Consider the following 288,358-nt stretch of genomic DNA (forward strand, 5'->3'; position numbering starts at 1 on the left):
CTTAAAGTAAATGGGTCGAAATTTAGCCATAACACCATAGATGTTACTATAGTTAATAATATTAAAATGAAAAAATAAATGAAACAAATGTATCTAAGATATGTGTTCTAATACCTCCCCGTAACAAGCTTTTATTTATTCATATGATTCTCTTGAGGCTCATTTTACCAGTTTTTAAAATTGAAATTAAGGGCTAAACTGACAAAAAAAAGGCCTAGAGTTCCCACAACAATAATATTAAAACAAATATTTTCATGGATAAGGAAGCCTAACAATGTAACCAAGAGATGAGAAACAAATTGGATGATGGATAATTGCTTTTAGTGTATTTTAGAGATAATTTAAAACACGGGTCAAAACCGACCCGTTAACATCGGAGATGGTAACAGAAAGCTAACACCAGACAAAGGTTAATACCCTAATTGTATATGCTGGTATAGTTTTGATGTAAGGTGTGGAATTAAAAGAAGACTCTGCGAAAGTTGTACCCTCTGTTATGGAAAGTTCATGTCACTCACTGTGGCATATTTATTGGTTCTTGATTTAAGATTTGGAAAATGATGAAGAGCTCTTATAGTGCCTGCTGGCCCTGTCTAATCGATTTCTGAACCACAACAATATGTGCTGTCAGTGCAACACTTGACTCCCTCCGTCCTCTGCCCACACACCCAGAGTGGGCCTGTGACCAATACACACTCTGATCAGTCTGTTGTCTGTCTTGTCTTGTGTTCTCCCCTCCTGAAACCGTCTGCCGGGTAGACCATATAGCGCTGATCATTGAGCTGCTGGGGAGTGTCCCACGCAAACTCATAATAAGTGGCAAATATTCCAAGGATTTTTTCACCAAGAAAGGTAAAAAATGTCCATGTCAAAATTGGAGTGTGAGTTTGTCTGTACTCTAGATAATGTCCCTTAGGCTGAAGTCAAGAGCTATATTTGGAAATGGTAAATACGATAAATATGAATTGTATGTTAGAATGGGTGTATGAAATGTTTTTGAAGGCAATTTTTTCTTTTAATCTCACATAGTGTCCTTGAATATGGCAAACACTTGAGCTCAGTAGCAGCATGGCTTTAGATATCAAACTCTGCTGAATTTGTCCGCAGGTGATTTGAAACACATCACCAAACTGAAGCCGTGGGGCCTGCTGGAGGTGCTGATGGACAAGTATGAGTGGCCCCGTGAGGAAGCGGAGTCCTTCACCGACTTCCTGATCCCCATGCTGGAGCTGATCCCTGAGAAAAGAGCCGCAGCTGCAGAGTGCTTGCGCCACCCCTGGCTGGCCCTCTAGTGGAGAACTCCAGCTGCTGTTCCTCCCCTCTTCCTCAAAAGACTGCAACAGATCACTTTCCACTTTGGGCATATCAAATTGATATTTATTTCTCTGTTTTGTTGTTTTTGTTTCTGGTTCCTTCCATTTTTTTGTTTTGTTATTGAGCTAATGCTTTTGTGTATGTTTACTTTGTATTTGTTGGTTCTTCTGTTGGTGTGACGACGTCGGCAATTCAGTGGTGGTTCTTTTTTTTCTTTTTTTTCATTTTGGCTTTGTTTATGTTGGCTTCAACTGCTGTGCTGTTTTCAACAACCCAACCAAACAAACCTGTCATTGTACTGCTAGTGATTCATCCTTGTTTGTTACACTCCTGCACTAAAACCCAAAACAAATCAAGGATATGTAGCCTTTTAACTTGTGTTCCCTTAAAAAGGACTGACTCTCACTTTCATTTTCATTTGTGCTGCCCGCCCCCCCCTTTTTTTTATATTTTATTTTATCTTATACAACACATGTAAGGTATACATTTTGTATTTGTAAAGTAGGCTTAGGAAGTTGCACACTGGGCTGACATTTACACTGACTGTAGTAACATAGCATTTCTCCAGGCAGGTTCTCTAGAGTCTTACTGACACTTTCTGACGAAGTAGGTCACATTTAGCTATATCAACTTCATTATCACCTGGTATTTAGTGGGTAGTAAATAATAAATGATATTGTTCATTCTCATGGGAGGCTGGTATTCTCATACACCTATTTCAATTCAGGTATATAGTGTTCAAAGCATTCAACATGACAAAATGTTAAAAAGCCCACCTTAAAGGAAAAAAAAGTGAAAATAAACTGTATATATCTGTACCAAAGAGTTTGCCTTTATGTATATTACAGTTATGTACAGTTTTTAACAAATCTTATATCTTAGCTAAGATTATTTAGCTGGGTAGCTGTTTTAATAAATTGTATGAACGATCACGTTTGAGCGCAGTTGTATGTATGGTCAACTGTTCAATAATGTCACTGTTTTTACCACGGAGATGGTAAGATCTGGGTCTTATGTGATGGTGTCGCAAACTGATCATATTAAAGTAACCTATGTTATCTGTTGAGACCTAAAAGTAAAAAGTAACTATTACATTAGTGTCACATTCAAGAGCATAGACTTTGTGTGAGCTGTTGTTTTACAAAGGTTGTACAACACACCATACAATAAAACAGATCTTCATACAGTACGTAATGACAATGTCAGTTTATTTTGGTGAAATGAAATACAGATGATAGAATGGCTAAATCTCAATCAAACGTCGCCAAAATGCAGCGCTGTTTAAATGTGTCTTCACCACACTTGGATCCTTAAGGCTCATGAGCTCATCAGGAATTATCTGTAAAGCAGGAAAAATGCTGTTAAAATGAATTTAGTCAACTTTTACCAAATTTTGCTTGAATTAACTTGTAAGAGCAGAAGCACTTTAGGAGCAATGATAAGAAAGAAATTGTCATTTTGGAATTCAAGGTTTTTTTTGTAAGTTCATAAAAGTAATCTGGTCCTTGCCAAGTCTGAAAATGAGGTATAGAAAACTCCAACAACAGTAATAACATGTCACACTGTGGTAGACAAAATGTAGAATCAGTGCATAAGTGGACAAACTAAGTGTGATCTTACTGTTTCCATGGGGATTAAAAGTGGAAGAAGCATCCAAGTGCCGGTACTGAAATTCATACTGATTTAACTGATCAGTAAGTGTGACCAACTCCATTAAAACGTAGCTTTAGACATGTTCCCTGTCAGGGTATTCAAGCATGTTCTAACCCAATGTCAAGGTGAAAGACACCAGCAATGATCTTAGAGACGTAATTGTTCCTGCCAATCAATCTGGGAAATGTTATAGCAATTGCAATCTGGATTCCATCGTTGCACAGCGAGAAAAGATTAGAGGGTCACTAGTAAGGAAGCATTCATGCCATTCATCAATCTTCCCAGGAATATTTAGGCACGTTTATCTTGCAATCAAACCTCGAAATGGTCAGACATAATGGGGAAAAAAAGACAAACGCAATCAACACAATCTCAGGCAGGACATGGCTACACAATTGAGATTTGGAAAGATGTTTTTAAACACATCTCAGCAGGCTTGTGGAACATTGTCCTTAGGATAAACGAAACCAATGTGGAGACATTTGGCTATGTTGTAATACATAGCCAAATAGGTGGAAACCAACCACAAAAATCGATTTTTTTAAACTATAAACTGTATAGAGGCAAAATATTTAAAAAATTTAACTCAGCAACATTTCAAAAAGTATGTGAAGACAAGGCCATCTTTAACTCTATTGCATCATTTCTTAACATCAACATGAACCGAAAATAAATTGCTTTAGTGTTGGAGTTTTGAAACTGAACCAAAAGTGATTGAATTTTCAATTTTGTCTGCTGCAGAATTTACCTTGATTAAACAGAATGGTATCTGTACAGCATCCATATTTAACATCTGTTAGTGTTTACTCAAAATTTACTCAAAATCCATGCAGATATGATATGAGAAAAATTTGGTATATTGTCCAGCTGAAAAAACATGATGCTCCCAGAAGACTGGGACTGAGATCTGGATAGTTTGAAAGACAATCCAACAGGTGTTTATTAATTGATTGCTTTATATTTTTTACAACATGATTTCTCGAGTCTTACATTGCTCCTGGACCAATAATTTAGCAATTTGTTGATGGCATAAAATTAAAAATGAGCACATTTTATTTTACAACAAACAATGAAATTTCTTAGTTTTTCTGACAACATGAGACTAGATATGAGGAAATGGAGTGAGGAAATATTTTATGTACCCTTAAGATAAGGAACTCCAAAGCAAAAGCTGACTGGACCTAATGGGCTGATTATATTTTTTCAAAAGTTATAATTCATTTTAATGTTCTAGAGCTTATTTTTTGTAATTATGAATAAAACAATAAGTGAAACAAAAATCTGAAATTATTGGCTTAGAGCAAGCTGTTAAGTCAGCACACAACAACAGAGCTCTACAGTGACTCAACTAAAGGGAAGAAAGAAATCGTCACCGTCATACCACAACTTTCCAGCTCTGACTCATACAAATATTTGAGATTGGAAGGATCTACTGAAAGCATTACTGTACACTGACTTCAGACTCCAACACTCACCTGCTCCCTCCACCTCAAAGTCCTCTGGCAGCAGTTTATCCTGGCGGTTGCCGAGGGTGAAGGACAGCAGCGCCAGCAGGAGGGCATCCAGAATGCTGATGATGGCTAGGATGTATGCCCAGCGCACTGTGCAGTTTCCCAGGCTGTACTTATCTGTCCTCTGGCCACACATCCTCTTCACCTCTGGAGCATCCCAGCCATCTGGGTAGATCATACAGCCCATCACCATTAACGCGGCTGCAGTGGGAGGAACACAAAGGTATTGGAGTTCTTGAGAGACAATGAAACTGCTTGGTCTGTCCCTTTTATTGCAACACAATTCACCATACATTCATTTGCATACACTTGAAAACATCATGCAAACACCAGATAAATCCCCACACTACACACACTGCACCCATCACTGTCTAGACTTTTTTATCTGTCATGTCCTTTCACACTTTAAGAAAACTAACATCTTCTGCAAGGTTAAAATGCATGATGAAAAAGGTTTTACCAAAGTATGGTACTCACCATTAATGTATATACAGACAGTTATGTTAGAAAAAAAGGTAAAAAATGCTTGGATATTTCTTACAAGTTAAATGCTTTACTTATGATAGAACAGATCATCAACTCTGTTGTCAGGCGACCTTCTGGCAACTTCGACTCCTCGCAAAAGTGAAGCCGTTCTCATAGCCGTAGTGACCTTGAGAAACCTGTAACTGCTTTCATTAGTTCCCGGCTTGATTATTGTAATGGCCTTTATTTTGGTATCAACCAAACTTTACTGCATCGTTTGCAGCTTGTCCAGAATGCTGCTGTTGGCTTGCTGATGAATACGCTGAAACACGACCACCTCCAACCTGTCTTCTATTCTTTACACTGGCTCCCCATTGAATTTAGGCTGTTTGTTTTTAGTGCGTTCAGCAGACCAGCTTTTATTAGAGGTTCCATGGACGAGGGTGAAAAAGTGGGGTGATCACTCCTTTGCAGTAGCAGGTCCTAAACTGTGGAACACGCTGCCCCTCGAGTTATGGTCCCTCACTAACCTGCCTCTGTACAGATCCAAACTAAAGACACATATTCAGTTCATAGTAGAATATTTTATTTATTAATTGACTGATTTCATACTTTTATTTCTTTTTTATTGGATTTCTACTTGAATGCGTTTATCATTCTAAGTCTCTATGTGTTTTACGATTATTTTGGTAGTCCATGTTTTTATTTGATTTTAACTCTAAAACACTTTCGTCAACAGTGGTTGTTTTAAAAGTGCTAAATGAAGATTGATTGATTGAGATTGATTGATACTTGTAAAAACAGTTAAGACATGGCAAAGTTATACAAACTTTTATCCTGACTAATTGCCTTTGTTCTGTGATGTTTTTTTTGCACAGTTTTGGATCAGTTAACAGGACAGCAACACCTGATCTTGTTTCTTGTTACATGTAACTAATCCACCATTAGAGGTGTCAGAGTCTGGTCTGACACCAGATCCCTTTGTGTCACACCTGAAACCACAGAGGTGTGAAGGCAGCTCAGGACAAGATGATTTCATCAACTTACAGTAGATATGAACTTCATCCAAGACAAAATAGAGTAAGGCTGTGCCCTGTTTTAAACATGTTCAGCAACAATTCCATGTGCTGTTATACTTATCAAAACCTGTACTTCATATGTTACATATTTTTTCAGTGAATCTGACCATTTATATTTACAGTAACTGTCAATTGTTGTAGAGTTAACATGAAAAAAACAAGACAATTGGAACTACTTGGACTAGTCTTTCTTGATCTACATAGAAATCGCATGCGAAAAAGTTGCCTTAATTTTTTTAAAGTAGATCAAGCAAGATATTTTTTAAGTGGTGTTCTACTTAAACAAATAAAGCATGTTTCATCGAAACGTTGGTCAATCTGCCCAATAGATTAAAATTGTTAAAGGAAAAGTAAATACAACAAGATCATTGCTTGTTATTTGTGTGTAAATGAAAAGATTGCCTGGGATTACAGAAATACTGCTTGACTGTTTAGGAAAAAATGCACAATGTCTTGTTTTTTGAACAAATGCAGATTAAGTTCAAAACTAGATGTATTCATGTAAAGCAACAAACTTCATTTTTAATTGTTAATATCACACATTTAAATATGTTATATTTACATGCGCTTAGATGTTTTTTTTTTCAGTGTATTCTTCCTGACCTGCGGCCAGTTGCATCCATGCACAAATCTTGTACACGTTTCCCGCGTTGCAGAAGAAGAACAAGCTGAAGCTGATCATGGTGCCCACCACCAGGAGCATGGACGTCCCGACGAAGAACATGGCAGTCCTGAAGGCTGGCGACGGGATGGAGCTGAAGTCCAGGACGCTGCCCTTGCAGATGAGCTCCGAGGTGAGCGCGTTGCCGATGCAGTAGTGAAAGAGACCGAAATAACCGGCCTGCGGGGTGTCCACGCTGTCCCCGATCCAGTAGGGCTGGATGAAAACCACCACGGTGATGATGACAAAGCAGATGGTGAACACGGCCCACATGACGCCGATGGCGCGAGAGTTTCTCACATAATTGGTGTGATAGATTTTGGCGGCCTCCTGGGCTGGAAGAAGGTCCATGTCAGCAACCAAAAAGAAAAAAAAAAAAGTTTTTGTTGGACTTTTATAACTTCTACAGACACAGTGAGTTGTTCCCAAAAACACCCTGGCTTTACTAGGTTTGTTAAAAAGTATTTCCCTTGTTCAGACGCGTCTAGGCGTCCACACCCGCATGTCTCTGCTTCTTTGTGCTGCCAGACCTGATCAGGTTCAGCACCCTGGACAGCGACTCCCTGCTCACTTACGTCGCGCTGATGTCACAGATTGTCCCTCTGGTGGTATTATGGTATTATATGGGCCATGAAAACACTGGCTGTTCAAGCCAAGAGAGGGCAAACATGACCTCAGAGGAACAGCAATGTTTGAGACAACAGCAGTGAAGACAAATACAAAGGGTAGATGTTTATCCGTTTTAGGAGTAAAACTGTGGAACTCATTAGAAAACGACCTTAAATTAGCAAATTCAATAAAAGCATACAAGATATTATTCAAAGCAAAGGTAATGGACTCATATATAGAAGCACAATAAGCAAACAAAGAAGAATGTACACATGCATGAGATGAAATGACAACCTAAATTGGTTTTGTCGGTTTCTGTTTTCAGAGCTATCATTATTATTATTATCATTATTATTAATTTTACTATTATTAGATTTATTACAGCTATTATTATTATTATTATTATTATTATTATTATTATTATTATTACTATTATTATTTTGTTGTGTAACCTCATGATACTTCATTTGTTCCTTTTGTATATTCTATTGTGTTAAAAGGTGGGCAAGATAAGCTTTATGCTTCAAGCCCAGACCTTTTCGGTCAAAATAATCACAATGTTGACCAGGGAAAAACCTGTGGATGCTTGTTATCTTGTTTGTTGATTTTTTTGTGATTGACCAAAATAAATACTAACTAACTAAACACTGCTGTAAGGATACAAAGCTGTCTGTACTGTAATGAGTTGTTGTGTACCTGTTTTTTCAACTCAACTCATTCATTTGGTGCAGGTAGAAACAACTAAAAAGCAACAATAATCAGGCAACTACCTCCATAAAATCTGCAGTTCTTTCTGCTTTTGACAAATATTTGATTTGAAAAGGGAGTGAAATTACAAATGACACACTTTACTAGGGCTCTTCTGCTGCAAATAAAATAATTCTCCATTTAACAGGTCTCTCAGAAAGTGGATTTTTTTTTTAATGAAAGATTTTCTTCTGGTAATCAGTATACAGTAAGTATATCATTATTACTCATGTACAAAAAATAGTTTTACTTTTGTTGACAGATCTGCTCAATGAAATATTTAGCATACAGCTCAACTATGATGATGATGTTTATGATTATTGTGGTTATAAGTGCTTCCAAAATCCAAGTGGTTCTTTCATTGAACATTTACAATACCATTAATTTTACTTCACTTGAGCATAAAGCAAGTGGTCATTTTTATTTATTTATAGCCGGGCAGGTCTGGGGAAGGGCAGAAGAAAATGTTCTGTTGCATTGTAAGTGCTCAAAAGCAGCTTTTATTATGTAGAAATGGATGACGTTTGAAACAGATGTCTTGGATCTGGTTTCCCTTTTCCCAGAACGATCAGTAACAAAGATTCAATCAATCAGGTAATCAACAAGTCAGGGGGTCACCTTTAAAAGCCTCCTGACTCCAACACTTATGCAGCAATTTATCAATCAGACTGAAGCTGTCTATGACTAAAAGGCACATTGTTAGTGCAGAGTCGGATATGGTGACTGCAGTATCAGCCTATGGAGATGTAGGGGAATAAAATAAAAAATACAATTATCCTGATGGAGAACCTTCTTTAGAGGATCTAAGAACTCAGGACTGAGCATAGCCTTACATTTCACACTAAAACCATGCTTTTGTTTCTGTTTAAACTATGTGAAAAACCATACAGATCTTGAAATGATAGAAAAATAGATTGTGCCTTTTTGTCAAAATAGTTTGTGCCTATTTCAAATTATCTTTAATTTTGAAATATAACACATTTAAGCCGAAACCAGTTACTCCCTAATGCTCAGACACTTAGGAGGCATATAACTAACACTGGTGGTTCCAGCTTTTTTGTGGGTATAATGCTTTATGTCGCTTATTGCTTTTCAGAGATCTGTCTTTCAATTTCCCCCTCTGCAGGAAGTCACCTTATTCAGTAATACAAAGAGGAAATCCTTTTTCCTGAGGTTTTATACTCTGATTTATCACTATGGGTACCATATTTAGTTTGAGATAATGACTTTGGCTGGAGGCTAACAGGAACAGCTGGACATGGCATGCAACCATCGGTGGTCTTCATCCTCCAGTCAGTGCTTTAGTCCTTTGTGAAAAGTAGCAGTATTCAGGGATCGTTGATGATTCCCTGCAGCTCAGGAGCTGCTAATGAGTGGTTACAGAGAGGAAAACACCAGCTCTGCCTGAGATTCAGACAAAAGGATGGGATGAACAGCAGATGCCGCAGTTTAGATAATAAAACAAATCAAACCAATTCTGAGGAGGAGAAATGTGGCCGGCTGTTCCTACACGCTACTCTTATGAGGTGTGATATCTGTGTCTGGGTAAGTAGGACCCAGATGCAGGAGATGGAGGTGGCAGGATTTCCCAGAGAAACGTGATTTATTCAAAAATAAGAAAAAGAACCCAAAAACTTGAAAAACCCAGGACTAACTACAACAAGAAACATGGAGGTCTGAACAATACGGATCGACAGGGAGCAAGGGAAAGACAAGACAAGATATACATAGAGGGCTCGACGAGACACAGTTGCAAATGATTAGGGCAGATGGGAACAAGGGAAGTCAAGACAAAACTTAAAGACAAGGACATGGGGTTTGGAAAATAAAACAGGAACCTAAATACAAAACTGTGATATAACTCAGAAATTGTGATAAAAACCCAAAACTGTGACAATCTGATCCATGTTATTTGGAGGCAGAGATGGAAATAAGGCTTGGTATTGGACTAAATCAAAGATAGGTATTTTGCTTTAGTTTTATGAGTTAAATTAGGCAGGGCTCTAAACAAACAACTACTGTAGAAAAAAATGAAGGTAAGGTAAGGAAAAATTGTCACAAGTTGGAGCAAAAAATTGATTTCTAAATCTATGCACGGAAAATGAAATATTTATTGTGTGATTGTATTTATCTACCACTTCTTGAATGAAACCAAACTGTTCTCTTAAAACTCATCAAAAACTTGTAAGCTGCAGATCTCAAGATAAAACCTCCAGCTGAGGAAAATATCAATTTGTTTTTGAGCTGATATACAAGTTGAAATAACAAAACCATAGGTTAGAAAGCAAATCAGCACAATGTTAGAGCTTTAGTGCTGCCTTTTGACCACTATATCCCTATTTCTAAAAATGGTGGGACGCTTTATACAATGTAAATAAAAACATTATACAATAATTCAAAATTCTCCCTTTAACCCTAACTAAACTTTTTACGCTTAAATTATAATAAGACAGATGTCATCGTTTTGAGATATTGCATCAAAATGTTGTTTCTTCGCTAAGAGCCTTGGTATCATGTTTGACAGTGCTTTTAAATTTTAAGATCTTCGCTGCAACGCCTGCAGCTGGTACAGAATGCTGCTGCTTGTTTGCTGACTGGCACAAAAAATGAGACTGCTGTCCTTTCTTCTCTGCACAAGCTTCCAGTCTCCTTTAGGATTGATTCCAAAATATCATTGCTTGTTTTTTAGGTCCTAAGTGGTGTTGCTCCTCCGCACCTCGCAGAATTTCTAAATGTCTACTTGTGGAGCTCTACGGTCAGTTGATCAGTTGCTTTTAGATGTACAGAGATGCAGGATAAAAACAAAAGGACAGCGTGCTTTTGCAATAGCTGCTCCCAAGTTGTGGAACAACAACAACAATTGTCCCACATTAGATTCTGCACAAGTTTGGGGACTTTTAAACCCACACTGAAAACCCACCTCTTTTCACTGGCTTTTAACAAAGTTTAATTTGACATCTATGTTCCATTTATTGTGTTTTTTTTTTATCTTAATGGATGCATTTTATCATAGTTTTATATAATCTTTTATGTTATCTTGTATCTTATTGTATTGTTGTTATGCACTTCTGTACGGCACTTTGGTCAACTGTTTTGTTTTTTAAATGTGTTTTATTTCAAGCCCTTGCACCTATATTGTAAGCTAGTAAAACACGAAAGAAAATGAAATAGCGCATGAATAACATGAAACAAAATGTGCTTCTCCATTCGTCTTTCACTTCATTTGACACTGTTGGTCGATTTCCTCTTTGAAGAGATGAGACCACGTCCACTATGATGGAGACATTTCAGATAAAAATATTTCAGTTTTAACATTTTGGGGCTTTCAAATTACATTTAAGAGATCAGTTACATGTGAAAGCCAGGCTATGATCTGCTTGGTTTGGTTATTATCTTTAGTTTTGGTATCATTTATTTGCTGAAGAGAACAATAGATTTGTTTAAAACGAAGAAAGGCTAAAATCCCCTGGAGTGACAGCAAGGGGACCATAAAGTCAATACAAACAATGTGCAATTTTCTCAATCAGTAAAAAATGCTGCATTCATTTAGTGACATGTCTGAAATTTAAGATTTTTAAGAGTGCAATTAAAGGTTTTTGTGCATATTCATCAAAGAAACCCCCAGTTTCACCATGTTCCTCTCATGACATGATGGTGTGTTCCTCTGTGTCCAGTTTGTTTGCTACATTTCATTGCAATCGATTACTCCTCTGAACATTTAAATTGTTATATGACATTTATCTAGTGACAGAGTAAGCTTTATTGACGATTACTGGTGTGTCTTGTGTTTCCGTTAAACTGACACTTGTTAATATATTTCTTACATTGACAATATGTATATTTGCCAGAACACAAAGGGACGTGGATAAAGTCGACTACCCACCTGTCATCTGTAAAGGTTATTCTGTGATCTGTACATGCTTCATGCAGGAAGTATTTGTCTGACATGTACAGACATCTGAACTGCAATAGCCTTTAAGGATGTCAAAGAATTTCCACAGGGCCAGGAGAAATGCTGCAGATTGTCATTGCCGCAGGAATTAATGTGTAAAAATGGTTTCAGTCACAAGCCATTAAACATCCACTGGTCCTTTGTAAACGGGCAAGCTCTGCTTCTTTACTTCATCATATTTCTCTGCGTAATCCAATATGAGGTGGGTGAGCTGCAATAAAATCGCCTGTGGCACTTCTAATAACTTTGTTAGGTTTATTACATTTACGGGCAACTTTCATAAAATGAGCGACATGCTTATTTCTTGATGTGATTAGAGTGTGCAGCAGAGAGACAGAGAGAAGAGAGCATCATCATGTTTTCTGGAAATTGGACAGATTTTCTGTTGCTCTTGTGTTCTTTTGTGCTGTACAGTTGTTCAGTGTTACACATCTCATCAGCGTTGCTGGAGGGGTGTGTGGAGTAGGGGACGTGTGTGTGTGTGTGTGTGTGGGGGGGGGGGTGATTCGTTTTTTTAACACATTCCAGTAGCTTTGCGTTCAGCTGCCAATTAGACATGAAGATGATTTCATCTGAATACTAGACAGTCTAAGGATTTTGCCTGTTGACAAGGCAAATTGTACAATTTAGTTGGTCCTCCACTTGCTGTGGCTCTAAATAATTATGTTTAATCGGTTTGCCGGAGCATGTTACAGAAGAGAGAACTGTCATTAAGAGTATTTCTCTCAGTTTTTAACCCCACTGGAGTTGTGCATTTTGTGATATTCCTCTAAATGCCTGTTTGTGTTGTATCAGTGATCGTGACCCTGCTGCACGGTGGCTTTGTCTCCCCTCAGCAGCAAAGTATGAATGAGCCATGCAGGTGATTTAACAGTTGCAGCTCAGCCAACGACGAATGATGAGCATCCACATGTTCACTTTTCCCTCACAGCAACAGTTTATGCTCATGAGGAACCACAGACGACCCTCCTCTCCCTGATGCCTGATCCTTCACTAATGTTGTCTCCCCTTCATTAAGTCAGGTCAGCTTCAACGGATTCTCGTCCAGCCAGTTCCGAAGCCAATTTTCTCTCATCCTGTCTCCGTTAGAAGCAGTCTTGTTTGGCAGCAGAAAGCTGAGTGTGTGGATCCAGATCCCAGCTGGGTGCATCTTGTTATTTCAGACAGAGAAAAGAGCAAAGAGATCAGGGTAGATGAAGCAGCATATATGTTTATTACTTGTGGAATGTCTGTTTGGACTCACAGTAACGAGAAACTGTGCTTTGTAAAAAAAAAAAAAAAAAAAGGAAGAAGAAATGTACATATATAGGATAAACTGAAATGAAAACGCCACTTCAAACTCGTTTTTTCTGACGAAATTATCTGTAATGATCCAAGATTATCCAACAGGGGGCAGTGTGTCATTTTACTGCACCGAGTCAGCTCTCTTATTACACTATATGCACAGTAAATTAAGCATTAGCGCCTTCTGTACCTCAACTCAACAAACAGCCGGACAAGGAACAGACTGTTTTCAGTCATTTGCATATTGTATTTGTAAAATGACTCATTTAGAAAAAAATAAAAAATTCACTCACATCTAAAAAGCATTGTGGAACACATTCCCTGACGGTCCTCTAGTGTTTCCACAGCAGTGTACTCCTGTGTTCATTTTTGATCTTAAAACAGACCCCAAGTGTATTTTACATAAGTCATATTGCATATGGTGCTACGTCCCCAAATCTGGTTATCAATGATACACACATTCTACAATCATTTCCACATCTATAAATCTACTTTAAAGCACATTCCCTCGTCACTACCTCTTTCACTGTCTGTCTTTCATTTGCCTCTGTGAACAGTGTGTTTATTCCCTGAACCTCATGCAGGTTCCCTCTTTGTTTCAAGAACTGAAGCTCAGTGTGTGAACAGGATATCAAGTGTGAGATTGGGTCATCATTCAAGCCTCCTGACAGACTGAATCCCTGTGAAAACACCGCATGACTCTCCAGGCATGGTTGCTATTGGTGCGACGGCGTCTCTGAGCTTACACACCCTGCATGAGATATCAGGTAGGGGTACAGTTATGCAAGTGCATGAGTGATAAGGAAGCACCTTTATCTCAGGGGTGAATATCATTGTTATTCTTTCCTCCCTCTCTCTCTCCCTCTCTCTCTCTCTCTCTGGTGTGAAAGCCCATTGCTCTAAACCTGGTGCGCATGTACTGTCACCTGTATATCAGAGGCTCTCCGATAACTAATGAAAATGCATGTATAATTTCGCTAGTATAATGTTTAGTGCCCTTTTGAAATGTCACCATCAATATCTTTGTCAATAATCTGAGCAGGGAACAGGGTAGCCAACATGCAGAAAAGAGTGTCCCCTTTCTGGGTGGCGCTCTTAAAATATACACAGCCCATATCAGAAAGTTAGGAACACATTGTATACTTTTTGCTTTTCCTGTGACTGTTGTTTCATTGCAGACATGCCATGTTTTTTTTTCATTTCATTTGTTACCATACCTCCATTCCTGCATTTCCGGCCTGCAACACATTCCAAAATAGTTGAGATGAAGAAAAAAATGGCAGGAAATTTTAATCATGACTGTGTACGAAAGCAAAAATGGGCAGAGGACATCCATATTTTTAACATGTGCTTAAGAAAATCATGGAGACCTTTAAGAATTTCAATGATTATCATGAAAAACTGGAAAGACTTTGCATTTTCACCTCTTCAGGAAGCATAGTACCATCCGAGATTCAAGGAATTTGACAGAAATTCTGAGTATAAAGGGCAAATACGTGCGTAAAATGAAGATTTGTGATCTTTGATCACTCAGGTAGCACTGGATCAAGAACATTAATTAATCAATGACAAATATAAACACATGAAAAGAGATTCTTGTTAAAAACATTTGTCAACATTGTATTTTTTGACACTGCAAAATCCGACACTTACAGCTGCTTTTATCTGGGAGAATATCAGTGGGTATTTCCAACTGATGTTCCAGTTGTTATGTAACTTTGTGGCAGAGTAATAGGCTGGTAGGTCCGCCTTCTACTATTAGAATTTGACAAGGCGGTGCTTTGAGAGCTGTTGGGGGAATTTTTGTTGTTAATTGAGCTGTAAGGGATTTTTCTGAAAATTCAGCCCACTCTTAATCCTCCCCTGCACTCACTCCTTTTTCCCCATAGATCCAGAAGGTGCTTAAATTTAAAGCCAAGATTCTTTTAATGTTGTTGTTGTTTTCCTACTGGATACAATGACTGTAATAAATATTCACAGTTTATAGGTTTTGCTGCCCTATACAGTCTTATTATCACATAATAGTAAAAACAAATGATCTAAGACGTGATAGACAAGTTCCTGAAGGAGTAATACAACACATCTGCTTCTTGTGAGTCAGACAGGAACATTGATATTGTTTTTAAGATTTTTCCATCTGTATGATGCTTGAGCCAACTGAGGATTACTTTGCTGTACCATGAGACTGGAAAGAGGGAAAAACAGCCAACATAGGTCTACATAACAGCAGAAAAATGTACCATATACCTCCCTAATCTACACTTTTAATCTAGTTTGATTCCATTTTTATTGCACTTTTTAAAATATTTTTGTGTAAGTAAGTATAGCCGTCTGGTTCTTCATCTGCATTTGATAAATTAAGCTTCCTCCCATGATGCACCTTAATTTCCTTTATATGTGTGTTACAGCATGTAACCTTTGTGGTTTTCATTTTGACAAGTGAAATTAAAAACATTTTGAACAGTTTGTCAGATAAAACTGTATTTTTTAAACGAGAGGCGATGTTTAATGTTCGGGTAAAGTGCTAAGGAATGTATTTTATCAATGCATGTTCTGACACAGACGGTCATACAGATGCCTGTGTTTATATGTGCGTGTGTATTTCTTTTACTAAGCGTCTCACATAAAGCATACATTTAGAAACTGTTGTAATTTTTCTTCTCCAAGATCCATCAACAAACACCCTACATATCTGCTATAGTGTTAGAACATTAGTGCAATATCTTTTAATGCTGCTCTTTTAGATCTTTGAACTTTTAGAAAAGATGATGATTGTGTGTAAGTATGTACAGTTATAGTCTTTTTTTCTATTATTTATTTCAGGCAAGCGAGGCAAAATGTAGTTGTACAATCTTATGCAATGACAAAAATTGAATTGAATATATACTGTAGTAATAGTCAAAAGTGGATCAAAAGCATACTGACATGTTACGCAAGAATATTTAACCATGGCTGTTCTTGTCTTAGGAAATCATTGGTGAACTGTCTTGATGCACCTCAATGTTTAATACTGTATATATTTGATGAACACAAGCTTTAACCACATGTGATGGATTTATATAATGTGTTGAAATGTTGCGCTGGCACCAGAGAAAGCAATAACGCTCTATGTCATCGCCATAGTTATCAGGGCCACAAATCCAGCTCCAACAAGCAGAGGAGATGACAGCACCGCCTCCTTCATCAATCACGTGGTTCCAAGTAGGACGAATATTTTTCGAGCAACATTGGGCCACAAACTTTTCCAAAACTGGACCAAATACTTTTGAAGCCTAAACCTTCCCAAACAGAATATGAACATTATTATTGCCTAATCATCAAATAACAATGTGGTTCTTTAAATTAATTCATAACAATGAAATAATTTTGTGCGTGTCTGGCCCAGCAAAGCTGCAAGGTTATTTTCTTTTTCATTATTTGTTCCATGCAGACAGAAAACCTTTACACTTTACGCCAGTGTGTAAATAGATTAAAGCAGTCTTTACCTATTTTTGTGAGATCAGATGAGTTTTAATGTGCTTGTAGTGTCTGAAAACCAGGAGGACATTTTGACATATTTCTTAACCTAGTATTTTGATCATGTGTAATAAACAAATAAACTCACTAACTAGCTGCTCTGACTAGTTTGATTTAATACAGAGACAGGAAAGTTGGTGATCTTTCTTACAAGCCCAGTTTACAAGGAATCAATATATTTTTGGTATTGCACTGTAGGCTAAATTAGCACTTTCTGTAACTAATTTTTATGTGCCTCAGTTGTGACTTTCTGTATCTTCGTGTACTTCTCTATGCTATACTGCCCTTTTACAGAACTCTTAGGAATGAAGTGGATTTAAAAGAGAGTTTAGTTTACTTCCAGTGTGAATATACACACACACACACACACACACACACACACACACACACACACACACACACACACACACACACACACACACACACACACACACACACACACACACACACACACACACACACACACACACACACACACGAACCCCTGTTGGCATGAATGTGTGGTGTGTAATGGGGCCGAATAGCATCTGTGTCCTGCTCCGTCTTCCTCACACGTTTTTTAAAAAGGTTGTTCAGGCAAATGTCATCACGCAAACATCATTTGCATCAACAGCTGATGAAACAGAGAGTGTGGATGATGCCAGGTCACGTAAACTGGTATGAATGGATTGGGCTTCAAAGGAAGATGCTGGAAGAAAATGTCTCATTCCCAGTTCTCGGCCCGAGTAGCTTTTGGAGCCGCTTTGCGTTCTTCATGTTTTTTCTGTCTGCAGCAGGTTTCGTTCCCCTTGGATTTATTGTTCGTATCAACTTTGTGAGCTGATTTATTACTGTAACTGTGGTGTTGGAAGAGAAAAACAACTTAGTACCACTTGTGGATTAACCATTAAGTGGTTTTCACATAAAGGGTAACTTAAAAACAACATGAATAAACAACAGAAACAGAAACACAAAGAGCTTTCAATTACAAACAGTCCCTGTGTAGATGTGAAACAACCAATAATGCATTCTGACACACTGTTTTCTTTACGGATGGTGTTCCTGAAAGGAAATGTTAAGCGTTTGACTGCACAAGATCTGCCTTATTAAGTAGTGATTCTCTCTCACATCATCTCCTCTTCACTGGCTTCATGGTACGATTCAGACAAATACGCTGATAGTTCTCTGGAAAAAGTTTATAGTGGCATCTGTAGGTGATGACGAATAGCTCAAAGGGCTAAAGACTGCTGGTGTCAACGGCGCTACAGCAGGTCTGTACTGATGCCTGCATCGTCCACTGATGAGGTTTATCAGCCAGCGATGACTTCCTCGGGCCTCGGTGAGCATGTGGGTGCCCATAAACCCTTAAAGTCACGCTGGTCCTGTAATGAGGGGAATCATGATGGCAAATCCTGCAGGGCATCTTCTGGCAGTGATGGCTGCACCAGAGGGCGCATGCATGGAGATGGTTTGGAGGGGAGGGTTCCAGCTGGCAGGCAGGATTTCCTCATTAACTAGCTGGGAGAGCCACAAGGGTCGACTTGCACAGAAGAAGTGGAGTCACATTAATCACGCTGTCATAAATGCACAGGTCCACTCCTGAGACAGGAGTTCATACCATCACAAGCTGCTGCATAAGACAAATAGCCATACAAATATTAAGGCATAGTGAAATTTCCTTTGTAGTTTTTTTTTTTTTTTTCATCTTAGGTGGCAATTTTTTTTCCTTTATAGTATTCAAGGGTGTGTGCTGTAATAAGCGGTACTCCTCCTGCACCTGCACTAAATCTCTGTGTGGGAGGAATCCTGCGATTTCCCCTCGCTGCTGGCCTCCAATGTCTTGCTGCAAGCCTCACCAAGCCAATGTATACTTTTCACTGGCTGTGCTTGTGTGCACAGGGGATAAATCCAATGATTTGCATTGATATAGCTTTGAAAAAAACAAAACAACAAAAACACTTATGAAATCCCTCCCACCAATAATGGGAACCAGGCTCGGTGAGAAATACATGCATGGCTCCCGGGATTGCAGGGGCGAAAGGCTAGGAGGCTCCAGTATTTAAGATCAGATCTAAGGCTTGTTAAACCAACAGATGAGGTCAAAATATATTTGTTCTTGCCTCAAGGATGTACAAACATCTCAGCTATGCTGCTGATGTCACTGCCACCAGGAGAGGCTTTTTATCAAGCAACAAAATCAGCTATTTCGTTAAAGATGAGAATTTTGAGCTCCATTCCACGCAAACCAAATTGTTTCAGGTGGAAACCTGAAGTTGAATGATTAGCGTATGCGGCGGCTGCTGCTGCAGGAAGAAGGTGAAATAGAAAAATTTAGATGATGCTGTACACGGGAATTCAGCAGATGAACAGATGATGCATTTTCTTTAGGCTCCCTGCTTCTGAGGCAACACAATTCATTTTCTTTTATTGATTGACATGGGACACCGTGACGTTTACGGTTCATGCACGCAGGCATCACTAATGAAAGAATTTCTTGCCATTCAGCTTGAGAAAATAAATAGCAGCTCAGCGGAAACTGACAAGCAGCGGCAAGTGTATATGTTTTATTGAACTGCTATCTTTGTGGAAACCTACCTGAGAAAGGGATTATTTTCGCTCACTATTTCTGGGTCATGTTTGAGAACTTGTTCGGTATGAGGTTTATTTATGTGACACACAGGCTGCTTCTAAAAGTCCAATATTGAAAAGGTGTTTGTGGTAATGTATGTCCATGACTGTGAGGATCAATCACTCTGACAGAAGCAAAGATTTTGGCAGGTCTTCACTTCTTCATCGGGCTGTTTTAGGTTTTTAGGGGTAAGATTATAAATAGTTTTAAGTCAAAGTAGCATGAAGTGATTTTAATTCGATCCGTCAGGCAGTTCAATAGACAGCGTCTTGTTTAAACACGCAAAAGCAAAATTGTCTGTCTTTCTGAGCATCCTCTGGGGGGTCGGGGGGATAAGCAACTAAGCAACTCAGTTGCTTATCAACTACTGTTAACTTTGTCTGTTGCCATTTAAAGCTGGGCAGGGATATACGAGAGAGCAGACAGCAAGCGGTTACTTGAGTGACGAGACTGAATCAATAGACTGTAAAACTGAATTAGAAATGTTTAGCGGCTCTGTGGAACGGACGAAAGCAAAGGTCTTAGTGCGTTCATGTGTATCAATAAACAACACTGGCCTCATTTGCACAGAAGTACAAAACCTGAGTTTCATAAGAGGTTTTCTTTCGAATCTTTTTTCTTCATGAGAACACAACAGGAGGCTGTCAATGCAGTGTTGGCTTTGTTTTCTTTGATATTTTAACTTTATGTAAGCGTTAGAGCCTTGTCTGTTTCTGGCAACCGTCAAGATGAAAGAACAAAGGCTCTCTCTCTCTCTCTCTCTCTGTCTCTCTCTCTCTCTCTCTTTCATCCCCCCACCGATATATCCCCCCCCCCAGCAAAGTGTTTTGACTTTTGGAGATAATTATATTTGTAATTGTTTCAATCCTCTTTGGAGCCATTCGAGCAGCGAGCTGCCTGAGCCAACTGACCGTCGAACCTGAGCGCAGGTGTTTCCCTCCCACTGTCTTCAGTTTATAGGACTGCTTCCTCAATTCTACTTGTCAAAATCAGTTTCCTGGAGTACAACACAGCTGGTGAAAAAGTTTATTGCAATTATCTGCCTGGCTTGTAAGGGGTTTTGTCAACTCTGAGAAAATGGCTCAGGATCCAAAAGATGTATCAGGCTGGGCTCACTGATGACTCATTTTGTGCTTAAATCCTGAGTTCAAGTATCAAATAGACATGTTGCACTTGAAAGACGTCAAGAAACACAATCATGATGGACATGTACATGTAATGTGGCATCAAGTGTTATTTCAAGCTGAACTTTGTTGTGGATTAAACTCAGGTTATTTATTGACCTTTTCTGCATACTATGCATACATAGTAAGAGGACAATAATGAGCCGGAGCTATGTAATGTAGAGTTTGTTGCAGAGTCTCATTTATTCATGACTTGATTGTGAGTTTTACAGACCCAGGCAAAAACAACAGTTTGATTTTTTTATGCCACCAACAGCCTGATGCAATCCACTGCTTCCATTGGACTGTACTGATATGAGCTGCCAATCTAATCAGACTACAATCATAACTATCTCTGCTACGTCATCTTTTTGCGGCTGGGCTGGTATTATTTTTCAAGCAATTCTCATAAACAACTCAGTCATTTCTTGACGGAAACGCAACGACGTGCATTTTCATTGGGGGGGTTATTTCTCAAGGGGAAGCCACTGCAAACTTCAATCAGCACATCAGTGTTATGTTTTTGCCTCTGAAACACCACTTTTACTGAGCAAGCAGTTTCAAGCACACTTAATGCGTTTACCAAACATAAAGTAACAGGATGAGATATTGTAAGAGCTCATCAAAATCCTTATTTTACATGTGATCCCATCCACGACAGATGGCAGCCAGCCTCGAACCTGTGTGGAAGTAACTACAGCAGAACACGGAGACAGAAACGTGTGACTGGCAAGGAAAGTGCAGCCCGATGAGCTGCCACCGGATGATAGCAACTAATTAGAGAATTTTCTCTTCTGCTCAAGGGGCTGTCTAATGATTAAGAGAGCCCGATGAATATGTATATGGTATGAGCACAGGGATGGCTGGATCTAGGTCAGGCTGCTGGTGGATGACAAGTTGCGTATGAAGTGAAGCAAGGAGATGCACAGCAACACCACACTAGTCAGAGTAGCTATCAAGAAGAACTCAGATGTGAGGGACCTTAACTTTTCCACTTTATGTCTCTAACAAGTTATGCATTCATGGGGTGGTGGGTCTTCCAGCTGAGGCCCTAAATGACCTCTCTGGGGCTCGTTTCTATCTGTTAAGGCCTGGCATTTGAATTGAACAACATTGAGCAGCACTGCATTGATTGGACTCTGCAAACAGAATGTTGAACAGACCTTTCAGCATAATGGTGGAGTCTTGTCAGTGTCACTTTTCAATGAATACATGCTAAACATTCAAAGTCCCAGCCGACAAACAAGTCGGAAACAGTGAGAAATAAAGATTCAAAGATTCGTCAAGTGTGACTCAGGTATCCCAGTGAATTATAAAGATGAATGATTAAGATAATGAATAAAGAAATAAAAAAATAAAAAGTCCGAACATATTAAGTCAAAAAGCAAAATATACCCCAAAAAATAAAATCAAAAGCTTAATTTATTTTTACATCATTATGTATTTCTTTTTATTTATGTGTGGCTATTATTCCATATATTAAAACAGCTGATTAGTTTTATAATTCATTGTTGGTAAAACTGATTGGGTTTACACAATCGACATTAATATCAAAACCTACCAGAAGTGGAATTAAAAGTCAAAATACAAAAACGTATAATTAAATTCAAAGATCGCTTTGTGTATGAAGTACAAGAAGGAAAAAATATCCGGCTGCCTCACAGCCATGTCCTTGTCCCTGCTGTCACAGATGTCTAACCAACACATCTGTCAGGGGATATGAGAAATGCCTCCTCCATTATTTTCTTTTATTAAAAATGTGCAAGCATTTCTTTCCATCACCCGCAATCACACTTGGGAATATTGAAACATTATACAATTCCTGCATCCATGACAGCTCTCAATAAATCTGGTGATTTGTTTCTATCCTTTATTTTCATTTTTTGGGGGGGACATTTGAAGCATTTGATGTGAAGGAATAACCTCGTAATCTCAGAATCGCAGAATTTAAAAGAGAAAGCACGGAAAACCAAACCAGAGGGCTTACATAACTATAACTGTACCTGTGATTGAAATTCCCAACCTGTAATCACAGGAGAATATCTAAGAATACAACAACAGAAAGGTTTTTGTGTGTGAATTCTTTCCACGGCTGCCAGAACATGCAGAGCAGGTCACAGGCAAGCTGAAGTATCTCAACTGTGCCCCAGAAAAAGGAGCGTCTCCGCTGGAAGTGATTGTGAATCTCTATCTCAATATAATGAACACCCTGACAGGGAAGTAAAACAAGGCTGTTTCCTGTCACTGCCACTGGAAAAAAAACCCCATTGTGCCGTAGTGATGGCAGGGGGGGGTGCTAGCTGCTGACTTTTCATTTATTGGTGCTTGAACAATGGAGCAGTTGTGTCCCTGCTACAGTGTTGTAGATACACGCATGCAACTTGCAGACACACTCATGGTGAAGCCATGGTATCATCCGTGGTGGTCACATCTCATCTTTTCTCTGATACAAGGAAGACAAATGAGCCAGAATCTGACACTCTTTCTCCCTACAGGCATGGTGACACCACCTCACATCAGTGCGGCTCAATTGGACAGTGCAGTGGTGCAGCGATGAACTAAACATCATTTCTCGGTTCAGTTCAGTTGTTCATTTGTTCTGTTATGTGTGACTAGATATCCACATGAGAACATCTTTGCGCTAGAGGGGTTTAATGTTTCCTCTTTTTCCTCTTTATAGAGGAGCCAAAGCGCTGACAAAGTGATCGGATTGTTTAAAAGGGTGGATGACGAATATGTTTTCAGTTTGGCACCAGGTGAAGTTGTGCGATGGAAGAATGAGAGACGCTTGCAGGAGAACAGTATCAGACTAAGGCTTCATACTAAATCATACTGTACCTGGGAGAGAATGTTCTTCTGTGAACACATATTGATATTTAGTTATCCCTTTTTCTCTAAATATATAAATCACCTTTACCGTTTCATGTTTGTTTCCTTAAAGGAGCTGTATGTAAGAGCAATAATAAAACGAATCATAAAATGACCCCGATATGTCAACAGACATTTGAAAATCATGTTCATTTCAAATACTTATGTCACTGACAACAGCACTCAAGCCAGGATATTCCAGTTTAAAAAGAGGAGTTGCAGCCCTCAACTGATGTTTATGTTGTCATTTTTTGTTTTGGCCTGAAGCTCCACCCTCCACCTATCTCCCAATCACCAAGTCAGTATTGTTTCGGCATCCGGGTTGCCAGCTCGGCTCTAATTATCGCCGCCATGGCAGCCTACGTTCCTGCTGCATTCTGCAGCCTACCTGGCAACCTCTGGTCGGGGGGAGGAGGGGGAGGGTACACGCCGCTCAACAATATTTTGAAAATGACTGCAGTACCAGTTTTGGCCATTTCTTACAGACGGCTCCTTTAATGCTGCAGTAACTGTTTTCTGTTTGATTCCTTATTGTGTTCCATGAAAGGATACCTATATTTAAGCAGCTGATGCATACGTAAATTTGGCTTATAATATCAATAGAAAGCAATACTCAAGGCTTTAAAACCTGTAACATTTTAAAAAAGACAAAGAGAGTCAAATTAAAAGAATCAAATGATGCAAATGAGACAAAAATATTACATTTATAGAGGTCTATGACCTTACATGTTTCTGACTGGCATGTGTTTGTAAATGTGTATGTAAATTCATGAAACAACATTTTTCCAGAAATGGTTGAATAGTCCTGCACACCAACGAGGAGGAACTCAGACCAATTCCTACCTGAAACTCTGGGATTTTGGTTGGTTTCCACACAGGAATGGCTGGCTTAAGGGGCTTCAAAAACATTTAATCGGTTTTCGGTCAAGATATGCCAACTTCAGTACATCAACTTTGATCTTCTTGAAGTATTTTTTGGCTTTAATGACTTATTTCCGGTATGCACTGCTCATCTCTTTAAATTCAGTTTGCAAAAAAACATCTTCATATCCTCAGAATTCACCTCGACTTCAGGAATCATTTTTCCGTAAGTGATGAAAAACTGCCCAGCCCGGTTGCAATATAACAGGTCAAAACCATCATACTACCACTACTATGTTATACCATACAAAAGGTTATTACGCTGGAATGCAGTGTATTTTTTTTCTACAAACATAAAGTTTATGATTTAACCAAGACAAACAAACAAACAAATTAATAAACAGATACATTGTTTGAGATACAGTAAAGCCAACAATAAATAAATAAATAAATCAAAATAAATAAAAAAACATATTTTTTTGATGATGTTCTTTTTTGAAAGCAGAGGATTTCTCCTTGCCGTCCTCCTATGCACATAGGTGTCCAATTTTCTCTTGATGTGTTCTGCATACACATTTGTTATAATTCTTTTACCAAAGTCTCAGCTCATGTTCTGAAAAGCTCGACATGTGTCAAGACTACCGTTTTCTTTCTTCTTTGAATAAAATACAGCTCACGTTCAAACCAAAGATGAATGAAAACATCTGACTCTAATTCCACCTACAACCTCACTGTAAATCTTAGAGGTTTGTATATTTTACCTCTCCCAGATATAAAATAGTGTGACATGTTTCTTGATGGATAAATGTTTTCTTTTATTTGATGTCTTGGTTATATATTGAAATAAAAACCACTTGCAACTTTGTATTTTTAACAATATCTAAAAAAATGTCCCCCTATTATTATGAACACATTAGGTAAATATACAGGTATGTATTTTTTTATTGTCTATATCTTTAATAGTTTTTGGGTTTGTATAAAACTTTTTCCACCCTTTTAAATAATGGGGTTTCAGAGGGCTCAGAAATTCCTGTATCAAATATTATACGTCTGGCATTATAGGGGCTGTCTTTCTTGTAACTAAAACAAGTCACATTCCATACTGATATTGTAATTTTAACATTTCTCCTATGGTATATTGTTTATGTTACTTTAAAACAGAATGGTGGACTGTTTCCAGACTGCACAATGAACAGATATTTAACTTCGTACAAAATAGGTATTGGACTTCCTCAACCTTTTCACAAAAACAGGAAATGCCAACACCACAGAAGCATTTTCTCTCCCATTCTCTTAAAATTATTCACAACTGAGTGGATGAACAAGTTACAGTACCGTTCTTAACTTAATTTAGCACTGCTAAGATAAATAATTACCAGATAGAAGCCCTGCCTTAAAATAACATGCTTAAAACAACATGTTTCACAGTTGTGGGAATCAAACAAGTGTGGAAAATGACCCACTAATGATTAATACACAAAAGCACACCACTCCTGCAGCTATGTGAAGTTTTTGAATCTCTCTTTGATCACTGTTTTGGCATATTTATGACATATCTGCATGTGCTCCTCCAGTCATCTGCTCTGTTTGGCTTAAAATCTCTGGAAAACCCAGTGAACACCAGTGAAGAGTTGGAGTTAAACATGAATGCATAGGTTATAGTTTTTTGGTAGCCAGAAGTGTATAACTGTATGAATGTTAATGCTGCTTTAACCCTGCAGAATATGTAAGCAGGCAACCGTTTGCTAATATGTGAGGAACCTGCAGCTTCATAGCAAACAAGATAGTTGTGAGGGATGTAACAGCAGGAATTGCTTGTCTGTTTATTCATTTTCTTTCATATTAAAATAAATTCACAGTTTGATAAAAACGTAAAGTGGAATTTGATTACACAGGCGGCTAACAACATCTGTCTATATGAGGAAACTCACCAAAATGTACATTTCCATCTTTATATGTTGAGATACCGTGAAAACTTGATTTACTAAAATCAATTATTTCAAATAGAACAGACACTTGAGGGGATTTTACTTTTATTTAATTTCATCTAAATGATAGTTACATTTTTAGATGGAGCACTTGTCAACGGAAATAAAATAGATTTGACTACCGACTCTAATGAAAATATATATAATTGAATATGGCCCATCGTTTTTTTCTTATTCAGCAAATGCTGACTGGCCAGAGTTTGAACAGAAAATGTTACATGCACAGTACTAGTGTCTGAAAACATTTTAAATTCAACAGAGTTTGCAAACCTTGTCCATACTGTATTCAATATTTTTTTTAATCACCCATAGATTTTCTGAAGAAAGGTTTTGAAGCCTTGTTTTCCTCGTACTGTGTGATACCATGTTGCAAGTGGCCATGATGAGCAGGCTGTAACACTATCTTATACACCACTCCTTCCCACCCTGCCACAGGAGATCCTTCCTGCCCACAGCAATAAATTACTCTTTGAAGAGATTTAAATCATGACTGCCAAAACAAATTATTTTCCTTTGGGGTTTAATAAAGTATTTTTTAATTTGAACTGAATTGAATTAAGTGAATCACACCCAGCCATTCTAGCTGGGTTGGCTATGCTTATGCTAACCTATAATGCCAATTATTACTTTACATTAATTCTTACCAAATCCGTCTAAACATCATATATTCAAGTGTAGCTACAGGATCGATATTTGAAACAAAGGCAGCCAAAGCTGACATGAAGACTGAATGATTATGCTCTACCATTGGCTCTACCTGCTGCCAATCAAAAGTCAATCCCCCTAATTATAGATAAATGTATTGTTTTATACAATTTTACCTGACGTGGTACAAAATCTTTAACACCGCACAATTGTTGTTGGTGTGAGATGTCAAGGATGTTGATCATTCGAAATATTTTTATGTGACAATACAAATCTTCTAACTTATTATTTGTGGTTACGTTATCAAGATGGAGCCTTTTTCAAGATTTAGCTTTAAGGTTTTAGAGATGTTTTTCTTTTCACTTCCAAACGTTAACGCAAATGATCACAGATTCGTTTCCTTGGAGTCTGTAAAAATAAAGGGGAAAAAAACCCTTTACAACATCAAGAGAAGTTAAAAACTACTCTGATGAAGAAGACGAATCACTGTGATCTACGATCAAGACTCACTGTCATGAATGTAAATACGTATTGTTTACAACAAGGTGTAAACCAATGGTAACCTTGGTTTACACAAAAGCCAGATTAGACTTTGCCAGAAAACGTCTAGAAAAAGTGTCCAGTGTTCTGGAATAAGATTTTTTGGAAACATGAAACCAAGACAAAATTGTATTTGACACATGAAGAGAAAAGTCGAGTGAAGGAGCAACTCATGATACCGCACATCTTGTGTCAAACATAGCGGTGGCATAGACAGGTATGGCTGCAGATGGAACAGTTGAAAAATGAATTTTGATGTGTATACTACTATCTGCTCACATTCAGCCAAATGCTATAAAATTGATGGGACAGCACTTCAGTGTAGATTGATAATGACCCGAAACATACTGTGAAAGCAACTCAATCCATTTTGAAGGTACAGCAAGGTAATACTCTTTAATGGTCAAGTCAGTCGCTGGATCTCAACCTAATCGAGCATGCTTCTCACTTACTGAGGACGAAGCTAAAGGCAGAAAGGCCCACAAAAAGCCATCAACTGAAGATATTTGCAGTGAAGACCTGACAAAGCATGTCTGGGGAAGAAACTTGAGATTTAGTTCTGTCCATGGACTCCAGGCTTTAGGCAGTGACTGAATGCCAAGGGTTTTCCTTCATGTATGAACAGAAAAAGTGATTATATTTACAAATATGTAACATTGTCAAAATATTTTAATTACAGTTCTGTCATTGTCCAAATATTTTTGAGCTAAATTGAGCAATTATGTATTCCGGCTTGCATCATATTTGATTGACAGCTATGAGAAATAAAAACACCAAACAAAAACTTGGTTTTAAGAGATTAACCTTAAATGTAATATGAAAAATCTCCAGCATGTAAAAGCTGACAGCTGAATTTATTGGAATAAAATGTTAAATATTAAACTTTGAAATGTTGAGTTACAAAGTTACAAAAACAAAATGTGAAAAAAGGGAAAATATAGGAGTGCTTAAAGTCAGAAATCAATTGTAATAACTTTCAGTGTCTCTTCTTGTTTCTGAAGACCAAACTAAAATTGCTGATGCTTGTACCCCTACATGTACCCCCACATGTCCCCCCAAGGCTGATGCAGACCAGGTGGGTAGTGAGACTGCATGTATGTCTCTCTCACTTTCTCTTTCTCTCTCACTTTCTCTTTCACACACACGTATTTGCACAATCCCTTCCGAGAGGGTTCATTTGGCCATAATTACACTCCTTCCACAGCTATAGGAAGCAGGGTGGCTGTGGGTGGTAATGGAGGAGAGCTGCTCAGCAGGCAGCATGGAACAGAGCGCTGAAGGGAGCTCAAAATCAGTCAACCAAGGGCCACCGCCAGGCATAATTACAGAGTGAACATGAACAATGATAAATCAGTGTGCTCTGTTAGTCAGAAATATACAGTCGGTCTAAGTCTGATTCAAATCCCCTACAATGACTCCCGCTCAAAATGACAATAGAAAAGTGATGGATAGCCACTAGGGTGGCACACATAGGTTTCTAAGGCTACATGAGTATATTTATATCTAACCGTACTGTTACATATAACTGTGAGGCTGTAGCATATGGGAAATATAATTTTCATTTGTGACATATTCAAGAAGCTGTGTGTAAATTGGTGATTTGTAAAATGTATTGTGTCACTGTTTTGTGAGTGATGAATGCATAAATAATTCCAGAGGATATGATGTCTGATTTAGAGTCATATCATAAAAAAAAACTCTTCTGGCATGATATCCTGGTAATTATCTGCACACGGGAACTAGTTGTTTAACAGGTTGCAGGTGTGATTTTCGAGGTTGCTGAATCAACAAGAAATAAAACTGAAAGGGAGTGCCTCTCAAGATTCACTGACCTTCAAACAGAAGAGTGGGATCCATTCATTCATTCGTTCATTTATGGCAAGATAACAGTAGGGTGGGATTGTAGCTACTAGAGCTTGAGGAGCTGTCCAAATGCTGAAAATGCGCCAGGCAGTTTCTCAGATAATTATAAGAGCTGGTAACTGGTGTAATTATGATAAAAGCTAAAAATAAACTGCCAGTCTGTTTTATGTAACCAAAAGGTTTTATTTGAAAATTTTACTGTGGCATTTAAGTGAAGTTGGTGATGGGGTGGGGTTCATTTCAAGCAAACTCTCCTGTATGTTTTTAAGCACAACTGGAAGTACAGAATATTAGAATCTTGATAACTGAGTCACAAGTATGAACCTCTTCGGAAATAACAAGCAATATAAATGCAGTATGTGTCTTTTCACGCCCCTCGGAGCAGAGCGCGTCTGTTTCTGCTATAGAGGCTCTTCAAACTAATTTGGACCACAATAACGATCCGCCCCGCCATATGATCAATAGCCTGGAACTACATGGAGAGCCAGTTACAGCTGCACATGTACAGTTGAAGAATGCGGACAGGAGGGGTGGAGTTCACTGCGTGCACTTTTCAAAGCTCCTCTGGCTCAGGCGAAACACGCTCATTCTTTGCCCAAAAACGTCGGCGTTTGCGTTGACGCGTCCTGGCACCAGATCCCACTTTGGTTAGGTCAAAGAATCACCTGCACCGCTGCAGCCTCAAAGTAAAGTTTATATGCTGTTTCTCGAGCAGCGGCCAACATTTAGGTGGTTTTGGTGGACTGTGGTCGCTCCTGCTGCGCTCCGGTTCTCCACCCTCAGCATCTCTCCGGGTTCAGAGGGATCTGCGCGGCCAGCCGGCCCGGCTCTCCCGCACACATGGAGGGGGACGTTATGGACAAGGTGGAGGCCACGGCCACGGTGTGTGACTTCGACCCCATGAGTGGGAGCATCCCGGCCACCAAAGTGGAGATCACCGTGTCCTGCAGGTGAGTCCACGCCGGGGTGTCGGTGCTGGGGCTGCATACGTCCGCGGCACACGCGCGTTATTTTGCAGAAAGGCACCTATAGATTGGACATCATGTACAAAGAGTTATATGCTAATTCATTTTGTCCGCGAAATCACATCTTAGATGTTTAATTTTAATGAATCAGTGTAAAAGAGAACGTTAAAGAAGATAAAAAAGGTACTGAGTGAAATCCCCACCCATACAAATGTACAAGAGCGCACGCGGCTTTGATGGGGAATCTGTTCAAAGAGTTAAGAAAAGAAGAAAAACACATCGTTTGGAACTGTGGAGTAAAAATTAGGCTACAATAAAAGCATCCAAGCAGCACTACTGCAGTGATGTCCACATTTTTCCAGATCGCAATGAGTGACCAACGTAAAATAAAGTCATGCTTAACTTTAGAGCTTGTTTGTTCCTCCACTAAATTGTAAATGGCTCTTTCGTGTCTGTTTCGTTCACCGTTGTGCTGATTTTGTGTAAAGCCTGAATTATGGTTCTGCGTTAAATCGACGCAGTCCCTACGCCGTAGGGTGCGGCGTAACTTACGGCGTAGGGTACGCGGCGACGCGCACCGTACGCCGTAGGCTCTGCGTAGGTGCAACGCGGAACCATAAATCAGCCTTAATACTTTTTGCGCGTCACGTCGAGTGGCACAGCAGATATCGATAGTCCCAGAGTTTACCCCGGAGGCAGCTTTTCAGCTGTTCCCCCTGCTGTCTTGGCTCAGCAAACGACACCAGTTTGTCTCGGGGATACACGAATTAAAGGTGGAACATTTCTCCTAATCAGCTTCAGATGAATCCCAAGAAGATCCACTTCAAGTGGGAGAAAATATGAGGAAGATCACAACTGGCTCAGTTGAGTAGGGTGGGGCAGCGCTGGCTGCAAGTACAGTGGGCTACAGCATGATGCTGAAACACATCAGGGCTTTCCTCCTACAGTAGCCTATATGTATACAGTATATGCACATTTTGTATCTACTACAGTATGTGCACTTTTGTTTTAATGTTTCACACAGAATGTGATCTTCATTTGTGTTTTAGACTACTGGGCTTTACAAATATGTCCGAGTAATCCATGATTCACAGTGTAATGCATCATGCCTGATAGAAACACAGTGTAGCTGTGAATGCAAATGAAGTAAGAAAAGTCACAAGGGAAAGATCTATAGATCAGACATTGCTGCATTATGGGTTTTCCTCACCCAGGTGTGAGGGAAGAAAATCCACTGAATGTCTTTTTTTTTTTATATGGTTTTGAATTTTACAGTGGTTTTGCAAACCCAATAAAGCTTCCAGCTATGTAGCTGACCTTATAAACCATTTTGTATATTAATTAGTCATTTAGAAGAAGACAGTTAACCTTTATGAGATGGGCAAGTTTGATAATTTTGCATCTATGGGGACTGCCCTTTATTGAGTATGATGATCAGCAGAAATTTCTGTATGAACTCTGTGTTAGATCATTTGTTTAGTTACAGAATACATTAAATCATACATTTTTGCTGAATGTGGAAAGCCTGATTAAGAATTTCACATGGCGGCATATACTGTATGTTTTTTATGAATTGTTGGGCATTTATTAAAAGCACCAGGTGGAAATCTGTTGTTTCCCTTTTGATATACAGTATTGTTTTTCCTTCCCCCAGAGCTTTATACTTAAAGCCAGGATCTGCGTCGATGCCCCCAGGTTCTGTTGATTTGAAGCTCCCTTGTCTGTCATTAATTTCCTTCCAAACAAAAAGTTGCCTCTGGACATAGTTTGATAGAGAGTAAAAAGTAATTCCTTCTTTCATTGGGTCTTGAAACACTGTCTGCTAAAGACTTGAGGTCCTGTCTGTTCATCATCATTCATGGATGCTGCTAATATCAGACCTCTTACTACTGCCTCAGAGATCTAGAGTGAGCTCAAAACCTGAACCCATGAAACACATACAGCCATGCATGCATGCAGCTACTCCAACTTATCAGGAAGTGTGTGTCTGTTTAATTGAGGCATACAGAAAAAAGTGGGTATTATGAGGGAGAGAGGCACAGGCTCCACAACCCTGTGTAATTGATTTAGTAAGCCTGAAAGCTCTGAGATTGCGGGGCACATGGAATTGAACTGTGCTGTACAGCCCTACAGGCATTCTCATAACCCTCTGCCAATATTGCAGCAAGCCCCCCTGACGAACTGGTGGGACTGAAGCCGACAGACGCTTATCAAAACAAGTGCATATCACGGTGATAGCACATTGTTCCCCGTCCACGGGTCTGATTGGTTTTGCGCACAGGTCAACCAGTGAGACATATGCTTCCAAACTGGAAGGGCTGCACTCCAGCTAAGCAAGAAGATGGCTCTTCACACTCAAGTGGCCTCTTGTCCTACATCTTTCTCACCCAAAACATTCCAGTGAATTCGGTTCAGAGGGTTAGGGCCAGTGGTTTTCTGGGCTTTTACAGCTACCTTTCATGAGGCAGACATTAAAACTGTCATTAGTTAATATTTAAGGAGCTGCAATGAATGTTTCATCAGTTGTTATATGGTCACATCATGCTCTAATTATTAGTAAAATAGTAAATGTGAATGTTGATGGACTGGAGTCTATGTCTATAGCCTCACTGTGAAACAGCCATTAATAGTTCAAGAAAACTGCACAGAATAAAACCATACATACCCTAAACCCTGTATTTTTCTACTGTTCCTCTTTGACTTGTCACAGTACAAACAGATGTAATGTGAGTAATGACTTTAAATATAGTCTTTGTCAGTGACCAGAACGAAAGAGGAGAATCACACTAATAAGTGTGGAAACCCAAAGAAAGGTTTGCAAGCCTTATTAGAATATTGTAAAGGGTGGTTAGGATGGCAGATGTTGCTTTGGAAAGATGACATTTTTTATCTCATTTTTCCTCCACAGTCGAGAAGAAAATTACACATTAATTGAAAAACTAAAAGACTTAGAGACATTGAATTATTGGTAATACGTGGGGCACATACTACCCAGCACAGTTTAACAAAGACACAGCTTGGCTCTTTATTTCACTTCCATTCAGCAAGAATTATAGGATTTTATTTGTCATTTTACTTGACTTTTCACTGCATGTATGCTGAGAAAAGTGACAGCAGCTGACAAAGCTGCCCTCCCTTGTACTGTGTTCAGCCTCCCACCATATGACCTTAAAATGAAATTTTATCAGCCCCCATTGCCAATTTCATCAGTATGAAGAATTGCATTTTTTCCATTCCCTGCTCATCTTTGGAGCTCCCAGTAAACCATGCGCTGTGTGCAATATATTGGTTAGACTGGCATTGTACTGAATCACTGCATTCCATAGATGAGGAAGATCTAACTCAGCCAGGCTAGTCAGCTCTCTAGAAATTCATTACCTTGGGAAACACACAAGAGGTCACACAGATGCTGAAATCCTGACACAAATGTATGCAGGGGAAGTCCTCTGGCCTATAGGGCCATTAATTATGCCCATCCAATGTCAAATGAAAACTTGCACCATGCTTTTTGATCTGATCTCTTCCTGAATCCTTCATTGCAACTGAGGGGGAGGCCTAATGAAATTATCTGGTTGATTAGGATGTGTGACATTGTGTGTCATAAACAATTGCTTGAGCAGGAAATTGGGATTTGAACTGTGCCACCAACATATCATTTACTCGAAGTTGTTGTTATGACTTCTAACTCTGCAGCAGTGGCTGTGTGAAAAGCTGCACAAGCTGTTGCTCTTACTCAGTCTTCTTGGCTATGCTTTCAGTCAAACCCTGTGACCTGTTTTTTCTTGTTGAAACATCCTTTTGTTTTGTACTGGCAGGCAGAAAGTTTTACTTAAACTAGTTCATATTGTGCAAGAGCATCAAATATTTACAAAAGACCTCCCTGAAAGAGATAGAAATATCAATTTGCAGACTGACCTGGGGTGAGTGCTCAGCTTTTATCTCACACACTGGTTTGTGTTTGTGAATGATGTGCCCCATCTGTTTTGAGGCTCAAGGCTCTGAGGCACAGGGGTCCCATAAGGAGGTAGATTTTTCCTCTTTTTTTGGTTCAAATTTTGGATTTTATAATTGAAAATGGCAGGTGGATAGTAACGAATGGACCCACGATGCAGTAAAATGAGTTTGAATTCCAGACACTTTTGTGGTTTTTGGACAATAAGCTCTTGACTGGGATGTTAGCATAGTTGGGATCCTGGGAATACAGTTGTGGGTGCATACAAGAGGTTAACATCGCTCCACTTGCCCCTGCGCTACGGTAAAGTGTTGATTGGAATGACAGGAAAAGCCGAGAGCGACGTGTAGTTGCAAGAAATCAAAGTCATCTCTTGGGGTTCAGAAATATGAAAAAAATGATTTTGCAACTGTTAAAAACAAAACAACAGCTAAAGGTTCAGCAGAGTATGTAAGAAAATGTTTGTGTTGTGGAGGATATTTGACCTAACATCACAGATTGTTTTGGAAATGTGGGAACTGTTAGTATATTTGTACACTTTATGGCTTGCTGTTCGCTGCGGTTTCACCATTCTGTTGCATTTGTTGAAAGCTTTTCAGTTGTTGACAGTTGTAGTTGATGGTCGAAACAAGCTGCTCCCTTTTAGTTTTATTACCATTTATCTAGACAAAATTTAGGAGCATTCTGTCGGGTACATTACACTGGATGTGTTATGCGGTAACCAAAATTATATTTCTGCCTGTGTGGATCAGAACATGTGTCTCTTTGCTTCATAGACATGTATGAACCTCGCTTTTCCTATGTTTTGCTGTTATTTTACAGAGTGAACCTCCAAACCGTAGACTGATAATTACAGCGATGCATAATACTTGACTTGCTGATTTGGTATTTTTATTTAACTCTAAACAAATTTCCATCCAAATTTATTTTCCTTCCCCAAACACTAAGTGTTTCCTGTTGTGGGATATCATTATACTTACTGCTGTCTTGATAACCCTGAAGCAGGCGTAAAAAATGCTTTTCACATGTGCCCATTAAGTAGGCAAAATAAGAAACTATCCCACATGTCATTCTTCTATTTGCAGCTATTATCACCCACAAATGCTTATACCAGTGCATATTAATCCCTTCAAAGACAATCAGTCTAATTTCAGTTTTCTTTTGGGGGTCTTCCTCTTATTTTTGTTAGATGCAAAGTGGTCAAACATCTAACTATGTATGAAGTCCTAGTACAATTTAGATGGCTGAGTTATGTAACAATGTTGCCACTGAACAGTTGTGTTAAACAGAAATGTGGTACAGATATCAATGTAATTTTTCTGTACAAGGTAGTAAAGTGTTTTTATATTTCTTATTTTATTGATTGATTGATTGATTGACTGAAAGTGATAAGATAATTTCATTTATTCATTCATTTGCAAAGCCACGCTTTTCTCTTCTTTTTTCGTTCCGACTAAAAGCAGTAATAATTGTACCGATCAACAGAGAATAAAGGCGTTTTAGACTAACACAAGAACGTTTTTTTTGATTGAACAGGAAACTGCATTTGCATTTAGAGGCTGGTGGGGTTTGGTAGGTTTGCTACATGCCGCTGTGACAACCTTCTCATCATGTAATATTTTCTGTTTCATTTTTTTGTGCTTTTATTTGCAATTTGATAGCATTCAGTGCAAAACAATACATTGTTAAAATAAGTGAGTGAGACAATAAGTGCGTCTGCCCAGGTTGGAAACTCAAATCTGCCTTAAAAAGTGATGCTTTAGCAATTGTGCTGGCTGGCATTAAAAGCAAAAAAAGCAAAAAAAAAGGAAATTGTCATGTGTGTAAATACAAAGTTTCTCGCTTCGTTACTATTTTATGTTTCGCTGTGAGCCCGGGTGTGCTAATCAGGTTTTCTTCCACCACCTACTGTGGGTTGTTTTCATCTACTGAGATGTAACAAAAAAATATGCCACCCGTTAGATAACCCTTTTTTCTTTGTTTCACACTAAAAGACAAACTTATCTTTCACCAATACTGATTACTTAGAGGAAATCCTTTGTACACTGTATTATGAAGTTCACTGCTGTAGCTGAGCATGTTCTTTTTGGTTTCATTTGTGGTATGTGAATGACCTTTTGCTATCATTTCATGTTAAATATATGTATGAGCTTAAGAACACTTCATTGTGCAAGATTTGGCTCCTAGTGTGCAGTTTAAGTTGTTTCGAAACTATTTCACCAGCATGCCAAGTGCATGGATGATGTCTATCTTCAAAGATATATTCAACTTGAGCTTTTTCAGATGGAACAGAGAGACAAAAGAAAATTGCTTTAAATTCACAGTAGACTGAGTACAGAGTGGTGTGCCAGGGTTACAAAAGCCATATAAAATCAGAGTGCGTGTTTCCCTCAGCTCCTTGTAAAAAGAAAAAAAAAAACCCTCAGTCTTAACCCGAGCTGTCACAGTGTGCAATTAGCAGCAATATTATTCCCTAGTCAGACATTAGTTGTGCACCAAAGTCGTTCCGAAATAGAGAGTCACTCTGTATGTGCATAGCCATTTATTATGGGAGCAGAAGAGCAGGTTTATGACTGAGATTCTGTCACTACCCGCGAGATAGCTGCCTGGGGAGAGCTCTGATGCAGGTATCGTCAACCTGGAGACGGCCCAGGTTGAAACTGAATAATAAAACAGATGGAGCAAAAGAAGACACCTGGCGCTATCACAGGGAAAGTCATGGGACTCTTACTAATAAAGGACCAGAATGTGCTCTGAATGTTACAGGGGGGGAGTTATTTGAGATACAGATGAAAACACTGTTCCTTTGTATCATTATGTGTTTTCAGCCTTATAGAAAGTCCTTCATAGATCATTTCCAGAATTGAAACATATTGTTTTTTTTTTCATGTCTTTGAGTTAATTTTAGAGTGATTCTTAAATGTATGTATATTTTGATCATGCCAGCATGATATATCCTACATTTTTTTAGGTTACAAAAGTTCTCTACAGGAAAACTGGATATTTTTGTCTAATGGGATTCTTTATATAGACCCAGCTGACCTCTGAGGCATTATATGCCTCCCCAGTTTGGTTCTTTGAGCTTCTGACCCTAAAACCGCTTGGGGGTGTATTAGACAAAAAGCAGACCACTGACCCTTGAAGTGTGAGGAGAAATACTTTGTCTTCAGTCAAAGGATAGAGGGCCATAGGGCAGAACGGAACGTGGAGTGCCAGAGTAAACCTCAAAATGAAAACCGTCCTTTACTTTGTCCCCCCAGCCATCTCCATCGTCTCTAACGTATCATAAAGAATCTTCCTTTTATAACTCAATCTTCTATTTGTGGTCTTCTTAAACACCAATACTTTTGCAGGTCAATGAAACATTTGATTAAAAAGCTAAGTAAAACTACCTTCCCCTGAACTAAATGGTTTCTTCAAGATGCCAATTATAATTTTGACAACTTTTAAGAAAGTTGGAGAATTGAGGAGCTCTTGCCAATGAGGCACCGTGGGGTACGGGAATCATTACCTGACGCTCTTCCGTTAATAACCAACAACATGCACCACTGATTTGCTAAATTGTCTGTAAGATCTAATTAAGAGGGAAATCTCTTCCTAATATATATTTTTTTCAGACATTATTCACTTTCGGTCTGCAGTAAAACTGTATCAATTTTTAAAGACATGCTAAATCCTTTATGTGAAACATTAATAAAGCTAGATAGATTTTGTAGATTTGGTTTAATAGTATGTACATCTGCTGCATTTACTGAATTTCCTGGCAGCACCTTATTTCAGTCTAGTATTAACTTTACTGTGCAAATCCAGTAACTGAGCTGTGCTAGGTGCTGAATAAACAAACATTACTTTGTTAGGGTCGATTACGCAGATTAAGAAAGTTATTAGAATATTTTTTTTCTCTCTCAAGTAAAATTGAATTGAATTTTAAGTGTTTTTGTTTGTTATGCATCTAATAGTGCACTTCAGACTGCCTCACCGGTAAAATAAAAAACAAAAACATATTAAATGCTGAAGTTAATTGAGGAGGTTAATGCACTCTTGTAACCATGAAGAAGAGGAAAAGCCATTTTTTTCTATTTTTATTTGGGATGAGATAGTCATAGCGATGACAAGAGTAGCATGACTTATAAGAAGTATGATACATGAAATAAAGTAGGAATCAGAAATTGCTTTATCTAATTACAGTCGTCCTACTTTTAAACTTATTTAAGTTTCAGGATAATGATCTTCTTTTATCCCACTGGGGATTGTACAGAAGAAGGGGTTTACTTTTGAAATATGCAACATTATTTTACTGAAATCAGATGGATTAGCTGAAATGTTAATACCCATTCTGGGTTGCAGATGTGTGTACTCTGCCGTGGTGTGCCATAAGAAAGTGGATTAATTTGTTTTCGTGCTCAAATTTTCCTGCTTGAAATGTATGTGTGGAATAAAGATGTCCTATTAGAATAAATTGCTGCTCAACAAAATGACTGTGAATAATGACATGCAAAAACTAAACTGGATACCACGTTTTCCCACTTTACTTTCCTACGAGTGACCCCCCCCGCTCTGCAGTGAGAAAAGGGACTAAGGTCGTGGTCAAGCAAGCTGTTGAACACTAACACCAGACAGTAACAGGTGGCTTAGAAAAACACATTTAGTCCTGGAAGGCTTTGGTTTCTTTGATGTTAATTGCTCCAACAGTTTTATAAGTGTTGTGAGGTCAGTGCAAGGTCAAAACCCCGTGAGACTGTATCTGTCATCTCCCTGTAACAGACCACCTTATGTCCAGGACCGCATTATTACATGAACTGTGCCACGTTGCATAAAATCTCATATATATTCATTGAAATACTGATATTGCCTGAAGGGATTATTTTCATCCATTATTGAGTTATTTATTGATAGTCAGAAACAAGAACCAAAAAATATCTAAATATATGCTTATGCATGCCAATGACATCCTTGAAACCATCAGGAAAAACATTTGATCTTAAATCTTGAATGAAATGATTGACGATGGCGCTGTCTCAAAGTGTAAAGGTAATCCACTTTAATAGATCCATTACAGTAAGATTAGAAAACATGATGGGTATTGGGTCTAGTCATTGGAAAAACTCAGACTTCTCATCCATTTAACAATAAATTACTGTGGAAAAATAAAAAAGGTTAAGACTAATATTAATGCAGACTGCACCTTTTCTTTTAATGAAGTCAAGTCGATGTTCTACTCGAGGAAGGGTTAGGGAATGATAAGTGTTGAACTCCTCCACTCTGGAGTCCCCAAGGCCTGGTTGTATTTACGTTTAGTCATTTAGCAGATGTTTTTATCCAGTGACTAACCAATGAGGACCGGCATTTATGTGTGAGTGCACAAGTCCTGGTGTGTAAGTGTAATCAGTTTAACTGACAGTCAGTAAACCATGGCTCAAAAGCGTAAAGTCAGTGCTCTTTCTTGTGTATTTGTTATGAAATGATGGTGGATGGTAGCAACTGAAATATTGATTAACCTTTTTACGCTTTCATGAGATGGTTTGTCCGACGTGTCGATAGTCCAGTTTAGCGCAAAAGTGTAATGGAAACACTTTTTTTGCGTTGCACATCTCCAACATCACTGGATGTGAGGTAGTGGGCCATATGACCACACCACATGACCAGAAGAAAGAAAGATAGCATGCTACTTGTGGACAGAGGAGACAGAGAATAATCTTCTGCTGTTTGTCTTCTATTTATTTTTACAACAGCGGCAGGGAGAGGTCAAAATAATTTGTCCAAAACTAAAGATGTTTCCATCCATCTTTTACGAAGTCAAGATCTGATCTTCTTCTTCGTTGTGACGAGACATCTAGGATGAGAAAGTTACGCTCGTAAAAAGTAGTCTTGCTGTTAAAGTCGGTTAAATACACCCCCCCCCTGCAGCAGTAGCTTGTCGCAATTTCAGAATTGTTGCTTTTGTTTTGCAAAAAGTGTAATAGAAACCCACCGTCTTCCATGTCCAGCTGGTTTTAAGGCTAAACACCATGGCATACTCCTTCAGTCCCCTCAGTTCTGTTAATTGCTGCTATTGAGGAAATGCCACACCAGCTTTAACTCTCATTTATCATTCTGCTTTTCTTGTCAAGACTGTAGCTGTCTTAAAAACATTTCTTTTTTAACTCAAACTGTTTATTTTAGGGTTGCCAGTGCATGTTGCTAGCGTTACCAAAGAACTTAAGGCATCTCTGCCTTTACCTGCTTGATCACAGCATCAGTGCATGCACCGAGTCAATTTGATATGAATGCACGAAACTACCATGGAAATGAGCACAAAGTCTTGCTGATAGGCAGAAAGGGCGGATGATTTCCCTAGTGCTGAGGTAAATCATTTTCTTATAGAGCCCCACCCCCTCAGATGACAGATTACCAAATCAACCTTTCATCACAGTTTTTTACTAAATGGTCTAAACGTTTTTTGTTTTTTTCTCATTTCAAATCACATTTGAGAAGCTGTCACCAAAAGCATGAGTCATTTTTTGGCTTTTAAAAACAACCTCAGTCAATTAATTGCGGTCATTACAAGGGTATACATTAATTACAGATCATTTTTATGTCAGTAGCTTAGCCTTCAACTGTAATTGGGTCCTGGTTGACCCGAGCTACTTCCTACACACACAACATGTAGAGAAATAAATCACAGATTCATCTTTAGTAAACTTTGTAAGTTCAATTACTTAGAATTGCTCCAATTGTGGCACAGCTCACTGAATAACTATTATTTTCTTCATTGTGTTACCATTCCTTCTTTTTTATAATTGTTTTATTAAGAACAATTTTGAATGTGACCATCTTTCAACAACAATTACACCAATTTTATGTAATTTAGTATGAATTGGTAGACAGCTTTTGTATGTCATGCACATCTTCCTTCACGAGTGGTGTCTTCTTCGTCTGGGTTTAATGTGCTTATTGTTTATTATACTTCTGACTTGGAAATTAAATCTGTAGGGCACAATGTGAAGCAAGTGTGATTGTGAACTTGTAAGTAATTACCCCCTACCACTGAAAACAGCATTATTTTGTGATTAAAATCTATATAAAAAGAAGTAGCTACATGAATGTAAAGATTGGTTTTCGCCACATTTTACGCCACAGATTTATTAGAGGGATAAAGACACATGAGTGACATGAGTGAGACTTTGACATCATTGTTTTTCCTTTCTTGCAGGAATCTTTTGGACAGAGACACTTTCTCCAAATCTGATCCATGTAAGTTCACGTTTTGTACAAAGATAATTGAAGTCTCATGTTCACCAAGAGCAGTGAAGCATCCTCTTCTTTTTACAATGCTTTTCTGTATTTTTTTTTGCTGAGTTTAACTTTGATTTGGTTTACTCTGCTCTTTCAGTGTTCCTTCAATAACTGCATATCATTTGCACAGTAATGTGACAACCTTTCCTCTGTGTGAGCTAAAGTACCATAATACATGCAGGCTATAAACACCAGCTCTTGAATACAAATGGATATCTTTTGGGGAGACGCATTGGAAAATGCCATGAATGCTTTTTTCTTTTTTGTTCTATTCTGTGCAGAAGAGGGAATGGAGACATTTTACATAATAGGGAGGAGGTTCAAGCCCTCTGTGTAAATCAGCTGCGGGAAAAAAAATATCACACTCACTGTTTTGTGAATGCCTGAAGCTGAGCCTTGGGGTATATGACAGGTCACGTGACCTTCACCCCGCCTCACCTTCATTTTTAGTTGCAAAATCAAGTGGGAATCTGGAGAATCCCACCATTACAAAATGGTGGGATTTGATGGCTTACAATAAATCTTGCTCCAGGAGCTCTCAGTCTTTTTTTTTTTTTTAATTTTATGTTTTCAGAGCGTTCCTCTCTGTACGTGCATGTCATGCCTAAGAGGATGGCACTTCATTACGCTGTCATGGTGTGAAAGGATAATTAATGATGAATGAGTGTCGGAAGATAATGAACAAAACAAATATTGTTTGTGGTGCGGGATGCTTGATTGGGATTGGGTGGAAACAGTGAATTCTTCTGATCTCCCTCTCTTTTTCTCTTTTCTTTACTCGATCCCTCACCGCCTCACTTCTCAGTGGTTGTGTTATACACCCAGGGTGTCGAGTCCAAACAGTGGAGAGAGGTAAGAAATCACTGCTGCTCCCTCTGTCAACACAACTCAATCAGCCCACCTCTTTTCCTCCGACCCCACCGCCCCCCCCCAGTAAACTCTCTCAAGGTAAATGCTGTTTGCCAATCATTTGTAAGTGATTGACCCTGTGAACACTGATGTGCTGGTCAGCACTGCTTTGGCTGTGACGGAGTGACTGATTGAGGTGGTACACATATCTTTAAAGATTCTCCTCGGTATCAGATGCCCTCTGGCTGTTGCAAATAAGACCTTAATTAGAGCAGAGAGGCTGCTGAAGCTGGCAGAGATTGCAAAAAGACAGAAGTATTTCTGGGATTATTATGCGCATTTCTGATCAAAATGTTTTAGTATTACTTTTTCTAAGGCTATCTAAATCTTCTGTGTGAACATGCTTTCAGATAAGGTTGTATTACTTCACACTGATTTGACAGGTTAGGGAAAGATTGTGCACCTTGCTCTTTAAATTTTGAACATTTTAAATGGTGCATCGCTGGAACACAAGGACAAATTATTTAGATGGTAACTAACAGCAAGTTCCTGCAGGCTTTATAAGGTTATTTTATGAAAGAGATTTAGCAAACTTAGATTATTTCAAAAGATTTTTTCTGTTACATTGGATTGAGCAGTTGGGTCAAAAAACTGGTTTGACTAATGAATAATTCACAAAAAGATTGCAAGCAATAGGCTACTGTAGGTTGTTATCAGGCTATTGGTTATTGTCTTTACCGTCTAGTTTCTAATTGTGCCAAATAGAATACCAGTGTTTTACCAATGTATGAATCACAAAGGGGCCAAATAAACTGTTTTAATCTGAAAACAAACAAAAATTAAAGCTGCAAGCAGCGATGAACGGGCCCTCGCACCCTTGTGCACGTTACACGTGCTGCAGTGGAAGCACTTGTATGACTTGCATGTAGATTCTTCAGGCCTGGACATTTAGCGGATGACACCTGCCACGACTCTATATGTCAAACCATTCAAAAGTTATAGCAGAAAATAGGGACTATCAAATATTGACCAATCAGAAGAAGGGGCGGGGCTAATTCATGCCAATGAAGGTCAAGTACTCAAAACCGAGTCAGATGACACCACCCACAACTCTCTATGTCAAACCATTCAAAAGTTATGGCAGAAAGTAGGAACTATGAAATATGGACCAATCAGATGAAGGGGGGGGGGCGCGCTTTTTGGTGTCTATCGTTGCCATGGTAACGCTTTTGACTGAGAAAAGTAATGCACATCGTCACAGGATCGAGACGCACATTTGGATGTATAACACACCTGGTGCAGGTTACGGTTCGGGCGAAGCAGCGGCCGAAGAAATGGCATAAATTGCGGCAACATTACACGATTAATTCAAAATGGCCGACTTCCTGTTCGGTTTCGGCCATGGCGCCAAGAGACTTTTCTTTAAGTTGCGACATGATACAGGTGTGTACCGATTTTCGTGCATGTACGTCAAACCGTATTCTGGGGCTTGAGGCACAAAGTTTTCTAGGGGGCGATGTTGAGCCGTTAGGCCACGCCCATTAATGCAAACCATGAAATATCAAAAAAACAAACAATTCCTACAGATACAATAGGGCCTTCGCACTGTCAGTGCTCGGGCCCTAAAAAGATAAGTATATATATATATATAAATATACTGTAGAGGTGCACTGATGCCAGATAAATATGAGCAGAGCTGCTGAATATAAACACTTCCAAACAGATCCCCTTAAATAACTAAATATCGTAGGGGTACATGACCACAGATACAGTTTTTATTAGGAAGTCCCAATCAGGTTTTTGATTTGATTTGATTTTGCAACAGTGTTATAAGTAAGGCGAGCAATGTGCTTTTTAGATTGTACTCTTACTTCTTACTGTCCTTTGCTGGCTTAAAGAATAAAATGTTTGTGTTTGAAGTTAGCTACAATCTTCCTCACGGTAGCCAGGGCGTCTATCACGCTGTGTTTAGAAAGTCATGCAAAGCACGCAAAATCGGCAACAATGTGCGACAGTCTGTGACAGTCTGAACGCTCACCGTAAGAAGACGACACAGACGCCAGCTTCGTTCGGTTTTCAATCACCATTGTAACTTAACTTTTATTTATTTGTCTCCGCTGTAATGCTGCTATGCGCATGCGCAGATCACCACAAACAACTTGTTGTTGTTTAGCATTTTTTCCATAGTCTGTTCGATGCGCTAGTCAAAATAATGAGAATAAAATATATATCCGATCCCTGATCGGGATGCAACGTCCAATTTCGATCAATTCTGAAACAACATGATCAGGCCCAATTTCCGATCACGTGATCAGATCGGGACATGCTTAGTTTTTATGATAATTTTTTTTCCTGTCTAACATAGGACTATAGAGGTCACTGTTTTGGAGTAAATTACCCTGCATTGACAACTGAACATTAACTGAAAAGGATCCTGCCTGTTGTGTTTCACAATTTCGAGAAAACATGACTGATGTCTGCTACAGGTTATTGTAGACCTGTATTGGTTGTTTGCACAAAGGAGACCAGTATTTATTAGGTTGAAAAAAACAAGCCTGCCAACTCAGAGAAGGAGGAAAGCAACCAAATTCTGCAGTGTCTGTACAGCGGGCGGTTTGTGGCTTCTACGAGCCGTTCAGATTCTGCCCCCTTTTGTTACGTAACCAAAATGCAATTTGCATAGGTTGGCCTCCGATGCGTGAAACCACGCCCACAACTAACTCCGGCCGGAGCTTCCGCCATTTTTTTGTAGCGGTGTATCGCGTCATTCAGGCAGCCAATCAGCACAGAGCCTCATTATCATAGCCGCCCCCCCACTCAGAATCCCGCATAGAGAATGACGTTAGAGACTGGGATGATAAAGACATGGTTTAGAGGCTAAATTTCTAATTTATTTAGCAAAAAAAATCAAAAGCTTGTTTTTAAGACATTCAAGGCCTGTTTAAAATAGGTATTAAATGCCATAATAGGTCCCCTTTAATGTTCTTAAAAAGATAATAAAAACAAATAACTACTATGCCCAAAAGCCCCCAAATGCATTGAAATAAGGCATTCATTTTTTTAAACTATAAAAGATCACATTTGGTCCCTAAAATAATTAGTTATGCCCCTGCGCATGCGCATGACGGACCTCCTGTGTGGATGAGAGGACGCGGCGGCAGTGGAGAGAGAGCTGGCAAACTTGTTGGTTAAATAAGCTTCCACAGCCCACAGGTGATATTTTCACTTACTTTTAATTTCAATTCAGTTAAATTTATTAACTTATAATTTATTATTACCAAGTTACATTTCAACCAGGAACTATTAAATACGTCTGTTAATTGCTAGTCAAAACGGGCTGTTATGAATTGTTGGTGTAGCGCAAGGCTCTTAATCAGTCTCACGCACTGAGCTTGAGACACACGCATTTCAATGTGTTTACACATGGCCTTTCTCATACTGAGAAATCATTAACTTCGCCACACAGAAAGTCCAACAGCCCATCTTACAAACGAGTCCAAGGCAGACCACGCTGCGGTGCGATGGGCTCACAGAGAGCAGCTGTCTCCAGTTACCAACCTGTCGGCCAATCAGAAAAGAGATGTTTTTTGTTGCCAAGTAAGGTCTAAGTTTCAGCCTCAAGCGCTTCATCCCCTGTAAGACAACATTTGAAAACAGAAATATTTCAAGTTATTTTAGCAAAAAAGGAAAGTGCAACCAGGAGAAGCAAGCGAAAAAAAGGGGATATATAAATGAAGAAGAGAGAATGGAGAAGAATTTGGGAGGGCCTGTAGGGGATGAACAAAGCAACAAGAAAGTGAGGAAGAAGACACTGGTGTGAGGGATGAAGACAAGAGGATATCAGGTTCAGAAAAGGCTTTTTCAACCCCCACCCAGTGCATGGGTGCTGTGGACATGGGGAAGTAAACGCGACCCTCGACACCCGAAGGTGAGAATTGAACCCAGGTCCTTCTAGCTGTGAAGCAGCTGCAGCACCATCACTGTTTAAATTTTCCAGACATATCAAAATGCAAAGACGATGTAAGGAAGAGTATCAGGACCACTGAAGGGGAAAAAAAATGCAATTCTTTGTAAAAAAAAGTCAGAATTCTGACTTTTTTTCTCAGAATTATATTTTTTTCTTCAGTGGTCCTGATACTCTCCCATGGGGATGCACCAGTACAACCTAATTTAAAGACGTTCCTCAAAACCCTCCAAGGAGCAGCAAAAAGAAGTTTAGATAAACATTGGAATTTCTTCTTATTACGCTGATGTTATCCCACGCCACCCTTTGCCCCCCATGTAAAATAGTGTAGATCTTTTTCCACTTTTTCCTGGTCTTTCACGCACCCCCCCCATCTCAGTCCTCTTTGACAGAATAGTTGTTTCTTTTTCTTCTAGGGATCAATAACATATGGACAAACTGTCAAGAAGGCTAGTGAAGGAAAAACACTCACATACACCTTGCACACAAAAAAACCCTCTGTTGCAAGATTAATATATACGCAGACGGGGGCAGGGATCTCCTCAGATATGATAATATCAAATGAGTTAGTTCACAAAACTTTTGAATAGAGAATACAGTCGCAGAGGCAAAGGAGAGAGTCATATGGCCAAAAATATTCATAGATCCAAAGCATACCTGGCTGTTACAATATATATATATATATATATATATATATATATATATATATATATATATATATATATATATATATGAATGACCTTCTTACAGCCCTGACCTAAATCTCACGGAGCTCATAAAAATGCCACAGAGACAGGAGTGTCTGCTTGTTAACGCTCTAGTACAGACGGCACACAAGTCTGATAGCTCCAGTTTCACAATGTTCTCAACCTCTTCTACAAACTAAAAGACGGCAAATCTAATAATAAAACATTTAATCTGACTGTTACGACCCAGCTCGGCCAGGGTTGGGGAGTCGCAACAAAGGGAATCGTGACAAGAGGTAAAATGTAAAACACAGGAGTTTATTTTAAAGTCAAAGAAATAAAAGGCAAACAGTGGGTAATGTATATAAACAGAGCTGGGGGTAGAGACGATGCTCAACACAAAAATATATCAAAAAGTCTATCTGAAAATAAATAAGCCAGTTTCCCAATGACCCCGAAGTGAAAACACAGGTCTTCTTAATACCAAAAAGGGGAACAGCACCATGAACCAAGCACAAAAGGAACATCCAAAAAATGTTCATATAGAAAAAGCATTTACCAACACAAAATCCTAACTATCCCAGCTCCTGGCTAAAAGCTATCAAACTATCTTAACAAAAGGCGAAGCCAAAAAGGCTGAACCAAGGAACTATAGTCACAAATAAAACAGAAGTTAACAAAGCTATCTAATACATCTAACTATTAATAGAACTAGCCACCTGTCAAATATCTTATCATCAGGTATCAAGTTTGAGGCAAGCTCTGGCTGAACATAAAGTTGCCTCTCAAATTACGGTTGAGTGTGTGTTTCATTTCCGATTGGATGGACTGCAACCAATGGGGAGGCAGAATGAAGGTGTGTGGCCCCGGGTCAAATCCCTTCAAGCAGCGGCAATCAGGGTGTCATCAGGGAAAACAAGAAACAGCCGGGGTTAATAGAGGCGCCCAACACTAACAAACGTTCTCACTTGTTATTCAATGACATTTGTACATTTTGTAAAGGTTTGGGGTTTGGTCTCTAAAGCCCAGTTTACACGTAGCAAAAACAGCAGTGTTTTCATGCTTTTTGGCCGTTCGTTTACACGAGAACGAAGCTCAAAGTCACCAAAAACAATAATTTCTGAAAACTCCGGCCAAAGTGGAGATTTGCAAAAACTTGGTCTTCACGTTTGCTTATAAACAGAGGGAAACGGACATTTAGGCTTCAGAACGTCACATTATGCGACAGAAACGTCACCAGCGTCATGTATGCGACCTGTGTTTACAATTTGTTTGGCCACCGTCAATATTTTCTTTTTTACCTGTTTTATATTCTAAAGTCACACTTAAAAGTAACCCCACTTCTCTGTCACTCCAAACGAAAGACTCTCGTTCCATCTTGGAAGTAACTGGAAGTTACACGTGTCATTTGTTGACGTTTTTTTCCAGGATTCCGATTGGCTAGCATGACTTTATGCTTCTCGTTACACTGCCCCCTGTAGGTCTGGCTGCTCATAGCACCTTAACAGAGTATTTATGCGGGTTCATGTAACTGATGATATTTTTCAAAACGTAGAGGGGGAAATATCCGTCTTTGTAAATACCCGGCAATGTGTAGACGTGGCCTAAGAACTACACCCATGGAGTTTAAAACAACGCTGCTCTTTTAAATACAGACTAAACGACGCATTGCTGCAACATTTCTAATACCATTTATATTCTCTGAGAAATTAAATGTCACTCTTTGAAAACTTGCATACGAGAGCAATCATGAGTGATCATTTATTCATTTTTAGACGAAATATAATATTATTTTTTGAAACTCATCCAGATTACTGAGAGTTATGCCGGCCAGTTTAACCGACGGTACATGGCATAATGTATTATCTACTGATCAGTTATACAAGTAAAATTTTCAATAACCAGTGATTTAAATCAATCAAATTGTCTCATAAGAACAAAGGTAACACCTGAAATCAAGAATAGAGGAATACATTTCACTATTTCAGGTAATGTACCCAGGCAGAAATGTCTTTTGCTGCATTTCTATTCCAGTTGTCATACTCAGACTGAAATCCCTTTATTTCTAAGGTTTTATCTGAATGGATGTAATATATTGCATCAGGTCTTGTGTCAAATACCACATCATACTCTAGCTGTAGCTCCAATCAGCAGGGATTTAAACATGCACTGCCCTCATTTTTGCTGAGTGTTCAACACAGGAGTTGCAAGAGCAACAACTTACTTTTTTGGCTTTATTAAGCATCTTCTTTCCAAATGTACAGAACCCTCTAAACAGGGGCAGTTTTTCACTATCACCAACCAGTCAATAGGAAAGCAATATTTCTCCTAAGCTCCTTCTCCTTATTAAAGATTGTTGCCCAGTAGGACAATTTTATTTCCTTCCTGAAGCAACTAAAAGTAAAAGCAGTTATAGAAGCAGGATAATGTGCTTTATTATTGAAGGTAACCACATTGCTATCGGCAACAGGAAAGGAGTCAAATGCCTTTGTATATGGAGGTCTAAAAGTAAATCTGCAATTTGATATGGTGCAACACATTTTAGTTTTATTACTAACGGCAAAACAAAAGTAAAATAAATATCTATGTACAGTAACTGGCTACTTTTTATGGGTGTTTTTATACCTTTTTTTCTGCAGGGTAAAATTACTGGTGTTAAACGTTTAAGAAAAGTTTATTTAATCTTCTAGTTTAGACTTCCACACGCTATAACGATCTATTTTGAAAACAAAGTTTGTGATGTCTGCAGACTGCTTGCAGGACGGCAAGTAAGGAGATAGTACCGTTGTAAATTACTGTATGGTGTATCCACACTATAGCTTTAAACTGGCCCCGAGAAGTGCACTTGAAAGTGTTGCTGCTGGCAGTGATACCATGGTAACATAATTACAAAAACACAGGGAGCCTGTTCATTTTCATCCTTTTGTTCAGACGGATACAAACCATCTTCTAGCACCTTAAAGGAGACGTACTGTTGTCTAACCCAATCAGAGCTGAGCTTAGAGCAATCCAAACGATGCAGGAGATGAAACAATATGAGGACCTGATTAGATACAGGTGTGAACAGTCGGGAAAAATGGGAACAAGGGAAGTCAAACCAGACCATAACAACAAAAGGAACAGCCTTTCAAACTGAAACAGGAAGTTAAGTTAAACACAAAACGGGTGACAAAAACTGTTAAGGGTTGTGAGGTGAGGACCCAAAAGAAGGAGAGCCTAAGGCAGCAGGTGTTTCAGACGGAGTTATTTAATATGAACAAATAGTGCTGCTTGGGCAGGAATCCAAACAAACAGGAGTGAAAACAGATGGACCAGCACGGGTGAAGGGGAAGCCAAACCATTTAACTTCCGGGTTGAGTCTCGTGCAGAGGTAAGATTCATTACAGTTTCTCCCCTAAACGCCGGAGGCTAGGTCCAAAAGTGAATAAATCTCCATAGACTCTAATGTTAAAACATCCAACTTTAGAGCAGAAATAAACATACTTAGAGCCTGGTTGAAAAAATTAAAAAAGTGATTTTTTTATTTTTTTTTATGTCAGTTTATACAAAGCAATACATTTATTTCTTATATGCTTGATGACAGTCGGCTCTGTCCATGGCTAGTCATTATCACTTATTCATCCGTAATGGTCATGCTACCGTGCTAGGCAAAGCAATCAGCATTGGCTATACAAAGCTGTAATTTTTGATTTTTCCCATCCAACCATAATGTATAATGGAACATTCTGCTGTAAACGTCTACCGGCAGCTCTGCAGCTCTTTTAGCAGGGCTTGGCTGAAGGAGCTGGGGTGCTAAACCTAACTTTGATTGATATACTGTGGCCATGTTCCTTTTGGCTTCCTGAGCAACATGGCTGCACCACATATGAAGAAACAGATGCGTCAAAACCGCTCTTTTGAAACCAATGGTCCAGGTGACTTCATGCTTCGTTCATTGTCTTATACAGTATATGGAATGACAAAACAATATATACTCACAAGACTGACGAGACACGGGTGAAAATCATTGGGGACAAGGAGGGTCAAACTAGATCTAAAGACACACAAGGAAAGTGATTTTCAAATTAAAAGGAGTACGTAGAACACAGCCGAGTAAAACAGAAACCCAAAATGTAACAGAAACCCTTGATGATGAAAAAAACAACAAAAGAACCTGAGTAAACTAAACAAGACTCGGATAAGTAAATCATCACCAAGACAATGAAAGAATGCAGACATAGAAAGCTTGTCACACTCTCCATGATTGTTTTTTGTTTAAATGGATCCGGTCAGTGAGTCAAACTGAGTTTTTGACACTTGGTATTCAGTCACACAAAAGCTTTGTAATTACAGAATTGAGTTGTAACTTCAGAATTGGCTACATACAAGGTAATGTAATGATCTGATCTTGTAGCTTTTTTTTTTGAAGGCCTATTCATAAATTTGACCCATACTTGCAGGCCTGTAAATTGGATTTGTACTTTGTACACTTTTTTTCATACCCTAATGTATGACAATACAAGTAAGAAAACATATGTACAGGTTTCAAAAAGGAGTTTATATCTAAAATCTAGCTTCATACATTTATACAAGCACAGGAATATTTATTTTTTAAGTCAGGAAGTAGTTTTACCAATTAAGATGCAAATGTAGAGAGGCATCAAGTGCTATGCTTGGCATAGAAGAACCTCCCACACCCGTCACCACTGGTTGCTGTGCCCCACCACAGGCTTGAAACTGTGGGTTCAGCCTAAATGTCTCCCTCAAAGAGATATGGACCTGTGTTTTCAGCGCGGATGACAGTCACTCTATGCAGCAGAGTCAAGCTGTGCAGCATTGATAAAGCTAAGCACCTCTTCTGCCTCTCTGTCTCGTAACATGCTTTGGTTGTCCTAGGAGTAGATATGGTTGGTTGAAGCACCTCCACTGTGCCAACAACCGACTCTAATCCATCTACTCTTTTATGGGCCACACTCCCCCGCTGGCTGCTATTCATTCACTTTCCTCATTGAATAACAATATCTAAACAAATGTTCTGGATACATTATGTTTTCTATTCTGGCTGTGTGTCCTCTGGAGACCTGTCCCTTCATGACTAATTTTTGTGGTCAAATCATAAAAGTGCAGCAGCTGCTCATCAGTCTGTTAGCGCATGATTTCAAAGTCTAAATTTCCAACTCCCTTATCTGTAATTACTCATAGTGCCAAGGCGGCTTTTCCCTCTGCCTACCATTTTCACTCAGCTGTGCAGCTGAAACACTCTAACCTCCCCGAATTCATGCAAAACCTGACCTTTCCACTTCAAACTCCCAGACGGTAATCTTTACCAAGATAAATATTCTGACACTGCGGCTCACAATTTTTCTAATCGTTGTTATCAGAAAGGAAGAGGTGCACATCCACAGCACCCAGATATCGGCGTAGACTGTAATAATTTAATCGAAGTGCTTTGTAGTATTGACTTCAGAACTTGGCCATGTACTCATCATGGAGATGGGATCTGTTTGGAGTAGAAGATCTGTTATTTCCCTATGATGAGTGATCAGTGCAGACTTTTAAGTCTTTTATAAGGCCTGGGACAAAAGTGAATCTGGTATTGACCCCCTGCTGTCACACTCAGTGTCCGTCATTAAAAATGGTTCCTTTTCTCACACCACCTCTGGCATCAGCTGAAACAGGGCACTCATTTATAAAAAGATGAGATGAGAAGCATGCAAAGCCACACAGCCCTTAATCTTTGATGGCTTTAGAACTCCAGTTCTTAGATCTTTACACGGGCTTCCAGTCCGTCACAGAATGAGTTTTAAAATCCTGCTGTTGGTTTATAAATCTTTGAATGGTCTCGGGCCAAAATACATCTCTGATCCTGGTGCATTGTGAACCAATCAGAACACTCAGGTCATCAGGGTCATGGCTACTTTCTGTACCAAGAGTCAAAACCAAACACTATCAGGAGCTTTTATGCCCCTCACCTGTGGAACAAGCTCCCAGAATGCATCAGTTTGCTTTAATACATTTAAAAAAAATATTTTTGTATGAAGCACTTTGAATTTTCTTGTGCATGAAATGTGCTCTGCAAATGAACTTCCCTTGCCTTACAAATACTTATATTTGATTACAGGTTATACTGTATCAAAGCAAATACACACACGTAATCCACCCACAGTGTCCTCATAGGAAGTCTATAGGTTAAAACTATTTTGCTGCTGCTTATTTGCTTCCCTGTTAGGTCTCACTTTGAATTTAACCCCCACTGGATGCAATCACACAAGCGTGAGCCTGTGATCCTGCTGTTTCATCTCCTCATTATGCGGTTACTTTGCTATTATTAATTCACTGTGCCAGTTTATGGTAACTTTTTAATTTCCCGTATTTTATTTATGCAGCTCAACATCAGCTCTCTGAGTTTAATTATTCAATTTGGATACTCTTGCTGTGTGCTTGTGTAAGAATATGCACCACTATCAGCTGTCAGCTTAACAGAAAGTTTTGTAATTATGACAACGTATATATATATATTTTCACGTCTTTATATTTTATTCCCAGTGCCAACAAAAGTTTGCAATCATTTGTTTATTCAGTTGTGCATAGGCTTAATGTTAAAGTAATTGTTTTCTGGTCTTGTCTCATTGTTTTCTGAGAGAATAACAGTAGTGTGAATGTGGTTTTAATTAAATTAAATTATAAAAACTGGATTAAGTAACATGCCTTCCTTTGACTCACTCATCCCCAGCACACTGAAAAAGCCAGAGAAAAAGAGCCGACGCTGTGCAATCTTTTAATTAAATGTGATTTTAACACAATCCACAAGTTCACACAGCTGTCTGGGGATGATAGAGTGGATGTGGTGACATACTGTACATGTGTGTCTGCATAATGTGCTGATTCAAAGACCTGTGCTCATTTCTTCCTCGCCTGTTATCCCCCCCCCCCCGTCTTTTGGTTCGGATCCAGTTTGGCAGAACGGAGGTGATAAAAAACACACTGAACCCAGACTTTGTCAGAAAGTACATCCTGGACTACTTCTTTGAGGAGAAGCAGAACCTGCGCTTTGACGTGTGAGTTATTCTGTTAAATAAACTGAGGTTTGTGTGTTTCAGATGAACTCCTATGCTATAGTCCTCCAATTTGTTCTTTCTTAACTTCAAGGTTAACATCTCCTCAGTCTCCCTCGTCCACTTTCTCTCTCTTCATCCCTTTTATCCCTTGTCTCATTTTCTGTCTGTTACTCACTCTTTTTTCTCCTTTTCTCCTCCTTGGCAGTAGCCCGCCTCTGTCCTGAGGAATTATTCATAGTTACAGTGTCCCAGTAGTCATTCATTTTGGGGAGATTGGTATAAGTGTTGTAAATATTTAATTCAAAGTTTTATCCTTAATCTTAAATCCTTGGCTTTTAACACTTAGCAAGACAGTTGACTGTATTTTATCCTTTTATTCTTTATTTTATTCTTTTATCTTTTATTTTATCCTATTTTATTGATTGATGGTAAGACTGTTACCTTTATTTTATGTCTTTTAACTTATTTTATTTATTTTATTTAACATTTTATGTCTTGAGCTGTTTTGTCTTGTTTATTCTGTACAGCACTCTGGTTTTAAACGTGCTTAACAAATAAAATGGGATAAATTGCAAAGCAAAATCAAATGTATAGGTTCCATAAAATTCAAGAAAACCCTCTGCCCTGCCTTCCTCCTCTTGAAAAGGCCAGACTAGCGAAGGGGTCAGGAAGGTGCAGCTTCAATTCAAGACCTCCCCTAACAGATTCAGTCTTCCTCTTCATATCACCTATTCCACAAGGCGAGGAGGTATTCTTTAAAAAAAATAAAAAAATAAAAAATCCTCCCCCTCAAGCATGAAGTCCCTTAACAGGTTTATCCAGGTCTCAGCTTTAAGTCTCTTGGGATTTTTAGAGTCTTAATGAATTCATTTGACATGCTTTCATGATACAACACTGGAAGACGAAAGGAGAGAGTGAATCCCTTCACAATTAGTGTTACTCATTTATATTTCTATTTTATCACAGGGGTGGGAGCTTGGGTATGCTCAGGTTTAATTACTCTTACATTAAGTTTCATAAGCAGATGCTCAAAACTTTGCTTGCATTGACAGGTTGCCTCAATATGTTTCCCCTGGCACTGTTCAGATTACATTAAAAAAAACTACACTATGATTTGTTTGATTAACTGTCAGATTATTTCTTTATGCATATTCTCCTGGTGTCTCCCATTCGTGTCTCAGGTGACCCAGTTATGCTGTTACCGGTAAAATCCTTTTATCAGTATATTTGTAAGAACTTCTGTTTTGGTTTGTGGTTTCTTTGCAATTACAGGTATGATGTTGATTCTAAAAGTCCAGATCTCGGAAAACATGTAAGTGAAGCTTTTTTTTTGTTTTGTGGAAGACTTTATAGTCTACCTTTAAATTAATAGTGCATGTCTATGATAATTAGGTTTTATGCAAACCCAGTTTTTCAGCATTAAAATGCTCAAATATATTTTGAAATAATGAGTGGATTGAGCTTCATTTCAGAGAAATGTTATATGTCTCTATCTCCCACCCATTACTTTACCTCCCCCGGAGCAATGATAATCAAACTTTCATTTGCATCTCGCATTCTCTTATCTTTTTTTTTCTTTGATAAAATGAGAAATGAAGCATTGCACATAATTATCAAAGCTGTTCAGAGCATTTCCCTGTATCCTATGCATTTTCAGATGATGATTTCCAAGACAACATACATTTTTCAGAACAGTATGCATTTATTTTGGCAACTTTGTTAGAAATGAAGTGCTTTATTGTACAGAATGCATTCAGGAATAGCCATCATTGAGAGGAATGCATGTTAGTGTTCTCCATTATGCTGAAAGCTTTGATGAATCAACACATTCAAAACCCCGTCAGCATAAATATATTTGCCAGACTTGGTTTGCATACTACCAATATTTTCATCGTTGAACGTGCTTCTCCAGTCACCCCTGTGATCCATATTGTGTCACTCTTGTGCTGTGGTGTGTTTGCATTGTGTTCCATACCCTGGAAATAAGCTATTTCTCGGGTGAAACTTTTCACTCCTCCCCTTCTCTTGTGAATTTCCATTTTTCTTTTCTTCTGAAGCTCCGTGACTCTACCGTTCCCTCTCTGCTCTTTCACATCTCCACTTTTGCTCTTCTTTCTTGGATGTGGGTGATGGCAGCCTGGTATTTGAGTCATGTGTCTTTGTTTTCCCATGATATGCTCTGTTGTGTCACTGCTGCTGCCTGGTCTTTCTCTCTCTTTCTCCTCTTCCTTCTCCACCCTGGAAGCCCACCGACTTTAACGTACGTGTTTGCCTCAGATGTCAGAACATATAACTGTACAATGCATATATTAATGCTGCAGTCCTCAGCGACTCTTCCTGTGATTCACTCGAATGCTCCCCATGGCAGGACTTCCTGGGACAGGTCCACTGCACACTGGGAGAGATTGTGGGTTCGCCTGCCAGTCGTTTGGAGAAACCACTAGTGTGAGTGTCCTGTTTTTCTCGTGTTTGCCTTCAAATGAAACAAAAATAGGAACTACTCAGTGCTAGAAAGAGTACTCTGTCCTTTGCAAACACAATTTTCTGATATTATCAGATAATAAAAGACACTCTTGATGCGTTCCAGCATAGATGGGGTTTTGAGGAACATGTCTTCCTTCTAGGCTCAGTATTTCACATTAGGGTTCAAGATAAGGACCCACATGCTTGTATAGGGTGGATAATTGAACATGATCATGGACTTCCTCGGTACAATCACTATTATTTAGGAGGTGGTCTGAGACACATGTTATCAGCTTTGTGACCGTGAGGAATGGCAGATATGAAACCGTGAGGCCACGGATCTGTGGGTGGCTTTCAGAGCTGTGTGTTGTTGAGTGTGGGAAGGAGGGTTTGACAAGCTGAGGGGTATGGGGGCTTGTGTTCGTGTCTGAGGAAGCCTGTTTGTGTCTATGTGAGAACAGAAGGGCTTTGGTGTTGACCATGAACCATGAACTGCCAGGGACTGGTGGGCTGGATAACAGAGCTCAGTGCCCTTCAGTGCTGAATAGGAGGATGAGGAGGATCAAGAGACTGTGCTCACCAGTATGCTATAAACTAAGCTTCGTGCCCCACATCAGAGGCAAGAAGTGGGCTCAGGAGCCCCAAGCAGACAAGGTGGAAAGCAGTATTGATTCTGAAGCGTCAGCTGGGCATCTTGATTGCAATGCTGCTGAGAGAGTGATTATGAAGATCTGCTACGATTATTTTAGACCGCATTTTACAAAGCAGTCATATTTGGAGGTGGCAGTTCAGAGACATGAAGAAAGTACAAATTTATTTTCATGTTCTGTTCCTACATATGTGCTGTTTTGAGGTTATAGATTTTTATTCAATTCAGTATTTTCTGAACAACTAAACAAAATCCAACAATAATGGAGTTTTACTCCCATCCTGGGACGGACAATAACTCACGTTGATTAATGGCTTTGTGGCTCATTTTGTTCTCGTCTATCCTGATGTGACAGTGTGTCTCTAGATCATATGTTGAGGAAAAGCACTTGCAGGGACAGAGGAAATCTGTTAGTCATGCTTAAACAACCTCTCCAAAGGCATACTGCATTAAAAAATGACCTGCTTGAGAATAACATCAGTCCGCCTTTCCCTATTTTCTACAGTTCATCTTTCATTTATTATTTCCTTCTTCCACTAGATTCTTTTTTCTCGATCGACCTCCTTTCTCCTCATTGGGCCTTTTCTTTCTTAATGTTCTTCCAAACCTCTCCTCTGCCTTTGGTTTGCGTGGTTGGCGTGGTTTTGGGCTACTTTGTGATTCTGACAGTATGATAACCTTGAGCAAAAATATATCAATTTTGTGGTAATACAGGACTGGAATTACAGCTCTAGACTATGTTGTGTTATGCTGTACATAACCTGAGGGACTGACACACCGTCTGTCTGCGACCTGTCATATTGCTGCTATGGTAGCTATAATAAAAAACATGAAACATGCTATGCAACCTTAAACTGACACTGATAATAATACACCGTTCATATTGTCAGCAGCACATGCAGCAGACACATGTCACAGGGTAACAAATGGTGATGCAGAACTAACACGCTCACTTGGTGGTGTCCTGTCAAACACAACGTAACTACCGGTACATCTTAAGTGTCAAATAAATGTCCAACGCAGGGCTATCTCTCTGGCAGCTATAGCTTGGACATGCAAAAACAAAATAATCCTGAATTACAAATCTACAACGATACGACTGAAGAAGAAATGAATTAAGGTGAAAGGTGTAATAGCCTACTCTGCTGTAGACGCTCAGCCTTTAATGTGATGGTAACTCTCCAAACCTTGAATCAAGGCTAATGGACTTCTTTTTCCTTTGTTTTTGAAGATAATTCACTTCCAGTCCAGAAGGCATGGTTAGTTCAGATTGTCTAGTGAGGAATTTATAAGCTGTTGAAGTCTGGCTGGAAGGTTTGAAACGTCTTCAAGAACCAAGAAAAAGGAAGTCCAAATGCATACATTCAAGACAATTGCTATCTATTCAGTAAATGAGTCATTTTTGACTTTGTATGCCAATTACTTCATCTTCATGGGGATGTCAAAAAGGCCAGAAGCCTTTTCTTCATAAAATGCATGCCAGTCAATGGAAAGCAAAATAGAAAGGACTGGCTTGGCACAGTGATAGAAAACCTCCTGGTGATAATCCATCCATTTTCTATACCCGTTTTATTCTTTACAGGGTCATGGGAGTCTGCTGGAGCCTCTCCCAGCTCATTACAGGCGAGAGGCAGGGGGACACCCTGGACAGGTCACCAATCTATCGCAGGGCCACATATTCAGATAAATAACCAGGCATTCTCTCAGTCACACCTACGGGCAATTTAGAATCATCCATTAATCTAGCATGCATGTTTTTGGACTGGGGAGGAGGCTGGAGTACCCGGAGGGAACCCACGCAAGAACGGGGAGAACATGCAAACTCCACACAGAAAGGATTCAAACCAGGAACCTTCTTGCTGTGAGGCAACAGTGCTAATTATTGGCAGAAGTAAAAAAAATAAAATAAATAATAGTTAGACTCAAAAAAGGAAAACAGCGAGGTGTAAGGCAACTATCATGGCTGATTGCATGCATATCCAGCAGGAGGTACTGTAATTATGATATAGTAGTCATATAGGTAACAGGAAAACAGATTTCACAAAACAAATGGCAATAACGTTTTTGTTGGTATGGCGAATTATACCACACATTAGCAGGTGTGAATGCGGCACAACATTGGGATGTTAAACCTATTAATCCGCAGTGACTGTGTCCTCCTGCTGCAGCCTTAAAGCTGGAAATGAACAAATTTACAATGACTTTTGTGGGTGACTGGTTGCACCCACGAAATCCAAAGAAAAGAAGAAAATCATCACTGAAAAAACAAATATTGTTCAATAAATAAACATGCATGCCTAATAGAGACAGTTGAGAACTATAACACATTACAGGATAATTATACAGAAAGACAGACTTTAAAACAAATAATTTTGCTAAATTTAAAAACAAAAATTGATTTCATATACATACATATGTAATTTCCTTCAGTGCAAAAAAACCCCCACTGTCACACATACTCTGCTTTCCCTTAAAGATATGTTAGCAGATTGTATTTTTGTTGTTTCATTTTGCTACTTTACTCTTCTGCAATGTTCATTAAAGGTAATCTTACAAGGCTGCTACTTAACTTTTACTGTATCACTGAGGAGCAAGTGTGAACAGTTTCAGTTACATTCATGGATAAACATACATAGTAGTTGTGGCTGAAAATTTGGCATATACTGTAATCTGAACCACATTTAAAAAGAAATTTACAAGATTTCCATCCATACAAAACTCCTGTAGTCAGATACTAAGGTCTATACAAAATATTCAACATGTTTACAATTTAGAGTAAAGAGGATAATTCTTTTTAGTAATGCAGGATATTGTTGTTGCTGTTTGTCTTGCATGAGTGTGCGCTGCTCTCATGATAATTCATTCACAGCTGCATCCTTGTAGGCAATTATAAATTCTCTTTGGTGATTGGTGTTTTACATTCTTGACTTCTGCTGTGGATTAAACTGAAGAAGGTTTGGGCCAAAAATATACTTGCCTTTTAACCTTATGCTCACGTAGGAAACTGCTTCTGTGGCCATTCATGGAATGATTAAAAGGGAATACATTTTTGGCCATAGAGCTGAAAACCGTTCTTTTTTGTTACACAATAAATGTGATGACACTCAATCTCTTAAACCTTTTAAAAGAAGTTTCATCCAAAGGTTTATTAAGATCATGTTTTATATGCTTCATATGCTGTCATTTTGATCTAACTAAACCACTTATTTGATAATGTGTGGGTTGTACTGCCAAAACAGCTTTGAGCACTCAGGTTTTGCCTTTGAAGACACACCCCACAGATGAAAATCTTGCTGTTTTTTTTTTTTCAAGTTTTTCCTCAGTTTTCCTGTTTTCTGTTATTCCTTTGTCTCCTGGTTTGTTGCTGGTTGCTTTACTTCCTGTTTTAGTTTGAAAGTCTGTTTCTTGGTGCGTTAACTTCTGGGGTGCCGTTCCTTGTCTTCCTGGTTCTTCACACTTGAGTGCACAAGTTCATTCACATTGACAAGTATGTCTTCACTAAATCCACCTCAAGGCCCGGTTAATGAAGTCAAAATGGTCAGAAGATTGAGTAATGAATGCTGTACACTTTGTGCTCTCATTCTTTTGGGTGTTTTTGGTTAAAAAGAAGATGGCGGTCTGTCTTCAGCGTCAATGACAGTGCAGTTAAAACTTCATAGACCAGCATTTGCTTTGCTACTCTAACTTTATTTTTCCAGTAGAAGTTGCTTTTTCTTTTTGGTCTAGAAGATCATCTCTCAGTGGAGGAACTTTTTATTCAATAAAGGACTTTATTAGGGCCCGAGCACTTACAGTGCGAAGGCCCTATTGTCTGTAGGATTTTTTTTCTTTCTTTCTTTATTCTTTCCTCTGACAAAAGGAGGGCCTTTTTGCCCCCCTAAACGTGCCCCAAAAGTCACCAAATTTTGTACGCAAGCCAGGCCTGGAGAAAAAAGTGATATTTAAAGGTTTGCATTAATGGGCGTGGCCTAATGGCTCAACAGCGCCCCCTAGAAAACTTTGTGCCTCAAGCCCACAATACAGTTTGACGTACATGAACGAAAATCGGTACACACCTGTATCATGTCGCAACTTAAAGAGAAGTCTTTTGGCGCCATGGCCGAAACCGAACAGGAAGTCGGCCATTTTGAATTAATCGTGTAATTTTGGTGCACTTTATGCCATTCCTTGGGCAGTTAATACGGCCCGAACCGTAATGTGCACCCAGGTGTGTTATACATCAAAATGTTCGTCTCCGTCCTGTGACTACGCGCATTACTTTTCTCTTTCAAAAGTGTTACCGTGGTGACACTAGACGCCAAAAAGCGCGCCCCCCCCTTCATCTGATTGGTCCATATTTGATAGTTCCCCAAAAGTCACCAAATTTTGCATGCAAGCCAGGCCTGGTGATACATTTGATATTTCATGGTTTGCATTAATGGGTGTGGCAAAATGGCTCAACAGCGCCCCCTAGAAAACTTTTCTCTGCCATAACTTCTGAATGGTTTGACATAAAGACATGTGGGTGGTGTCATCAGACATGGTTTTGAGTACTTGACCATAATTGGTGCAAATTAACCCCGCCCCCTCTTCTGATTGGTCTATATTTGATAGTTCCTATTTTCTGCCATAACCTTTGAATGGTTTGACATAAAGAGTCGTGGGTGGTGTCATCGGACTTAGTTTTGAGTCCTTGACCTTAATTGGTGCAAATTGCATGCGCAAGGGCCTGTTCATCGCTGCTTGCAGCTTTAATTGTCTCTTTTATTTGGGTCCATCCCTTGGAATAATAACGGTACAGGATGGTCAATTATGGACGTAGTGGGGGACTCAGACTTTCCTCAAGGAGTTTGATGACTATTCCTCCACTGTTAACAGGCTCTACGCAGCCATCACTGAATACACAAACATTATTCAGAGACTATTTGTGTACAGTCTAACTGAAAGACTCCCGGATCCCAGATTTTATGAGACAGCTGAAAGACATGGCTAATCTCATAAAGCGACGTGAAGCTTTGAGTATGTCTCGTACTTTGGTGCCTAAGCAGTCCAGTCCTCCTGCGACCACCCTGTTCAGCTCTTCAGCATCTGTCCAGGTGGTCCAGGAAGTACCGGGTTCAGTGGAGCTCCTCCACATGTCAAGCTGCCACCGTCTATGCCTAAGGTTGATATCAGGTGACTGACATGGCCACTGAAGAATATTCAATTGATTTGACTCCAGTTGCTTTCTCAGTATGCTTTGGGCTACAGTATGTGCTATGTGGTTTCTACGAGCCATTCAGATTCTGTTCCCGTCGTTACGTAACGACGGGAGCGATGCGTGAAACCACGCCCACAACTAACTCTGGCCAACAACTCCGCCGGCCGGAGCTTCCGCCATTTTCTACGCGTCATTCAGGCAGCCAATCAGCACAGAGCCTCATTATCATAGCCTCCCCGCCCACTCAGAATCCCACATAGATAATGAGCAAAAAAGCTTGTTTTTAAGACATTCAAGACCTGTTTAAAATAGGTATTAGATGCCATAATAGGTCCCCTTTAAGTTAGAACTAAAGGTCTAAATAGTCATCACCTCTTTTGTGTTTTTTGTCATAATTCCAAACACTTTTTTGATGGAATTAAGGAAAAATCATAAAACTCATTATCCAAATACATCTTGATCAAACTGTAGTATTATATTTATTTCATGTTGATGGTTCCATTATCATTAAGTCAGTGTCAGGCTTTTTATTTTACCATAAATATAGTTGACTATAAAAGTATGGTGTATTAAAGGTGTCTTTAGACAGCAACAGAGCCTTCACCAGTGTTGTTTTCAATCCAAACCTTGCAATTCAAAAGGCAGGCAGAAATTAAATGAAATAAGCCAAAGGCTGAGTCTTGAATCAGAAAAGATAAAAGTGAATACATCTTCTGTTGAAAACCGATGGACATAATTTGATTAGAGTGTACCATGTCTGATTAAAAGAAAACAGCCTCAACATTTGATCAAAATGGGAAGAAGTTCAATTTGATATATATTTTATTTGTTCATGTTGAAACGGTTCTCTGTCAAGCAACGTTCAGTCGAGAGAGATAGGTGAACATAAAGTCTATCCTCCACTGCTGGAACTGACTGGAGCTCCATTAATGTCCGACCTGGATCTGAAAGAGTGAGAAAGGCTGAATAATAACAATCAATACTAACTTCTCAAGGTTAAGCTTTGATTGATACAGTGCTCATGTTCAATAATATCTGCGTGCATGAATAAATAAGCTGATACACCTTGACAGAGTGATAACAAGGATGATAATAGGGATGTATTGAACATGTAGTTTTCATCAAATCAACAATACTGTGACTGATGGATTACTAGTTATGCAATAAGAAGCCAAAATTATAAGAAAGAATAGAAAAAAATAGTTTTTTTTCTGTTTTGAAATCGGCAACAACATTGCAGTGTTATCTAATCTAGCACAACAGTAAAGTGATAATTCAAACTGAGTTGGAGGTGTAAATTCACTCCTATGTTTATTTTTCAGAAGTTGCCATAGAATACTCAAGCAGTAGATTTGATTTGCATTGCATGCACATATTAGTAAGCTGAATTTAGGATTCATGGCTGTATACGGTAGTTGACTTGTTTTAATTTCAGTTTCATTTATTGTTACCTCACAGTCCTTTAAAGGGGATAAAAAGTACTGACAAAACAAGATGCATGAACTCATTGCACTCAGACATGTAATAAGAAAAGCTTCAGGTCACTGATGGTACTAAAGCGTGAAATAAAATTAAGATCATTTAAATTACTCACCATGTTTGCATGCATGGTAATGATATTTATAACGATAGCAGAGTTAATATTAAAACAGTAGGTATTTGATTTACACGTTTTTTAAACCTCCGTCACTTCTCTTTGCAGATGCAACTAGTAAAGTTGATAAGGCTCGGCACCGTGACTGAGTTCACATCAGTGGTTTCAATCATTAGTGTTTAATTAAATACTAATTTTACTGTTTGGTGTAATTAACAATCCTATAAGCTTGTGTAGTAACTTAACATGTTTAACCTTTGTTTTAGGAATTATTTTTTGAAACTGCTTTCTGACAATTTGAGGTGGAGGACCAAAATGTACACTCACAGTGAGCAGGGCAATAAACAACTAAAGAGCTTTTAAATAAAACCTAAGAATGCAAACAGAAGGCATTGCACAAGCAGGGAATCTAATAGCAGAAAAAGCAACCTAGACCCAGAAGGCATGAAATGGAAATGGAAAACCAAACAAGAGTAATGAGATGTATGAACTGCAGCCCTGGCATTGTAATCCTGTCATTATTTTAGCTGAAACTAGTACAAATAAAATATAGAAATGAGAAAAAAAAAGAGATCACAAACTGGAGTAGGATCAGAAGGGGGCTACAGGGCATATTTCATTCCTAATATTTATCGTGTTTGAGTCTGTTGCAGGGTGTTTGTTGGTGATAGTGGTTATATGGAGAAAGCTGCAGGGCTTTTTAACACAGTTGTTATATATTCTTCTTTGTTCTGGAGATGTGTAAACCTTCAGAGGCCTATGGTTGCTACGCGTTGACTGACCTCTGTCATGACCTTTGTCTCAGTAAGGGGTATGTTGGTCTTACAGTCGATGATAAAATACAGATTCTTTGACTGGGCTTTTCAGATGGCCTTGTTCAAAAATGCAACAGCATACAGTAATCAAAGTTAATAATATGCATTTTAAATGATGAAATACATGGCCAAGCTCACAAGCTTACATACTAATTTATCATCTTGCAAAATACTATAAGTTTACTCAGGGAAAACTGAAGCAAAGGAGACGACTTGTTTCATTTCTACTTCAGAGACTCACAGTTCTTTTAAAGTTGTTGGTGAAAGTCGCTGGCTGACTCCCTTGGGGCTGCACAGCGGCATTTCATCTGGGATGGAATGAAAAGCTGATTTAAATAAAACGTGGCAGTGAAATGTTTTCTGTTAATTTTTTGCCACTGACACTGAAAATCCCTAACCATTGATGCTGTAAATGTTGAGACTGAAGCAGAAGCCGTGTTTTCTTGACTCTCAGGCCCATGCTTGCCTGTTTTACTTAACAGTGAGGTGAAGTGTTTTTGATGGCCCGCAGTAATCAGCACCCTTTGCCTTTGGACATTACACAGGATTAGAGCATCGTGTAGCCTTCCTAAAGGCCAATTTGGGCTCCAAGTGCTGAACACTAACAAGTATTCCTGCTTCTAATGTGCAAAACTTGAACCATGCTGAGCCTGCAAGCCCCCGTATTTTTATGATGAATTTGGAATAAGGTTGAGTCATCAAATGAGTTATTCTGTTTATGACATTGATACCATGCAAAATATGAAACACAAAAGGAAAAAGAGACAACTGGATTAATATATGCAACAGTTGTTATGGATGTTGGTTTTTAAAGCTCTGTTGATAATAAGGCAAACAATCTTTGTCTTCACTATAATAGAGGTATTAGGAGCAAGAGCAGGCAAGGGCAGTGGAGGTTTTTTATGCTTAAGGCAGGTCTAGCTGATTTGTTTTGCTCTCTGTGCGAAAATTGTTCATTCCTGTCTTCACTAGATGCTGTATCTGCTATAAAAGGAAACCTGCAAGGCATTCAACTTACTCCACTACCACTTCATTTTAATACGTACTTGTTGCCTATCTCAGTCTGGCCAGGGCAGCTCAGTGCAATTTTTAAAACCGTTACCTTTGAGCTGGGCCTGGGAGGTTGAAAGGTCATATAATGATGTCACACTGCTGCTGTGGGAAAGTGAAATAAAGTGTAGCTCATAAGTGCAGGAGTAAAGAGATTCGAGGATCTCTTTTGTCCTCTGAGATGTTTTCTGTTCTTGCCAGAGGGAAGTTGCGGTGGACTTGTTATGTGCTCGAGAGAAGGGTTTCTGTTGTTAAATGTAAGAACACAAGGCTCGAAATGAACTCTTTTTGACACTTGAAGGAAGATTTGTCGTCATAAATGACAGCTTCTCCTAATCTTCTCCTTCACTGTCAAAACAAGCAATTTCCCGCTTGCAGGTGGTTGATGAAAGCCTCATTTATTTACATGTAGAATCTCAAGTAATCAAACATTGTTATAGTGATTAAAGCTGCGCTGTAATTTATATAATAAAAACTTCAACACTGGTCTCATAACATGAAATACGTACATAATTTAATAGGACATTATATTTAATTTTTATCAAGAACCCATAAACAAGAATTTAGGGAGTTTGAGGTTATGATTGTTATACATTAATGGTATACACGCGTCATTTTACTCTGTAAGACTTTACTTAAAGAAGTATAAAGAAGAATCAAGGATATATGTCTCTGATATGTGTATTTTAGTCTCTTTCCTTGGATGTTGTTTTCACTGGTAAAATAACAAATGCATTCTGTCCTTGTGGTTATTTTTTTGTATCTGACATTTTTCTCCACCACATGTTTTGCCCCATTTACTTGCTTTGTGTTCCTACTAACAAGGATTCAAAGAGCTTCCTGCAGTTTGCCCGTAGCTCTATACTTGAAATACAAACACTTGCTCGTCTCTCAACGCCGCTGTGAAACAGCTCTCTTTTTCCCTCTACTGTCGTTTAGAATTAGCTGGTGTACTTTTCATCCTCTTTTTTTAAACCCTAGTGAGGAGAGGGATTGTGAATGTTTATCAGACTATGTAGATCACAAGGATTATCATTATAATTCCGTGTTAAACCTACATGGAGTTTTGGCAGCCTTCACTGTTTCGACTTGGCAAACATTTACCCCAAATGTTTGTCGTGGCACAAATCCATATCACCTGTCTGCCATCGCTGTCGACCGCTCTTCGACTCAACCCACGCTAATTAGATTTATCATTTTACCCCAATCTTCTTGTCATCCGGAGACATTTACTCGACTCACAAGCCTGGCCAATCTCTAATTTTTTTCTGTAATAATGATTTAAAAAAACATCCATCTTCTCATCGTATTCATTAGTGTGTTTGCTCTTTTCTCTCAGAAATATACATATTTTTTTAATTTGATTTATCCCCAGTTGACTGAGAAATTGCCAACTCACTCTTACTGTAGCACAACTACACTGCAGTGATATGGCTTCGCAAGAAAATCTGAAGACCAACCCTGCAACAACTGCAGTGTGAAAGACAAATGTGTACTTTCTGTTGGGCTCTCACTCATACATTTTAGGAGATAATCTGCCCTCACTCTTGCATGCGTGACACGTACTTGCGTTGTTAAATATCAAGACCATTCTTCATCCTAATGACCTATTGTGAACGGCATCAGCAATGGCTCTCTTTTCCCTCTTCGGACTTTAATCTTCTCCACCTCAGCCCTGCACTGAAAGGTAATGGAGAGCACGGGCTTTGTGTATTATAATTTCCCAATAGCAACTATCTAGATAAAAAAAACTACAAAAAGCGGTACATTGATCCTGAATATCTTTAGTGTAATATGTTGTGCACTAAATCTTTGTTGCCTGTTTTTTTTTTTTTGACTAATAAATAACTGGAATGCAATTTCTACTGGCGAGAAGAGAGAATTAGTGTTCTCATTGCTATTCTGCAGTAAAGCAGTAACAAAATCTTTGGCCAAGTAATTGTAGTAATGCTGAAATATGCTGCTTGATCTCTTTCCATTCAGCTGATCAAACAGAGGATCTGTCAAGACACATGTGGCCAACTCTGTTTCAAAACAGACGAGGAGAGTGACAGCAGTTCCCTCCACATCCGTCTCAGGAAAGGAAGCTACTGAGCTATGGCGGGCGGTTTCAATTTTGGCTTTGCTTCTTCATTGTCTTCATGATACTCTGTTTGATCATTGGTGTTCATGCTGAAAAGAAGCAACAGCAGACATGTTGCTAAACTGATTATAATTATGATGTCTGCTGAGGTTTTTGGGCAACATCAGTACACATTGTGAACTGGCATTGGATTGGTCAGGGCCATATGGCGCGACATCTGTCGGGTGCCAACCGAAGCCTGTAAGCGACTGTATGAATTATGGAGAAAGTGAATAGTGCTAAGTATCAAATCTAGTCAGCATATGGTTGCGTAGTCCCTGCTCATCTGCATTTCTGTGATGTGGGGAGAGTTTTCAATATCAATTCTATCATCTGTGGGAAGCTGAGAAGCTAAAGAAGATAAAAAAGCAGTCATCAGTCTTCTCTGAATCAGGCCCCAACGTCAAAAATATAGATTTTTGGACAGCATCATCAGTGCTCCGTCACTGATTATCCCCTTGACCACATAAAGCTAATACTGTGAAGCATTGTGATGATGAAACGTATGCTTCCTTTCCCTGTCCTGCATCCATGAGATATCTTTAAGACCAGACCTGAGTGACAATCCCCGGGGCACTGGAGCTGTGACTCTTTGGGATATTTAGAGCAGGACTGTCCACCCTTACTACATTATAATAGCCTAAAGCTATAGGGCTGGAGGCATTTAAATGATTTAAATGCATGAAGTGAATAAATCCCCTCAGTTCCTTTAAGGACTCTGACTGTAGAACTTGTTCATGTACAGGAAGTATGGTTTTTAGGAAGCAGACCCCACCCTAGCACATTTCAGATAATTTCATCATCAAAGTCTTTTCCAACCAAAGAACTATCCTTGAATTTATTCTGGGAGAATGAAGCTCTTCACAGAGGACACTTTCATTTTTCACCAAAACGTACTAGTATAAAACCTGTAGAAGCGAGGCATGTGTCACAGATACCGGCGCAGCCACTAGTCGTATTTATCCATTCAGCACGTGCTTGCTCTTCACATTAACAAGTAACTGTCAGAGAAAATGCCACGTTCAATAATGCATGACTAATTTAAAAAACCATTGGCCTTTTATTACCTGCTCTCTTATCTGCGGCAGAGATTGGAGCAGAGTGGTGCATCTCGATCTGAGTCTTGACCAATTTCTTGGTCTCATTTCCCACTCAGTCCTATCCATGACCTCAGGGAAATAATATGACCTGGGGCGGAGCGCAGAGCTTGCTGGCCTCATTGGTGATAGTTTTACGTGTTTTTGAGGTGTCATCAAAGAGTGTGGTGGTGGCTTGAAGTGATCATCAATAATTCAAAGATAGTTAATTCACCTTGAGCCCGGTCTCCCTGGACCTCAAAGACAGAGCTTGAGAATTAAGTGGTCACCTTCAGAATACATTGCTTTCAATTTACCTTTTGGCCTGATAAATGTTATGCAGCACATAACATCGGAATGCTTTGGCTATAGACTTCTGTTTAGGTATTGATCCAAGCTGATTTTGCGTCTTTGAAGCATTGCTCCAGATGTGCTACATGCCTTGAAAACTCAGAGAGAGAGCTCACTGGAAACCGCTTTCATTGTAGGACATTCAAAGAATGCCAATACTTCCTGCAGACAGGAAAGAGGAAAGTGTACTGTTTCTTAATAGGTCCCCTGGCATAATCCAGTTCTGAAAGTTCAGTTATTGCAGGTTTGTGCATTGGATCGATGTTAATAATGCAAGCTTTTCCTGCTGGCACAGGCTGCCTCAGGTTTAGCAGTGGAGTCTAGTATTAGTAAGATCAGCTGTCATAGCTTGATGAGGATGTAATGATTGGACTCCAGCTAAGGCCACACCAGGAATTGCATGTAATTAGCTTCTTTACACAAAGAGATGACAGGAGTGTCAGCCACTGGAGGCCTACTGTATGATTGAAAACCTGGAAGAACTTTTGTTCTGTTTTGGCTTCCTACTTTTTCACAGCCACAGCGAATTCTCATACTTAGTGAGATTGCATATAGAATAAATTAAGGTGTTAAAAAAAAAACATTTTGATCCACTTCAGAAAATATAGCCAAATGACATTCTCAGCTATATTGTTGCTATTTTTTTTTTTCTATCCTGTCAGTGGTTGACAAGGCGCTAAGAGATGATGTATCGAAGCACAGATGAGGAGGATGACGTTTTTATTTATTTTTTTGGTTTGATGATATGTATTGATCACTCATGGAGGGGGAATATGTAATAAACAGCTGCATGACTGCTGAGAAATGTGATGCAGGCAAATAGAGATAGGATAAGTTCATTGTTTCAAAAAATTTATTTCACTTTGTATAGAAAAAAAAAATATCTTTTATAACTTTCATATTGACTTAAGGTAGTAAACCATTGCTCATCAAAGCTGCTAAGATGTCAGCCTAATGTAATATCCTGTATAGGCTCATTGGATAAAAGTTTCAGATTTGTGTCAAAACACACTTGTATTATGACCCTGAAAAAATACAGTTCGCCAAAATGCAGTTTGTTCGTACAGAAGGTCACACATCAAAGTTGTTTAATGAAGAGAAAAAATTAGCTACATTTACATGAACAGTGTTGATTTGATTATTGACCTTAATTTAATCAAGACAGTATTCCAATTAAGGATTTTACATGTCTTAATAATGCAACTATGATTGACGTACTCCACATGCCTCAATGACATTATTGTGTACTCTGATTAGGACTTTAATTGGATTAAGGTAGCTGTTAACAAGTTTCTCAATCACAGTACTGCATTTATCTGATTGTGATTCATGTGAACACGGTCATTGTGACTGAAATGCATTGACTGTCTTTCAAAAGCTGGAATCGACAAAAAATTGTCAAGTTTTTTTTCTGAAAAAAATCAGCCACTGATTTGAGGAGCGTTGTTTAAATGCAATAGTGGTTGACATGTAGGTACTCTACAGTACAACATAATTCATCTTTGTATTACTTGTTGTAAAATCCTTACTTGTCCAGTGGATAACTGCGCATTTTTACTGGAAGAGTGAATGATGCGTTTGTTTTTACAGAGGCATACCTGGAAAAACATGTGGCACCATCATCCTGTCTGTTGAGGAGCTGGGAAACTGCAGAGTGAGTCTTGACCTGCTAACTTCTTTATTTGATTTATACTGTTTCAGAATAAATGTTTTACAGTTTATGCTGATCTGATTTTAACTGTGACCTTAAAGATTGCTACACTACAGTTTATTTGAACATATCAACTGCTGCAAAATGCATGTTAAGCAATGCTCACGAACCAACTGAAGTAAAGTATAAACTGAAGGTTTATAATATCCTTGCCGTCATCGAGATGTATTGCCCTATAAATGTCCCTATTAAGTGAGCAGGATACGCTGTGTTAACATGCAAATGCGTTTGTCATTTGGAAATTGTGTATATAGCGAATAAGCTTTGAGTTTGAATAGCTATTTAATGAGACTGCCTTCCTTCCAATCACTAAATCAGGCATTTGCTCCCATGTGTGGCGTGTAAAACCATGAGTCTGCATTAATAACCTATGCCCACTAATGCTCATTGGCTTTCTCTCCACAATGCTAAATGAAGATTGTAAATAATCACATTATGGTGCTGTCAGTGGAGCAGAGGAGAGTGCAACAATACTTGCCTGCCAGGACAACTGGTTTTTCTCTGATAAACTAGATGGCTTTCCAAGGTCCACCGAAAGCCATCAATCCATTGTATGCAAGTTTTATGATGTCCTTAAACCTGTAATGATGTAGTTATTTACAATAAAAAAATTTATTATTTCTTATTGTACTTATTCAATTAAAAAATGTCCTGTTTTGATACTGGTTGTAGCTGACTTGACTTTTCTAATGTTTTTTTTTTCCATAAATAAATAATACCCTGTTAAGGTAAAGCCGATTGTCCACGCTGATAATGAAACTGCCATGATCACCATTAAGGATTCTGCTCTGCCTATCTAAAGTGCCGGCGCTCAGAGCCACTGAAGCACTGCTATGAGTCATCAGGTGCAACGTATCAGTGATGATAGGAGTTAGAAACAGTGGCGCAAAGCAGCACTTCAAGTTTCGATTCAATAAAATGAATACGAATGATCATTACTGGTTTTGGTCATTACTGTTTCCTTGCTTCTGGAGTCATTTAGGGTTACAAAAACTTGACATGACATGATATGCCAGACCTGCCAAATTTAAACCCAAATGACAATCCCATTGGCTTGAGGAAAAAAAAAAACTGAAAAAATGAAAGATGACTGGGTTGCTGTGATGTCACTGCTTTCAGCACAAGTCCCACATCTTTGAATTATAACAGTGCAACCATCCAACTGCACGATGTTCATTCTTGAATCCAGCTGTTAGCAATAAATGGAGGCAGCAGAGCTGCTGCTTTGCCTATGCGTGGACGCTGCAGCTCTTGTTTGGGGACAGGGAGAGCAGCAGAGTGGGAATTGACAGGATAAGTTCTGCAGAGTTGGCTCTCACCTTTGTGGTGGATTAGCCAGGTGTCATTAGACAGAGAAACAGCCTCTGCATGGATCAAAGACTTTCTCTTGGCTGTTGCTGTCCCTAGTGCGTGTGCCTGCTGAGCAGTGGTCGTCTCTATTTAAGAACTTCCTCCTGGTCTGCCTACAGCTCTGGTAGATTTACATTTTGAGTAAACCTCTTTACATACGACAGCTGTAAACCACCTGCCTGCGGTGTACAGTATTTGATTTAAGTATTGCAAGAAGTCAGTCAAGTTAAATATACATACAATGTTCACTTGGTTATTAATATATACAATACATCCTCAGCAGCTTACTATTTAATCACACTAAGCTGTAATTATAATTCATGTTGTGGATTTTATGAGATAGTTTCCCTAGGCTTTGATAATTTTCCAGTTTATCACTGGATTCAAGAAACTACACTGAGCTTTGCTATAATTTTGTCTGTGTGAAAGCGGCTCTCTCATGTTTGCAGAAGTCTTTCAGCTCAAGCTCACCGTCACAATTGACAAACCCCTGAATGAATGAGGTGGTGCTTGATGCAAACAAAGGAGCTGTACAAATGTCTGGTTCATCTAATCCTCTGGCATGTTTCATTTGGTGATTTCCTTCAGTTTGAATTCCTGGGAATGCCTTAGTGGGTTATGTAACACGGATTCAGATATTGTCTGCCTCGCTTTGCAGCCCTCTGAGAGACCAGTTACACTTTGTGAAAGTGACAGTGCTCATTGCTCTTCTACATCCTGTATGCAGGGTATTTTCTCATTTTTTTTATTTTGATAAAGCACAAAGACTTAACTCAATATTCCCCTGCTGCTGCTGCTGCTGAAACTCATTGGCTGAAATGAATGTTCTGCCTTTCCCCCACTTAACGAGAGAACACTCCACGGCACCTAAGAGGGTATGTTATCTGTGCTTAATGAAGGCTTAAGGCACAGTGTTGCCATGATAGTGTAATTTTAGAGGCTGCGTCAGGCATTTGCAGGATATAGGGTGGCTTTAAAGGGCTTGGTTAATTGACACATGCAAACTTTTGTGTAACAGTATACGTTTCTTTTCTAAATAGCAGAAATACATATTTAAAAAATGTGATGTTTTTGTCAAAGGCCAACAAGTCTACAAGAGTACATTGTTATAATAAAGACCTATTCTGTGCTTTATTGTCCCATATATCACTATATATTTCTCTATCGTATCTTTTTTGAGGTTGTTGCCTCACAAAAATCCAGGTCTGTGCCGTGTCTGTGTGCAGTGGTGTGATGGGGGTTAGTGAGGGGTCGGTGAAAACAGGGCATGCCGCACTGATGTGGGTCAAAGCAATCAATAGAGGCGCTGCTCAGCACGGTGCTGATTCAGATCAAATAGTAGCTCTTCTAAACCTAAAAGCCCGGGGACCTGCTGGGTAAAAAAAAAGACTTGACTCTAAATATCTTCTTGTGTCACTCTATCTCGCACTTAAAAATATGATGAAAGGACACTTAACTTGCATGCGCTGCATGTTTCAAGACTCAAGATGTTTTTTAACGCCCATACAGCATTGAGATGAAGGCTGTTTTTATCTGTGCAGCCTTTCCTTTGCTGTGGACATTCAACCGTCTAGTGTGCTCACCACAAATCCTCATTATAACAAAATGCAGATTAATGAACAAGGAGAGATTGTTTGAAATCAAGAGCGTTAAGAGGCATGGACATTCACCTTGACACAACATTGAACATTTAAGTGATACTTAAATGAGTATAATTAAGATATTGCCAGTCTTTCTCATTTATCTCAAGCTATAATCTTTACATCCATTTTATCTTGAACATGCATGGCTTTAAAAACCAATTCGACTTTCGTGCATTATGCTTCACATTGTTGCAATAATTATATTCAGCAAAAGTAAGGTATTTTCAGCCCAGGCCTCGCTTAATAAAAATGGTAATGAATGGATTTGCAAATTTTGGAAACTAGGGCCCAGTGGATGGTTTTGATCTGCTTTTTCCATGATTCAGTCAGCACTTACCTTTGATTAGGTGCTTTAGTGCTTTCATATTTTGGCACAGGCATATACAAACAACAGAGAGCAAACAAGGGCAGGTAAGAGCATGAAATTACAACATCCTTTTCATCTTTTTTATTTAAAGTTGAATGCATTTCAAAGTATAGAAGAAAAATATAAAGAAAAATTGTTTGACAAAAGTCTGAACATGTATGATAACATTTTGAGGACTTTTAAGCACTTACATAAAAAAAAAAGAAAAAAAATCTAAAATGTGCAAAACTTATTTGAAGCCACAGAAAAAAACAAGATGCTGCATGCTGTAGAAAAAAAAGGGTGCTTGAATGTGAAATTTTCACCTACAATGTGTCACGACTTGGAGATGTAGGACCCAAACGCAGGAGACTGAGGCTGCAGGAGTTCCAGACAAAAGTATTTAACTTTAACAAAAGCTAAACGAGAAACAAAGACTGAGAATCCAATGAAACAGGACGGCGTACATGAATAAAACAGTATGGATGAAAACAGTACAGTAGGGATTAAACCAGTAACCGTGGCAAGAAACAGTACAGACGGGGGGAAGACATGACAAGACGTACTCATTGGACTTGACGAGACGCAGGTGAAAACAATCAGGACAAATGGGAACAAGGGAAAGTCAAAACAGAACTCAATCACAAGGACACAGACTTTCAAAATATAACAGGAACAGATAGAAACCCAAACCATGACACAATGAATGTTCACACTAACTTGTTCTTCTTGTGGGGTATTTATATTTACGTACAGTATGCAAAGACAGTTAAAAACTTGTAGACTATTCTTTTCTTGTATTTATGTTTTTATTTCATTTGATTTTATGTACAACCACCACACAATGTACACAATTTACCGTACTTGTCACAAGTGGCAAAAGCCAGACTAACAGTGAAAACACTGATTTTGGCCATTGAAATAATACTTTTCCCATATAACTGCTGATAAAATTGACACCCATGTTGCTGTGTTATCTTAAAACACATAAGCTAAGTCATTAATGAACAAACGGAGCAACTATTTAATTTGCGTAAACAGTAATCAGTGCAAAAACATATAGCCTTTATAGCATATGAATAAGATGCTGCTTAAACTCAAAGAAATACATTTTCTCCTTCAATCATTTAAACTTTCACTTTCCAGTTGTCCAAAATTGTAAGCTTATAGCGACTCACACTCTAGTTTAACTCCAGGCACCAAATTAACATGTCCTTTTATTTCTCCTCTTTTGCTATTTCATGACCCCCTTTTTCATTGCAGGATACCCTGTGTTTATTACCCCAACTTAGTGTGTCACCGGGTGTCGAGTTGGACCCCTCCAAGGTTATACTTAAACATATGTCTGCGCTGATGTAAATAGGTTGACGTGGAGTGCCGGGTCCTGGGTGGGATTTATTGATTAAAAAATGAGGACGTCCACAACTTCCTCATCCTCAGAGCTGAGGACGGCATACAGTAGATCAACGAATTACGGAACTGTAATATGCAACTGCCAATTAAAATGACAGGCCGCATCTTTGCAAGAAACAAAAATCACATCATTAAAGCAGCACTATGTAACTTTTCCACCTTAATATAATATTTCCATAGTCATTGTGATGGTACATCAACTTCCAACAGGTTTAATGACACCTCTGTCATGGTCTGAGGGGTCTGTATCGCCTTCACTGGCACTATGTAACTTTGAGGTGCATGGTAGGAACCCTTCCACACTAAAAAACTACACATTTTTACGGCTTTGACTGCTTTATGGCATACGTCACTTCCCCCTCCTTCCCGATTTGCAGTCGAGACGAAAGCTGGGCGGGGCGTGGAGCGCAGAGCTCAGCAGAACTGGTGGTGAGCTAAACGCGGAGTTGTTATCATGGCTGAAGCAGCGAAAAATCCATGAAAATAAAAAGTTTTAACGGAGAAGGCGGAAAAAAGAAAGTGGGAGAGTAACAAGCTAAATGCCTGGACAAGAATAAACATTGGCCCGGCGTTCACTCGCTGGCGTGAGCTGAAAGACGAGGAGGGATGTCCGACCGATGGGGATTTATGGAGATAAAACAAGAGACAGAATTGTTATGATACAAATGTAAATGTAGAGTTCTCTGTTCAATAACAATCAAAATTAGAATGTTTTCACATTCGTCTTGGGTTTTGGTAATTCCAAAATTACTGACAATATCAACAACAGACACAGAATAATAATAGTGATCATAAAATTGTGTAATTGGCAATGAGGAAGCTTTATAAAATAATACAATTGAATAGAATTACAGCACTAGAGGAAAGAATGCAATGCAAAGAAAATGTATAGAACATATCTAGTATTTTTCCTGAGAACTGTAAAATTGTGCAGGGCTGATCTGCAAAACATACAGTTATTCACAGGTTATAAAGTATTTTTTTTAATTTTGTCAGTAAGTATGTTGGACTACTAATTTATGACGAAGTCCCTCTAAAAAACGTGACAGGAAAAAGGTGCAGTAGAACAAAACCAGAGCGTATATGTAATTTGGGGCGCATTATCTCGCTGAAACAGAACAGGGGGACGGGGTTGACTTCACTAATAAAATCAAGTTGAAATTAGTGATTTTCAACTTCGTCATATTATATTGTTTAGCCAAAAATACATACATTACCTCTTCGCTATCCATCCTGCAAACGACCGCTGAAAACAGAAAAGTAGTTTTGAAAGTCCGTCCCATCTTCTCTCATTCAATATCAAAACAAATGCACGCGACGGGGACAGGAGTTTTCCGGCAGTACGCGCTGGTGCTCATGGTAAACGTAGTGTTCTTTCTGGTAAAGCACTACCGCTTTTGTTCAAAGGAGCCGCCAAACTCAACAAAAGCTGAAAGTTACATTGTGCTGCTTTAACAAATTGAAGAGCCTTAGAAACAAGTTTTCGTGGTGAACGAACACAAATCCTGTTTCCTTTCAAGGTAGCATGGATTTGGCACACACTCCTTCTGCTGCACCCAGCGCTGCGTCAGCCAGGTCTTCTGATGTTGATGAAGCCAGTTAACCAAACAAACGACCATCATGTTACGTAGGCTACCACTCAATAATGCCTCCTCTTCCCTCCCCTCAACCCGGCTTCAGGTAACAGGGAGGTAAACTCAAGTTTGTCATCCAGGGAGGGTAACAGGCTCTGATCTAAAAAGAAAATCCTATAGATGAAACAGCTTCTTATGGTACCCCTCAACTTTCCGAAAGATGATTTATTCCTATACATTCAGGGAGTTGGTGAACCTCCTTCAGGGCTCAACATGACACAGTTGGTTGTTTACAGACATACCAAAATGTCTTGATTATGACTTTAACCTAAAAGTTCCAAGAAAAAGTTTGTTTTTTATTCAGAGAATTCTGAATAAAAAACAAACCCTCTGTGTTTTTACGGCTGCTCAGCAGATACAGAAAAAGAGGGAAGACATGAAAGCTACCCCGAGCTTCAATCGTTCACTGTGATTGATCTACCCTTGGCTGATCCTGCCATCACCACAAACCCCCCCAACCCTTCACCCCCCTGTTCTCACTGCTCACCTCTGCAGATGCAAATTAGTTTTGAAATACTTTTATCACAACCTGTGTTACTAAAGTCAGAATGTAGACCTGTGATGCGTGAGAGCAGATTTGTGTACTCGCAGAAGCAGCTTTGAGAGGCTGTAATCACAGAGCTGTGGTTGAAGTGAAGTGAAGGGAAATAAAAAGCAAGTTTCAAAGTTTATTTGTACAGCTAATTTCATGTACAAGACAATTCAAAGTGCTTTACATAAAAATATTGAAAATGCATTGAAAATAAAAGAGTACAACAAAAATCCAAGTATATTAAAGCAGCAAGCAGCGTTGGTCATTGTCAATATCACTATAAAGTACTTTTGGTGTTCCCATCAAAGTCACTCATTCATCATTGACATAGAAAAATAATACATTTCTGAGGTTCTGGTATATTTATTTATTTATTTATTTATTTCAGATCCCCATTAGTTGCTGCCTCAGCAGCAACTATTTTTCCTGGGGTATAAATGAGCAAACATTTACACACACGAGTGTGGTGACAAGTCTGGACATGGATTTCCACCAGTTTCTTTCATTCTTTGTACTTAATTTTGGCATGTCCCTCATGCTGCTCCACTAACTTCAGTGAAGGCAAAAATAGGTTAAAAGACACAACGTTAAAATACTTTTTATATTTCCTTATTTTTATAAACATGTTCAATAAAATCAGTAACTTTGATCAACTATAATAATGTTAAACATTAACTGAACATTTAACAGATCGACTGAAGGGATTAGTAACATCCTCAAAAACCATTTTGTCTTTCTTAACTGGGAGTTGGGACAACTGACGCAAATACATAAAATTCCTGCCTTATATTTCCCAATTTTCATCCTATTCTGTTTGTAGTTGGATGTGTTAATTTTTTTGAAAAATCAGAAATTCAAAATATATTTGATACATAGTATACAGTCATCTTCAACACTGAAGCACTTTGCTAGCTGAAGACCCACCATCTGCTCATTAAAAGCTAAAATGAGCAATACATGTCCTACTTGTCGTCATCCACCCCGTCATCAATGTTTCCATGATGAGTGGACCATAACACGGTGGACAAGTCTACATTTTTTCAACATTGTGATATATTTACACATAGAACAGTTTTACACATATAACACATGACAGCAAATGTGTCCATAGCAGAAGTTTGCAATATTAAATTTTTAGGTTATTGTGATAATGACTTTTAAATACAGTGTTACAAAGTGCTTATCATAGTAGCAGAGATATAAAGCCAATAAACAACTTAAAACAGCAGTAGAAACATTGCACTCTGATCATGCACACAGAAAATCTTTGGTGTCTAGGACAATGCAAAACATAATACAATGCATACAGTATTTCCTGTTGCCAACATGTGGTACTACAGGTTTTCCTGAATGTTACACTGCTGGTGTGTTTTGAAGTTGGACTGCAAATATACGCACCAACTTTGGACCATATTAAACAATGTATGGCTGAGTTACAGTAATTGACACAGACTGGGCCACAAATTGCTATTTCCACCCCTGCTTCTCTCTACTGATTGCAAACTGAGTTCACCCTCAAACTGAAATTGAGAAAAGGGTTTTGTTGTTTCCTTATTGTTCAACTGTTCATTCAGTTAAAATGACAGATTTTCTCAGGATGTTTTCATTGTTTCGCTAGTATTCATTAAAAGGAAGTGATATGATGTATTTGGCAGTGTTCTGAAGATGGAGCTGCCGTGCCATATTGTTTTAACCTACTTTTTTTCTCTTTTTGTTTACTTTTGTCCACCCTGTTATGCCCACGTACACCCTGACATGTCATAGTCCATCCTGTTATCCTCAAGTTTTATTAAATAAACAAATAATTGTCATAAATTAGAAAATCTTTAATAGGATTTTATTTTATATAAAGAAATAAGGGCAAAATAGTTTTGAAAGTTGAAAGTATTTGCTGTCAGGTTTTAAACCAAAAAGGAGGTGCAACGGTCTCATATGTTCAAGGGGAACAAATATTCTCAGGTAATTCCATCTTTATTGAGAGATTATTACTTTTCCCATAAAACCACTATTATTTTTGTGAGCCATCATCAACATTTTAAGTATTTTTAGCATGTCTGATCATTTTAAGAAGTAGGGAACTTGCAATAATCACGGTAGATACTTCCTCTAACAACAAGATTAGTCTGTTATGAGCAGATCAAACATGAAGATATGGCTAAACTATGAAAAAAATCCTCTTTATTTGGGAAGGCACCATTGACATATTAACATTTTCACCAGACCTGAGGGGTGTACAAAATGTGTTGAGTTTTGGAGTATGGCCAAAAGTTCCCAAAAAAGCTAGTTAAATTAGGCAACCCCTCCCCCCGAAAAAAAAGTATATTAATAATAATAATAACAATAAACAGCTCAATTTAAGTGGGGTCCTCGCACCCTCGTGCTCGGGCCCTAATGATGGGACTACATGTTTTCAACAGTCTTTTTACATATCTTTGTATCTATGTAAATATTAATTTACACTTTCCATTGCTTTGACTCTGTTTGTCACTTTGTTTTTAGGATTATGCCACCATGCAGTTCTGTGCCAATAAACTGGATAAAAAGGATTTTTTTGGAAAGTCAGACCCTTTCATGGTCTTCTATAGAAGTAACGAGGATGGCACGTGAGTTTGTCTTTTAAGTCTTTTTCAAATTTGACGTCTTTGTAAGGTGTTAAGGCATATCCAAAGATCCAAGAAGAGTACCACGGTCAGGAGAATTAGACTGAGAGCTCTTAACTCAGCTGCATACAGTTATAATCAGTAAAGGGGCAAAGTACTTGCAAAGTAAAGTTTTTTTTTACTGGCTTTTATTTTTAGAGATGCATGTTTTGGGATTACAGGTCTCTGTTGATTTTCTGCTCCAGGTTCACCATCTGTCACAAGACTGAGGTAGTAAAGAATACTTTGAACCCTGTGTGGCAGCCCTTCTCCATTCCTGTGAGGGCGCTGTGTAATGGAGATTATGACAGGTAAGTTCAGTGATGTGTTAAGTTTGTTGTTTTTTATCGATTCAGTTAAGTCTATTGTTTCATTACAAGTTTCTTAATCAACGATATGTTGAACCCTATATAGGGAGCAACTGACACTTCTTTAATTTAATATTTACTATAGTTATGACTGATGACATACTGCCTTCTCTGAGTGTTTATTAATTTGCCAACAAAGTGTGAGAGATTTTTAGAGTTTTTCAAGTTTCTGATTGGCAGCGGCGTCTTCTATTTTATCTGCTTCACTTCAGAGTGAAATCAAAAAACGGTCTACACAAGACACTTGAGGAACAGAAATGGTTTTGGCAGCAAAATAAATAAAAAGAAGTTGATAAACAAAGATAGCATGGCGGAGATGGACTGTACTTATCTTCTAGACATGTTGACAGCCAGCTGGAATGAAGAAAGATGCTGTGGTGTGTGTGTGTGTGTGTGTGTGTGTGTGTGTGTGTGTGTGTGTGTGTGTGTGTGTGTGTGTGTGTGTGTGTGTGTGTGTGTGTGTGTGTGTGTGTGTGTGTGCGCGCTAAAGCACAGAATTGGGTCGACCCAGGTAGCCACAAGATTGAAGAGGCATGACATGTTAAACTGCACCCCCTCCAACACACCAGGTGTCAGCAAAGGTTCTTTGCTTCAATCTTGTTTGGACTCACCTGCCCAGAGAAGCTAATTGGGTCAGACAGATGGAGCAGAAGCATGAAAGATGCCTGATCGTCTTTGAGGATTTCCTTTTTTTTTTTTTTTGGCATCAGTTATTTGACCGCTTTCCACTTTTCTTGTAATATATATATATATATATATATTCCAAGCAGAAATAGAGCAATTTCAACGTCCTTTTAAAATGAATTTACTTTTACATCATTTTGATGAATGGTTTTTACCGCCAGTTCCTGCAGTGATTCATAGTATTTTCTGACTCAACTGGGTGGCTGATGCTTCAGCTTAGAAAGGGCCCATACTTCCAACTTCACTTTTCCACCCTCTTGTGTTTCTTTTATAATAGAAAGCAAAAAATGATGATGATGATGATGATGATGATGATGATGATGATGATGATGATGATGATGATGATGATGATAAACCACTTATTGGCTCTTTGCAATCACATTTGCAGCCTTGTGTGAATTTGATAAAACTCTTGTAATAACCATACTTTGTGACCAGATAGTTAAAACTAAAAGTTTTGTCACTCTGATTCTTAATTTATGGTTGTATTATATTTTGATTCAGTAATTAGAAGGGGACAGCGACTGTTTTAGTGCAGATTCACGACAATGTCTATGTCTCATCTTGGTGCAGCGTGTTTATCATGTTTGTAAAAGGTGTAGACAGAATGAGTTCAGGTCAGAAAAACAGGATGGCTCTCCAACATCCTGCCTCCCCCTTGACCATCTGACACGTGATTGACAGCAGCTGATGGTAGGGCAAAGGCACTATTTTTTCCCTTCCAGCTGAGATGGAGAGAGGACATTTTTTTCCCTTATTCTTAGTGATTTTCTCAGGCTAACTTATTTGATTTTTCACATTCTAAGCTATTTCTGGAGCTTTGAAGATATGCCCGTTTCTCAGAGGTTATTTTCATGTGTTTGGCAGCGCTGTCGATGTCTCCTAAGAGACACATGCTCGGCTGAAAACATTTCATTAATATTGGTGCCAGTTGATCAACAGGCTCTAAAAAAAGGGCTTTTATTTTGGTTTAATGGTGCTTTGTTAATTTATATCGGTCTTTGTGTTGTTAAAATGCTTGACTGGGAGATTGATTTGTCATTGACATTGATTTGTTTTAAATTAATACATTTTTAACTGTGGGTGTTTTGATGTGTTAAGGAGTTTACTCTCACAGAGACATATGATGCAGTTATTAGATTGTCAGAAAGTATTTTGTGTCTTTTATATGCAAAAGACAAACCAAGCTCTTTTTGACTTATTTATTTCACCCTTTCATTTAATGAAGTGAGCTTCTCTAACTTGCTTTGTGCTGTGTAATTCATGACGTTCTCTTCTTCCTCAAGGACGATGCAACTACAACTCACATATTGCATAAATGTCCTACTACAATCTTTCCTCTTGTGCTTTGATGTCTTTTGCAGGACGATCAAGGTAGAAGTGTACGACTGGGACAGAGACGGGAGGTACAATGTTTATCTAAAAAGAACAGTCACAATCATGAAGAGAACAGAAAGTCTTATTTATCACAGAATTTCTTCTGATTGGTCATTTTTTTATAAATCATTATTGCAATACCTCTACATGTGACATTGTGGTTGTTGTGACATTTTTCCTCTATTAACCATTCACATGCCGACACACTTGTATTTGCCAGTCATGATTTCATCGGTGAATTCATCACAAGCTACAAAGAGCTGTGCCGGGGTCAGAGCCAGCTAAACGTGTATGAGGTGGGTGGAGTGTCACTCAGATTTGACTCAGATTATAGGTCCTGGTGTGTTTTGGGGACATTTAATGCTGTCAGTTGCGTGTTCCTTCCTCTTAACAATACTAAAAAGTACGATTCAGGTGATGATGCTCACCTATTTATAGTCAGCTCTGAAAGATTTATGAATCACTATACATGCACAGTGAAGCGCAACAAGCAAACATGCCTAAAAAAGCACAAATACCATCATAAGATGAGTATCCAAATCTAGCATGATAAACTTACTTCAATTTATGAACAGATCAGTTTTTTCCCTTTGGCTCAGCTCAGTCTTGCTTCTTTGAGCTAAACTGGGACCATTTGAGATTAAGAGCAAACATCCTGTGACTGTCCTCACCCTAGAAGTGAAGGGGTACAGTAGACCAGTTGGAGAATTATATCTGTGTGGTGGCAATACAAATCAAAAATAACTAATCTATTAAGCTAATTCAAGTCTTCTATTTGGAATATTTGGATTTTAAAACCTTTGATACCGATTCTGTTAGACGTTAAAGCCCTTGACATTGTACTTTAGTCTCTGACTCAGTCATGATGTTGGCTGGATAAAAGAATGAGGGCTATAAATAAAGTGAGCAGGGGAATTGTCCATAATTTCCAGGAAACAAATAGAAGGCAGAAACAGTTGGTTTCATGCAAGATGCCCTTTCACGCTGCTGACACAGCAGAGGGAAGTGTATCTATTACCTGTCATCAAAAGCTTTTGTATTTTAATGAGAAAAGGAAAGAGCAGCTTCCTCACACCCTATTCAACAAGTCATTCACCATCAGCAGGAACATTTATACTCCTGACAGAGACTGTGAATACAGAACAAGCTGCAGAAATAAGCTTTCTTCATTTCTATACACATAAAACCTAAAAAGTGTACTTGCCACTAAAACTGCATTTGATATTTTTGTCATATAATATGAACTCGGGCAGTGGCTGAGTCAGAGCGCTATGAGGCTATTTCTTTTTAGGAAAAGCTGAGTAGCTTTAGATCACAGACAGAACAGAAAGGTAGAGGAGGGAGAAGAAAGGAAAAGAATGGGACACTTGTTACTTTATCGCGCTACACAGTTTCCTCCGGGCGGCAGCTTTGTGTTTGGGCATAGACACGTAGCAGCAGAGATATTTGACCCTGCTCACTGTTAATACATGCATACATGCTTTTAGATCCAAGCTTTGAATGCAGTTTCCATTAAAAGCGGAAAGTGATGTAATTGTTGAGCTTGCTGTGCTCATCAGTCATTTTTCTGGCAGTGGCCATAACAAGGCCATCCTTCTTCATCAGTTTGCTGAGTCTCTTTAAGTGACTGGCTCCGATGCTGTTACACAAGCAGACGTCTGCAAGTGCAGCTCCGCCACACAATCCCGGTGTAGGCCTTATGTGGGTGCAGACCATGAAAGAGCAGAGTAGAGAAATATGTAAACATTACTATTTACCTTATTCTAAACAAGACAATATTCCTTTTATGCGGTTTTAACGAGTTGCATTATGGGATTTTCCATTCTTATGTCTGTTTACGCTTCAGAGTTTATAGCTCGATAAATGACACTTGGGAACATTACTCCCCATATGTCTATGTGACTCTTGCAGCTTTCCAGAACTTCTATTATGTCCATATTCCTCTTACCAGGGACGGTTGCTGTGGTTTCACATGTCAAAATTGTGATTTCTTTTCTAGTATGAAACCTATTTTGCACCATCTCTGCTGGAGTGTAGGGCTGGTAAAGTTTCCTGTGTCTTTCTGAAGTTGACATGAAAGTTTTGTAGGATGTAATAGTCCAATTAAAGTTTATACATGTCTATATAATTTGACTAATATCAGGATACTTTGAGTTGTTCTGGAAGTGTGAGAACAGTCCCCTACGGTGCTCCTCTGCTGCTGATCTCCCACGCAACTTTTCACTCTAACAAACTGCAGGTAGTTAATAATCTGGGCAGTTGTGGACACATCTATATATGTTTCTGGATCTTCTCAATTAGCAGTACAAGTCATGTTAAATGTAGCTGAGAAAACAAAGATAGGGATCCTCAAAGCGCTGCCTGCTTCGACCAGATGAGCGCTGACTCAGTGAAACCCTGGTTGGATAATAAACTGTAGTAGGTCCTGAAAGATGGTTACTTGCTTGTCAACAAAAGTCTCCTCATGACTTTCAAGATGTGATATGTGATGTTTTGTCACCAGAATGTCCTCCACTCCAGTGGAACCTTTCCTGAGTCAGATTAATTCATTTAGCTTGAAGTTATCATATTGTTTATTATGGGACTGAAATATGGGCCAAGTGCTTCATTGTCCTGAAGGTTTGTGGCGTGCATGCAGGATACAGAGTAGCTGTTTACTAAACTCCTCCTGGATAATCAAGGCATGATCAATGGCATCTCATTCTCACCAACTGCAGTTATTGGATTCATCCCCATGTGCTATATTACCCTTACAGCCAAAGATGTTTTTATTATTACCCCAAAGGTGCACAGGAAGAAATGTGCTCCATGTTTACGGTGTCATTATCCTCTTTATTCTGCCTTTATGCCAGGTGGTGAATGCTAAGAAGAAACTAAAGAAAAAGCGATACATCAACTCTGGGACGGTAAGTTTGTGATCTAAATTGAGGGCGAATCTCCTGGTGCACTCACAGTCCTACCCCCCTTCGCTTTTGTATGAATCAGGAAGTTTCCACTGAGTGGATTGCATGAATCAGCTCGGCTCTGTTTAATGTTTTTGCTCCATCCCCAGTCCCATAGCTTGTGATCTATGTACTGACTCTAATGTGGATGCGAAAACATTATGGTGACCTCCGATGGGATGAATAATCAAATGCATTAGGGAACTCCTTTTAATGAAGTAGTGATTGATGTTTACAAATGAACTGGAGCTTTGTTTCTGCTCTCGCTTAGTGATGTTACTCTCTGATTAAAATCTGTGATTAGTTATCCATCATGCCGATCATCCGTTGATTCTACGACTGTGCTGAAGTTAAGTGATTGTAATACTAATGCGCTGCATGAGCACTATTAGTGGCTAACTGTTAGAGGTCATTGTTAAGTGGAATTGATTTCATACTTGATAATTTATTTGATCATCAAGCATGAGATAATCTGTTTGGTCCTTTGTTTTTCCTCAGGTGTCCTTGTTGTCATTCACTGTTGAATCTGAGCACACTTTCCTTGACTACATCAAAGGAGGGTAAGTTTTCTCTAGTAGCCCACATAACAATACACTGTCACTCTGTTAGACTCTTTGGAGCATGGATAAAATAACAAAATGTCTTAGAGTCACCCTTTACTCTCAAATGATGTATAGCTCACTCATACTTAGAAGAGAGCAACATGAAAAGCAAACAAAAAAAAGGGAAAAGTCCAACAAGAGAAATGGTCTTTAACACAGATACCACATAAACACAGATTTACAATTATGGATAGATATTGCAAATAGTTTACCTCAAGTTGTCAGTATTAGGTGCTTTCTGTGTCTATTTAAACTATGAAAGCTGATAGTGAGCCCTTACTACATGTGCTGGTGTTTATAGCACTGAAGGTTTGATTCATGTTAAGATTTATAGGGACAGTTTATGTTTCACTCAGCAGATAAACTTAGTCAAAGACGAGCATCGTATGTATTTAGACACAAATCTAATGTGTGTGTTGTACATATACCAATAAACAAAACCATATAACTATGCTGTTATATTTCATAAACTACCTCTGATGTGAATAAGGATGTGTTTTCCCTATTACCAACAAAATCATGTCTGTTCTTGATGATCATCATGCAAAAGGAACTGTAGATAGACCATAAAAGCATTTGAGGGAGTTTTGGATGATCCTAGTCTCGTACCAGGAGCCTCTCAGATGTCCCTGTCCCATGTTTTTGAAGGCAACACATGTTGCTCTGAAACATCAAAGGCCAGTTGTTTATTTAAATGACACCAAGGTGTATTTTGACGTTATAATATGATTTTCAATTTCATTTGAAGGAATATTTGATTACCGTATTTTTATTTTCATACTTTTAGTTCCTTCTCATTTTTCCCAACTTTTTCTGAATGGGCTGCAAGCTTGATATGCAAGAATGAATGTATATTAACAAGTGAAATTAAAATCTGCGCAGCCCAACTGGTCGAGGCAGATGGCTGCTCTTCATGAACCTGGTTCTGCAGCAGGTGTTTTCCTGATAATTATGGAGATTTTCCTTTCCACGTTCACCTCATGCATGCTCGCTGCAGGGAGGTGAATTTAAATGGAAACCATTGGGTTTTCAGAATTGGATTGTAATAGATTATAAATACATTATAACAAATTGGATTGAATGAAAATAGAGTTGAATTATAATTTGTTTGAAATGGACTGTATTTAATTTTACTGCTTCAAACCTGATTACTTTCTGTATAAAGTGCCTTGAAATTACTCTTATTGGGAGCTGGAACTGCAGCTGGTGGTGTGGAGTGGTGGGGGTTAATACTTAAGTTGAAACAGCAATATAGAGGACATCAGTGTTCATTAGTGCTTGTTGTGGGCGCTTGAGACACAACGTTGGTGACAGTCATAACTGGAAGTAAGGCAGAAAAAGGTTAGAGTGAGATTTAGTGAAGTAGCTTTAAATGTATTTCTTCCCCTGACTCATGCCGTTACCCTGCTCTTCGTCTGTCCATGGCTATCCAAGCACGTGTTCACATTTCCATCAGTTTTAATGGCTGTGGTTATTGAGTGACCTTTCATTTCTCATTTATGATAAAAAACGTAGCCACAAAGGAAACAATGGTATCCATGGTCAAAACTGCAGTGCAAAGTGACATGAATGATCACGATAGGAAATCAAAGAAATCTGAACGTTTTGTTAAGAGTGGACAACCTGTCACATATGAAAATGTTTCTCCGTTGTTCACCAGCCTCCTGGGTTTTGCGTTTCTGCTGCTTTGTGACTGATGGCTACATGTCCCAGATCTGTCCTGTTGGCCTTCTCCAGCGACAACAAATCGATATAAATGCTGAAACCACACATACAGCAGCATCACTCACGCACCAAATACGTTCCTGGAGGTTTACATTTGTTTCTGATTCAGTATCCCAAGGTGACGGGAGAACAGCATGCACGCTAACTCCCATCAGCATATATATTTAGGTGCTCATAAATCATCTGGTTTCATGAACATGAACTTACAATGTTATACTATTTGTAACATACTGTAATGGCTTTATGTGTCATAGGTTTTTATTGTTGTTTTTTTAGACAAGGAAATAGACATTTTTTCCATAAATCAGCCAATATTTTTGCCTGTAGTTCCTACAGAATCTGTTTGGATTAAAGTATTTACTTTGGTTGTTTGGTTAATGAATTTTGGCAAGGCATCTGATGAAAACAGTGAAACACTCATTGTCTGGAGGAGACAAATAGGATATAATAATATAAGTCAAACCTCTAGGAAGCAGTGATGTCAGTGTCATACTGTATGTGCCTGAGGGATTTTTAACCAGTTAATTTCACAGAAATCCAAGAAAGAAAAGTGAAAATGTAGGAGTTTTGTGAGAGGACACACCAGGATATACGAGGTATCTTGTTTAAGCAACAGTGAATATGAGTGCAGAATTGCACCTTTAGGGTGAAGTGTATATGGAAAGACATTTTTAGTGTGAAGATCATAAGCGTACCAAGCGTACGGTATCCAATTTGAAATAATATGCGCATGATTACGGATCAATAATGCTCCAGTCATACTTTTCAAAAAAACCTTGAATAGAAAGGCAAGAGAACATAAATTAATACAGCTATTCACAGTATTGTGCAATAGTTAATGGTTTTTATTTATCAACAACTATCCTAAATTGTCAAGGTATTATACACCATTGCTGGGTCTTTCTCATATAATAATGTATTTATTCAAGACAAACAAACACTTCTGGAATCTTGAATTTTATCTGAAGAAATGAAGAAATAGCTAATTATATATCTATCTAAATCAATCTTTTAAAATACAGAGACGAAGACTCCTTTCCTAAGCCATTGATCAGGGATGACACTATAATTTTTCCTTAAAATTAGTATATATGACTCCAGTCATAAATGAAAGAGTGCTGAGGACAGAATTCAGTGACTTAAATGTCATTGCTGAAGAGTGTCATTCTGAACAAGGTCAATGTCATTGGGCTATAATTGTGATTAGTAGTCGAATAAATGTCAAAGCTGCCCCTTTCAAAGTCCGCTTACATTACATTTGGTTATAATATAGCTCACTCTCAGACTTGCTCTGCTTTTCATTAACCTGGTATCAAGTATGTGTGTCTGTGTCAGGTAATGAGGCATCCCTGATACTTTTACTTTACTTTTTAATCATCAATAACATGAAAGAAGTCTGGACTGCTGCTCTCTTATTTAAGGGCAGCATTCACATAGTGGAGCTAATATGATTTATGAGAAGCTGTTCAGGGAAGTCATGTATATATGTTCACACTTCCCCGTGGTTTTACAATAATTAGCATTAACAAGCCAGATTTCTAATAGTGTTGGTCGCAGGCCCCGAAAAGTGAGGAGAGATGTGGGAGTAAGGACATCCAACCTAAATCTGTGCCAAATCAATATGTGGAGCGCAATGATCTGCTGTGGCAAACTCCAAGGGGAAGAACCAATGCTAACTGCAGTACCATGTTTTGTTTTCCTCTCAGCATTTGAGCCAAATGAGAAAGAGAACATCTACACATGAAGCGTCTGTCCCGTTCTGATTATATATAAATGTTTTGAACTGCTTCCATCCAGGCCATTTTGTTAAAAAAAATGCAGCATACTTTTTGATTGTTAGTTTGTTGCAGGTTCATCCACACATTTTCTATACCCGTTTCCTCTGTTTCCAGGTTGCAGGGGGACTGGAGCCCATCCTAGTTATCGTTAGGTGATGAACAGGTTAAACCCTGGACTTTATGGGTTTAAAAAAAAAAAAAGTTTTTAAGACAATCGATTGTTCTGAGAGAAGAAGCTCTAAAAGTGCTATTTGTGTGCTGAGGTTGACCCCGCAAAGGATAAAACAGGCAGAGAAAATGGATGGGTGCTGAGGTTGATGCTACAGCTATTGTAATTCATTTCTCATTAACGGATCTTGATAACATCAGATTTGCATGTGGAAAACCGTATTTGCAGCTGGTTCCATACGTTACGGCTAATAGAAGTGTATGTTTGTCTCCAAATCTCAGCCAAGGTGTCGTCATGAAATCGTCGTTATTTGTTTTCAATTTAGTTCAAATTCAAATAGTTGAGATACCAGATGTACAATAAAATATAATTTGAATGACTCAATTTAGAATCCAGAATCAGACTGATACTGAGATCTTGATCTAACCATCAGTTTGAAATAAGATCCAGATGTTTGTATTAAAAGAGAAAGAAAGATGCTGTCTCTGGAGGCAGGGGAGCAAAGCATGAACCATCACAGATTCATTCAGACTGCCATCTAAGTGAGCTGTCCCATTTCATTCAGAATTGGAGTAACTGCTGTAGAAGATTTAATGAAACATTAACCCGCACTCATCATGTTAATGAATGGCCCTAAACCCAAACACAATCTTATTTTTAGATTAGAAGGACAACACAAATCCAAAAGTGACAAACGCACACACACACAGTTTATTAAGTCGTTTATATGTTCATTTATTTGTATTTACTTATTCTCACAGTCATTAATTTTCCGGTTAACCATGACAGATATTTTTCTAGCGACCCATTAAAAGGCTTCGTTTCTGCAGGAGAGTAGTAGGAGAGTGTAGATGGCTACAGACAGCATTTCTTTTTCTCTGTGACTTGATTTTTTTCACTTGATTTTGTCGAATCAGGTTCATTTTGAGCAAAACATTGCTTATTGAGCTTATGAATTTGAACCAAATTAAAGGCCAACAAAGTTATAAAGTTAAAAAACTGGTCTCCTGACATTCAAGTTTACTGCTACGCAGGTAAGGCAGGACCATCAACTGAGGATGTTCGATTAATCTACCTTTAGCTGTAGGCTACACTAATAAGGTCACTATAGCAACGTTTAAAGACTGAATTGTGACTGTTTTAAAAGTTCAGTTCAATTCAACTTAATAAAATGGTATTAATGGCTCTTGTAGTCAGTCTGTCAGTGTTATAAAGTCACTATAGAGTCATTGTGAAAGGTTATAGCAGTGGGCAGAAATGATCTCCAGCAGTGTGTATTTTAGCAAACATGAAGAAGACTCTTGCAGCGTTCCTCAGTCCAGATCGCAGAGGGCCACTACCCTGAACGTTTCAGATGTTTCCCATGTCCATCATCCTGATCCAAATGAATGGATCATTACCAGACTTCTGCAGACCTTCTGACAAGATGATCCATTTATTTGACGGGAAGGGAAAACCATAAAACACAGAGATCCATCGACGTACCCAATACATGAGCCAGCCTTCCTCATCCCCTTGTTCTTTTATTCATTTATTTTTTTTGTCTGCACACGTATTAATGGTTAATACCATGCTGGTAAGAACCTAAGGCATATATATGTCAAATTTTTATATAAAATACATATGACATATTTCCTCACCTTGTTCAATTTCTTTGAGCGGCTGGCTCTGATGCAGCTACCCCACCCGACTATTGCAGATGGAACTGCAGCCTCCACCTCACCATGCCACCGTCCACCGCTTCTCTGTTTTCACCCTCCTGGCCCACCACCGACAAACTCCACATCCTGCAGAGCGATCTAAAGATGACAGAATTCTGAGGTGCACTGGAAGTGTGAGGTGCACAGAGTGAAGAGAAACACCGAGAGCACAGTCCCCTGTGGCGCCCTGGCGCTGCTGACCACCCACTCAGAAACACAACCCTTCAGTCACTAAAACTGCAGTCTGTCTGGGAGGCTGTCAATAAACCAGGATGTTGTGGAAGCATCCACATGTGTGTTTTATGAAGCAGCTCCCATAGCAGCAGGCGGAATCATGTTAAATACACTGGAAAATTAAAGATGATGATCCTGACAGAGCTGCTTTATCCAGATGAGGGTGGGCTCGCTGAGGCACGTAGATGGCATTTTTTATCTTCTACCCTGTGATGATAAGCACACTGTTGTGGATTATGGTTAATCTTTTTTTTTATCAATCGTGATGGAACATTTTATCATATGAAAACATTTGAAAGAATAAAATGTGAGAGGTAAATCACAAATAATAAACATTTCTACTACATGCTTTTACTATGCAAAGAGATATAATATCCTCCTTTATATTTTCTTGGAGTATGGTTTTGTTTCCTCAGAATAAAATGTGTTTTTTGCTTAAAAACACTTTCATTTGTCAGATCGAGATTTGAATCTATTATTGTTAAAAATGTATGTGTAGAAACATTTTGGAAATGTATGAGTTTTTCCACAAAGCCGAGTTTATTTTGTGGGGTTCAGTGATGTTTTGGACTCTGTTTTCTGGGTGAAAGGACTCTTCTGCAACACCTGCACATAAGCAAAACTTAACTTTAAAAAGAAAAAGAAAAGAATAGGCTGAACCCGAGTGCCTGACAACTCTTTCATTCAGGCAGATGATGAGAAATATCTGAAGGAACCAAAGCAGAGCATTAAACAGATCAAAGAGCAACCTTTGATATTTTACATCATTGCTATTGATTTCTCTCCTTTCATGTGTGTTTGCTTTTCATGGTCCATCTGTAAAGGGTGATAAAAAGCACAATGCATTTCACCTGATTTGTTAAATAGAAGCAAAAAGCTATTTCTATTTCAACCCACCATTTCACCCTGACCGGTTTGACAGGGAAGTGGTTTTTCATGAATTTTTAGTAACCTTCAATTGGTGCTTAGATATGGACAAATAGAAGCAGTTAACGTCCTACAGTCATGTGCTTTTCTGAATCATCCAGGCTAATTAAATATTTATATTCTATTTACATTAAATCTGCAGTATGAGCAGCTGTGTAATAGCTGCATAGTGTAGAGATTTACTAAGGTTAAATATTTTCACTCAGTAAATCCTCTTGTCGTAAAATGGGAGAAATTGCTTTTATTTGGTTATTTATTTTTTTATTTTTGATTTAGGTGAGCTTTGGCTGCACAATGTTACTTTGACAAGATCATGCAATTCTTTTTTATTTGCTTTTAAATCCACAAATTACTGAAAATGTAGGGGTGTTTCTTATTTGCGATAGATTCTTTTAAATAATTCATTTTTTAATGCATGTGAAATATTCTGCTCTCTACGATTTTTTTTTTCAGCAGAAGAGAAATAGTAAGGGTGTTAGATGGTTTGACTGATTCTGAAAAGCCACTGTCAGATTAACGTTGCTCATTTTGATAAAGTGTATTGTTATGCCGGGAAAACCGATATCATGGAATTCACACGGGTGTTACATAAATGCATGGCACGTAAATTGAAATTTTTTTTCAGCCCATCGCACTCCCACCCTACGTGGCAGCTGCAGTGTCTGTACCAACAGGACAGCTGTGAGCCTGTCAGACTGCAGGAAGGACTTAAAGAACATGACAAAGAGTCTGAGTACCGGTAGTTCTTCCAGCCTCTGATCTCCCCAGACACCAGTCTGACTTATGACTTATCTATAGGAATCAAGCTATTGAAGACCCCACCCCATACCCCTCAAACCCCAAATGATCTTTCGGTAACCACCGTAGATGTCCGGAAGTGTCAGCCTCAAGTGTTTATACCTCAACCAGTCAGAGTAGTTTCAACAGCACGCAGCGGAGCGATTCGATGACATTGAAGTAGAAGCAGAACAGTTCACTATGACCTTTTGCATGGCATAGCTGTGTTGTTTTCCTCAAGCCTAGAAATGGTCATGGCAGTTTTCCGTTGTCTGAGTGTATCTCATCTAGAGTTTTCTGACCTTTATCTGACTTTGGTGTTTGTTTCGACCCAGCTCCCTGGCCTGAAACATGAAATGGGACTGAACATGGGAATTGGAAACATTCATTGATGGTTTAATTAATTAAAAACTAACATTGAGTGCCTCAGAGACAAAAACTGAGCCAATAACCAGAAAATGGTGAGCCCCCTGATGTGAGCCCCTAATGTAAGGGGAACTCTAAATCTTCACTTGCATAGGTGCAGCTGATGAAGTAATTATGTTTAAGCGCTGACTCAGCTGTAGCAAAGTCAGCAAGGATGTGGATGGGACACAACATGTCCAACCACATCTGCTACAACCTATTCAAAAAGTGTAGACATTCGGGCTCGAAACATGGACTCAGGTCACTTTTTTAATTGTATTTTTTTAGCTCAATCCCAAGTTTGCCAAACAGGCCGCTGTTACGTCAGCGTTCAGCCACCATAGTGCAGATAAAATCTAACATGAGTAGCGAGAAAGGTTAACATTCTTGTCTGATTGGCTTCCCACTAATATAATAATATATAATGATGTGCATCTTCATAGATTAGGAGCAATAGTTGTTGACATTTATCCAGTCTGAAAGAAAAATAACAAATATTAATGCTTTGCACATTTAGTTAATCAGAAGAATTCAGTCTGCATGTTGTGTGCCATCTGATTATTGTCTGTTGTTTTACCCCATGTTAAACTTTAATGCATTTTACAAGGGTAATCTAGCTTCTTTAACAAACTAACATTTTATTTCACATAAAGTTCCCTAGTTTCCTGTTGTGTCAGCATTGTACTTCTTTTCTCATCATAAAAGAAACTCTCTTTTTGAGTTGCATCATTTCAGTCTTCTGTAGATGTTTCCTATGGATAAGTTTCCTTTTTGTTGATTCATGCATTATTTACTTTGGTTTTTTATTATTTTAAGAAAAGTAAAGCCTTGGAGATTGTAGGTGGAGGAGGGTGGAGGAGCTGTCAGTATTAATGTTATCTGGAAATAAGATACTGCATATCAGTGGCCAGATTTTCTCAAAAACCCAAGCTTTGTAATTTTTTATTTGCCTAATGTAACTGGAAGGCGAAAGGACGCATGCTGTCACTCAGTAAGATGACTTTTCCTTCTCCTTTATTTTTTTCTTTTAAAAAACTGCACAACAGAAGTACAAAAGCACAGCTCAGAGGTACAGAGTGCTCTGGAGCTGTAATTAACAACACTGATATCAGATATGAGACCACAGAAAGGCTGATGTCAGATGTATTAACTCCTGTCTGATAGGAGGAAATTATGCTGATGCATTTATTTGTTCATTGAGTAATACATTATGTGGTGCATAGGAAAGGACCTAGCCCGTCCCTAGGACTATAGATTTAATAACATGGATTTTAATAGCATCTCCAGAGGACTCGCCGATTGTTTGAAAATACAGCGGCAAAACAGAAAACCCTGCAAAATCATTATTCAATATTGATTTCTCAATATCAAAGTAATTTACAAAATTCTGTAAGAAATCCCCACATCACACTTCCCATCATGAGTTTGAAAGGAAAACATAAAATTGTTGAACAGGGACATAAAACACTGCAAAAACATTCAAGGCGGCTTATATGTTTTTATTCCTATTTGTCAAAGAGAACCATCAGGGAGACATTTGACTGGTCCTTAACATACACAGAAGAACAACCCAGTCATTAGTCTGGGATTTCACAAGGAAGGAGAGGATGGTGACAGAGCCTTTCCTGTGTGGGGAAAGCGGAAAAAATACACTAAAAATGCTATTTTTCTGAGATGCTTTCAACAAAGTATCTGCAAAGGATCAGAAAACAAATCATTTGTGCTGCTTTAAAGTATCATTTATGGAAACATCCTCAATTTACTTTTAGTTGCTTGGTTGTTTGTTTCGCCCAGCATTCCAGTTGAAGAATCCAAACAACAGCCTCATGCAGACGGCGACAATTAATGGTCCACAGATATATCTGTGTGATATCGCTTAGTGACCAAGCTCTGTTTGAATTGGTGCTTTTCTAACAAAAGAGAAATCACAGAGAATCCCCTTAATTATGAATATTTTCTTTCAGAAAGAAAATAAAATTAAAAAAACCTCAACCCCAACAAAGGATAAAAAGCTCACAAGGGTTTTTTTTTGTTGAGAATTTATGCAACTGCATCCAAAAGGTAATTATAAAAAGTCTATGAGCAAAAGTATTTGAATGAATTCTTGCTAAATTTTGAATTTGTGGATTACAGTCAGACCCCTTACAACAGGTGTATAAAATCAAACACGTTGTCATGTGGTCTGTCTTTGCAAACATTTGTGATACAAAAAATGAGTCACACTTGAAGCACTCAGTGACTTACAGTTAGGTACTGTGACAGGATGCCACCTTGGCAATAAGATGGCTCGTTAAATTTCACCCCTGCTGGATATCCCATGGTCAACTGTACATGACATTAGATAGTGGAAATGTTAAGGAACAACAACTATAAAGCAGGAAAATCACAGAGTGGGGTCAATGACTGCTAAGGTGCTAAGATGCGTCGTAAACACTGCTGACTCTGTAGCTGAAGAGATCTGAACTTCCACTAGCATTAACTTAAATATTAATGTAATGTGTGTCAGGTGCTTCTTGGAAAATGTTTTCATGGCTGAGCAGCTGCATTTAAGCAGCACGACCAAGTCCAGTGCCAAGCGTTGGATGGCCTGGTTTAAAGTGCATCGACACTGGGCTGTAAAGCAGTGGAAATGTATTCTACAGTGTGATAAATTACATTTCTGTATTTGACAGTCAGATGGGTGAGTCTGGGTTCGGCAGATACTGGGAGAGTTACCTGCCTGACTGAATTGTGTCAGTTGTGAAGTTTGGTGGAGGGATAATGGTACGGGGCTGTCTCTCACAGTTTTGGCCGGGACTCTTACCTCCCGTTAAAGGCAGTCTCACTGCTTCAGCCTACTGAGACATTTCAGACAATGCTTTCATCTCTGTGGCAGCAGTTTGGCAAATGCCTTTTTCTATTCCAACATGAATGCCTCACAATGTGCAAAGCAAGGGCTTTAAAGTAACGGTTTGATGACTTGCATGTAGAAGAAATGGACTAGCCCACATAGGGCACTGACCTCAAACCCATCTACTGTAGTTCCTTTGGAATGAACTGGAATGGAGTTTGTGAACAAGGCCGGACCTCGTAGATGCTCTATAATAATAATAATAATGACTTGGATTTATATAGCGCCCTTCAAGGCACCCAGAGCGCTTTACAGAGATCATTATTCATTCATACACATTCTCTCTGGTGGTGGTAGCTACGTTTTGTAGCCACAGCTGCCCTGGGGCAGACCAGCCCCCGGGTCTCGCACTCAGAAGGCACGCCGATTTTTCCCAGTGGCCAGCCGCGGTACTGCAACAAAAAATCCCATGGGGCCCAGAAAGCTTTTTTCCCATAGACCGCAATAGTAAAAGAGAAGCCTCTAAAACTGTTCACAGGACACCTCCAGCTGTAATCACCTGCAATTACTAATCTTTGTATTCTATATTTTTAAGTCATGGACTTTATATCCGTCAAAAATGTTTTATAACGGCCAGAAAAGTCAAAGAAAAGTCTCTTTCTGGGCGTGACGTCACGGCTGAGGTCACAGCCATGTCCGCGCATTCCACGGATGTATTATATTAATATATATTATGTAATTATATTATATTAATACATTAATAATATATGTAATACTATACATGTAATAATATGCATTAATTAATATATTATATTAATACATATTATATCAATATTCGCGTCATTGCCCCGGGGCATGATGGGAGGCCCCAGAGCATCATGGGAGGTGACTCAACTGCGCATGCTCTATGGGCCGCATAACGCGGAAGTAAACCCAAGTTTAGGAAGTCAGGAACTTTTTCGGCGTATGCGCTGGCTGAGCAAACTCCATTGAAATGAATGGGCGGCCATTTTCGATCTCCCATCCAGATTTTATTAATAGATCCATGGGGCAGACTGACGGAAGCGTGGCTGCCATATCGCCCCAAACGGCCCCTCCGACCCTCACCAACATTCATACACATTCAAACACATTCACACTCTAATGGATGAATAGGCACAAATTCTCACAGAAACGCTCCAAAATCTTGTGGAAAGCCTATTTTCACATGGCTTCCTGAATAAGAATGGAGAAAGATCTGAAAATGTTTTGTTGTGCTCTCTTATAGTGTTAACTAATCAAAGTATATAAGATATCAGTCTGAGTACAGAACGCTGCAGGACTTCAGATTCTGGTGCATGAGGGAGAATTGTCCTTTACCTGAGGTAGAATAGATCAGATAAGTAAGTATGACTTTGAAATTTGACTTAAAAACCAGTGCAATTCCTTTAATATCAAATGTTATCTGAATGTTATGTTCAGGTCTCTGCAATGAAAATCTGATAATCAGACATTGGTATATTTATATATTTTTGTACATAAGGAGACATGCCCTGTTCATTTTTATTCTATTTTATTTCTTGTTCTATTTGAGATTTTCAACGTCTTGCTGCTCAGTTGTCCTGCAATTGCCCCTCGGGGATGAATAAAGTTTTCTGAATCTGAATCTGAATAATCATATCACATCCAACAGGACAAGTAGAGGCATGAACACTTCATCTAAAGATAAGAGGAGATGGCTAGACACTTCCACTAGTGCTGTTTCTGCACCACAGTGTCTAATAATCCTGCCTAAAACTCTTCACACCAACCATTTCTCTGCAAATTCTCATATGCTCAAATGGTTTTTCAAGGACTTTAGTAATCAAGATGAGGTTGGACTCTTGTATTCAGAGCAGGCTTCTTTGGTAAAGGTTCAGCTGCAGCAACCCAACCTGAGACATGGCAGGAAATAACCTGCTAGTGATTACATCTAATGTGGAAGTCTCAAGAGAAGACAGGCAGGCAGATAGATAGATAGATAGATAGATAGATAGATAGATAGATAGATAGATAGATAGATAGATAGATAGATAGATAGATAGATAGATAGATAGATAGATAGATAGATAGATAGATAGTTTCACTCAACCCTAACAACAGAGACCAGTTAAGACATTGAAACCAAGGCTGTATGACAACGCAACTATTCCCCCTCTGTCAGCCGAGTGGTCCAGCTCGGTGCTGATGAATGAGCTGAGGTCAGTCTCTGCAGGAGGGGGCTGCCATCACTTCTCATACTGAGCTTGTGTGTTTCTCAGGTTGAATCAGATCGAGGCAATCAGTGTTAATCACGATGAAAGGCCACACACTTTGATCTATGCTCCACTTCTTTTCACTCTTCATTTGTCTCTTTCGAGAAACATGCAAGTCCACCGCGGACACTTTAAGCCACGTTTTCTTTTGCAAGGTTTCGGTAATCATTACGATCATGAATAAAAACATATTCAGCCAGCTTTGCAAAGAGTAAGGGTTCCTTTTCAGCTTTGATGCAGTGATTGAGTGGAACGCCTCAAACTTTCCATTGATCATGCAACAGCAACCACATTGAGCAATCGCTCTGGAAATGGAGCATAATATTTCTGGCTTTTTGGCTTCAAGCTGGTGTAAATGAATATGCACATGAATATCTAAAACAGACTCTGTGGCAGCTCATCAGAACAGGTAGCGAGAACTTAAATATATTTTTTTTACACCTCTACTACTGTAGCCCCACTACTCTGATGTTAAATCTTTAAAGGAAGACTGAGCAGAGTATCCTGCCTGCAGAGAAGCCACCCTCTGTATTTTAATTCTTGCTTATTTTGCTGTGTCAGGGAAGCTTTTGAACTGAAACATATGGCTGTGTACAAATGCTGTGTTTGCTGTTAAAAGTAAACAATGAATAGGAATGTTGAACATTGTTTGTGAGTACTTTTGTCACTCCTCCTATAAGATCAGAGAGAATGAAAGACCTGGGAGGGTCTCATTATTACACTGCAGCATTGAATTTGTCTGCCTTTCTTTTGTTAACATTTTTCTCATTAATCTGTTTCAGAACTCAGATTCACTTCACAGTGGCCATTGATTTCACTGCATCAAACGGTGAGTGTTTCGATTGCCATTATGCGCTACTTTCCTCTATCATCAGATATATGACCATGCCATTTTTATGCAAATTGGATAAGGTCTTTGGCTTCCTTGCTGCGGTCTTGTGATCTCCCTAATCTTATTTTTTTTTTAATGTTTTTATTATGCAAGTTTTCACACATTAGTCATATATCCATTTGATCTCGGAAAGGCAGCACTAAAGTGATGATAATCAGAATTTATTAATGTTAAAACTATGTGTGTTCAGATGCTAAATACAGCTCCCATGCATTCATAATTAAATAAGATTATGTCTGTATCCACTGAGTAAGATAAAAATGATTAAAACATACATGTAAAATTAACACTGCTGTCTTACTTAAGAGTCACCTCATAATTTCTCCTGATTCTGCAATAAAAATACAGCATTAGAGTGACACTGACTTCAGTAGTGCTTTCATAGCACATCAGTTTTTATAATTAGCAGTTTGTGACTTGTGGATGCTAAATACACTCGCTTGGATAAGTTAACAACAGAAACACAGATGTGTCATCACAGCTGCAGTGTCTCGTGAAATGAAACTCACAATGATTATATATTGTGAATAATTATGTATATCTGACACAACTTAACATACCTGAAAATTGTTCCTTAAAAGAGACGATTTTTCACGGTAGCATTTTTATATTAGCTTAGAGGTTTTTCCATGCCCCAACTCAGGCACGAAATATGTACTTTAGTTTTGGTTCATCCTCCATTTCTCCCAGTGCAGCTGTCAGGTTGTTCAGTCTGCTGGTTTGCATCACTGATTCTGTCTTTTCTCGTCTTAAAAGGAAATCCATCGCAGTCCACCTCGCTACACTACATGAACCCATATCAGATGAACGCCTATGCCATGGCCCTAAAGGCTGTTGGGGAGATCATACAGGACTATGACAGTGATAAAATGTTTCCAGCCTTGGGATTTGGTGCAAAGCTGCCGCCTGATGGGAGGGTGTCCCATGAGTTTCCACTGGTGAGTAAATTATGGGATTGTTTTTGACCCATAGATGATAACGAAGTTAAAAGAGTCTATTCGTGAAGATGGATTGGATTTTTGACCGTGCATTGCTTGTATGCAGTATGGATGAGCGTATTATGACAAAACTACACCTCTAACTTCAATGAGGCAGAAGGAATAATTTTTCACCCTTTACAGCTCAAATTAGGCTCTGTAAGGCTGAACAATTTTTAAATCAATTTCACCTCTCTCAGCCAGCTAATATGCTTTGGCAGCTGCGTACCACAGCCTAATGAGGACCGTGTCTACAGGGTAATGTTTGTATCCCTCCATGCCTCCATTAAAATTTGCAAATTAAGCTTCATCGCACCATATAATTGAAGCCTTGTTCTTTCATGTTGCAGTCGTGTAAGTGGACGTAAGAATAAAGTTATAGTCTTAGGTGGAATATTTGTTATTTTCTCTGCATTTGGTTCAAAATGTACCTTGTGGCCAAGAGAACATTGGAGGCAAAGCATGTTTTAATTGCAAAGTTCACAAGTATCCTAGTTCAAGGGTGTGCTCCAGATTGCTCAGCATCTCAAACGGGCTATAAAATTACTTTTCTAACAGGACGCTTGAGGCAGAGGAGTCATGTCAAAACCATCCCTGAACCTAATTGTATGTACTGTATCTGGGTTGTCCAGCAACATTGCACACTGACAGAGTTTGAGAGGATCTTAAAAGAAGAATAGAAGAAAATTCTCAGATCTGAGTGTAACAAGCTTGTGGCGTCTTCCCTATGAAGAGCCAAGGCTGTAATCTTTGCCAAAGGTGTTTAAGTGAGTCATGTTTCTGTCAGTGTTTTATCCCTTTAATGTGTAACAATGTTTTTATAATTCTGGTTTTCTTTTATTAAATTTTGATGTGTGTATGTTTGCGTTTGTTGAAAGTGTTGAAATGTTGCAGTTAAAGGTTTTTAATACTTTGCAGGCAATAATTTATTCAGTATTGTAATTTTGTGCCATTTACCTTGTAATTCCTCAGAAGTGACTAATGTTGGCCTTTCCTCTTTCTTATTAGCATTCGAATGTAAAGTCAGAGGAGAAGTGAATAAAAACTGGAATTTTGATGTAATGACTCATATTTTAAGTATTTTCTAAGTGCTGGGTATCTACACCGATCAGTGCAAGTACAAGGCCAATTCAACAAATCTACAAACTCCAGTTTCTTTTAAGGAGATATGGTGTGGGATTTCTCTGTTCTTGAAGTTAAAGTCTAAAAACAAACATTGTCCCTCGCTTCTATAATTAATCAAAGTTTTAGAAGTATTGTGAATAAAATCTCATGATTGAAACAGTTTATACACAAAAAAACAACACAAAAAAAAAGAAAAGGTCTTTACACGCAAAGGGAAAATATTTTTTCACATTTAGACTCCTTCTGCTGATCCACTTGGGCTTTTTGTTCTCTGTTATGTCTTTATATATGTGTAGATGTATGTAACATGTTTTAATTATTTGCATGTCTGCAACTGTTTCCATCACTAATGACTGTGAAGGCAACATAAAAATATAACATGTCAAAGCTCGGCTAAAACAGACTTGTTTAGTTGTTAAAACACACAAACCATGAGGGAGAGAAAGAGAGAAAGAAAGCCTGAATTAATGAACCAGAGTCTCATATGTGGTGGCATGAGACACAGGACCACTCTTTATGAGCTGTATCCAACTTTTCCACAAGGTACTTTAAACCCTGGCGTGAATGGAGGAATCTTAAGAGCTGTTAGACGTAGTAGGTTCAGAAGACTGGAGCACATCTGCTCTATGGCTGGATCTGGAGGGAGGAACGTTAAATGTACAACATTGGGTTTGATAACAGCCTTGCTCTAAAGAGTCATGAGGGGCGAGCTTCTTGGAAACATTTATGTGAACAAAGTCACACAGAGTGACTTGATTATCGTCCTTTTTAGCAGGAACCACTTTTTTCCCTTGAGGCTTTCTCTTTTAGTTGCAACTTTCTGAGCCGCATGGATTCAGGTTTGGAGGAACTTGTTTGCATGTGTGGTGGCTCCGGTGAACTTGATTCCATTTTTCAAGGGATGGCAGGTCATAAAACAAAGATGAAGGAACCAAGTGATTTTTCTTTTGGTCTCTTTCAGAATGGGAACATTGAGAACCCTTACTGCAATGGTATGGAGGGGATACTTGAAGCGTACCACCAAAGCCTTAAAATAGTTCAGCTGTATGGACCCACCAACTTTGCTCCCGTTGTTAACCATGTGGCCAGGTGAGAACACACAAGTTTCTAAGTGAATTTATCTGAGCACATTTATTTCCTCTGAAGCCAGTCACTGTATATCCTCACCACACCAACAACAGTACTACGTCTCTGGTGTCTCTCAGAATTGAACCAAAGTAATCAGGGTAGGGCTGTTCGATTTTGCCCAAAAATAAAATCTCGATTTTTTTCTCTCAAAATCCGATTTTCGATTACGATTACGATTATTTTGTGAATTGACAAAAGGCAAAGAAATGATTTCAAATATGCGGTTTTTTTATTGAACATTTGCCCCATTGGGCTTTAAGTGCAAACTTTGCTCTTATTAAACCAAAAATGAATGAATAAAGTGCAAAACTCTGTAAAATAAGTTGAAAAAAAGTTTTAAAAAATATAATAAAATATAAAGTTTTATCTCTGAAAACAAAATCAGCAAATCAGCACTTGCAAACATACAGTAAGTTATATTTCAAATTAAATAAAACAATACATTTTCTAATTAAACTAAACTGGGTCTTTGCATGCTAAATAATAATGCAACCCATGAAGGAGGTAAAGGTGTGTAATGTCAGTCATTACATTTGCTATTCACATTTGCAAGTTTTTTGCAAGGAACACGAGCCGGTCTACGGCATCTGGCTTGAGGGATGCCCGGTGGCATGTTACAACGCCCCCTCCTACACTAAAGAGCCTCTCCGATGGGGCACTTGTCGCAGGTATTGAGAGGTATTTCCATCAATCATTAATATGGTATCAATCATTAATATGTGTGCAGACAAGGTAAAAAAAAAAAAGTGAAAAATCGATTTTACGAGTTTCACGTTTTAACATCGTTCTAATTACATAATCGCGATTACGATTTAAAATCGATTAATCGAACAGCCCTAAATCAGGGTAAATTGTGTTGTCTGAGATTTAAAAGAAAAACTATAATCAGTCGTTTCATGGAGGCATTTTAGACATGAATCATTCAAGTGATGAAACTGTTGAGTTATTCTATGTTAGTGTGGCCCACGAGGAACAGTTTCATGCTGTGTTTATAGCGACTGCTGATGAGTGACATTAGTAAGTATTTCCTTTTCGAGCCATTCCAGTCCATTCCTGTAGCGCAAACTGTAACGCTGGATGCAAAGCTAGGTACCCACTTCACATGAATGAAGTGAGGAAAGCCGAGAGTAAGTTTCCCAAAGAAGTCAAAGTGACGCCAGGGTTGGAACCCACGAACTGAGCCCGAAGCCCTAACCACTAGCCCACTCCACTCCACTGACTGTTGACTAGTCAACAGTAAACAACATGGATTAAATGGATGCTTTACAAGCATCGTGGCGTCATCATACTCCGAGAGAATGTAAAGGCTGTATATACAAACTTGCTCTAGCACATTAAATACAGAGCAGAGGTGTTTTGTTGAAAAAAGTTTAATCTTATTGTTGACCTGTGTATTTATATTGAAGTTGAGACAATAATTTGGTTTTGACTTGATTGACCCTGCTTTGAAACATTAACATTCTTTGATGGATAAGGACTTTGGAATAACTGAATGCCCCTGCTTAACCCTCCCTTAGCTCAGGGGTAGGGAACCCTGGTCCTCGAGAGCTGCAGTCCTGCACGTTTTAGATGTTGCCTCGCATCCCCCCACCTGATTCTCTAAAACGTGCAGGACTGTGGCTCCCATGGATCAGGGTTGCCTACCCCTGGTTTGGTTCCTTGCAAGAGTGAAGACATGTTTACTGTAACTCATTTTTACCAATAAGGGGCCAGTGGATAATAGAAAAAAGGAAAACAAGCCTCATTTTTGTTTTTTTATTATTTTGTGCAAAAGAGAGAACGCATCTCAACCAGCACAGAGATAATGTGGGAGGAGGAAATATTTCACTAAGAGGAAATGACAGCGTTTTACTCTGAAAGAGCAAAATTCACTCTAGTTCTTTTTAGTCTAATTTCAGAATGAGAATATGTAACTTTATGTGTGATAAAATGTCACATTTAGATGTAAATTGTCTCTGTTAGAATCAATTGAAAATATTGAGTTACCTTTTTTTACCACGCCTGAAGGGTGTGGTAAAACTATGGATGCAATAAAAGGGGTATTCACCAAGATGTTACTGTCCTTAAAACGCGCTGCATTATCAAAAGCAAGTGCTATGGATCATCCTGAAACCAGTGATGGAAAGATAAAAATGAAAGTAGCAACAGACCATAACATTACATGCTGAACAGAACACGCAGCTATTTTTGACACAGTTGTCTTTCATTATCTTAAAATAACCATGTTTCACAAGCGCAATTGACTCACTAATGAGAGGAGATGATGATGTCGAAGGTTGGAATGATGTTGATGTAGCATCCCTATGTTATTGTTGAGGATACAGAGAGACAAATATCTCTTTGATCCCTAAACACTGATTGCTGCTGTCACTGACAAGCGTACTCTTTGATTAAAAATGTCAGAGAGAGTAAGGACTCGCCTCTCACTTCTCCTTCACTAACATGATGGCCTGCTTTGTTTTGTTTCTCTTGGCTCTTCATGGTGAAAGGAGTGTAAGGCAATCCACAATGTTCTGAAAGAACAGGATTGCTGCGCTTGCATAAACAGTTGTTTAAATTATTCATATTGTGGCCAATGATGGGCAATTGAAACTAGGCCACAGTCACTGTGGTGTCTTTTATGGGTTTCTGCATAGACCATGGAGAGCTATATCGTATATTTTACTTTTTATGTGTCCATATTAAAGCTCTGTGTCACGTCTTTGCTGCTTTTAGAGGAGCTCTCAGGGTGTACATGCCAGACAGTTTTGTACAGAGCTAGATTTAGCCTCTTAGCATCATCTTTACTGTACTTCAACCTTTCTTGGCTGATGATTTCTTTCACCCAGGTATGCAGCAGCAGTGCAGGATGGATCTCAGTACTTTGTCCTGCTCATCATCACTGATGGAGTGATATCAGACATGGCACAGACCAAGGAGGCCATAGTGAATGTGAGTGCTGCTTCAACACAAGCTGTGCAATGTCAACCTTTTTTCCTCGCTGCACTGCAGTGTGCTGAAATTTCAGGTGCTTTTAGCTTGCTGTGGCAGTGCCCTCACACTTTCTTTTACTTTGAGGGTTCATAAGCCAAGGGAAAGAATGATATTTGAGGATTTATGAGATGTTTCCTACCTCACTTGACTCAAAACCCTGTGTGCTTTGATGCTTTGTAAAATTTCTGTCCAATATTTTCCCACATACTAAGAACTTCAGGGGTTGCAGGTATCAGTTGAGATTACTCTCTAGTCAGCAGATTCATTTCAAAAGAGGTTTTTTTTTTATACAACTTAACTGTTTGTTTAATGCCGATTATGCATGCTGCTTACTTATTGTCTTCAAAGCGCAGTCATCGTCATTGTGGACCAGATAGACCTTCGCAGCAACACAGTGCTTTGACCCCCAGCAGACTGGGTTTAAAGGGAATTTGCGACTGTTAATAAACCATTTGAACAGCCACACCTTCCTTTTAAGATCTTGTCTGCTGCTCTGCTCTCTGCTCAGCCTGAACTCGCTGCCACTGGGACCAGGCTTCTTCTCCTCTGCCTCTAAAACGAAAAACTGGATGTCGAGCTTCACTTGTGCACTTGTCTTTTCTCATTAGAGATGAGTCATAAGGAGTTAAAGAATACAAATGGCGTATTCCAGTTTGTACATTTAGAAGTACTAATAATAGTCCAAAAATAATGTTTTATATTATTCATTTTTTCAGATTTCTTTGTTGCCTTAACCAGCTGTCGTAGCTCCAGGACAAATACACGCTGAAATTCTTCTTTTTTTTTTCTCTTTAAATCTCAAATTATATTTTGGGATTTTAAATTACAAAGGAGAGTATCTGTTTGGTCTGGAAGGCCAAGCCGTATTAGATTTTATATATACAGTTGTTGTCTGGACAGGCGTATTCATATGGTGTCGTTTTTTGCTAGTATTAAGTTTTGTTTCTGAATCAGAAAATGAAAGTTGCATGAGAGAAACATTTCTGCCTCAAGAACTTTTGTTTATCTGCTAATGGTTTTTCTGATGTTTTTTTCTGTTTTTATTTTCAAAAACAATTTAAATCAAACTAGCAGGAGTGTTAGGATAACTTTTCAGCCTTGAATCTGCTCTAACTAATCACAGACTCCTCGTTCTATTGAGTCAAATATCATTTACACACATAAACGCCATAACATCATGTGTTAAAAAGAATCCACAAAACATCAAAATGCTTGGATTTGATGGAGTGGTGCATCTCCACAAATATGGATTTGGATTCAACTACATCACTCAATCATCATAAAATATGTTATTTTTCAAGGCTTTAATTTTCTTCAAGGGAAGTTAAATTTACAGCAAGGGAAATGAACATCCATCTCTGTGCCCTTGAGCAGTATCTGCTTTGGTGTGAAATGTGCAAATGAACCCCAAAACAACAGTGAAAGACCTTGTAAAGATGCTGGCTGAAACCAGGAAGAGATTCATTCACAGTCCCCAAAGGCTTGAATCAAGGCGCCTAGACTTTCTTTTATTCTTGAAGACATTTCACCTTCCGTCCAGAAGGCTTCCTCGGTTCAAAGGGCTTCATTAATTCTTTTGAACTGAGGATGCCTGGGTGAAACGTCTTTAAGAACCTAGAAAAGGAAGTCCGGTTTCTGTGATTCAAGCCTTTGAGGATTAGGATGACCTATATGACTGGGAGTCTTCGCCAGCGAACTGGAAAAGATAAATTGCAGCATGCAGATGTGTTCTGTGGTCTGATGGGACTAAAATTTCAAAATTTGGACATAGTGATCAATGTTGTTTGGTGGGAAAAGGGGCGGAGCTTGCAGGCCTTGCAGGAAGAATGGGCATGACAGCAGCACGTAGAAGGGCGGGGCTGGTGAATTTCACAAAATACATGGCCTCATGAGAAAAGATGATATTGTTATATTAACACATCATCATCAGCCAAAACTGTTAGAAGTTCAAATAAATGGGCTGTCTAAATGGATAATGATGCAAAGCATACCTGCACATTAGTTGTAAAGTTTCTGGAGAACAACAAAGTGAAGATATTGAACAAACTCCTGACCTCAGTCCTATCGAAGATTTGTGGGAGGCAATTTATAAAAGCTTGTGTGAGCAGCAGGGACACTAACTTGAATCTACTCCAACAGTTCTGTCAGCAAGAAAGAGCCAAAATTCAGGCAAGATGTTATGAGAAGCTCAGGGAGGCAACACAAAATGTTTAAGCCAAGTTAAATACTTTAAAGGCAATTCTGCCAAACAAAATAAGTTAACTTTTTGACTTTCAAGAAAGTCATGAAACATTATTTTTTCTGTTATTCTGACATTTCACAAAAATATTACTAAAAAGGGGAAGGGATATTAATTGACTTAAAAGGGGAAAAGTTCCCTGAGACATAAGGGAAGAATATTTTCTCTGTCTTTATCTAAACTATATATGACCTTCTGGTAGCAACTGTACCTCATTAATGATTGTATACAACATTGTACATGCAAAGAAAACCCAGTCAGAGGTGCTGCAGGGCTGCAGTCTGGCCCATCTTTAATTGGGCAAGAGCTGGTTACAACTCTGACAAGTGACCCACCCATCAAGAGGCATCCAGCCATGCGCGCAGTTTCAATCTGTAAAAGTGACTGTTTCCCTGCAGCTATAATGTTTGGTATTTCTCCACCACATAAGCCATCCCAAAAGCCCTATGTTACTAGAAGTATGTTGAGTCTTTCTTTTTGGAGGCGTGAAGTAGATTTCATAGATATTTTTTCCAAAAAGTGATCAAAATAAATCTACATAACCATAATTCATTGCCAACATTCAGATGTAGATCAGCCGTGTTAGGTTTTGATTGTGGTAATAGCGTCAAGTAGACCAGAAAATAACTGCTTCTGAAGTACTCCACAACACATCTGAGATATGAATTGTATTTTAACAATTTAGCTGTGTGTAATGAACAAGAATGGCGCTTACATGTGCAGTCAGATGTCGATCCACCCGACATGAAGTGATTACTTGAATGGCAGTCTTTTTGTCTCTTATTGAGTTAGCTAAATGCCAGAAACGGCCTTAAGAAAATGTTACTATTTGAACTCTGGTATCTCTTCAGAGTGTCATTGTGGCTCTCTGCGGTGGGAGCAGAGAGTATGATCGGACATATTCATGGAATGAAATCCCCTGAGGGACTTTACAGTACAGGCAAAGTAACAAATGATGTAGACTGAATAATTCAGCTGTGAATGCAGAATCTGCCTGGCATTTAAAGGCACTGCACATTATGTGTTTGTGGTCTGGTTTGCTGGAAAAGAGGCAAAATAGAAATGCATTTTTTTTGTGCGAGAGCACGAGGTCACGTGAGATAGTGAAGTGGAAGGAATGAAAAACTGGAAAAAGAGATGGAAGAGGAAATTGATAAAGACCACAAAAGGGGCGGGCCTCTCCAGTATATTTACTCCTGTCTGTGACAGGCCTTATACCCAAGGGAGGTTTTTCCAGAAAAGCTGACCCACTTTTAGCCCGTAAATGCATTTTTACCACAAGCACATATCATTCATTCATGCCAGAGCTTTCACATTTGGCGCATCAGTGCTGTGGTCTAAATTCGTGAAGTGCAGTGGAGCCTCATCACTTGCTTTTCAGAGGAGGATCTTATTAAACCTTCATAGATTGTATATTGATTTAGACTTGAATTTAATAGGCCTTTCATTAAACTTTTTAAATATTAACAGTGTCATGTTCCAAAATGCCAAGAATAAGTAATGTGAGACTGAGTTATGTTTGTGGAATTTCTATAACCTACAATAACTGTTTAATCTAATATAATTTAAAGCTGCAGTGTGGAATTTATGTCTCCCCCTTTTGGCCGGAAGAGTAACTACAATAATTCTTCTGATTTATGCTGTACTTACAAGAATCGATGTTTATCCTCACTGTCAATCTCCCTCGTTAGGTGTTTGGAAGATGTTACGTTTTTTCTTGGACAAGATTTTGGTTTTTCTAACAGTCTCATCTCACGCACTACAGTTTATTTTCTTTCCTTTTTTAAGCTCTGTCAAAGCAATCACTGCTGGTTTACATAAAATACATTGTGCCTCATCAACAAGGGAGAATAGTCACAAACACCAGATTTAATGGTGTGTTGCAAAATACATAACTGGCAGACCTAATAAGCACTGCTGAAAATTAATAAATAATGTGGCAAGTTTCAAATATGACCAACGTTCTCTGCACACCAGCTTTAAATAGTACGTACTTGATTGTCTCCTGTAAAATGTTTGCACTGTTTATTGTGGTCCGTCACATTATTTTGCTATATGGATGGATCAGCTTTTAAACCGCTGAAACAAGCAATGTATCTTTGTTTTTCTCTCCCCCGCCCCAATCCCAGACAATACAAACTATGCAAAAACACGGAGGTGTGAAACACTAAAAAGAAAAGAGCCTTTGTTATACTTTATGGTTCCCCATCTATTTACTTATTCTTTTCCTTTATGGTGTTTGTCTGTGGGTTGTCTGGGGAAATGTGTTTGGAGGTGAATACTAACTTGCAGACAAAGATGTGCATAGGAGGAACAGTACACATATTGGAAAAATTGACCCCTCCATAACACTAACTGGCTGCTGATTCCTTTTTTTCATGACAGGCGGCAAAACTCCCCATGTCGATCATCATTGTTGGAGTTGGCCAGGCTGAGTTTGATGGTGAGAATGCTGGCTGAGTTGCCTTGTGTGAAATTATGAAACATAATTAAGCCAACCATTCATCTGTCTACTTTAGGGATATTTTTCTAAAACAACGTTAGACCTTTGGCACAAGAATAAGAACTTTTATCGAAACTTCTCATCAATTCCAGAAATGAAAATGCTTGATGTCTTGATTCGTTAGACGGAAGCATGTGGATCACTTGGAAACCGAGGCGTAATTGAGATAATTTGTGAGGAAGACATTTTTCTTTCTCCGTAGCTATGGTTGAGCTGGATGGTGATGACGTCAGAATCTCATCACGAGGGAAGTTGGCCGAGAGAGATATTGTACAGGTGAGACATTTCTAATGTGTTTCACTCTCACCTTTTATTATCATGGGAAGAAAACACACGCACGCATATTCCCCAAAGGTACAGGAGATTATATTTATCATCTATGCTCCATCAGGATCCATGTCTTCACGTATAAAGTCAGACTTCAGTGCATGAATATGTTATCATAGTTTCCAAACACATTAGTACAATATGAAGGCTTTCTGTTGTTTATTTCCTCCACAGCCTGTACTCACTGTGGAGGATGAAAGTAGAAAATAATTGCCTTCGCTCCGTCATTGGTCAGCTTATGTCCTGCTCTGAGCTTGTTTTTTGTTTTGCATAAATAGATTTGCCATGGTCACACCTTTTGCATTGTCAAAGTAGCTTTCCCTCCCAAAATAGAGAACTCACGTCACTCTAGCCATCTACCACCTGATAGCAGTAGAGAGGTCTTTCAGATCGGACATGGCATGTGGTAGAGGTTGTGGTTCAGCACAGAAAAGAAAGGCGCATCGGTGCAAATCGCATCATTTTCCTGGCAACCACAAAGAAATCCAGGAAGTGGTCAACAGATAAATAGTTTTCTCAAGATGTGGAGTGGTTTGCATGCTGAATCATTCCACTTGTCTCCATAGAAAAAACTCTGGCTTCGGAAGCATTGTTGATGACAAGGAGCTACAACAAAGAAGATGTGCATGCGTGGGTTGATTATATCCTCAAATATACACAAGTTGCTATTTGGGCGTGTCCAAGTTGGATATTTTTTTTTACTCGGGCGCAGGGTGTAGGAATGACATGCATGTCCTTGCGGTGCATTCAGCCCAAGACGTTCTTGCTCCGTGCCAACACAAAGAAATGACTGGGTCCCAGAGCAGAGCACAGTGCCCACCACGTCCTGTCTGAAAGGCCCCATCATTGATGGGTTAGCCGACTCTTATTTATTAAGAATAAATCACAGTTCTGATATTTTAATAACACAAATCAAACACAGATTATAGAGTGGTTAGTCAAAAACAAAAGAAAAACGTTTATCACTGTTTAGAAGGCAAAGTGGCCCGCTAACAGTGAGAAAATGTGCACTTCATTCTCTCAGTTACTCAGTATCTTGCAGTAATTAGCTTTAAAAAAATGTTTTGCACCAGAACACCATATCAGCTTAGATATGGATGCAGATTAATTGTTCTTTGATGGAAACTTCAGTTTCAGTTTCTATTTATTTTAAAGACAAAAAACGATGATTTAAATCATAGCATTCTTTCAATTCTAATTTTTTATGTATCGGAATACTGCTCCAAATAAAAATAGGTTTAATAAATCAACAAAACAAAACTAAAACTGCAATTAAAAAACACTAAAAGCCAAACATGATTTTCATAACCTGATGCATAAAACCTTACAATTGAACGGGTGTTAGGTTTCTTTTTTGCATAACTGTAGTAATCAAGGACCTATTTGTACTCAGTTATTAAATGTGGCCCGAAAAGTTGATGAATGGTTTGAGATTTGATTCTGGAGTGTGAAAACCTTGAGGAAATGTGAGCGGTAAGTCATCCAGATGTGCGTAGGTTACAACTATCACAAAGGAAATGAAGAACTGTAAACACAGCTACTGTGAGAACGATTATCACCAAGAATGAACAAATGTAATTCTCAATACATCTCCTGATCATTTACTGTACTCAGAAAACAATCAGTGAGTGAACTCTGCTGCTAACTGCAGATCTGTATGCACAGATGGCAGACCAGGGATGTTAACCCCGGTGAACTAGTAACTCCATACATAATTAAAAAGAGTGACGTATTCTTTCCCATGTTGCAACAGTTTGTACCATTCAGAGACTACATGGACCGCACGGGTAACCACGTGCTGAGCATGGCACGACTGGCTAAAGACGTTCTGGCTGAGATCCCTGACCAGCTGATCTCCTACATGAAGAGCAGAGCCATTAAACCCAGCCCCGTCCCTCCACCTTACTCAAACATCGAGCAGCCCGACACCAACCCCCTCTGAAACACCTCTGTCTTGGATGCAGCACGGTCCACATTCAAGGAAACCAACAACTGTTCTTGAAGGGAAAGTGGAAACGCTTTTGGGCCCCCATTTACATTTTTTTTGAAGTAATACTCCAGTTTAACAAACAGATGATGAGACTGTGTATTGGCTTGGAGCAGTGAGACTGCTGCTGTGGAAACCTGCGGATGTGATCACTCAGTGTTCGTTTTTATTCTCTGAGCACTTGACGAAGAAAGTGCTGAGAGGAGACCGGTGTAAAGGGAGGTTTTAGTTGTTCACTGTCTACCCGTCAAAGTGGTGATACCCGTAGAGAGGGCCTGTTTGAAGGCATAAATATATTAGGATGTACTGTACCAGTGTGTATCATGTTTGTGATACCTTTCGGAAATGATGTGTGTTTAACTAGGAAATCTTGTGTTTACTGGATTATTTATTTATTTATTTATATATTGCTGAGTTGATTTATTGACTTGAGGAGGGGTTGGCTTTAAGGATTTAGATTGAAATCATATATATCCTGTAGTTTTCCATCTTCTATTTTGTGACCAGTGTAAGAAAAGAACATTTCTACTTTGATAAAGACTGTAATATAAAAGCATGTTATAAAACCTATTCAGCAGTTTAAAAGTCATTTTCACTCATGGAAATTTTTTGATTGCAAGCTGTGATGTAGATGACTGCCATACAGATTTTTCCTATACGTATTTCTAATGTTTATATTTAAAAAATGCACTAATTACTGTCCAAATAAAAGCACAACGGTCATCATGTTAATAAGCTGAAAACCCCCTTTTTTTGAAGAATCCAACCACAATGAAAATAATTGAAAAAACTGCATGTATTTCTTTCTTTTTTCTTTAACTTGGCCTTTAATGTTCCTTTTTCCCATTATTTTACCTAGAAGGATACTTATACAAGATATTCTTTAATGATGTATTATAATGAACTTATATTTACCAAAAAAAGATGTTTACATGAAAACAGAGACATAATTTCAAATTCATGCTCACTTTCCCTGTTATGCAAAATAAGAGAGGCTTTCATATCTAATTAGCCATCGTGCTGTTTGTGTTTCCTTCCATTATATTTGTTGTGGTTGCACTTCATTATCTGGGATTTTATTTGGCACTTTTGAAAGACCCTTCAGACATTCTTTTGAAGTAGTTATGTCATCTTCTGCAAACTCTATTCCTACTTAAATTGATTTATTTGCTTTTCAAATGTGAAGATTGAACCATCATAAATCCCTTAATAGATATCCGTTTTTTTAAGTTATCTTAAGAATATACTGTTATGAGCCTTTTAAAAAAACATTATTATTATTGGTCTGGGTTTTGTGTATTGTGTCTGCTCATGTGTCTATTTATAGTTTTTTCAAATTGGATTAGCACTGTTCCCAGCTCTCATAGTTTTGCATTAGATCACTCGTCACTCTCTCAGTCGCTCAATATCTTGATCCAAATGTGCCTATTGTATGGAAACATATCCAAATTTAGTTACCCAGGTGTTTTTCTGCCTGCAGCCGCAGGTCTCATCTTTAGCATGGAATCTTTGTAAATGTTGGAGACGACAAACTCTTTCAGATTTGGACTATCACAGCCACAGCAGTTGATCCAAGCCCTCTCCAACACATGTCTGTACTTTTTATACCTACAGCTCTTCACTAAAGATGTTCGAGGTCATGAAAGCTGACGGTGTCACGTAGCCTTGCTGTACAATATTAAAAGTCAAGACCTGTTTACAGTTGAACTGTAGCTATTTACATCATCTCAAGGGGAGGGGGGGGGGGGGACCAAACATTCATAGGTTTCATTAACAGATTAGTTTGTCTCCAATGTTTTTTTTGTTTCTTTTTGCTTTTGCCTAATTTTGTTTTTAAAGCAGCACAAATAACTTTTTGTAATGTTTAGCTCAGGGGAGTCCCCTGTAGGTGCAGAGCTTAAGTAGCTTAAGTAGCTTTTACGACACTACGACATCTTTTGTTTGTTTTTTTTTGGTCACTCCCCTTTTCTCTTTTGTAATTACTTTTTTGAGTAATTACTCCTCTGTGATGTCCAGAGAAGATATGAGCTCATTTCATCATTGTAGTGTAGGCTACAGTGCTGCAAAACGAGACGCGGTGGTCCTTAGAGATGAAGGGGATGGGAGTCTGTAGTTACTTTAACCGGTTTTTGCTGATAGTAGGGACAGGAGACCACACAGCTAGATGACGTTTCATGAAAGTAAGCACATACCGGTAGTCTTTAAAAGGAAATTGAAACTGACACTTTAAGACAAAGAAAAATCCTGCGCGCTGCTATAAAATGACTTTCACTTTGACACTAGTGAACCAAGGTTTACAAAGATTTGTTGTGTTGTTCAAGAATGTTATCTTTTTTCTTTTTTTGTTATTTGAGCAAATGTGTTTATGTAAGGATCATGGTTAGTCGTTTGCCGTTCATCTCCCGCTGCTGTAAGTGCTCTCAGAGAGCAGAGATAGTGTGATGATTCTGCACTGAACTCCTTCTGCCACAAGCCCAGGACCTTATTTAACTTCTTTCTTTTTAAAATTTTCATTAGTGATGACATTTCTCTCTCAGAAAACAAAACATAGCAAAGCCTGCTTTCAACGTCACTAGTTCATCTGAGCCTAAAGGAGGCTACTGGGTGTAGCTACATAACAATCTAGAATACCAGGATACCTCTACAAAAAGCCATTGAATCGTAAGCAAAATAATTAATTTACACTCAATCTATTTTCCAGGAAATATATTTATTTGATTAATTGTACCATTTTTTTTCCTTCCGTGTGAGTCATAATTTCTTTATTTCTCATAAAGATGAAAAGTACCTTTGGCAGGCCTGACGCTCATTAAACAGCATCAGTATGCAGCTCGTAGCATGTGAATGTGACTGGAAACCTCTGTGAGAGATGAGGAAACAAAAACATGTGAAGTGGAGATTTTGCACTTGTGAAATCAACTTAATTAGCATAATTTCATAAAACCCAATTAGTTGAAAAAAGGACTCAAAGGCTTTTATCAGCTGTTTTCCTATGATTATTGATATTTATTTATTTATTTCCCCCACAGCAAAAAAAAAAAAAAACATCTGAAAACTACAATGGACAAATTATTGACAATTATGCAATTGTAAAATCTGAAATAGCTATGAATTATACAGCAGCCAAATTATTTTTTTTTCGTGTGGAAATGGCTTTGTTTGTTCCTCCTTTTCGATTGGTCTTTGAGGCTGAACTCTAATTATGTACATAATGAAAAGTACTCAGAGCCAACATGTGTTCCGTTGTTGAACTTAGCCTCTTTAGACAATCTGCATGTTCGTGCCAAAGTGCAGAAGGTTTGGTAGTCTGCCATCGTTGGACCTGATTAATGCATCTGCCACATGCTTTGTTTGTTCCAGGACGTTGTTTGGAGAAAACAGCCACCTCTAGCATGCTGCATCTCTGCTTTCTTTCCATTCAGTTCCTACGAGGCACATACTGTATGAGTTCTTGCTATCGCTCCTGTTTTATCCCAGGTTGTTTACTTACCTCTATTGGTCACTGACTTGCATGCTCAATAATTTCCAAACCAGGTCTTGGACACAATATTGTCGTCATGCTGTGGTTTGTGAAATGCTTTGTAATGGATTGCCTTAAATAAAGATTAATAATAAAAACTGACAACTTTGGCAGAAAACGAGGTGGATTTTTATTGTGTCACTGCACTGACTTGGTTTAAGCAGCTTATGAGCATAATGCTGGTAATATAAACACATTACTGTTCTACATTTCACTGATAATGTCCAAAGCTTCCATTGTTTTTGACCTCTCTTTGGAAAGATACCAGATTGTAAAGCTGAATAAAAGGCTGCCTGCGTTGTGTGTATCTGCTGTTCGGTGCTGAGCAGGCAACATACTGTAATTGGACCCATTGGACCATAGCTGGACTTTGCTCATCATTTGTAATGGTTGAATGTTGTTCAAATTACTGTAAATAGGAATTTTTAATGAGTCTTGTTTACATCTAAGTAAAACGTGTGAATGGATTATAAATCTGTCAGAATCGTAATCTCTGTGATTCTCTGCAGAGACTGCTGGAGAGGAGGTTTGACATCAGTAAAATCCAGCCTGAAACAGTGAAACACAACATTTAGAAACATTAATGTTGTGAAAAAGAGAAAAACACTTACATCTTTAACAAACAAAAACAGTTGGGGCACTGTGTAAAACCTAGATAAAATGCACATTTTCACAACACTGACTTGTTGCCAAGTAACCTAATTAGTTGTCGGACGCTCCTCCAGTTGTTTTTGATTTGTGGCAATTACTTTTCAAGCCTTTTGTGTCCTCTGTTCCAACTTTTTTGTGATGTATTGTTGCTATCAAATTCAAAAATGAGCTAATAAATGGCAAAATGATTCACTTTGAACCTTTGAGATCCAGGATCCCAGTTTGGGAGCCAAAAATATGTGTGAAGTGAGACATAAAAGATTATAAATATACAATTACAGCAATAAATATTTATGTCACCTCAGAGAACACAGACATTATTCCTCAGTTTTGATCAGTGCACTGCTTGTCCGTTGGGTTGTCCGGTTGGTTAGGGAGCTGCAGGTTGAATTCTCCCAGAAAAAGATTAATACTTGGAAACGATTTAAAGAAAATTCCCTTCTGCTTGTGAAATACCTCAACTACAAACTGATATGTGAACTCCTTTTAGTTTTAGACAGTGTTGACAGACTATTTCAGACAATTCACACTATTTCTCTTATTTTTATGTTTGTTATTGACTCTATTGATTGGGTAGAAGTAAAAAGCCCTTGTCCACACCATGTTGCCCCCTGCTCGACTCTTAACATTACACCACAAGCGATATTAGCAATTTATCTTTAGAATACAGCTCTCAGAGATCTCTGTTGTCACAAGAATAATGAAAAAAAATAAAATTTTAATCAATGGGGGGCACTATGTAGGCGGTGGGAACAGCATTTTTTCAGGATTTCAACCCTTGGTCACAGACCGCTGTCACTACTCATGGTGTCATAAAAGCAATTTTTCAGTTTAAACACTTCATTTATATTCAGTAAGGCTATATTTATTATATGCAGGGTAGCATAGTTTACTATTCTGTGCAAATGACCATGCAATTTCTGAAGCTATTTATTATTCTGGAGGAGTGGGTCTGCAGATGTGCGATGGCTTACTTGGTCAGTGTCCAGTCATGCTCTCTCACTGATGTAGTGTCTACATTTGTTCATTCTGGTGCATGCACTGATGATTATTAATTAGGGCCCGAGCACTGACAGTGCGAAAGCCCTATTGTATCTGTAGGAATTTTTCTCGTTTTTTTTTTCTCGTTTTTTTTTTTTTCATTTCCTTCTTCCAACGAAAGGAGGGCCTTTTTGCCCCCCTAAACGTGCCCCAAAAGTCACCAAATTTTGCACGCAACCCTGGCACGCAAGGCCTGGTGAAAAATTTGATATTTAATGGTTTGCATTAATGGGCGTGGTAAAATGGCTCAACAGCGCCCCCCCTAGAAAACTTCGTGCCTCAAGCCCCACCATACGGTTTGACGTACATGCACGAAAATCGGTACACACCTGTATCATGTCGCAACTTAAAGAAAAGTCGGCCATTTTGAATTAATCGTGCAATTTTGGCGCAATTTATGCCATTCCTTCGGCCGTTTCTTCACCCGAACCGTAACGTGCACCCAGGTGTGTTAAGCATCAAAATGTGCGTCTCGATCCTGCGACGATGCACATTACTTTTCTCAGTCAAAAGCATTACTGTGGCGACGATAGACGCCAAAAAGCGCGCCCCCCCTTCTTCTGATTGGTCCATATTTGATAGTTCCTACTTTCTGCTATAACTTTTGAATGGTTTGATATAGAGAGTCGTGGGTGGTGTCATCGGACTTGGTTTTGACTCCTTCACTTTAATTGGTGCAAATTAGCCCTGCCCCTTCTTCTGATTTGTCGCTATTTGATAGTTCCTTTTTTCTGACATAACTTTTGAATGGTTTGACATAAAGAGTTGTGGGTGGTGTCATCTCACTCGGTTTTGTCAGATGACACCACCCACACCACAGGTGGTCGGCCATGAGTGCATTGTGTTTCTTCCCTCTAAAATCTGTCCTAGAGACACTTTTTCCAAATAACTTCCTTATTACATTTATCTACCTGCCATAACGCAAACTATATAGCAGCATTATAGCAGCTTTACTGAAAGCAAGCAGCCGCTGTGGAGAGTCAACCAATCTTGTGTGGTGTAGCCGGACCTTCAGCACCTCAGAAATGTTACTACATGTCAGGTCGACTTGGACCATAATAACTGTGATTTGTCCACTAGGTCCCCTTGGGATCAGTCCACTTGCTGCTACGTATTTCAGGCAGCTACTGCCTCACTGTTTTCAAACTGGGTCAAGTTCTGTAATTTCGGTACAAGTAACTGTTGAACAATTATCAGTTCCAACTCATGTAATTGTGTTCCGTTTCAGCCAGCTTGTCTGAGAAACATGAAAGAAGTAGCTTTACATGGTTTGCGGTGTGACTGCTTGACGGATTGATTAATGAAGGACGTGAGAACGTGCCGATTTTAGAATCAATCACACACCAGTTTGCCCAAAACAAAAAAAGTTTGAAATACCCTTTAAAAGGTGTACTGTTGAAATCCCCTTTAAAAGGTGTACTGTTTCATAGTCTATCAATTATCTGAACCACCCTAACACCCCCTAACCCTGAAGTTAGGAGGGTTTACAGCAGGAAGCAGGCCTCTAAGTCTCAGCATCATCTTCCACTTCTCCTCCAAATACCTGGTGTACTTTTAAAAGGAGAATAAAAGGAGAGAGTTTTTAAGAATCCCAGAGTGCGTGGTGTAGCTCTTGATCGTCTGTGAGAGAGCTAAAGCTTGCTTCTTCAACCGAATAGTCTCCCTTACCTCTTGTCCTTGGTTTTCACTATGACTGACACCCTCCACTCTAGCTACCTGCTGTTACTTCCCGCCTGGAAGGTTTGAAGAGCATCCTCATGAACCATAGCTACTGGCGCCTTGGAATTATTATTATTCCATAATCAACCAAAACTATCACAGGGGGATAACACAGTAGAGGAATTTTAGTCACACACTGTTTTCTTTATTGGAGACTTAAAGCGTTTTTTTCAAAGTGGTTTATTTGTGTTTACTCTTCTTTTTCCCCTGTGAAACTGCTGTCCTCTCACAGAAGGCATCTCCCGTAAACATGTGTTTTTCTCCCCTTAATTAGATGCACTTTTGAGGAATAAAGATGCCCTTGTACAAAGAGGGAAACAGCAGCTGGAGCCATAAATTGCCAGCCAAAGATAATACCAACACCTCCCTTTTGCACCCACACGCCGCTTGAACAATAACTACAGTCAGGGAGACAATCACCAGACTCAGAATAATTACATCCTTATTATCCTGTACCTAAGATTTCAGATGCACTTTAAGATGCAAGATTTATAGAGAGATTGTTCTGGACTACTGATGAGCAACATTTTGTGCAACTACACTAATTTAGTTTTCTGCAAAGACCTCTAAAGTTAATTAGCGGACACGTTATACCTTGTTTGTTTATTCCATAAAAAGTGAATTAGCCTAACAAGTTCTGGTCTCACGAGGGCACAGTGACTTCTCGAAGACCTGCTTTCAATTGTAAAGTCTCATTCTTCCACTCAACTCTCAACTTTTTAATTGCAATAAAGACATGAGTGTATCAATATTAAAGTGCCTGTACTTGAAAAAAAAGAGATATTTTTTGTGATGATCTCTGTTTAATATTCCTGTCACTTGAAAAGCTGCACTTGATCATCGTGCCTGCGTGACTTGTCTGCTCAGCTTCACACAAACACTTTCACTGCCTCAAAAAAAAAGAAACCACAGAAAATGCACTTAAAAATGAAAATGACAACCTTTAACTTGAGTGATAACAAGATTTCTAACACCAACAAGCTCTGCGTGATGGATCTGTAACGGCTGTAAACAACGGTCAATGCTTGCATCTTTAATCTGTTCAAGCATGGGCCTGTTCAGAAGCTTTTCCCTCTATATTCAAAGGTGGACTGATATTTCAGCACTGCTCTGAAACCTAATCATAACATCTTCTTGGTATCCCTCAGTGTTGCCAAGCAATCCCAGATTAAAAGAGTAAATATGTTCTGCAGCAGCAGGGTGAGCTTCATCACAAGCACCATCCATCAACTGTTAAAGCCCAGGTCAATTGAAAACATATAGCAATTTCTTCTCAGATATGGATACAGGGGGAATGATGGCTTCGGCTCCAGTTGCACATTTCACCCACTAAGTGTGAACTACGCCTCTCTTTGTAAGCTTTCTGCTCTGCCGTTCTAAACGAATGCCTGTCGCCCCGGGGGCTACAGCGCCGCTCTCACTGGGCAGCACATTCCCTCTCATGAGCACAATTCAGTTGCCGCTTTTGGATTAGCTATAAATCATCATTAGGCTACCGATAAGGAATGATATTATAAGAATAAATGCATTTGCGGTGCGCTAAATTGGAGCCAGAGTGGAGCAATGGGTGATTTTTCATTACCACCTACACTGGATAATGCGGTGGAGATTTGTCAGTCTGGAATCACTTTGCAAAGAAAATAATTGAGCTTAATTACTGGGGCAAGTTAAGTGAAAATAACCAAAAACCATTTCCTCTATCTTCTCATTTTGAAGGAAACAGTGTAGATTTTTGATTTGCATCAATTTTGTAATAAATATGAAATATTCTTTCTTGATGTGAGAATGGTAGATGGCCTCCTGAATTAATAAAAGCAACATCTGCTAAATGGAGAGTGTTTAGTATCCACTAGTATAAAGGCACAGACCTTTTGAGGGTGGGGGAGTTTATAGTTCTGGATATTATTACATCTGGCAGAGAGAGCCTTATTTACCATTTGCTGCTTGCTGGAGCAACCCATTCCCTGTAAAAATTCTGCCTCATTACAGACAACAACAACTTGAAATTGAAACTGTCAGGGATATTTTGGTGCTTTTATTTGATTCTTTATGGCTGCAGAGAACAGAAACACAGCGAAGGTAAATAAACCAGACTGAAACTAATAAACTTGATGCATAGACGGTTTTAATTGCCTGTTCGTGAAACACATCATTGTTCAGACTGGTTCATAATTAATTTGAATGAGTAAAGCGTGAAATAAATGATTCTTCCTGGACCTTAAAATATGAAATATTCAGACTCATAAACTCACAAATAAGGTTTTTTTTTGTTTTGTTTTTTTTTCAAGCTTTGGAAGGAACAGGAAAATAAGGTTCCCCTCCGGATAGAGGTATCAAAGAAATAATATAATTTGTTGCTCTTGACAGCATAAACAAACAACACATCTATTCTTTTTTTTCTGAAGGGTTGTTATATTTCCCATGGTTTGAGAATGCGCCTTTGATAACATTCATAACTTTTGGTTTGATTTATGTTTATGGGTGGACACTGTACAGTATCTTGTTTATTTATTCACAAGAAGGGCTGGCGTAAGTGCTTGAATTTATGCAATCAAAAGCTGTTACATCTCTGAGCTCTGCCGGCAGCCATAAAACATTGCAGTGATGAGACCATTCCCTGTTGGTGTGTGCCATTTAGCACTAAACTGGGAACCACTCACATTGCTCGCTTGTCCTGTCATGTGGTAAAGGGCTTGGGAGAATTCAAACAAATAAAAGTAGGCAGTGGTTTCATGTAGTGCTGACAACTGCTGCCCTCTCCACTATATCTGCCGCACGTATCCAGCTTCCCCTCGGGTTGCTTCCACACAGGAAGGCTACTGCGGTCTTGTGGTTTGTTGGGGGGAAATAAAGAGAAAATTGTGGAAGGAGATGACTGAGGGAGAACTGTAAGATGAGGGGTGATCCCCCCGTATTATGAAGACCCTCCAGAGGCCGATCCTGCAGCAGCTCAGGCCTATGGTCAGGTCTCTCACTGAGCCACCTCAGTTCTGGTTGAGAAAGTCATCATCTATCTGGTTCACCACATCTATAACCATCTAGAAAAACCGGCAAGCACTGTGATCTCTACTTTGACACTACACCATCCATCGGACTCTACTGGATGAGAAGCTGGATGCTGACTCCACAGAGTTTTGGCAGGAGTTTTCTGATGACTCTGTAATTGTTGGATGTATCAACAAGGGTGAAGAGGCTCAGTATAGCACTGTGGTCGACAACTTTGTCATGTAGTGCGAGAAGAACCGCCTGCAGCTCAATATTACGAGAATACATAGGTACTGGTTGTGGACTGAAAAGGACCAAAACATCAGTGACCCCTGTTTCCATACAGCGAGTCTCTGTGGACACGGTGGAGGAGTATAAATACCTCGGAGAGGAAGAGAGACAAGACAATAAACATTGAAGCTGTCTACGAAAAGGGCCAGAGCCGCCTCTACTTTATGAGAAGGCCGGACATCTGCCAGACGATGGTGGGGATTTCTATGGGTCTGTGGTTGCCAGTGCTATTATGTTTGCTGGTGCATGCTGGAGCAGCAGGCTGAGGATAGCACACGCCAACAAATTCAGTAAACTGGCCAGTGATGTTGTTGGAGTGGCTTGGACTCCCTCACGCTGGTGTCAGAGAGGAGGATGTTGGCCGAGGTACAGCCCATCCTGGTCAATGTCTCCCACCCACTTCATGATGTGCTACATAAACATAGAACCAATTCCAGCAATAAACTCATTCCCCCAAGATGCATCACAGAATGTGCCACAGAAAGGTATTACTGCATCAGTGCACTTTATCTAACACCCATCTCTGTAAAGAGTACCATAACATAGCAATTGGTATATATCATAGTGTACAATGTGTGTAACATTTGTATATAGATACAAACTATTCATAAAGTTTTTTGCTATTGCACAATAATCAATTTAATCCTGGGAGGAATAAAGTATTCTGATTGTGATTCAAAGAAAGGGAGAAGAGCAGTAGGAATGGATGCAAAAGTGGGTGCAGGGAGGGCAGAAGGGGAGCGTGCGTGGCAGTTACTAATTCAAAGTAAAGGGGATTAGATGCTGCACAGAGGAGGGAGAGCAAGTGTAGCAAGGAGGCGAGTAGAGGAGTACAGTAGAAGAGGGGAGGAGAAGATAGAGCACGCAGAGAAGGAGTCCTATATGAGTCATCCTCCGGCAACTGGATTTTGAACCCATGGAATAGAGACTCTGCAATTGCTTTAGAGAGTAGAGACTGACTTCTTCTTGGAGGCAAAGGCAGTTAAGAGAAAGAAAAAAGTGTCACTACGCTAATGCCAGGCTGCCTATCAGACCATCTTCTAATCAGACAGAAAGTGTTGTAATGGGTGCAATCATTACAATTAACATAAATCCTGACATTTCCAATATTTCCAGCATTGGCATGAGTGAAACCCCCAGTTGCAATGGTGGCTTGTGTGAAAGAAAATCTGTGAGTGCCGAAATTACAGCGTCATCTCTATAAATAATGAGTTTGGCAGCTTTTACCTCCCTCACCCAAACCCTTCTGTTTTTGTCTTCTACCCATTTGAAAGAGCTGTTTTCTCATCCCTTTCACTCGTGCACATCCTTGTGCATTTGCAATCTCAGAGGACACATGAATGTGTGCTCTGCAATATGTGTGAGTGTGGACCCCTGCGCAGAAAAATACTGGCAACGGCAGCAGAGACAGCAGAAACTGTGAGCGAAAAGATAACAGCTTATGCTGCTGTGTGGGTGTGACACAGCCGAACTTCATCGTTCCAACTCTCTGCGACAGTCTGTGAGGGAAACCACTACAAAGTGCAGAAACCGGTGGCTTTCTTATTGTCTGTCCCATCAGGCTGAAAGACTTGTGCTGCACGTCTATGTTAAGCTCTGAGCTGGTGCTCGTCTTCCAAACAGCCCTGTCAGGAAGGCGAGGTCTTTGAAGAGCCACAAAAAGCTGACAGACTCCACATTTTTGAGGTGTAAAAGTGGAAGCGAAATAAGGAAAAAGCCTTTCTCTCTGCTTGGAGTTAAAAGGCTGCCTTGTTGCTCGCTGGTTTCTCCTGCAGAAAGGTCCTGTGTCAAGTCAAGGAAGTGGTCAATCAAGTGGATAAGTTTAGTTCAACTTTGTTGTTTGATACAATGTTATAGGAAGCCTGCTGCATAAAGGATACGTGTTTCCCTAAAGCTCTGAAACTATTTCTTGCAATACATTCTTGCATTCAGTTTCATGGTAGGAATATTATCTAACTGGTCACATATAAATATTTTAAATAAATGTACTATCAAACAAACAACGAGATAGATCAGACAAATTAACCAATAAGCTGTTCAATCAATTTAAAAAAAAAGTGTTTTCTAGAAATAACTAAATGCATCATTGAAATATCACACTCCTACTACCCAAATATTTTTAATTCCATTGTATGAACAATCAACTTCTTCCTATTCAGATTCGTATTCAATGAAAGGAAGGTGTACATCGTGTACAGTTCACCAGGTCACAACTCTCTTATGAACTACTTAAAATGGCCAGTTAGCCTTTTCTTTGCATACATACACTCACCGCATCAGCAGCTAACACTGTGCTGGGACAGGAACCGCCACCAAACTAGACAGGAATCACCACTCCAGCAAATTGAGACACATATTCTTTTTGACTTACAAGTCACGTTGCAACTACGAGACGTTTAGCAACTAATGCCAGTTTTTTAGCTATGCTTTATTCCATTTTAGTCAATTACAGTTTAATTAGTGGAGAAAATAAAATAAAATATTAAATCTGGATGTGAGACAATAATCGTGGACCTCCACGCAGTAATTTGCTTACAAAGAAATAACAACTGTGGTGAAATAACTGTCAGTCGGCAGTAGCTGATGGATTCATACATTGATTTTTAATCAGTCATAAACCGAAAACTGCCACAATTAACAATAACCGCTCTGGCAGTGTTTCTACAACTTTAACAGGTTACAGTAAGATGAATGAGAGAGCTTGAGCATGTGATCTTTAACAGCTGTTCTAATTTTGATTTATTGAAGTTGATTTTATGGAGGAGCGATTCACAGCAAAAAGTGCTTTTAGGGCATTTTACAAGAAGAAGTAAACAGACTCCAATAAACAAGTCCAATTATATACACTCCAATTCATTGTAATCATAACAAAACTATATTCCAAGTAACAATCCATTTATAACCCGTTTGCTCAAAAATTCAATTGTGGTGTTTTCATATAATGCTGCTTCTATCGGTACCTAATAAATTGCATGAAATCTTCACTTTGATCCAATCTCCCATCCAGAGCACACACAAGGTGGAGAGAGAGAGAGAAACCTGCCTTTTAAAAGGAAGAGACCCACATCAGAATCACACTGATGGGCGGCCGTCTACCTCGACTGGTTGGGGTGTTAGAGAGCAGGACAGACAGAGGACGCATGCAAACACAAACAGATTAAGTCAGGGATACTTGCTACGAGACAAAGAAAATAGAAGATCTTGCTGGATGATGGGGAATCTCAGCTTTTAAAACCTCTGCAATGTCTGGGAGTCTTGTCACACACTGTCAGGAGGGTAAAGTCGGCATCACACATTTGACTTCATGAATTTGTTTATTTATTTTGTTCAACACAACGTTTTAAGTTAAGTTTAAGTTTATTTCTCATTTGTAAAAGTTGACGTCGGCCACAATGGCATTTACATGCGTGGAGAGTAAATTATTGTCAAGCACCGTCAGATGGGAATTCTCTTAGATTATGATTGAAACACAAAAAACAAACAAACCACAAAAACTCCATAAAGTTGTTCTGACCAAATACACCAAGCACATCTGTATTTCTTTTAAATACCCATACATCATTATTGAAACTTCATCCCACGACTGACTGTAAAAACTTGAACAATGTAGTCACTCAGTCACCGTCACGGGGTACAAAGTCACTACAGCAGGTCAAAAGCAATAAAACCCCCAAATGGTATTTGCTGGGAGAAGTTATTGGAAAAATCTCAGAATTTGCCCCTAAACTCAAACTTTACCACATATAAAATGAGACAAGTGGTATGGACTGAAACGTTCTGGTGGAAATTGAAAGGAGAAAGCAAAGTTATGCGGACAAAGTAATAATACAGACTTGAACCAGAAATGGATTATGGGACTTCACAGCAGTGGAGGAAAGTCTGCAGGGCAAAATCCGTGCACTAGCTCCAATTTAGTGGATTGATGCTCAAAATTTACAGAGAGTGGTTTACACTGTCGTGCATCAGAATTATTATTATTATTTATATATTATTTGTGGTTCATGAGAGGAATAGGATGTAAGTCACAAGCTGTAATTTACACTGCTGGTTCCCTCTTTTCTTCTCTACAGCACAGGAAGGTAAGAGAAACACCCACAATTTAACTGTGTATGTGAGGAAACTCACTTTGACTTTCCCCTGACCAAGCTTTTTTTTCCCCCTGTAAATTTGCAACTTATCACATACACTACGTGACACTACTAAGACACGGCTGTGATAATCAGATCACCATCCTTAATGGAGATATTGATTTGGAGCAAGAGCCAGGAGAATTGCCACAGCTCTATTATTCTGCAAGCAAAGTGACCCCCTCGAAAAAAGGGCTTGGCCTTGCAGATGGCAGTGTTCACATGATTTCCACTTTGAAGTAATGACTTGTGTGAGGAATCCATTACTTAAGCCCTAATACCCTTCTGCGATGAGGGGGTATGTGACACTCCATTTAATATCACTTCCTGGTCTCCCTGCAGAACTTCATGTTCATATCATTTTCATCATTTCATTTAGAGATGGAGCACTGTCTTTAAATAACATTTACAATGCAAATCGGTGTTAAATATGCAGGAATCTTATGCAAATATTATCTTGAGTCTAATCTCATCCTGATTATAATTCCGTCCAACCTCTTTGTTACCAGGAAAGATTGTAAATAGCTGTAATCCAAGCCACCATATCAGCACACTCAACCAATCCATATATGTGTTTGCTGCCTGGATAACCAGTTTAGTTGAGTCGCAACTGAACAGATTATGTACTGATAAAGCCATGGAAGACGGGGAGTCTCGGTCTTAATAACCTCTGCAGCATGTGGGAGTCTTTGTCACATTGCGTTCTTGATAGGACTCAAATGCAGGAGAGCAGGAGTTCCAAAAAGGGTGATTTATTAATCAACCAAAAGGGCTGCTGAGCAGGGTTAAACACAAGACGAGAGCAAAATCCCAAAAGCCTTAACAGGACACACGGAGGGTGGAAACAGTACGGACCAGCAGGGAGCGAGGGAAAGACAAGATATACACAGAAGGGTTGACGAGACACAGGTGACAATCAGGGCAGATGGGAACCAGGGAAGTCAAGACAAAACTGAAACACAAAGACACAGGTTTCAAAATAAAACCAGAACCAAAACAAACCGTGACGGTCTTGTTGCACCTCACTGTTGGGAGGGTGGATAATCAAATAGACTCATTTTTTTGGTTCTTTAAGACATGTTACCTCTCTTCTGGGCAGCTTCTTCAGTTTGAATCACTTATTGAGAAGCCCTTCGGATGAGAGGGGAAACGTCCGCATGTGGTTTCTGAGCTCTCCATCCTTCCTCCAACCTGCAGTGAAGCATCATGCTGCAGCTGCTCATTCATCCTTTTATGGGCACAGCGGGGAGCTGAGGAAACTCCTGTTGTCAGCTCATGTCAGCTCCAACAACCCACTGACAGTGACTTTATAATGTCACTGCATGACACCTCAGAGATTTCTGAACTTCACACGGATATGCCTTACCACAAGACACATTCTCAGAGCACAGACTAATGGGATGCATTCAGCTCAGGGCCAACTTTAAATGTTTATACAGCCAGTTTGTTGTGTTCTTTTTGGAGAGCTTTTGCCCTGCGCACTGTACTTTTCAGGAGAGTTTAAGAATACCCTGGAACCCACTGCTTATTTGGAGTTCTGGCTAGTTCTTCTAATTTTGTACAACTCCATACCAGAGAAAGCTGGGATGGTGTGGAATATCAAAAAACAAAATGGGAATAATAATAATAGTGACGCAATGAGAATGTGGTACAAAAGCAGTTTTCGTGGAGTCTTTGCGGAGCAAAGAAGAGCAGAGGATCTTCATCATTTGACAATGGCAGATACAACCACAGGAACAAGGGATTATTGTGGGAAGCCTTTGTGAAGCACTGCAATACATGTTACGTTACTGTGCAATAAAGAAGTTTTATGCTACAACATTGTCCAGAAGTGCTGTCAACATCTCTGAGCTCAGAGGAATCTGGGATGGACCATCACACAGTGGAAATGTGTATTGTGCTTAAATTATTCTGTATTCTTTTGTTATCTGGAGGAAATGGGCAGTGTGTGTTTAACACCAAAGATGTAAAGAAACATCTAGACTGTTGTCAGCAAGACGTCGAAGCTTTGAGCTATGGGGCTCTGTGATGGTATGTGGTTGCATCAGTGCCCTTGACATTTACATATCTGTGATGGCAGCATTACTGCAGAAAGGTGCACTGAGATTTTAGAGTGACTGCCTTCAAGATGAGAGCTTTTTTCAGGGCTGTCCATGCATTTTTCAACAAGACAATGCAGAAGCATATACTGCACACATCACAAAGATGTGGCGGAGGAAGAAGAGGGTACAGATGCCGCAGATTCTGGACTAGCCTGCCTGAAATATTGAACACTCCCTAATGGAGAATGTGGGGGGAACTTATTGCTGGCCCTAAATACAGAATAGTACATTAAATTAGGTTCTTACTGCTATAGTATCATAAAAAAAATATATATATGAACCAATGAGGATTTTAGAGTGCTAATAGTTGCATCACAGTCAATGCAACTATTAGTGTATGGAGACTGAAAACTATTTGTTCTTGTCTGTAACCTGCTGATACAGCATGCAAGTATCAGTGTGACAGTCTTCATATTAATCTGCAAACTACTTAAATAAGTTAGTTTGATTTCCATATAAAAGCACTAAAGCAATCTGGTCATCTTCAGACTCAGATGGTCTGTGATAAGCCCTGTCTTGTGACATCTTTATTATTGGATTATATTTACATAAGCTTGTAGAGGAAAATATATATATTTTTTTCAGTTTCAGTAAAAAAAAAAAAAAGAAAGAAAATAGCCAGAATTAAAATGTGCTGCAAAAGCATAAAATCCAAATTATTTAAAAGGTGGAGACACACTACTGAAGTGAACTACTGCCATCTAAGGGAGGATAACACCATTGCAACAAGAGACAAAAGAATCGTTCCACTCGGCAAATGCTTAAACTAATCTGTATGTGGAGTTCTTTAAACATAACATTTAAACCATGTAAAGGAATCTGTTCAAACATTATTTTATGTGGATTTTACATGGACATGTTGAGAGCATGCTGGAATTCATAATAATCAATGCTTTTCTATTATTAATCAGAATAAATGCACAAGTCAATATGATAGATACTTTATTAATCTCAAGGGAAATTCAAATATGCAGGTTGCATTTCAGATTTACTAGGCAGTATGATTATTTCTCTCTCAGAATACTTACAAGTAGTTAAGAGAGGATTGAGGGTTCAAACGTTAACATGTCAAATCAGGGTACATTGTACAGGTACATTGCATTACATATATAAAAAACGTTTTATAGTTCTTATTAGCTTGTGCAGTTTAGAAATTATTAATAGATTGATTATTATTGCAGTAGAGTGTGAAGCTTCCATACTTCGTCAAATTGAAATATAAAACATGTAAAAGGAGAGTAGAAAAAGCAGTACACAGCTCACACTATAGCAGGAACACCATTCAGAGACACTATTATGTAACGCAAACCTATTTAAATGAACAATTTTTTTTTTTTTTTTTTCACATTTTATAACTGACTTGGCTGGGACTTTATTTTGTACATCCCTTAACCAGTCTTGTCTTGCTGCACCACAAGTATATAGGAGTTATAACATCATTAATAGCAAATACTGGGCTGATATATACACTGGTATGACACAAAACTTCAAACATCACAAAGCTTTAGTGAAAAGCTACAAAAGACTGGAAAGATAAAGCTTGGCACAGATGTATCTCTAGTCTGCAGAACAGCTTAGGTCAGTGAGGACAGTGGATAAGAGGAGCTGGCTGTGGGACTGCAGCCAAGCACGGCTTCCTGCTGGTTTGAGACCGTAGTGCGGACTGGTGCTGTTAGGTCCATCCAGCAAAGTTGCAAATACCCCAAGGATGACTTTTCAGTTATTCAACAGTGAGTTATGCAACTCTCCTTCATCCATAATATAAAAACAATAACATTAAGACCCTCCATCACAACAATAAAATTGTTTTTAATGAAACACACAAGAAAGGATTGTTCCCATGTCTTTGAGAACACAAAAGTAGTCCAAGACCAGTGAGGCTGTGATCACAACCCTCCTTTTTTTCCTTTTAAAATGTCCAGCTTCCCAATGAAATACCGGAAAGAACGTAAAATAGGGAACAAACTTGATATAAGTAGTTTAAGGTGCTTTTTTCCCAATAGAAATAAAAATGGCAACTCAAATAAGACCAAACCATTGATCTTATATTCATGCATCCGTGTCAGATGTCCTCATTTTCCTCCTCTAAATTTATTAAGGGTGAGAGGGTGAACTTTTGCACAAAGCTCTGTGACAGAAGTCCTCTGTGTTTAATGTCTTCCTCTGAGAAGTGAAGACACTCTAGAAGTCTGTTTTCAAGCTCGTCTATGTAATCTCGCTGCAGCTCAATCAAGGAGCTGGATGAAGCACAGGAGGCGCTGTCAGGACTGTTGCAAAATAGACCGTCATTCTGATCATTCCCACTGTGCTGACTCATGCTATCCCCATCTGACAAAACATATTTATTCTGAACATTACCATATCCTGTACGCTGATTATTTATCATTTTGAATTTTGTTTCAGTAGGAATTGTACCTATGGGCTTCAGGCAGGCCTCAGTGTTCATCAGAATCTCCATTGGAGGAAAGCTGCTTGGTGTGAGTTGACTCAGTGGCACCGACTCTGCCATCGCCATTTCATTCGAAACCGTACGGACAACGTTCAAGTTCCAGATGTCTCTGGCTCGTCCTCGGTTTCTGCTGGGGGTGATTTTCTTGATTGGGTCCAAAAGGATACAGTCAGACTGTTGTTCACTATTTTCCACATCCATTTCTTCTTCTTGGTTCAGGCTGTCTGCCTCCCAAGCTTCTCCACCTACTGGTAACTTTACAGGTGAATCAAATATGACTCCTTTGGGGGCAAGAGGTCTCAAGGGCCTGCGGCGAAGGCTAGTGTATTCTGACAAGGTAAGCTGCATCTCAGGCTCTCCCAACATATACTGTCGGACTGACTCAGGTACCAGAATTTCATAACACTTTTTGTTTGGCTGTAAGGCAGAAAGACTTCCAGGTAAAACTGTTCCTACAATGGGCACAAGGGAAGTAGGTTTCAGAGCAGAGACAAAATCCTCTAGCTCTTGATAAGAGGAGTGGTCTGAATAGGGCACTACGTAGACACTGGGGTGGTAGGAGATGATGGGTCTGCTGGTGGGGAAAATGGCCAAAGTAGGCTCTTCTTTGTTCCACTGGCACACAGATGCAGCACAAATCTCAGACTGCTCTACGACTCGGATACGGCCAGCGCCTGACTCAGTAGTGAAGACGTCAGGAAGCTCCAGAACTTTGAGGGTCTCCATTCGCTCAAAACTCACTTCAATCCAGGTTTTAAACTCCATCGCCAACTCCAACAGAAGGGACTCCTTACCCAGAGAGTACAGACCTAAACGAGGGTGCAGTGAAAACGAGGAATTAAAGCTAAAATGTTCAAAAGCTGATGGTGCCTGCAACAAATGTGGTTGCAATATCAACAACTACTACATAACTATGTTTTAACAAGTGATTCAATTAAACAAGAAATTAAATTAAAAAAGAAAACAACAAACATTCTTCTGGAATATTGTTTGTGTTAATTTTGCACATGTAAGTCGACTCTTCTTTTACTTTGCTTTTGTTTCTTGTACCGCCTGTGAGGAGAAATACCACTGATTGTGATATATGCCTTCCTGATTACTGCTTGGTTGATTGTGGAATATATCTGCTTTTTGTGATTTTTGTGTGAAATCTAATAGCACAATGACATTTCAACCATTTTCAATGAAAACACCTTCCAAACTGTGGGAAAAAAATCATGCAGCAACAGTGCTGAGTATATAAGTTCTGTGGACAAGCCACACAAGTCACACACCGAGTTTGATGGCTGGGTTTAACAGTTTAAATTATTTCATTATAACAGTGCCCAGATAGGAGGCAATGAAATAGATAAATACACAGTAAAATAATTAAATAGGTTTTTTAATATAAGTTTTCTTAAAAAAAAACCAAACATTTTAGTATTTAAATGCATTATTAAAAAAAAAGGTAGATTTAATTATTTCATGGAACATTTAATTATTTTATTGCATATTTCATAATTCCATGATGTATGTAATTATTTATGTATGTGTTGAATGATATATTTAATTATTTAGTGGTAAATGTAATCATTTAATTATGTTTTTATGAAATGTATGATACATTTCATTAATTAATGGTAGATTTACCGGTATGCATTTCATGATATATTTATTTATTTAATTTTGTCATCTTTAACCCTCCATAGATGACTGCAGATACATAAATTTTATAATATCAGCTAATCCAAAATAGGCATGAAGTTATCAAAGATGTTTTGAAGGCTTCCTGGTCTATTAGACCCTACGTCAAACCAGTGTTTGTATAGTTTTTATAAGTGCACAGCTGCATTTCCATGAAGTTGTATGAAAAGAAGAACATGCAGATAGAACTGAACACAAACAAACATGATCCAGAACTAAAACTGTAAAAAGCCAACCTTTAAGATAGCATTTTTGTAATTGTCTGTTCTTCCATTAAGCTAACACCTTTCACATAGCAGTGGACTGACGTGACAAATTGTTGTCTACATTATATTTGTTTATCACTGGCGCACAGACAGTGCAACAGAGAAGGAGAAACAAAAAGACAAAAAGAAGATAAAATAAAGTCAAAATGCAGTGGTGCTGAAATTAAGTCATGTGGATTAGATATAATACAGAAATAAAATATTTTGGAGTCTCTGTGGTGTAATGAACTCCAGGCTAATGGTGGCAAGTATTTCTCTGACCAAAATGAGTCCTGGTGGTAAGAGAAAAACTTTTCTTTATGAACTCACCTATAACAACATTGTGGTTGGGGTGGCTGCGGATGATCTCTTTGATTTGTTGAGTGGCTTTCTGTCTGGATGGCAGAGTACGGTTGGGGTCACAGTTAGTGTTGTCCAGGTACAGGACATCTATAGTGATGTTGGTCCTCAAACAAGATTCACGCAGCATTGAAGGAGTGTATCTAAAGTCACCTGAATAAAACAGAATACAATTTCTGAATATCAACTTTCACGGCAGGGTTCTTAACACAGTACTGTGCAACATTAGAAAAATAAGGGGAACAGAAAATAAAGAACAAAACATAGCATAACAAATATGAAAGGAGAAACTGACCGGTGTATAATATTGCGCCAAAGTAGCCCTCAAAGAGAAACATGACAGCTCCTGGGCAGTGGTTGGCATCTATCAGCGTGACTGTGAGCTGCTCCTTGCCTATGTCATCCAGGGGAAGCAGATATGGCTCACCAAGTTCAAGAGGATGGATCCACTCTTCCTTCACCTGAGCAGGGATAAAAGATATTACAAGAAGCTTGCAGATAATAAAAATTAAATTGAAAGATGAAGAAATAAGTAAAAGAACAGGATGATAAATGAAGACCTGTAAAGCGCCATAAATGAAAGATTAAACAAGCAGATAGAAGGGGAAGTAGAAATGTACAAAAATAAAAACACCCTTATTTCATTGTGATATATTAATTGGTGGAGGGCAGCACAGTGGCTTAGTGGTTAGCAAAGCTGACAACAGTTATTAACCAGTGTTAATACTCTACTGGACAGTGCACACCATTGTGGATGTGTTTTGTTGATATGCTTGTTTGTTGATATGCTTGCCACTCTGCTTAAGTTGCATGCCTTGTTTCTCTGATTGGTTGTACAGCTATCCCACAGTCTCCAGAGGCAGTTTCTTTGCATCCTTTGGTATTGGACCCTGGAACTAAAAGTCAAATCCAAAAGGAGCCCAACTAATTCTTGGTATCAATTCAATTTTATTTATATAGCGTATTTTATAAAACATATTGTCTCTAGGCCCTTCCCAAAGACCCAGACCATGAACTCAGACTCAGTATCAAAGAGGAAAAGCATTAGAATGGCTGGCCAGAGAAACTGAAATAACATTTGAGTAGCAAATTCAGAATCTTGTTTGAATGAAAAATCAAATGCAGACAATTGCATACAAGCAAAAGATCAATGGATGATGTCTAACTGTATAAGTAATGACTGCAATATGGTCCTAACCAGAACTCAAACATATAAAAAAATTAAATAAATAAATAGTTTAAGCATCTGTGGAAAAGTTAATAAATGAACAGAACTCTTTAACATAGTAGATTCAACATAGTTGAAGCTATTCTTATACAATATGGTAAACTAACATTGAGATATTTCAGGTTTTTAGTCCTTTGGTGGGTCACCTTTGTTAACTCAGCATTTAGATTTTAAATAGCAATAATATTAAATGGAAAATTGTATTGCCTATGAACATGATTATACGTGTATTTATACTAATAATTAAGACTTGCACCAAATAAATACTGTGGGATCCTGGCTAGACTTCAGCAGCATGTTTATCTCAGACATGGGAGACATCCTAAATCAGGTAAAGCAAAAGTGTTGATAGTTCTGTTATGGTCAGTTACCTAGTAAACTCTGGAAGTGTGTGAACAAAACCGTTTCAATTATGCCAGGACCTCAACACTAGAGTAACTTTATGACATTCATTTATCATTTACAACCATGATGTTTCTGTTGAAAAATGTCAAACTATCTTCTATGAAAGATACTTTTGGTGAAGAGAGCAAAAGACAGTAGAGATTGTGTGTGAGATGCCTTTTACTGCAAAACAAATCTACTTACGGGTATTAATAAAGTTAACTTGAACAGACTTTTTTTATAGGGTATTTCCACAGCATTTGACTTGTTTCTGGAAAACTGAATTGACCAACAAAAGTAAGATGCTTTATAAATTGCCCGTAGGTGTCAGTGTGACCATGTGTGGTTGTCTGTGTATAGTCTGTGTATGTATGTGGGTCAATGACAAATAAGGCTTCCAAAAAGGTATTTTTAAAAAGTCTGTTCAAAATGGATGTAATGTATATTTTTGAGTCTGGAACAATGTATTTAAACAAGTCTCATTTCTTAAATAACATTTCAAAGTGTTTAAATTCATTTTTTGAATGTATTTTTAACTTCACTGCCCAAAAAATGTCAGGTGGCGCAACCAAATATTTCTCCTCGAGGGCCGCAATCCTGCATGTTTTAGTTGTTTTCCTGCATAAACACACCAGTTTTTAATTAACGGTCGTCGCCACATTGTCCTCAAGGTCTGGATAGTTCTGTTGATGACCAAGCTCCTTGTATCACGGTTTGATAAAAAAAGGGACACATCTAAAACACGCAGGACTGCAGCCTTCGAGGACCCACTTTGGACACCCCTGCTTTAGCATCTAAAATTGTTAAAAATTATAATCATGAAAAATGTACAAAATCTTTAACTTAAAACTAATAAACATTTTAGAAATGTAATAGATCATTTTAAGCTTTAAATAACATTATTTATTTAATATCGTGACATTCCTTGCAGTTGCGCCACCTGACTTAATGGTTGCGCCACCTGACGTTTACAACTAATTTTAAAATTTAACAGGCTTCGACTTGGACACCTGTATTAGCTTTACCTTAGCTATCAAGTTCATACATATCATTTTTAAATACAACAAAGAGTTTTATGATAAAATCACATTTTCCTAGTTTTACATTGGTTGTACCACCTGACATGGAAAGTGTACCAGCCTGCCTACGAGTTAAAAGTAGCTATTTTTATCAATATTTGAGCAAGATCTACAAACCTTTTTACTCTGCCATAAAAGTCACTGGGGGTCCTCTGGCTGATGCACCATCCTGTTCACTGTTATTACCTCTTTACTTCACAATAAAAGTCCCATGTTTACGGTTGTGCCACCCTGACATTTTAAGAACATAAATTGCTGGACAAAAGTTTTTCAATTATATCAACAGCTTTAAAACTATTTATATTTGTAAAATTTGGTTAATTTGAAAGGTTTCAAACATAAAATAATGCCATAGTATTTTATCTTGAATTTCTTATCATTAAAAGGCCATTTTTAATAGTTTTCTTAGTCTGTTCACTTGCACGGACGGTTGCACCGCCTGACATTTTGGGGGTTTGAGATGCCAAAACGTAAAATAATATATATTATTTGAATGTACTTAAACGGTATTCAAATTAAATAGGTTTTATAAAATAAAGTGATATATGTCATAAATTGATTAAAATTATTTTAAAAGGAAATAATGCACCCGGACACAAAAATATGCATGTCATGTCATTGACCCATGTATATGTGGCCCTGCGATAGACTGGCGACCTGTCCAGGGTGGACCCCTGCCTCTCGCCTGTAATGAGCTGGATAGGCTCCAGCAGACCCCCGTGACCCTGCAGAGTATAAAGCGGGTATAGAAAATGGATGGATAGATGGAAGTAAGATGCTGAGCCATAAAGTAATTTTTCAAAGTGTCTACACTGGAAGGTCTAATTTTTTTAATTGCTTTTCCACAACAATCCCCAGGTATCTGAAGGACCTGGTAGAGCAGGTCCAGTCCTTCAGATACCTGGGGACTGAGATCGACACCTGCCTGTCCTTCACACAGCATACAGACTGTATTTACAAGAAGGCACAACAGCGCCTCCACCTTCTGAGGAATCTAAGGACATTTAATATCAGCAAAGACATTTTAACTCTGGTTTACCGTTCACTCATTGAATCCATTCTTACATTCAACATCTCATCCTGGTATAACTTGCTCACCACCAAACATAAAACCAGACTCTCACGAATAATAAACCAGGCCAGCAAAATATGCAGATCACAACACACCCCCTGTCTGATCTCTACAACAGCTCTGTGGTCAGGAAGGCCACACTGATCACAGAAGACCCCTCTCATCCTCTCATCCCCTCCACCACTCATCTCAACTACTGCCGTCAGGCAGAAGGTATAAAATTCCCCTAGCCCGGAAAAACATTTACAAAAAAATCATTCATTCCATCTGCCACAATCATTTTGAACAATATCAAATAGATCGGTGCACTTTTAACAGACACTAGTCATGTCTGTTCTAACTTATTTACTGTTTTTTTTCTTCTTTTTAATGTATTTTTAATGTATTTATTAGTTTTCTATTCTAATGTGTCTTCATGGGAATGTGTGAATGTGGTTGTGAGCACTGTCAAAGAGGAATTTCTGTCCCCATTGGGACAGACAATAAAGTATTCTATTCTATTCCTTAGTAACACCTAATGGAACTGCTCTTTGAAATCCAGATGTGCTTTCTGTATACTCTACTGTCACTCAATGCGCATAAGGCTCCTATCTAAACTGCAGAGGTGTCAAGTAACGAAGTACAAATACTTCGTTACCTTGCTTAAGTAGAAATTTTGCTTATCTATACTTCACTGGAGTAATTATTTTTCAGACGACTTTTTACTTTCACTCCTTACATTTTCACGCAATTATCTGTACTTTTTACTCCTTACATTTTAAAAACAGCCTTGTTACTCTAAAACTAAACTATCCATTTAAATTGCTCCATCCGGATAGAGTGAATTTGGTTGTGGTTGTTTCAGATGTTCTTGTCCAGTTTTGTTCTTACATCCGTTGCCCTCAGATTCCTGCAACTAAACTTGGATGTACATTCCAATAAAGGTTAGGATAAATGATAACATGCCTCTGAAGTTTGACATTTTGCAACATTACAATACTTATATGCGACTAGTCATCATATCTTCTGCTCTCTGAAACACATGTTAATGCTCAATAGTACACACATATATGGTTCTTTCATATACTTGCATTCATTTTCAATGGCTTTTGTCCTTAATGGCTTTTTTCCCCCTTACATTACTTTTACTTTTATACTTTAAGTAGTTTTGAAACCAGTACTTTTATACTTTTACTTGAGTAAAAAACTTGAGTTGATACTTCAACTTCTACAGCAGTATTTTTAAACTCTAGTATCTATACTTCTACCTGAGTAATGAATGTGAATACTTTTGACACCTCTGCTACTGTCACTCAATCAGGCCTGGGTCTACGAGGGTGCAAAAGCATGCATTGCACCCTCAGTTTATTTGTCTGCATGCTCAGTTGAAAAGACGAAAAGAAAACTGACAAATGCGCGCGCGTCAGTCTGATTTATGGTTCCGCGTTAAATCAACGGCGTAGCCTACGGCGTAGGATACGCGGCGACACGCACCATACGTTCGCGTCACCGCGTATCCTACGCCGTAAGCTCTGCGTTGGTGCAACGCGGAACCATAAATCAGCCAGTGTCCGTCACTCATCTGCTTCCAGCCGTTCCTGCACCAGCAAGACGCTGCTCTCTGCTGCTCCGTTAACACAAAGTAACGATGGATATTCCGAAATGGTTCAAGCACAACGACGCAAGCAAGTTTACAGGACTGTCTCAGAAAATTAAAATATTGTGATAAAGTTCTTTATTTTCTGTAATGCAATTAAAAAAAAAAAAGTCATACATTCTGGATTTATTACAAATCAACTGAAATATTGCAAGCCTTTTATTATTTTAATATTGCTGATTATGGTTTACAGTTTAAGATTAAGATTCCCAGAATATTCTAATTTTTTGAGATAGGATATTTGAGTTTTCTTAAGCTGTAAGCCATGATCAGCAATATTAAAATAATAAAAGGCTTGCAATATTTCAGTTGATTTGTAATGAACCCAGAATGTATGACATTTTTGCATTACAGAAAATAAAGGACTTTATCACAATATTCTAATTTTCTGAGACAGTCTTGTATATTTATGGTTATATTTATTTTTGTTGCCATGTTTTATTTTCTGTTGCTAGATTGTCTGATGGGTGAGGTAGTCCAGACTAAATGTAGCATTTTCTTTGTTCTGCAGCGATATTGCTGCAAAAATGCACTTGAAATACACCTCAAATATTTTTGTTTTGCTATTATTATTCCGCTTGAAATTATGGGAAAATGCATAATTTAGTGTTAAATAACGTGCCAGGCATGTGCACCCCCTCTCTGATCTGAAATGCACCCCTAGTCATCATTTTCTAGAACCGGCCCTGCACTCAATGTCAAGGCTCCTATCTAAACTGAGACCCAGAGCCTGTTTCCACTGGGGAACAGTGCATGATTTCATCCTCACCTTCCGTCTAGCCCTCAGCAGAGCGGCGGTGGTGGGGGAGCAGTAGATGGGCCGGTGGCTCCAGGTGGAGCTCAGCCCCACCGTGTGGTCGCTGTGCATGTGGCTCAGGAAGAACAGCCGGGTGCCCGGACATTTCCGCAGCTGCCAGAAATCCACGGCCAGCGGGGTGTGCGGGATGACTTTCCCGTTGGTCGACATCGTCCATGCCTGAAGTCACTACTGGGAAACCAGACGCTTAGCAACCTGTTGTGACTTTAACATTCTTCTCATACAAACAGCTGGAAGGGTAACCCGACGATGACCTGCATTACGTCGACACGCTTGTACTTTTTTGATCTTCTAGTTTAAACTCTGAACCATTAACAGCTGAATCGTTATTTTTGGCACTGTTGCATACCGCGCCATTTCCACTTTCAATTTGAGTTCAACACCTCACTTCCGCGTTGTCTTCTTCTCTGGTTTATTTTGTTGTTGCAGCTGTGCTGTTTATGCGGTGGTGCGCCGCAACAGTAGTGGTGGGGCAAAATTCACCCTGCAGAACACAAATAAAATATTTTTGAAGGAAAGCGTTCCCTTGGAAGAAAAGAAAATTAGATTGATATAAAATGTCAAGAAGTGAACAAGCCAACAAACGTGTTGGATAAATTAATCGAAGAGCCTTCTTAGTCGGTCAAGTGGGATTTGTACTACGGAGTATTAGGGCCAAACTAAGAAAAAAAAGAAGGAGATTAAGTCATAATAATATGAGAATAAAGTCGTAATATTACGAGAATACAATCGTAATATTAAATATATTATAAATATATAAATATAACAAGATGCTCAATATTCAACATTTTAACACACTCTTCCTAGAGTTCTCATAAATTAACACTTTCTTCTTGTAATATTACGACTTTATTCTCATAAATTATGAATTATAAATATTCTTGTAATATTACGACTTTATTCTCATAAATTGCAACTTTATTCTCTGTTACGACTTTATTCTCGTAATATGACGACTTTATTCTCGTAATATTACGACTTTATTCTCATAATATTACGACTTTATTCTCATAATATTACTTTATTCTCATAATATGACGACTTTATTCTCATAATATTACGACTTTATTCTCGTAATATTACGACTTTATTCTCATAATATGACGACTTTATTCTCATAATATTACGACTTTATTCTATTACGACTTTATTCTTGCAACATTATGACTTTATTCTCGTAATTTCCTTTTTTTTTTTTGTCTTATTTGGCCCTAATACTCCGTCGTAGATTTGTATCTGGTGTTTGGCACAATTACAAATCAGTTGCATGAATCCAAATAGAAATATAATCAATCTTAAACCATTCAAAGTGATGTTGAGTTAAGAAAAAGTTGCAGGCATCAATAGTGACTTCTTTTCCATTTAAATTTCCATTTAAGTTAATTCAAAAAAAAAGAATTAAATACAGTATTGTTAAGGTCTCTCTCTCTCTCTCTCTCTCTCTCTCTCTCTCTCTCTCTCTCTCTCTCTCTCTCTCTCTCTCTCTCTCCTTTTTCTCTCTCATCCCTTTCCAAATTGATATGCAACAACAATTGCTTTTCTTAGAACACTGCATATGTTTTTCTCTTTTGCGATTATGCTGACAGACTAGCATGTTACAGACTAACAAACTGCGTAAACATCTGCATCTGCAAGGTCTATTGATAAGCAGAATTTGGTTGTAATGTACCATCTACATGCTATGGAAGCAGAAAGGGCTACAGTACATAGTATTGTCCAAATGATATTTTTCACCTTTTTCCATTTTAAATTAAAATAAAATTAAAAGAGGCAGTACAAACTTTCACACGTGACTGTAGTTTTGAATGATTTTGCAGATAAGGCTCCAGTCTTTAGACAGAACTATGTCATACTCTCCACAAGATGGAGCCAAGAGAGAAAGAAAAGAGTTCATTTACAAGTTGTTTTTTTAATTTTTTTTATAAAAAAAAAAAGTATTTGACAATTAGGGCAGCACAGTGGCTTAGTGGTTAGCACTGTTGCCTGACAGCAAGAAGATTCCCGGTTCGACTCCCTGGCCAGGCGGGGGTCTTTCTGTGTGCTTGCGTGGGTTCCTTCCGGGTACTCCGGCTTCCTCCCACAGTCCAAAAACATCCATAGTAGGTTAATTGGTGATTCTAAATTGCCTAGGTGTGAGTGTGAGTATGTTTGCTTGTTTCTACATATGTGGCCCTGCGATTTATTGCATTCATTTCTGTTAATCGTATCCATATAGAAATGGAACTACATTAAAGTTGATTGTTGCTATGGTGACAACAGTAATTGATTGACGTGCCCCACCTCCACCTTTTGGGTTGCACACTACTCATGTTTCACAATTATATCTGGGACTGCAGCACATTCCTTGTTGTATTACACAGCATGTATCATCTCCTCACAGTTCAAAGCACTTTGATCACACACTGTACGCAGTTAATTTCCACTCACTCACTCACTCACTCACTCACTCACTCACTCACTCACTCACTCACTCACTCACTCACTCACTCACTCACTCACTCACTCACTCACTCACTCACTCACTCACTCACTTCAGAAAATCACAACACATCTACTATCACTGTTAGGTTTCTGCAGTGAAAAGTTACATAATTGGGATGCTTTAACTATTGTTCACTGTCAGGATAACTTCAGTCAAACACCAATGTTGAATATTTAATTACCACAGTACATGTATAGCAAATGTTTTTGTATGTTTAAAAAAAAATGACGTGATAACATAGATGGATTTCTATTTAACAAAAACACAAAAATCCATCTCTTAAGGTTATTGAATGAAATTAAAGAAATACATTTCAAAACAATATCTATTATCATGAGCAACTTTCTAAAATAAAATATCTGATTATGAAAACTGACTTGTGTTATCTCTGTTCTTTAGAAAAAGAAACGACTTTCTGGTTTGATATGTACAACTTGCTGTCACCCAATAGTATCCATACTTTATCCAAGAATGTGATTTATTAAATGAGTTTATGTGTAAATATTTAAGATATAAATATTAATTCAGTTATTTTGCATATATTATATTGCATAATGGAAGTGGAAGTGGAAAAACGCTGTGCGAGTCCTTAAACTATGTTAAACTACCTTAAACTACATTGAAATGTCTTTAGAGAATATTGTTAATCAAAAAAAAAGAAAAAAATTGGGTTTGTGTATGCGTATGTATGTGTATATATATATATATATATATATATATATATATATATATATATATATATATATATTCATAAAATAAATATCCATCCATCCATTATCTATACCCGCTTTATCCTTTGCAGGGTCACGGGGGTCTGCTGGAGCCTATCCCAGCTAGGCGAGAGGCAGGGGTTACTCCCTGGAGAGGTCATCAGGCAACAGTGCTAACCACCAAGCCACCGTGCTGCCCTAAAATAAATATATGTGACATATTAAAAGAATATATATATCATATGTATTTTATATACAAAATTCAACTATATATGCCTTAGGTTCGTACCAGCATGGTATTAACCATTAATATGTGTGCAGACAAAAAAAAAGAAAAAAAAATATTGTTAAAATAAATTTAAAAAAGCCAAGAGTATTTACTGTAACTAAATATTTCAACACCTATTATTTCAAACCCTTTGAAGATATATGCCATCATGTGTGTTTTAACTTTTTTTTTAACAAGATGGAGAATTAAAATGTACTGATTAAAAAATACTAATATCTATTTATTTAATTTACCTATTTCACATTTTGTTAACAGGGACTTTTTAATTATTTAGGATTAAAACAAAAAAAAAACAACCAAAACAAAAAGCATTTTGCCGCGTTCCATTTACCTCGGAAATCGGAACTGGGAACTGGGAATGGCAGCCATCTTGGAATGGTAACTCGGGGGTGGTGAAGCTTCTCCCACTTTCCCAGTAGGAAATCCCACTTCGAGGGGCGTTCCAGTTGAAAAATTCGACTAGGAACTCGGAAATTCCGACTTCCGAGGACAAATCGGGACAAATGGAACGCGGCAAAATCTCGCGATAATGAGATTTGGTGTGACGTAAGCATTTGTATACACACGTGACTTATCTTGTCCAATCATCTTTCAGCAGCAATTTAGCAAAGCGCGCGTAGAGGGAAGTCTGGCGACATTTCTAGTTACATTTAGTACTTTCGTTGCCAGAGTGGCCGCCGTGTCGCCATGTCCCCACCCGGGAAAAAACAGCGACTCGGCCAAGTCAGCAGTAACAACTCACAACATGCTCCTATGAGCTCCCCAAGCACGGCCGGAGAAGACGGAGAAGATGGTCGTTATGTGGAAGGCTCCATACGTCGCATCACCATGAAAAACTTCCTGTAAGTCAACAGCTCCAAACGCCCGAGCAAAATCCGGACTAGTTATGGTTCCGCGTTACACCAACGCAGAGCCTACGGCGTACCTTGCGCGTCTCCGCATACTTTACACCGTAGGCTCTGCGTCGATTTAACGCAGAACCATAAATCAGGCTTCAGTCTGAAACTATGCAAGGTCGAGCGAACACACACCCAGCACTTATCAGCGCAACTTGTCGTTGTTTGAGATCTATAAACGCAAATAACTCGTTTGCCCACCAACTTTAACCAACCTTTACAATTTAACGTTTCTGTAGGTCACAGACTAAATTAAAATATTTTAGAAAACATAAAGTGCCAACAACAATGAAAAGCATGTGCATATCGAACTGTGGAGTCACTCTGTTGAACAGTTTGGAGCAGGAAATGAAACAAAATACTAACATAAATCTGTTTAAAAAGAGATACAAAAAATTATTTATAAACAACTAATGGAAGAGGAAATGGGTTAACGAGGAGTGTGAGAAACAAATAAAATAGGGAGATATGTTTAGATATTTATGTGGATATGTGGTGTGGTGGACCTCGCACCCATCAGGACTGTAGGGAAGGGGGCGTGGTGCTTTATGGTTGCTTAGCAACGCGTGTTCGGGTTCTGTTGTCAACTGTCAGTTCTGTTAGTTGTGATCCCTGTTTTAAAACCTCTGGAGTCGAGTTTCATCCTGCCACAGTAGTATATATTATATGTTGAGAGGGATAGTTATGATTATGTAATGTATATTATATATTTATTAGGTATGTAGCATATATATATTTATAGGGATATTTATGTAGTTTATATAGTGTATATTTATATAGATTTATATAATATTTGTATTTTTTATATATATTGATATAATTGTAATATTTATATTTTTTATATACTAATCAGAATCAGCTTTATTGGCCAGGTTCGAACATTGTCCAACAAGGAATTTGACTCCGGTAGTTTCGCTCTCTATGGTATAAGGTGAACAATAAACAAATGAATAATAGACAAATAGACAATGTGGAATTTCTATGTACAAAAATTATAAACATTTTAAGGTGCAGCAGTTTGAGGTAGTGAGAATAAGTATGACCTATTTACAATTTCTACAGGCAAGAATTATGCAAAAATACAAGATAAAAAATTAAAATTGTACAAAAGAAATAAAAAAGTGAGAGGTGCAGCAGAGTGAAGCAGCATGAATATTATATGGATAATTATGTAGTAATAGGTATGGTTACGTAGTATTTATATAGACTATATTTATATGGATATTGTGTAGATATAATAATAACAATAATGTAAATTCATACAGTTATAAAGGGGTAGGAACTAGGAAAAAGTGTATGCTTCTTCCTACTCCTTTTTTCGAACATATGTGAATATGAAGATGTTACTGTTTTTTTTGTTTTTATTTTTTTATATACATGTTCAAAATAAAAATTCATTCATTCAAAATGACGACTTTTTTGAAATTGTGGAGGAATAATAATTTATCTTAATGATCATGTTGGGGACAATGGTGATGTGGGGGTCAATTTTCTTGAGAAAGATTTGATACTTGTTGGCAATCTCATTTCACTTCTTCCTCTTCTTTTTAAGAGCAGACAGTCTGTAAGGAAAATATTATGAAGAAAAAAAGAGTGAAAAACTACCACAGCTACAAACATAGACTATGTCAAGTCCAGTTTTTTTGGAGAAGATACTGTATTCATGATGTAAAATACACAGATTTAGCAAATTTGAGTATTTGGGAAATTATCTATTAAATTATTTTAATTATATATAACTATAGCTATTCAAACTATTTAAGGACCACCAGGCACTGTGGTTCTATGAAGGCCAGCTGGGTTGAACAGGATTCAATTCAATCCAATTTTATTTATATAGCGTCTATTACAACAGAAGTTGTTTCTAGGCGCTTTGCAGAGGCCCAGAGCATGACCCCTGGAAAAGGGACATGGGAAAGAGAATGAGGATAAGCACAGATCTATTGTCAAAGGTACAAAAGACAAGATCTATTAGTATTAATGATCTGTTAGCTGTAGAACTAAGAGTTCTATGTACATCTGACCGATACATTGCTGGCTGGTGGACTACAGACACGACTATACAAACGGGTGTAGACAGCAGACACAGAGGATGGGACGGCAAGTCAAGAAGAGGAAAAAGAGGGGGGCAGACCAGCACAACAAAGTACAAGAACAATGCAGTGTGTGACGACCCTGTCTAATTGTGGGCATGCCTGACTTTCTCTCTGTTTTGTTTTTGAGGAGTCTGGTGTGAGCTGAGCTGATTGGGCTGATGTGGAGCACCTGGGCCCAGTGTTCCAGGCTATAAAACCTCCCTGCCTTCAGTGTGGCTCTCTCTTCCCTGCCAGCCCCATTCATTTGTTTGGTTTTGATTCTACTTTTCTAAACAACACGCACCACACATTTTCCACATTCACACACACTGACACTACTGATGCTGACCTCCACACCTCACAAGTTGGTTTGTTTTGCATTTGCCGTGTTTTTCTTTAAAATAAATAGCATATTTTTATTTGCAGTGTGTTGTTGTCCATTTTTGTCATGGCCTACGGGCCAGGTTATGACAAGTGCAATTAGGCTGATGGGATACTTCTAATTAATAACTATGAATTCAGCCTAAGAAAGGAAATAGAAGAAGAGGAGAGAAAAAGGGGTGAGGGGCACCGCAGTGGATCATGTTGGCATCCTGTGCAGAGAAGGCCTATAGCAGTTTCCCCCTCCATTTGTGGATTTTCTTCAGATAGTTATTAAAATGTCAGTAGGACTAAGAGAATGCTTGGTTGCTTTCCTTGCGTGTCTCCGTATGTCTGTGCAATAGACCTGTTCAGGTTGTACACCTTTTGCCCAAGAACTGTTGGAATTATGAAATTGGAAAGATGGTGAACTAAACATGCCACCGCCTGGCAGTAAATGGTTGTAAGTATTTAGAGATGAGCAAATGCACACGACTATAACGGCAATGGGCCTGATGTTCATACAACAAAAGACAAAATTAAAGCATCGTAGCATACAATGTGGCATAGGTTAGATGTTGATTTTAATTTTATTTTTTTACTTTTTAAATCAATAGAAACCCATCTTTTAATGGTAATGATCATTCATTTGATTTCACGATGTCAGCAAATTGTTAGTAAATTTTCAAATGTACCTAAAGTATTGGAGTTAAAAAATGCGCGTAGGTGATTCATCATGATTGCGTAAGATGTTGCTACGTGTCAGAGAGCCTGAAGCAGTGAAACCAGAAGAACAGCCTCTTACAAATCCGCATTCTCCCCAACTTTCATTAAAAGCCATTAGGGCCTAAAGTGCTGAAAAGGCCTGCACCAGACTTTGTTGGACTTTAGAAGAATAATTAGCATATCTGTGCTTCAAAATGTGATATCCTTAGAAAACTGATTTTTTTGTCAAGTTTACAAAAAGTAGGCAAGAGCCATTACACTCATGAATACCTTAGTATGGATGGAAAACTCCCTGGTGCTGATGTATTTTAGAGTAATATTTAGAGTCAAATAAACTAGAAAAAAGCAACACTCACAAAGTGACGTCTCTGCTCTAATAAAACAGTAAATGTTTAAATGTCTTCTTTGTTCACTGACAGGACCTATGACTCTTCGGTGGTGTATCCTGGACCAAATTTGAACATGATCGTTGGAGCCAATGGAACTGGCAAATCTAGCATTGTGTGTGCCATTTGTCTGTGTCTAGCTGGCAAGACCAATATTTTGGGAAGAGGAGACAAGGTAAAATGCAGAATAACATAACCAGGAGTTGATTAACTTGGAAATGATTTTAACTTGCGTCTCTGTCAAAAGACCAGCCATTCCTCGTTATAATTTTTATATATCCGCCCATTTTCAATATGTCCAAATATTTAAATGTTTTTATATTTGAATATCAGTATATTCAACCTATTTGAACAATGCAGTGTTGCAAACTGTTTGGATAGTAATAGCACCCGTTTCATCAACTACATTGAGATGAAGTTGACTGTTAGTATTTTCACTAATAAATACATAATTATGAATATTGAGTTTCTACAAATTGGACCCTCACTTCTCTTTTCTTAAACCAATTTCTCTTGATTATTTATTTATTTGTTTTTGTAGGTTGGGCTCTATGTGAAACGTGGATGTCAAAAAGGCTATGTTGAGATAGAACTGTAAGTAATGTGAAAGGGATTTCATGCACCTACAGTACAGTTACTTTAATACAACTGTGTTTTTGTGGCATGTCGGGAAGTCCAGGAAGAATCGACTTAAGAATCAACTATTAAACTTGGTGGTATTACTGATTTTTAAAATGCAGATACCTTCAGCTAAAACAGTTATGTCAGATTTTTTTTTTTTTTTTTTTTTTAAGAAATAGTAATGTTTGATTGTATATTCACACACATTTGTTTTCATTGATTTTGAAGGTACAAGAATGGCGGTTATGTGGTAATTAAAAGAGAGATCCATGTGGAGAACAATCAGTCACTTTGGATGCTAAATAACAAACTCTGCAACCAGAAAATGGTGGAAGAGGAGGTCAAAAGTTTGTGTATCCAAGTCAACAATTTGTGCCAGTTTCTACCTCAGGTATTGTACATGAGCACAGTTACGGTTGGTAAAATATGCAATTGACCCTTTGTCACCCTGACTTTGGTCCCTGACTGAACCATAGGAAAAGTAATTCTCCGTTGCTACATCCGGGTTAGTATTCTAACCCGGAAGTAGCAACGTAGAATGAAAGAATGAATGAAAGAATCCAGTTGGACAAAACAGCCCTCTCTTTCGTTCATATCATTTGGAAAAGAGTAGTTTTTACTTGCCTTGTATCAAGATTTTAATCACTGGGTCATTTTTTTAAACTTTGGATTACCGGTAGTAAAAAGGAACACTTGGGATCACACTGCACACAGTGTAGTCAGTGTATTTTTTTTATCCCCAAACTGGCAGAAAAAATGTCCATACTGCCAAAACAAAGTTGGCTCTGCAGCAAGCTACAACCCATAGCTACAACCTGGAAAGCCTTTTATTTATTTATCTTAAAATGGTTAAGCGGTGTGCTCACGGCACTGATAAAAGTGACACCCGAAAGAATCACAGTAATACATTTCATCCCAAAGCCAACGGTAAATTACGAAACATGTCTGCTTTGGATAAAGCTATGTGCTAAACTAATCAAAAGATCTCGCCGAAAACCTCAGTTTTTCTTAACTCACTACACGGTGTTCCTTTTTATTTATATCTAGTTGCTGTTGATTTTTCTTTGCTACATTAATTAGAAAATAAAGTGATGTAAAACAATGGAAGTGGACGGGAGAGATGACAGTTTTGTCCGACCTAGCAACAGGAGCGGGGCTTGACAAAGTGTCAATTGACATGATCAGTGTCATCTCCTTTCGTGTTAATTTGTTTAGTTTTTTTTCTTCATAGGAAAAAGTGGGTGAGTTTGCCAAGATGTCCAAAATTGAGCTGCTGGAGGCAACTGAGAAGTCGGTTGGACCACCAGAGATGTACGAGTACCACCGTGAGCTCAAAAACTTCCGCAACAAAGAGCGAGATTTAGAGGTAAAAATAAACCTTTTATGTACAATGGATGAAATGAAAGTTACAGATATGAGTCTGGACTTCTACCCGTCTTTTTTTTTTTTTTTGTTAGGATGTAAAGGCAGATTTGTTTCAGGCTTTTCAGTGTTGTCGGCTGTATGTTTCCCCATAGAATGTTGTGAAAGAGAAGGCAAGCTTTCTGGAGAAGGCAAAGCAGAGGAATGAGAGGAACAAGCATGACGTAAATCGTTATTACGAAAAAAAGAGACATCTGGATGTGATTGAGTTGCTTGAGAAGAAGAAACCATGGGTGGTGAGTGACTGATATGTAGCAATGAGAACTGGAGGAAAGTAACAACATCGTGACTGTCCTGATCTGATCTTGGTTTCACTGTGGCAACAGGAATATGAGACCATCCGTAAGGAGCGTGAGGGCGTAAATAAGGAGCGTGAAGCAGCCAAAAAGGAGCTCTCCAGTCTTAGGCAAGCCCAGACACCCATGCTGAGGAAAATCCAGCAGATTGATCAGCAGTTGAAGCCAACTGAGGCACAAATGAAGGCTAAGGTAAAGAATAAGAAATGTTATTGCTCCCTAATGTGTATACAATGTGAATATAGGGTCAGAAATAGAGCACGTAGACATTTTTGCTATTTTAGTTAAGCATCTTGTCTGCATACCACCCAGGAGAAATTGAGTTAACCAGCCTTCCAAGGTTGGCAACAGGAGAGAAAAGTAAGATAACAATTGGTTTGGGTCAGGACAACTCCTGTAATTTTCTATCTGCCTTAAAAGTCTCTCTGGTACATCTCAAATGGCGACTCCAAACAGCCAAATTTGTGGTCAATTTCCACCAAACCAAGCTTGCAACTTCTCCAAGTTCTTTTCTGTCCCGCCTATGAGTTTGAGAACCACAATTAGCCTGTAATTCTGTACAAAAAATGTCCAGTTTGCGATTTTGAGTGAAAAATGTCTGAGTTTGAAAATTGATAGCATGACACATTCCCTCATTTCCTGAATTTTTCGATATGCCAAGTAATTCCCAACTCCAAAAAGCAGAAATCCTCTTATCAAAAATCCAATTATGTAGTAAGCCCATGGGAAGGGGGACCCATGTTGCCTTTTCGGGCTGTGCCTGGCCTGTCCACCAGGCGTGGCTCCAGAGGGGGGCCCTGTTGACCTGCATCTGGACAAGGGCAAACAGTGATCACTGTTTTTGTTCATCATATGGGGTCTTTTTTAATTGTAAAATTGTAAACAGAAAATTGTAAATCTTCATGAATAATAATACTTTGACAAAATACTTTGGGCGTTGAGTCTGCTGTTCCACCGTTCAATAAATGAAATGGAATGTAGTTTTTGACATTATAATGATGGTTAATAATGAAGCTGATGGTTTTTCAGACAGTTGCCATCAAAGATGCATCTGTGAAGTGCAAGCAGAAACAAGATCAGTTGGATAGAAAACACAAAGAGGTGAGACTGAACTGTCAAAACTGAAAGTTGTAAATATTAAGCAAACTTTATCTGTCCACATTCATAAGAAACAATACCCCACTCTTTTCTACAGATTGATGACATCAAGCAAAAGTTTAGGTTGAAGCAGACGGAGGAGGAAGACCATCAGAAGCGAATCGTCAACACTAGACGAGCCATTGAAGACCTGAATACTGAACTTGCCAAAGTCAGAGATCAGCCAGATGTAACTCCAAGAATCAATGCTGTTAACCTGGAGTTGAGGCGCATCCAGGAGGAGAGAGCCAAGATCGAAGGGGAGAAGGGTGACTTGCGCATGGAGGAGAACAAATTCATTGCTGAGTCCAGAGGTGAGTTTGCAAATGTTTTCGGTACCTTTTTATATTTCACACATTTCCCCATCATAGAAAACTGAATAAACATGATTTGCAAAGACTGCAGAGTGCAAATTACTTGTGTAAATAAGGTATATTTTTTTTTGCAGCCTTGGAAAGGAAGCTCAATGACATGAATAACCTGATGAATGCCAAGGAGGAGAAGCTGCGAGGACGGTACCGTGACACACATGCTGCTCTCCAGTGGCTGAGAAAGAACAGAGACCTCTTTCAGGGGAACGTCCATGAGCCCATGATGCTGGTGGTGAGTCCCACGGATATATGGAGGAAAAAAGTAGTCTGACATAATTGTTAAAAATAAAAACTTTCAAAGAAGTTCTGAATGTTGAAGAGGGCTTTACTTTAATCATAGATTATTTATTAAATATTTTTAGAGTTCTTAAAATTGCAAAACAAGACAACTAAAAGTATTATCATAATGACTACGATCAATTAGTACTACTGAAAAGTCTTGATGGTAATTCTATCTTTATCCTGTAGATGAATGTGAAAGATCATCAATTGGCAAAGTATGTGGAAACCCATATCTCAATCCATGACCTGCGAGCTTTTATCTTCCAAAGGAAAGACGACATGGAGAAGTTCATGACCGAGGTCAGGCTGGTGAACACTAAAACTGTGTTCTGGATAGAAGATGATTTGTTAAGCTTAATGTTATACTTAGTTTGGTATGGCAGTAATTGCTGTCTTTTCTGACTTGGGTGTTGTGTTTTCTGACCCTCAGGTCCGTGACAAGTTGAACTTGAGAATTAATTCAATTTCTGCCCCAGAGGAGTCATGGTCAAGGAAGAAACCATCCCGAAATATTGAGTCTCTCAGGTGAGAGGTTTAATTTTGCATAATGAGAGAACATAGTATATGTTTATCTTTTGGTTTGTATGTGGGCTGTTTTCTCCCATTATTATTTTTTTGTCTTATTTGTTCATCATAGCCTTATGAAATGGATTTCTCTGACTGATCCAGTTGATTTTTGTTCATTCTTCCATTCATTCATTTGATATGACATAATAATGACAATCATTATGTCATATAAAGGGTGTTTATTTCAACAAGAAAACATGACAAAATGTGCTAGTTTGAGAAAGAATCTTATTTGAGAATGAGCCATTAGCATGGCATTAAGTGCAAAGAAAGTTCCAAACCAAGTTGCATTTGGTTTAGACACCTGAGTTACCACAGGAAGCAATACTGACCTAAAAATGCAGCACCCACAATGTAAATACCCCTGTGCTCTTTTTCTCTCTCGAAAATAGGAAGCTGAAAGTTATTTCAGCTATGGGTATTTTGCATTTTCACTGAGCGAAACTCCTATGTGTGTTTCCACCCTGTCAGGGCTGTGGTGTTGATCACACAGCAGCCTACAAACCAGTCAGACCAGGGACCTTTCCTTCAGATGTGTTTACTCAAACTTGATTAAATTCTTTGTCAGTTTTAAGTATTTTTACTTTTTTCTATAAAAAAATAAATCTAAGATCAATGCCTTATTGATTTGATTCAGATATATCTTGTCTCAGCTGGACCTGTCTGTCCTATATCCTATTAGGAAGCTTACATGAACCTGTGGTTTGCACTAACTTTCCTCTGCTGATGTTTCTGTCAAAGTCAAGTTTTTCCATGTTTTACAATTGATCGTGGATATCAAACATCAGTTAAACCAGTGGGTTCCAGACTTTTGCTGGTGGTCCCTCCTTTGGTTCATATAGAAAGCCCTTTTTATCAATACGTTTTTATTTCAAACAACATTGCAGTTTATTTCACACCTCACCAACTTTGTTTGAACAGTTGAACAAATAACAGTAAAGAGCACTAAATTACCGGTTGCAATAAAATAAACTGCTGCCTCTTAGAAAAATAACAAACCACATTTACAGTATAATTGTGTAACTAAAAGTGTAACTGTTTTTATTTATTGTGTAATAGTATTATTTGCTGTCAGTGTAATTATGTTCAGTGTAATACGTTTTTTATTTTTTCTGTCTAACAATATTCAGTGTTGCTATTGATGCATTTAAAAAAAAAAACATTTTTTTAAATGGCTTCATGCAAAAGGTGAACAACCCCCCGTCAAACAAGCCTCCTCAAAAACCTGTCCATTATGCTCAAAAGTAGTTCTAGAGGTTCTAGGCAAAAATTCACAGGGGGGCTTTCCAATTTTTTTTCCAACTCTTGTACGGTAATGTCATACGACAGAAAAACTGTTTCAGTGACTATTGTTATGGTAATAATATACACTAAACTTCTTTTTGGAATAAATACTACCAGTTTGTTATACTAGCTGGAGGGAGAAGATAGTACATGTAAATATAGACTTGTATTTTATGTACTATATGTACTGCATTCATTCTTATTTTTTTATTTCAAATTTACAGGCGCTTTGGATTCTACTCTTATCTCCGTGAAATGTTTGATGCTCCTGAGGAGGTGATGAGTTACCTCTGTTATCAGTACAAGGTGCATGATGTGCCTGTGGGCAATGAGCAAACAAAAGCCATGATAAAAACGGTATGTTTCTTTTATCCTGTTGAGTAAGATTTCACAGCAGAACCAGAAAATCTGTGGTGGGAAAGAGCAGCTGTGGCAGTGAAATTTAGTCAATAGTCAAGTCACTAAAATTCCATATACTTTTGGAAGTATTCAAGGGAGCAAATATTTTCTTTTCAGCTACTATTCAAAATTAATAATTGGATTCATGGATTTTTAATATTGTACGTACACGAGAAAAGTGAAATGTATACGGTCTGTATTGCTGTTGAATTTGGTGTTTTTCCCGTAGGTGATTGAGGAGCCCTACCTGAAGGTGTTGTACACATCAGATGACAGGTACACCGTAAAAAGGTCCTTTTATTCCAATAAGATAAGCACCAGTAACTCTGCAGTGCATACATCCCAGTACCTCGGCATCACTGTGGATGCTGAGGAGAAACGGCAGCTGGAGGAGCAAATTAAAGTGAGAAGCAAACATTTTTGTTGGTTGTTTCTGCAGTGCTATTTTCAGCTTATTCTGAGAGTAAATTGTTTATCTTGGTGCTGAAACTAGGAGTGTGATTCAAAGTTACGAGCCATTGGTGAACGAAGGAAAGCCCTGCAGAACGAAGCTGCTGTACTGGAACGCCGGGACAACGAGTTGTTAGCAGAAAAGAAAAGTCTCTCTGAACTAAAAGTAAAAAAGAGGCAACTGGAGCAGAAAATTGCAACTAAACAAGACAGGTAAGCTTCTTTTTTTTTTTTTTTAAGAGATAATTTCCCACATGGGTATGACATTTTCTTCTGTAAAAACTGCATGTTTAGATATTCGAAAAGTAGATTGTCTTTGTTTTGCAGTGTTTGGGTTTGGGTAGTGCTGACTTTAAGAACTATAAATCTTTCTTAGTTTGAGGCAGATGGAGCAGAGTGTTATTGACCTGAAGAAGATTGAGGAGGAAACTAAAGAGAAGATTGCAGCTGTCAACTTGCAGAAAGTGACCATCGTCTCTGCATTCATGGCCCAAATGAAGGTATGGATAAGTAAACTCTAAAATAATACCTATATGTGACTACTATACACCTCTTCTAAGCCCTGTTCTATTTTCTTTGTCACTGAATTTGCCTCCCTGCTGAGTACCTTTATTTGTCGTCTCTTCATCATCTACAGCTAAGAGCCAAGCTGACGATGGAGAAGGCGTATCTGGCCTTGGAGACAGTTGGGTTGACAGCAGAGAAGACTAAGCTGGAGAATGACTGTAGGGAAGGCGCCTCTGAGCTAAAGACTTTGGAAGTAAGCGGTTGCCACACATCTGCAGATTTTTAACACCATCACTGAACCAGTGTAGCGTTCACTAGTTTGTGTGTTTGCTAACCTTTCATATGTTGCTGCAGCAAAGGTGCAGTCGTCTGGATCAAAGGAAGGCTGAGCTGACAACGCAATGCCATAGCCTAATGAAGAGGGCAAAGACGATTTGTAGGATGCAACCTGATGAGCAAATACCCGCAGACCTGCGTAATGTTAGTGTTCTTCATCCTGCTTTTTGATTTACTATTTAACACTATATTGTAATACAGTTTAATTGCTTCTGTGGAGGACTTTGGGGCATTATATATCAACATCACGGATCTTTCCAATGTCAAAGGCTTTCAGTAAACTGCCTAACACGCTGGACGAGGTCGATACCATGCTGAACGAGGAGCGGTCCAGAGCCGAGTGCTTCACTGGCCTCAGTGAAAATGTAAGTGAAGATTTGGTTTCCTTTTTACATGGAGAGAAAATACTTTATTTCCTACATATGACAACTATTGCACCAAAATTCCTCAGTCACTGGTCAGTTCTTAAAGTCGTGATGTTGAGATTATGTTACACATAATTACACTGTTTCACTTTTGGAGTTTTTATCTTTTCAACAAAGTCTGATCAGATGTTTTTCAGCCATCATCATACATCATTTATGCTCAGCAGTTTATTAAATGAAATGTCTTATTTTATGTTTCATTTTTAAAGGTTGTGGAAGAGTACCAAAAGAGAGAACAGGAGATCAAACAGCTAGAGAAAGATCTTGAAGAACAAACTGCTGCTCTGAAGGCCTACAGACAGAACATATCAGAGGTGCCGTGTCACAGTACTGCAGTAGCTGCACTGAAATCCTCCATGTCCTCAGTTTCTGTATGGTAGACTGGCTGTGGTTTATACGTGTATGTGGTGTGTTGCAGGTGAAGGAACGCTGGTTGAACCCTCTGAAGCAGCTGGTTGAACAGATAAATGAAAAATTCAGTCATTTCTTTCGCTCCATGCAATGTGCAGGAGAAGTTGATCTTCACTCAGAAAATGAGGTAAATCCAAACACTGCTTTATGTAAAATTGGTAATCCTTGACTCATCACATTAGCTTTTAAGCTTTGTAAGTCTGAGTGAAATTCTCAAATGCATAAAGACACATTTTAAGGATGTCATGAAATTGGAACAAATGTAAAAAAAAAAAAAAAAAAAAAAAAAGTTCTGGAATGGGTTTTTTTTCCAAGCTGTTTTTGTCCTCCTGCAGGAGGAGTATGACAAGTATGGGATCCGTATCCGGGTGAAGTTCCACAGCAGCACTCAGCTCCATGAGCTGACTGCTCACCATCAGAGTGGAGGAGAGCGCAGCGTCTCCACGATGCTTTACCTCATGGCCTTGCAGGAGCTCAACCGCTGCCCGTTTAGGGTGGTAGATGAGATCAACCAGGTTTATTCACATTTGAATTCTGCTTCTGTGGTGGTCGGATATGGCTCTTTAGTCAAGCTGTACGCACACTTTCCACCGGTTGAAGTTGTTCATCACCAGGAATGTGACTTCATATTAAAAATAGTTAAACATATTACACTTTTCTGACTTTAAAAGTTTCAAAATTGCCTTGAACTGTCACATACCCCCTTCTCAGGCTGACTAGTAATTGATTAAGCAGTAAATACGTTTTTAAAATAGCAGTTATACTCAGATTTTCCCGATATCTTGTTTCTTCTTTTTAAAATGATCGCGTGTAGCGAGCATTCATTGCATCTGCAAATTGGGTCTCTAAAATCAAACGTGATTGGTTTAGAAAGGTCACCAATAACAGAAGAGGGAGGGGGCTGCCCAGATAAAGAAGATCCAGGCTGTATGAGGCAACAGGCCCAGAGTTTTTGAAGTGCAGTGAAATTAAAATGACTTTGTTGGGGTGCTTGATCCGTATGACCAGTGGATTATGATATGTATAATAATGGGAGCATTAATCTTGATAAAATGATTATTGAATAATGTATCATTTCTTTCTTTTTTTTGTAGGGAATGGATCCAATAAATGAGAGGAGAGTATTTGACATTGTGGTCCGCACAGCTTGCAAAACAACAACTTCTCAGTACTTCTTCATAACTCCAAAAGTGAGTGTTTTAACTTCAGTGACAGCTCAGAGAGCGCGGCTTCCTCTGACATCAAGCAGCTGTTGGATTGTCGGGGACACGACTCACAATGAACTAAAACAATTCTCTCATTAGATGTGTAACTTAAAGCAGTTTGTTGTTCCTTAAATGCCATTTATTTTTTCTCTTTGGCAAACATAAATGATGCTTTTTTGTGCGCTGACAGTGTTTGACTTCCTGCTCTGTTGTTTGTTTGCAGCTTCTGCAGAATCTTCAGTATGCTGAGGAGATGACAGTCCTTTGTGTCCATAACGGTCCTCACATGAGTCCCCCGGAAGAATGGGACATGGCGGCTTTCCTCAGAAGGCGTCAACGAAGAAAACCCAGGGCATAAATCCACCAGGCCAAAACGTACGGAATCTGACATGGATGCGTGTCATATATGATTCCAAAGCAGGATGTCTGTTTACGTCTTCTATCCGTTTTTTCGAGAGAAGCAGATTTGAACTTTTAAATGGGATTGACGGTAAAATGTTTGTACATATTCATGTTTGACTAAATATGAGAAATTTTTAAAGCAAAATTAGTTAAAATATATTTGAATAAAATGTTTTTCTGTTTCTATTTGTTAAGATAAGATAAGGCACAACACGGAAGTGTGGTAAAATTTGTTTTGTTGCCCGAGTGGTTGGAGTTTAATGGGTCTGTTGTCACTCAACTTGAGGCAGCAACTACTCTCTGTAGTGGTACCTGCTGAATCTGGGCCCCCTCGGTCTGTCTGATTTTTGCTTTTCACAGCCAATAAAGCTGCGCTGTCATCCAATTGGTAAAAGAGAAGAGCAGGCCACACCTGTTTCACAACTGCATCCACTATCTTATTTGTTGAGGGTTTTTTCTGCAACATCTGGGCATAGTTTTACTCAGTCCTTCTAAATAAATTAGTCGGACAATATTCTTGAATACATACAGTACATAAATCCACAGTCACAGTGGTTAGACTTCCTGGAGAAATTGTAGCACAAGAGGGTTGGCCAGTACTGGTTGTGGTTGTGGTAATAAATTACAAGTTGAAACGCTGATGCCTCTGGGCCGAAACTGGCAGGATGTTTTCCTTCTCCTTAATTCTCTTGGTATCATTATTTACTAAGATAACCACTATTACTGTACATTATTTTAAGTGTGTTGTTGTGTTAACCACATCTTACTTCGCTAGGATATATTTTTAAATCCTCTTCCTGTAAAGTCTGAACTCAAGAAGCAGCTACACACTGAAACCTGAAACTACATAAGAATACAAAGCAATGCCATAATTGTTGATTTATTACAAAATCACAACATCAACACGCAGGCTGGACATTTGGACACTAGAGGGCGTCCACAGTTCTGTTACTCCGCTGAACTGTTGACAGCATGATTTCTGATTTCTAATCTGAAACTTCAAGCACACTTTACTTCATCTGTGCAGCAGCCACATCTGCTAAAAACTGTGAAAAAATAAGTAAGCAAGAATATTAATGGAAAAGGAAAAATAAATGAAAATAATGACTGGACCTGGATGAATATATATATATATATATATATATATATATATATATATATATATATATATATATATACACACACACACACACACACACATACAGGACTGTCTCAGAAAATTACAATATTGTGATTTTCTGTAATGCAATTACAAAAACAAAAATGTCATACATTCTGGATTCATTACAAATCAACTGAAATATTGCAAGCCTTTTATTATTTTAATATTGCTGATCATGGCTTACAGCTTAAGAAAACTCAAATATCCTATCTCAAAAAATTAGAATATTCTGGGAATCTTAATCTTAAACTGTAAACCATAATCAGCTATATTAAAATAATAAAGGGTTGCAATATTTCAGTTGATTTGTAATGAACCCAGAATGTATGACATTTTTGTTTTTGTAATGGCATTACAGAAAATAAAGAACTTTATCACAATATTATAATTTTCTGAGACAGTCCTGTATATATGAAAAAAAAACGTTTTTTTTTTAAATCTCATTTCTATTAGAGAAAGCATGATTGCAGTGGTGTTATTGGACCCTTTTGGCTCACACCGTCGTGGCAGCCTTCTGAATGCACAACCAGTTTTCATGTGTCAAGCCAGAGGTTGCAGAGGTCAGAAGTATGAGTTGTTTTTTTTTCCTGTGATGTTGTTATGCAGTAAAGAAAAAAACAAAAACGTGCTGTCAGACAGCAGCAGCAATGCTGTGAAAGCAGGTGGCTTCACAGCCTGCGAGCTGCCACCGGTGTTATTAGATACCTTGTTGAAATCCATCAGATATACTTGTGTTGCCTTAAATGAGCTGCTTTGGCCATACATGGTCATACGCTGTCATTTATAGTTTATAAAAGATTGAAAACGTTGCATGTGTAATATATTATATGTTGCCAGCAGTGGCTTTGATGAGTCCAGACAACTCGGAGGTCCTATGACCGTGTCCCCTCTGAGACTCCCCGTGAATGTGCTTATTGCTGGCATCACTAGTGCTGTCACATGAATGAGGAGCAGTATGAGCCATCTTCACGTCTATTCATCAGAATCGACAAAGTTGTTCACTCAGAAGTGACAGCGTTTATACGTCCTCGGGGAGGATGCAGTGCCGCACACAAACTCCTGCAGATATTTATGGACTTGTGTGAAGAGAGGCTGAAAATATCACTTGGGGGACTAAAAGCAAACAGACGGCTTAAACAAGCTGGTAAGGACTCTCATCCACACTTTGGCAGACACTCTCACTGATCCATCTGCCTCTCTGTTTCTTTCTGTCCTCCGCATTATCTGTAGTCGTGTCTGTTTTCTCCTTTTATCTTTGTCATCTCCAGAGGGTTCTGTCTGTTTGAGGTCTTGATGTTTGTCTCTTTTCTTTCTTTTCGATGTGTATCAACTCTTGCACAATACAATAACACAAACAGCATGACAGCTGCCTTTTTACAGTTAATCTGGAGTGACCATCCCCCTTTTCCACACTGTGTAACACCTACAGTGTAGTGTCAGAGTGGGAGCTGCTATTTTTTGAACTGAGGCACAGAGCTGTGGGTAAAGAAAGCCAGGTGATAATCCTATTCGTCTTATTTGATTGGCAACCTGAGAGTTTTAGGAATGAGCAGATAGCAGCCCATGTAGTACAGATATTGCACAAACCAGTAAGGCCTCTAAATTTTGCGTGGCAGCATGCGCATGGCTTTTTTTTTTTACCATAGTGCAGAGAGAAGGATTACTTTATTTGTCTTCCTGGGGATTTTAAGTGTGCTTGTATAACTCTTGATACAATGCAGGGATGGCACCAATCAGAGGCAAAAAGGATAGAAAGCTTTCATCAAGGGAACCGTCCCAAAAAACATGAGAGGAGCTGAAGGGTTGGAGTGGAGATGGTCATTAACTATCTCCGTCTATGCATGGAGCCAGGGCCCTGGTCAATTTATCAGCCGTGCAAGTCTGTAATGACTGCAGATGCAACCTGCGTCCTTGAAGGACAGGATAAACCAAACTGATATTTATATTTAGCTCTCATGAGAGTAAGAAATAATACGGCTCAAGAGACGTACTTTAATGTCTGCATTGCTGCACTGTTTGATGATGGTTTTGCTTAAATGTTGCAATATATATACTAGTATACCATGTGCAGAGGAAAAGACACACTGAATGAAGATCAGCGGGTGTAAAAGTAAATGAAATGTTACTTCAATTCAATTCAATTTTATTTATATAGCATCTAATACAACAGATGTTGTCTGTAGACGCTTTCCAGAGACCCAGAACATGACCCCCGAGCAATTATTACATAAACAATGGCAGGTAAAAACTCCCCTATAGTGGGAGAAAAGCCTTAAGCCAAACAGTGGCAAGGAAAAACTCCCCTTTAGGAGGGAAGAAACCTTGAGGGGGGGGGGGGGTTGCTGGGGTTTGCAAACATGCACAAAAGAGAAAAAAGAGGGGCCAGCACAAGAAACTACAGGAGCGATGGACAAAAACGATAGCTATGAGATACTTATAATAAATAAAAAATGGAAATGGAGAAGAGAGGGGGGGAAGAGGAGAGGAGAAGAAGGGTGAGAGGCACCGCCCAGTGAATCATGTCGGTCCCCCCTGCAGCATCAGAAGCTGAATGGAAGAGAAACGTTCCTTTCAGGAAAAAAATAAATGGTTTCAAGGAGACTGTTGATTATATGCTTGAAATACTAAATGAGCGAATATAAAAATGCTTCATGTGAAGCGGTTTTGTCACAGAAAAACATTTTCAGTAAAGCCCACTAGTTACAGTTAGTATTGTTCCATTTTATTAAGTGAGACGGGTGTAATTCTGAACAGATGTCTCAGATCTAAGAAGTCTGTATATTTGCCAGTGGCATCGCCTGAACACTAAACTATAATAAAGCGTGATGAATAATTGATCATAAAGCCCCCAAAGAAACTGGTCTCACATGGCTGCAAGATGCTAGTGTGTTAATGTGCATGATAAATGATCCCTTTGCTCATGACTAAACAAAGTTCCCCTGTGTGCATGTATTGAACATTGACACAGAGGGCAGCATTTGCTGCAGAATAAACCGCACGATTATTTTCCAACATTGTCCCAACGCCCTCTGTGCTGCAAGGGGAATTAACTGCTGTTTTCTCATTTCACATGTTCACAGTGATGTGGTTTAATGGGGACTGGCAGGAGAAAGTCTTAAAGCTGTTGTATTTTTAGAGGATTGTGGCGGAGCGGCGTATATTGTCAATTCAGTTGTTTAAAGGAACTTTAAAAGGAATTGGCACTCAGCAGCTGAAAAAAAAAAAACATGGCTCAACATGGGGTAAACTTTATGCTCACTACAAAAGCATGAAACAGTCTGGCTGTTGACGCAGAAGAAGTTCGAATGAGTACTTTGCTCTGCAGCTAATGATGCACAAAGACGACTGTGCAAACACACACAGGTTCACCCAAACACAGAATGAGCCTGAAACTCATTCAAGTGTGTTAATTTGATCTGGGGACTTCTCCGAAAGGAGCTTCATCGAGAGTTTATAAATTAAGCAAAAAAGAAAAGTGGGGGAAATCGTGTTGCTGCGTTAATCTGTATGAGGCTGTAGCTGACCCCTACACCAACACCATCCCATTAGCTGCACCATTATATCCACGTGTGAGCCATTCTGCAGGATGCTTCTGTGACTGTTTCTGAAATATCATTTGACTTTATAAAAGCAAGTGATAATTTTGATTGAATATATAATGAATGAATGATCCTGTTACAGTATATGTTTAATTACAACCTTGGAGGCTCCAGCAATTCCCAGTCTTTTATACTACGTCCTGCCTCAGTAGCGACAGATCTGACCTTTGTCTTCGAGGTTTTCAATCCCTTAAAAGCAAAGTCAGTCAATATAAAACATGGGATCAGCAGCACTCACTTTGATAGCGGTTTAAGTGTCATCTCCCACCGCAAGAACGGGCAGATGAGGACATTTGCCTAAAAGGATTTAGTACAAGCGAACAACTCACTCATCCATTGTGCACAATAAGGTTTCATGTACAATAAAGTGTTTTGTTTTGGCAAAATATTTAAAAACAAACTGATTTCTGCATGAGTGAGGATATCACCACTGCTGCCCCTTTCATTGCTTAGTGGAAGTGTTTTAGCTGAAGTAAAGCGAGAGGTGGAAAGATTTCTTTCCACCTCTCTTTCTTTACTTTCTGGTAAACCCACTTCTGCTGTGCTCCCATTATTTGAGAAAGTTGCAGATTCACTCAGTGCATTAGAAAAACGATTGAAATTATTCATAGAGTTCCAGTTGAGCTGACATGAAAGAAACCTTCATGGCATCTCTCCCAGTTGTTTTTCCAAGATGCTTCTGTTCTTCCTCTCCATTCTTCAAATACTTCTGTCTTCACCAAGTGCTGTCTTATTTATGTGGCTCCAGTCTGCCTGGTTTTTGCAGGTTTTTCACTCACGGTTTTCTTGTTGATCTTTCCAGATAATGATATATCAAAATCTTATCGTGATCGTGGAAGTGTTGACGGCTACAATCAAAACACAACATGTGACGATACATTTTATTACGTACTGGCAAAAAGAGGTTTGAGGTGTTAAGTTTAAGGGGTGAGTATGTCCAATAATAACAAGTTTTAGTATTTGACTGATTGATTTTAATATTTAATCAATATATCATTATAATTAAAAACACTATGAAAACGGGTCACTTGGTCAATATCGATTGGGACAAAAACCGATTGAGGGCAAAATGCCTGCAATATCTTAAAAATGGCATCGGTGAAACTATAACCGTGCAATTCTAACATGAGTCTAATGAGCATGCATAAAAAAACAAAAAGAAAGATCTGAGTGCCTCCATACCAGAGAGGGAAGTGAATGAAAAATGCTCTTTTATCTCATCTCTCCCATTCTGCCCACATATCAGTCTGATGCCAATATTAAATGCTTGCATATGGCCTCCTGAGAATCAATTACAGCCATTGTAGACTGGGGTGAATCAGCGCTGTGGAGGACCAAAAGAGCTGATACGCACGTCTAAAGGACGTATAGGCAAATGCTCATGTGACATACGGTGCAAATAGTAATTAGCGTGCATCGCAAGTAGTCGCACTATTGACCTTGAGAATCCGATCAAGTCAGCGGCCTCTTTTTATGACACATCTGTGTTATAAAAGCAAGATAAATGTCCCCTTTTGTGGAATTTTCAGCTGAACTGAACCTTGAACTAACCCTGATTAGTTGACTCGTGTTCATTTAAAGGCACTTGTTAGTGGCGCGGGTGTGCTGTCGCACGCCGATTTGAAAGGTTATTCCACTTTGACCACTATTTATTGGCTTTGACCGATGCCGCATACCACACCATTTATAATTCAAGCCGGTTTGCAACGCCCGTCTACTCCTCCGCCCCCCTCATGCATCCACAAATAAACAGGGCTGGACAAAAACTTAAAAATGTCTTTAAATGTAATTTAACCCCCACAAATAATTGCAGCAATGACAAAGCCCCTTGCCGACACAAAACTTGACCATTATAAGCCTGGCATAGTTATTTGTTTTACAACTCTTCTTGCATGGAGTTGCAAGAGACTGCACAGCCAATTAGCTGTTAAGCTGAACAACAAGCACCAATATGTTTCGACCATGAAGTCATTTGTGTTACCTTTCATGAAGAAGACGAATGGAAGACTGCTGCGAACATTTGCTCTGGCGTTTTCATGCCCAGAGCTGAAAATTTATACTGAAAATTGATTTCCAATAACGAGGTTTAACAGGATACATTTGTTTGTTTTCATTAAGTCTTTTTTGCTGCTTTAAAAGACTTGAAAGGCTGGAGTTAAGCTAACAAAGGAGAAACTAAATTGAATGAGACTTTGTAGGTTTTACTAGTTTAACGGCAGGCTGGAGGTGAAAAAGAAGAAGAGACAAAGCGCATGCAGACAGAGCTTTAGCAAAATTGGATTATTTATTAAAACAATAAGAAGAAGTGCTTTGGAAGGACTGTGTAGAGGTTTTAAAACAGTTAAATCGAGTCATGAAAGGTGTTGGTCTGCAACAACCTAGGCCATTAAGACTAAAGTTCATAATGTGCAGAGCAGCGTAGAAACAGGATGAAGATGAAAGGATGAAAATCATACAATTAAATGAAAGAACTGAGAGAAAAGCATCCAAATCCTATTATTGATTGAAAACATTTACATGCTATAACTTGCAAAACAATAACCCCTGTAAAAAAAACCAACCCTACAGCCGTTAGAAGAGGCTATTTTTACACACAGGTTGTCACTCGAGGCTTCATTAAAACCAGCTAAGAATTATTGATTACGTGGCGTCAGATCTGGGCCGAGTTGTTCAAACGGTGATGCTACCCTGCATTAGCTAAGCGCAGAAACAGCAGCTTCGTGACATTAGTTCCACACAATGAACCATATCCATAGTGTCCTCCTTTGAGACTAAACTAAAGCTTTGATTCACATTCACCTCTATCCCCATCTGTTGTTTCTCCCGGCCCTTAAGATAAACACACTGTCAGCTTGATGGTCTTTCAAGTTATGTATTGTGTACAGGAGGTGAAATATTAATACCTTCAGACTCCCACAGGGCTCAGTGTGTTAACAAATAATCTTTGCATTATTCACCGTGAACTGCTTCAAGAAGCTCAATAGTCTACGGAAACAGCAGCCAGTTTAAACTGGAACTAAGTGAGTTTTTAAAAGTACACTTCACAAGTAAGCATGATGTGGCAATTTAATTGGCCACTTTGACTCTTCTACCGATTTTCTTGCTGTCAAATAGGAACTGTTTACTGGAGTGATGACAGGAGAAGTGAGACACTAAACTCTATTATTTACCAGGATATGAGCAGTGTCAGCAAAAAAAACCCACAAAAAACTCGTTTGCTTTTAGAAATGTTGAGCCCATGAGATAGAGTCAGGCAATTATTTAGAAAATTATTATTTTCAAAATTATGAAATAAGCAGCTAATCTTGATCCGTTGCCAGTGCAGCTACGTCAGCCGCACTGAGTTCATTGTCAGCAGACAGCAGAGTTCCCATTAACATTTTATGAGGCTGAGTTGGTGGAATGCTGTGTGCTGAGGAACTCTGTTGGACTGAATTAATTTAAAACAGGATTCAGACTCTGGCTCTGGATATTTTTAGCATCTTCCCGTGCAGCGGCTGCAGGGAGTCCACAGCTCAGACAGTAAGAGGTGACAGCAAATTCTCTGCTGGGACCTTTTCTGCAGTCGTTATAAGAGCTCAGGATTGAGAAGTTGGTCACAAAATCATTTTGCTATCATTTCACATTAATGCAAAACGTTCTTTTACTCTGCCTTGTTCAGTAAAATCAATAAGTGTGAAAATGAGACCTATTTAAAAGATCCCAGCTAATGTTTCTCCCTTGTTGTAACTAAATGGATATAATTATCTTTAATTGGATAACTACTTAATCTTTGCCCGCTGAAAGGCTGCACCCTTATTTTCTGCAGAATTGATCCGTAACTGATTGTCTTTATTAACATATTTTTTACTTTAATGAATTACTCTCCAGGGCCAAGGCAACTCTTGCAGGATGCTCTTTAGAAAAATGAAAATCACCCCCTGGTGTCCCTGTCTATCTTCACAGAATGAGCCCACTGAACAGGGAGGGAAGATTGAAGGAAAATAAATAGTGACTCAGCACTTTCATAGAACTGTTAACTTAAGTCTGCGAATGCTGTGGGATTCTGTCACATAAAAAACAGCTTTTCAGAAGGGCTTTATTCAGATCGATTGATCTGTTTCAGGTGAGACCTGATCACCTTTTTTATCTTTTAGTGAAAATATGGAGGAGAAAGTCCTTAAGTCTTTGCCTTCCTAACCTGCTCCAGGCAAAGCGTTCAGTAGTTTTCTTTGCTCTCAGATTGTTAATCAAGAATCATCTGGGAGGACCGGAGAGCCAGCAGCTCTTAGTGGACACTACAGAGAAGTCCCTGACTCCCAAATCTACCATCACACTGCTTCACTCATTAGAAAAAGCTTGCGCAATTAATGTCACAAAAAAGAAAACCCACGAGGGAGGACTGCAATAATTCTTAATCAGGAATCTGCCTTTGCTTTAATGTTTTCCTTGAGGGCAGATTTTCTCATTTTGAGTTAGGGCTACTGATGAGCAGTTATAAGAAGCAGAAACCCTCAGAAGAGATATTAAAGTAACTCTGCTTTTCTTCCCTTTTCATTTACTTTTTCAACTTTATCTGTTATCAAATTGTAGTCAGTGAGTGATTCATTAAAGACTACATTTTAATCCTTTATAACTTCAGTCAGAGTGGACCAGAGTTTGCGCTTCAGTGTCCTTGGATGTCCTCTACATTTTGATGTGTCAGATTATTGAGACCGAAGAGACCTTGACCTGCCAGTTATTGATTACGGGAAGGGGAGATGCAGTCCAATGTTCAATATCCTCCTATTTTCGTGCCCGGCTGCCTTGTAAACAGTGGACTATTTTGAGAGCAACTTGAGTACACATTTATTATTCATATTATCAGGCGGGCTCTCTGTGCATGTAGCTTGTATTGTATATATCGAGTTATCATAGATGTAAATGTACACTGCTTCTATTAAAATTTCCATCAAAGAAAAAGAAAAATGTATTTTCTACTATCTTTTGACACTTCATGCGCTCCCCTCTGCTACAAACTGCCAATATAGAACATTAACCTTTATGAGGAGCATCTTTTAAATCCCCCTCTGCAGCTTCCAGTTGCCTCCCATCCAGTGTAACACCTGACCTGACCTGAACATCCTCTGTAAAGAAGTCATGACATGCTGTAAGGCACAATGTCTCCCTGCCTCCAGGTTGAAACATCGACAGCCTGTGTTATTGTGACACAAGGTTCCTCCGTGCAGAAGAGAGACCTCACTGTCAGTGGGGGAGGGGAAACATAGCTCTACTCCTAGAGAACCACATGTAAATAATCTAGTGCATGGGTAGATTACATGGACTGGATGTGGGCAGTTTGCTACATGAACAATGTGTGCATAAACTAAAATCTGTGCTGGAAATGCTGACATCACACACAGCATGTTGGCTTTCTTTGGTTTGGTACTTTAACTTTATTGTTTAAAATCATTTTTACAATCCAATAATAAATAATGAAGTGAGTGTTTTGAGACTAATATGAATCGGCCGTAGGTTTTACGAGTCATTTTGATGCCTCTTTCCCGCTCGTACTGCGCTTATAGATACAACGAGCAGGTGTGGAAGCCAGCTGGAACACAATACCTTAGTTCAGTCACCGGCTCATAGTTTGCCTATGATGCTAGTCAATATTACAACGTACATTATAATTACAACGTCATATGAGACTTTTTACCACATCCAGCATAAAATTGGGCCAAGTCGATGTACGGATTAGGATCCACTGGAATCCTTATCACGTCTGAGGAAGACTTTGATAGTCTGACCTGCTTGCAGCCACCAGCTCAATACGTCTTAGATCTGAACATGATTCACCGTGTCGACTCAAGACTGCAAGCGCACATAACAAAGTTTAAAACAAAGAGACAAAGTATGATGAAGACTGTCCATATGAGTTGTCCATGAGTTATCCAGTGTGTTGTATTTCTGTTCATACATGTGTCAAATGTCCTGTATTAGAGCAGCTTTTCTCTTTGTGGGTTGTGAAGTTGTGGCAAAACATATTGAAACCGCTAATGAAAGACCAAAGAAATGTCCCAACACTTGACTAGGCGGCCGATGTTGACGCACTCCTATTTGGAAATGAGATATATCTTATGCAGATATGACATGAAAGGTCACGTACTTATACGCACGCACATCACTGCAGCACGTAAAATAATGGGGCAATTTCAAGTGGAAATCTTCCAAAGCTGCAGGGAGCAAACCTTACTATCACCATTAAATGATCATTTCTATGATGGCATGCTGGAGTTAGCTGTCAGGATCCTGGCTGAACTAGGTATCATTCTCGATTGCACATCGAGATGGCACTTAGCCTCGCACTGAGAGCACCCTGGAGTTTTACAATAGAGCTTTCTTCTAATTGGCAACACCCTCAAGTAATCTGTCGAAATATCAAACATGGGGTGGAAATAAAGTGGGAAAGTGTTTGTGTGTGGGAGGTTGGGAAATAAGATGCTGTGGGAAACGTTAGTGTAGAAATCAAGAGATTACGAGTTAAAAGGAAAGAAGCAGGATCAGTGGGGAGGGCAGAACAGAAGGGAAAGAAAGAGAAATGAAACATTAAGAGCTCTGTAGAGTGATTCTAATGAAACTATAGACCTGATGAAGAACCTTTCTACGTCTGAAAGTTCAAAACCTCGGCTGTTGTCTCATGATGATTTGAAAACAGGTGTGAGCTGCAATCGGTCTGCTGGAAGCAAGAGCCTGAGACTGAGGATGTAGTTAAACCCAGCGGCAGAGACAAACTCACTCTTCATGCAGAAACAATTTACAAACGAGAAAGATAGCGAGTGGAGATGTCGGGACAAAGGAGCTGAACGTTCATTACAAATCCGGCTGCTTCTCAGTGTCAATGAGTATAGCTCTCTCAGCTGTCCTGGACATCTAAAATTAAGTAGGTTAGCACTGTTGCCTCACAGCAAGAAGGTTCCCGGTTCGACCCCCAGGCCCAGCGGGGTCTTTCTGTGTGGAGTTTGCATGTTCTCCCCGTGCTTGCGTGGGTTCCCCCTGGGTACTCCGGCTTCCTCCCACAGTCCAAAAAACACAGTATGATAAAAACAGATTATAAATAAATATCTAAAATAAATAAAAACTAATGACAGGAGGGAGAAGCGACTTGGGGACAAAGGCAAGGACAGGTAAAACAACACACCACAACAGAAACAGCGACAATGAGGACAGAAGTGTTCCAGCACTTCTGCCTTGGAGAGATTCCCCCCACACCCGCTTGACTCCTGCTACTCCTACACCCCCTCCCGCCTCTTCCTCCCACTCAGGGTGTTGTGCAGCCTGATGGCTCGGGGGACAAACCACTTTCTGTGTCTTGTTGTTGAGGAGTACAGTAATCAGTCTGTTGCTGATGGTGCTCCTCTGCTGGTTGAAGGCATAGCTCAGTGGATGGTTGTCATTGTTCATAATTGCCTTCAGTCTGGTGTGTGACCTCTGCTCCGTTACCTCCTCAACAGAGTCCAGCTTCAGGCCCAACACTGAGCCTGCCTTCTTGATGAGCTTGTTCAGCCTCTGGATGTTTCTTTTGCTGCCACTGCCACCCCAGCAAGACACAGCATAAAACAGCACACTAGCCACTACAGAGTTGTAAAACATCTGTAGGAGCTTGGTGCAGATGTTGAATGATGCCAGCCTCCGCAAGAAGTAGAGCCTGCTCTGGCCCTTCTTGTGGAGGTGATCAATATTCTGAGTCCAGTCCAGTTTATTGTCCAGTATGAGTCCAAGGTATTTGTAGCAGGGCACTATCTCGACCTCCTCACCCTTGATGCAGACAGGGAGTGGGGCGGGGGCTGGTGCCTGAAGTCCATCACAATCTCCTTTGTTTTGGAGGTTAATTGGTTATTCTAAATTGCCCGTAGGTGTGAGTGTGAGTATGTCTTGTTTTTTGTATCTATGTGGCCCTGCCACATAGATACAAATAGACTTATAGACTGGTGACCTGTCCAGGGTGAACTCCTGCCTCTCACCTGTAATTAGCTGGGATAGGCTCCAGCAGACCCTCGTGACCCTGCAAAGGATATAGCGGGTATAGAAAATGGATGGATGGTTGTCTTCTGCAGTTTGTTACTAAGGAGAATTTGAGTGCCCTTCTGTGGGAGGTTAAACCAGGGCTGCGTCCGAAATCGCATACTTCCACCCTAATGAGTATGCAAAATGAGTATGCAAGATTTTTTAGTGCGTCCGAAACATTAGAACGTACTCAATATTACACGTCACTTCTTCCCAACGGCAGGAAGTGACGTGTGCGCTCTTAATAGTACGTCCGAATTTATTCACACTACTGATATTTACCCAAAAGTGTGCCGAACTTAAGTATACTTTTTAGTATATACTTTTTAGTATGGCATTTCGGACGCACCGCAGGACCCGGGCTACAGAGCGCTGCTAATTTTAGATCAGGTGTTCTCACAACCGTCAACAGTGTCAGTGTACAGTGTCTGTTAAACTCCAATTAAATACTTGGAAGTCAATTCTGTCAGGACGGGTTAAAGTATTCCCCTGAAGGGCATTATTATCAGTGTCCAAAGTCTTAGGTCAACCATTGTGAGCAATTAAAAATAACAATGTGTGAGATTTTAAATATTTTACTCTTTCCCCACAAAGTTAAAGGGAAAGTTCGGTTTTTTACAACCTGGACCTTATTTCTGGCATTTTTTTATGGTTGTATACTCAGGTGTTTGGTGTCATTTGGAGTACTTCGGAAGATATTAGGAGTTTTTTGCGAGCCGCTTCTCCATATAACGGTAGTGAACGGGGGCACCGCGGGACACAGACGATGCAGCGTCTAAATAACACATTATTGCCGCGAAACTCTTCATTTCTTTTATGAATCACTAGGACCCCGTCCACACGTAGCCGGATATCTGCGGATATCTGCTAAACCGGAGATATTTTCCTACGTTTTGACCTGTCATCCACACGAAAACGCAAATAAACGAAGCTTTAAAAAAACTCCGGGCAAAGTGAAGATTTTTGAAAACTCCGTTTATGTAGATGCGTGTAGACACACACAACCGGAGTTTTGCGTTTTCGAACGTCACATTATGCGCCAAAACAACAACAAATCTGCTCTGACGTGCGAGTTTTGTTTACTACAGAACTACAGATCAGCATCTGTTCTCCAAGCTATTTATTAAATAAATGGTCTCTGGTCTTGACCACCGCTTACTGCGTTACATCGACACAGAGGCTGAGGACACAGAGGCTACGCGGTACGCGGCGACGCGCACCCTACGGTGCCCGCGGGCACCGCGCTGCCCGTGGAGGTGCGGAGGTGCCGCGGAGGTGCAGCTTCCCCAGGAGCCGCAGATGATCTACAGGTTAGAATGCTTATGAATGTGGTCGAAAACGCAGATCTTATGTTATGTGTGGATGCAAATTTTTTTATAAACGGAGGGGGGAAATATTCGTTTTTAAAAATACCCGGCTACGTGTGGACGGGGTCTAGATCTGCTTCCAGGACCTGTTGTAACATTGTGGCGCTGTCTGTGTAATAAATAAATCCGTTTGTAAACAAGACCTCTGAACTCATGACGTCATCTCTGTGCGCGCATCCCAGACACAGCTCTGTGTACAGCTGGAGTTCGCTACTGTTAGTTTACTGTTAGTTATTTGAAACATGTCTGAATATTTGTCAAATTCTGAGGTGAAATACACCATAAAGTAGCTTTGGTCTGAAAAGTTTAGTTATGATAACCGAAGTGATGCAGAAGGAGCTGAATGAATGTTTGTTCTTTCTGCTCCGATTGCTTTCCCACATGTCGTAATGTATTAATAAAGTTCTTTGTCATTGGGCTCGAGGATGACACAGAAGTACGTATGTCTGGCTCTTTCTCTCGGATAATTTAATTTGCAAGATCCATTTCATACCACACAAATGTCTTTTTCTCATCTGATACGATTGGGCACTAAATTGGGCGTCTCAGCAGATGGCTGCATACCATACGAGCAAAAATTCAGCAGTTAAGTCCCTGTTGAGCTCTTCTGCTTTGAGTTAAGTTCACCTGCCTTGTGACTCTCCGCCTGAGTTCTTATCGTTTATTGTAGCAACGATCTACTGAAGGAGAAAATTGGCAAAAAATGGAAAGTAAGAAAGTTATTTAAATGATAAAATTAGCCATCAACGCTGTGGCTGAGGATTTCAATCTTCAGGGGACCCCCGTTAGCATCAGAAAGGCACCATGGGTGTTCTAGCTTGAAAGACCTTAATTGCCTCTTCGGTTTAAAAATCTGATCCTTAAAAGCAGAGAACAGGCCACTGATGCCCTTGAAATAAACATTAAAATCTCAGAATCAACTTTCAAATCAAACTGGAAGCCAGTGAAGAGACGGAAGATTGGGAGTCAAGTTTGATGCCTGGAGGAATTCGTTTTGGTTTGTTATCTGGATATGCAGTCTATATTTTTCAGACAGTTGTGGTGGGAAATGAAAAATGAGAAAATAACTGCAACACGCTTATTTTCGTTAATCAATTCCATCGTGCATGTGATTATTTTTGTGGTTATGTAGAAACGTACACGGTTCTGGCACCTTGAACGTGAATATTGGCATTGCATTAAACCTGACAGTCTGGATTGTGAATAATAACTGAAGAGCAACAGAGTTGGATTTGGTTTAATGTTTCTATGCAATCAAATAAAACTCCTGATCGCAGTGTTCAGCCCCGTGAATGCTTCTCCGAGACTACATACAGTATTTGCAAAATGAATGCTAAATTTTAGTTTAGTTTACAGTTTAGTTTGACAACTGTTTTATAAGTAAACACAAAGTGCAGCTGCTATTTTTGGTTTAGTTCAAAACCAAAAATATTAACCTGATTATGTTACTCATTTTTAAAATTCAGGAAATTACCAAACGTATTAATCCTTTAAAGAAAAAAAAAGGGATGCAATTCGTCATGTCATTCACAAATCCAGGTGGGAACTTCATCATACAAAGAAGAATGTATAGATCATGATCCAGAAGTGCTGCCATTGCCTCTGGGCCATAGCTCATTTAAAATAGACCTAAGTAAAGTGGAAAGTTGCACTATGGTCAGAAGCATGCGATTTCAAATTATTTTTGAAAGCTGTGACTAAAGCGGAAAGGGACCTACTGGCTTGTTCTAAGCACTCAGTTTAAAAGCCTCTCTGATGGTATTTGGGTGCATTAGTGCCTATGGAATAGGACGTTTGCAGGAAAGGAAACATCTCTGCTTAAAGGCATCTACAGGTATTATAACAGGACAGGCTCCCATTCGAACAATGCCCTTTTCAGCGTAGGCCTTGCATCATTCAACAAAACAATGGTAAACCACTTACTTTATCCATTAAAAAGAAGCATAAGGGAGGAGTCTAGGAGATGAGCTGACCTGCCTGGAGTACAGACGTTCAAGTCCATTGATAAGATTCACTGTAAAACTAAAAATATGACAAAGAGGTCCTATGACTCCAGAGCAGCTCCATTATCAGACAAAAATAGGACAAAATTCCCCTCCCAAAACATTTTTTGAGATTATCTTGTTTTCTTAAGACGGTACATTTCCTTAGTTAAAGCATTTGATATGTTTTTCCACTTCTATTGTAAATAAAACATGTTTTTATTAGATCTGCAAATAATAATAATCTGCTTCTGTTAGCATTTTTTCCTGAATATTCCAACCTTATTTATTTATTTTTTCAATTAAGGCAGTAATTGAGGCATTAAATGCAAATATTACAAAAGTTGCAACTCTCCCTCAAAACATGGACTCAGTGATGAACTGAATGCAACTTATCGTGTTTGTTCACTATCTCCGACTGTGTTTGTTTGTGAAAGGTTATATGCTGTGAGAAATCAGTATGCAGAGAAAGCAGGTTGCTAATGTCTTGCCCTTGGGTAAGAGCTCAGACAATTTAATACATTGATAAAATACCCTGGATTATAGTTTTCATGTTTATTCATGGTGGAATGACAGAAGGCACTTCCAAGACTACTGCTGCTTGTGAACGCTTTTAATGAATATCATACAAAGGGGGGCAAAACACAGAGGTTCAAATTACCCTCTTCCAAAGGAAGTTAATGCTAAGGAATCTTGTGCAGACGTGGCCACATCAAAGAATGTCAACAAATACCTTAACAACAGTGGGATAATCTGGATCCCTGCATCACGGTATCTGTGGGAGCTGTGTGTGTGTTTGTTTTTGAACTGCCTCATTTGTTGTGAAGCCATGACATGAATCCAGCTGAGACAATCTCATCCGTCTTCTGCTCAGTGCGCCATGCCACAGAGAGGTTTATGAAAGATAATAACAAAATGGATGAGGCCAATATATAACACAGTGAGTGCTGGTTTATAGGAGTCCCAGGAAATGGGTGGGCAGCAATAAAACACTGATCGTCTTTATTTTATTGTTTGTCTGACAGAAATATGGTTCAGAAATACCTGGAAAAAGAAAGGAAAATACATAAATGAATAGAGATGAGCCATTGCATCATTATTCTGACATAGAAGTCAGTTTTGTGAACACGAGCAGTGTTTCAAATCCTCACCTGCAATTCTTAAAGACCCCAGCCTCCCAAAACTGTTGGTACATATTGTCTTAATGAATTAAATGGAAGCATGAAAATTTAAGATTCAATTTAGTTCTTGCCACAAAAAAGATTGTAGATTGCAGAGTGTAATTAATGATGTAGTCCCCAGGTCATCAAAACATAAAATACCTTAACAAAAGCAGTGTTACATATGAATATAAAAACGTACGTATGAATATAAAAACTTACATGTGAAAATAAAAACTTACATATGAATGTGAAAATAAAAACTTACATATGAATATAAAAACCCAACTAAAAAAAATAAAATGTTGGATAAGATTGATCCATGTACCAGTCCAGTACCTTAAATCGAAAGTGCAAAACTGGCCTTGAAGTCAAGTCTCAAAAGATTATTTGTGAGTTCTCATGTTGCATTAATGATTATCTTTGTGTAAATACGCAAGAGACATTTAAGATTCTGGGATGATAACTCTTCACTCAGCCCCTCATAATCGCATGGCATTAAGATGCTTGTACATAATCACGTCACGTCAAAACCAGATCCCCATTGAGAAAATGAACATTGTGAAAATCTAAATGACCGTTTCACCGTTTACACAGTTTCCTGATATGTAGTTTTCTGATGGCGCGGTGTAAGCTCTGCAAGGAAAGAGAAAACAAAACCTCTTTAAGCTGAATGCAGAATGTTTTGTGAATATTTATGTCACTGCACATACTATGCAGGATACTTTAAGAATATCATAATTTCCTGAGCATTATATAAGATCTTAAAATTAGCATCCCCGGATGTACCAAGACTTATCATGAAGGATGTGATACAACATATGCATTTTCTTCAGTTTATGTTTCTGGGTCCAGACAAGATCAGTGACCTTCTCACTTTGAAAGCAGCCATTAATCTTAGGAAGTTGCTCCTTAAACTGCTAAACATCCAAATGAATATTTATATTGTTAGTTTAAAAAAAAAAAGATTGACTTCAGTGAACAAATATAACATCTTAGATCTGCAGACCTAAGATTTGCAAATCTTGTCAGATTGTTTCCTGTTGCAGAGTGAGGCAAAAATGCTCTAAAACATTGGTGGCACAGGGTTAAAAATCTATTAAATATGTATATCTTTTCTAAGATGCTCTTAATGAAGCTCGTGCTTGTTTTGTTTTTTCATTTCAACTGAAGATATGAACATTTTTATTCATGAACGGAGTAAGGAGTTTAAGTTTCTTTCAAAGCCACCAGCCAGCCTTACTTCAGCTCCCAATTTGTAGCAACATAGTCAGCGATTGAAGAGGTCAGTCCAGCCAACAGAGTCTTTAGCTTGATGAAAATACCCTAGCAGTTAATGTTTCATTTCCCAAAGTAATATTTTATAGGTTAAGTAATATATTGAAGACATTCAAAATAGGCATTCAAGATGTGACAGCATTCTAATATGGTCATGACCATGATCTCCAAAATCTAACGCAAAAAATAAATTAATAAAACCGTCATCTCTGTGGGTGTCTATATTTCCGTGGCTGGCAGATAAAACATTTCTCTCCAGTCGCCTTTCATGTGAGGTTGCACGGGGCCTGAGGTTGCAGCTGCAGCAGCCTGGTCGTTCGGCTGTGTCTTACAGAATCAATTCTTGCACATGAATATGCTAATACAGGAGAAGGCGCCACTGGGTGTTTCGCGCTCTTGTTACACCTCAGCTTTCGTGGCCCTGAGTTTGTCAGCAGTTTGTGTGCTGCCAGCATTGACAGTAATTCCTCTGAGGCCTGTCATGTCCTTAATGCAATCAAACCAGTCTTTGTGTTGACTCATACGTGCTCACTCATCTGTGTAACTTTAAGAGTGGTTACCGTACTTCAATAAACACGTGGAAAGCAGCCGTCTAGTTGAGAGATCATGAGTCTAATTATTCTCGCTTCCAATTTGTGAGTGAATGTGAACATTTCACACATATGCCCACTGGCCTGGAATCTATTCAAACATCCACAGAGCGTCAAGCTTTTAACGGTCTACACGCAGGAGCAAATAGGAGATTTTTATCCCTACAGACCACTTCCTCACTTAATATATTTTCACAAGCATTAGCCTCTCCAGCGCTGTGTAAACTGACATGGTTTCCCCATGTTTCAAACATTATAGTTGTTTGCAGCCATGGCTTAAAGGCCAGGGTTAAAAGGATTTGAGGCAGACGATGTTGAAATTCTCACTGGATGCAGACTCATCTCTCTTTCCCGGTTGCTTGGCTCTCATCTTCCTGAAGAAGAAAACATCCAGCCTGACACCACCAGAATTAAGTGCTTTAGGTGTTTCCTGAGCCTGTTTGGCCGACATTATCGCTAAATCTCTTGTCTGCTGAAAATGCCCATTTCAGTCCATTAGTATCCTATATCTGTTGCTATAGAAACAAACATGAACCCCCAAATGGGGGGTGGAGAATGATGAAGGGTGCATACATCATTAGGATGAACGATGTGTTTTGCCTGAAACCAAACTCTTAATCAACAGCTTTTCCACAACTGTGATGCACGCTGCTGGGGTCACCGGGTCACAAAGTAATCAAAGAATTTAATATAAACGGCCAAAGCTGGGAGACAGGCTGCATATTTAAATGAAGTAATATGTGACAGGGCTGCCGATAAGAATGCTGTGAGTCTGTGAGTTAAACAGCTAAATCAACGTAAGTCAAATGTTGATTATAAACCAAAAAAAAATGGATGGATGGAAGAAAGGAGCGATAAATAAAGGAGGTGAATGAATCCATGGATAATGGTGGCGTGGATGACTTGGTGGCTGGCTGATGTGGACTTTGATGGATGCAGGGTCTGATGGTTAGCCTGTGGATCAAGGATATCAGGATGGATGGTACGAGACTGATCGCTGGATAGATGGACAGCTAAATGGAAAATGGATGATGGAGAATGGATGGAGAGATGAAAACAGGGTGGTTGAGTGAGTGACACTATAGATCAATGATAGCATAGATGGATGGGCCGTTGAGCTGCTGGATAAATAGAATAAAGTAAGGTATGAATGAAGGCTGATGCTGGAGGAAGGATGTCTACAGGAAGACAAACATCAAGTGCAACCGAAACAAACTGTTATGAGATTATAAAAAGGGAAAGCCTTTAAGAGTTAATGACCATACTAGTTGTTTGAAAACTTAATCACAACAATTGACAGAGTAAAATAGTCGTTAACAATCCTCCTCTGAATATTAACTCATCCTCATTTTTCACTGGAACATTGGCCCCTCCCCCCACTTATAGGCACGGACCCGTTGCAGTTCTCTCTTTTTATTGCTTAATGCTTTCCCAGCATCCTCACAGAAGCAAGAACAATGCGGTTCACACTGCGGTAATTATTTTCTGTCTTATTTTTCCTCCCCCATTTGTGTGAACACACATAATTCTCCAAATGGTGTTTCATAATCCCACATCTGCCAGAAGCGTTTATATGCGCAGCTGAAATACTTATTGTAAAATGACAAGTGTCTGAGGAGTGCAGGGATTTTGCATTCATAAACTATCACAACTAATCCAATGCTCAGATGGATTGAAGGGAACTTGGGGAGGGCGCAAAGTCCTAAGGCACTTTGAAATTAATTTTCAGCTTGTTGTTAAACGAATGCAAAGAGGGTTACAGTGCAATCAAATAAAAAAGAAAGAAAGAAAAAGCCGGGCAAGGAATGTCTTGATAAGTAAAAATAATTTTCATGACACTCCCATCCTTTTTTTTTTTTTTTTTTACTTTATTAGTTACATGTTTTTTTTTTAAGTGGTACATAACAGATGGCAGTATTTTTGTCCCAGAGGATGTCAAAGAGAATATTGTTGTGTACCGTGCCTACACCTTAACTGAGCCTTCCAGCACGAGAGATGATTCCTATTCATGGAGGCTGTTTTTGCTGGAGGCAGTAAAGCCGACAGTGTTAACATCGTGCACCAAACATCTCCAAAGCTTCAGGAGACCCACATATTCTCTCTACACGTCATCCTCTGTGGCTTTTAATCAGGGCATTCCTCTGACTTACAGTTAGGGGACAGAAGTGATGCTGCAGCAACCTATCCAGGCTTGCATGCAGAACAAATATAGCACAATCCCATGAGCATATATCCTCCCTGTACATTGTTTTTTTTTTTTTTTTGCATATTCTGGCCTTAAGCTTGTTTCTTCACACACCAACGAACCTGAGGGCTTGTTGGTGTCTAGCTTTTGTTTTATGGAGACAGCTTGCAATAAATTACCTTTATTTATATCTACAGTGAGGAACAATTACAGAGCATATAAAGAAAAGATGTAGATTGATTATTGATTCACATTCCTATCAAAAAGGCAAGAACTAAAACCAGAAAAGCTTCTTTGCAAGACCAAAACATACTGCAGCATTGAGAGTGATCATAAAACTGAATCAACACCTCTGTAAAACGAAAAGGGAACGTTATTACCCTCATAATGGTTGGATTTATTGGACGCCTGTCTTAATATTAGCTGCATGGCTTGTCACATCTAATAAACTGCCTAATGAGTTCTCTTGATTACATAGCAATGTCTGCCATTAATCCATCACTGCAGAATGTTTTCTGATCTGTACCACGACTGGCAGGCCAATGTCATCTTAAAAAAAAACATTTTTTTCTGAGTTGAAAGAGTTAAAACTGTGTAGTAGAAATACTATATCTTAGTTTGAACATGAAGGCATGTTCTTCATGTTTCTGTTGAGGCTGTAGTGGAAGCACAGCAGCCATATAACATGAAATAACCCTTTCTTCTCAGCTGGCAGCACTGGAAGCTGAATCTTATTACAAGGAGACCTGGAGGGTCAACAAATCAATAGGTTTCTCTGGATTTCTGCGTCGCCCGTGTCGTAAATACTGTAATGTGACGGAATGGTTTTAAAAATGTGGCCGCTAAAAAATGTTGCCATGATTAAGTTACTTATCAGAATCTCTCCTGATTGTCAAGATCAATGGGTTCTTTTTCACCCTGTTTAGTGTGAGACTGCATTGTGTGTGTGTGTGTGTGCTGCCTCTGCAGTGCTGAGTGTGAAAATGATATATTCTTATGAAGCCCGGCAACCACATGGCCTAATCACCAGAGTCCATTTAACGAAGAGTGTGTTGCCCGCCCCAGGCGAACCGATACAGTTCTGGAAATGACTAGAAAAACAGCAATGAAGTGTGTATGTTTATTAAAATACAGGAAGCGCTGAATCATTAACTCCAGAGAAAAAGACAGAAAAATGCTGAATCAAAAAAAAAAAAAACAGTCTGGTATATTTAATCAGCAGTGTTTCCCAATTTGCCAGAATATAATTTGTAGCGTCCAAACTGTTGTGCATGATGGACGAGCATGGATCCACAGTCATGGCACGGTTTCATTATCTCACAAAAGCCTGATGAGAATGAACAAGAATGCAGAATTTCATATGCACACAGTTAACTCTGAATACGGCAGCTTCTTTTTACATAACATCTCTTTAAAAAATGACATCTGATTACTGATTCTTCCCTTTGCAACACATAATTTTGGCAGGCTCTAAAAATGACTGGGCAGATATCAAAGAAGCTGAAGCTGGAGCACAACAACCTCTTCCACAGAGAGCAAATGCTACATGTTTGACCCATTTTTTTTTCTTCTAATTTCTTGTGAAGACCTGGTTTTTAAAGGAACATTGCAGCAGAATGGGCGGTAACTTAGAAGACAGATTCGAAGCACATAAATCAAAACAATGCTGAACCAGATCGTTTCATTTGGGCCACAAGTCTGATTAGATTCAAATCGGATTCAGAGTGCTGTCATTATTGCCATTCATTTGGTTTCCACCTCTCTCTCCTCTTTTGACCCCCTCCTTGTGTCTGTGGTCCCGGCACCGTACCCAAGCTGATGCTTACCCTTGTACTTCTCGATCAAATTAATTCTCTCTGCCTTTCTCCACCAGTTTCCTCACGGTTACCTTTCTATATTAAAAGTTCAGAGCCGTTGAAGCAAACACAGATGGGAGCCTCCTTTCAAAGGGAACTGTTTTCTTTCTTCATTTTTTTTAGATCTATACTGTAATTATTCATTACAAAGTGATTAAATTGTATGTTACAAGTTTTCTCTTAAGGCAGTAATTAGATACTGTGGTCCTCTGATGATAAAGTTTGTTGACTTATTAAAAATGTAAAGGGATCCCTAATTTCAAAGATCAGTGTTTCATGTGCTGGTTGTGATCACATGAGGGATGTTGCTGTGTTTATTCCTGTGAAATCATTAGCATTGTCTCTGGGCTACCAGGTTCAGTGTGGTTAATTTAGGAGCTATCAACATAAAGAGATCATTGTGTAGCCAAGGCAAATGTCCCCATGTTCACGAGAACAGGGTGTGTGTGTTTCTCACGTACTGAGTTGTGTAATTCTGTGACCACCATCTCGGCAATTGGAGAGATTTTTCTCACAGAAGCTTTTACATCTGTGAGAACAACTAAAAGGTTTTTCATCCAAAACTAAATCAGGAAACCAGGCTTCATTGAATATTAAAGATGAAGTCATGCAATATGAAAGAGATCTTTAACCTTGGTATTCTGGGAGCCGCAGACCACGCTCACTGCATTTTTTTTTTTGTGTGTATGTGTTTGTGTTTGTGAGTTGATGGAAGGAGCAGCGAGCTGTGGGAGCTTCAGCTGAGAATTGGAGAGGCTTCAGTATTTTCTGCTCAGTAATCTTATTTAGCGCTTGTGTTGGATGACAGAGAAGCACTCGCTCCACCGGGCTGCTTTAGGGAGTCCTTGTCTTGGCTTTAGCTCGTTTTGCTGATGCGGCACCTCCTCACATCTAGTGCAAAAATTCACTTACTCACATAAAGAAAGAAAATACATGGGAAAATCCCCAACTACGCCCCTGCAACAGCAATTTTTTTCTTTTTACTGCAAACGCATGAGGAAGAAGACAGAAATATGAAGAATAGTAAAAACCTTTAATCAGTTCTCAAAATAAAAATTCAAAAAACCTATTGTAATTTTAGGGCAGCGTGGTGGCTTGGTGGTTAGCACTGTTGCCTCACAGCGAGAAGGTCCCCGGTTTGACTCCCAGGCCAGGCGGGGTCTTTCTGTGTAGAGTTTGCATGTTCTCCCAGGGTTTGTGTGGCTTCCTCCCACAGTACAAAAACAAGCATACTAGGTTAATTGATGATTCTAATGTCCGTAGGTTTGAGTGTGAGTATGTCTGGTTGTCTGTCTCTATATGTGGCCCTGTGATGGACTGGCAACCTGTCCAGGATTTACCCCTGCCTCTCGCCTGAAATTACCCCGTGACCCTGCAAAGGATAAAGCAGGTATAGATAATGGATGGATATTGTAATAACATAAGCCTGATGATGATGATTTTGTTATCTGACATTTCCAAAATGTAGTTGTGTCACACACAGAGTGGAGTAAACATAACTTAGAAAAAAATATCTTCTTTTACTGTACCAGGAGAGTTATACAGAACAGATTCCACGTAACATGAGTCTAACTGATAAACATATCAATAAGTATCTGAGGCCATCCGTGCACCTTCAGTACATGCACCATCCGTGCACCTAAACATGCATTTATGAATTTTTCTAATCCTATATTTTTTAATGTGTAGCCCTAACCAAACCTGACCCCAGTGAGAGTAAAATACCCGAAGGAAACACTTCTTCATCATGAAAAGACTAATCAAACCAGCGCCCGACTGTTTGGTTCACACGTTCACAAGAAATTATGAAGAAATGTTGGGAAACTAACAGTGAAAACGATTGTTGTAACACTGTGTGTGTGTGTGTGTGTGTTACACAAGGTTAAGGGAAGCTGATAAAAGATTCATAAAGGTTTTATTTTTAGATATTTACTCAAAGCTGACCATTTGCTGCACTTTAAAACACATTACGACCTGATCCAGCAAATAACTTTTCCTTCATCTGCAGGAAACCTTTCTGAAACAAACTGTTGGAGAAACATGGCCATGTAGGACAATGTGGCTTTTAAATTATTCCACACTTTATTTTATCTTCTCTGGGGCCATGGATTTGAAATCACAAAGTTTCAGTATTTAATGGTTTAAAAACCATAGTTTATTTTTTCTTTGCCTTTTGCTCGTAATGTTTGTCTTCATGACAATATGATCCCAAATAATAATAAAGTGAAAGCGAAGGTTGTTCATTCATCCTGTGAAAAAAAAACGTGTGAATCATTATAATATCCATACAATTTGTTCAGTTACAGGTTATAATTTACCCACAAACAATAATTGGTTTCTTCATTGCCTGACAACATGGGTATAAAGGTCTTTCAACACCTTCATAGAGCAATATATCTTTATTGTACCTTTGATCCAGTTGTAAGGAGAATATATCTCACAGGTCCATCATCTGGACTCTTATCTGGGTTTGTTGCCATTCTTGATAAAGGTCATCAAGAAAAAGGATTATTTCTAAGGCTGCCTTCAGGAAGTCTTTGTGTACACTCATATTGTCCAAAAGCCTAACCCGCTACTGTGAATTCTTACACACTTTTCCTTCAAAATATCATGAAGGTAAAGGTTGTGCACACGATCTTTTCAAGGAGCATTTACCACTTTATTTGTTAAAACAGTTTTCACACTCTAATATTAATTAATGATTAATATTGATTGTATACATTCAATAATTCATCTCATTCTTGCAAATATCCCAGGTATCACAGATGCCATCCTCTTTAATTATGTTTAGATGGCTCAAAAAGATAATTTGCTCATTTTGTCTGAATATGGTGTGTTGATCTGAAAAGCACTTGTTTTAACCCCTGAAGTCGCCAGCGTATACTTGTTCTAAATGAAAGTGTAAAACATTAACTTGGTGTCAACAATGTTTAATATATATATATATATATATATATATATATATATATATATATATATATATTTATATATATATATATTTATATATATATAAATGTGTGTAATTGCAATCTTTAGATTAGATGTTCATTAGTCCATATCTGTTAAATCATTTATAAATGGAGATGTGGAGGTTCAATGGCATCTACACCCAGAGGTAGAGATCAAATGACGATGATGCCAAAAACACAAAGCCGTTTCCCAGTGTTTCGAAGAAGAAGACATTTAATAAAAAATGATGATTATAGATTGCATATCCACTGGCGATCTGTCCCTGCATTTTCCCTGAAGAGAGCTGGGACGGGCTCCATCCGATTCCCCCTGGCCCTGGATAGGAATAAGTGCGTGGATAATGGATGGATGGATGGATGGATGGATGGATGGATGGATGGATGGATGGATGGATGGATGGATGGATGGATGGATGGATGGATGGATGGATGGATGGATGGATGGATGGATGGATGGATGGATGGATGGATGGATGTGGTCACATGTGACATATCTACAGAATAATCTAATAATTGTCATTTCAGTCTCGTGATTCATGGCTAACCTTCATATCTATCCCCTTGATGCCCGATATATGAAATATATATATATTTCTTTAAATCTAAGGTGTCATTATATATTAAAAATAAAAACACAATTCTGTCTTTAACAGTTTTCTAATCAATATTTTTCCTATATCTGGGAATACATTGGGTAATTAGGGCCCGACACTTACAGTGCGAAGGCCCTATTGTATCTGTAGGAATTTTTTTTTTCCTTGCTTTTTTTTTCCCTCGTTTTTATTTTTCTGACGAAAGGAGGGTCTTTTTTTCCCCCTAAATGTGCCCCAAAAGTCACCAAATTTTGCACGCAAGCCAGGCCTGGCGAAAAACTTGATATTTAATGGTTTGCATTAATGGGCGTGGTCTATTGGCTCAACAGCGCCCCCTAGAAAACTTCGTGCCTCAAGCCCCACAATACGATTTGACGTACATGCACGAAAATCGATACACACCTGTATCATGTCGCAACTTAAAGAATTAATCGTGTAATTTTGGCGCAATTTATGCCATTTCTTCAGCCGCTTCTTCGCCCGAACCGTAACGTGCACCCAGGTGTGTTATACATCCAAATGTGCGTCTCGATCCTGCGATAACGGGCATTACTTTTCTCAGTCAAAAGCGTTACCACGACGACGATAGACGCCAAAAAGCGTGCCTCCCCTTCAACTGATTGGTCAATACAGATAAAACTTCGTGCCTCAAGCCCCACCATACGGTTTGACGTACATGCACGAAAATGACGTAAAGACTCGTGGGTGGTGTCATCGGACTCGGTATTGAGGGTGCGAGGGCCCGTCCATCGCTGCTTGCAGCTTTAATTTAATTTATTTTTCCATTCATTATATTTATTTTTTAGAGTTTTTTGACATGGCATGAATATCTTTTTAATTCTTGTGGTGGTACAAAGGTCTTAGAAAGGTATGTAGGCTGGCATGAAGGGGATATTGTGAACAAGCGTGTAACCGTTTTTTTTGTTTTTTTTCTGATGGACATTCAAGGAGGACACGTTGTCGTCGTTGTCGTTGTCGTTGTCGTTGTCGTTGTCGTTGTCGTTGTCGTTGTTAGTGGTAGTAAAATAGTGGTAGTAGTAGTAGTCCTTTCGTTTATGGGTCTGTTTATTTATCGAATGGAAAATCAGTTTTAATCAATGAAACCACCTGATTTTAAATTAATATTTTCCTTTCTCTGAAGTCAGGAAGAAGATCATTATTTACAATTAAACACAGAATTTCAAAATTCTGCATGTTCTACAAAAAGATCACTACCAGTCAAGAAGCGTGTAACCCAGAAAAACCTTATTTTTTCTAAGAAACTAAACCACTACAGTTTCCAGAAATGCAGAAGTGGAAAATGGAAACATTTTCCTCTAAGGAGTACTTGCTCCTGTGGAATAACCCCTAGAGACGTTCATGTGGAATATTGTTAGACATATGGCTAAACTGAAGCAGCTCTGTGAGAGAATGGTACAAACGGCTTCTTTGAGGTTATTGCACTCAAAGGAGAGCAAATCAGTCTATAAATCTAAGGTTTATTTGCTTTCTCCGGCAGCGCTGTGAGTGCTCAGTAGGTGTGTTCACCAAAGGCCCTATAGATTAGATTTAGGTGAGAATCAGATTACATTCTGCCCCTTAATGCAGAAAAAAGGTTGCAAATGTGCACTTTCATGGTTCGAAAGCAGCAACGCAAATAAGTATTCAGCCTAATGAAAAAATGCCTCATTGAGAGAGTGCTGTTGAAATAGGAACTTTTGCAGTGTGATTTTTACACAAGAGCAAAGTCTGGGGAGAAAGTGGTCTTGCCTTGTTCTTGATATTAAAAGGTTATAAAGTCAATGTTTTACATTACTGCCAATATACCAGGATACTATTGCGTTATGGTTGTAAAAGTTTATGTGTTGTTGTAGTCTTTCAATAATAAGTATTTCAGAAAAGAGGGAAGCTCATATTTTACCGACTACTCACATGTGTTTACCAACCCTTCAGAGCAAATGAGAATTTAATGAGTACTTCCCTCACAGAAACGGTGACTGCACTGAGAACTGCATGCCAAATTAGGTGTGCTCACTTTGGTGTATTTTCAAACTGCATAATTACTGGTGTCACTTAACATATTGATTTATAGTGTGGAGAGGAACTTAAAACAGTGTGTATATAATTGTGTAAAGGCATATTACGTCTGTACAGTAAGATTCATAGTTCATGTTTATTCAGCATTCAGAACATTTTACTGTTTTATTTTGGTCAGAAGCCTCAGAATTTCCAACCTGCTGCCTACAGCTCAGTGACTAAATCTGGACAGCAAGTCATGTGCAGCGGTTCCCACATAAAAGGAAATCTCAGGGTTGATTACGGGAGAGATTTTGTGTGATTCCAGGCAGCACGCTGCCAAAGCCGGGTGTTGGCATGTTTCATTTTCACACTGTCAGCTCAGCCTTCAAGTGGGAGTGAATTGCTCTGCATGGGAGTCAGGAGTGGGTAGAATGATGTGGGTCAACCAGCTGCAAGCCCCGGGAGGACCAAAATCACAAGTTGACAGTATAATTATAATTATAATAATTATTTTCTTTTCAACTAGGAAATTAAATGATAATGAAGTCCTTCCGTGGCAATCAGTATAATTCTCTATCCTTCAACGGTCACAACTCCAACTGGCTGATGGTGTTTTGGTGAAATGTAACTGCAAATCTGGGTCGCATGGATAATATGCAATTCAATAACAGTAAATGTATCTGTCCTGCATTGAAATAATGGATTGTTTCCATCTCTAAAATCGCCTGCTTAATGCTAAGTATGCTATTTTTGACTCTCCGAAGGGTTTACCTCGACTGTTTATAATGATCAAAAATAAATAGCTCATAGGAAATGGATTAATACCTCCCGGTCAGTTTCTTTTTCTGCATGGCAGATGGCTCTCTCCATGTAAATTAAGCATGTCTGTTACCACCATTAATGTTTAGACCTTTCAGGCTGTCGTGCCTTTTTCAGTGATCCGTGACATATATGATAAGTGCTTAATTTTAGTCTTTGACGGCTCCAGTATCTCGGAACCGAATCACTTTTCTTGTGAGGAATCCTGGTTAATTGGATGAAATCTAAAGTATTTTACTATTGTATTGTATTGTTTACTATTGTTACCTTGGTTCCCTTGCAAGGCCACTGCAGTGCATCATTAGAGGTTTTTAATGACTAAGCAATATCAGACTGATCTCGTTTTTGTAATTTCTACTCCCTCGTCTACCCAGTCCCCTTGCCTATGACCTTAATATCAGCAGAATAATTTGCAGGATATCTCAGTTCCTAAAACGCACATGAAGGAGAGAGGAGTGAGGACAGAGGAGGCTATGTGAAGTACCTAAAGGCGATGATACACTGGTGTATCATTTGCTGAAAGCTTTTCAACATAAAGAATATCTGGAGGAGGCTAGACACATTCATGTAACTGGATTACATATGAATAGATTTATGTCACAAACACATTTAATGATTTAACCATAATTAATTATAAAATGTAATGTGCTTGAACAGTTAATGGTGAGTTGATGCTGCAACACAAAGACATTTAATTCATTATCGTCCTAATTGATGGTTCTGAAGTGAGGTTTCATGTTGTTAAAGACCTGTCACCTTGACTCATGCTTGTGTCCATTTTTGCCTCCTCCGTTTGTGTTTCTATTTGGAGAGACTGAAACCAACTGGAGGCGAAGACATGCAAGTGCCGGAATGAGATTAAACTGACTGTATTTGGGGTTCAGTTCAGCAGATAAGACATTAGGAGGAAAACATTATATGATCAATTCAAAACATTAAAAAAAATGTATGAATTATACAATAAATGACAACTGTTAACTATAAAAGTAGCAAACTCTGTCTATATTATATAATACGATATAAATAATTGAGGTAGGCACAGTGTGAGTGATAACACCCCCTGTAGCATAACAGCTGATAAAAACAGGTTAAAACATATCAAATCCAGTCAATCCAGCTAATGAATATGGATCATTTAGGTAACAAGTTCACGAGTCTTATGGCCTCTTTAAAGAAGTTACCAATTAATCTGTGTACACACTTGCTTGATGTGCAGGTTGATTGTTGTCCTTCAAAATACAATAGATCCTTTTTCTATACCTGCTAATGTAAATGTCACTAATGGTTGGCAGGTGTCTGTGATCCTCTGTGCAGACCTCCCCACCTGCTGCAGTGCCCTCCTGTTTTCGGAAGAGCAGGTACCACACCATATGGCGATGTAAGACATAGGGAGGCTGTCCACTGTACGCCTGCTGACGCTGGTAAGGACCGAGGTGCCTTCTTGAGTTGGACAGCTGTGTTGATCCTCCACGACAGGTCATTAGCATGGTATTTAAAGGTAGGGTAAGTGTTTTTTGCATGAGGTAATATCTGTTTATATTTGAACACGCCACAGAGAGCTGGTTTCTCCTTTCCCTTCCCCCAAGTGCACATCAAGAAAGCAAACCCCATCATGAGCACAGACTCCACTGCAATCTGCTTTGTGTTTTCTTTCCATGTTATTTGGGGGAAGGCTGCCTCGACTTTGTTTGTTTCCAGTTGGAGGAGCCAAAACAGTAAAATGGCTAATAAATTTGATGGGATATAAATTGATAATGACAAAAATAGTTCAGAGTTAGAAATAGTGTTAAATCACGTAATCCTATTTAACACTTGGAAGCATCTCTGCAGCTGTTCCTCCGATGTAGCAGTGGGGAGTGGGTGATGTCGTCCCTCCTGAAAACCATAATCATCACTTTAGTTGTCCTTATATTGACAGATGTTGTTAGCCCAGTAAAGTCACAAGTGTCTCATCTTCTGCCCATACTCTGACTTATCTATGTGGGAGATCAATGCTGCCGTTGCTGTGTCGTCCAAAAATTTGACAAATGAATGTCAAGGTTCGTGGCTGTGCAGTTATAAGTCAGCAACATCTGCAGGAGGATATTCAAAACACACCCCTCTGGGAAGCCACGGTTGCGTATGATGGGAAAAGAAGAGATGCTCTGGATCCTTACTGTCTGATATTAATGAGCTCTACACAATGTTATACTGTCACTGTGGGTCAGGGCCCATTAGTTGTCTTTCTTAGCCTTATAACTTTTTGATTTATTTTAAATTTTTGATAAAAGCTGGGAGTCTGACATATGAATGCCTTCAAAAAAATGAAATAAAAATAATCATTAAAAAAAAAACTATTAATAAACTGTGGCAGGCACAATTTGGGGACCAATGTGTTAAACTTCTATTCCCATAAATAGTCATTAATGGCATGTACATGTGGATTAAATGTTGTTTTTAGTATTTTAAGTAGAATTTGTGGTCCTTATTTCATCTTATTTTTGTTTAGTTTTTCCTTTGTTATTTTCTACTTTTGGAAGACATTCATTCATTGCATTGACTGACAGACAAATCAATACTACTAAAGTGATAATACACTGAGGAAGGTTGGAGTAGTGTAGCTTGGCTCCGCTGCACAAGCATGACCTTCATGGGTCGTCAGCACAAACTCTTTCCAGCATCCTCATGTTTGGACACATACTCATTTTTAACCTTGTCAGTGTTTAACAAAGCGGTTTACAGTTTAATGTTTCTCATTCAGTTATTCAAAAATACATTATACAGTATGTACCAATTTGCTTTTACAGTCATACTGCAATTTACATATCAGAGGACCACACAGTGATCCGTGCTCTGCCCAAGGACACTTTGACATGTGGCAGATCAGGGAAATAAGCCATTGACCTACCAGTTGGAGGACAACTCACTCTGCAGTCCTTGTCCTTGGTTGTTACTTAAATGAATAGATTCAATTAAATTCCACCCAAGGACATAAAAACCTGGATAATATTTCATTTTCTGCTACAAGATGAAATAATAAAAATAACCAATGTTATTGTTTTTGGCTGTGAACACAATAAAAACAGCATCTAAAAATGAAGCTCCTCTAATTATGCACCCATACCTCCTGTAATACTGTGAAGAACCAGGATGTGTATCTTAACCCAACATAAAACACATTTTCATGTCCACCTGTGTCGCCTTCTGTTGCCACAGTTACAAGTGTCCTTTCTCCTTTCTCAGAGAGATGAAATGGTCCATGCATTTCTTATTCCAAGCGTGTTATTGAAGTTCCATCAGGCTCAGGTGACCCTCAGCCATTGTATAGTAATGCTGCTTTAGGCGCAGTTTACTGGAAAACATCCCATGGACACTAAAATAATGATAAATATGAATTTATTGTAACCGTCTGAAGGATGAGGGAAATTACAAATGCCCATCAAAAAGATAGAATCAACAATATCCAAGGTGGAAAAAAAAAGAACGTTATTTATATAATAATTAAAGTGCAATTAGGTCCTGTAGCAAACAGTATATTGCATGATTTCTGAATACCTATTCATATATATAAATGGCTATTTATAGACTGAATGGCTTCTGGAAAAACAAATAAGCTGTTCAGCAGTCTATTGGTGCATGTTTAGAGAAACTTGCACCAACTTCATGAGGGAAAAAGTTCAAAAAGAAGTTTCCCAGCATGTTGCAATTAGGGTGATCTATGCAAACAAGACAGTCTGATAATCTGATGGAAAAATATTAAAAGCTGTGTCTCTAGCCAGAGGTGTTATAGGACTATAAACGTCTGGGGTCTCCCCTCTTCTGTGACTATTTTTAAACGGTAAGATATGAATAATGAAACAAACTATAATGCAGCACACAAACAAATAAATTAAAACAATTAAGAAAAAAAATAAATAAATAAATGACCCCACAAGAAACTGTGGAACATTTCCTCAAAATATTGATAAATTGCCTCATGTGTAAAGTTTTATATACTATTCCTCACTGTTAAGGCTTCTATTTGTTTTAATTTTAAATGTAAAATAAATATTCAAATTTTCTTTTTACAAAATGCAGTTATGATTAATCTTTAAGTGACTTTTCACCTTCAAGCCTCACCTGAGTTATCAATCAGCATCGAAACTTTACCTAAAGCTCTCCATGTACAGAGTTCATGTCCCTTTAATGCTTAATTTAGAAACTCTTAAATTCTTGTCCAGAAAGTATAGCACCACGCCAAAAAGTAAATAAATCAGGCTTTGGCTCTGACGGAAGTTGCTCATCTGAAAGGAAGATTTCCAAGTCTTTCAGTGTGTCCTGAATTGCTGTATGTTGCTTCACTGCAAAGTTTAAGGAGACAAACTGTTAAAAACAAACCTGGGCATGATGAAAAGTGTAACATTTTCAAGGGTTTGGGGAGAAATATAGTGAGAGATGTCAGCACAGATGCTGATTTTCCCTGAACTGGCTTCTTCTCGACTTGGTGTTACATGGAAAACTGTTGTGAGATTTTGTCAACATGACAGACTTCAAAATCATTGCACAAGAAGAACCCAGAGTGATGCGTCAAAGCCAGCCAGAGGTTTTTATGAACATCTAAAACATGAGGGTGAGTTTTGGAAGATGCCCTTTTGGTGCATGGATGCTGCCTCCATCCATCCATCCATCCATCCATCCATCCATCCATCCATCCATCCATCCATCCATCCATCCATCCATCCATCCATCCATCCATCCATCCATCCATCCATCCATCCATCCATCCATCCATCCATTAGTGAAAATTTCCCAAGAGACATGTGCCGAATTAGTTAGTAACTAATATGGGAGACTTTTGTCATAATAGCTGCACTTTAGGTTGTTAATTATCACAGAACTAATATTTACATTTTTTTTATTTCAGTTGGATTGAGATTTGTTCTTTTTAAAATGTATTTTGGAACCAAAATAAGCACTTTGATTATTAACTTTTTTTTTTAACAGAAGGGGTTAATAATGTTGACCTTTACGTGTGTTGTTTCAGACTTTGTTCTATGTGGAAGTCACATAGCATTTTACAAAACTAGCAGGTTAAAAATACAAACTTTTTGCATGTCACTGCAGTGTTGGGGTTAGAGTTGGATGGTTTATTTTATTTATGTTTTGATCTTGGACTCTTGGAAAAAGTGCATCGAACTAGAATCATAGATGTGAAGCTCGCTCTGGTGGTCACACATTCCCAAATGTCTAAATCTGACAAATGTTTACTGAAGCATTTCTTTATGTCCAGAGTCTATGGACATGGCCGTTAGGATCGTTGAACTTTCTGTCAGACTCTGAGCTGCTGCTGACATTTATCCCTTGAAGGTGTAGATAGCGTGAAAAGTCAAACTCCTTTCAGACTTCCAAGAGATATGAAAAAAAAAGCTGTGAATCTCACAGCATTTTCTGTCCTCCGTGTGTGCTGTGGGGCACGAGCTCTTATGAAGTCTGGTGTATTAAGCAAGCCGTCAATGTTCTCGCTCAAAGACGACTAGACTGATTTGTAATTAAGGAAAAGAAAAGTTGGAGGTGAACCCTTGAGTGGGTATCAAACAATTTAACTGCCAGTCATACTGGTTTACTACCATGATGATGATGATTGATTTTCCACGCATGACTCATTATGTTCACCGTAATGCATCCAGTGGGTTGAGCTGCTAACAGGAAGAGAATCCTAATTCTTTGCTCTGCCTCACATCTGTATCTCACTTTGACAGCTTTCTGCTCACACACGGGAAGTATTTTCAGCAAATGGGCTGGCTTAATCTTTGTCCTTTAGTCCGTCCAGTCTTTGACCTGTGTAATGACCTGTCTTTTGCTAACTGCAACATTACCCTGCTTTCCCTATTCTTTTGGTTTTACTGTCAATCACTTCCTGACTGTAAGCTGGAACCCTTTTACCTTTTTCTTTTTCAATTTTAGTGAGCATAATGCACCATTTGTGAACCTGGATATCCAGTCTATGCAGTCGTCTTTGTGACAAACCACCATCCATGTTCACACTGAAGCCAGCTGTTCACCCTTTAACCCCAATAGAACAAGCAGAGTCTACTCCCTTTTCTTTGTCTCTGTATCGTTCTTCTCTTTGAAAAATCCACAGGTGAGTAACATTCTGACCGTTCTCCTGTTTGGTCAAAAATGAGATTGAAGAATTAAACGGTGTTTCAACACTCTTTAAACTTTATTTAAGAAATGCTGATTTTATGACATTATGACTGATTTGAATACATGCAAATCGGTCTGATTGCAGGTTAGATGTCCTTTTAGGTTTGTAGGACATGGCTGGCCTGTGGCACAGTGTGGAGGGGCACTAGAATGTATACAGGACATATCAAAGATTTGACCTCTTGCAAAATGTCTAAGTTAAGAAGTTTTAGCAAGCAAACTTTCAGTTGTTTGTCTCTACAGTTTTCACTAGTTTTATCTGTCATTCTCTTCCCTCCTGGAGTATTTCCCTGACTCACCCTTCAGTCCTGTCATAAAAATCCTGCTCCTGATAAGATCCACTTGCATGTGCAGAGGCCTGGAAGTAATGCTGCATAGCCTTATGGGGCGCTGGAAGTGACCTTCTTTTTTCCCAACAAACTTTATTGAATATTGAACAATTATAAACCTTTAAGCCAGGGGTATAATAAAACAAAAATAAAAATGAAAATATATACATATAAAAAATGCACATACACTTAGATACCGTAACGTAACTATAAAAGTTCAAGGTATAAGTAACAAAGGACAAGAAAAATGAAGCAAGGTACCCATGTCCATTTATACGCATAATAAAATCTATTCTCTATTGTGAAAATTTCACATTCAGTTTGTCCAAAACAATGTGTGTTTTATTGCCTTTTTATTCTCATGGTATTTTATTGTGGTGATCGAGTTCTTATCAGAGGTGATTGATGTTACTGTTTGAGGTCCGTCCATCATAGAAATCTCCCTACAGTATGCTGGATGTGATCTGGATGAAGTCTTTGTCCATATCTTTATGATCAAAGCACAATATCAAATCTGTATCTGTAGATTGAATGATTTGCTAATTTTCTGGCGAATAGTTAGAAGTGACTTCCAACTGTCAACCGACTGCATCTGTAGATTGACCATCACCTTTGCTTCCACTACCTTTAGTCCATGGGCCAGGCCAGATGTCAGTACCACTCAAGGTGACAAAACTTGCTTATAATTTAAAAAAACATCTATGTCTATAGATGATATTTTGGTATGATACCCCTTCCTGAGTGGCATTATTGATATCTGTCAATGTTTCACAATATTTGGTATCATTTTAAAGGGGGACTTTTAAGCATTCATTCAAGCTAAGATGTGCATCTTTCTGACCAACATAGAGGTCACTGCAGCTCTTGAAACTCTAAACAATGCACATTTTTACACAATTTTCGCCTAAATGATATACTATCTTTTATCCCTGTGTCATCTAGGAACAACAGAGACACACAATACAAAAACTGGAATACTCACAGGACCGTAAGGATTCAGGAAATGTATCACATCTTAGCTTGAATGAATGCTTCAAAGGTCCCCTTTAAAATGATAACAAAGACAATATTGTGAAACATTGACAGATATCCTGCACATGAGTCTAAACCAGGATATGCACCAGCATCTAAAATGTAATTTCTGAAGGGGGTGGTAACTTCATGAGCTGATAACTATGATACAGCTGCCACTCATGAAGATTTATCATACCAGAATATCATCTATAGATGTGGATATTTACAAAAATAATAAGTAAGTTTTGTCACCTTGAGTGGTATATCTGGTCTGGCCCATGGACTAACCGTCAACCGACTGCATCTGTAGATTGACCATCACCTTTGCTTCCACCACCTTGGGATAGTCCCGCAGAAAGCTAGGGCGTAATTTATTTATGTATGCGTGGAAATAAAGCAATCCACCACTGGAAACGTGCGGGGGTTGGCGTGTTGCGCCCCACGGAGACACAAATAGCACATCTCCACGTAACCGAAAGTGCATCATAAAAATGTCAAATCTATTTTCAGCTACTGTTGTGTTAAATGCACATGGAGGGAGAGGAGTGTGGAGAGGGCTGGCTGCTGCTGGCGGCGCGGAGCTGCCACGGTGCGCGCTTTCCAGGGGGAAAACGTACGTGCAGTAATACAATCTGAATTGCTGAACAGAAATACTCAGGCTTACGAGTACAAAGCGCCCTCCTGGAGGAGTGGAGGCGCACGGAGAGGATGCTGAGCTCTGGAGAAGCAGGTGTATCCAGCCAAGTGGAGGAGGCGCAGGGAACAGCGCATCCGCGACGCACAGCAGCCGCTGGACACCCGCACCTGCTCCACACTAAAACTCCCAAAGCTCGGCTGCTGTTCTTCATGTAACGATAGTAATAGCTGGGTTTTGTATCAACTCATGTTTGTTAACTAGAAATGAGGACAAAATGACGCGGACGGACGCTGGGTTCATTTGGGAAGCTCTGTAAGGGACGCAAGCAAAGGCGCTCGGTTCTCAAGCTGCTTCACTCCAGTCGTTTCTCATCAAAGAGGTCGGATCTTCTGCAGGATCTTCTGCAGGATCTCCTGCCAGGATGCCCGTGACACTTTTATCAGCCGAGAGCCTCTACATAGGGATGGAGGTGCTGATCGCTCTCGCCTCCGTGATCGGGAATGTCATGGTGGTTTGGGCGGTGAAAATTAACAAATCCTTGCGAGATACCACGTTTTGTTTCATCGTGTCTTTGGCCCTGGCGGATATTGCAGTGGGGGCTCTCGTCATCCCCCTGGCCATCACCATCAGCATCGGGCTGCAGACTCACTTCTACAGCTGCCTGCTCGTGGCGTGCACGGTGCTGGTGCTGACGCAAAGTTCCATCCTCGCTCTGCTGGCCATCGCGATTGACCGGTATCTCAGGGTCAAGATCCCGACCAGGTAACCAGGATTCTCACAGAAACAAACGTGGAAATAAGGACCGGATAGTATCATTATTATCTTTTTCCGCCGTTTTTCTTTCCCCATCTTCTCCTGGGAGAAGTGAAAGCAGCTCCAGCTCACCATGATTCCTGAGCACTGATTTGTATAGCCCAGGTTTTTGTTTCACTTTACAAGCTGCTCCACACTTCCAGTTTCTCAGCATGCATGGAGATCTGACTTATCAACAACAGCATCTGCTGATCAACCATGACTTTGATTGTGAACATATCTGGAGGCGTTTGTCAGTGATGTTCACTCTCATAGATTGTGTTTCGTTGTGAAAACTAAAGGCATTAAAGGATTGGAGCTCCTCACACTGCCACAGAAAATCTTTAAAGCTTAGTACAGCTCTTGAGCTCTCTTATCTTTAACCTTTGTAATTTTGTGTGTATTCATCAAAAGTGCTGTAATTCTTACTCGAGTCATTCAAAACTGAATTTTTGGACTGAGATTAGGAATGGGCGATATTTTACCGTTCACGATATACGTCAAAAAAATTCCTCCCGATAAGAATTTGTCATGTCGCGGTAAAAACGATAAATTCACGTTGATGATGTTTTTGTGTAAAGCTGATTTTTGGAAGGAAGGAAGGAAGGAAGGAAGGAAGGAAGGAAGGAAGGAAGGAAGGAAGGAAGGAAGGAAGGAAGGAAGGAAGGGAGAAAACAAGGAAAGAAGGAAGGAAGGGAGAAAAGAGGAAGGGAAGAAGGAAGGAAAGAGCAGCAGGAAAGAAGGAAGGAAGGGGAAAAAAGAAGGAAGGAAGGAAGGAAGGAAGGAAGGAAGGAAGGAAGGAAGGAAGGAAGGAAGGAAGGAAGGAAGGAAGGAAGGAAGGAAGGAAGGAAGGAAGGAAAGGGGAGAAGGAAGGGAGAAAACAAGGAAAGGAGGAAGGAAGGGAGAAAAGAGGAAGGGAAGAAGGAAGGAAAGAGCAGGAGGAAAGGAGGAAGGAAGGGAAAAAAGAAAGAAAGAAAGAAAGAAAGAAAGAAAGAAAGAAAGAAAGAAAGAAAGAAAGAAAGATAAATTCCCGTTGATGACAAACATGGCGGATCTGAGAGCGAGATAGATTCATAGTTAAAAAGGTGGAGTTGAATTGGTATTTTTTTTATCGTCATTTTTATCGTTATGGGGATAAATGCCCGATAACGATGATACATTTTTTAGTCCATACCGCCCATCCCTAACTGAGATGTGTCAACGTATCTTAGGATGGTGGAGAATAGTTCAAAACAGTAATGTATTTGTTTTGTCCCCCCCTCCAGAATCAGAGCAACTCTGTCTCCTCCTGAGAAAAGTGCAGAAATCCACCCCCACCCTCCCACCGCCACCACTACCCATCAAGTGTTTTTAGATTACAATCTCTTTCTTGAGCACACCGGCTTGCAGGCTCTTGGTTTTTGCTGCTTTTCCGGCACAAACCCAACTCAGCGAACGTCCACTAATCAATACTAATCTACCACACGGCACCTGTTACAGTCGGGCCAAACTGTAGGGTTCAGCATCGCCGCAGGCTATCCGTCAGCAAAGGTCAGGTCGTTATAATGTGACCATTTCGTCTGCAATTACGCCATTAGACACTATAAAAATCAATTAATGTTAATCTGAAAATGATCCAGTCATAGCTGTACGTGCATCCTAACATGAGCTGGAGCTGATAATTGGGTTCATCTCTGCCTCCGGGCTAATATTAAGATAAGTCTCTGTGTTATTTCTGGGATTCAAGACAAGACAACAGTAACAAGATTTTAGAGGCCATGCACCTTCCATCTGCTTTCATTTGCTGCTACACATCCATTAGATAATGTAAAGAAAAAAAACCTTTGTGAACCTGTAAAGCCTGTAATGTGTTGAGTAGTCCTGATTTTTTTTTCCATTACACTGTCGTACTAAATTAAAAAGGAAAACTGAGATAAAATGAAGAGTTTCAAATGAAGCAAAGGAAAAAAAGCAGTTCTGCACAATGTCAGGTTTATGGATCACGCTTTCAAATGCACAGTACTGCATATTTCAAATATGTACTGCAGGGAGCTGTCTGTAAACTGTTTAGTTTTTGTGAATCTTAACATTCTTTGCTCTAAATACACTGACAGCATGAAATATGAAGTACCACAGAAAACATCATGGTTCACCAATGCTTTGTGGAAGGATGTTGACATGAAGCTGTTTGTTTGCCCCTGTAGGTACAGGCGAGTGGTGACAACTCGGCGAGCAGGCGTGGCAGTGGTGATATGCTGGACGGTGTCTTTCATCGTGGGGCTCACGCCCATGTTAGGATGGAACAACCTGAGGCGCCTCCAGCAGAACGGCTCCATCAGCTCGGATCTCATTATCACATGCCAGTTTGAAAACGTCATCAGCATGGACTACATGGTCTATTTCAACTTTTTCGGCTGGGTGCTACCACCGCTGCTGCTCATGCTGCTCATCTATGCTGAGATCTTCTACATGATTCACAAGCAGCTCAACAATAAGAAAATCAACAGCAGTCACACAGACCCCAACAAGTATTATGACAAAGAGCTGAACCTTGCCAAATCTCTGGCCCTGGTGCTTTTCCTCTTTGCCATCAGCTGGCTGCCTCTCCACATCATCAATTGCATCACGCTTTTCTGCCCTGACTGCAAAACACCCATAGTCCTCCTCTACATTGCCATCCTGCTCACACACGGCAACTCTGCTGTCAACCCAATCGTCTACGCTTTCCGCATTAAGAAGTTTCGCTTGGCCTTCCACAAAATCTGGCAGCAATACTTCTGCTGCAAGGACACGCCGGCTCTGGACTTTCAGCACAGTGACAGGAAAGAGATGCCCAATCTGGTGATTCAGCAGGCGACACCACTGCAGCTCACTCAGATGGAAAACCTTAAATCTAACCCACAACACATGCAGCAGCCTCCGTTTGAGCCACAGGAGGAGCAAAAGCCCCAAATGCCTCAGCAGCCTAATGAACATCCGCCCTCACTGGAGCAGAACACGGTGTAAGTGAAGGGATAGACCCGATGGCTGGAGAAATAGTGATGAGTGCTCGAGCAGTAGCTCTCTTATCATTTGAATGTAGCCTGGTGGTGAAAATGGATTGCTACGCGGCGCTGCAGTGCTCTGAGGATATTGCTCACTTGAAGATAAGTCATCTTTCCTCAGGAGGATTGTATCAAATTAAAGTCTGGTGGAAGAAAAAAAAAAACTTGCAATATCTGAAGTCCTTTTAACTGTGTATACCTTAGTACCGGGCTGAAAGCACTCCACTTTCACTGTCTTATTCATTATGGTGGAGCAGTTGCTGTGAACTTTACAAAATGTGCAATGTAGGTTGTCATGGTTGATGAAATATCAGATTATCAAATGTTACTACTGAACATTTATAAATTATATAAAGCAGGGTAATCTAAATACTGTAATACCTTGTATATATTTAAAGTGACAGTGGCTACATGATATGAATGTAATAATGTAAATACAAGACTGTAGCAGCACAGCTGGAAATGCTCATCCCATCTTCAGGGTCTTAGCTGCACAACGATGTCTAGAGCAATGGTGGAGCAAAAGTTTCGTAACCTTTAAACTCTTCTCCAATGAACACCAGCCCCTTCCCCACAACAGCAGGGCTGCATCGCAGAAGACTCGGAAATACAACACAAGCAGACGGAGGCTATATGGGAGGTATTAACATTTCAGAAGCTCCAATACATGCAGCAGACAAGCTGCTATCCACGGGGGATGAAACAAGATGGACTTAAAGTTCATGTTTGCCGTGCCCCCAAAAACAGTTGGCAGGAGAACAAGAGCTAGGAGCAACAACGTTTCCTCAACTCCCATGCAAGTAACATCATCACATCTTACCACGAATGACTGTGCCTTCTATGGCCTTATTCAGTGTTTTTGAGTGAACACTCTAACTGATACAGAAATAAAACCTTACGATTGTGAGCCTTTTATATCCTAGAAGCTGCCAATCTGGTAGATCTGTAGATTAAAAAGTAAACTGTGCTCAGTGGCACTCATTTCAACACACTGTATGAGAATGTAAATTATACAGTTTTTTTTTGTATTTTGTAAAAATTGCAAGATCCAGCCAAGATGCTTCACTGTTACTCTAAATATGTGACAATCTCTCTCATGTATGGTCAAGACAATTTATACAACTGCCTCACAAGCAGAAAGAGATGGTGAACATTTGATGCTGGTAAGGTTGTAAAGATTCCTCAAACACTCCACCCACCTCGTCTGTTTCATTTGTTCACAAATCAGACATACAAAATTTATTATTATAATGTGCTTTTTTTAGTTACTTAGATTCCAGTAGAATAGTGAAATACACATGCTGTTGTTGGTTTTTTGTCTTTTTTCAGGTCATTTAGTAGAGTTTTATTGATGACTGCTGATAAATATGTATGTTCAGATTACATATAAAAGCACAATTTAAGCCAGCGCTTAAGACATTTTTATTTTAAAGGCAGGGTAAGCAATTTTTGGATGATGTCACGTCTGTTGATATTTGAAATCAAACATTAGCAAAACATGTTGAACTACCACCTCTGACTTTCTCCTTCCAGTGGTTCCAAAGAAAACTTGTAGAAAACTAGAACTTTAGAAAGCGTGTAGAATCACTTACCCTGCCTTTAAGCTTAAATAAATTTGCAACAGCAAATATGAGTTAAAGGAAATGTCAGATTGTGCATATCAGGTTGTTTACTATTCATTTAGAAAATGATGTTGAATAATGTACTTGGCAAATCACAGATTGCTAGCAGTCTCAACTGCAGTGAGGCAAGGAAATATTTGATCGTAAACCCTATTATGCACTCGTGCTGACTGCTCTATTACTAGACCTTTTGTGGCAGTGTTGAGATAACAAAAGCACAGTCATGATGAAAGAATGCGATCTTGGTTCAATACTTGTTGTGACATGGTTAACTAGCAGCTAATTCCAGATGTAAGCATCTATTTAAGCCTGAAGTTTGAATTGTAAATATGGCGTAACGAGCCACATGTGTGACTGGTTTACGACCTGATTGCAGTGCTTGTTTTGTTCAAAGGAAGAGATGAAAGGAAGCCTCTTGCAAAGAAAAGAGTGCAAAGTCTCACAAAATAACTCATAACTTAAAAGTGATGATGATATTATTAAATCAAAGTTGCTACAACTTGCAAACCGAAAGATGATTCATCTCGGCTTGAGAGGGTTGAATTTTTTTGCTTTTTTGGGGGGTTTGGGGGATTTTTGCTGGTCTGACGTTAGATGTTATTTCAGACAAAGCCTGTGAAGTGAAGACCAAACCAGAGTTACAACAAGAGTCAATATTGTAATTAAAGTCGCCATTAAATGGTTATGTTGCTATATATACCACACCAAGTTTATTTATAAAGCACTTAAAACAGCCACAGTTGAAACAAAGTGATGCATCTCTTTATCTGTTAATGTTCACATATATAGATGTTTGCAAAAACTTTATTACAACATTGACTTCCAAATGTGATAATAGTAAGTCAGTTTTGACTTTTTTAAGTATACTTGGAGGATGGAGAGTTTAAAAAGGGACATTTTTCCTTGAATTTATTACGTTTTCATGCAAAGTCAGCACTTTTCAGATGGTGTACATGTGCTACAGTAACTCAGAATATGCTCAGTAATATCTGCAGCAGGTAATACAATTTACATTTAATAAAGTCCAGCTCAGAAATTCCGTTTTTTTTTCTTTAAAATAAGATTTGTAATTATTGCACAGCAGTGAAAAACTCTGGCACAATAATACCGTGAGTGGTTGTTAGATAACAGCCGAGCGTCGTCATGGCTCTGACAACCCATTCCCCCTCTCAGACGGGGAATTTCTTTGATATGTGGAGACGTATGAAGTTCCTGAAAAGATCACATAATTCGAGGGAAGACTGCTCACTGCGCTGGGTCTTCGAGTTCTGCTCCTCACAAGCTGTCAACAGATTAACTGGTGGCCTCTCTCAGATGTAACACATGCCCCGAATCCAAACAGAGGACTGTCCTCTCCCGCTGTGTGTGACATAATGTTAACCAGAAAGCTTTCCTGGATTGATACCCGGGTACAATATCTTTCACAGTGTGTAGCAGCAATGTTTCTGTCTCTCAGGCTGTTCTTACCATTCTGAATTTCAGAGGGGAAAACAAAAAAATGAAACAAAATCAAAATAGAACTGTTCAGATAAGAACAACAAAAAAGGGGAAAGAAAATCCTGGAGCTATTTGTTTCCACTTGCACAGTAGAGGTGACCTTTCCTGCAGCGACCAACTGTCCATGAGGCTAATGTGAGAAAAACAAAAGGAAATCCTAGCACGCTTCATATTATCAGATTCATATTATCAGTTCATAGGAATAAAAACACACCAGCTAACTTCAGTAACCAGATTGTTGTGCATTTGCAGATAAAATGTTTAAGACATATTTATTATGGTAATCGTGTATCTGATTAGTGTCTGAGTTGTGTAATAATATTTTAGGTCCAACTCTTTTTAATCTGTACATGCTGCCCCTTGGGGACGTCATCAGGAGACACGGCATCAGCTTCCATAGTTACGCTGACGATACGCAACTGTACATCGCCGTGTCTCCTGATGACACTGGGCCAATTGATGCCCTTTTTAACTGTATTTTAGACATCAAGTCATGGATGGCAGAAAACTTCCTACAGCTCAACCAGGGCAAAACAGAGATTTTACTCATCGGTCCCGAAGGCCAGAGAGAGAAACTTTTACCAAAGTTACAGGATTTTAAACCCTCAAAATCAGTTAAAAATCTGGGCGTGATTTTTGACTCTGAGCTCACTTTTATTCCACATATTAAAAACATAACAAAGATAGGTTTTTACCATCTTAAGAACATAGCCAGAGTCCGCCCGTTTCTCTCTCAGGCCAGTACGGAGGTGCTAATGCATGCTTTTATCTCATGTCGTTTAGATTATTGTAACGCCCTGCTCTCTGGTCTTCCCAAAAAGAACATGTACAACCTACAATTATTACAGAATTCAGCCGCACGCGTGCTGACGAGGACCAGAGGGCGGGAGCACATTACACCTGTTTTAAAATCGCTGCATTGGCTCCCCGTGCGCTTCAGGATCGATTTTAAGGTTCTTTTACTAGTTTTTAAGTGTCTTAATGGTCTTGGGCCTTCTTATTTGTCTGCACTACTTTTACCCTATCGACCCTCACGGACCCTGAGGTCCTCCGGTGCTGGCCTTTTAACCATACCAAAAGTTAGAACCAGGACACACGGGGAGGCGGCATTCAGTTTTTATGGTCCCCGATTGTGGAACAGCCTCCCGGAGAACCTCAGGGCCGCAGAGACTGTTGATGTTTTTAAAAAGAGGCTCAAGACCCATCTCTTTAATCAGGCTTTTAACTGACTCATTTAACTCTTTTACATTTCTTATGCTCACCCTTATTTTTATTGAATCTTACTGCTCTGTTTTATATTTAGTTTATCCTTTCTTATCGTATTTTATTTTTGTTTAATCTCAATGTTTTATCTAAATATTTTAGTTGTTATTTATGGTCTATTTTATACATTTTACTGTTTTATTATTTTAGTTTTTAATGTCTTACTTTCTAGACATACTTTTAGGATTTTATGTTTGTATGTTTTATGTTTTTTATAAACTCCTTTAGTGTATTTTATCCTGTTTTCTTGTAGCTTTTATCTCCAGTATTTCCTCATAGGGAGCCTCCATGCTGGGAGTGACTCTGGCCTGCAGGGGGTCGTCCTGGGGGTCGTTCTGGCCTGGATGGTTGTGGAGCTCTGCACCACGGCTTCACCGCTGTGGTGTGGACTCCTCTATCCGTCCGGGCCGGGATGGTCTCTGTGGGCCCCCCCCCCCCTTGTAGCTGCGGGCTATGAGACCTCCTGGCGTGGACAGCTCCCTGTTACCGTTTCGTCACCTGGATCCTCTGTGCCTAGCCATGTCTGCACCATGTGTCTGCGTGCGTGTCTGTGTGTGTAATTTAGGAATTTAGGTGAATTGTAGTGTGCTTTTGTCTGCGGGGGGGGGGGGGGGGGGGGGCATTAATAAGTTTTATGTTTATTTGTTTTTTCTTGTTTTTTTTTTTCCTGTTAAGCACTTTGTGTTTCATTATTTGTAGGAAAAGTGCTATATAAATAAAGTTTGATTTGATTTGATTTGAATAATATGTTTCCAAATGATCTCTGAACCTCTGACCCTTCCCTCGTGTGAGTTTTATGCGTGTGGATCGATGCATCCTGTGGTTGTGTCAGCCATGGCTCATGCCAATTATAGCTGAGGTTGCTGAACCAACACATGCTTTCATCCTACAAAAACACCCTGGAGCTCCAACAAAGTACAAGACAGACGAGAAATGGATGGAAGGAGATTTATGTCCATGTAAAGAGCTTTTTTTTTGCTATTTAAAATTGAGGAGTGCTTTTATTATTTGGAGTCTGATCACATAGGCGTCATGAATAAGACAGAGTTGTGAGTTCACGGTTCAGCTACACAAGAGAAAACACTTGCTTCTTTTAGACCACTTTACCACTGCAACATCTGTCACGGGAAGCAGCTGTAACTCAGAGAGCTGTGAACAGAAAGCAGGATAACAACTTCCCACAGCGTTCCCCAGTGCAGCGGTGTCTCACAGAAGAGGATGGGACGTGATCCACCGCCAGATAAAGTTAATTGTTGGCATAGTTCCGCACGTTTGACTTGACATCGAAGCAGTCACTCACAAGAAGCACCGATTCTGTTTTCTCTTTTCTGTGTCAGGCTCCTCTGAGTTATGAAAAAGTAGAGCGGAATCATCAAATCCAGGTTGGCGTCGCAGCTAATGAGAGGCTGCATCTGAAGTGATGAGAGTGAAGATGAAGAAGTGGGCGGATCCAAATTGGAAGCAGATGGAAAATTTGCATTAAGAAGCAACTGAACACTGCCAATTAACTCGTAATGAAGTGCAACATATATTAGCGGCTTTTCTACGCAGCTTCTGTGTAGAAAAGCAGTTAAATTAAGATTTCCTGCCATCAGCTGAATGTGACCAATCTGTCACTGAATGCTCTTTTCAGTCCTCTAGAATTGCTTTCAACAGACTTCCTGACCTTCACTGAAGTTGTAATGAAGTCTCGCAGCGTGTGTGGAAAATGTTCAATGAGAGGCATTGAGACTGCAGCAAATAAAAGAAATTCTGACCCCTTAAAATCAATTATTCAACAAACAGGCTCACAAAATTAGAACAACATAAATATTTGATCTCCTTCATAAAAAAAAAAAAAGACCTTACTGTCCAAGGATTTATCTTTTAAACGCAGCCTTGAAGTCCAGTTGTAAAAAATAAGAAAAGATTGCTTCTTGTGGGAACCTACTCTAAAGAGAATATGCAATAAATTGATCGGAGGACTTTTTTCACATGAAATTTTTATGGCTCAGATAAAAGAGACAGTCTGGTGATCTATTATTAGATGATAAGGAGTGCAAACTTCTGTTTGAGACTAAAACAACGTGAGTCAGAGCAGTTTTGTGTTCAAAATAGATTGCGTACAAAAGGCCATGAAATAGACTATTTAAACAGGAATCTCCATCCAGCTGCTGCCATTCTTTCATAAGTCTGTTCAATCGATGTTGCACATATTACCGTTAATATGCAAAAGAACTCCAGTTTACGTTCTCTGCTTCCATAGCTTCCTCTGCTTCTGTTTTTTTCTTTGATATTTATGTTATGTTATGAATCTTTATTTCGGCTTGTACACACTTTTTACAAAACAAGTTGAAAAGGTAATAAAAAAAAAAAAAACATTTCCTTTGCTGAAAAGGTGTAAGCTGAAGCCGTAGCTTATAGTGCCTACCCTTTTTTTCTTATGATCAGCTTAAATATAAGACATCAGCATTACTCCGTTGAAACAAACAACACATAAAAAGACATAAATAAGTATGACAAAATTGGCCAGTTTTAGAAATATAAGTCAGGAATCTTTGCATCTATTGTTTTTATTCCCAAATGTTCCTTTAAATTGTGATCATCTTTTGCTTTGTTAGCTGAATAATCCACGCAGTGTGTGGCTGTAAATGCTTGAAAATGTTGAATTTTCTACCTTGACGTTAAATCTTAGTACCAGAGCACCATTTCAAACTGTACATTGGCTGCACTAATTGTCCTTGTGACGGAGTGCCACCTACTGGTAAAGATGACCAAGGTGTAATATTTTATGACAAATGGCTGGTGAAGCCAGAAGCAACTATTCATGTGGCTCGAATCCAGTTCAGTGTCCGCAGGCATTTATTAAAAATCTCTGGTTGCAGCTCCAAAGATGAGCCTGGCTCCATATTAAAAGGTAATTAATATCATTGTGGAATTTCCATAATTACATCCTAATGCAGGAATAAAGAAACCAAAACAAGATTCCATGATTCATAATACTAGTGCATATCATGACAAACTCAGTGGTGTCTTGTGCCTACCATGTTTCCCTACAAGAAAACCACCCATGTGCAAATTTAACCACAGGGTTGCAGGCTGTAATGAAGACGAACACATGTTTTTTTTCCATCCCTGCAGTGTACAATAGCTTCACTTCAAAAGAGTACACGGTAGAAAAGATACAAGATATAGTGTATTGTCAGTTTTTTTAATCATAAGCAACGTCTTTTTGTTTTCTTTCTAGATTTGTGAGCAGGAAGCCAGGGACTATCTCTGAGATCCTACAAGATGATGTACAAAATGTTCCACATAAGATCACCCACACTCTGTTATTATGTTGAAAATATTACTCCTATGACCAAGAGACCGACCTATGACCTTCAATACAGTAAGTCTTTGGGTTAAAATGTCGTGGTTGACATTCCTTAGGCTTTTTAAAAGGTTTCTGATATTATGTTTGAGTTTTTTGTTTTTTTGGATGCATTGGTGGTCTCCTCAGTGTCACCGTGAGAGTCATGAGCAGATGTGCTGCCGCAGGCATTAATGTCAGGGTTCAAGTCGGTCTGCAACATAACGGGAAAATGACGGCAAAAATTAGTGTGGACAACAAAAAGATCTTTCTCCTGGAGATGGGGGAAATGTTGCATTTATCTCAGGTCATGCAAGTTCAAACCTCAGCAGTCTCACATGTGGTAACATTGATGTGTGTTCATATTACCACAAACACACACCAGAAGGAGGGACGAATGCATGCCTCAACAAGTCTACACCAAAGTGTGCAGAGGTAGCTAAAAAACGGAGCCTGACTCACTTCCATCCTATCAGCTGCTCGTCCTTTATCGAGGAAGGGAAATTCCCATCTTTTTTCCCGTTCTCTGAAGTGGTGGTTTGTAAAACCTGCTCAGTGTGCTTGCAATGCATTACATTCTTTGGGGGAGTGATAGCTCCCAAATGCTTTTTTAACAGGTCCTCTTTTCGTTGAGCTAGATTTTGAAAACAAGTCTTTATGAGAGTTATGAAGGCGTTACTCCATGGCTGCTCCATGTGCAGTTAAATAAGCAATAACTGTATTTAATGCAATCAGAGATGCCATCGTGGGCCGGGCTGTCGCTCCTTGTGGCTGCGCTCTGGCTGGCATCCACCCAAAGCCACTGCTTATGACTGGTAGTAATTTGCTTTTAATGGTGGTGGAGGAAGATGCCTGTTCATAAAGTCAACACAGCCCCGCCTGCCTCGACTTGTTCAGCTCTGGCAGCAGACAGTCTACCCTCATGCATGGCACTCATCCAAACTTTATTGATATTATGTCATTTGATTAGTTCAACCATACTGCCATCATTCAAAAATATACCTCCCTCAGCTCAGGCTACCTCATCGCCTTTAGGTTTAAGCACTGACCACAACAACTCCAGTTCACTTCTTTCTGGGGATGTCTGCTTATTTTTGGCTCCTCATGTTTACAGTCTTTATATTTAAAAGACACGTTCATTCTACTTCACACATTCCTCTTTAATATTTTGACACAGATGACCCATGTACGTAGTCATAGTGCTATACTTAAAGCCCTAAATTACAGTATCAAGAAGCATACCAAGAGTGATATATTCACACAGAGTTGTTGCAGAACATCTGTCATTGTGCAGCTGTGTTTTGGCCTGAGGACTCATATCCTGTTTCAGTCTTTGGTGCCACTGTGTCCCAATCCTGTGAAGTACCTGACTGTTATGTAGTTGCCCCCAAAAGACTTGGCAACAGCATGGCAGCATAGCAAGTAAATTACCGCTGGTTGGAACAAACAGCGACAAGCCGTAATGATTCACATGGTATGTGAGATGAATCACCTCTGATTGGATGAATCACCTTTCATTACCTTTCAATGGTCAATTGCTTTGATCCCTGGGGGTGTACGGGAACTCCTTTTGTGTATATCAGACTGAAAGTCAAACATGAGCCCGATTTAGTACTGAGAACGTTTTCTAAAGTAACCATTATGATTTCAACTTTCTTAAATTTTTTGTTTTAGGTTTTAACCTTGTATGAATTTCTGTGTTGTTAATCGACTAAGAAAAGGTTGGTATGTTATTCCAGGGATTGTGACTGGGAGAGCAAACCATCCATCTATGAATTGCCCCTTGGGGGTCATGGGAGCAACAGCCAAAGCAGAGAACCACCGAAATCTTGCCTCCCAGTCACCTCATTTTTGGCCCTAAAAATGAAAGGGAAAAGATCAGCACTCACCTTTGCTCCATGTCATTGACAGCTACAAATACAGGCCAGAAATTGGTGTAATTATTGACTCAGACCTGAACTTCAACAGCCATCTAAAGTTTATCACTAAATCTGCCTATTACCACCTAAAAAACATTGCTAGAATTAAGGGGATTCTGTCTAAACAAGTTATGGAAAAACTTATTCATGCATTCATTTTCAGTTGGTTGGATTATTGCAATGGCATCTTTACAGGCCTTAACAAGATATCAATCAGGCAGCTGCAGCTGATCCAGAACGCTGCCGCCAGAGTCCTTACAAACACCAGGAAACTGGACCATATTACACCCGTCATGAAATCACTACACTGGCTTCCAGTGAGTCAAAGGATAGAGTTTAAAATCTTACTGCTGGTCTACAAAGACCTAAATGGTCTTGGACCAAAATACATGTTTGATCTGTTAGTTCCTATGAAGCTCCCAGACCCCTGAGATTCATCTGGATCTGGTTTGTTGTGTGTCCCAAGAACCAGAACCAAGCAAGGTGAGGCAGCGTTCAGTTATTCTGCTCCTCACCGGTGGAACAAACGTCCTGTAGACCTGAGGTCTGCTCCAACTGTCAGCTCCTTTAAATCAGGACTAAACACATTATTGTTTATTGAAGCGTACTCTTAAATTAAATACTTACCTGCTGTACTCTACAGCCCTTATTTTTAACAACTTGTGCTTTTTATTATTTTACCTCTTTTCTTATCATTTTATTTCATTTATTTGTTATTCAAGCGTACTCTTAAATCAGCAACTTGTGCTTTTTATTATTTTACCTTCTTTTCTCATAATTTTATTTCATTTTATTTGTTATTTACTGTCTAATTATGTCTTGCCGCTTTTAGTGTCGGTGTAAAGCACTTTGAATTACCTTGTGTTGAATTGTGCTATATAAATAAACTCGCCTTGCCATGCAGCTCCTCTGAGGGAACACCAAGACATTCCCAGGCTAGCCGAGACATATATTATCTCCAGCGTTTCTAGGGTCTACCTCCAGGCCAGGGACATGCCTGAGACAGGAGGCGTCATAACCAGATGCCCAAAGAACCTCAGCTGGCTCCTCTTCATGTGGAAAAGCAGCGACTCCTGGTGATTTGATTCCTGGCCCCGTACTTCGAGTGTCAAAGTGACCTTGGATAAAATGTTGATCCCTACCTGTACATTGCTGCTGATTCTTTTATCAATGTACGACCGTGTATGACAAGAAAAAACAATCTGCAAGAAAGTGCCGTATAAGTTCTATTCAAATCCATTTTTATACGTAAATGCAGGTCGAAATCTTTAAATCAGTTCCCTTGTTGGTGCAAATATCCAACCTCTCTAGTCAGTCAGGAATATTTCCTGAGATGACTAAAAGTCTGGATTAAAATGATCAGTAAAGGAGAAGTCACTCTCCTGTCTATTCCTTCAGGGAAACATGAGTCAAATCTGCAGTCTCTGATCCCAATTAGATGACTCTATACTATTTTTTTTGGTCATAGCTTTAAGTTTGTCCATGAAATTATATGAAGTTATTAGTCACAAATGTGTCACATGTTGCACATGAGCTGTACTGACTGATCTTGAGGGCTTGGAGCTCATCACACGGTTTCCGGGCTGCCAGTCGCCCGCTTTGATCGGTCTGTGTTGGGGGTCGTGCCAGTTGTTTTGTTGTGATGGCGCTCAGGATATTTACATGCCAGTTTCACCCACAGGCATGCGTCGTATCCAGACAAAGGAAAACGGTTTAAATATGTTCCAATACAAAGCATTAGACACACCGCTCATCTCGGGACTGTTTCAGTGACATTGTTTTTATAAATAATGAATTGAGTAAATCGGTATGGTTAAAAATAAAACAAAGGCAATGCAGAGGCCCCGTTGGAGAGCCAAAAATAAACTGTTCAGTTCGGTACGAAAACAAAGCTATTCCCAGAATAGGTGCGAGGCACAGCAGACTCAGCAGGGCTTGGTAAAGTACCTGGAACGTCGTGATGGTGTAACGTTTCCTCCACATCAAATGCGCTGACAGCAATGTGTGTTGCACAGTCTCATAGTCCCACCGCAAAATCAACAAACCCGTCATCACAAAACACAACACAGCTGAAAAAAGGCAGCTGGCCGCGGCCTTCGTCAACATCAGCGGACAGCAAATGATTTTTGCATTTGTAACAGGCTGCTGGAGCCGTATACCATAAGACGTAAACAGTCTGTTTAGCCAGACAGTTCGAGCCTCACGGGGCATGTCACAATTAAGGACAGCATTGCAAAACTCGGCACACAGAGCTGAGCTGTAAACACTGAATCTAGGCCGCCTGAAGAAAAACTGGAGCGTGATGGAGTATGAGCCGAGGTTTGGTGGAAGACACTACTCCAGTTATGAGGTGCTGCACAAAATCAGAGCCTTCTCCCTGAGTAACTATCAACCTTAAAATGCCAACAGCAAGAACATGTAGAAGTGTTTTCGTAGTAGTCTGCTTCTCTGTATTTTGTTGCAGCCAGAGGAAGAACAAGAAACAAACAAAAAAAAACAGCAAAGATGTTATAAATGTCCACATTTTGTTGTCTCTTTCGTCTAATTCATGGTTAAAGTGATTATAAAAACTCAGCCCACATGAGCAGAGAGGGTCTTGCTGCTCTGCCCTGATATTATCCAGTTGTCTGATGACGCAGTTTCCCCACCTCATACGGGTACGCGGTGTTTGCCAGCGGGCCGCTGTGATTGAGGGGGATTGTAGGAAGAATGCCATGCAAAAATGAGTGTATTTTTCAAGGTCTTGTGCCAGACGTCAATTTGGGAGCAAAGTGGCAAAACCAGATGAGATGTGGCGTTTGTTAAGATGCATGGAGCCATGTTCATTAAGGCTTTGACGCCATGTGAAATCAGTGACAGATGTTCTCAGCGGAGGACTGGGAATCCTCTGAGGAGCCACACATAAACAAAAGTAACCAAGATTGTGTCTGAATCACTTAAAAAAAGTACCAAGCGGAAGAGGTTTTGTTTAAGAATTTGATTTCTGGATGGAAAGAGTTGCTTCAAAATGACCTGACTTGCCAAAAATACTAACATTTTGTGCAATGTAACTACATTATAGCTTACTTTATTTGTGAAAAACAAATGTTTGAAACATACACTTGTCTATAAATATAATAACAAGATACAACGTGTTTGCTTTTTAGAAAATAGATTACCGTATTTTCCGGACTATAAGCCGCTTCTTTTTTCATAGGTTTTCAACTATGCGGCTTATACAAAGGTGCAGCTATTCTGTGGATTTTTCTTCCACTGCTCGGGGCGCTCTAACTGGAATTAGAATCAAAACTAAAACAAAATAAATACGCTACTTCTTCTTTAGCAGATAGAAGTAGGTAGAAGCAGATTTCAAACAGATAAATAGATAAATAAATACTGGTTATTTTCTCTTGGTTCTGTCTCGTTTTAATCAGCAAAGTTGCTGCCGTGTTAAAAGACACTGTTAGGAAAGGATCTATTTAGGTAAATACATGTACATCATTTACAGTTCAAAATCGGTCTGTACATGTAGTAAATATCTAATCTAACAACATAAATATCATATCTTGCATATCTCTTTTTTTTAAATAGAACGGGTGCGGCTTGTATGCAGGTGCGGCTTATAGTCCAGAAAATGCGGTAGTTAATGTAAATGCATGTGTGATATCAGAAGTGGAAATAAACAAAACAAACTCTAGAGAGCTGGATGTAGTGATGTCAGTATTTATAATCATTACAGCTTCTGTCTATATAAATATCGTAACTAATAAATCTAGAGGAAAAAAACAGAAGTGCTTTGTGAAATCTTGCTACGAGATTTCTATAGCACGTCAACTGTAATCAGCGGATGAAGGATGTGCGAAAATGCATGAGACATCAACCACATATTCCTCAATACCCCACAGATCGAGCAGTTCCCACCCTTTCTTCCGAGATAGGTGTGTGACTTCTATTACCAAACATGGCAGCCGTCCAGTTCACATCCTGTGAAGCAGAGGATGTGTATCCTTCAGAGCCAAAAATTTGTTGTCATTTACATGCAAAGTTCTGTGCACTGGGATGATTTTGCAAACTATTACTCATAGGGGTTTGTACAGGGCTCTCCTGCTCTGCTTTTTGCTGACTAAGATGACTGCAAGTTGATTCAAAAGATCCATTTACTTTTCCGCATGTGAAAATGCAGCGGAGCAAAGAAGTAAACGTGTGCATGTGAAGGCAGGCAGTAACCGGTGTGTTTGCAAAAAATAAATGAAAAGTCCCCCATCTACAGCTTTGGTCATTCATGTGGTTATCGTGGTGAATCACCCACCTTCATTCTTGCATATCCAAAAATATCAACATTTTGCCACCATACAGGATCGACACAGCACATATCTTGTATTCTCTAGATTAGAGATAAGGTTGTTGTTTATCTGTGTCGCACACACACACAAATGCGCACGCACGCACGCACGTGCACACACATGCACACACGCACGCATACACACACACACACACACACACACACACACACACACACACACACACACACACACACACACACACACACACACACACACACACACACACACACACACAATAAGAGTTGCAGAGCAGAAAAGCAGTTTAGAGAAGCAAGCTGTTCTCTTGAGAAAAATATCCAAACATTTGGTGCAATACGTATTTCCAAATGACATATGTAAGTCATTAGTAATAATTACGCAATTTGGGGGTTTAAGCCATTGGAAGTGTTGCATCAGCAAATACAGTGTTGATGATGCATGCCGTTCCCAGAACTCTGGCTAAAAATAAGTAGCCACAAACAGTAGCAGGGGCTCAGGTGGTAGAGCAGGTTGTCCAATGATCGGAAGGTTGGTGGTTCGAATCCCACTCCGTCCCAGTTGCTGTCGTAGTGTCCTTGGGCAAGACACCTTACCCACCTTGCCCCGTGTAAATGTGTATGAATGTTTGGTGGTGGTCGGAGGGGCCGTTTGGCGCAATATGGCAGCCACGCTTCCGTCAGTCTGTGCTGAGCTGTGGCTACAAACGTAGCTTACCACCACTGGTTTTTACCGGCATGGTATCAACCATTAATATGTGTGCAGACAAGGTAAAAAAAAAGAAAAGTGCATCCATCCATCCATCGTCTGCCGCTTATCCGTTCCCGGGTCGCGGTCTCAGCAGAGATGCCCAGACTTCCTTCACCCCAGACGCTTCCTCCAGCTCTTCCAAGGGGAGTCCGAGACGTTCCCAGGCCAGCCGAGAGACATAGTCTCTACAGCGTGTCCTGGGTCTTCCCCGGGGTCTCCTCCCGGAGGGACATGCCTGGAACACCTCCCTAGGGAGGTGTCCAGGAGGCATCCGGTACAGAGCCACCTCAGCTGACTCCTCTCAATGTGAAGGAGCAGCGGCTCAACTCCGAGATCCTCCCGGGTGACCAAACTCCTCACCCTATCTCTATCCCTATCCACCCTGCGGAGGAAACTCATCTCGGACACTTGTGTCCGCAATCTCGTCCTTTTGGTCACTACCCAAAGTTCATGACCATAGGTGAGGGTGGGAGCGTAGATTGACCGGTAAATCGAGAGCTTCGCCTTTCAACTCAGCTCCTTCTTCACCACAATGGTCCGGTACATCGACCGCATAACTGCGGACGCGTCTGTCAATCTCCCGCTCCATCGTTCCCTCACTCGTGAACAAGACCCTGAGATACTTGAACTCCTCCACCTGAGGCAGGACCTCCCCACCCACCTGGAGAAGGCACGCCACCCTTTCCCGGTCGAGAACCATGGCCTCGGTTTTGGAGGTGCTGATTCTCATCCCTGCCGCGTCGCATTCGGCCTCAAACCGCCCCAGCACATGCTGAAGGTCCCGGTCCGATGAAGCCAACAGGACAACGTCATCCGCAAAAAGCAAAGACGAAATCCTGTGGTTCCCAAACCGGATCCCCTCCGGCCCCTGGCTGCGCCTAGAAAACCTTTACAATGCGAACCAGACTCCTGCTCTGATCATACAGAAACCGGACAGCCCTTAGTAGAGGGCCCCGGACTCCATACTCACTGAGCGCCCCCCACAGAATGGCACGAGGGACACGGTCAAATGTGGATCTTCTCCAGATCCACAAAACACATTTAGACTGGTTGGGCAAATTCCCATGAACCCTCGAGCACCCTGCGGAGGGTTTAGAGCTGGTCCAGTGTTCCGCGACCGGGACAAAAACCGCATTGTTCCTCCTGAATCCGAGGTTCAACTATCGGCCGTATTCTCCTCTCCAGTACCCTGGCGTAGACTTTCCCGGGGAAGCTGAGAAGTGTGATCCCCCTATAGTTGGAGCACACTCTCCGGTCCCCCTTTTTAAAGAGAGGGACCACCACCCCGGTTTGCCACTCCAGCGGCACTGTCCCCTTCCTCCATGCAATGTCGCAGAGGCGTGTCAACCAAGACAGCCCTACGACATCCAGAGACTTGAGGTACTCAGGGCGAATCTCATCCACCCCCGGTGCCCTGCCTCTGAGGAGCTTATGAACCACCTCAGTGACCTTGGCTTGGGTGATGGATGAGCATGCCCCAGAGTCCCCACTCTCTGCTTCCTCAGTGGAAGGCAGGTCAGTCGGGTTGAGGAGATGCTCGAAGTATTTCTTCCACCATCCGACAATGTCCCCAGTCGAGGTCAACAGCTCCCCACCCACACCATAAACGGTGCCGGCAGAGTACTGCTTCCCCCTTCTGAGGCGCCGAACGGTCCTCCAGAATTTCCTTGAGGCCGACCGAAAGTCTTCCTCCATGGCCTCCCCGAACTCCTCCCAGACCCGGGTTTTTGCCTCCAGGGCCGCCCGAGCCGTGGCTCGCTTGGCCTGCCGGTACCCATCTATTGCGTCAGGAGTCCCACAGGCCAACATAGCCCGGTAGGACTCCTTCTTCAGTCTGACAGCATCCTGTACTTCCGGTGTCCACCACCAGGTTCTAGGATTGCCGCCACGACAGGCACCGGAGACCACAACTTCGAGCCGCCGCGTCGACAATGGAGGCAGAGAACATGGTCCACTCGGACTTGATGTCCCCCGCCTCCCCCAGTATCTGAGAGAAGTTCTCTCGGAGGTGAGAATTGAAGATGTCCCTGACAGAGGGCTCAGCCAGACGTTCCCAACAGACCCTCACAATCCGTTTGGGTCTGCCCGGTCTTTCCAGCCTCCTCCTCTGCCAGCGCATCCAACTCACCTCCAGGTGGTGCTCAGTTGACAGCTTAGCCCCTCTCTTCACCCGAGTGTGAAAAGTGCGGCCGAAGGTCAGATGAAATCACAACAAAGTCGATCATTGACCTCCGGCCTAGGGTGTCCTGGTGCCACGTGCACTGATGGACACCCTTATGTTTGAACATGGTGTTCGTTATGGACAAACCGTGACTAGCACAGCAGTCCAACAACAAAACACCTCTCGGGTTCAGATCGGGGAGGCCGTTCCTCCCAATCACGCCTCTCCAGGTATCACTGTCATTGCCCACGTGAGCGTTGAAGTCCCCCAGTAGAACAATGGAATCCTCAGTTGGAGCACTATCCAGTACTCCTCCCAGGGACCCCGAGAAGGCCGGGTACTCTGCACTGCTGTTCGGCCCGTAGGCACAAACAACAGTGAGAGACCTTTTCCCGACCCCAAGGCGCAGGGAAACGACCCTGTAGTAAGGCTAGTGCTACGGGGCCCGACCGACAGGATAAAGGAGGACACGGAGTTTTGTGCAGAACCCTTTTATTCATGCCACACGTGCACAACACCACACAGGTCAGCAGATCCAGCTTCAGTCTCACCAACAGCTCCTTCACAGCAGACTCCTTCCCCCAGCAGCTGTGCAGCCCTGCCTTATCAAGGCAGGCAGGGTGGAGAGGTTGATGGGACACACCTGTTACCCATCACCTGTGAGATTGCTGCTCCTCCACCCTGCCACAGACCCTCTCGTTCACCGGGGTGAACTCCAACACATGGCGACTGAGCTGAGGGGCTATAAACAAGCCCACACCAGCTCGCCGCCTCTCACCCTGGGCAACTCCAGAGTAGTGGAGGGTCCAGCCCCCTTCAAGGAGCTGGGTTCCAGAACCCAAGCTATGTGTGGAGGTGAGCCCGACTATCTCTAGTCGGCATCTCTCAACCTCACACACAAGCTCCGGCTCCTTCCCCGCCAGCGAGGTGACATTCCATGTCCCTACTGCGAGGGTTTTGGTCCAGGGATTGGGTCGTCAAGGCACCCCGCCATGACTGGTGCCCAGCCCACATGGCACCAGCCTATCATGGACCTTCCTGCGGGTGGTGGGCCTACGGGAAGGCGGGCCCACGTCGCCATTTCGGGCTGAGCCCGGCCGGGTCCCATGGGCAAAGACCCGGCCACCAGGCGCTCGCCTTCGAGCCCCAACCCCAGGCCTGGCGCCAGGGAGGGGCCCCGGTGACGCCGGTCCGGGCGACGTTACGGTCCTTGCTGTCTTCCTCTTCACGATAGGCTTTGTGAACCGCTCTTAGTCTGGCCCGTCACCCAGGACCTGTTTGCCATGGGAGACCCTACCAGGAGCATAATGCCCCCGACAACATAGCTCCTGGGATCACTCGGGCACACAAACCCCTCCACCACAGTAAGGTGGCGGTTCAAGGAGGGGATGTAAAGTGCATTATAAGTTAAATTCATTATTATTATTATTTATGTATCCCACCTACAATTGATCAATAGAGAAAAAAATAGCATAGTAAATCCCTGTTTTATCCAATAAAACAACAGAAATTTCCCATTTTTGGAAACCCAGCTTTTGGCTTGACCTAGTTTTGCATTCATGTGACATTGAATATGTGTGCAGGGGAAACAAGTTTCTATTACTGTAATTCAATTCAATTCAATGTTGTTTATATAGCGTCTATTACAACATAAGTTGTCTTGGGGCTCTTTCCAGAGACCCAGAACATGAATGAAAAGAAGAAGAGGAAGCAAACAATTTTTTATAACATAACCTAATATAACAGAAGTGTCTGGCGAGGTCCCAGGAATAGCGTGTTCTGTAATAAACACACTCATGAACAGATGAGTTTCCACAACTTAAAAGGATGACAACTAACCACAGCAAGAGCCTAAATATGGTGTTCAGTCCCTCTTAATGTCTATTTTGTGAAAATGCTTCTTCTTTTTTATTACACAAATTCCAGTGGTAATACAGTAGTAACTTGCCTTCAAAATCATTTGGTTAATAAACTGCGTTTGCTTCCAGCTCACTTGGATTATTTCATACACATAATAGTAGGCAAGTATTTTAATTTGTTATAACAGTGCAGTCGCTCACCCACAGATTCCCTGTTTAAAATGTATTTAACAGCTCATTCATTAATTCTTAGGTAAAGTTAAATTTGGATGTTTTGGAAATTCCCCAAGTTGATTCAACCCATACAAGCTGTCAAGATGTAAGCAGGAGGTTTGAGGTTAGTGGAGGCGGGACTGAGGTAAGTGACTAAGGATTCATGCTGCATAAATACAAGGTCCACAACCCCAACCAGCAGCACAACACTCGAGCACAGACAACAACAGGAGCTGCCACTCAAAACAAAGGACAAAGCCAACACCAAGGGAGACGCATTGCTGATCTTCAGAGAAACTTTTTTTTTTCTCTTTTTTTCTCTAACTGAGCATTTGCTAACTGCAAACAAACTCTCATTTCTGCATAAATTTACATTTGCAGCTCATCTCACCATGAGATGCCACACTTTAGTTGTGTGTTTATTTTTTGGGATATGCATTCAGGATGGATGGAGCATTCCCCTCAAGTCTGTCAAGTCTGTCAAGTCTGTCTTTGTCAGCTTTCCAGGAGACATCATTAAAAACATGACCGATTCGGAGCTGGCACAAGTGAGTAACAGATGGTTCATTTTTTCATGAGTGACTAAAACTCCCAAAACCGGCTCCAATCACGCTGTGCATGGGACTAATTACCTGAACAGAGATCCGTATCAGTGTTAATTAAAATATTTATTTTCTAAATTGAAGCCATGGGTGGGTTTCACACAAAAATAACTTATTCTATGAAAAAACTTCAACAGAATACTTTTCCAAAGAGCTTTATCTCTTTTATCAGCATCGCAGTGCTGGCTCTGATGTGCTTTTGTTATGTGTCGTCTCCAGAATTATCTGAAGAAGTTTGGGTACTTGGAGACGGACTTAGACATGGACAAGGACGAGGACATCAGGTACCGCAGTGATTTCCAAGCTATGAGGTCCATCTCCAAGGCTTTGACCAGGATGCAGAAGCATCTGGGGCTGGAGGAGACAGGACAGCTGGACAGGTCCACACTGGATGCCATGAAACGGCCTCGTTGCGGTGTTCCTGATGTTGCCAACTACAAGACCTTTGACGGGGACCTGAAATGGGACCATCATGAAGTTACTTACAGGTGAGTGGAAACGTAGATGGATTCAATTACAGTGAAAAGCATTTAATTTGGAAAGAATGGAAACCCTCTAAAGAGGGGTTTGAGCTCTCTGATGGGAAGATACCAGCAAATAATTTCTCTGGGAATGTTGATTATATGCCATACTGCTGTCCTTACAGGATCATTAACTATTCTCCCGACTTGGAGAGCTCTTTGATTGATGACGCCTTTGCTAGAGCCTTCAAGGTGTGGAGTGATGTGACGCCTCTGACTTTTACTCGCCTCTTTCAAGACACTGCTGACATAATGATTTCATTTGGAACCCTTGGTATGAGCTTGCTTTTGTTTAAGATAAATCCATAAACCCAGTACAAAATTCAAAAAATAATGTTTAACCCATTGTGTGGTTTAGATCATGGAGACCCATACCCATTTGATGGTAAGGATGGCCTCCTGGCTCACGCCTACCCTCCGGGTGAAGGTCTGCAGGGAGATGCCCACTTTGATGATGACGAGTACTGGACTCTGGGAAAGGGGCCAGGTAATCATCCAACCATGTACTGTTTACTCCATCTAGTGTTCACCTCAGAGACTGTATTCAGTGTACAATCTTCTCTACATCAGTTGTGAAGACCAGCTACGGGAATGCAGAGGGTGCCTTGTGTCACTTTCCCTTCACTTTTGATGGAAAATCCTACACCACCTGCACCACCGAGGGCCGCGAAGACAACCTGCCATGGTGTGCGACCACAGCTGACTACGATAATGACAAGAAATATGGTTTCTGCCCAAGTGAACGTAAGCTTTGTAATTTATATGCATACAGGAGTCAGAATTGCCCTGTATTTGTTCATTAGTTTATGAGACAAAAATTTCAACTTTTTTCCACTCACCCATCTTCGCCTTTCTGACAGTTCTCTACACATTCGGAGGAAACGCAGATGGAGCTAAGTGCACCTTCCCCTTCGTCTTTATGGACAAAGAGTATGACAGCTGTACCGCAGAGGGCCGGAATGATGGGTACCGCTGGTGTGCCACCACAGACAACTTCGACAAGGACAAGAAATATGGATTCTGCCCCAGTCGTGGTAAGTACAGGAAGCACACGGCATGGACCCTGCCAAGTGCTGCCACTTGTTACCTTGTTTAACTGTTACTGTTATGTCTTTGTTTGTCTAGACACAGCTGTAATTGGAGGAAATTCTCAGGGAGAGCCCTGCCACTTCCCCTTTACGTTCTTGGGACAGGAGTATAATTCATGTACAAGTGAGGGGAGAGGAGATGGCAAGTTGTGGTGCAGTACCACTGACGACTATGATGAAGACAAGAAATGGGGCTTCTGTCCTGACCAGGGTTAGTAACACAGATTTGAGACAGAGGAGTTACAGCAGCAGGATAGAATAATAGATGTGCATTCATCTTCATAATTCATTGATGATATTTTACTGTGTGTGTCTCAGGTTATAGTCTGTTCCTGGTGGCAGCTCATGAGTTTGGACATGCCCTGGGCTTGGATCACTCCAGCATTAGAGATGCTCTTATGTTCCCCATGTACAGCTACGTGGAAGACTTTTCCCTGCACAAAGATGACATTGAAGGCATTCAGTATCTCTATGGTGAGGTCATGTCACAATGTTTTACCATGCTTGATTCTATATAAGACATTTTAGATTTTTCCCACAACTAACACTGTCTATCTTCATTTTTTTTTCTTTTTGTCCAGGAAGTAAAACAGGCCCTGACCCTACCCCACCTCAACCCAACACTCCTACTACTACTGCCTACCCAGACACTGATGAGACTGACCCCACAGATGAGCCTGAACCCACTGATGACCCCATCACCACCTCCCCAACTCCCGTGGATCCGAGCAAAGATGCATGCAAGATGATTAAATTTGACACGATCACTACGATTGAAGGAGATCTATATTTCTTCAAAGACGGGTGAGCAAATATATAACTCTATTCAATGCTCTTCTTCTCCGTCCAAGAAATACACATGTTCTGATGACTCAATTTTGCACATTGACCAACAGACATTACTGGAAGAAGGGTAGAAGGGATTCGGCGGCCAAGGGACCGTTCTCTATCTCACAGAAGTGGCCCGCTCTACCAGCTGTGATTGACTCAGCCTTTGAGGACATTCTCACCAAGAAAATTTACTTCTTCTCAGGTAACAAAAACCTCATACCAGTGTCATCACGCTACTGACACATTTGTCAAAAGCTGTACTGATCCTTATTATATTGTCTCTATAGGGACGAAATTCTGGGTATATACAGGCAAGAACACTGTGGGTCCACGCAGTATTGAGAAGCTTGGTCTGCCCAACACCATTCAGAAGGTGGAAGGAGCACTGCAGAGAGGGAGAGGCAAGGTGCTGCTTTTCAGTGGAGAAAACTTCTGGAGGCAAGTTAACGTTGGGGATTTTTTAAATCTTAATTGTGTAAACCTGCAAAAACAAAAAAAAAACAGAGTTTGCATCCAAGTGTCATTGACAGTTTTTTTTTTTTATTTGTTTCTGTGTCTGATCAACACAGGTTGGATGTAAAGGGCCAGAAAATAGACAAAGGCTACCCCAAATATACTTATTCTGTGTTTGGTGGTGTCCCTTCTGATGCTCATGATGTATTCCATTACAACGGTAAGTAAACATACTACCAACCTCAATAAACAACATTCGAAAATTACAAAACAACCTTTAAGGATCCTGATGTGCATTCATTTGCTTTAATCCAATATTTCAAATTTAGGTCACACCTACTTCTGCAGAGACCGGTTCTACTGGCGGATGAATTCCCGCCGGCAGGTGGACCGCGTTGGCTACGTCAAATACGACCTCCTCAAATGTGCCTCAGGAACGTACTACTGAGCTCTATGCATAGATGGGCCGGAGATCATCTTTAAAGTTGTAGCACCCACTTCTTTCTCTGTGCAGGTTCCATGGAAGAATGTGATGCAGTGTTTGTGTAATGCGCCTGTTGCATAATGTGTGTGCTGGGACGTGAATAACTGGACTTTGCTGATGTTTGTAAATCACAACACGTATTGGCATTGGCCTAAATTTAAATCAAAAGCCCAGTCCAGGTAAGCAAATTGCCTTTTTTGGCACTCCTCCGCCCTCAGTCTGATAATCTGTGAACTGATGGTTATGGCAGCCCAAAATCTGAGACCCATAGCCACAATCTAAACAAATACTGTCTGGATCAGATTCCAGATTTGGAGAGTAATTTCTATGTCTGACAGGCTCAGACTCTTGACAGTATTGTATTATGTTAGTATTTATAGCAACATCTAAAGTTAATATTTTTTGTGTCTCATGCTTATTTGTTATGTATGATTATGTTTTTCTTTTGTTTTGTTTTTTCTGAAAATGGTTTCAAAGCCAAATACTTGCACTGGAAGACAATGCACGTCTCCTTCACTGAAATTATTTATGAGACTGTTCATTTTGTATTAAAGTTTTAACTTTCAATGCAATAAACATTCCATGATAACAATTTATTTCTATCAGCATTCTGTCATTTATCAACACAATGGAAAGCGTCAAACTGAACTTAATCTATTCATTAATGGGAGAATTCATGCGAAAGCTGCACGAGGGAATGTATCAACATCAAAAGACCACATTTCCCTGTGAATAAAATAACATAAATCTGCGAGTACATGCAATTGCACCACATCTGTTGTCCACTAACAGGAAGGATTTTCTACATGTCCACACTCTCCATAATTTCATACCCCCTGCTAATGGTTTACATATTAAGACATAAAATAATGAATCTGACAATGACTCAGTTACAACCTCAGATGAGCAATATCACATTCCTTATTAATGCGCTTATTTATTGAAGCAGCATTCAGTCATCAGAGAGTTGAGGCTTTCTCCAGTAATCCCTTTCAAACAAGCCTTACATTTTCAGTATTTAAAAAAAAAGATAAGAGTCTTTATTGTCATTGCACATTGTCATACAGTGTTCACAAGCACAACGAAATTGGGCACAAAGTTCTCCCCTCAGTGCAAATATGTTGAGTAAAACAATAAATAACTAAACCAAACATGCACTTAAAAAAATAAAGAAACATTAGGGGACGTCAGACAGGACAATACTGTAAACAGAAATGTACGGCATATTATAAAAAAGTAATGCATTATTTGACCTTGGCTGAACTTGCTGTGACTCTTCTCCTGTAAAGACTATCTTTCTCAAGTGTGTCATACTCATGAGTAATCTGTTTTACTGCAGATTAATTGACTCTTAATTTTTTGCCTTTGTCAGACTAATAGAAAGCAATATTTGCTTTTATTACGGTATATAATGTATCACTTCTTTCTTCCTTGGCATTGTTTTAACACACATCTGTATGTGCCAGGTCAGCAAAGTGCTATAACTTTTATGTAAAAGGTCATGTCTACTGATTGTCAAACAAACGATGACATATTGTGATATGTTGTTGTTTATCTGAGCTTTCATGACTGAGCACCAAGTCATATTTTATTGTCCTCAACCTTTATACCTTAAAGCTGAAAGTTGATGATCAGTCAGAGCCATGGGGAGGATTTATACTTTAGTAATTCCTCAGTAAAAACCTGGGAAGATCCGCTAAAGTATGCATATGTTTGTAAAGACTTCAGCCAATAATGTCCTTTTCCCAACGTCTTTATTTTTTGATTTTACAAAAAAACAAGGCACATTATACATTCCAGAAGAACATTTGCATCAAAGAACACTGAGACCAATGAGTAAAACAAAACAAAGAAGATACAGAGCGAAAAAGAAAGAAAAGGAATAAACAATAAAAAAAAACAAAAAAAACGCAAGTGATCAATCAGGAATTAAGGTACAAATATACTTATGGAGATGCTGGGCTTTTTGAATCATGCAATATTTTAAATATTTTTCTACTGAATTATTTCGTTTAAATATTCAATAAAGATTTGATTCATTTTCAAAAAGCGACATTTATGAATAAAAAATTTAGCCAATATAATTATATTATTGATTCCAAAGTGTATTTTTGTCCTCCACTTGTAAACCAAATGTAATGCTTTCAAATGTAAGAATGGGAATGGCTTGATTATTATAGGTTATCCAGTATTGGAAAGCGTCCCAAAAGGTCCTAGTTAGGCTACAAGAGAAAAAAAGATGCTCTAAGGTTTCGATGTCTGCGTTACAAAAAGTCATTAGTTTGAAAGAAAGAAATGTCCTTATATTCTTCTAATCCTTGTCCGCAAACATTATGCTCATGTATGCATATTACTCCGCACTATACTGTGTAATCCGCCCTCCCCTAAAAACAATAGTCCACAAACTGATAAAGTTTTCCGGCTATTTTATTTTATAACACCATCCAAAGAGAGAACGCGGCTGTTAAAGAAACACCTTATTAAAAAACAGAAACAAAAACACCCAAGACAAGTCGAGGTTACGACGAGGAAAGGCTCAGCAACTGTTTTCAACAAAAACAATAAATAAGATCCGGCTCGCCGCGCAGGAAGCGAGGAGAGACTCATGGCGCCCGACTAGAAAGAAACCAGCGATTATCGGCTGCCAATTCCGCGTCCCGATCGCCGCCTCCACGCCGAACGACACCCTCCTCTTCGCGTACGGACGGTAAGAAAAAGGAGCGGAGATTCAAACGTCGTCGAGGGAAAATGTTTTAATTTTCTTCAGGGAGAGAGTTGGGGCGGTCTGCCGCCGCTCAGGCCCTTCAGGTCCCCGGGCCAGTAGAGCCCGCAGATGCCTGAGCGGAAACACAAGAGGGCGGCCATGCCGGCGCAGGCAGCACCACGGGCAGCCGCATTCACGCTCCCGCGTCACACCGACGCAGAGCCTACGCCGTATGCTCTGCGTCGGTGTGACGCAGAAGCGTGAATCAGCCTTAATAACTTCATCTTGTCCTCGACGGTTATTGCTCTCTATCCGTGGATGTTGTTGTTGGTGTTTGGATGAGTGTGTGTTGTTTTACAGCTGCATTGTGTTGCGTTACTACAGAGTGTGGTTGTATAAGCAGTCGTTAGTTCTGGCAGCCATGAAGAGGTTTCTGCGACGCTCGTCGCTGCCGTTAATATTATAGATCCATGGTCGCTGCTCAGACGAGCTGCGTTTAAAGCCAGAGCTGCGGCTCACGCAAACACCAACGTGTGTGTGTGTGTGTATGTATGTGTGTGTATATATATATATATATATATATATATATATATATATATATATATATATATATATGTGTGTGTGTGTGTATATATATTTATATGTGTGTGTGTGTGTGTGTGTGTGTGTATGTATATATATATATATATATATATATATATATATATATATATATATATATATATATATATATATATATATATATATATATATATATAAAGAAAGAATATTATAAAGAAAATTAGAATATTGTGATTTTCTGTAATGCAATTACAAAAACAAAAATGTCATACATTCTGGATTGATTACAAATCAACTGAAATATTGCAAGCCTTTTATTCTTTTAATATTGCTGATCATGGCTTATAGCTTAGGAAAACTCAAATATCCTATCTCAAAAAATTGGAATATTCTGGGAATCTTAATCTTAAGCTGTAAACCATAATCAGCAATATTAAAATAATAAAAAAGGCTTGCAATATTTCAGTTGATTTGTAATGAAACCAGAATGTATGACATTTTTGTTTTTTTAATTGCATTACAGAAAATAAAGAACTCAATCACAATATTGTAATTTTCTGATAGTCCTGTATGTGTGCGTGCGTGCATACATACAGGGGTGCACACATACAGGGGTGCACACAAGCCGGGACTCGAGGGCTAGTCTACTGCATGTTTTAGATGTTTCCCTGTCTTCAACACACCTGATTCTAATCACTGGTCGTCATCAACATGTCATCAAGGTCTACACAACTCTGTTTGTGACACAGCCTTGTCTATCACTATCACGGTTGTGTTGAGGCAGGGAAACATCTAAAACGTGCAGTAGACTGGCCCTCGAGTACCGACTTGTGTGCACCCATGTATTTATATAATCTTCCCCCAAGCTGTTGCTCTGATGAACTCTCATCACTTAGTCTCAGTAATCAACCACTGTGCAATAATAATAATAGTCACAATCATATGCTGTAACAATGCACCTTTCAATAACCATGGCTACCTCATACTGCTGCACCTTTTAAATTTTACATTGTATGTTAATACGAGTCATTTGTCTGTTACTGTGTGTAACTATTTAGATCTGGGTTCACTGAGCAACAAAAAAAAAGAAAAATTCCCTGTCTGGCATGTTCCTACTTGGCCAACAAAGCTTATTTTATTCTCTATATATGTGTATGTATGTACAATATTTATATAGTGTATGTATGTATGTATGTATGTCACCTTCAAGGTTAAAGATTGCATGGAAAGCAATATGGGAGAAGACTGATCTTAAAAGTACACTGGAGCAAAATACAAGCATTTAAGTACGGTATTTAGGATTACTAGGCGTCTCATGAACCCACACCAAATCTTTAAATCTTGTTAGAAAAAACAATAAGTAACAGAAAAGTAACAGAAAATGGAAAAGTTGGTAACTGAACAGAAATACCTAAAAACACTTCTTCCTCCACTTCGAAAGTAAATATAGTCACTGCTCAGTCCCAGCTTGATATTTTAAAATAAAGCAATACACTGTTTTATTGTATTTTATCTTTTAGTGAATTTTATTTAAGACCTACTGGCCACTGAAGAAAAAATAAATACAATTCTCTTAAAAAAGGCAGAATTCAGACTTTTTTCTCAGAATTGTATTTTTTTCTTCCTTCTTCTTCAATGGCCTTCATACTCTCCCGTACAGGTCTGTTATTGTCCCCAATGCAGAATTTGGTTCACAGCAATGGTAATGACTGCATAAAACAAAAAACATTGCAGTACAAGACATTTAACAAATAAATATAAATGTTAATAAGGATTGTTGATGTGTTAATAGCAATGATGGGTAGGTAAAGTAGTAAAAATCCAGCTATTAAAGTGGTACTAAATGTTCTATTGACACTTCACTCCAAGTATTTTTATTGCACTTGGAGGAAAGAAAAATCCATTCCTTTTACACTTTGGACTCAATAGCCGGAACCTCCAACCAGTACAACAAAAAAATAAAATCCTCCAATAGAGCAGGTTCACCGCTGGCTGACAGTGTTTGTTCCAGATATCTGACAGGAGAAATTGCCAACCAAAAATCATTAGGATATTAATTTATTTGCTGCATATATCAAAGAGTAAATGAATAGCACTGATTTAAAAATACAAAAGGAAATGAAATACGTTTGCTAACATATTCTTTTGGTTCATTGTTCAATATTATCTAAAATAATATTCACAGATGGTTCAAAAGATCACAAAAGTGTTTTTAAAAATAGACAGAGAAAGATGGTAGCCATTAAAAGAGGAAATACAAGTTTAATTTTAATATATAAATGAGCAGTTGTTGCCTTTCCATTAGATTCATAATGGTTTGAATGAAAAAACAAAACAATGTCTCAGTCCCATCAAATAATATGGTGGAACACAGAAGTATCACGAGATCATGATCAGCGAGGTCAAGCAGAGATGAATAAAATAAGTAAAGAAAATAGATCACATGTTGTTAACTAAGGGCTTCAGTGTTGGTTTCACTGTGCTTACCACACATAATAAAATAAAATCAAACTTCATTTATATCGCACTTTTTCTAAAATAACTGTGCTGAACAATAAAAAAAAATTAAATCAATCCCGTCGTTCCACCAACCATAATCCCTATCAATGTTTAAACACAATCAAAGATTTAAATAAATTATAACATGGAAAACATTGCTGGGCACAGAGAACCAGTGAGGGAACAATATCACACTGTCACAGAGACCCGTCTGCATCTGGGGGCCAGACTGTATAATAGGGGGCCACAACCCACCCAAGGGTGGGATAGAGTCCCAAACACCAACTCTGTTTGGTAGATGTATGGACCAACTACAGCCGAGCTTAGGACATCGCTCCATCAACCGCAGTCAACAGCCCTCCCAATGTGGAAACACTGAGTTTAAAAAGTATGGAAAAATATCAAAATAAGAAATTGGGTTGGTACAAATAAAAAGAAACAAATAATAGATTAAAAAAATCATAATATAAATAGAGGAGTAAATAAATAAATAAGATTGGCAATAAATAATACTAAAATATACTAAGCTGGAAAATCTAAAACAGGATTGACACAAAGAGAAATATTTGTTAAAGGTATTGTGACATCATTTTTAACATGCTTTTAACACTATTAAAAGTCTTGGCCAGCATCCCTCAAATGTGTCTAAAAGAGTGTAACAAGAAAAACTTCACTCTAGTAATCTTTTCCTGGCTTTTTATTACAGTGTTTTTTTGCGCCGTGAAAAATGCTCCCTTTCCCCCCTTTCCTGTCAATCATTGCTCCGCTCCTCCTCCAAACCTCCTCCTCCTCCAGCCATACGCTCACAGCGGCGTCGGAGCGACAGGCGAAGCATGCACGGAAAAGCAGGAGGGCGAACCACAGCAAACAATCATAAAAATAAAGGCATGCAAGCAGCACTGTCCCCTTATCTTAAGTCCAGTCAGTGGCCGCGGGTCTTCTTAGCAGTTTTCCTCCGGTGATTAGAACAAAAGAGGCGTGTTAAGCCTCATTTATGGTTCCGCGTTAAATCGACGCAGAGCCTACGCCGTAGGGTTCAGCGTACGGTGCGCGTCTCCGCGTAACCCTACGCCGTAGGCTCTGCGTCGGTGTAACGCGGAACCATAAATCAGCCTTTATGGTGCGCTGGAGAGGAGAGGAGACAGGGAGCTGGGTGGAGGGGGCGGTGATTTAGCGGATCGTTACGTAACGATCCGCCACCAAACCAGGTGCGCCGTTTTTGCACAGTTATGCGGAAAATCCCAGAAAGCACAAAATACACTGAATGTTAAAAGTTCGTTGTTTTTTGGGTGTAATTGATGTCAAGACACCCAACAAAACACAAAAAATCTAGAAAAATGTGTTTTTCATGTCACAATCCCTTTAAAAGCTAGATTAAAAAAACTAGGTCTTGAGCCTGCTTTTAAGAATGTTAATTAAATTGAGTTTTATTTATATAGCATCTGTTACAAGACAAGTTGCCTCTAGGTGCTTTACAGAGACCCAGAACATGACCCCCGAGCAATAATTACATAAACAATGTAACAATGCCATTGAAAATGGTGGCCTTTCATGGCCTTTCAAGAAACCTTGAGCAGGACCTGGCTCATAAGGAAGGGCCCTCCTGCGGACGGCCAGCTGGGCAGAGCAGGAAAGGAGAGAATGAAGAACAGAGAAAGGAGAAACGCAGACACAATGGTTAGCTGGTGCACTACAGGGATAAACAGATTTAGACAGCAGACACTGACGTGGTCAGAGGGAGGGACTGCGGGGCATCATGCAGCTCCTGAAGCTCTGGCCTGCAAACATGCACAGAAGAGAAAAAAGTATTAAGATTCTCTGTTGCCCTCAGGTTTTCCAGCAGGCTGTTCCGTATAAGTGGGGCGCAGTATTGGAAAGCAGCCTCACCATGGGTTCTTATATGTTAACAATGGGAATTTTAAGAAGGCCGGTGCCGGAGGACCTGAGGGTCCGCAATGGTTCATAAGGTGAAAGCCAATCAATAAGATAAGAAGGCACAAGACCATTAAGACTTACAAACCATAATAAGTACCTTAAAATCGATCCTGGGAGACACAGGGAGCCACAGGGTGATTTTAAACCACTGTAGTGTGAGCCCACTTTCTGGTGTTTGTCAACACACAGGCAGCTGAGTTCTGAAGAAGCTGAAGGTGTGAAATATTGTTTCCTTTTTTTTTAGAAGACCAGAAAGCAGGGCATTACAGTAAACAATGCGACTGGAGATAAAAGCATGCATCAGCATCTCGATTTTGGCCCGAGAGAGGAACGAGCGGACTCTGGCTATACTCTTAAGATGATAAAAACCTGTTGTTTTTTTTGAAAAACAGGTTTTTACAAAAAAAATAAGCAAGAATGATGTGTGGGCTCTTTACTTGATCAGATGGCTTTAAATACAGTGCATGTCATTTTCACAAATGTTTCTCTCTCTTAGCCATGGGACCAATAATTAAAACTTTGGCTTTGCCCTGGTTGAGTTGCATGAAGTTTTCTACCATCCATGACTTAATATCTAAAATACAGTTAAAACTGTCATAGATAGGCCGTGTGTCTTCAGGAGACATGGCAACGTACAGTTGAGTCATCAGCATTGTTGTGAAAATGAATGCCATGTCTCTTAATGACATCCCTAAGTGGAAGCGTATAGATTAAAAAGGATTAGGCCCAGCATTGAGCCTTGGGGCACACAAAATTTGATGTTATTGATCCCTGAGAAGCATGTTTCATATTTGCCAGAAAGCCTCTATCTAGGTAGGATTTGAACCAGTTAAGAACGGTTTCAGAGAGGCCAACCATAGTGTCTAAGTCTATTTATAAGGATTGGATGGTCGACTCTAGTGTATCTAAAACTGGACTTAGATCCAGTAGTACCAGGTATAAAATATTTTGCGAGTCCAGGTTGCACTTAAGATCATTGGCGATTTTTAATAAGGTCGAGAATAATGAGAATGTAGATACAATGGCAATGAAAATGATAAATTATTTGAAAATTAAATTTTTTTTAATAACCAATGGCAGGAGTATCAAAAGCACCGATAAGACCGATTTAAATTTAGTCTGGGCTTCCTCCACCTCTAAAGGTGGTTCGTAATGCTGCAGGCACGGCCATTATGAAGGATGAAAAGCCAGGAATGCATCACCCCTGGGCAAGCCTCCCTCTGTCTCCATGTGAGATTTTGTATACATCTTTTTTGCTGTGCACCTTCATGGCCTTGAATAGCTTTAACCCTGAATACATCTCAGCTTAATTTACATAGTATGTGCCCAATTGACCGTGTAGATCTCCAGATGTGTAATATCTATAGTCCTATCCATAGTTGTTTTGATGTATTTATTTAATTATTATTTTTGTGACAAGATAAACATCCAGAATGTGTCCAGTATGTCTTAAAGCAATATACAGGCTGTAGAAAGGAGACGTTACATTTAATAGAGGCAATTGAATTTTAACCTAAATACACAAAAACATTTATTTAGAGAAACACTGATGAATATATGGCCAATCAATAACTTTAAGGTCTAGTTCAGAGTTCATCTATATCTGTAAAACAACTCAATTCATGTACACTGTCCTCCTGTGGCAAAAAGCAGGACTGAGCTGTGATTCTCTTAACATTGTGAAATTCAAGTAATGTTTCAGGCGTTTTCAGGCACAATTTAACAACGTCAGTTCTGATCCTGACTTTCTGTCTCGGTTTTATGAATAGCTATGGATTCGGAGGAGAATGAGGTGGAGAGCAGCAGTGATGCAGGCCCTTCAGGGATGGAGGAGCCGTCTGAAAGCGGAATGGGCATGGAGTCATCAGAGGCCATGTCTGCAGACAGCAGTGATGCTGCTGCCTCTCATGTTCAGGCTCCAGAGTCGGACTGTCATGTTGGACAGAGCTCAGAGGGAGTTGTGGTAATTTTTTTTTGTTTTTAAACCTCTGTAGGATAAACCCATAAAGTTCTTGCACCATTAAACTAATGTTGCTTTCCTCCCTGTGCATAGGTGTTCATCCCAGAAACCAGCTCTAGTACAGATGTCAGAGTTTCATCCGTCCATCTCCCGGACTCCTCCTCTGTGGCTCAGTCCACCAGCGTGTCCAGTGTCTCCACCGTGACTCAGTCGGTGCTGGTGTCTGAATCGGCTCAAGTGCTGGTCCACTCCAGTGCCGTGTCTGAAGGAGCCATGATGGTTTCTGACTCCACTGCCTCTACTTCTTCAGATCTGGGATCTGCCATTGATAAGATCATCGAATCCACCATTGGCCCCGATATCATGAATGGTATTCCTAATGATTTCTTTTTTTAATGTCATATCCTAGTGCACTAGGACGCTTTGAGATGGTTTTTTTTTTATATCTATGTTGAAAATAGTGTAAATTATGTGAATCTGTGTGCTACCTTTTTATATTAAGGTTGCATTGCAGTGACGAGTGCGGAGGATGGAGGTGCAGAAACTACCCAGTATTTGATTCTACAGGGGCCGGATGATGGTAAGTTTGCTGTTATTGATAACTTATTAATCCTTGAGTTCATTTCAAACATTGAACTTTTGAGTGTATGCAATCAACCATATTTTAGTCATCTAACAAGTAGGGCTGTTCGATTAATCGATTTTAAATCGTAATCGCGATTATGTAATTAGAACGATGTTAAAACGTTTTTTTTTTTTTTTGTTTTTTTTTTTTTGTTTTTTTTTTATACCTTGTCTGCACACATATTAATGATTGATACCATATTAATGATTGATGGAAATACCTCTTGATACCTGCGACAAGTGCCCCATGGGAGAGGCTCTTTAGTGTAGGAGGGGGCGTTGGAACATCGGCCACCGGGTAGACCGGCTCGTGTTCCTTGATTTTTTTTTTTCAGAGATAAAACTTTATATTTTATTATATTTTTTAAAACTTTTTTTCAACTTATTTTACAGAGTTTTGCACTTTATTCATTCATTTTTGGTTTAATAAGAGCAAAGTTTGCACTTAAAGCCCAATGGGGCAAATGTTCAATAAAAAAACAGCATATTTGAAATCATTTCTTTGCCTTTTGTCAATTCACAAAATAATCGTAATCGAAAATCGGATTTTGAGAGAAAAAAATCGAGATTTTATTTTTGGGCAAAATCGAACAGCCCTACTAACAAGTTAATATTTACTTTTGCTTTTAAAATGTACTGAGACTGACAGAAGAACTATTTCCAACCATTTACATTAGATGTGTGCTATTTATCTATATGTCTATATGCCTGGTGCAGGTGCTCCTATGGTAGCCCAGATGTCATCTTCTGTCTTGTCCAACCGTGTAACCATAGAAGCTCTCAACGAAGGTCCCACGTCCACCTGTTTGGAGCAAGGAGACCTGCGGAGGAGTCTTGAACCGGACCAGCCTGATGATCAGCCTGGACACTCGGGTTACCCAGAGGACAGCAGCAGTCAGCCTGACCAGCCCCAACACTCCCACCCCTCCCAGTACATGGACTGCAGTGCAGATGGCCCGGACCAGACAGAGGAGTCTTCATCTTCCTATGTGGAGTGTTCAGGTGAGGAACCTGACCAGACTCGCTCCCAGTCAGGCTTTCCTGACTACAGTGGGAACAACAGTGACCAGGACATGCTGGGATACGTGGAGTGCAGTGGCGCTGACTCAAATCCCACCAGTCATAGTCACTATGTGGTGGAATGCAGCACTGGGTATCTTGAGTGCGCGGTGGACGAGGGAGAGCAGGCACATCATTCCCGCAGTTACATTGACAGTAGCGCTGACCACCGGACGCAGACAAGTCGCCAGTACGTGGCTGATTATGGTGGGGAGTGCATTGCAGCTGCAGATTCTGAGCAGCCCGGTTGTTCTCGGTACCAAGTAAAAGATGATGAAGATGATGAGCAGAACCAGGATCCAGATCAGCCGCAGCACTCACAACAGCAGCCCCAGCACTCCTATTACATGGAGAACAGCAATGGCCCCGAGGCATCGGTTTATGCCGATGACAGCTCCTCATCCGACCAGCTGTTGGCAGACACAGCTGGTTCAGGTGGACTCCCCGAGGCCATGGAGTGCAGTGAGAGTCAGGCCGGGCTCTACATCAGCAGCAGCGGCACATATGCTTCCAACACAGAACCCGACCTGGCACAACAGAGCTCCCCGAGCCCAGAGGAGCCCCAGGGCTCCCAGGACGACACCAGATCGTCCAGGGAAGGAGAAGTATTAAATGTGGCAGAGGGCTCTGGGGACCAGCCGCCAAACCTGGCTGAGTTAGAGGAGATGATGGAGGTCGTGATCGTACACCAGTTCAGGTGTAAGATGTGTCCGTACAAGAGCGCCTCCAAGGACACACTCATCAACCACATGAGAGACAAACACTTCAAACCTGCAGGTAGGGTTTCTGCTTAACTGTTACAACCATGCAAAACCGGGCTGAATTCGTAACTTGGTAGTCATGGTAATTTCTTTTCTTTTTTTTTTTTTTGTAAAGGGGAAACTCCAAAGAAACGAAAACGTGGACGGCCTCCCAAGAGTGAGACATTAGCCCGTCAGAAGGCAGAGAGGGAGGAGGTGGAAAAGAGACAGGCAGCTGAGGTAAATGCTGCTAAACCCCGACAAGGAGAAGAAGAAGAGGATGATTTGGTAGATGCTGGTGCTATCGATGATCCTGCTGGTTAGTGCGGGGGGTAAAAAAAATTAAGTATTCCAATAAATCTGGTCTGGTCATTCCTCTAATCACAGAATTTTATTTTTTCCCCTCACATTGGTCATCTGTTTATCTCTAGAGGACAGTGACTACAACCCAGCAGATGAGGACAGCAAAGGAAGAGCTCCTGCTGTCATGAAGAAGCCCTCCACTCCCATCTCCTCCTCCTCCTCCTCGCAAGGGCGCCCACGGCGAAAGGTTGGCCGTCCAAGGAAGTACTGCGCTTCAGATGAGGGCTACAACAGCAAGGGTGAGTTCTTGGTTTCATGGTGTAAAATAAAAACCCAAGTTTTGAACTTTAACTTGCTGGAACTTTGTTCTTCTTTGTTATTGATCATTATTCATCTTCCTTCTCATTCTTCTTCTTCTTCATTACCTACTGCTACTGAAACTGCAACAAATGTGTCTTACAGAGGCAGAAAGCGTTGAGAAGCAGCCAGTGGATAATGTAGAGGCTAGTCCATCGAGAGAGGCAAGCTCCTCTGGTTTAGGCAGCGTTCCAGTCATGGAAACCAATGGAGTCAAAGCTGAGGCATCAATAAGCCAGTCGGACTCTGAGAACAAAGACCCTTCGTCCAACTCCATGCAGGACGAGGAGTTCTTACCAAGGAAACGTGGCAGACCTTCCAAGCGCTTCTTACGCAAGAAATATAAGAAATATATAAACAGAAGGCAAGTCTCAAATGATTTAAATCTTGTTGTGATTGGAATTTATTAAAATGTTTTCTTGAAACAATAATTAACTTGTTTTCTTCACCGTCTTTCAGTCGGTACTATAAATCCCTCAAACCTCTCCTGCGGCCTCACAACTGCTGGATCTGTGGTTCCCGCTTCCTCACTCAAGAGGACCTGCGCTTCCATGTCGACTCTCATGAAGGCAGCGATCCCGAGTTGTTCAAGTGTCTGCAGTGCAACTATCGCTGCAAGCGCTGGTCTTCACTCAAGGTCAGCACAAATAAAACTAGACGCAGCATTCAGGACGAGCTCAGGTCATACGTATGTACATTTATCTAAAGTGTCCTTTAAATCATTGGGGTATTTAATTATTTACTTTGCAGGAGCACATGTTCAATCATGAGGGTACAAAGCCTTTCAAATGTGAAGAGTGCGATTACTCAAGTGTTTACAGGAAAGATGTAATTCGACACTCAGCAGTCCACAACAAAGAGAAGTAAGTAACTCATGTAACATGCATAGTGAAAATGTTTCATAGGTTTTGAGATCATTTAACTTACTGCTTTCTTTCTACCTTACAGGAAAAGAAAGACTGAATTGGTAAGATTTTCATTTTGGCCATATTTGAGGTACTTAATATTATGCTCATTAACTATGAAGAATAATAGTACACAACATCCCTCCGCCACAACATGAACACCTATTGCTGCAGACCAAAGGTAAAAAATAAAAAAGGACATATTCATGAAAGGGTCAACTGTGAAGCCAATGTATGTGCCTTAAAAACAAAGTGTGGGATATCTAGATAAATCTAGATGTACTGCTAGCAGGTAGGTCTATCTACCATCCGTTGGAGCTCATTAAATATGCCCGAAAGACTAGGGGAGCCTGTCACATCAGTCTGTCTATGTAGACAGGTTCTGGGCAGGTTTAAAACGATGACGACAAAGCGCAGACGTAATCTGGATGTAAATGGTGTAGATGGCTGCAGCTGAGGATTAATGGCTGTTGGAATCGGTTTTTGGCATCGACACTTAAAGATTCAGACTTTTCTTCCAAAATTGAACAGAAGACACTCAAATCGTTCCTTTGCTAATTAGATGTATTTGCTGTTTTGCCAACAGACTACAGTAAAAGTTCAATTTACGCTTCTGCACAACTCAGTCTCCCTTTGACTTGTTTGTTTCACTCCGACTACGCAACCTCGTCCTTTGTTCTCATTACCTAACTGTATTCAGAGGCAGTTTAATAAGCAGCTGTTGGTGTTGCCCCTTGGATGGGGAGGCCTATGGATCTTTTTCAGACCCTACATCTTTCTAAATGTGTGCCTGGTCCATCAAACTATCATCTGTTGGTTGAAACAAAACAACAAACTATGGAGATGTGGTTCCTCCTCCTTCCCCATCTCCCCAGTGCGCCCCCCCCAGAACAAGCTCCATCATGAACTGAACCCAAGCCTTAGCCCAGCTTCATGTCAACACATCCTAGCCCTCACCCTGTCAATGTTTGTGCTGGAAGAATGTTTGTTATGGCTTTGGGGTGCTGGCTGGCGCCCTTTATGCTGTTTTATTCATGAGATGGGCTTCACCTGCAATAATTCATGGATGAATTGGTGCTGTCGCAGTACTTTGACGTCCATATTATTTCTGAGCTCACACAAGAAGTCGTTATTATTCACGTTACTTGTCAGTACATTTAATAATGTAGCTCATCGGTGTTTGTCTTGAATTCTGGTGCAGCCAGTTTCTGTTGTGGCTGAATACTTCTGTCTTTAGAGTCACTTAGTGTAATTAGTTAACACTGAGACTTCTTTTCAATTCTTTCAGGCACCAAGGATGTCAGAGTTCCCCTGCCCGGTGTGTGGCAGGGTCTACCCCATGCAGAAGAGACTGACCCAGCACATGAAAACCCACAGTTCAGAGAAACCCCACATGTGTGATAAGGTCTGAAAAAAAACCAACCCATTATATAACCCAAGAGCCATTCCAGTTAACAGTGGTTAAATATCACGTGTTTCTGTTTTGACAGTGTGGTAAATCCTTTAAGAAGCGGTACACCTTCAAAATGCACCTGCTGACACACATTCAGTCTCTTGGAGACAAGTTAGTACTTAAAACTTTTCCTTGTCATCCAATAGTCTCTACTTTTTCAAATGTTGTCATACTAAATACATTTTTTGCATTTGTCAGGTTTAAGTGCGAGTTTTGTGACTACTCCTGTGAAAACAAGAAGCTCCTGCTGAACCATCAGTTGTCTCACACCAACGACAGGCCCTTCAAGTGTGACTACTGTAAATATTCCACTTCAAAAGAGGAGTTTCTGGTCTCCCACCTGGCTATCAAACACACAGGTCAGTGTGTGAGGAAAGGTTTCACGGTTCATGAAAGCAGAGTGTGCCTCTATGCTCACCTTTGGATGACACGTAGTCACACAGAGTTATGACTCTCTACAGGGGAGAAGCCTTTCTCCTGTGATATGTGTCACTTCATGACCAAGCACAGGAAGAACCTGCGTCTCCATGTGCAGTGTCGCCATCCTGAGGCTTTTGAGGAGTGGTCTGTAGCTCACCCCGAGGAGCCTGTGAGGAGACGGCGGAGACCCTTCTTCTCCCTGCAGCAGATAGAGGACGTCAAGCACCAACAAGACGACTCACAGGATTTGCCAAACACCATTGTGAGTTTGTTCTTTTTGGTTTGTTTGTTTTAATATAATGTAGGCCTGTTTGGGATTTACCTTCATCATGTGTTGTATTTTGTGGCATTGTTTATTCTAAAACCATATTTCACCATCTTTTATAAGGTCACTGTGGATTCGGCAACATTACAAGCCATGCAAGGTATGGAAAATGCCTCGGTGTCCCAGGATGCATTGGGAAATACAACTATCATCTACGAACAAGGTGAGCTTTTTGGAAGTTATATTTTTAACATTTATGATGGAATATGTAGCTTTTGGACTAATACTTTAATTGTCTCTGTGTGTTCTGTAGGGGAATCCAGTGATCTGTCGGCTCAAAGTGCTCTAGACTTGCTCTTGAATATGAGCAATGCTCGGGAACTAGTTGGAAACTCCTTACAGGTTCAATTGAATACATCATTATAGTCATTACAGTATTATACGTAGGAAATGTATATTTTTAATATATATATATATATATATATATATATATGAACGTTAACAGATTGTGGTCCACAGGTTGCAGTGCTGAATTCAGATGGAAAAGCTATGGAGAAGGGGACTGTGAGCGCAATAAGCACAGCACCAGGCCAGCCTCAAAAAATCGTGACCTTCCATGTGACCGAGAATGGTGAGACGGTGCTACAAGAGGCCTACGAGGCAGCCACCTCTGAAGCAGGAGATCTCAATCACATCGCCATTGAAGGCTATGAGGGTGACGGGGACTTCAGCGTGGTGGAACAGACCGGAGAAATCCATAATTCTGGTTATAGGTAACATGACATAACATTCTGATTTTTGTCTGATTAGGATTATGTCATCACACTGAAAATATAGACTGGCAGCTCAACTAATCTTATGAAACGGCTTTTTTTGCAGTAATGGTGAGAGCAATTCTCCTCAGGCGTTGGAAGTCTCTGGGTCAGACAATCTAAAAAATGACAAGTACTATCTTACTTCAGAACTTGCTGATGGTGTACTTCAACAAGTGGAGGTAATGATCACCTAACACTTATTTTTTGTATGTATAGATATTCCTGTGTCTGACTGTGCTTCTCGTCTTCTGTCAGCTGAGTAGTGAAGCCCCAGCCTCTCCGTCTGCAGTGAGCTCTCCCAGCCTCAGCACCAAGAGGTTTTCCTGTCGAATCTGCATGGAGTCTTTCCACGGACGCTCTGACATGGAGAACCACAAGAGGTCGCACTTGGATCCCCACACTTTCAAGTGTCCTGACTGCGATTTCACCTCCACCTCCTGGCCGGAGGTCAAGGTGGGTTTCTGCACAGCATTTTCAAAAATGAGTTGTTTTTTTCTGTTTTTGCTTCCACTGACTGCTGAAAGATTCTCCTCTAGATACAATTTCTGTTAGTATGAGACAAATTGGCTATTAAGAGGATGTTATTTTAAGGGGTTTCAGTCTGTCTGACTCTTTTCTCTCTGCAGACTCACACGGAGCTGCATTCCTACCTGCGACCTCATAAGTGCTCAAGCTGCAGCTTTGCCTCAAAGAACAAGAAAGACCTGCGCAGGCACATGATGACCCATACCAACGAGAAACCCTTTGGTTGCAAACTTTGTGGACAGAGGTTGGAGCATAACACATCTGTGATATTTAGACATGAGAGGTATTAAACAGCTTCCATTAGCGTTTTTTTTTTTGTGTGTGTGTGTTCACTATCTTAGATTTAACCGTAATGGTCATCTGAAGTTTCACATGGAGCGTCTCCACAATCAGGAGCATCCGGCACGCAAAAGCCGCGGCACATCTCAGCAAACGATCATCGTTCACAGTGATGAGGAGGCTCTAGCCACGCTGCAGTGTAAGGAACAAACACAAGTCTGCACAACATCATACCTGCAGATGAGTTTGATCTGAAAAAATTGATGAACTGATAATGAATGATTGCACATATCAAGGTTCAAACCTGGCTTGCTACATTCAGTGTTGCACAAAACTACAAACATCAACATTAAAGTATGTGTGCATGTGCAACAGCCCTACAGGCTCATCAGGGGGTGATCACTCCAGAGCGGTTGCAGGCCCTGGGACAAGATCACATTATTGTAGCTCAAGACCAGGCGCTATCAGACCAGGTAACAACACTCATACTAAATACAATATAGTGGTCATTTATTCTGCAAATAGCTTATATTTGCATTTAGTAATAAACCACATAGTATTTCCTAAAAAAAAATAAAAATGTAATGCATTGTGTCCATTATCAGGAGGAAGGTACCTACATCCAGCAGATAACCACCATAGATGGGCAGACTGTTCAGCAGCTGATGTCAGGAGATAATCAGGTTCATGAGGTAGGAGCCTTTTATGTTATAATTGTAGTGTTTAAATGCACGTAAGATAAACTAGTCTGAAAAGGTATTACAAGTAAAATAAACAAGTTTAAAAAAAGGAGATGATGAAATGAATATGTTTAAGTTTTGTAAATGCCATCAAGATAATGTGTATTTGATGGAACATATTTTGCTTTCATTGTGGTATATTGGGATAAATGAGACTCAAGACAAGATTTTAAACCCTACCTCTGCAGCTGAGTCTGTATTATTTTTGTAAGCTCTTACCTTACAGTATTTACACATTTCTTGGTTCAGGTCCAGTACATCATCTCACAGGATGGAGTTCAGCACATAATCCCTCAGGAGTATTTAGTAGTAGCTGATGGTAACCACATACAGGTCAGTATGTTGTTTTAAAAAAAATAGGAATACACCTTTTATTGATAAAAAGATGCATCATTTGAAAATGAGATTGTCTGTTGCACTTAAACTATCTTTTTAGATGCCAGATGGACAGATAATCCAGTATGAGCATGAGCAACAGGTGAGATGGATTTTAATGATCTTAAACTATTCTCTAGCTAAACTAAATAGCTTTTTAAAGTAACAAAGTTTTTTTTTTCTTCTTTTATCAAAGCATGACTGTTATTTATCCTTTATGTGTACAGATTGCTGTAAGTCATGACGGTCAGATCCAGTACTTGCCCGTGAGTTCAGAGCAACAAGTAGTGGACCCTGAAGAGTTGGACGCTGCTGCCCACTCTGCTGTCACAGGTCAGCTCCGTTCTTAACATGGATCACATATTTCATTAACAAGTTTGCTCTTACAAGTGACACATTGACCCTAGATGGTCTACATTTAACGAACTGTCCACCTGTCTTGCCCTTTTTAGTGGCTATTTATGATTTATGATAAAGCTGAAACCACCATTACACGCAGGAATAGTCTCTGCAGCACCAAGACAAAACAATCAGACTGATAAATCTTCTGTTTTTCCTGCAGCCGTAGCAGACGCAGCCATGGTGCAGACCCAGACGGTCTACACTGAAGCTACACCTGAACAGCTGGAGCATCTGCAGCAACAGGGCATCCACTATGACGTCATTACTTTCACCAATGAGTAGGAGTGCAAATGCTGCAGGACAGAAAAAACAGAAACTACCATGACCTGATAGAACAGTGACCTCATCTTATTTATCCATTCATGCAGTGAGCGGCTGTGATCTAAAGCTTTATCTCCTCCGCACTATCAAACGCTTGTGGCAGCTGCATTGCTCAAGATCAGCGGCTTTTTATACATTCAGATAACTTCAACTCTTGCTTCTAACTTATTTGTAGGACTATGCATTAAAGAGTCAGAGTGAACAAGGTTTGTCTTTTCTGCAATTATTGGGACTGCGTTTATGTGCCTCAGCTGCTTCAACTTGAAAGTCAGTGTTATCAAAGAAAATACAAAGGTTTATACCATGTTTTAGAAAACATTGAATACTTTTAGTTCTGGAGAATAATGGAAATTAAAGGGAGGTTTTTTTTGTTTTTTTTTAAAATCTGTAATAATTTACATATGTTGTTAGAATTCTGCAAGTTTAGTAACTATTTATGTACATACCTTTTGCATTTGTTGTCTGTATCATTATGGAGGATATGTTTTCATTTAGTGACTACAAAGTATATTATAAGTCCGAAGCTGACACCAAATAAATCACTTTGTGTATACACGGGAATGTTCGTCAATGTCTCCATAAACATTTTCAGTCCACTTGTAATCATTTTGCCAAAGTGTCCCCTGGGTAAGACACTCGACCCCACATTGCCCTTATTGTCACTAATATTGCCGGTCCCGAGGCTGGATAAGAGAGGAAGCCTGCGTCATGAAGGGCACCAGACATAAAGATGCATGCCAAAAACATTGCTCTGTTGTAACAACCCCTACAAGGAAAAAAAACAAACATAAAATAGCACTAAGACAACATACACAATGATAAAACTAAGAAGTATTGATTTAAAAAGAATCAGTACAACCAAAAAAGCTGAACAGAGGCAATGACATTTGAGTTAAAAAAAAATGCCTCTCCACTCAGAAGGTGGGAAAGGGTCAGCAACATGAACTACGAGCAGAGCATCCCTGGAGGGCTGATGATGTCAGAGCAAAATACTGTTTCACAACAAAAAACACAACAGAAAAATGAATAAAAATGAAGATTTCATCATGTCATATCTGGAAATATACACTTTGTGTCTGATCAGTTCTTGTTTACCCCTCAGACTGCTCTGTATCATCTGATGACTCCTCTCTGCATCTTGTTTTGTTCCTGTTCTGTGTGAAACCATGGAAACCAAGTCACAAGCTGTGGAGTCCTACACGGCGAGTTTAGTGTCTTCACCATTTCTTTAGCTTTCCCTCATTGTCAAGCCTAGAGGATGTTGGACAACGCCCTTTTGAGGTTATAAATAAACAAATATTAGATCTTCTTGCTTCACTTTATTTATCTCCCATGAGAATGTTAACAAAGTACATTATAGCATTAAAGATTTGAAGGATCATCTTTCATCTGCACATGAGGGACACAACTGAAAATGCACCATGTAATGTCAGAGATCAAAACAGAAATGATACTGTAGAGGAGAAGACTATATATCCTTTCTTTTGATTTGATTTTTGATTTGTTTATTTGCACAACATAAGAACGGTACAAAAGTTGAAATGAACATAAAAGCATGAAAATATGTGCAGGTGAGAAAGGAAGCCCTAAATGGGCTTATTCAAAGTTCTCACCAAGAAAATACATTATATTGTAATAATAGCAAGAACAAAAAACAAAAAACAGCGTTCCAAAAAGATGGATATTTACAAACAAACAATTTCTCGGTTGAATGAGTGTGTGTGCTTGCGTGTGAGCATGCACATGTGTGTTTGTATGTGTGTGTGTGTGCGTGTGTATGTGCACGTGCAGAAGTGAGTCCCCATTAAGTGGAAGCACTTCTAGACGCTTGATCCATAAGGCTGGTCTTCAATCTCTGTTTAAAATTACTAATAGACAGTGAAGATTTAGCAATAAGTATATGAGAGTTCCAGAGTGAGGAACCTCTGTCTTTGATGGAGAACTGACTGCTATTGGTACGACTGAATGAAGAATGGAGATCCTCAAATTGTCTGGTATTATAGTTATGAATTTGTGAATTGGTCTTAAAAAAATCTTTGAAAGTACTTGGAAGCATATTTGCAAGATAAGTGCATTTGTAAATGAAAGCACATGATTGGAGTATGTTAATATCATAGATGGATAATAAATTAAATTTTTTAAACAAAGGGGCAGATGGGGCCAAATAGGAGGCAGAAGTAGCTATTCTTACAAACTTCTTTTGAGTAATGAGTAATTTGTGTAAATTTGATGAATATGTACTTGCCCAAACAATGTTGCCATAAATGAGATAAGGATAAATTAAACTATAATAAAGAGTAACGAGACAAGCCTGATGGACCAAACCTCTGATTCTTCTGATGATACCAAGGGATCTAGAGATTTTGTTAGTTACAGAATGTATATGCTCTTTCCAGGACAAATTCTCATCCACAAAGACACCTAGAAATTTGGTGGATGAAACCTGATTGATTGTAATACCACCAAAAAATAAAATTAGATTTGTTAACATTTAACGACAACTTATTTGCAAGGAACCATTTTGAAAGCATTGCTATACCAGAATTAGCTTGCTCAATAAGTGAATCAAAATTTCCCTTTTCTTCACACAGGGACATGTCTTTTTATGTCATCCAGCTGATGAGCAAACTATTTCCTCTTCTCCCGTCTCGGGAAGTGCCTCTACTCCTCCAACAAGCATGTAAGCAGTTGACAAAGTGCTGACACTCTGTGAAGATTACTCCAAAGATGAAGTTTTCATTTGTCTTCATTCTTTTACTCGGTATGCCGTTGCAATTTTCTTTTCTCCTGAGCTTGTGAAAGCCATTAACAAGAAATCTTTGTTTTCCAGATATCCCTCATCTAAAAGGGCAGCAGAGAATCGAGGAGCTTCAACACATTTTGCTGAGACTCTCCTTTCCCCCGTTGTACAACAGCTACATCAAGTTCTGCTGCAAGCTGTATCCTGGAGGATGCTACAAGGTGTTGGACAGTGCAGGGTATACGTACGACTCACTGAGTGGAAGGGTTACAAAAGAAGAGAGAAATGGATGGATTGAGTTTCAAATATCAAATGTGCAGCTTAGCGATGCAGGTTATTACAGGTGTGCTATTCTGGGAGGCCCAAACCAAATCTATGCAGACTATTATGTCGAGGTTTCTGGTGAGTTTTTCTCATGGTGTTCTTCATTGTAATTCGGTTCAAGAGAAGCATTTACAGAAAAAATCTTACTTGTGATATATGGTTACTGACAGTTTATGTTTTTTGCTTTTGTGAGTGTGTGCAGGACAAATAGTTTAAATGTAGCAGTAAACTCAGACGTCTGAATGTATGATTTTGCTTTTGCAGAAGCTTCAGATCATTCCCCCCAGACTCAGTCTCCACTGACAACAACCATCAAAACCCCAAAAACCTCCACAGCACTGCCGGAGTCCACCGGGCCCATCTCAGCTCAGGACCACGGTGACAGTAGCAGGTGTTTTCACTCCTCAGATGCTTGTTTGCGTTGCTCGGCTGGTAAAGTTGTTATCTTTGCAGGGTGAAGAAAAAGAAGCGTAAAGAGCCATCTAAATCTCTGGTCTTCCTGTCTCTCTCTAGATCTCCCTGGAGTTTTACTCTCCCACTGGCTGTCCTCGTGTCCATGACCATTGTGATTTCCATCACTTCAGGGATTGCCATTGTTTTCTGCAGAAGCAAAGCAAGATGTCAACAGTCGGGTAAGCAGTTTCCAAGAACTGATGATGCTAAAGATTGAACACTGGTGGTAATATAATGTTCCTTGTTAAGGATTGAGAACCAATGTGATGTTGATTTTATTCCTGTGTTGTAGACATATATGGAGAAACTGTGTGTGAGCCAGTGAAACAAGAGGCCCCGGTAGGTGCAGAAGAGGGAACATAACTGTCTGTCTCTGACTCACGGTCATGCTGATGGGGAGACATTATTACGCTTCAAACTTCCTCCACACGTGGTACCTTGACACAGTTTGCCTCTTGTAGGAAATGAGTGGCACGATCTACACAACAGTGGACTTCAGACCTCAAAAGATCCCCGAGGTTGTGTACGCAAACCTGCACGTGCACAAAACAGAGGCAGACGCCCGCGACGCAGAGCGTGCTGGGATGGTGGAGTACTCCACGCTGGCAATCCATCAGTGATTTGCAGAGTTTGCAGGACCACTTTGTTTGTTTGTTGCTCTTCATATGAAGATTTATTATTAAGAGCTTGATAGATTTTGGTTAGAGAGGAGGGATGCAACACAAAGACTCAACTGTGTTTTAGGTAATACAGAAATGTTTGGAGTTAAGCAACTATGAGACTGGATTTCTGTCATAATTTGATTGAGCATCAACCTTTATGGAAATTACTGTATAACTGAATTTTTAACGAGATTAAAGGAATAGACTCTGTCATGATGAGGTCAAGTCAATTCATTTGTGTTTTCTCCAGGTTTCACACTTTTTAGCCCTCTTATCCAGACAGACAGCAGCAGACTTATCTGATCATGTCATCAGGTTATCTTTAGCTGTATCAGTGTTTGGGCTTATCAGCGTGCTCAACATCACGTCTGTGGCGACCTGGCCCTCTACTACTGTGAGAGTTATTCGATACTGTGCTCTCAACCTGACTTATTCAAGACAAGGGAGAAAAAAAGCTGCAGGTGTTTCTTTTATATCCTTTGGAGCAGGTCAAGTTTCTCTTAAGAGTAGACGGACAAACTGACTTGACTGATTCTTATTTCTGTGCTATTTCAGCACAAGAGAAAAAACCTTTTCTGTTTTCTTTTCATTCTGATGTATGATATGGATTGATTGAGGAAGGCATAGAAGTGGGATGATATTGAAACAAATGATTTGTTTTGGCAACCCGTAAATAGGAAAAAAAGTTCAAACAAGAACTATGATCTGGGGTTGAGAGCTGCTAAAGTAAACTTTCTCTCACACGCACACAAAACAGGCCGCTGTGATATGTCTATTCCTGAATGCATCTATAATATGTACAAAATTATTGCACAAAACTTAACTTGAAATACACATTCAAAGCATACCCATGCAATAAATATTTGTTGCAGAAATTAGGCCATATAAATGTATTTTCCGAGTGTGTTGAGGATAACATTGGACTCACTGATCAAGACGTCTCCAGGATGCAAATGCAGCCGCTCTTTGGGGAGAAAGCTAGGAGAAAACAAGATAAATTGCCGTAAACCCTCCCTTTTCTGGTTCAGAATGTGACAACAGGAATCTTACTGACCCGAAAAAAAAAGCAGATAAAGAGATGATGAAGGTGTTGTCATGCACAGTCAAAGTGACTCCCAAATCTCATGCTGGACGTACCGGTGGTTCACTGTAGCCTGTGAAAAGAGTAAAGCAGAACACCACGCCAAAACTAGAGATGTGTTTATTGCCATTTTACAGATTTCCAACTGAAGCAACCAGCCAAGACCTACTTAACTGTTTTTATTAGCGTTTTTGACGTCAGAGCATTTAATGTCTGTTTACTCTGAGTTCAGTAAAAGAGGAAAATCTATGACAAATGGTTTGGCATCAAGGTGTCAGTTGAGCCTCCAATCCAAGCGTTTATGTTGTTAATGTGACGAGCTGAGCCAACAATCAGAGAGGCATCGGTGCCAGCGGTGGCCTGGCACCTCGGAGAGCAGGGCACCGTCTGCCCAATAATGCTAAACACTGTGAGGAGTAGCAGCAGAAAGTTTATGGAAACTTACGTTTAATGTTAATTCTATGCTTATGTAAGTGAGCCAGCAGTTTTGCTCTGAGTCACAAGTGTTGGATGCATCTCTTTGTACCTGTCCATACTGACTTGCAGAGTCTTGTAGAGTCATGTATATTAAAATTCATAGATATTGTATATTTAAAAACATTAGAAATTTTGTTTCGAGTTAAGAATAATAGCCTTCCTGCTTGTTTTCAGCATTTCTTTAAATTAAGAGAAACAAATTATAATTTAAGAAGGCTGTGGGTCTTTGAAAGATGTCGTGTGAGGACTAATGTTAAATATAGATGTGTTTCATTTTTGGGAGTCAAATTATGGAATCAACTTAGTGATGAAGTGAAACTGTGTAAATCTCTGTTGAATTTTAAAAAAATATTGAAAAGTAAAATAATTAAGGATTACAATGCTAAATGATTGGAGTATAATTTGGTTAAGCAGAACAATTTAAAGGGAAATTTCTCTTTTGTTTCTTTTCATATTGCAGATAATCTGGGTTTTCTGTTGGAAAGTACAGGGTAGGCAAATATAAGCTTTGGCTTCAGCCTATTCCTTTTTCGGTTAGAGTTTATTATTATTTTTTGTGTGAAACTGATGAGTGTAAATAAATACAGGACTTGCCAGTAACAGCTGAGGATGGAGGGATCCAGATGATCTGTTCAGTGCTGTCAGCACCTCCGAGACCACCTCACTGGCCTCTTCACCGCTGCTTAGAGAAAACAAACCACCCAAATGTCAGATAGAAATTTCAGAAAAAAAAATCAGAATCAAAATAAAACCAAATACGCACAGACTTCTAAGCAAAGGATTTCCCAGCCTTTAATGATGACGTTGTTGAAGACAGGCGCTTTATTGTCAGAGGCAGTGGAGCGTGAGTGTGAGGCATGAAGGCTGGCTCTGTGTGGCTCACTCCAAACACCTGGTCGGGCAGAGAGATGAACTCAGAAGACCGCTGTTAGACACAGCTCAACAGACCACATAGATATGCTTGTCTGAAGTCTAAACAGACTCTGCGTTTTGTTCCAGAGCTATTGGTTACCTCAGCAGTGTTTCTTGCCAGACATCCAGTCATACTGCCAGTGTCAAACTGGATGTACAGGAGCTGGTTGTCTCCTCTGAAGTTACACAGTTGCTATTTGTTGAACTGCTCTACAGGTGAATTATATGTTCTTAATGTACACCTCGTTGGGCATTATCCCTTACTAAACATGCATTTTATGTCAGTGTAAAGCAACTTGTAGCCTCTTTAACAATGGTTTACTGCAATCTACAGTAAATGATGTATTGCTCAAGTAATCAAGCAGTTAAAATGCATTCCATCCGTCCATCCGGACTCTCTGTGGGTATACAGGACTGTCTCAGAAAATTACAATATTGTGATAAAGTCCTTTATTTTCTGTAATGCAAAAATGTCATACATTCTGGATTCATTACAAATCAACTGAAATATTGCAAGCCTTTTATTATTTTAATATTGCTGATCATGGCTTGCAGTTTAAGAAAACTCAAATATCCTATCTCAAAAAATTTGAATATTCTGGGAATCTTAATCTTAAACTGTAAACCATAATCAGCAATATTAAAATAATAAAAGGCTTGCAATATTTCAGTTGGATTGTAATGAATCCATAATGTATGACATTTTTGTTTTTTTAATTGCATTACAGAAAATAAAGAACTTTATCACAATATTCTAATTTTCTGAGACAGTCCTGTAGTATGGTGCTGCACTGGAGCTACTGCTGCTGCAGGTTACGTAATGTTCCTTCAGTTTGTTCATTCTGTGAATCGTGATCCATCAGACATGTGATGATAGCTGCTTAATAAGTGTTGTGAAGTGAAAAGGTTGACAAGAAACAACACATACGTATAATAAAGGCTTAAAATAGAAAAAAATTATCTTTAGTTTGAAACTCATTAATGGATACTTAGTTAAGCTGCTTAAATCACTGTCAAAAGACACAGTCATCTTCAAGTATCTGAAAAAAGATTGTTACTGAATAACTGTCTGGGCCACAGTATTGATCTGTGTGGCACTCACTGGAGGCCTGATTGGAGCAGTCGACTGAAGGGACACTTGGGTTTGAAGGGTAAAAGTCAAAGAGCATGCTTAAAGACCGTCAATGAGATTAAACCCAAGACACAACAAGACCGGTTAAACAATGTAGAACGACATCAACAGCACAAAGAGGCTATCAGCCAAACAATTCAAAGGATAAAGTCTCAGCGGTCCCACACTGCATTGTTGGTCATGAGTTCAGTCCCAGCATACTAGAATAGATCATGTGAGTGCTTCTTCTTGTACTCCTACCATAGTTATTTCTCCTTTAGTGTCATCCCTCTATCTCTATCAGGAGCTGCATGCAGCACAGTGAATCCACAGGACGCGCAGATGTCGTACATCTTAGGGTTAGTTAAGCTGTAGAAAAGTTCACTCAGCTGTCACATTTGTTAAAGTTTAAAGGGCATGTTGCTCAAAGCAAAAATGGAACTAGATAGATTCTTAGAAATACCCTCCGAAACATGAAGCCTCAGCTTTTCAAAGTTCAGCCAATTAAAATATAAAATGCTGAAAAGGTTATAAAAGAAGACACTGCTTTTCATGTCAGATTTATTCAAGAAGGCAGTTAAAGAGGAGGACAGACAGGACAACGAGTGCCCTTACTGTGTTGTACTGTGGTCTGTACTTCTGTTAGTGTTGCAGTCCAGCATGTATACGCAACAAATAAGTGCTGTGTCCGCAAAATCCCCTCCCGGATGACTCTATATGAAATACCATCTGGTGACGAGTTATAAAACATGGAGATAAAGCCTCTCGACATTGCATTAGAATTCAAATTGAAACATTTTATTAAAACTCTAAAGCAGTTTTTCCTATATATATATATATATATATATATATATATATATATATATATATTCGTCTTTTCCATTGAGTCAGTAAGTGATGATCAGTTTATGATCAGATGTAAAACAGCGACAAACTCCTGAAATCTGTTCAGTAAGCTGAACTGCTTTATATCATTGCAAATGTTATGTTGGGGATGCTAGTTATTTGAGGGAGTTTACAGCATCACTCAACCACATTTTAGGGCTTTTCTAGCACCTCGAGCAGTGAAATATTTGAATTCATATGTTTTGTTCAAGTGGTTTCCTTGTGTAGCTGTGTAACTGTGTGGGCGATTCCCAACAAAACATTTTTTTTTTTTGAATAGTCACACGAATCCACGACTGGTCACACCACACATTAACACTTGTCTACATTTGGGATTTGGACGGACGATATTCACAAGTTACTTCACCATGCTGACTTGCAAAATCATCTGTAATTCATAAAAGACCAGGTTTAACTATTTATTAACTATTATTGTTAGCTGCACTACTTTTGCAGTGTTTTAGTGCATTTATATCAAATAATTCGGCTTATTACATGTGATTTTTATTAACTTATCATTTCCAAATGAGGACAAAGAATCTCTTAATTGAAAAAACCTGGAAAACAAGATCATAATAAAAAATATCTCGTCACACCTCTTGTTTTGACTGCACGTTTGTTAATGCTAATATTTTACTAACGCACAATTGTGTCGTGACTTGTAAAAAGAAATACATTTTCTTTCGAACAATTTTATGCACTGCAAAATGACATCACATCTCTATGAGAGTGACTTTGATGTGTTAAAGTTTGGGAAACACAGTTTTTCTGGGTGTTCCTCTGACTGACATGTGAGCTAACCCACTGAGACATAAGGTCACAGGCTGTAACCGCACTGACGCTGTGACTACAGTTTTATTATGATCACACAGTGATTAAAGCTTCACACCTACATCCTGTCAAACAAATCATCTTTCATCAGACAGCAGTCATTCAACATGGGAGATACGAGTTGACAGTGTTTTAATACTTTATTGACAGTAACTTATATACATTGCTCTTGATAAATGACCATAAAGTGAGCATGAGAAAGAGCACATGTTCAAATGGTTCAGAAGGACCTTCTCAGGTAGCCTGTAGGTTATAAATGAAAATCCCTCCCTTCTAGTCCGGCTTATCTTTTTTTATTTCCCCATATTTCATCCCTCGTCATGTTCTTGATATGTGCATAAGTTGTATCCCAGTTATATATTTAAGTGCAAATGAAAAACACAGTCACTGAGGAAGACTGTTATCCACGGGTTGTTCCAGGCTTTGTTCTTCACTTCTGTTGAGCTCTCTTCATTTGAGAGTTTGGGCATCTGTTAAAAGTCCATGTTTTTGAAGTCTTCAGTACACCTATACTTGCCATCAGCATATCTGGTGCACACCAAGTGGGGGAGGCAGGGACAAGTGTGATGTAGCCGCTTCCCTCCGTATGGTACCTGAAAGTGAGGAAACAAGAAAGGAAAGAAGGAAAGGGTTTATCTGACATTTTGATCTAATTCACAAAATGTCAAGTGATGTTTTCAGTCTCCTAAAGCGTCTCTTTTTGTGATATGTGTGGTGATGGATTTGGTGCTAGCAGAACTAACTGTTGACTTGTTCAGATAATCAAAAAGATATATGACTCTAATCGCCTCATTCGCTGTGAAGAAGATCGATAGCCTCTGCAGATATCAGCAGCTTTTCTAAAGCTTCGGCTAACCTGCCAGCACTTGATACAATCTGAATGTCTGAACGCAAGTGTGACAAAGAGGAAAAGGGAATTTAAGAATGCATGCATGTGCTTTTGCATGTGTGTGCTCGTGCCTAACAGAGACTGCTGTAGTGATGTTTCCGCCCACCTTGTGGCTGATGGGGTGGCACTCATCCCCTTCCACTCCTCTTGGGATGCACATTCTCAGACCCCTAAGCCACAGGCTGACTGCACAGCAAAGACCAAAACCACATTGCAGATCTCTATCACAGGCCTGCGGGACAGACAAAGAGGCGAAAAGATTGAAGTACACAAGAAAAAAGGAAAGACTGAAAATAAGTGTTCCTTCAGTACCACTGAATATATTTGTAAAATGCAAATAGTAAGTTTGAAATCATTTATTTTTTTTTGTCTTAATGCGACAGAGGTACCCTCTCATGATCATATTTGTATTTCAATTCATCAATTCCCTGACATCTCCGTAATCCATTTACAAATTAATATCAGTCAGTAGACAAAGATAATTTCCTCTGGATTTTCCAGAGGACAGAAGCGGATGAGGATGTGGTCTGTCATGTGTAATCAATAACTCCATCATATACATTTATATATATATATATATATATATATATATATATATATATATATATGTATATATATATATATATATATATATATATATATATATATATATATATATATATATATATATATATATATATATATATATATATATATATATATATATATATATACATATACATGACAATTTAAAACGTCAGATAATAAATTCAGTAGGTAAATCAGTAATCAGATTTAAATACTGAACAGAAATTGAGACAGAAGTCGTTGCATCTCTGGTCACTAAGTCATTCGATATGCTGTTTATGAATTGCTTTTTGCATTATAAGTTATATTAACTCACTTTATTAAAAAAAACTTTTATGGAAATAGAAGATAATTGGAAAATAGTATAATTTTTTCAATTTGACAGAGCTGAGAAGGATATTTTTTAGCTAATTATACTTTTTTAGTGTCATCTAAACAGGAATTAGCAATGAATCTTAAAAGAGACTAAGAGCCAGAAAGTTCCTGCTCACCCCAGTGATGACGGCTCCTCTGGACCAGCTCAGAGACACCATGAGGAAGGACAGGAACACCGCACTGAAGTCCATGACAGCAGCAGGAACAATGACCTCTCTCAACACGCTCAATGGCTAACAGACAATGCGGCACCTCACACCAGGTCCGAGACTCTTCAGGCAGTCAGAAACGTTTGTGGAACTAGAGAGTGGTGCCTTACTCTCGCCTTCTCTTTATCCACCTGCGACCCCCACCCATCATGTTCTCCTCCCTCCTCATGTCTGAAATCTCCCCACACCCTCTCTGCCTGTCCGTTCCAAGGCTTCGTCATCTTATCCAAATGATGGAGATTCATTATAGTCCTTTCTACTTTTAGATCTTTGCTTGTTGTGTGAAGTTTCTGTGAAGTTGGCACAGTTTCTATGACCCAGGTTGCTCAAACTGGAAAAAAGGTATACAGCAAACACCTCTGCAGGTGATTACATTTATACAAAATGAAATTAAGCTTACACATTGGGAGGAAAAAGGGAGCAGGTGCCACAAAGTCCAGCTATGAAGACCAAACCAATCAAAACAAGTACGGGACTGACAGTTTTATGGTATGCAAGACAGGACTGTGATGGTCCTTAACTGTTAACTAGATTAGAGCAGCCAGAGAACAATACACCCAGATCTTCATACAATTACCATGGAACGTCTCTTTTGTGGTTAAGCTAATTGCTAAACTTAATTTGGTTGTTAAGTGATCATATTTTAATAATAATAAGAATTGGTATTCAAACCAGCCACCCCCTTTTTAATCATTTCAAAATCTTCATTTGCATGTGCTATGCATAAACAAGATGGTGTGTGATTTCAGAACCCTGAGACATGTAGATCTTCAAAATGACTCTGTGCATAAATTTGCAGCTGTATCTACATTTGCTTGTGTGTAAACTCAGACAATGATGGGCAGCTGGTTGTCATCGGAAGCGGGCGGGGTGTAATTTAAGATCCAAGAAGAGTGAAAGAGGAGGGGAGGCAAAGAGAGAAGAATTAGAGGACAGGAGGGGGAGCGTAGCCCATGGGTTAGTCAGCAGGATATTACCGTGGGGCTGCGCAGGTGATGGATTCCTCCTATGCAGTGGACACATAATTGCATTCACCAAGTTCTGCCCCGTCAGCAGTAGCACTGAAGCCTCACCATCTTGGGAAAGGCAGTAGAAAGAGGTGGAGAGCCCACAGGTCTCAAGTAAACTTTGGCTTGGTTCACATTATGCTGGTGGTTATTATGCTGAATCATGTGTGCAGTTTTGTTATAATTATTGAGATGGCAACTAGAATGGTGGAGATGATTCAATTCAATTCAATTCAATTCAATTCAATTCAATTCAATTCAATTCAATTTTATTTATATAGCGTCTAATACAACAGAGTTGTCTCTAGACGCTTTACAGAGACCCATACCCAGAACATGACCCCCGAGCAGTTATTACATAACAATGATTGATGAGTTGAAGATGGTTTCATTAGTCATTAAGAAGATCACTCAAGGAAAATTTCCTCCAATTAATTTGAAATACTTCACTGCATGCCACTGGATATATATTTTAGGCAGCCCAGCTTTATTTTATACCAGTCATCTGAATAATAACAATTATTATTATCTATTTATCTGTACCTTTCAAGGTAACCAAAGTCATTACATTAAGGCTGCAAAACAACAATAAAATAGAACAATTGAACATTAAAAAAAAGAGACAATGAACTACAGTAAATAGGCTATTTTAAAGGAAAATAATCCATTTCCCTTTCGGAGGATTAATAAAGTATTTTGAACTGAATTGAATAAATAGACGTGTCTTCAATTAGTATTTGAAAGTTTGAAAAAAGAGTCAACATCACCTGTGTGATGTGGACGAGAGTCACAGTTTAAGGCTCTTAAGCCCAGAGTGAAAGTGACTGCTGTGGGAACTTGATTATCATTAAAGTCCACATATTAAAGAATGGGGGGGACATAATAAAATTAATCAGAAGTTGTTTTGCTACAACTATTAATACTAATAACCATTTATCGAGAAGAACTGCAAAGCTGGGAATGATGGACACGTAGGGAAATATAGATCAACTTTATTCTCTTTATTGCATGATTTGTGAAGTTTAGAAATGTATTTTCATGAATGAGCACCAAAGGTTTGACCAAAAACAAAACATCCCATCTTAGCCGTTTAAACTATCTGTCACATGGAACACTGTGTGGAAAATTGTAAATTTATGAATAACAAATACAATTTTATGAATAATGAATAACGGATTTAGAATCGGATATTTCATAGTCCTTCTTAGCCAGAGGTGTCAAGTAACAAAGTACAAGTAGACATTTTGGTTATCTATACTTCACTGGAGTAAATATTTTTCAGACGACTTTTTACTTTTACTCCTAACATTTTCACGCAATTATCTGTACTTTTTACTCCTTACATTTTAAAAACAGCCTCGTTAATCTATTTCATTTTGGCCTTTAAAAAAAAAACTATCCAGTTAAATTGCTCCATCCGGATAGAGTGAATTTGGTTGTGGTTGTTTCAGATGTTCTTGTCCAGTTTTGTTCTTACATTCGTTGCCCTCAGATTCCTGCAACTAAACTTGGATGTACATTCCAATAAAGGTTAGGATAAATGATAACATGCCTCTGAAGTTTGACTTTTTGCACCATTACAATACTTATAGGCAACTAGTCATCATATCTCCTGCTCTCTGAAACACATGTTAATGCTCAATAGTACACATAAATGGTTCTTTAATATATTTGCATCATACTAAGATGCATTCATTTTCAATGGCTTTTTGTTTTCCCCCTTACATTACTTTTACTTTTATACTTTAAGTAGTTTTGAAACCAGTAGCCTACTTACACTTTTACTTGAGTAAAAAAACTTGAGTTGATACTTCAACTTCTACAGGAGTATTTTTAAACTCTAGTATCTATACTTCTACCTGAGTAATGAATGTGAATACTTTTGACATCTCTGTTCTTAGCTACCTTCCTTTTATTTCTTGAAAGCCTTGTTAATTTATGTGGTTTCGCGCTTGTGACTCTTTTGTCCTCACGGGGACTCGTAGTGCACATGACAGTCAGCTGACTGCAGGCGGAAGTTACGGGAAGCAGACGACAACAAAAACACAACACTTCTTTTTAATCAAACTTAAGTTGATCAATTATTTACAACCTGTAAACGATGGAGTCGACACTCGAACAGCATCTTGATGATACGTGAGTTCAAACCACACCGTAGCCGTGCTTCTGTTTCACTTTCCGTGACGTTAAGACGACTTTTCGAGTCCTTGTGTGTGTTTTTTCTGCAGCTTGAAGAACCCGGCGGTGGTCGGTGTTCTCTGCACGGACCTGCAGGGACACAACCTGGGCTGTAAGGCTGTTATCACTCATATCCATCAAACCCACTCACAATACATCTGACTTCCTGTCAGAAACTAATGTGGTTTTTATCGGTCTCGAGAATGAACACGTGGGAATATAAGAAGTCGGGTTTTCAAGCATGAAAGTTGCTATAAGAACAAAAATGCCCATAATAAATATATAGTATACATTTGCATTGAACCTGCAGTGACTTTTTCTTACCTTTCAGTGTTTATGGAGTATTTTTACTCTGTTACCTGTTAACATCTCTGCAGTGATACCTACAAGAAAAGCTGTTGTGCCATTCTTTACTTATCACTTACATTATCACTTTTAATCTAAAGGCAGTTTTCAGGTTTGAAGCTGGAGAAATACCTTCTTTACTCAGAGTCAGAGTCATTTTTATTGTCCCTCGAGGGGAAATTCATTTAGCAGTATGGGACACACAAATAAGAACAATTAAAGCATTAAACATGACATAGTAACCATAATAAATGAGTAAAATCAGAAGTGCTTCCAGCAGTGCAGGCAGAATGATAAAAATGTATTAAAAATATTAAAATTGATGTGAATTGATCATTTTAACAGTGGTTGCTATAAAAGAAAATGTATACCTATTGCTATTGGCCTTGGGAAGCCTATAGCGCTGCCCAGAACTGGAGTACTAACTGCAGCCATCTGTTTCTGCTGTATTCTCAAACTCTTTCTTTCTTTCTTTCTTTCTTTCTTTCTTTCTTTCTTTCTTTCTTTCTTTCTACCTTTCTACCTTTCTACCTTTCTCTCTCTCTCTCTCTCTCTCTCTCTCTCTCTCTCTCTCTCTCTCTCTCTCTCTCTCTCTCTCTCTCTCTCTCTCTCTCTCTAAACATCAGTCATGAGTTAAAAGTTAATAAATTACACTAAGATGAGAGGTCAGATCTTCAAAGATCTGTTTCGGTGTTCTAATCTAAAACACCAAAAACCAAACCAAAACAAAACACACAACCATCCTGTACCAGTTAGCCATTGTGTCCGTGTCTCTCCTTTCTCTGTTCTTCATTCTCTCTGTCTGTTTTCTCTTTTCCTGCTCTGCCCAGCTGGCCTCCGGCAGGAGTTTCCCCCCTTATGATCCAGGTCCTGTTCAAGGTTTCTTCCCTCCTAAAGGGGAGTTTTTCTTGCCCCTATTTGGCTTAAGGTTTTTCTCCAAATAAGGGAGTTTTTACCTGCCATTGTTTATGTTATGTTTATGTAATAATTGCTCGGGGTCATGTTTTGGGTCTCTGTAAAGCGCCTAGAGTAGAGACAACTTCTGTTGTAATAGACGCTATATAAATAAAATTGAATTGAAATCCTTGAGGCCTTCAGCAAGTTAAGCTCGTGTCAACCTATCAAGGTGGTCATTATATCTTAACATCATTTCATTGTCTCTCTGCAGTTCAATATTACATGAAGGTCATAAATGAGGATTTAAGGAACAAATTGTTCTTCTGTTGTGTTTTTGTTTGTTTGTTTTTTTTTGCCAGCACAGTGTCTTAGTGGTTAGCACAGTTGCCACACAGCGAGAAGGTTCCTGGTTCGACTCCCTAGCGGGGGTCTTTCCGTGTGGAGTTTGCATGTTCTCCCCGTGCTTGCATGGGTTCCCTCCGGGCACTCCTGCTTCCTCCCATTATAGTCCAAAAACATGCATGCTAGGAAAATTAATGTTTCAAAATTGCCCGTAGGTGTGAGTGTATGGTTCTTTGTCCATGTAAGTTGTCCTGTGATGGACTGGCGACCTGTCCAGGGTGTAACCTGTAACCTGTAATGAGTTGAGATAATGAGGATAACATCTTTTAGCTTTTTACATATTTCCTCACAACAGTACTCTGCTCTGAAGAAAAAAAAAACAAGTTGAGAGACTGAAGCTTGTTTCTTTATGATGACCACTTGCACGTGTTCACTAAAACTCAGAAGTGATAGACAGCATTTCCCCTATAAACTGAAGTAAGGATAATTGAAAAATCTGATTACTGTACCCAAGAAAACATTTACATTAGTATTAGACAGTAAATGTAATGAAATTAGTTTTTCTGAAGAGATTAGCTCTTCTCGCAGTCATACAGGTCAACAGGAAACCTCTGTAATCTAATTTGATTACAAGCTAACTCAAAACACTTGCGCTATTGAAATCTTCTTGAAGGGAACAAACAAAAATCCACATATTACTGAAAGAACATTAAGTTAGACTTTTGTAATATAATGCTGGATTTTGAATTTTGCAAATTTTTATATATTTTTTTTAAATCTATTTCAGCAAGTGAAGGAAACAATAACTCGTATCATTAGTGACCAAACACCAGTTTCAATCAGTGCAAATGCTTTTAAAATTCATATCTAACCAGCTGCTTATTTTGTTATGTATGTGTAATCACATTCATATAAATAATTAAAATCAGGTAAAGCAAGTGAATATTTCACTGGCCATGATATTTGAATATTCACTTTTTATTTGAATACCACTGATCTTGCTTGCGTTGTATAATTTTTGATAATTTAAATCCTTTAAATAATCTGTTCTGTGAGTACTGATAGAAATAGAAAAACTTGCACCAAGTTTGCATGAAAGATTTAATCAAGATTCTGTCCATCTTCAGCATTTATACAGTGGCTTGCAAAGGTCATATACATTTAATATATAGGACTAAAATACAGCTTGTATTCCTATACATAAAAAATATAAAATATTTTTGTTGATATCAATAGTTAAAAGAGTAGAAAAAAAACAGACCTCTACAAAGGTTAAAGTTCTGCGTTAATTTATTTAACAATGAATGCACTATCAATTTAAATGTAATATCTAACAGTATTTAACTTATTGATTTTGATGGATAAAGTTTTACTGAATAAAAAGAGAGAAGCCTCTGAAATAAAACTCTAAAATAATAAAAATGTGGTGTGAAAACGGAGACGAATAGATGTGCAGATTATGATCCGCTGTGGCGACCCCTCCAAGAGGGATTGAGACGAAATGGTTGATGATGGTGATCACGCTGACGTCTGGAAAACCTGAAAAATAAATCAGGGATAGCTGCTCATAGGATTGATTGAATGGCAAATCAAAGCTCCTGAAAGACTGACTGGAACTCAGCAGCTTCTGGATAATGTTTCACTGCTCCTCTGTTGTGTCACACATGCAAAAACAGTTGTGAGTCTGCATCAACTAATTTATCATCCCAGGCAAATGAACACCAAGAGTCATTTTGAAGAGGAACTACATTTATTTTCAGTTGTATAGAACAGAACACAATAAGCACCTGGTCCATACAAGTCTAAAAATGATTAACAGCAACATGTCTTTATTTATGTATCAAGAAAATAAGTTTAAAATGCAGAAGCAATGTGTGAAAATTAAGTAATCCCCATGATTCAGCAGTCTGTAGAATAGTAATCACCCACCCCCTAGCTCTTTTGTTTATTGAAGTTTGCAGGTATTTGGTTTTGCACAGCTCTTTTGCCACAGCACTTCAGTGGGGTTGAAGTCTGGACTTTGACTGAGCCATTGCAGCACCTTGATTCTTTTGTCTGTCAGTCATTCTGTTGTAGATCTGCTCATGTACTTTGGATCATTGTGTCGTTGCACGACCTATTTTCAGCAGAGCTTTAGCTATCTGACAAAAACCGTCTCACATTTGACTCTGGAGTACTTTAGTAGTCAGAGGTTTTTATAGCTGGCTCAATGACTTCAAGGTGTTGGGGTTCAGTGACAAAAGTGTATAAAAAGCAGCTCCAATCATCACGTCTCCACCACCAGACTTTTCAGTTGATACAAGCTGTTTGGGCTGGTTTGTTCTGCTTGCTTTCCCCACCAGTGTGATTCACTGCCTTATGGCCAAACATGTCCCGTTTTCATCATCACATGACACAATATGTCATGTCATCTTTTCTTTTTTTCAAATGTGAGTTTGCATTAACCTTATTTTAAAATTAGATAAAGATGTGATATCAATTCGTGAAGCCTAAAACCTTTGGCTTGAAAGAGTGGTGTGCTTTAATTGTGATGTGACTTTAAAACAAGTCCTCTCGAATCATAACATTCAAAGAAAACTGATGCTTTTAGCTAACCTCAGTTCCATGACGAGAATATCTTTCTTATCATTAAATCTAAAGGATTGATTGTTCAGGCCTGCTGTGTTTCAGAGGGAGGAAGAAAGAACTGAGTGTTGGAAGCAGAAATCACACCGTCTGCTTCTAACTAGTTAGATACAGTGAAAAACATGCATATTTTTCAAATATTCAATGTGGTTCAGTACTTTTCAATGAAACAAACTGGAAAATATGTTTGAGGCTTTGTCTTTGTCGTTAAATGACTGTTTTTATTTTTTAGGCCGTGGGTCCCTCTCTGATGAACACGGGGGGGTCGTGTCTGTTTTGGCCAAACAAGCTGCAGCTCTCACCAGAGATCAGAACGATACCCCGACTGTGTGCTTGGAGTCGGAGTCAGGGTGAGCGTTGTCACTTTTTCCTTTTTTTTTTGACAGACTTGTATCTCTTCTCTTTTTTTTCTCTGTCTGTGAATTTAAGATGTGTCTGAGGTGGTTTTGATTAATGTGTGGAGGGATCAATAACTCCAGAGGTAACTATTGAAAGGGATCCAGATTGGGCCCATGACCTCAGAAAACAGGGCAACACGTTGGTACAGTGGTCTGCCGTCTTCTCAGGCTTAGGAGAATAAGGGTTTGGACTGTTCTGGTTTTTGTTTCTTGTGCAGGTTCTTTGCTTTCTGCTCACATTTAAGAAGAAATACCACGTTAAAGTTATTGTTTTAAATTGAGTGTGAGCTTGCACTTTCATGTGTGTGTGTGTGTTGGCTCTGTTCAATGGTGCCAGTCTACTCAAGGTTTTGCCTGTTGTCCGACCCCCCACCTTCTTATCATCATATCTGAACGTGGGTGACTGGACGCGTCCATGGATCCACGTCCACTGTAGGATTTTATTTATGTGTCTATGCTGCCACCCTCTGGACTCTTTGACACATCAATTTATATGCCAATCACTAAATTCAGCTCTCCAACTTGTCAGTGATCGTACAACAACTGTATGATCATGCTGCTCTCTTATACATGTAGCTGTCTCAGTACCAGTTGGATGAAAGTATAAGTAAAGACCATTTAAATTAAAAAACTTAATACCAGGTCAAATGTCAAAACTTCAAAAAGAAACGTGACGGGTAATTAAACTTGTAGTTATTACATGATTAGAAGGTCGTTGTTGATATTTATGTTCAGTACTGTTCATTTATTTAAACTTTTATATTGTTTTATTTAAACTCTTAAAAAAAACTCTCTCTAAAGCCTCTAAACCAATGTTTACTCGAGGCACTACTGTGCTACCTCCACTACTAGAATATGAAACTGTAAATAAATCCAGGTTCACAGCCGGAACATTAAGTTCAATTACCTTGAACTTATTTTTAAAACACTATTTTTAAACATCTGACATGTTGATACTGAAGATTATTAACTGCCCCATTACAAGGTTTATCAGCCAAACTCACTAAAATGATATGTTTGCCATTTACATGTACAATGTTTACTTCTAGTGTAAATGTTTGTCTTAGTGCCTTGTTTTTATTTGTGCAGAAACATTCTGGTGAGGACCCACGGTACCATCACAGTAGCAGTCCACAAAATTGCATCTTGAGGACAAAAGGACTTTCTGAAGACTTGTCACAGTCCAAATCAATCTGAAAATTTGCTGTTTTCCATGTATACAGATTTCATATTTATACAAGAAAGAGGAGTGTTAATTATGTTTAATGCAAATGTGTCGATGTCATGTACAAAACTACTGCTGTGTCGTGTAATAAGTCATGTGTGTAACGCTGTGTGTTCCTGTTCTCTTTTTCTGAACATCCACGTTCTTAATCCAAGGCAGTCATGCACAAAATAACAACCTTAATAAAGTTTAACTTGACTTTCAGCTGCCCTCTTTTGTGTAAAGTATTCATTATTTTCTCCTTTGCCCAATGTTACATGGTTGACCAATTCATTTTCTTTGGCCGAAAGAAGGAAAACCTAGTTGGAGCTGGCAATCATGAATTGCAGCATCTTACCTTTTACTTGTCTGTACTTATTACACTGCAAAAACTCAGAATCTTAACAAGAATATTTGTCTTATTTCTAGTTAAAATGTCTCATTTTTTTGTCAAAAAAATCTCATTACACAACAATTTTCACCTGTTTCAAGTAGATTTTCACTTAAAATAAGTAGAAAAATCTGTCAGTGGAACAAGATTTTTTTTTGCTTGTAATGAGAAGATAAATCTTGTCCCACTGGCAGATTTTTCTACTTATTTCAAGTGAAAATTTACTTGAAACAGGTGAAAATTGTCAAATAAGTTATTTTTCTGGTAATGACTCTTGTTTTAAGTGCAATGAGATTTTTTGATTAAAAATTAGTGATTTTAACTAGAAATAAAACAAATATTCATGGTAAGACTTTGAGTTTTTGCAGTGTAGCTCCCAGTTGGGAGTGTGACAGAAACATGCCCAGACGGTTTTGAGATTGAAATAAGGATGGTGCCTGCAGGACATATTTAGGGTTGGAGGATCTATCCTGTCCCACGTGTCTGTTGCTCTTTTTAGTGTCGCACTGCACTACCTGAGTGGCTCGGATGTTCAGAGACCGCAGAGGTTGTTTTTTCTTCCCACCCTCTGAAGGCTGATTTATGGTTCCGCGTTACACCAACGCAGAGCCTAAAACCTAGGGGTCTGCGTCGATTTAACGCAGAAGCATAAAGCAGGCTTTACTGCTACGTCGCAGTCACGTGGCTCTCCTCGGTGGAGATCTTTGCTCTCTGCGGCTCTTGAGGCGACAGTGAGCGATGCTGAGGCTGAGGGCTTGAGATGTGAGATGCGGTCCAGCGGCTCCAGCGCCTAGAGGTGAAGTTATGGCACGGCCGCCGTCAGAGAGCAGGCTCCCGCAGCAGTTCCCCCCAAAGTCCCCCACGGACCACTCTCCAGCCCAGCAGAGACGGACGACTGCGGAACCAGAGGAGCCCACTTCTCCAGTCAGATCAGATTGATCCAAGCAGAATTACAGGTATGTGCGGTGGCAGGCTTTGCATTTTCACCATTTTACTGTACTTTGTGATATGTCATTCTTCATATGAGTTTATAACTACCTCCCTACCAAACTCTTTCTCTCCTCTTTGATTTTTTTTTTATTAAAAAAAAAATATATAATTTTTTTTTAATGTCTAAAACTTTTCACCTTCATTAAGATGGTGCAAGTTTGACTTTTTCTCTACTTTTGCATGGAATCTCAAAACTTTAAAAGCGTCAAGCTGTCTGGGTTATCTCATCTCGTGCTCTTTGTTTGTTTGTGTGTTTGTTTTTAACCCACTCAGCAGTGTTGGATTGGAGAAGGGTGCAACAGACCTGCCAAGGGAAGATAACAGCTGCTTTACTGCTACAGACTCCACTCTAAAAAACAAAACAACCCCAAAAGAAACAGCCGAGCTGGCCTTCAAGATGTTTTATTGTGCCTTAGTACTCGGTACTAAGGTAACCAAAAGAGCTTTTTCCAAATTTCTTTAGGCTTTATTTCAGACCGTGTCTGTAAGTTTCATGACAACAGCATTCGGTCAGCAATACTATCAATAATAGTCAAGGAACCAATATCAGGGGGGTTTGTTTTTGAAAAGTTGGAAGTGCAACAACAGCATAACTCCAAACAGGAAAAAAGTGCGTATGAAAATTAATTCAGTGAATAAACATCAGGGAGGTTTCAAATCTAGTTAAATACTAATAAAATTTGATTTTTTTTAAGAGATTTATACTCCCTAGATAAAGATGTATGTGATAAGGAAAGCACCATGGTGTGAAGCAGGCTACTCTACCTCCATGATAATGACAAAATATTAAAGTTGTCTGGTGTTTCTAAATTAAAAAAGCTTATATTAAAGTGAGACCATCTTAAACTTTACTCACTGATATAATGGTAACTTAACCCTTTAAGGTCCAGTCTATGTTCAATGCCCATCTGCTTCTCTGCCGGAGTGGAACAGGTTTGTGTATATGGAAAAATAAAAAAAATACATACATGTCGTACAATTATATATTTCTGGTTTTTAAATGATTTTAAGTGTAATTGTACGTGGCTTTAAATTTTAAATTCAACCTTAAAAAGCGCTTTTTTTTTTACAAATGAGATCAAGTACAATCATTGATTTTTTTGAATTTAAAGCCAGATCAGGCTGATATTTTGTGAGTGACGCTCAGACTGTAGGCTGCAAAAGATTTGGACGAACTGGAAATCTGAATCTGAAAATCTGAACTCATATGGTTGATCAAGTTGATCAAGATCCAGTCATCTGGTTGATGACTCAGAAGAAGCCCTGGTTAAAGCAAAAGTGAACAAATGTGAGGAGCAAACAAACCTGACAACTGTTGGGAATGTACGCACCTTAACTCACGATGAGACTTACAAGTATTATCTGACATTCATTCTGACTGAGTCTTTCCTGCCATCCTCACTTCTCATGTTGCTACTGAAGTGACCTTTGACATACTGTCTGATCCACCGTCCACTAGCCAACACTTGTACCAACACGGTACTCCAGGGTCACCTGGAGTACCGTATGTCCTGAGCTGGAGGAACCACCTGTTCCAGTTGCTGCCAGGGCTGACTAGCAGGAAGCCTCTGGTTATCCTCTGGTTATCCTCTGGTTATCCTCTGGTTATCCTCAGTAGCAGACTCCAGTTGTGGACAAAGGTAGCTGCTGCATCTTGCTTAGCTAAGCTTTGCCCTCGGACCCTCCCCGGACCCTCCCCGGCCAAGCCAGAGTCAGTCGTGCTGGCGGTCTGAAGGCACATAGTTAACAGCACAATTAACAGTAGGCAGCAATTTACAGTTTTGTTTTAATAGTTATGAACCCATAAAATGAGAGGAATTGTTGGACATATATGACATGTTATGTGGCTTTAACTTTTACATATAACCTCAGATTGGACTAATATTTTGTCAGAAACTTTTTCTTAATGTAATATCTAACAGTATTTAACTTATTGATTCTTAATGGGTTTTTATCTGAATCTAAAGTGAAAATAATTTGTAGGATCAGGCAGTTTTTATTGAACAACTACTATGAAAACGACATGAATGTGGTTTGTGGAAACAATGAAAGTCCTTTCTATAACTATTTAATCTATTAATAATAAAATATTTCATTAATGAGTTGTTTGTTAAGGGTACTTGCTGGATTTGAAATAAATGCAAGGGGAAGCAAATGCACTTCTTAAACTAGATTATGAATACTTAAAACACACACACACAGAAACTAACCGTCTTTTCTGAAGTGAAGTCTGGCGTGACCAAAGCGGTGGGACCACCCCTGCTTTCTCTCCACAATAATACCATTTTGTGTACGGCTCTCAGGATAAGCCAGGAGCTTACAGTTTAACACTCTGCATTTACTACATAATCTCACAATTCCTCGGGACTGATGTATAGGATTTCTCGGAGCTCTGTGCTGCAGCAAAGTGTTGGTGATAGTAGGAGGCTCTGCAGTTACAATTAGACTGTATTGAAAATAGTTTAAAAATAACTCAAGTTACCATTTTACACAGTTAGATCCTGAGGGGGGAAAAAAAAACAAAACAAAAAACCCCATAGTTGAGCCATGAACACATAATCTGCGCAAGATGATGTTACCAGCAGGCTTGGAACATTTACTGTGTAAGTGAGACGGTATGTTTATTGTGCTCCTGTTGCTTTTCAGAATTGTTCTGTTTGGATTTAAACATACATTTGTTTGCCTCTTATTACCTAGGACATTTCCTCTCGAGTCATTAATGTGTAAATCGGCAAGATCAGTTAGTGTTCAGCACAATTTACAACCTACATTTAACAACAGTTAAGCTGCAGGTGATCATGAAAAGTAATATTTTACATGGTAGGTGCAATATATCATGACTCTAGTCTTACTGTGTTATTAGCTGATTTGATGAATAAACTCACTCTTCATGTTTTCATGAAGAGAGTTCATGAGTTTAACCTAATTTAGTGCAAAATATTTGGCTGTCAGACTAAAATGTGTAACTATTATGGAAGTATGTTGTTTGTATGACCCACTTTTTGAATGGCTCATTATTTCAAGAAGCTGATTTTGTTGTCTTAGCTCTTGAAAAGTGTGCTTTCTAAGCTGGGGTTGTTGTTCGTGTCATCGGTTGGACCTCAGAATCTTCTTGTCAGATTTTCATTAGATGCTTTTCTGCAGATTCACTCTGCTGGAAACTAGGATCATAAAAGTAGTGTCAGGGAACCTGCAGAACCTGGTGAGTAAGGTTGTGTTTTCTTCTGTGGAAGAGAGAGGTGGAGCACCACCACAACTATTCTGCAGTTAAGGCATCTTCACTTTATGACAGTTCAGACATTTCCGACAGAGATAAGGATGTGAGGTTTGTTTTTCTTTTGCAGGCAACAGGTGAAGCTTTTTAAAAAGTTTTCCAGCAGTATTTGATGATATATTGGTAAAAAAACTTTTTTATTTTTTTCATTTTTATGTTTTTTAATTCAGGACTGAAGACTGTGATAATAACCAGACCCACGAAACACTGCTGAAATGTTTTCATTTAGAGCTTTAATGAATGGTTAGATAAGAGCTGGATCTTCGTTTAATAATGTGTCATGAAAGGTGCCTTATCGGAAACTGGTGTTGGATATAGTTGTCAAGTCTCAGTCCCAAATAATAATGTTATTGTTACCTTCTTCTTCTTATAGGCATAAAGCTGATCTGAGAATAGCTACCATTCCAAGTGACCTGCTTTCCATCTGAGGATGACACTCAGAAAACAGGACTTCTGAGTCTTCTCTTCACCTGCAGTGCCTTCAGGCATACTACCAAGACAGCATTATAGGTAACTCCTTAAGGTTCCCAAGTTAGAACATTTTGCTGAAACAGAAGTCTTAATGACTCTACATGCCAAAGAGCCCTCTGGCAGGACAACATTTTTTCTTGTTTTTTTTCTTGTCTGAAGCTTACACTTTGGTGATGAGCGGTCATACAGGGAGCAAATTTAACAACAAAAAATGCTTTAAGTTTGGATATAATCAGTGGAATGTTTCACTCAGGCTTCTGTAGTGTCATATAAACTTGGCCGTGCAAGATTGTTGTAAGGGCCCCTGTAATTTATTATTTATGGATGGTGGTTTTGAATTCAGATGGCGGGGACATTTGTGGTTACATTCAGACTACCGTACAAATAAGGGCAGTTATTGATATGAATTATTAAAATTAACCAATTTACTGACTGGTGATTGGAAACAGCTGATTTGTATCTTATAGTTCTGAGAAACATGTTTTAGTGCTTCGGTGCGTCGTGACGACTCAGTCACCATGAAACACATCTGAGTATAGGATATCCAATATTTGTACAACTTGTAAGGTACAAATAAGCTGCAAAGGAACAAAGATCAAAGCAGTTGGATAACCAACTTAATCGAATAATTAAAAGAGCATCACCCTGCTGAGCGTGCTCAATACATAGAAGCTCACATTATGTCACTATTAATATGTGATTTTAGATCTGAGAAAAGAAATTGGAGTTGATCTAAACAAAGTGGAAATCAGAACCTCCTTTGCAGCAGTAACTGCAGTGCATCATATTCTCTTAATCTGTAATGCACTTTAGCAAGTAGTAACTTCATCCCCCTCTGCACAGAACATCTTCAGCACTAGGATGTTGGACAGTGTTCTTATATGAGTCCTTTGACAATATTTCTGTTTGACTGAGGTCAGGAATTTTTGCAGGGTTATTTTACTTCAATCTTCAGCAGTACAATAGGGACGTATTGCAAGCACCACACAGATGTCTGTGTTTGTGTCTTGTCAGCGGTTTTATGCTCACAACTCGAGCACTTAAGACGGAACACACAAAATGTGTTGCAAGAAACCACCTTTTTAAGAGATAAATCAATCGAGAGCTATCATTCCTTTCCACAAATAAAAAATAAAGGACTGAAATAGTGCTCATAAATAATTTATGGGGTGGCAAATATGACAGCCTGTGTTTCAGTTAAACTGAAACCTGAAATTCAGTGTGACTGTATTGGACTGGTGCACAGATTTTTTTTTTTTTGTTTCTTTGGTCTGACTCAGTAATCAATGTAGCCCCCGGAGCTTGTGTGCATGTCCAAGACAGGATAACGATTAAGTTGATGGCGAAACTCTGACTTTAAGCTTTAAAAATCCAGAATCTAATTTGATCCACAGCCCAAACTTTTGGCCAAACTGCTGCAATCAGCAGCACTTTTGTACACGGCGAAGCACTGTATGAATGACAGTTACGCGTAAGCAGACTGGGTCGGGGTGTCATGGAGGTGGGGATGGGAGAAGTGGGCTGTGCATGATGGGAGGGGCGGTGCTTGATTGAATTTTAACAAATAATTCTATTTCATGATATACTGAACATTGACAGGGAAGTGCACTATTGTCAAAGTAGAAAATAATGAAGAAGAAAAAACAGTCATTACAGGAATTATTATGTAAGGTCATTGGCAGGGGGCAAAAATGACCTCCAGTCTTTATTGCAGCATAGCTGAAGGCTCCTCAGACTGGACACACCAATGTTTAATAAGTGCTTTGCTGTGCAGTGTTGTTCATTCTGTCCGCCAGCTTGTGCAACATTCGTCTTTGCACAATCAGCTCCAAGGGCTTCAGACTAGCTCCCGTTTTTTTCTATCACTTTAAGTGATATTTTCTACTACAAATGTAAATAAGAAACAAATGATGCACGTATTTCCTTGGAAAACCCAAGTCATCCACAAAACTCACTGTCAGCAGGTGAACGTCCACACATATCCAGGAAAAGCTGATCACCAGATTCTCTTAAAAATCTACATCCCCCTTTCAGACAAGTTTCTGGTGCCAGTTTAGCTTTAAAACATATTGTTTGAGTCAGTTACTCGGTGTCTTGTTCTCCTCAAATCTGTGTTTGATCAGACCCTGCACTGGTTCTAACACCTAGATTTCACACAGCTTTCATTATGAGTACGTGTCAGTGTGTTCATCATTAAGATAATCTCTTAATTAATTATTTTTCTTCTGTTTTTGCTCTTTCCAACTTTGCCCAACTTTGTAGTGGATTTCGGAGAAACTGTTAATTCTGCTATCATCAGCACGGCAAATATAGGTAGCTTTCTATTCTATTCTATTCTATTTTTTTTCTATTCTATTCTATTCTATTCTATTCTATTCTATTCTATGCAACTGTATGAAGCCAATATATATATAATGCTTTTTTGTTTTTGACAGTTTCATTTCATCTATTAATTTAAAAATCATTTTTGAATTTCAAGCCTTCAACACATTCAGAGACAGAGTTGTGATGAGGGCTGTTTAGTGCGAGACAGGATGTAAAACAACAAAATAATTAAGTTTCAAAATTAATTTTGAAAATTTTTTTAAATTTTTACCACATGTAAAAATATCTCTAGTTTTCTAGACATGGAGACATCTGGAACAGGCCATCACACACGTGTGTGAAGGTCACAGTAATTAGTATTCCAGATGTTTATTGGGAACAAATATGCACTATATACAGTATGTACTGTGGACCAAAGACAAAAATTACCATCCCAATTGTTATCAGCAACAAGTCCAAAAGTCAGAGTTTGTGATTGAATCAGCACCTTTGGCAAAGGTCAATTGTACCTCTTTGATGAAAACCTTTAATGCAGATCAGTACTCCGCTCCTTGAGGGCCGCTGTCCCGCATGTTTTTGATGTTTCCCTGCTTCCACCTGACTCAACGGCCCACTAGGACTGGAATCGAGCACCCATGTGTAAAACAACATATACTGCTTTCAAGATGGCGGCTTTTTCAGGGCATTTTTCAAAACGACAATGCAAAACCACATTCAGCGCACATTACTGAGGCATGACTGAGGAAGAGGGTACGGATACTGGACTGGCCTGCCTGCAACACAGAATGTTTGGAGGATTTAAAATCACAAAATGTAACAACAATCCCATACTGACGCATGTTTGCCAGAAGAATGAGATGAAAAAGCAGTTAAAACGCTTCTCTGCCTGTTATTGTCCACAATGCCAAAACTCCAAACACCTGTTGAGAGCTGTGGATAGAACAGTCTGAAAAGAAATTTAATTCAAAGGAAATGTAAGAATAACTAATTCTAATTAAAGCTGCAAGCAGCGATGAACGGGCCCTCGCACTCACGGCCACCGCCCCCCATAAGCATATCAGAAATGACACCACCCACGACTTCCTATGTCAAACCATTGAAAAGTTATAGCAGAAAAAAGGGACAACCAATCAGAAGAAGGGGCGGGGATAATTCAGGCCAATGAAGGTCAAGGACTCCATACAGAATCTGATGACACCACCCACGACTCTCTATGTCAAACCATTCAAAAGTTATAGCAGAAAATCGGGACAACCAATCAGAAGAAGGGGCGGGGCTAATTAAGGTCAACGAAGCTTAAGGACTCATTACAGACTCCCATGACACCACCCACGACTCTCTATGTCAAACCATTCAAAAGTTATAGCAGAAAATCGGGACAACCAATCAGAAGAAGGGGCGGGGCTAATTAAGGTCAACGAAGCTTAAGGACTCATTACAGAGTCCCATGACACCACCCACAACTTCCTATGTCAAACCATTCAAAAGTTATGGCAGAGAAAAGTATTCTAGGGGGCGCTGTTGAGCCGTTAGGCCACGCCCATTAATGCAAACCATGAAATATCAAATTTATCACCAAGTCTGGCTTGCATGCAAAATTTGGTGACTTTTGGAGAACTATCAAATATGGACCAATCAGATGAAGGGGAGGCGCGCTTTTTGGCATCTAGCGTCGTCACGGTAACACTTTTGAATGAGAAAAGTAATGCGCATAGTCGAAAGATGGAAACGCACATTTTGATGTATAACACACCTGGGTGCACGTTACGGTTCGGGCCGTATTAATTGCCGAAGGAATGGCATAAATTGCGCCAAATTTACACAATTATTTCAAAATGGCTGACTTCCTGTTCGGTTTCGGCAATGGCGCCAAGAGACTTTTCTTTAAGTTGCGACATGATACAGGTGTGTACCGATTTTTGTGTATGTACGTCAAACCGTATTATGGGGCTTGAGGCACAAAGTTTTCCGGGGGGCGCTGTTGAGCCATTTTGCCACGCCCATTAATACAAACCATGAAATATCAAATGTATCGCCAGGCCTGGCTTGCATGCAAAAATTGGTGACTTTTGGAGAACTATCAAATATGGACCAATCAGATGAAGGGTGGCGCGCTTGTTGGCGTCTAGCGTCGCCACGGTAACACTTTTGAAAGAGAAAAGTAATGCGCGTAGTCGCAGGATGGAGACGCACATTTTGATGTATAACACACCTGGGTGCACGTTACGGTTCGGGCCGTATTAATTCTCGAAGGAATGGCATATATTGCTCCAAAATTACGCGATTAATTAAGAATGTTCAAAATGGCCGACTTCCTGTTCGGTTTCGGCCATGGCGCCAAGAGACTTTTCTTTAAGCAGCGACATGATACAGGTGTGTACCGATTTTCGTTCATGTACGTCACACCGTATTCTGGGGCTTGAGGCGCAAAGTTTTTTCGGTCTGAACCAACCAGATGAAGGGTGGGCGCGCTTTTTGGCGTCTAGCGTCGCCACGGTAACGCTTTTGAAAGAGAAAAGGAATGCGTGTTGTCGCAGGATGGAGACGCACATTTTGATGTATAACACACCTGGGGGCACGTTACGGTTCGGGCCGTATTAACTGCCGAAGGAATGGCATAAATTGCGCCAAAGTTACACGATTAATTCAAAATGGCTGACTTCTTGTTCGGTTTCGGCCATGTCGCCAAGAGACTTTTCTTTAAGTTGTGTACTGATACAGGTGTGTAGAGATTTTCGTGCATGTACGTCAAACCGTGTTGTGGGGCTTGAGTCACAAAGTTTTCCGGGGGGCGCTGTTGAGCCATTTTGCCACGCCCATTAATGTAAACCATTAAATATCAAATTTTTCGCCAGGCCTGACTTGCATGCAAAATTTGGTGACTTTTTGGGCACGTTTAGGGGGGCAAAAAGGCCCTCCTTTCGTCAGAAGAAAAAGAAAAAGAAAAAGAAAAAGAAAAAAAAAAATTCCTACAGATACAATAGGGCCTTCGCACTGAAGGTGCTCGGGCCCTAATAACTAACATTTTTACACAGATGTTAATTTTACACTGCCATAGATACATGCACTTACAACAGCAATTCACCAAAAAAGAAAAAAAGTTGAATAGAATGTGAATTAAAAACAGACTGTAATGATTTGCAAATCCACTAGAACAGAGAAAACGTGAAATTTTCATACTAATGAAATGTATCGGGTTTTTTTTTTTTTTTAAAAGGGGCAGGTTATTTTGAATTTAATGGTAGCAGTATTTTTCAAATTATTTGTAACCGTGTGATGTTTACCAGATTCCTGCAACCTCTCTTCCTTTAATAACTGAGGAGACCCAGTTGCTGGAGTCACGGGAGGTGAATGTTGTCCTGTCCTTGTCTTGCTTTCCTCTTTATATTCTTCATTTATGAAATGGCAAATGTTTTTCAGTGGGTGAAAGTTCTGGACTGCCGGCAGCCCAGTCCAGCACCCAGACTCCTTAACTATCAAGTTAATGGTGCAGCGTGCAGTTAATCGCTGTGCTGCTGAACCATTCCAGTCCTTCCCTGCAAGTTGGCTGATAGCAGATTTCAATCCATTACCAAAGACCATAGAAAAGACTGAAGAAAACACTTGAGAATGATGCTCCTAACTTTGTAAGACAAAATGTAATACATTATTTATTACTTGTTGTGGAACATTGAAATAAATAATTTGCGCACCTGATACACACAAGTGCAGCATATAGAATGAATAATCTGATGAGCGGGTAGGTGTGTTCTGTTGCACCCGTTGCATCTATCTGTCTGTCTGTCTGTTCTTTTGTTCTATCAGTCATTCTATCCATCCATCTATAGATCGTTCTATCTATCGTTCTATCTGTCGTTCTACTGTATCTATCGTTCTATCGTTCAATATTGCTAAAGGGAACAGAACTGACTGTTATGAGTTTCCATCCGGGGATTTTTGAGGAGTTTGATGTGGAGAGGAATGGACTCGACTACGAACAAATTCTCTCTTTGTGCACTGTAAAGACCCACACTGTACCTTTTTAATATGTCTGTTTTCAGTATTCTCAGCATAGGAAATCCTGCACACGCCAAGACTTGCATATCAGGTCTGCTGAGAGCGGAGTTATAAATATCTGTTAAAAGTGGGAGGGATGTATTTTGTTTTTTTATATCTATAGCTTACTTGAGACACAGAACAAGACTTTCATTCATCAAGTAAATTAGTAAAACCTAAATTAACACTCGATGAATACTGTAAAAGTGGTAGACACAACAGACTGGTATTAGTATAAGCAGCATGGTGTTAATACGACAAACCCATCCACCTCCGTTCACACCCTCAGATGCAGCACATTCATGAACATGCACTCAACACACTCTGAGGACAACTTGTTAATACCACAAATACTTTCCTCGCACTACACTGGCCCAATTCATTCCAGTTTTAATCCACTCTGTGCTCTCTGTCTAACTTGAACCTAGTTTCTTTTACACGTCTAATTCAGATTGAGTTAGTGATACTGGCTGCAAGAGGCTAGTAACAAACAACCTTTGCTACAACTACTTACTTAAAAGTGACTCTGCGTTCCAGCGTCTGTGGCGAGGTCAATGCTCCCCCATGATTTGGCAGCATAAAGCTAAGAAGGGCAGGCTGCGATGCCAACATTCAGCCAACTGACTTTTACCTGGTTTTCATAGTTTTCATTAAGAGTGCATTGACTCAGATGTGTTAAAGTTGAAAACATGTGGGCAGGAAGTTCCAAGCGTGCCCTCTGGTTTGGGCTTATAGTTACTGCATGTGAGTGCGGATGTCCTTAGTTTATCTGTATGGGTTTCCTCCCACAGCGAAACCCTGGGACTATGAAGACCTTCTGCGTGTGCTTAAGTTCAGTCCACACAAAGCATTTCCCAGCTTTGCTGCACTCTGTTCAGTATTCATGTGGGATCTACGTCGTAGCCACGATGTTGACTGAGTGCAGAGCTGTTTATTTGAGCTGAAAGTAAATGTGTCGTATGCAAGATCATCCAGCACCGTTGCAATAATAATCCACCTTTACAGCTTTATTTATTTATCTATTTATTTGTATTTTATTATTTTTGAACTCCCATTTGATAAATCTACTCGTGCACAGCTCTTCATCTTCATCCACTACTCTTCCTTCTTTCTAGAAAGCTCGTGGTTAATATTTTATCTGTTGTCACATCTCTTTACCCTGCAGGACATCGCTGAGTGCTAGCAGTCTTTGCTTTTTCTCTTTCTTTTCTTTCTAAGCAAACACAAGCTGTTTAGTTTATTTGGCCCAAAGGACTGCGCTTGCATCTTTGGTCGGGTAAAGAAGTCTGGCCACACACAAACACTGTTTAAGGTTTGTGATAAGCGAAACAGTTATTGCACTATCAGCACATCATTGTCAGCACACAAATGCTTGTTCATCTTTGGACTGTAACGCCGTCTGGTTTCAGGGCTCCACAGTTTTCAGACGGTATCTTGAGGAGAATGCAACAAATGAGACGAGGGCAAAGTCCTGGCAAACGTAAACAAACTGTAGCAGTGTGATGAGGTTTTGCAGAGTTTGGTTACTAACACTGAATTGCATGATTTTAGGACCAAACAAACAGAAAGCATAATTCAAGGCTGTTAAGAAAGGAAAAGAGACTCCACATCAGAATTTGACGGGTTCTTTTTTTGCCTGTGCTTCATCTCAGTTTTATCTGTAACCAGGTTAACAGACATATAGACTATAGAAACTAAAAACAAACTATTTCTATTTCCGCTTCAACATGTTGAAAGAATGAATTTACCAAATCCATGACAGTTCAGCAGCAAATCATTTAATTTATTCTTTCTGTTTACAGTAATCATGTAGCCTATTGCTGTTAAATAAGAAATCAATCTATAAAGTAAATAAGTTCCCTGCAATCCACTAATTTACATCTAAAAAGGAAACCCAACAAGTAAAACTTTTAGACCTTAAATAAGTGCCTGGCCGTTTTAAATACATCAATTGAGAAAAGATTAGATATTATGATTACTTCAAAGATTTTCAAAGTTTATCACAAGACTTTCTGTCGTTACTTAACCCGGTGATTACGTCATCCACCAACTCCGGACAGCTGCCGTTTCTGTTTTGATCTGTTTTCAGCATCTTAGTGATGTTTTTTTTCTGATAGTTTCCAGTAAAAAGAAAAAAAAAGACCACCAGGGAAGTACGTCTTCACAGTTTTCTTAAATAGCAGAAGAGCAAAGACTTTACAGATGCCTTGGCTGTGCTTTCTCTGTATCTTCGTTGATTTAAAAACCTTTATCAACTAAAACTAAAAGTATCAGAAACAGCGTGGTGCGTTTATGTATTAAAGACCTATCATGTAACATCAAGACTATAATTAAGTGTCGCCCCTTTTCTAAGTACAGTCTATATGGCAGTGAGCCTTGTTTTCTAGCAAGTCTAACTCAAATATAATACTGTGGCAAATCCTTGTGACACAATGTTGCAGGATTAGTACTGTTGTAATTCAGCTCATTGTGGTATGTACATGCTCCCGCCAGGTACTCTGATTCTTCTTGAACACACCCCTTTCCAGAATCCTGACTCTCACAGTTTCCCACAGAGCTCACAAGTGTGACTAGTTTTTCCTAAACTTTATGTTGTCATCTATACTGTACATACCTTGAAATCCATAACATAGTTGAAACAAAAAGAAACACAAATCCACCAGAAATCATCAGCTTGGATTTGAGTTTATACTAAGAAGCTCAAGTCATTGCTCCAACCTTTGTCAAGTGTCCTCAATCAAAGCATCAGTCCGTCTCGGCTCGCTACACTCTGTTTATCTTGGAAAGCTGATGACCGAAGAGCTCTGTACATCAAACACTCCTCCGGTCTCCTCCGGCGACAATGGAAGGCAGCTGCTGGACAGACACCAGAGACTTTGTCTCCCTGTCTTCTTCACGTCTCTCTTTTCCTTTACCTTAGTGTGTATTTTCAGTATCATCTTAATTTTTGTATTCACCACTCACCCTGGGATTAAATTGAGGGCAAAAGGAAATCATATTTATCTTTCTGTAGGTTCCAAAGACCGGCAGACCGGCAAAGTCCACCTTGACAGTGATTGACAAACTCAACACACTAGTTGGTCTACTCCAATTTTCAAAGTGCTTCATATGGTGACTAAATAAATTGGGAGCCATATTTCCAATTTGCGCTGTTGTATCTGTTTACTTAGTGGTTGCACGTGTGAAGGCCTGATGTAGACGATGCAGACAAATAACACAAATAACCATCATGTCTGCAATTAATCCTAATCCGGACACCTTCAGTCATTGTGTTAAGAATACATTTAAGAATACATTTAACTGAGTTTAAAGAACATTTTAAAGGTTTTCTTCAGTGTTATTGCTTCATACTGAGTAAAAATTTACCCAACTCAAATAAGAGCCGGGTTTTGCACCCATGGTAGTTTCTCTCATTTCTAATTTTCCTAGATCCCTCGTTACATTTACTCTCTTTGGAACACCGTCACTTTTTTTCTGCAAAATTGAATTGCTACATAGTTAAAACATCATCAGCCCAACATGGAGAGGACATGCTTATCTTGACAAGCTTGGAGATCATGATTAAATATTTGCCTTTTTGCGATACAGAGTCATTTAATGTGAAAACTGCTTAGACATTCAGTCCGGTGCAGATGCTGTAATAAGGGGAAAAGAGTTGGAAAAGTAACCAGGTTTGGTTGCATGGTCACTGAACTGTTTCACAGCAACAGTATCCAGTTTTTACAGCATTACTGTCAACTGTTACATACCTTTAAAAGTTGATTGTGTGCGATATGCCATATAAATGAGCATATTGATAACAAATTCATCCTTAATATTGACGATTTCTTTGATTTGCACTTTTTGTTCTCCCTATCTTTACATTTTTAGAATTGCATTTTTCTAAGGGAGATGTAGATTTATTCATTTCTGTAGGTGCTTCAGTCCCATTTAGGGTCATGAGGTTGTTCCGCAGTCTTTCTCAGCTGTCACTGGTTGAGAGGTGAGATGCAGGGTTCATCAGGTTGCTAGTCCATCACTGGCCGGGATTTGTAGATAAATTGAACAAATAATGATGCAGTTCAATTTTCTTTACCTCGAAAATGCATTAAACAAAGCTTCTGAATGGAGAAAGTTGTTCATATTCACACATGATTACACATCTTTAAGTATGTGCTGAAGGTGATTTCTTGCTTCTTTTTTGATAATGAATTCTGAACTGCTTCTTAAAAACTTAAGAACATTGCAACTTTGTTCATAAAAGTTTTCTTTTGCCTCCAACTGAAGCCAAGGCCATCATGAATCTGTTCAGAAGAGATGTCATGACCACAAAGAAGGAGAAAGAGAAGGAGATCCGGTATGAGGACCCCCCAGACGGAGGCTGGGGTTGGATGGTTGTGCTGCACTGTTTCCTGGTATGTGGGATGCAAAAATAACATTAATAATAATAATACAATACATCTGTGTACTGCACTGAGGTAAGAACATATCCATTCATTCTCATTTGTATGTATGTGCAGGTAAATGTCCTTGTGATGGGCACACTGAAGAGCTTTGGGATTTTCTTTGTGGCATTTCAAGATGAGTTTGGAGGCTCGTCAGAGAGCATCAGCTGGATAGGCTCCATCATGTCAAGTCTGCGCCTGTCTGCAGGTTTGAATAAAAAAAAACACAAACAAAATCCATCTCTGCTTTATATTTCTCCTTTTTAAGTCTCCTGTATGTCTGTGAACTGGGTTTCCCTCAGTATTGCTTAGATTAGATTAGAATTATTAGTAGAAACTACTTGTTTTAGCTGCGATGTATTCTTCAAAGAAGGGATGATAGCTAATTAGCTGTATGACTGTAATTGATGAATGGTAATCCAATCCCCTCTTCTGACTTGTTTCTCCCTGTCCCTCCTCACGTGTAGCACCCATTGCCTCTGTGGCCTGTGCCAAGGTGGGAACCCGAGTGACCTCCATCACTGGGGCACTGCTCGTTAGTGGAGGTTTCCTCCTGAGCATTTTCGCCACAAATGTGGTATTCCTCTACATCAGCATGGGAGTGGTAGTAGGTGAGTTGAAATGTTGTGGTAAACTGCAATTAGCATGATGATCCGAATAACACCTATTTCAGTTCAGCCGACACTCGTGTTCCTATGACTGATACCTGCTTATGCCATGCTAACCTTGTGTTCTTTCCTCCAGGAATGGGTTTTGCACTATTATACCAGGCCTTTTCAGTGGTAACAGCACTGTACTTCAGGAAAAGGCTGGCAACAGCGTATGCAATTGGGCGTTCTGGTATGGGTTTGACCTTTGCCCTCGCTCCATTCACCCAGCTACTTCTGGACAAATATGCTTGGCAAGGTACGCAGGACAAATCTTGAAAAGAGCCTTTGCCTTTCAGTGTGTGTGTTTGTAATATTTAACATTCTGAGCTCTCTTTTCATCCATAGGGGCAATGCTTATTCTTGGTGGGCTCATGCTGAACTTGGTGGCTTCTGGGATGCTTCTGCGGCCCATCTACGTGAAGCCGCCTGCTTCACACACTACCTCTTCATCCATCCAAAAGAGCCCTGCTGTTTCCATCAAGAGCTCTGCAGAGACTGAAAACTCCAAGAACTGTTTGTCCATCAAGAGTTGTGCAGAGACGGAAAACTCCAAGAACTGTTTGAGCGGCTCTGCTCATCTAACCAATGGCATCCTCAAATCAGACTCTCTCAGTACGCCTCCATCTCATACGGACACTGAGGACCTCGGGGGCAAATATGCAAAAGAACATGAGGAGCATTCATCCAACCCTGAACTGAACGGACTTGTCTTTGGTGACAGTAATGGTCATGATTCCCACCATGACTTCGGTCCATGTAAACCTATATCTCCAGACAGTCCAACAGAGCTCAATGGCAGCATGAACGGGTCCACCATTGTTGGATTGCCCTCAAGTGCCAGCTTGCCAAGTGAGTTAACTGTCAAAACAGCCAAAGTACTGGATTTCTCTTTGCTGAAGGACCCTTTCTTTTGCATCTACACTTGGTCATTGGTCTTCAGTCAGCTGGCCTACTTCATCCCCTATTTCCACCTGTCTGCGAGGGCCAGAACCCTGGGCATTGATGCCATGGATGCGTCCTTTATCATCTCTGTGGCAGGTGAGGTTCTCGTTAGTCAGTAGCACCAATCTTTATGCAAACTTAGGTTAGCATAAAGTTTGGAAAGACTGTGAAAATTTTTATTTTTTTTTCTTTTTGCAAATGTTTTCAATCTTTGCAATAAACATATTACATTTAATCTTCACAACAAACTAAAGGTAAGGATCTTTATAAAAACATGTCCTGTGCTACACAGAAATTCCTCTCTACGGCATGTTTCTTATGAGAAACAAAAGGATTATGACCTAAAAACGACTTCTGCGGTTAATGACAGGGAATAAAAATGACAGAAATTAATCTATGAATATTTTGCAGACAGAGAGCAATCAGAAAATAGCATAGTCACACTGATAACATTTGTCATAAGGTAATATTGTTTAAGCAATATTCAGTCACACCGACCAGCTGTGTGAAAAAGATGGATGGGTAGGTTTAGTAACTGCCAGTTTGACGTTCACTATTCAGCTATCACCAGGTTTGTCACCTTCTAGGGATGTGAGGTGGATCCAAGTGTTGGTATCTTTTGATTCACAAAGAAATCTGGATGTAATTGCATAAGCAGTGACCTCATAAGAGCCCCAATCTTTACTCTGTGATTGAAGATGTTGGTTACAGTTTTTGGATGTCGGGTTATGGTCGGCAAAAGATGCTTAACTGGTTTTGGTCCCATGACTCAAAGGTGTTAATGGCTGTGAAGCCACCTGGGTAGGAGAGCCAAAACCCATTTGGTGGCTTGTTTCTAGTCCTCTCTTTGTACTCGCTTTCCAGAATTTGTGCATTTTTGACCTAAAAAGAGTGTCCTTTATCCTTGAGATGCAGGTGGACGACTGAATATTGACTGATCAGCTGGCTGGTCTGTGTTATGCCGTGTTTTTCGGGAGTTGTTGTTTAGATACTCCAGTGTAAAGGTTTTGTCCAGTTTTTGTCTGAGGGTGGTGTTAGCTTTGCAGTGGACTGGCTTATGTTTGGAGAAGATCCTGCCACAAATGAATTGATTTTGGCAGCTCTTCTCCTTTTCCCCTCTTTTTAGTACTGTGCTCAAAGCAAGTGGAAGTGCTAACATTGCTATTGCATTGCTACATAGTTTCTAGATATACAATATGTAGTTGTAGCTGTAGGAGTTCAAGCCAGATACTTAAAGCTGAGATTTACAGTACATGCTCTGGGATTTACAAATTAATGCATTAATACAACATTAATAGTCTGATAGATGAAATGAAATCATTTTATTCATTTCATTGCATTGACTTCTGCTTCACTGGCCTCCAATGGAGAGTTGGCATTAGCAAGTTTGAAGTGAAACCTCTCATTATAATTTGAATATGTATATTGTGCACCAAAGATTGTCTAACTGTAAGGTGTGTTTTTTGCACAGTTCAAATTTGATTATATTTCTCCTTACTGATTTTTTAATACAGGTCAAAACTGTTAGGCTTTGTTGGTTTTAGTTTAATGCAGAAACTATCAAGCAGATCTTAGAGAGCTTTAGGGAGTGATGATTTAACAGACAGTGAACTCCTGTCTGCATGTCTCTGACTGTGTCTTCTAGAGGAGTTTTTTTCTGACAATCTAAGGAGGTAGATTCAGGTTTCTTTCAGTCTGGATCTCAGAAGTGATGCAAAGAAATGTTCAGTCAACTTTTAAGCATTAATTATTTGCAAGCTGCTAAGACTCTGCAGTCTTATGTAATGAATGTGCTTACATAAAGGCTGAACTTTACTCTACTGGCCAGGACGGGTGGGTTCAGCAATATGCCATTGACGAGGTCCCTCCATATGAGCAGAAAAAAGGCATTCACGTTTTGACCATCAACCACGTGTACATGTAAATCTGTCAGTGACTGAAATGAGAATGTGGTTTTCATTCACTTGTGTTTTAATATGTGTGTAATATAATGATAAGTATATTTACAGTGGTTATCATCTGTGACTTAATTCATTCATGACTTAAATGAACCAAAGATGCACAAACAATATTTTGAAACTATCGTGGATAGAAGTTAACTCATGTCACTTGTGGTTCGGTTGTGGGATATAACATTTTCGAAAAATCCCTAAAACTGCCAATATCTTACAGAAAACCACACATTACTGCTCTTAATATAAATATGTGTTCACAATGGCACAAAGATTCCATAATTTATGGCAGTGAATGCTCGACAGGCCATCTGAACTTTGGCTGCACATGTTTGTTGGTGTATTAGATCATTAAGAAAGAATTAACTTTAAGTAAGTGTGTGGAACATCTCCCCTTAAGATGGTTATAATCAAAAATATAAATCAAAAATAAGATAGATAGATAAGAAAATATAAAATACTTTGTGGCCTTCAAGTGATAAACACTGAAGATTCAAGTCGTATTACACTGCAGTATCGAAATTCACAGGAAACATGATAATAAGGTAAAAGAGCTGCTTAACCAACCACTCTGTGTAGCTGCCATGAAGTTACAGAGGATATATTTGTCTGAATATTTTGTTCCTCTGTTGAGCTTTGTACCACCAAGCAGCAAGACAGGAAGATTTTTCTGGCACATTGACTCCGTCACGTTCTCTGGTCATGTGCACTGTAATAGAGGAGAGAAAGAGACAGAGCTTAAGGCACGGGGGTGCCACCCACACTACAAAGCCACCATCCCATGGTGCCGCTGTCCCCCTTTTTCTTACCCAGCGTTGTCGTCTACTTGGCTAGAAAGAAAGAGAGGCCACTGTCATCCGGGTCACTATGTTCGTCAACCCTCAGCCTTCAACACTGGAGCTGACTGGAGTCGCTAAGCAACAGCTAACTGAGTAAAGATATTGGCGTGGCGACAAGAGGGGCTCCCAGCTTTGTTCCAGTCCAGTTCTGAAGTGGCTGATACTTTGCAGAGGAGCACAGATGCAACAGTGTGTACAAAAAGGAAGAGGCGAGGCAAGCCTCTTCAGAGAAGCTGGGAAAACCAACACCACTTTTATAAACCATTGTTTTTGTCATGTTATAATAATGCCCCTTCGTTATAGCAGAATTATTGGCATTTCTATGTGCCACGTAGCCCCTAGGATCTTTTAACATCCGGTGGGATTTATAAACGGTAAATGCTGTACCGGGTCACTCGGAGGGACTGTGTTATGACTGGTATGCAGTGTTAACATAAGCTGGGTCAATCTAGCTCCAACCTTAAAAACTTCATTTTACTTGATGACAGCGAGGAAGGAAATGAACAGAACCAATGTCCCTGATGCACTTGGCCTGACGTGCTGCTACTTGGAGAGGCCAAATTTATACAGTTTTGTGCAGAGTTTGAACAGAAACAGCTGAACCAACCTGCTGAGGCTAAAACACACAAACAAACTCACAACTTGTCTTTATGCAAGCAGGGGACACTCCAGGATGTGCCTTGGATCACAAAAGGAGACTTTCTAAACATTGCACAGCTGCCACATCTTTGAAACCCCAGTTAAGAAAGATGTTTTAGGTCCTGTTAGGTAAGAGGAGCAGAGGTGTTCACTGATTAGGCATTTCATTGTTAATCCAGGCTGCTTTCAAAGCCTTTTAGATGGAAGGCATGCTTTATTTTCACAACTCAGCCTCTCTTTCAATCAATGTAGTTGAGAGTTAGTCTAAACATACCGGTACATATTTTTGGCAATCTCAAATTCAATAGGACCTGACATGGTTTGGAGCTCAGTGTTGGTGGATAAAGTCTGTGGTGTTGTGCTGCAGAGGCAAAGGATGGGTTTCTTTGATCTGTACCAAACCAGTTTGTTTCATTGATCAATAGATCAGCCCTCCCTGCTTGTAGCTATTCCTGCGACGGTCAATATATCACTGCAGTTTCTGCTTGGCCTATCACATTCCAGTTGACCTCTGCAGAGAGCCATCTATATCTGCCCAGTCATCATACCCAAGCAGATACAACAGTTGAACAAGAAGGTGCTTACAATCAGTAGTATGCTTGCTGTCATAATGCAGACTCTAACAGATGAGTATTTACATGCCAGAGAGCGAGGGTGTAGAAACACACGTCACTTAGATCTGTGTAGTTCTTTGGAAAGACATAATTTCCCTTACATTCTGTCTTTCATCAGGTCCCAGTCAACCAGCTCAGACATGCATACATCAACTTATATCTGTCTTTGTATTTCCCAATATCCTCTGTATATATTCCACAGGACATTAAGGATATACTCTGCAACAATCCATCTGCCCAGCTTGAAAATATTGAAGAAGTAGTAGTATCAGAAGCAAGGACAAAAACTAAACCCATCATATTTGTTCTGGTTCACATCGACTCAACGCACAGATACATTTATGGAGAGGTGTTCTTTAGGCTGTGGCGTAGGGTTTTCCCACTATGACTTACGTTGTTGGTACAATGTTAGCATGAACCACGTTTTACACTAAGAACCTACAGTTGATGCCGCATGCTTGTCAGTTGTGTATCAGTTGGCAAGGCAGAGTTTTACTTATTTGTTCTGTCAATAGACCCGCGGGTGTCAGTGGAATGTGTCCTATAGACTCTATAGAGTGATGGGTGTTAATACAAAATGTTGCTTAAGTTTGCCTGCCTGAACAAGTCCACAGTGTGGACTGCTTTGCTCTACTTAAGCACCAATTTCTACTTTGTGTCCCAGCAGGATTATCTCAACAACATAGAACAAATATGATGGAGGTTGTATTAAAGAAAATATTAATAATTGCGGAAGATAGAAAGGTAATCCATACAACAGATGATAATGTAATTCACTAAAATAAAGGAGATTATCATCTCTGTAGTGTAATTTGCATAGTGAAATGACTGCAGCCACACCCTAAAAATCCACCAAAAACTAATCATCAAAACTATTGGTGGACTTACTCATAACATGGCTGCATATTTAACTCAGTACCTGCATGGACATGGATTTCTCTCTCTCTCTCTCTCTCTCTCTCTCTCTCTCTCTCGCTCTCTCTCTCTCTCTCTCTCTCTCTCTCTCTCTCTCTCTCTCTCTCTCTCTCTCTCTCTCTCTCTCTCTCTCTATATATATATATATATATATATATATATATATATATATATATATATATATATATATATATATATATATATATATATATATATATATATAATAAGGTTTCCTTTTTTATTTTATTTAGAAATATGAAGCTGTTTACGTCACTTCACAATTTTTTGGTTTATTGTTTGGGAATTTTTATATTTTATTCTAAATGTTGCATTTATTTTTCTGTCCTTTGCCTCTTTTCCAGGTATCACGGAGACCATTGCCCAGTTGGCCTCAGGCTGGGTGACAGACAGGAACCTATTCCACAAATATAACTACCACAAAGCCTATCTTATCCTCTGTGGGGTGGTCAACCTGCTTTCCCCACTGGCGACCTCCTATATCCTGTTGATGGTGTACGCAGTCTTCTTCGCCACCTTCTGCGGTGGCTACATGGCTCTGCTGCTTCCTGTTCTGGTAAGGACCTGTCTGAGCATATTATTCTTTTAAACAATCTAACAATCTTTTTTTCCAATTCTGGATGGATTTAATGCTTTTATTTACAGGTATTTCTAGAGAAACAATGAAAAACAATGCAAAGGCAAGATCTTTTGACTTATATCTTTATAGGGGTTGCCATTGTTGTTGTGGATTATTGTTGTGCTGTACACTTTGATTTGGCATAGGTTATACATCAGAGAGCCTTCCTAACACAACCCATTTTCCGGGCTTGAGACTGGCACTTTGGCCTGGATCGCACCCATAGACTGCTTTAAGGAATGTATGCAGCATTAGGTCACGTGACCCATTGGTTTCTGAAGAGCGACTTTGAAGCTTCTTTTTCTTCATACAGCTATGATGCTCGTTAAGCCAACGGGAACAAACTTTGGCTATCAGCTCCTTCAGCGGACCCCCGCCAAAATATCTGTCGACAGAAACTTACAGCAGAATATACCGTTTAACATGTTGACTCAATGGCAGATTAAAAAGATTGAGTGTTTACACCCCAGCCGGCAGTCAACTTCCCTGTAACTCATGCTAACTTGGAGCATGTCGCAAGGCAAGGCAAGGCAAGGCAGGGCAAGGCAGGGCAGGGCAAGGCAAGGCAAGTTTATTTATATCCCATAATTCAACAACAAGGTGATTCAAAGTGCTTTACAAAGACATTCAAACATAAATAAAAAACATGATTTAAAATTTAAACAAAAAAGAACAATATATATAAAATTGGGTAAAATCAGAAAAAAAATATATATATATTATAAAAAAATATAGAATATGAGTTTCTAAACAAGTTTAAAAGTAACAGTGCAGGTTTAGAGCTTTACTCCAATGCAACTGAGAACAAGTGTGTATTCAACCTGGATTTAAATACACTAAACATTTCAGCTGATCTGAGGCCTTCTGGGAGTTTGTTCCAGACCTGTGGGGCATAGAAGCTGAATGCAGCTTCTCCATATCTGGTTCTGACTCTGGGATCTGATTAAAAAAAAACAGATCCAGAGGGGGACTAGGGGTCTGGAAGGTTTATCCTGGGTTAGGAGGTCACTGATGTGTTTTGGGCCTATACATTCAAAGCTTAATAGACCAGCATCCGAACTTAAAGTCTATCCTGTGACGGACAGGCAGCCAGTGTAAAGACCTCAGAGCTGGACTGTTGTGGTCCACTTTTTTGGTCTTAGTGAGGACTCGAGCAGCTGAGTTCTGAATGAGCTGCAGTTTTACTGACTTTTTAGGAAGACCTGTAAAGATGCTGTTACAATAAGTAGTTTATCCTGGTCCTGCATCAGATCTTTTAACCTTGATATATTCTTAAGGTGATAGTAGGCTGACTTTGTTATTGCCTTTATGTTTTTTTTCCAAATTTAGGTCTGAGTCCATCACTACACCCAGATTTCTGGCCTGGTTGGTGGTTTTTAGGTGTATAGATTACAACTCTGTGGTGACCTGTAATCGTTTCTTTGGCTCCAAAGACAATTACCTCAGTTTTGTTTTTGTTTAACTGGAGAGAGTTGTGGCACATTCAGTCATTAATCTCCTCAATGCATTTACCAAGAGCCTGCCTCGGTCTCCTGGTGAAATTGTAATATATATCTGTGTCATCTGCATAGCTATGGTAGTTTATTTGGTTGTTCTTTATGATATGCGCCATTGAAAGCATGTAAATGTTAAACAGAAGAGGTCCCAGGATGGAACCTTGGGGAACTAAAGCAGGTTGTCGTTCGTCATCGTGTTTAGCTGATACTGGGTTATTACAAACGACTGGTTGCGTCGCCAAGCATAGCATGAAAATCACAGATGAGGAGGTGATAGTGGTTAACCAGTGTCTAAACCGACTATCAATCAGTTATATTAGAAATAAATGTAATGCTTTATATAAACTCCCCTGGCGTGGTACAACAAAATAAATCCTACTCCTCAGTTGTCATAGATGTGAAATTGAAGGATTGAGACCAAAACGTTTTTTGGAAGCAGGCTGTAAATATGTTTATTTTCTCTTTAAAGTTGGACATTTAAACATGGCAGTTAATTGACTCCCTTCTTGAGTCACCCGCTAGCGGCCAGTTCAGGAACTGCAACGAAACTTAGTTCCGCATGAGCAACCCGGAAGTTAGATGGTTG

The 288,358-nt window shown here is 39.4% G+C and overlaps 10 protein-coding genes across 18 annotated transcripts in view; 7 read left to right on the top strand and 3 right to left on the bottom strand.

Annotated features, from left to right (window-relative positions):
- The window catches only part of srpk1a (SRSF protein kinase 1a), a 16,570-nt gene extending 14,076 nt beyond the window's left edge, over nt 1-2,494 (top strand). For 2 of the 6 annotated variants that reach the window (XM_061736257.1, XM_061736259.1), the window contains one exon: nt 1,108-2,494. In XM_061736257.1, coding sequence (XP_061592241.1) covers nt 1,108-1,292 — 185 coding nt within the window. In that variant the 3' untranslated portion in view covers nt 1,293-2,494. The other 4 variants (XR_009783851.1, XM_061736258.1, XM_061736261.1 and 1 more) reach the window with 4 other exon arrangements.
- Nucleotides 2,495-2,556: 62 nt separating this feature from the next.
- lhfpl5b (LHFPL tetraspan subfamily member 5b) lies at nt 2,557-7,037 on the bottom strand. Its single transcript, XM_061734987.1, has 3 exons — nt 6,626-7,037; nt 4,443-4,679; nt 2,557-2,653 (listed from the first exon to the last, which is right to left on the bottom strand). The coding sequence occupies exons 1-3, from the start codon at nt 7,032-7,034 to the stop codon at nt 2,643-2,645; spliced, it is 657 nt and encodes a 218-aa protein (XP_061590971.1). The 5' UTR covers nt 7,035-7,037; the 3' UTR covers nt 2,557-2,642.
- Nucleotides 7,038-29,845: 22,808 nt separating this feature from the next.
- cpne5a (copine Va) lies at nt 29,846-117,191 on the top strand. Of its 3 annotated transcripts, XM_061736262.1 has the most exons (21): nt 29,846-30,277; nt 41,437-41,477; nt 42,325-42,371; nt 53,952-54,055; nt 55,328-55,367; nt 56,301-56,315; nt 56,424-56,500; nt 70,945-71,008; nt 80,483-80,586; nt 80,829-80,933; nt 83,039-83,080; nt 83,272-83,347; nt 85,904-85,957; nt 86,492-86,553; nt 100,196-100,242; nt 101,062-101,243; nt 103,369-103,496; nt 106,364-106,466; nt 111,133-111,190; nt 111,453-111,526; nt 113,331-117,191. In XM_061736262.1, the coding sequence occupies exons 1-21, from the start codon at nt 30,168-30,170 to the stop codon at nt 113,517-113,519; spliced, it is 1,722 nt and encodes a 573-aa protein (XP_061592246.1). In that variant the 5' UTR covers nt 29,846-30,167; the 3' UTR covers nt 113,520-117,191. The 3 variants fall into 3 exon arrangements, with proteins under 3 accessions (XP_061592246.1, XP_061592247.1, XP_061592248.1); XM_061736263.1 differs by lacking the exon at nt 56,301-56,315; XM_061736264.1 differs by lacking the exon at nt 56,301-56,315 and having other exon boundaries at nt 56,439-56,500.
- A 13,746-nt stretch (nt 117,192-130,937) lies between these two features.
- dclre1b (DNA cross-link repair 1B) lies at nt 130,938-141,335 on the bottom strand. Its single transcript, XM_061736266.1, has 4 exons — nt 140,906-141,335; nt 135,033-135,198; nt 134,708-134,890; nt 130,938-133,258 (listed from the first exon to the last, which is right to left on the bottom strand). Exons 1-4 carry the CDS (start codon nt 141,101-141,103, stop codon nt 132,063-132,065), a joined length of 1,743 nt encoding a protein of 580 aa, XP_061592250.1. The 5' UTR covers nt 141,104-141,335; the 3' UTR covers nt 130,938-132,062.
- A 3,696-nt stretch (nt 141,336-145,031) lies between these two features.
- smc5 (structural maintenance of chromosomes 5) lies at nt 145,032-159,174 on the top strand. Its single transcript, XM_061736267.1, has 24 exons — nt 145,032-145,276; nt 148,911-149,052; nt 149,419-149,471; nt 149,727-149,889; nt 150,730-150,864; nt 151,016-151,156; nt 151,247-151,408; nt 152,246-152,317; nt 152,412-152,667; nt 152,802-152,956; nt 153,193-153,306; nt 153,437-153,531; nt 155,082-155,214; nt 155,486-155,659; nt 155,750-155,919; nt 156,083-156,206; nt 156,344-156,466; nt 156,568-156,693; nt 156,819-156,914; nt 157,184-157,288; nt 157,393-157,512; nt 157,721-157,900; nt 158,480-158,575; nt 158,814-159,174. Exons 1-24 carry the CDS (start codon nt 145,122-145,124, stop codon nt 158,946-158,948), a joined length of 3,225 nt encoding a protein of 1,074 aa, XP_061592251.1. The 5' UTR covers nt 145,032-145,121; the 3' UTR covers nt 158,949-159,174.
- A 37,489-nt stretch (nt 159,175-196,663) lies between these two features.
- adora1b (adenosine A1 receptor b) lies at nt 196,664-201,862 on the top strand. The gene is made up of 2 exons (XM_061736268.1): nt 196,664-197,479; nt 199,693-201,862. Exons 1-2 carry the CDS (start codon nt 197,139-197,141, stop codon nt 200,492-200,494), a joined length of 1,143 nt encoding a protein of 380 aa, XP_061592252.1. The 5' UTR covers nt 196,664-197,138; the 3' UTR covers nt 200,495-201,862.
- A 17,798-nt stretch (nt 201,863-219,660) lies between these two features.
- Nucleotides 219,661-246,871, top strand: LOC133456378 (uncharacterized). Its single transcript, XM_061734857.1, has 46 exons — nt 219,661-219,993; nt 220,267-220,535; nt 220,694-220,842; nt 220,927-221,055; nt 221,139-221,312; nt 221,429-221,602; nt 221,694-221,867; nt 221,975-222,130; nt 222,238-222,460; nt 222,553-222,689; nt 222,775-222,925; nt 223,057-223,160; nt 223,270-223,378; nt 225,995-226,131; nt 232,893-233,086; nt 233,177-233,453; nt 233,586-233,663; nt 234,425-235,543; nt 235,643-235,825; nt 235,938-236,108; nt 236,272-236,530; nt 236,626-236,803; nt 236,917-237,029; nt 237,115-237,133; nt 238,360-238,476; nt 238,562-238,635; nt 238,723-238,883; nt 238,986-239,206; nt 239,333-239,432; nt 239,523-239,611; nt 239,729-239,982; nt 240,089-240,203; nt 240,280-240,477; nt 240,651-240,793; nt 240,891-241,027; nt 241,204-241,301; nt 241,434-241,520; nt 241,818-241,901; nt 242,005-242,046; nt 242,171-242,276; nt 242,506-242,625; nt 245,497-245,808; nt 245,995-246,121; nt 246,244-246,362; nt 246,476-246,522; nt 246,645-246,871. Exons 1-46 carry the CDS (start codon nt 219,838-219,840, stop codon nt 246,801-246,803), a joined length of 7,743 nt encoding a protein of 2,580 aa, XP_061590841.1. The 5' UTR covers nt 219,661-219,837; the 3' UTR covers nt 246,804-246,871.
- A 5,572-nt stretch (nt 246,872-252,443) lies between these two features.
- On the bottom strand, nt 252,444-254,187 carry prok1 (prokineticin 1). Its single transcript, XM_061734988.1, has 3 exons — nt 254,090-254,187; nt 253,138-253,263; nt 252,444-252,735 (listed from the first exon to the last, which is right to left on the bottom strand). Exons 1-3 carry the CDS (start codon nt 254,162-254,164, stop codon nt 252,616-252,618), a joined length of 321 nt encoding a protein of 106 aa, XP_061590972.1. The 5' UTR covers nt 254,165-254,187; the 3' UTR covers nt 252,444-252,615.
- A 2,998-nt stretch (nt 254,188-257,185) lies between these two features.
- Nucleotides 257,186-263,408, top strand: lamtor5 (late endosomal/lysosomal adaptor, MAPK and MTOR activator 5). The gene is made up of 4 exons (XM_061736269.1): nt 257,186-257,325; nt 257,418-257,479; nt 261,809-261,926; nt 263,064-263,408. The coding sequence occupies exons 1-4, from the start codon at nt 257,291-257,293 to the stop codon at nt 263,122-263,124; spliced, it is 276 nt and encodes a 91-aa protein (XP_061592253.1). The 5' UTR covers nt 257,186-257,290; the 3' UTR covers nt 263,125-263,408.
- Nucleotides 263,409-264,346: 938 nt separating this feature from the next.
- Nucleotides 264,347-288,358, top strand: part of slc16a4 (solute carrier family 16 member 4) — a 33,024-nt gene continuing 9,012 nt past the window's right edge. Inside the window, exons 1-9 of one of the 2 annotated variants that reach the window (XM_061736272.1) lie at nt 264,347-264,525; nt 264,833-264,989; nt 268,207-268,343; nt 278,931-279,058; nt 279,164-279,296; nt 279,556-279,699; nt 279,833-279,994; nt 280,084-280,776; nt 286,002-286,213. In XM_061736272.1, the coding sequence (XP_061592256.1) occupies nt 278,942-279,058; nt 279,164-279,296; nt 279,556-279,699; nt 279,833-279,994; nt 280,084-280,776; nt 286,002-286,213 (1,461 nt within the window). In that variant the 5' untranslated portion in view covers nt 264,347-264,525; nt 264,833-264,989; nt 268,207-268,343; nt 278,931-278,941. The remainder of the gene's footprint in view (nt 264,526-264,832; nt 264,990-268,206; nt 268,344-278,930; nt 279,059-279,163; nt 279,297-279,555; nt 279,700-279,832; nt 279,995-280,083; nt 280,777-286,001; nt 286,214-288,358) is intronic. The other variant, XM_061736271.1, reaches the window with a different exon arrangement.

The sequence above is a fragment of the Cololabis saira genome, chromosome 12, assembly GCF_033807715.1.
Source record: "Cololabis saira isolate AMF1-May2022 chromosome 12, fColSai1.1, whole genome shotgun sequence".
Classification (NCBI taxonomy): domain Eukaryota; kingdom Metazoa; phylum Chordata; class Actinopteri; order Beloniformes; family Belonidae; genus Cololabis; species Cololabis saira.

What these genes read in the sequence shown, in the direction of transcription:
- lhfpl5b (XM_061734987.1), bottom strand. Translation starts at nt 7,034, where the DNA reads ATGGACCTTCTTCCAGCCCAGGAGGCCGCCAAAATCTATCACACCAAT. An exon ending in ATGGATGCAACTGGCCGCAG is followed by an intron (nt 4,680 to 6,625) that starts GTCAGGAAGAAT and finishes CTCCCACTGCAG; the next exon opens with CCGCGTTAATGGTGATGGGC.
- cpne5a (XM_061736262.1), top strand. Translation starts at nt 30,168, where the DNA reads ATGGAGGGGGACGTTATGGACAAGGTGGAGGCCACGGCCACGGTGTGT. An exon ending in GACTGGGACAGAGACGGGAG is followed by an intron (nt 83,081 to 83,271) that starts GTACAATGTTTA and finishes TGTATTTGCCAG; the next exon opens with TCATGATTTCATCGGTGAAT. An exon ending in GCCAGCTAAACGTGTATGAG is followed by an intron (nt 83,348 to 85,903) that starts GTGGGTGGAGTG and finishes CCTTTATGCCAG; the next exon opens with GTGGTGAATGCTAAGAAGAA.
- dclre1b (XM_061736266.1), bottom strand. Translation starts at nt 141,103, where the DNA reads ATGTCGACCAACGGGAAAGTCATCCCGCACACCCCGCTGGCCGTGGAT. An exon ending in TGCTGAGGGCTAGACGGAAG is followed by an intron (nt 135,199 to 140,905) that starts GTGAGGATGAAA and finishes ATCCCTGCTCAG; the next exon opens with GTGAAGGAAGAGTGGATCCA. An exon ending in CAACCACAATGTTGTTATAG is followed by an intron (nt 133,259 to 134,707) that starts GTGAGTTCATAA and finishes ACCCTCGTTTAG; the next exon opens with GTCTGTACTCTCTGGGTAAG.
- smc5 (XM_061736267.1), top strand. Translation starts at nt 145,122, where the DNA reads ATGTCCCCACCCGGGAAAAAACAGCGACTCGGCCAAGTCAGCAGTAAC. An exon ending in TGGAGAAGTTCATGACCGAG is followed by an intron (nt 153,307 to 153,436) that starts GTCAGGCTGGTG and finishes TCTGACCCTCAG; the next exon opens with GTCCGTGACAAGTTGAACTT. An exon ending in ATTGCAACTAAACAAGACAG is followed by an intron (nt 155,920 to 156,082) that starts GTAAGCTTCTTT and finishes AATCTTTCTTAG; the next exon opens with TTTGAGGCAGATGGAGCAGA.
- adora1b (XM_061736268.1), top strand. Translation starts at nt 197,139, where the DNA reads ATGCCCGTGACACTTTTATCAGCCGAGAGCCTCTACATAGGGATGGAG. An exon ending in AGGGTCAAGATCCCGACCAG is followed by an intron (nt 197,480 to 199,692) that starts GTAACCAGGATT and finishes TTGCCCCTGTAG; the next exon opens with GTACAGGCGAGTGGTGACAA.
- LOC133456378 (XM_061734857.1), top strand. Translation starts at nt 219,838, where the DNA reads ATGAGATGCCACACTTTAGTTGTGTGTTTATTTTTTGGGATATGCATT. An exon ending in CCTGGCTATCAAACACACAG is followed by an intron (nt 238,884 to 238,985) that starts GTCAGTGTGTGA and finishes GACTCTCTACAG; the next exon opens with GGGAGAAGCCTTTCTCCTGT. An exon ending in CTATTATGTCGAGGTTTCTG is followed by an intron (nt 245,809 to 245,994) that starts GTGAGTTTTTCT and finishes TTGCTTTTGCAG; the next exon opens with AAGCTTCAGATCATTCCCCC.
- prok1 (XM_061734988.1), bottom strand. Translation starts at nt 254,164, where the DNA reads ATGGACTTCAGTGCGGTGTTCCTGTCCTTCCTCATGGTGTCTCTGAGC. An exon ending in GAGGAGCCGTCATCACTGGG is followed by an intron (nt 253,264 to 254,089) that starts GTGAGCAGGAAC and finishes TCTGTCCCGCAG; the next exon opens with GCCTGTGATAGAGATCTGCA. An exon ending in GCCACCCCATCAGCCACAAG is followed by an intron (nt 252,736 to 253,137) that starts GTGGGCGGAAAC and finishes CCTCACTTTCAG; the next exon opens with GTACCATACGGAGGGAAGCG.
- lamtor5 (XM_061736269.1), top strand. Translation starts at nt 257,291, where the DNA reads ATGGAGTCGACACTCGAACAGCATCTTGATGATAC. An exon ending in GCAGGGACACAACCTGGGCT is followed by an intron (nt 257,480 to 261,808) that starts GTAAGGCTGTTA and finishes TTTATTTTTTAG; the next exon opens with GCCGTGGGTCCCTCTCTGAT. An exon ending in TGCTTGGAGTCGGAGTCAGG is followed by an intron (nt 261,927 to 263,063) that starts GTGAGCGTTGTC and finishes TTATTTGTGCAG; the next exon opens with AAACATTCTGGTGAGGACCC.